Genomic DNA, 288,358 nt, shown 5'->3' on the forward strand with positions numbered 1-288,358 from the left:
TTCAACTCCCTCTCCCACTCTGCCAAGGACATACAGGTCCTGGGTTCCTCCACAGGCACTCACTCACCACTCCACGCCTGGAGGAAGAACGCCTCATCTTCTCCCTCAGGACCCTTGAACGTCATGGCATCGATGTGGAAGTGCACTAGTTTCCTCATTTCCCCTCCCCCCACCTTACCCCAGTTCCAACCTTTCAGCTCAACAGCATCCTCCTGACCTGTTCTACCTGTAAATCTTACTTCCCACTTATCCACTCCACCCTCCTCTCCGACCTATCATCTTTACCCCCACCTCCATCCACCAATTACACTCTCAGCTACCTTCTCCCCAGCCCCACTCCCTCCCATTTATCTCTCCACCCCCGAGGCTAACCTTGACTTTAATCTCCAGCACCTGCAGTACCCACCTCCAGCTAGTTGATTTTAACACTTCCCAAGGACCTATTACAATTAACTGTATAGGTCCTGCCCTTTTTCACTCCCAGCACAAGGTCTAAGTATGAGACTGGCAGAGCACACTGCCACATAGCAAAATGTCTGCTCCCTTGACTAAAGACTGCTGACCAGCAAGCTGCTGGGTTGTAAAACTGCATTAATTGGCATGGCAAGGCGCAACAAGGCATGCATGTCATGGGCATGGTGGTATGTGCTGAGTGAATGTATGCTAAGAAGAGCAAGCGAGCAGCCCTGAGGTACAGTCTGGTCCAGTCCATGAGCTGGGGCCAATTCTGTGCATAAAGTATTCATACAGCCTTTCGATGATAGCTGCTGGTGTGCCCTTCAATGTGAGCCTAGGCTTCCCGCATGCACTGCCAATACATCACTGAGATGCCCGGATGTTTTGTCGGATGATGGATGCCAATGTCTGTGGAGGATGCATGAGTGCAGCTAATGCCCTAGGCTGCAATGTGGTTAGAGGCAGCTGATGATGTATATATGTGTATATATATATATATATATATATATATATATGATTCGGAGATGCCGGTGTTGGGCTGGGGTGTACAAAGTTAAAAATCACACAACACCAGGTTATAGTCCAACAGGTTTAATTGGAAGCACACTAGCTTTCGGAGCGACAATCACCTGATGAAGGAGCATCGGTCCGAAAGCTAGTGTGTTTCCAATTAAACCTGTTGGACTATAACCTGGTGTTGTGTGATTTTTAACTTTGTATATGTATATTTCTCAATGTCAGAGAAACAAAGAAGGTTGTAAGTCTCGAGAAGGTTGCAGAGCTGCAAAGGCAGAGCCGTGAAAATGTTTAAACTGAAGGATGAAAATCTAAACATTAAAGCTATTGGGCTAAAAGAGGCCAATGTAGACCAGCAAGAGCAGAGTTGGTCTAACTGTAGACCTGGTGTGGGATTGGTGATGACCTGCAGAGGTTTGCATGAGTTGGTTGACAGCAAGTGGAGAATGAGAGACCAGCCAGCAGTGCATTGGAAACCAGTGCTACCATATGGATTAGCAGAGCAAAGAAGAAAGAGAGTACCTTGTCAGGAAAGTCCACCTCACCTTCACATTACGATGGAGAATAGGCAATAAATTCAGTCTCACCTGCCCCATCCATATGCAGAGCACAAATGTAAAACAAAATTGAAGATTTTCCCAAAGTGGCTGGATAAGATCAGTCCTTTTGGCAGTTACAAATGATAGCTGACACATGGTGGACTCTCCTTCCTCTTCTATCTTGAACCAACACCTATCAAAGAACAAAGAACAAAGAAAATTTACAGCCCAGGAACAGGCCCTTCGGCCATCCAAGCCTGAGCCGATCCAAGCGTACTGTCTAAAACTGTCGGTCAATTCCTAAGCATCTGTATCCCTCTGCTCCCCACCTACTCATGCATCTGTCCAGATGCATCTTAAATGAATCTACCGTGCCTGCCTCTACCACCTCTGCTGGCAATGGTTTCCAAAAGCCCACTAACCTCTGTGTGAAGTACTTACCACGTATATCCCCCTTAAACATTCCACCTCTCACCTTGAAATCATGACCTCTCATTATTGAATCCTTCACTCTGGGAAAAAGCTTGTTTCTATCCACCCTGTCTAAACCCTTCATGATTTTGTAAGCCTCAATCAGGTCCCCCCTCAATCTCCTTTTTCTAGTGAAAATAAACCTAACCTACTCAACCTCTCTTCATAGCTAGCACCTTCCATACCAGGCAACATCTTCGTAAACCTTCTCTGCACCCTCTCCAAAGCATCCACATCCTTTTGGTAATGTGGCGACCAGAACTGTACACAGTATTCTAAATGTGGCCGAACCAATGTCTTGTACAACTTTAACATGACCCGCCAGCTCTTATACTCAATACCCCATCCGATGAAGGCAAGCATACTATATGCTTTCTTGACCACTCTATCCACCTGTGCAGCAACTTTCAGGGTACAATGGACCTGCACTCCCAGATCTCTCAGCTCATCAACTTTTCCCAAGGCTCTTCCATTCATTGTATAATTCACTCTAGAATTAGTCTTGCCTAAATGCATCACCTCACATTTTTCTGGATTGAAATCCATCTGCCACTTTTTCGCCCAACTCTCCAGTCTATCCATATCCTCCTGTATTCTTTGAGAGTCCCTTATGCTTTCTGCCACTCCACCAATCTTTGTGTCATCTGCAAACTTGCTGATCATACCAACAGTGCCCTCTTCTAGATCATTTATGTATATTACAAACAACAGTGGCCCCAATACAGACCCCTGTGGAACACCACTGGTCACCTTTCTCCAGTGCAAGATCATTGGAATGGTTGAATGCACTGTCCTCCTGAAGTGCCTCTTCTCCATTCTCCAGCTGGGTAGGAGTTCACTTGCTGAGTTGCATTCTTATTTGTCCTGTCATAGCCAGAGAGTTAACTACAATGCCTTCCCTTCCTGCTCCTACACCATTAGCTCCAGTGTCCCCAGGACCCCTGCTATTAATCATCCACCTCCATCACCTGGTTGACATCATCCAAAACCACAAATTGCATTTCCACATTTTTAAAAGTGATAGTTTCATAGCCACTATTGCTGACTACTTTTTCCCATCAGATTTATTGATTGAATTTAAATTCTACCAACCAGCATGGTAGGATTTTAACCTGAAGCGTTAGGGTTGGATTATTAGTCGAGTAAGATTACCATCATATCACCATCCCTTCCTCAACATATTCCATATATGTAATCTGAGTGCACTTAGCTCTGCCTCCTCCATCTCTCTTCACTCCTCCACTACTTCTGAGTTGTCATATTACTTGTCAAGCATCCATTAATGAATGATCAGAACTTTTCTCCACTAATTATGGGGAAGACTGGAGCCATTGTTTCAATCCTGCCACAATCTTGGTTTTCCAGCTGTTGACTGCATCCTCCTCCCTAACCACTATCAGAAGTTAAACCACACTGTTTGACAATATACAGTCATGGAGTCATAGAGTCAAATAGCATGGAAACATATCTTCGGTCCAACTTGTCCAACTTTCAATCTGACCTAGTCCATTTGCCAGCATTTGGCCTATGTCCCTCTCAACCCTTCCTATTCATGTACTTATCCAGATGCCTTTTAAATGTAGTAATTTGTACCAGACTCTTCCACTTCCTCTGGCAGTTCATTCCATACACACAGCCGAAAGTGAGGACTGCAGATTAGAGTCGAGACTGTGGTGCTAGAAAAGCACAGCATGTCAGGCAGCACCCGAGGAGCGAGAAGGGTTTTCCTGATGAAGGGCTTTTGCCCGAAAAGTCATTTCTGCGGATCCTAAGGCAATATGAAAGCGTTTTTTTCTAAATGCAAGTTTTCCTCTCTTTCTCATCCTTTATGAATGGCAGTTGATGGGGTTTAACTTTCTTTTCTCGACTGATTGACCAGTGAAAATTCAGCAGGCGAGTGCAACATTTCCTGGCTGTGAGTTACAGGCAGGACCTTGAGATGGCTGATAAATGGACATCTCCTGACCCTGATCATTCCCTCTGGAAAATAAACTTCAGTGTTTGCTTTTGAATGGCCTTGTTCAATGACGTTGCTACTTTTACTGATATATGTATTTCCTTCCTGGTTCCTTTCTCCTCTCCGCCATTTAGATTATTTATTTTGGTACGTTCATGGGATACGGGCATCCCTGGCCAAGAAAGCATTCATTGCCCACCTCTTCCCCATGGGAGACTGGGGTTATCAAGGTTAGATCTCACGGAATATAGGGAGAGCTAGCCATTTGGATACAGAACTGGCTCAAAGGTAGAAGACAGAGGGTGGTGGTGGAAGCTTGTTTTTCAGACTGGAGGCCTGTGACCAGTGAAGTGCCACAAGAATTGGTGCTGGCTCCTCTACTTTTTGTCATTTACATAAAAGATTTGGATGCAAGCATAAGAGACACAGTTAGTAAGTTTGCAGATGACACCAAAGTTGGAGACTTATTGGACAGCGAAGAAGGTTACCTCAGATTACAACAGAATCTTGACCAAATGGGCCAATGGGCTGAGAAGTGGCAGATGGAGTTTAATTCAGATAAATGCGAGGTGCTGCATTTTGGGAAAGCAAATATCAGCAGGACTTACACACTTAATGGTAAGGTCCTAGGGAGTGTTGCTGAACAAAGAGACCTTGGAGTGCAGGTTCATAGCTCCATGAAAGTGGAGACACAGGTAGATAGGATAGTGAAGAAGGCGTTTGGTATGCTTTCCTTTATTGGTCAGAGTATTGAGTACAGGAGTTGGGAGGTCATGTTGCGGCTGTACAGGACAATGGTTAGGCCACTGTTGGAATATTGCATGCAATTCTGGTCCCCTTCCTATCGAAAAGATGTTGTGAAACTTGAAAGGGTTCAGAAAAGATTTACAAGGATGTTGTCAGGGTTGGAGGATTTGAGCTACAGGCAAAGGTTGAACAGGCTGGGGCTGTTTTCCCTGGAGCGTCGGAGGCTGAGGAGTGACCTTACAAAGGTTTACAAAATTATGAGTGGCATGGATAGGATAAATAGACTAAGTCTTTTCCTTGGGGTCAGGGAGCCCAAAACTAGAGGGCATAGGTTTAGGGTGAGAGGGGAAAGATATAAAAGAGACCTAAGGGGCAATGTTTTTACACAGAGGGTGATACATGTATGGAATGACCTGCCAGAGGAAGTGGTGGAGGCTGGTACAATTGCAACATTTAAAAGGCATCTGGATGGGTATATGAATAGGAGGGATATGGGCTGGGTGCTGGCAGGTGGGACTAGATTGGGCTGGGATATCTGGACGACATAGACGGGTTGAACCAAAGGGTCTATTTCCATGCTGTACATCTCTATGACTCTAATTCCTTTTGCTTAGCCTCCATCTTGAACTGCTGTTTTGCAGAGACACCCACAGAGCTGCAAGGGCAGTGATTTCCAGAATGTGTACTCAGCAACAGTAAAGGAGCAGCAATGCAGTTCCAAGTTCGGCCAGTGTGCGACTTGGAGGGGAACTTGGAGGGGGTGGGTGTTCTCATGTATCTGCTGCCCCTATTCTTCTAGGATTTGCCAGTTTGGAAGGTGCTGTGAGAGGACCCATGGCTAGTTGCTGCAATGAATCTTGCAGATGGTACACATTGCTGCCACCGTGCATTGGTGGGAAAGGGTGTGAAGGTTTATCAAATTGGACATGGTGTCAACCAAGCAGGTTGCTCGACATTGAATGGTCCCAAGCTTCTCACTCTGCCAGTCAAATGGAAAATATTTCCCACTTCTGACTTCCACTTTGTAGATAATGGACAGCCTTTAGGCAGACCAAGTGATACCTCTTCATTTCACTTACCAAAATCTAATATTTTTCATACGTCTACAATAAAATTTATTTACCTTTTTTCTTGTAACTTGTTCCATTTTTCTTCAGTATTAACTATCTATCTTGAATTGATATCACCTGCAAACTTAGAAGTTATGTCAAAGATTAAAGCATTTCTATAAATTGTAAACAACTGTCCAAGACAGAAAATGGTGGAAGTATTCAGCAGGTCGGGTAATATCTGTGGGGAGAGAAGCCATGTTAATGTTTTCATTTGATATCTTTTCATCAAAAATTAATACCTTTTTTTTGTATTTGAGTCATAGATTTTTTTACAGCATGTAAAGGTGCCCTTTGGCCCATCAACTCCATGCTAGTCATCGAACAATCATCGACTGTAATCTCCATTTCCCAGCATTTCACCCGTAGCCTTGTATGCTAAGGCATTTCAAATGTTCATTGAAATAGTTCTTAAATGTCTTGAAGTGTCCCATCTCAAATATTCTTTCAGGTATAAGGTTCCATACACCAACAATCCTCTGGGTGAAAAAAATACTTCTATGTTTTTCTATTAGTGGTCCCCACCCTGATCCTTGTAAGAATCCACTTTCCCCATCTGTTACACTGAATAACCTAATCTTGCAACCTGCTTACAATTTATTCTGATACTTTACCTCTGAATCTTCATGCTCTGACTTCATTCGTGAGTCTAGAATAGATGTAAAACTAGAGGAATCTTTGGCTCTTGTGAAGTGGTGCTATCTTCTGGGCCATGGTGTCGTGGTGCCGGTGTTGGACTGGGGTGGACAAAGTTAAAAATCAGAGTCTAGATTAGAGTGGTGCTGGAAAAGCACAGTACGTTTGGCTGCATCTGAGGAGCAGGAAAAATCGACGTTTCGGACAAAAGCCCTTCATCAGGAATATGCAAATTATAGGAGAAAGTGAGGACTGCAGATGCTGGAGACCAGAGTTAAAAAGTGTGGTGCTGGAAAAGCGCAGCAGGCCAGGCAGCATCTGCAAATTATAGTCCAACCGGTTTATTTGGAAGCACTAGTTTTTGGAGCACTGCTCCTTCATCAGGTCTTCTGAGTCAGGCAGGCCTGGATTCAAGTCCCACCTGCTCCCGAGGTGTGTAACAACATCGTTGAACAATTTGATTAGGAACTATCTGTAATAGATGTGAAGATTTGTTACATTGTTAAAATGTCTTCACTGGTCACCCTGAGGCTGTGAAAGGTGATATTTCTGAAAGTGGTGCCTGTGAGCAAACATATCTGAGCTAAACAAACAAATCCAGCTCATGATACTTGCTGTTCACTCTTCATTCAATTCCGGGATAATTTGGAAGATTAGCTGGATCCACACCATAACTAAAGATCCACAAGAATCTACTTTGGAATGGAGGTCATTCGGGTCATTAGGCTGACTAGAGTGGATCTTCTGCAATCTGCCATTCAATCTGGCCTGGAGCTCCTTCAGGGCTTAGTCCTGACTGGACTAGGTGCCATCCAGTCTGGCAATGAGCAGCTGCAGGGCTCAGTCCAGCTAAGGTTTACAGAATGGAGCAGAACACTGTGGCTAAATTGAGTCAGAACATTGTGGCTTTGCTGGAAAGAAACATTTCAAAAGTATGAGGAGTTCAATAAAATGTATTTACATACTGCATTTTTTTCTTATCTCTTTCCTTTTGCTGCACTTTTATGGCTCTGTGTTAATTATACAACGATTATAGTTCCTTCTAAAGATAAAAATTCTGAACTTGCAGATACAGGGAGAAGTCCCTACATTAAAAAGCAGCTACTGTTAGTGTACGGCACAATCTGGAGACAAGAGAAATCTGCTGCTCAATTCCATCAGTCATTACGTCTCTGTTTCTGTTTGTGGTTTCTGTATACAAGACACACATATGCAGTTCAGCTCCATAAATTACATGGAAGAGATGAGGATATAAATAGTTAAAAGACAGGCATTATATCTGGGAACTACCATTGTGCCAGTCACAATTTAAGCACATTTCTTGCAATTAGATTCTTTGGACACAGTCAGTTTGAATATGCCTATTGTGGGGAAAGATGCATCCAGCTGCAGAGTAACCTTTCAGGGTATGAATGATATTTTTATTGCCACTGCCATCTTAAGGATTGCTGCCCCACTTGGGGACGACCGGACAAATTTGGTTATGTGATGTTTTGTCTATGGCATGTCTGGTCACATGGCACCTAACCACATCACAATCATGTGACATTGATCGCACGATACCTGCTCTTCAAGTAACTCACCTCCTACCTCATCTAAGCCTATCTACTGTCTAGAAAGTGTGCGATGGAGTTTACTGTTTACTTGCTCGGATGGGTGTAACGACACCCAAGAAGGCCAGGTCTATCCAGGGCAAATAATAGTGCTTGACTGACATCCCATCATCAGCATTCTGTACCCCCTCCACTGATGCTCAGTAGCAACAGCATCTACTGTTATAATTCAAAAAGGATCCTTTAACATGACCTTCCAAACCTGAGACCTCTGCCACATGGAAAGACAGGGCAGCAGATACATGGAAACACACTACCAGCCCACAGCTGGAAGTCCGGTTTTGGTCCACCTTATCGAAAGGAAAGATATGCTGAAGGCAGTCTAGAGAAGATGCATTAGGTTGATCCTGGATATGGGGATGCTTTCTTGTGACAAGAGGTGGAATATTTTCGGCTTTACTCATTGGACTTTAAGAGAATGAGAGGAGACTTCATTAAAATAGATAGGATTCTTCGAGGGCTGGATAGGGTGAATGTGGAGAGGTTGCTTCTCCCTGTGGAAGAGTCTAGGTCCAGAGGACATCCTCTCAGAGTAAGGAGTCACCCATGACTGATAGAGAGGATGAGAAATTTCTTTCTCTCAGAATATGGTGAATCTGTGGAATCCTTTACCACGGAGGGTTGTTGAGTCTGGGTCATTTTGTATATTCAAAGCTGAGACCCACAGATTATTTTCAGTAAAGGTATCAAGGGTAATGAAGAAAAGGCAGGAAAGCAAAGCTAAGGGTTATCAGGTTCACTAAGAGCTCACCAAATGGTGGAGCAGGCTCAATGGGCTGAATGGTCTACCTCTACTCCTACATCTTATATTCTTATGGCTATAGCCTTACAAAGCATGTTTCCGCCCTCAAGCAACTGTCCGAGTGAAGTTTGCATATTCTCACTGTGTCTGCTTATGCCTTGTTTTTATCTGACTGCTCCCCCTTCTCCTCCACCCTTGAATCAACCATCCCACCCAACAGCCTGGCTACCACCCCCAGCCCTGAGCACCCCATCTCTCCTGACAAATCAGCTAACCTCTGATCCAAATACCCCCTGCCCTACCTCTTCCATTCGTCCACTTGCCAACTCACTAACCCACCTCATAAACGAATAAAGTACGACCAGAATATGGCAGTGACTATCATCAAAAAGGGGTATTTCCTCTGGTAGCTCCAAATCTGCTAACTCTGCTGCAGAATGCTCAGCTCCAGACTGCAGATCTACCACAGGAAGCAGAAGGTGTTCTCTAGGAAATGCAAAGTACACTGGCAGCCTGCTTTTTGCAGAACGTGGCCACCTTCCCATCTCATGTGCTCAACCTCATGAACACAGCAGTGATGCCCGCCATATTGATCATGTGCTTGAAATTTCCAGGGTAATTATGACAGCTGCACTAAAGATCAAACAGCTCCAATCTTGACTTTGATGGTTAATGCTGAAAGGGTCTTCCAGAACATTACCTAAACCTTGGGCTTTCTCTTTGCACACAGCAGGAAGAATGTTGAAGCACAGTCCCAGGATAATGTCTGTTGCCTGGCTCCATAGATCAGGCACCTATTCTACCCTTTCAGTGTGCCTACAGCCCTACCAACCTCTTGACCAATGGCCTTGCTGGTGAAAGATGGCAGTGACTCAGCCTAGACTGAGAAATTGTAGTCTGCGGTTTGTTTGAAGTTCTCCATTATGGTCATCCAAAGTGTTCTCATTGGAAGTTCAGCAAACCCTCCACATCTCAAACTGTAAACACAATATTTTCAAACACTGTAAATGGAAAAGAAGACTGGTTGGCACTGCTGCCTTACATCGCCAGGGACCCGGATTCGATTCCTTCCTCGGGCGACTGCCTGTGTGGAGTTTGCACATTCTCCCTGTGTCTGTGTGGGTTTCCTCTGGGTGCTCTGATTTCCTCCCACCGTCCAAAGATGTGCAGGTTAGGTGAATTGGTCATGCTAAATTGCCCATAGTGTTAGGTGCATTAGTCAGGGATAAATATTGGGTAGGGTAATGGGTGTGGGTGGGTTACTCTTCGGAAGTTCGGTGTGGACTTGTTGGGCCAAATGACCTATTTCCATACTTTAGGGAATCTAAAAAGGCTGGCAAAGTGGCTTGTTCAATGATAATTCATAATGGTTTCTCAAATTAGAGGAGTAAAAATAATTTGTTTTGTTTTCATTATGAATTACATGGTGATGGTTTTATTTGTAGTGCAGCAAGGGTGTTATGTATGAGATTGAACTGAAAGGGTGTTAATAAGGATGATGAAGGTACAGAGAAGGATGTTGGCTCTATTGGTGGTTAGAAGATGGTTCATGTGAAGTCATCTTGAATAGGCTAATCCCTCAGGCTTTGGCAGCTGAAAGTACGAAAGGGTAAAGGTTAATCCTCTTCTGCTTTCTTTTCTTTTTAATTCATAGACCGGATCTGGGCATTGTTGACTACTCCAGCGTTTATTGCCTATCCATGATTGCCCTTGAGGAGGTGGTGGTGAACTACCCTTTTAAATAGCTGAAGTCCACGTGCTATAGGTGCTGTTAGAGAGGGAGTTTCAAGATTTGACCTATCAACAGTTTCAGAAAGGCATTATAGCTGCAAGTGGTTTGAAGGAGAATTTGTAGATGGTGCTGTTGTCTTGTATCAGCTGCTGTTGTCCTTCTAGGTGGATAGAGATTATGGGCTTGGAAGGTGTAGTTGAGGTGAGTTACTGCAAAGCATCTTGTAAATAGTATACCCTTCTGCCCCTGTACATCAGTGATGGAGGGAGTGTATGCTGGACACGATGGATAAGGTAAAAACAAGAACTGCAGATGCTAGAAACCAGAGTCTAGATTAGAGTGGTGCTGGAAAAGCACAGCAGGTCAGGCAGCATATGAGGAGCAGGAAAGTCGGCGTTTCAGGCAAAAGCCCTTCCTCAGGAATACTTGATGATGGATAAGGTGCCATTTAAACAGAATGTATTGTCTTGGATGGTTATGATCTTCTTAGCCATTGTTGGAATTCCACTAACTGAGATGACAAGGAGTCAAACAATTAATGGTCTTAATTGTGTAAGGCCATAGCTTTTTTTTTTATTTGTTCATGCAAAACAAATGACCTGCCAATTAATTGCATCTTGATGCCAGATGGGTGGCACTTGTTGGGTGCAGGATTAACACAATTGTCCCTAGCAGTGCCTCACAGTCAAAGAATTATGTTCTGCATAGACAGTTACCAGTGACTTACTACTCCACGTGCAGCGGAAGCCATTTTGTCACATTATTGTGTGGCCAAATTTTTATTGATGGCGGCACAATTTCACACTTGTATCCTTGTGACAGCCTGTGCCTTAGATGCACAATGATCCCCCTAACCTTCATGATCCCTTTTGTGTTGCTTTCCGTGCATTCCTGATGACTTTCAGCCCACCCCTCCTTGTTTAGCCCCATTATATCAGTGTTAATATCACCAGTTAACTCCTAAGCCCATAGCTTTGTGAATTACCATGTCCTAGTTGGCCAGACATTCACTTCACGTGGTGGTCAGAGAGATTGTGGCCTATGAAACTCCCACTCCTGAAGCTCCCCATTCTCTCCAATGGTCTATGACACCCTGTCATTCTATTTTAAATTGTTCACTTTCACTATCACCATTCCCTTAATGTGTCAATCCAATGAACCCCAATCACAGAGTGGAAATTCCCCGTTTTCCTAGGATTCCATGGACTGACCCCTGATAATCCCCGACCAATAATTTCCAAACTCTTTGAGCTAACTAAACCTAGCCCCAGCCTGACTACATGGGACTGCCTCAATGGAGAGTGACCCAGCCTCTGGACTGATGTCTTGTTGGAACATCACGTGATGCACCTGTTATTTCTGGACTAGTTGCACTTGATCTACTGGACTGACCCTGGACCAACCCCTAAGACTTCAGAAGCATTCATCCCCAACCTTTGGTAGGGCCAAGCATCTGATGGACTATGGCCAAGTAACTATGCTGATTTTCTGATCAGGAATTGATGCCATTTTGATTTCTCAGGGAAGGTGGGAGATTTGGGAGCTGGTTAACCAATAACGAAATTGCCACTGTTGTAAATAAGGTAGTCGCTGCTCATTAAGATGTTAAGTATCATGATCTAAGATGGCGGCAGAGTAGGACTCCTCATCCACTCTGTCCATTTCTTTCCTTTTTTTCTTTTTCGTGTCTTTTTCCTCTTCTTTCTTCTTACTTCTCATTCTTTAGCCTCAAGGTGAAGCCAACGCAGATCCTGACACCATTGAATTCTAGGCCCAATTATAAGTCATGACAGCTGACTCAGTATCTAAGGATTAAATGATAACTATTTCATGTTTAATTGATTACAGAGAATATCAGAAACAAAAAGGCTTTCGGATTTTGGATCTTTAAGAAGAAAAAATACTAAAGGAAAAGAAATGTGGAAATGAGGGAAGATGCAGGAAAGGCACTGCATACAATGTCCAGAAAAAGAATCAATAACAAGTTAAAGAAGCTGTGCTTCTGCTAACTGCCTCTAGTGGGCACCACCTGCAGCTCAGCTGCGATGCCATTGGTCATTTTGGAAGCATCAGGCCACTGTAGTGGAAAGGCATGCAAATATCTCAAGTAATGAAAATACCCTTTGAAGAAGAAACAGAAACAACTAAATACTATATAGGATTGCCTCGATACTGCACTGTAATTACAAAGTCGGCTGACTTTACCCTAAAATAAGAAATAAGATTTGTGTGTGGAATGTGAAGGCTATAATTGGTCTAAGAAAGACTGGTTAAGACTAGCCACATTCAAAATATTCAGAAGAATGGAAGTGAACAGGCCTTAACTGTTAATTATAAAGAAGAAGAGAGTTAATGATAAAGTAAATCTAATTTTAGATAATGAGAGACCTGAGTTGGGTTTAGGTGAAGATCTAAGACTTAAGGGGAGAGATTCCTACAACATAGAATGGGTGTGGATTATTAGGGTAAGAAAATGTATATGGAATTATTACTTCAATAAATTGATTGATGCTTACTCACGATAAAATGGAGAATGGGCTTGATTCAGCATCTTTGGTGAAGGTGAGCAGAAAAGAGATAGTGAGGGGATAAATAGTGAAGGAATATGAGCAGAGTAGAAGTGTATCACACAAACTAATCTACAGTATTTCTGAAATAGCCTGAATAATTTACATACTCCCAGTGATGCAGCCAAATGTTACCTTACAGTTTATTACTGAATTGCCTCACTGTTACTTTGAGATAGCATTACGGGCAGCATAGATCAAAGCAGGAAACGCTCACAGTGAAAGCTCTGCAGGGTGAACTCAGTGTTTCTGGGCGATGTTTAAGTAACACAATTTCCATGTGTAATGGGAGACCAAAGACTAGACACCAGTCCAAATGAGCAGACAGCATCTTTTCAACTTTCACTTTTCTGGTTCTGCACACTGTAGGCATAAAAGAGGAATACTTAGAGGTAGTGTAATACATTCCTAACATTTAATACATTTTATCCCTTTGAAAAAAGATCCTCTTAAACATACTATTACACTATTATTCATTCAGGCACGTTTTCCTTTGAATGCTTTAAGCTAATGTGACAGTTGGTCTCATTAAATGAGAAGTGCCAGTCAGATGTGAAATTGACCTCTGAATGTTGCTCCTTATTCTGTAAATACTTCCATAATACGAGGCAGGGCCTGGTGCTCTGAGCCAGACTGCCTGTTCCGTGCTTGACTGATTTACTTGTCTAGGTGTCAAGGTACAGCTCCTGTTTGTAACTCCATCAGTCGGCTGGTATTTCCTGTGCAGAAAACCTGATGGTCTGAGTGAGGTCCTTCCCTTGACCTCGACACGACACTGGGCCATGAATAACTGGGTTTGTTAACTGCCCTCCGCGCTATGTTGTCTCTGAGGAAGTCTTCTGTTAAGCGGCAAAGAGTTTTCCATTTCATTGCCACAAACGCCAGCTGCTTGTTATTTCACTTGGCTCAGCCTATAGAGCTAATGGGATGTTTTATTTCCAGTACGAGCTTCCTGCTTTGCTAACTGACTGAGACTGCTCCCTTCCACCCCCCCCCCCCCACCCCCAACCTTTAAGTCAAGCCTCCAGAACCCATCAAGTAAATGTTGAAGGACTCATTCAGCGAGGGCTGTGAGAGAGGCTGCTTAGCGAGCTCAGGAAGAGGTCAGATAAAGTCAGATACCCTATAATTGAGGGGCCTTCACTTTTGTTGCTTTTATAAGGTATGCGTTGTTTTTCTTACGAATTTTATTCCTTCCTAACTTGAAGGGATTAGGAAAAGCTGGAGCGCAAATTCAAGGATGTGCGTCCTGTACCTTCCTGTGTTTCAGCCGGGGGACAATGATTGATGCTATGACCATCAAGGGTCAACAGTTCATTCAAAAGGCTAAGAGGACAGGCCACTCCAGAGATTCCTGCTTGCTTAGATCTTCCTGCAGTCACAGGCAAATTTGAGAGAGAGGTGAAACATTGGGTTGTATCCTGGGAAGCATGAGTCAAGTCACCATAGTCTCACCAGCCCATATGGCTTCTCTCTCCTTAGGGAGAGATGACTGGTGGTGATTTAACCTGAGGGTTACTACACCTCAAGCAGGGGGAGAGGGAGACTCTGTCAAGGTAACCTCAGCCAGTGTAGGAATTGGACTCATGCTGTTGAGTATCACACTGCTTTGCGAACCAACCTACCAGCCAACTGAGCTAAACCAGCCCCCTGGGAACATGAGTAGGCCATTTGACACTCCAACTTGTTTTACCATTCAGTTAGGTCAAGGTAGATCCAGCTCCCTTTACCTGCCATGTGTCCAAGTTCCAGTCGACTAACCAAACAAAAATCTACTCATCTCAGTCTTGACACTCTCACTTGACTCAGCATTCATTATCTATAGGAAGTTTCAGCTTTCCAGGGCTGAACTTTGCCACTGTAACTTTGACCAGTTTTTTCAGATTAAGGTTCATTTATTATGCAGGGTGTATTCCCTTTCAAATCACAGGCACCACAGTATCCCGTGAAGGGGGTGGGTTGGTCTCTTAAAGAGGGGGTGGGTTGGTCTCATGGAGGCCGACCTGCAGGCAGTCAATGGATGACCTTAACTTCCAGCCTGAATTACTTGCAGCAGTGGTGAAGAGGTACAGAGAACAAACATTGGTTCTGGAACAAAGCTTTAGACCCCACCCAGCTAGTTTTGTCCATTTTGTACCTAATAGCAAGATAGCTGAGGAAAGTTGGGCACAGATTCTCTGATATAAAAACAGAAAGTAATGAGGAAACTCAACAAGTCTGGCAGCATCCCCGGAGAGAAAACCCAAGTTTATATTTTGGTAACGGGGGACCGGCCTCTGTGGAATTGTTTCACTGTCCTCCTATAACAGCTAAAGACCACCCTAACCGGAAACTAGAGGTCCTACTCTTACTCAAAGGAATTCAGCACGGTGACACAGTGGTTAGCACTGCTGCCTTACAGTGCCAGAGACCCGGGTTCAATTCCCGCCTCAGGTGACTGACTGTGTGGAGTTTGCACATTCTCCCCATGTCTGTGTGGGTTTCCTCCGGGTGCTCCGGTTTCCTCCCACAGTCCAAAAATGTGCAGGTTAGATGAATTGACTGTGCTAAATTGCCCGTAGTGTTAGGTGAAGGGGTAAATGTAGGGGAATGGGTCTGGGTGGGTTGCGCTTCGGCGGGTCGGTGTAGACTTGTTGGGCCGAAGAGCCTGTTTCCACACTGTAAGTAATCTAATCTAATTTGGAGTCTTAAATGACACTTCTTCAGAACTGGAACAGAAACCAAATCCAGAAAGATTGCATTGCAAGGCTTCTGTGGCATGCAGGGATCAATTCCCCTGCAGAATTCGATGCTGAATTCCTTTGGGTAAGAGTAGGACCTCTAGTTTCCGGTTAAGGTGGTCTTCAGCTGTTATAGAAGGTCAGTGAAACAATTCCACAGAGGCCGGTCTCCCATCACCAAATCACCCTTTCAATACACATGGAGAATCCTTGACACTGATCCAGCTCTCAGAGTGAACAGGATGTCTGACACTCCTGGTTTTTTTTACACACTCCTGTTCTTTTTTGTTCCCCACACTACAGCCTAACTGCGGTAGTGCTTATTTTTCCCCAGCACCCATGTAGTGTCTGCAAGTGTGAGACATGGTGAAGAACATCAGGTGTACAAATCCTTGTTCAATTTCCACTGCCAGGAAGGAAAGAAACACCCGAGTGGCCAGCGACAAGCAGTGCCCTTCACATCAAAGGGCAATGCTGCGTGATCAAACAGTGAAGGGGAGGGCAGGGGTTAAATCAAAATAGAGTTGGAGGGGGAGACACTCGTGGTTTTTTTTATATTTTAGTTTTTAAAATTTTTTTCCTTTTTTACCCCCACACTACCGCCTAACTGCGGTAGTGCTTATTTTTTCCCCCGCACCCATGTTGTGTGCGTGCAGGTGGGAGACACAGTGAAAGACACGAGGTGTACAAATCTTTATTCAGTTTTTCCCACCAGGAAGAAAAGAAACATCCAAGTGGCCAGTGACAAGCAGTGCCCATCTACACTTGTGCTTATTTATTTCTTTCTTTTTTAACCCAGGAAACAAAACAATTACAACAAGCAATAAAGAAAACCAAAGATCTACCTGAAACATGCGGTAGAGAAAAAAGGAAAACTCTCTTCCTCAGTAGGAAACCCAACAGCAGTAATAACACACTGACTGTGTGGTTCAGGCAGATCAGAAGTCAGTTCCCCCCCTCCCCAACACAAAATGGAGAGTCCCTCAACGCTAATCTAGCTCTTAGAGTGAAAAGAACCTCTGACACTCCTGTTTATTTCTTATTTCTTTTTTTTTCTTTTTCTTTTACACTACCGCCTGACTGCGCTAGTGCTTATTTTTTCCCCAGTACCGATGTTGTGTGTGTGCAGGTGTGAGACACAGTGAAAGACACAAGATGTACAAATCTTTATTCAAATTTCCACCACCAGGAAGAAAACAAACACCCAAATGGCCAGTGACAAGCAATGCCCTTCTACACTCGTGTTTTTTTCTTTTTTTCTTTTTTTTCAAGTGTAGCCTCCAACTGAGTAGTCTCTAGTTTCTAAAACGTTGTACTGGTGAAATAGAAGTATCGTTCACTTCACTTGGAGTCTTTAGACTTAACAAAGAAGTGTCCAGGAGTTCAAACCCTCTTGAAATAACTCCACAGAGGCTGGTATCCCATCACCGGGTCACCCTTTATTTACATGTAGAGAGTCCTTGACACTGATCCAGCTCCCTCAGAGCCAGCTTTTTTTACCCCCACACTACCGCCTAACTGCGGTAGTGCTTATTATTTTTTCCCCAGCACCCATGTGTGTGTGCAGGTGTGAGACACAGTGAGAGACACAAGATGCATGAACCTTTATTCAGTTTCCACCACCAGGATGAAAGGAAACACCCGAGTGGCCAGAGACAAGCAGTGCCCTTCACATCAAAGGGCAATGCTGCGTGATCAAACAGTGAAGGGGAGGGCAGGGATCAAATCAAAATGCAGTTGGAGGGGGAAATAATGCACTCCACTCCCTGCGGCACCCACCTCTCCCTGAACAACTCCAGGGTGTTGGTGGACACTGCGTGCTCCTTCTCCAGAGACTCCCAGGCTCTAATGTAACCACGGAAGAGGGGCAGGCAGTCAGCCCTAACAACCCCCTCCACGGCCCGCTGCAATACACTCGTGTATCTATCGGCCAGGGCTCCGTGATTAGACCAGATTAACAGCCACTCATATTCAATGAGGTCCATCTGGCTGACCTCATTATTACCACTATAGTCGGCACTTCAGGGAGCTCAGGGCCAGTGGAATCTCCTGACCTAACCTTAAGTATCTCAGTTGATCTGAAAATAATTTTCCAATTTCTTTCCCCAACTTGCCCTTGACTTTTATCCAGTTTTTGGTCTCTCCTAAGAGATCATGTGATTCTGGGTGGGCTGTGAAAATTGTGGCACAGAAGTTATTACAACCAATATGAAACAATGGCTCTGCCTGTCTATTGATGTTAACATCTCTGCAATGCTGTTCTCACTGGGAACACAGGAATGAATACCTTTCAGTTAATGGCAATCTGGTTTGGATAATAACCCCATTCCAAGCCCAGGGATGCTGAAGTATATTGTGAAAGCTGCACTATCACCTGAAATGAGAACAGTGAACTTAGAATAGTTAACCCACAGATCTTTATCTACTGCACAGCACGGCTTCGTTCCAAACTGAGTAATATCTTACTATCGGAACTGTTGATATCATAAATTAAATCTCAGTTAAGTGGAGTTCCTTGTGACATTTTACGCTCATTCCTTTTAAAAGCAGAATTATGGCTCCATTGAGAATTCCAAGTAATTGAATTTTTTTTACTTCAGGAACAAGTGAGCAATGGATCTATTTTTGGGTAAGGGCCAGACTCCGGATAGAATGTGAATTGTATTTTATCATGGTGTTATTGCACAGAAGCCCATTGGTTAAAAAAGTTTGGATATAATTTATTACGATGCAGAATGGATCAACATACAAACCAAATGAAAAGCTTGCTAAACCCTTTTCTTTGCATGACAATTGTACCGTTTTAAGTTTTAATTTAGTTGTTATTTTGAGTCAATGCACTGGATCTTTTATCTGGAGCATCAACGATGCAACATAAGATGTTGCTGATTACACACCTCACTGGTACGGAGCTAGGTTGCAGAAGGCAGCTGACACACCATCTTCCCCAGAAGAACTAGGGAGGGCAATAAATTTGGAAAGCCCACATCCCATGAATGGATTTTTTTTTAAAAAATCACTCGAGCAGATCTGAAAGATGGAATATCTTTTCCCTTGGGAGAAAATGTTTATCATGTTTACTATTGTAGGACAATCATGAATTACCAATGAATTAGACAGTTTTTCTAACAATGATGATAAATTCTTGTTGGCAATTTTAACTTGCAGCTGAACCGTTTATACAGAATGTTTGAGGACATGTCTATATTGACATTGTGAATGCAAAAGATTCTAAAGTTCAACTCACACTGTAGCTTCACTGGAAACAAGCAAGAACATTTCCATGTGCACAGTAAGACAGAAAGTAGGGCAATCTGCCAAGGGTGCTGTGTAGGTCTGTTAACTTCTACTTGTTTGATATTAACATCTGTCTTCACTAAGTTGTGACTGGACCCCCTAGTATATTACTCAGCTCAAGCCAGCTCAAGGGAAATTACTGAGGTTGCCACTCCAGTCAGAGGGATGGAAATAATGGTTCCTTCATAAAGATTAGGGCATAACCTTTTCTTCAGGCTTCTTTTCCCCAAATGAATAGATTTCCATGAACCAAGGAAGGAAGTTGACCGTGATCTTAATCTGTGCAGCCTCAGGTTTCTCGGCTCCTCCAGCGACCGTCCTCCACTGCCTGCTACTGGGCTTCAATCCACTAGTCCTGTCAGAAACAACAGCATTCCAGCTCAAAGAGAAGGCTGACACTTAATAAGGTATTCAGCCGAAATATCGTTGCCCAGAGTGGGTGAGAATGTGACATCCGCTCCCACGTACTTGAGGCAAATAACAAAGATGAATTTAAGGAAAGTTGGATGAACACAGCTGGGGGAAGGAATAGTTCATGGAATTATTTGCAGCAGGAGATTTGTAACGTGAACCCCAGAATGTATCAGCTGGGCTGAATAGTCTGTTTCAATGCTGTGACTTCTATGCAATTCTATGCAATTCAACCAGTTTGAAGAACAGTTTTCATTTTTAATAGTTTAATCACCTTTTCTGTGGAATGGGCCTTTTGAGACAAAAAAAATAGATAATCAATCATATGTTGTATGAGAAGAGATGTAAATGTGATAGTGGATAAACATTTCTCATACGTTATTATATCAGAGATCATCCACAATTTAGTCATTGTTAAAGCCATATGACAGTAAGCATTTTCTATAACATTATGTCAATTTTTTTTATATTCAGAAGTATTCTGGAATATGTCCTGTGTTTTTAGACTTTACTTCCTGTTGTTTTATGTAGCCACCAACAACTCTTCTCATCCACATCCAATCTCAACATAAACACCACCCCAATCCTAACAGATGACTGGGTAACCAGACAACAAGATCTTTAATTAGATTCTCATTGATTTTGTCTTGTGGCTCTCCAAAAATCTCCTCAGAGATCTAACTGTATGGTTGAGAAGTGGGCGAAACTCATTGAATCTAACTCATTATTTTGAAGGTCAAACTCTACAAAGTCAGCACAATAGCAGTAATGTTAGACAGCATCCCATTTGATTCCCCGATGTCAATATTATCTCTTTCTCCCCTGAACTCAGTGTTGACTCATACTGTGATCCAGGAGAAAGTGAGGACTGCAGATGCTGGAGGTCAGAGCTGAAAATGTGTTGCTGGAAAAGTGCAGCAGGTCAGGCAGCATCCAAGGAACAGGAGAATCGACGTTTCGGGCATAAACCTTTCTTCAGGAATGAGGAAAGTGTGTCCAGCAGGCTAAGATAAAAGGTAGGGAGGAGGGACTTGGGGGAGGGGCGTTGGAATTGCGATAGGTTTCCAACACCCCTCCCCCAAGTCCCTCCTCCCTACCTTTTATCTTAGCCTGCTGGACACACTTTCCTCATTCCTGAAGAAGGGCTCATGCCCGAAACGTCGATTCTCCTGTTCCTTGGATGCTGCCTGACCTGCTGCGCTTTTCCAGCAACACATTTTCAGCTCATACAGTGATCCAGCCTCATAGACCCCTATAGCCCTCTGCCACCTCAGGCAACTGCTCATTCCACTTTGTGTGAGTCATAAGAATGATTTGAAAAGTGTGGTGCTGGAAAGGCTCAGCAGGCCAGGCAGCATCTGAGGAGCAGGAGAATCGACTTTTTGGGCATAAGCCCATCTTCAAGAATGAGGCTGGTGTGCCAAGTGGGCTGAGATAAAAGGTGGGGGGGGGGGGGGGGGGATTTGGGGGAGGGGTGCTGTGAATACAATAGGTGGAAGGAGGTGAGGGTGAGGGTGATAGGCCGGAGAGGGGGTGGGGGCAGAGAGGTCGGGAAGAAGATTGCAGGTCAAGAGGGCAGTGCTGAATCTGGAAGTTGGGACTGAGATAAGGTGGGGGGAGGGGAAATGAGGAAGCTGGAGAAATCTACAATCATCCCGTGTGGTTGGAGGGTTCCTAGGCGGAAGATGAGGTGCTCTTCCTCCAGGCGTCGTGTGGCCAGGGTCCACTCAACTCTGGTCTCCAGCATCTGCAGTCCTCACTTTCTCCTAGTTGATCTTAACCTACTGTGAATCCTCTTGCAAGGATGCCTGCCTTGAAGAAGCTCTCTTCCTCCCTCTACAAGGATCTCAGTGAGTCCCAATCTCACTGCACCCCCCAGATAATTTCCTCTACCCTGAAGCTCTTCAGCCACGTCCTGAAACAGACTCGATGTTTCAGGGAACACCTCTGGGACACCCGCACCAACCAACCCAACCGCCCCGTGGCTGAACACTTTAACTCCCCCTCCCACTCCGCCAAGGACATGCAGGTCCTTAGCCTCCTCCATCGCCAGACCCTGGCCACACGATGCCTGGAGGAAGAGCGCCTCATCTTCCGTCTAGGAACCCTCCAACCACACGGGATGAATGTAGATTTCTCCAGCTTCCTCATTTCCCCTCCCCCCCCCACCTTATCTCAGTCCCAACCCTCGGATTCAACACCGTCCTCTTGACCTGCAATCTTCTTCCCGACCTCTCCGCTCCCACCCCCCACTCCGGCTTATCACCCTTACCCTCATCTCCTTCCACCTATCGCATTCCCAGCGCCCCTCCCCCAAATTCACCCCCCCCCCCCACCTTTTATCTCAGCCCGCTTGGCACACCAGCCTCATTCCTGAAGAAGGGCTTATGCCCGAAACGTCAATTCTCCTGCTCCCCGGATGCTGCGCCTTTCCAGCACCACACTTTTCAACTCTGGTCTCCCGCATCTGCAGTCCTCACTTTCTCCTGAGTCATAAGAATGAATGCCAACAGGTTACTTAATCACAAAAGGTTGCACATGGGTCAATTCATTCACAAAAATGGCAATCAGCAACCAACAACAACTTTTATTTATATAGCACCTCTTTAATAAAATATCCCAAGGCACTTCACATGAATATTATGAAATATGACTTTGAGTCACATAAAGTGGTATTGGGTCAGCCTATCAATGGCTTGGTAAAAGAAGTACCTTTTAAGGAGCATTTTAAAGGCAGAAAATGAGGTAGTGAGGTTTAAGGAAGAAATTGCAGAGTTGGACCAAGCAACTGAGAAAATGGCTATCAATAATAGCACATTTAAAACTGGGGTGTACAAGGCGTCAATTTGGAAACAAGGGTGACCTAGAAAATTCTTATTCATCTTCCACATAGAGCACACAGAACAGAAATTGGCTATTTGCTCCAACTAGTTCTTGCTGGTTTCCATGCTATTTACAAATTTCCTGACTCCTCCTCCCCCCACCACCTCTACCACCTTCACTTAAGACTTTAATTCCAATTGTAGCGTCACTGCTGAGATTAGCTAATTGAACACACTCTGGAAATAAACCTTCTGGCTGGTACAGTCTGCTGCTCTATTTGGCACTGCCTTTTCTCATTGGGCCTTCATTTTTGCCTTTCTATTTTGATCAAAGAAAATGTGTGACACTGGTAAATATTGTATACCACTGGTTACACTGAGAATAAATTGGGTGACCTTCTGCTGGAACCAATGAGATTGCTTGGTAATGGATCTCCTTTGATGGTGTTAGGTGTTGGTCTACAGGACTATGACTGAGCAGCGAAATGTCTACTTTAATCTCATTGAAGTTCCACATACACACCATTCCTTTTCTTGTGAAGGTCATGGAATGTGTGGTCATTTGACTGTGCTGCTCTTAAGTCAATATTTAGTCTGTAAACAAATCTCAATTCTTTTTCCAATTGTAAGAAATCATCTAATGTTTAATTGTAAAGACTGTGTGATAAACATTTAAATCCTCGCTCTCCACTGGAGTCGTACCTGAGGACTGGAGAGAGGCAAATGTAATTCCTCTCTTCAAGAAAGGAAATAGGGAAATCCCTGGCAATTAAAGACCAGTAAGTCTCACGTCTGTCGTCTGCAAGGTGTTAGAAAGAATTCTGAGGGATAGGATTTATGACCATCTGGAAGAGCATGGCTTGATTAAATGCAGTCAACACAGCTTTGTGAGGGGCAGGTCATGCCTCACAAACCTTATCGAGTTCTTTGAGGATGTGACTAGAAAAGTTGATGAGGGTCGAGCTGTGGATGTGGTGTATATGGACTTCAGCAAGGCATTTGATAAGGTTCCCCATGGTAGGCTCATTCAGAAGGTCAGGAGGAATGGGATACAGGATAACTTAACTGTCTGGATACAGAATTGGCTGGCCAACAGAAGACAGCGAGTGGTAGTAGAAGGAAAATATTCTGCCTGGAAGTCAGTGGTGAGTGGTGTTCCACAGGGCTCTGTCCTTGGGCCTCTACTGTTTGTAATTTTTATTAATGACTTGGATGAGGGGATTGAAGGATGGGTCAGCAAGTTTGCAGGCAACGCAAAGGTTGGAGGTGTCATTGACAGTATAGAGGGCTGTTGTAGGCTGCAGCAGGACATTGACAGGATGCAGAGATGGGCTGAGAGGTGGCAGATGGAGTTCAACCTGGATAAATGCGAGGTGATGCATTTTGGAAGGTTGAATTTGAAAGCTGAGTACAGGATTAAGAATAGGATTCTTGGCAGTGTAGAGGAACAGAGGAATCTTGGTGTGCAAGTACATAGATCCCTTAAAATGGCCACCCAAGTGGACAGGGTTGTTAAGAAAGCATATGGTGTTTTGGCTTTCATTAACAGGGGGATCGAGTTTAAGAGTCATGAGATCTTGTTGCAGCTCTATAAAACTTTGGTTAGACTGCACTTGGAATACTGTGTCCAGTTCTGGTCGCCCTATTATAGGAAAGATGTGGATGCTTTGGAGAGGGTTCAGAGGAGGTTTACCAGGATGCTGCCTGGACTGGAGGGCTTATCTTATGAAGAGAGGTTGACTGAGCTCGGACTTTTTTCATTGGAGAAAAGGAGGAGGAGAGGGGACCTAATTGAGGTATACAAGATAATGAGAGGCATAGATAGAGTCGATAGCCAGAGACTATTTCCCAGGGCAGAAATGGCTAACACGACGGGTCATAGTTTTAAGCTGGTTGGAGGAAAGTATAGAGGGGACGTCCACGGTGGTTTCTTTACACAGAGAGTTGTGAGAGCATGGAATGTATTGCCAGCAGCAGTTGTGGAAGCAAGGTCACTGGGAACATTTAAGAGACTACTGAACATGCATATGGTCACAGAAATTTGAGGGTGCACACATGAAGGTCAATGGTCGGCACAACATCGTGGGCTGAAGGGCCTGCTCTGTGCTGTACTGTTCTATGTTCTATGTTTTAAGTAGGGAGCTCACTGCTGAGAGTAGGAAACACAGATTGGGAAATCTACACTTAGCATCGCCGTTTAACTTAGCTTCATCTAATGCTTTAAAGCTGCATTGCTGTTTCGCACAAACACTGCATTTCATACTATTTCTGTGAAAAAAGAGACTTTATACCATAATACCTGGAGATGAGTATGAGGTCCCCTTCAACCCCAATTAGTCCAATAACCCTCTTAGCTCTCCATAATGTCATAATACGCCAATTTACAAACCAAGAGGCTCCAACATTCAATCCTTGATCTAGATTGCATAAAGTTTGACCTCAAAGTATTCTCGCTGCAGTGTCGGACGTCAGTTGATGCTGGTTATAAATTCATTTTTGTGTGGACAACTGAATTGTTGCACTTGGTTAGATTCAGTAAATGCAGGAATATACCACATATGGTCATGGGGATGAATTTTCCTCTTGGAGGTGGGAATTGAGAGGTTTTCTGATATCCTGGTCCTGCCTCCTAACTAGTAGTGCCCACTAATGCTATCGTTCTGACAGGGAGTCAGGGATAAGTTACAGTCAGGCCTGCCTTTCACAGCAGGCATGAAGCCAAAGTGGCAGGCTGATGCAGGGACTGCCAGGTTTTTTATGGTTGTTCTGTGTGACATTGTAGCAGCCTGGAGATGAGTATGAGGTCCCCTCAACTCTATTTAGTCCAATAACCCTCTTAGCTCTCCATAATATCAAAAGCCACTCACACAGATCTACTACAAACACAACTCACCGAATCTATAATAACATTGGGAAATCTTTGAGAATCTCATACATTTATCAAAACAAACTAAGTCTGAGAATCCTCTTAAAACAATCCTGTCACCATCATGCTGGGGAGGTGAAGTGATATTATTGCTAGGCTATTATAGAGTTAAAGAGTCATACAGTGTGGAAATAGACCCTTTTGTCTAACCAGTCCACGCTGAGCATCATCTCAAACTAAACTAGTCCCAATGCCTGCTCCTGACCCATATCCCTCTAAACATTTCCTATTCATGTATCTATCCAAGTGCCTTTTAAATGTTGTAATTGCACCTGCATCCATCACTTCCTCGGGAAGTTCATTCCACAGGTGAACCACCCACTATGTAAAATATTTACCCCTTATGTCATTTTTAAATCTCTCTCCTCTCACCTTAAAAGTGTGCCCCCTAGTCTTGAAATTCCCCATCTTAGGAAAAAGAGAAACGTAGTGTGAGAAACAAAGCCCACTCACATCAATAATTTCAGTCCGAGACCAAATATCTGAAACACCAGCGTCGTTTTATTTGTACACCTGCAGGTGGGTGCCTTGTCTAATTGCCAGGTAAGGCAATGACAAATGCACAGTAAACCCCAAAAAACTCTTGCAATTTATACAGTTTTTTCGCATATGTTTTCCTTATTCAATTGTTTGTTCCCTGCTTCGCTTACGTCACTCATTTCCTTAAGACTTATCCCACAACTTCTGTTTATCCTGTCTTGTCCGTGACAAACTCTTATCTCTGACTCCCATAAGGGTGTTTGACGTCAGTCTACTGTAGGTTATTGATTAGGCATATCTTTTCTTCTATCAGCATCTATTTCTATCCAGAGGCCACTTTGACCTCTTTAATTAGGGTTTGTTCCTGTGTCTCCGTACAAGTGGGGAAAACAGATGTTTTTCCTGTTTGCCCATACATCCACCATTGTTCTGTAATCACGTCTCATGCTAACATACCATTTTCTTTTTGCTGAATATATATTTTCTCATTCCTGTTCTGTATCAGAATTTATAGTTGCAGATTTAACATTAATTCATTTATATCCCACAGTAGGTAATGTCCTGAGGAATCTTACAGAGGTATATAAAATCATGAGAGGCATAAATATGGTAGATATCAGACAATTTTTCTCATGGTAGGGGAGTCTAAAACTCAAGGGCATAGACTTAAGGTAAGAGGAGAGAGATACACGAGGGTCCAGAGGGGCAATATTTTCACACGGTGGGGGGCGCGGGGGGAGTGTCTGGAATGGGCTACTAGAGCTAGTAGTGGAAGCAAGTACAATTTGGTCATTTAAGAAACATTTATTCAGGTACATGGATGGGATTGGTATGGAGGGATATGGACCAAATGCAAGCAAATGGGACGAGCTTAAATGGTGAAAATTTGGTGGCACAGGCAAATTGGGCTGAATGGCCTTTTTTGTACTGTAGACCTCCATGACTCTATCTATGACTCTAGGACATGCCACAGCAGCTGGTGGAATTTGAATTCAATAAAAATCTTGAATTAAGAGACTAATGATAACCATAAAATAGCTGTCAGTCATCGGACGGTTGAAAACATCCACTTTTGCGATGGAGTTGGCAATATCAGGCAGTTGCTGAGTACAGGGTGTGACCCCCTCCCTCCTCCCTTTGCAGTACAGGTTCAAGGTGTCCATGCAGGGAATGTGAATGGGTGTCCTGCAAACAGAATCCATTCTTAATTTTTAGGCACAGAAGTCACAGTGCAGCCCTGGGTCAGGATGGGAAAACCGAGCTCATATTTCTGCAAATGAAAACCTTGAAGAAGTTACTTTCAGCAGTAAATACACAATTAATCAATCCATCTCTGTAAAGGAAAGCCAGACCCCCGCTTGCAAATAATGAAACCGCATTCAAGACATTTTAAGAGGGAGAAACTGGCTTAGGAATAGATAGGTTTGATAAGGTTAGTCAGAAAAAGTAAAAGTTAAAAAAATGAAAGGAGTAAAGATAAGTGGAATGTAAACAAAAGCAAAGTAAATAGAAGTAAAATGTTTGGAATATTTGCTGCTCATTGTAAGTTGTGCTTTTACTGCCATGGTTAAAAAAAAACTGCTTGCTCTGTTTGAGTGACTTAATTAGCAGGTTAGTGTTTGTTCTAAAGTCACTGGCTCAGGAAAATTGATCTTTCCTTGGACTTTCTGACAGCTTACAGGTTACTGGAGCTCTGAGAGGTCAGTCCAGGGCGAAAGATGAAAATGGACCAAAGCCAGACTTTGCAGGCAGTGTTTGCAGATGCAGAGTGAGCAGCAATAAACTGAAATTGATTTAACTTGCTCCTGACATGGGCCCATGTTCATATCTGCTGATCCAGATCAGGTCACACTGTTCTTGTTAGTTCAGTACCCAGAATCCGGGGGCAGAATAATTGAATGATGTTAAAAGCTGAATACATTTATTAATGTGTTCCTTGTTGAAAGACTCCAGTGGTGTCTGATTTTACTTTGGAAAGGTTAGGGCCACATTTTGTTTTCTCTTGTCTCCTCCTCCCATTGTGATCCATTCTGTAATATTATTGTAGTTACCGTCTGCTACCCTATTAAAGTATATGTTGATCTGGTGTAATGGTTAGCAAACCATTCAGAGTGAGCTCCACAAAATAGGTCCGCATCTACACAAATGCTCTCTGCTTTGAGACTCTCTCAACTTTGGTACCATTTAGCTTGTAATTAGATTTTTAATAATTGTGAATTGCATTGAAAATATTGCCTTCTTTGTGGATAAGATATATTGCTCCGTTATATTCTATAGCTTTGAAAATAGATTTCACCTTGCTTACATTTACTTGGCTTATATTCTGGTGCTGAAGATCTCCCTGTTATCTCTGTGGAGATAGCCAGGACTATCCACATTAACGTCATCATCTCCAGCACAATATAAAGAGAGAGAATACCAGTATAATCAATGACAAACTCCAGACTGGCCGGTGGCTGTCAGATTTACCTGAGAGCTCAGAATCCAGGTCTCATTTCTGCCGTCAGCTTTTGGCGACTTTCCCTGTTGGTGTAATTTATTTCCACTATAAGAAAACAGACTTTTTTTTCAGAATCGACAGCATTACAGGCTTGAAACTAATGACGGTACCTGTCGTGAACAAATGTGTTTGTACAATACTGTTTGTAAATGACCACTCTGTTTGATTTCTATCTTAAATGGTTAATGTACAGCCTCAAATTAATGCCAACCTGGGATGGACAAAAATGCAGCCTGTTCAAGTTCCAAGGACAAATAAAAAGAGCAATAGTGGACAGAGGAATGCATTAAACTTTCACCAGCTACAATCAGGAACAGTGGTTTGTAATTGTGTGCTTTAGGGTTTGAAATACAGACAATGTTTTTCACAAATGCATGTGCAATGTGTTTATGAAAATGAAAAGTGGAAAGGACAGGTTCACATTTCCATAAGGAAATAAATCTAAAGCTTTAACACATTGCGGCTTCAATAAATGTTACATTCAGAAAACTGCATCTTGTGAGTTCTTTACTTTTGTTCTGATGGTCAGTTAGCTCAGTTGGCTGATTGGCTGGTCTGCAATGGTGAGTGATGCCAACATTGTGGGTTCAATTTCCACAATGGCTATGTTTACCATGAAGGACTCTCCTTCTCAACATCTCTCCTTATCACCTGAGGCATGGTGACCCTCAGGTTAAACTACCACCAGTCATTTCTCTCCAATGAGAGAGCAGCCCTACGGCCCAACAGGACAATGGCAACCTTATATTTTATTTTTCACCCTGGAATTAACTTGATTGGGAGTGATTTTGACTTTAGCAGATAGTGTGGAATGGATTGGATACCTATTATACATATTTCAATATTTTTATTTTCATTGTTTTACACTTTCAGCCAAAGTCAAGTTTACGACTTTTCCAAACTGATGTATTCACAGCAAACAGGAACGGGAGCCCTGACAGAATACAGGAGACCTGAGCACAGAACTGTTGGACTATTGCCGTGACCAAGATCAGCTCACTGAGCTGAAGCAGCCTTTATATCAATCAGAGTTATGCAGACACCAGGACTAACACACAAGCTTTATTCAGCCAGTCTTTAAGGTGAACCTGCTGATTTCAACCAGATCAGCCGCCAGGAAGTCTTAACAAAAACAGGATCTTCCCAATGAGTGGCCTTAGAGAATCCATCTTCGGGTGTAGCTGAGTGTACAAGTCTGGGAACTGGCGGTGCCAGCAAAGGGCCTTGGAAAAGCAACTCCAGACTAGGGATCAAACATAGGACTTCCTGTTCAGTACAATGTCAACCTTCAGAAAAGTCCACACTGTGGCAACTTGAAAGAGTCATTAAAGAAGTCAGCTTGAAGCCTGTGAGAACATTTTTGTGACCAAAAAAAAGGAGGTACCTGTGTTTCTGATAGCTGTGGCTTTGTGATGGATGTTTGTGATGGCTGGAAAATCGAGCTTCAAAGTCCAAAGAAAACACAGGCTGCATCTACAAGGCGATTCACTGCTTTTAAATCTGAGAAAGAGCTGATAGGAATCTGCACTGGCCATTTAGCAGCTTCATGGCATTCTGACAAAGTTTAACTTTGTTCCTCATAAAAGCCTTTATTTTACAAGCAAAGATTTAAAACGAAACAAAAAGAAACACAATTTTAACAAAACAACCTCATTTCTCTATCCCTCATCCGTAGGAAATAATTATTTGTGTTCACTCCCAACAGCTGCAACATCAAACATGAAGAGACTTCTCTGTCGGCAAAACTGTCTGAGCCCGACTCCTGAAGGTGCTGCCTCTTACAGGGGTACAGCTGTGTGCTATCTGGCTTCATTCTGCTACCTTGGCCACATAGCAGCAACCTTCACACATCAGAGTGGCCACGTTCAAGCCTGTCATTGAATAATGGGGAAGTTCACAGTTTGCCCATTTTACACTTTCTACAATAGCAGTTGTCAACAGCAGTGTCAGTGTTCTATTATGAGGTGCCCTTGACATATGAAAATGTTCCTTACTAATATTCTGGAACCCAAGCCTGTTTGTTTCCCTGTCTGAGCCAATGAATCAGTGGAGGTGAACTGTTAGTTTAGTTTAACTCTGGGAAAATATCTTGTAATTAATTTGTGTTTGTGGTATCATGGCCTTCCACATGAGTTAATCAGGAGCAGTAACTGTGCAATGTGAACATGTGATCATATGTGATAATTCCTGAACAGGAAGCATCATGATTAACAGCATTGATCATAAAATACCAGTTTATTGATTTTGGTGTAATGCAAAATTGCTCTAACATAAAATCAGTTAGTTGTATTTGTGGAAATGTCTTCATAGAACAGAATGCAATGTACATAGACAGTCCCATTTCTGTTTATTATTCACTCATGGGACATGGACAGTGTTGGCTGAGCCAGCATTTATCATCCATCCTCAGTTGCCTTTGAAAAGGTGGTGGTGAGCTGCCATCTTGAACCACTGCAGTTGTTTAGGTATTCCCACAGCCCATCACCACTTTGTCAAGGGCAACTTTAGACAGGCCGAGCCAGTGGTGCCCATGTCCTATGCGTGAATAAAAAACAAGCCATTAGGGAGGGAATTCCAAGAGTTTTATCCTGCAGCACAAAAGGGATGGCTATATTCCTTAATGAGCAGCTTGGAGAGGAATGTGGGTTGTTAGTTCATAGGACGGTTTTGTCACTACCTGTTTCAAAAGACCATGCACCCTTTTGATTTTTAACCTACTCCTGTCTAATTTCTGAGATTATATTGGACTGGAGAAGATAGAGAATGAAGATCCCTAGTCAGAGATTGATAAAAATAAAGTTGATTATTTAAGCTGTGCTTTACAGAAAAATCAGAGATTTGGCGGGAATTCGATCAAGCCAATGAGATTATTAGAGGCATTTCCTATTCTGCAAGTAAGTAGTGCGTGTTGAGGTAATGAGATTGAGTTGCACTTGAGGCTATCTCCATAAGCTGAGGAAGCTGAGCGTGAGTTTGGACATGTAGAGTTTTATTGTTTCCACATAGGCATAAGATATTGGCTGACTATGAATGTTAGCTTATGATGCTGACACAACTAAAGCAGAAATTCAACGACTATGCTCAGATAGCACCTTCCAAACCCATGCCCACTTCCATCTAGAAGGGCAAGGGCAGCAGATATATGGGAACACCAATAGCTGCAAGTTCCCCTCCAAGCCACTCACCATCCTGAAGTGGAAATATATCACCGTTCCTTCACTGTCGCTCGGTCAGAATCCTGAAATTCCCTCCTTGAGGGCATTGTGGGTCAACCCATAGCTGGTGGATTACAGCAGTTCAAGAAGGCAGCTCACCACCACCTTCACAAGGGCAATTAGGGCCGGGCAATAAGTACTGGCTCAGCAAAAAGGAAATGAAGAAGGGAGAGCAGAGGTTGTGCAGCAGGATTCTGAAAGGGATTCCTTGAGGTAGGAATCAGATTGATTGCTGAAATTCAATGATTGGTGGATGTGTGACTGTCGTGGACTTGCTCTGCATTAACCGTGTACAACTGGGGAGAGATTTCTTCTAAAAGACTGCCTCCAATTGCCTCAGGTTCTGATCTATTTTGTTTCTTCTATTCAAGAGTTCTGGGGAAAGAATGTTTTATATATGAGTTTACAATTAGTCAATGGCTGGGTGTAGGCAACTACCATACCGATGGCCTTCTCTTGTTTCAGATATATAAACATTGTTGTCCATTTACTCATTATTTTCTGTGGCAGTGCTTCTAATGTTATTAATGCTCCATTGACTTTGAAATGTGCAAAATCATGCCTTACAGTAGATTGTGCAATCTTTGTTAAACTTTCAACATTTCTGGATGACCTTTACATTCCTTCAGTACTTACATCAGGTATCCTTGAAACATTTTGCCTGACCTTCCCACTCTCCTTATTTTCTGGCCCAGCGGACTGCACATTCCGGGTTTTGCAAACTGCTCATTTGAGATGCAGAGAATTGGGTAATACTTCCCTCGTTCATCCCCCTTTCCCTCATCTCCCTGTCATATTGTCAGTTGGGAGGTGTGTTTGCTCCATTGCATCCAGCTGGAGCACACCTTTGGCCCAGATATGTTTCAGGGTACAATTAATTAGATACACTGGCCTTCACCTATGATGATTGTAAGACATTGTCCCTGGGATAGATAGGATCTCCAGATTAGTACTGAAAATGTATCTGCAGTGCTAAAACTCATCTGGTTCACCCATGTCCTTTAAGAGATGAAATCTGCTGTTCTTAGTCAGTCTGTCCTACAACTAACTTCAAATTCACGGTAATGTAATTGTCTCTTAACTGCCCTCTGAAACCACTCAGATTCTCCAACCACAGAAACGTTAGAAAGCACTGGTGGGGTAGTTCCACCACATAGACTGCAGATATTCAAAATGGCAGCACAATAAATGCTGGCCTTTACTCTGATGTCACTTCCCATGAATGATTTTTTTTAGATTAGATTAAATTACTTACAGTGTGGATACAGGCCCTTCGGCCCAACATGTCCACACCGACCTGCCGAAGCACAACCCACCCAGACCCATTCCCCTATGTTTACCCCTTCACCTAACACTATGAGCAATTTAGCGTGGCCAATCCACCTAACCTGCACATTTTTGGACTGTGGGAGGAAACCGGAGCACCCGGAGGAAACCCACGCAGTCACGGGGAGAATGTGCAAACTCTACACAGAGAGTCGCCTGAGGCGGGAATTGAACCCTGGTCTCTGGCACGGTGAGGCAGCAGTGCTAACCATGGTGCCACCGAAAGAAAAACAGAGCTAATGTTTTGAGCCCAACGTCTTTTCTTCAGACCCGTCAGAAAATTCCAATGAGAGTTACACTGAATCCTGAACGGAACCATGGAATGTCACACCTGATGAGCGTGAAGGGAACTCCAAATGGCAAACTTCAAAGAGCGAGTTGCCATTCAAAAAACTAAACTTCAATCACCTCTAGGTTATATCTTTGACTGCAGACATAGTATAATTGAAAGGAAAGTAGTACTACTGGAATACATGTTTATTTTTTATACTTCCAGGAACATACAAGAAAGGAGATTAAAAACGACAACCCCAGGTCTGATTATGCTAACATGCTACAATGCTGACGTGTTAGTTTGTTAGCTTTTGGTCATGTTCCACTGTGTTAAACTGTGCTGTGAATACAGCTGAGAATTTCCACAAGACTTCCTGCTTGTGCTTATTGCTGAACACAAGTTTTCAGCAACGCCACTGTGGATAGAAACTGGGAAAATACTTTCCAATTAACTGCAGAACCAAGAATATCCAAGTAGTTATTCTACTGCCAAAGTCAGTAATACTGGAATGATGCACTTTAATGCTGCAACATTTCATAACACAAACAAAACTTGCTTCCTTACTTTTAATTTTACTTTTGGACTCAATTTTCATTGTTAAACTGTGTGCAAGTGTGTTCCATTTGATTATCTTTTCTCACATATTAATATCTAGATAACTTGTTTTTTTTTAATTCAAGAGAGTCTGGTTAAATTGGCTGCTTTTAAAGTATAACCCTTTTGGGCTGAGAAAAGGTATAAATGTGGAAAATGATCCTTTGTAAATTAATCTTGTTGAAGGGGTTGAGTAAAGAAGGAGCACCAATTCATTCCTTCTTGACGGGAGCATGACCATTTGGTGGTATCCTTTCTGAATTATATTGAATTGTAGACTCTTATTTAGAAACCAGTCAAATGTGGTAGCTCCACTTAATATTGAAGAAGATGGTGAAGCCAAGGATGATGGAACTGAACAGGGATTAAGAGTGGAATGGAAAATGCTGACTCAATGGTCAAGATTGTTCCTCTCTATGATAATCAGTTTGAAGGTAATGCGCACTTTTCAATCAGCTTCAGACGTCTGGAATAATGATTAACCTTATTAGTTGGCAGCTTTTGGTAGATGAGACTTCAAACTTGGGGTCTTGATTGCAAGAGAAGACCCACTGGTGGCCTCACAAATGCCTGATCAACTTGTAGTTTGGCAGGACTTCCTGAGAAGAGGTAGTGCAGGTCCTGTATTAGTTCTTCGGGCAGCAGGTAAGACCCCTGATGCCTGAACAAGATTCCACACAACAGCTTTCAATCGCTTTCCAGAACCAACAGCAAAATAACATGATAGTGTAAAAAGGTTTCATGCAGAGCAAGGAATGTGACATAGTGACCATAAGACCAGATGTAAACATGGGGATTTAATGGGTTGGCCTTGCTCTGCAGCACCGTTCTTTCAAATGTCAGTCATATTTTGTAGTGCTCTTCCATCTGAGTGACAAAGGTCTGGGTTTGTGTCCCACTCTGTAGTTGACCCTAAAAATCAAGGCTGCCAATCTATATAGCAGTGAGAGAGCACTGTACCGTTGTCGGTGCTGTCTTTTGGGTGAGACATTGAACAGAGTTCCCAGCTGATTGCATGTTGGATGTCACTATCGAAGAGCAGTGAGTTACCGCTGATGTGCTGGCCAATCGTCAATATTTATCACTCAATCAATATCCCAAAAACAAACGATTTGGCGATTACAGTGCTGTTTTTGGAAACTTGCTGGTGCTTCATTTTCTCTCCTATTATAGGGACTATACTTCAAAAATATTTCATTGGCTTTAAAGGTGATCATGGAGAAGTACTGTATGTTTATTTTCCCCCCTTATAACCTGGATAATTTTATATGTTTCTATGAATGAAAGATTTATCTAATATCATGAAGTCATAATGAAACATAATGTTTACATATGCATCACACTTCCAGCAGTAATGAGAAGTTTTCCAAAGCCCAGATCATTTCCTCAATTTGTGTACTTTGGAAGACCATTGCCAGGAATTTTATTGGAGCAGTTTCCAATCCAGAATCATACCTTCAATGGATTGTGGACAGGGGTTCTGTTAAAACAGTGAGTGAGAGTGTTTCTTTGAGCAAATTTCAGGTGTATGTTGATAACAGAATGTACAACCTGTGGTAGAAAGAGGGATTTCATTGAAATCAATTCATATTCCAAAGTGACCAAGGCTGGGAATCTCCAGGAGCTGTATTTGGAATCAAAATCAAATTCTCATTGATACAGAGCAGAACAAAATGTACCATTGTCCCATATTTGTCATGTATATAGTTTGCAAGAATACGAACAGCAAAATTGTGGAGAAAAATATGGCTTTAAGGAAAAGTAAAACAAATTTAATAGCGTTCAGCTCTGAAAACAGATTGATTAAAAATCAAAAAAAAGCTTGAGAAAAATTCTTTAAAAACAATTCCTGAGCACCAGCCACCGAGACCTGAACTAATGTAGGGCTTCAAAAATGCTGAGTTATTTGAGTATTATTACTTTATTTCCAAGTTTACATATGGTATAGTTTATATGAATGTCATAGGCCACTTGCTGCACTGTTTCTAATGTAATGTGTGCGTTTTGACTGCCTATGTACTTCATTACATTTACACTTTGAGCTGGGATTCCTTAGATCTGAATTAACTTGTTGAACTTCAATTTCCTCTTCCCATTACACGGCAGCTGGCTAGGGAAAGATATACCGCTAACTTGAGTTGCTAAGTTTCATGGTAGCGCACTAACAGTGCGGCTGGAGTAGGCAAGCCACTCTAAGTACTCATTAACCACTGCTCGATCATATATACGCCATCACACAAGGTTAAAACTGCTGACATCTGCCTTAAAGCTGGTTTCGATTCTGCATGATGCTTTCTCAAACAGGATTATATCCAGCTTCTATTTACTATAATCGGCCTCAATGGATCTGGGCATGCATCGAAAGATCAGTTATTTTCTTGGATAGATCCAAATCCTTTAACATGGTGTGTGCAATTGTAAGCATGTTACCATTACCTTGTCATCAGCATTATGCCAATGGCTACCCAATCACCTTTCATATCACTTAACAGATGCCACAACCTCGAGACTTCCTCCAAGCTGCTCCACCTTTGCCACTGAAACTTTGTCAAAGTGTCATAAAAACCCACTCAAATTTGAAAGTGGGTTTCTGACCCATTTTTGCTTTGAGAATGGCCGGTGAGAGGAAACTCCCACCCACTGTCAATTGTTTTTGGTTGAGCCCTTCGATCTAGTAACCGAAAGGTTTCCCAGCGCTCTAATCATCCACTCACTTCATTTTCTATTAGATTACTGACATTCCTTGTTTATCATGGTTATCACTGACTCGAGGGACTCCCGGGCTTTAGGTGAGGGACAGTGTGCACTCCTAGTCTCGAGGTGAGGGACAGTGTGTACACCCGGACTCATGGTGAGGGACAGTGTGTACTCTTGGTCTCGAGGTAAGTGACAGTGTGTACTCCTGGTCTCGAGGTGAGGGATTGTGTGTACTCCTGGTCTCGTGGTGAAGGACAGTGTGTACTCCCAGTCTCGAGGTGAAGGACAGTGTGTACTCCTGGTCTCAAGGTGAGGGACAGTGTGCACACCCGGTCTTGAGGTGAAGAATAGTGTGTACTCCCAGTTTCGAGGTGAAGGATAGTGTGTACTCCTGGTCTCGAGGTGAAGGACAGTGTGTACTCCCAGTCTCAAGGTGAAGGACAGTGTGTATTCCTGGTCTCGAGGTGAGGGAGAGTGTGTACTCCCAGTCTCGAGGTGAAGGACAGTGTGTACTCCTGGTCACGAGGTGAGGGACAGTGTGTACTCCCGGTCTCGAGGTGAGGGACAGTGTGTACTCCTGGTCTCAAGGTGAAGGACAGTGAGTACACCCTACCTCTGGGTGCGGGACTGTGTGTACTCCCGGTCCTGAGGTGAGGGACAGTGTGCACTCCCAGTCTCGAGGTAAAGGACAGTGTGTACTCCTGGTCTCAAGGTGAGGGACAGTGTGTACTCCCTACCTCGAGGTGCAGGACAGTGTGTACTCCCGGTCCTGAGGTGAGGGACAGTGTGTACTCCCGATCTCGAGGTGATGGACAGTGTGTACTCCCGATCTCGAGGTGATGAACAGTGTGTATTCCCGATCTTGAGGTGAGGGACAGTGTGTACTCCCGATCTCGAGGTGCGGGACAGTGTGCACACCAAGTCTTGAGGTGAAGAATAGTGTGTAATCCCAGTTTCGAGGTGAAGGACAGTGTGTCCTCCCGATCCCGAGGTGATGGACAGTGTGTATTCCCGATCTCGAGGTGAAGAACAGTGTGTACTCCTGCTCTCAAGGTGAAGGACAGTGTGTACTCCTGGTCTCAAGGTGAGGGACAGTGTGCACACCCGGTCTTGAGGTGAAGAATAGTGTGTACTCCCAGTTTCGAGGTGAAGGACAGTGTGTACTCTTGGTCTCGAGGTGAGGGACAGTGTGTACTCCCGGTCTCAAGGTGAAGGACAGTGTGTACTCCTGGTCTCGAAGTGAGGGACAGTGTGCACTCCCAGTCTCGAGGTGAAGGACAGTGTGTACTCCTGGTCACGAGGTGAGGGACAGTGTGTACTCCTGGTCTCAAGGTGAAGGACAGTGAGTACTCCCTACCTTGAGGTGTGGGACAGTGTGTACTCCCGGTCCTGAGGTGAGGGACAGTGTGCACTCCCAGTCTCGAGGTGAAGGACAGTGTGTACTCCTGGTCACAAGGTGAGGGACAGTGTGTACTCCTGGTCTCAAGGTGAGGGACGGTGTGTACACCCGGTCTTGAGGTGAAGAACAGTGTGTACTCCCAGTTTCGAGGTGAAGAACAGTGTGTACTCCTGGTCTCGAGGTGAGGGACAGTGTGTACTCCTGGTCTCGAGGTGAAGGACAGTGTGTACTCCTGGTCACGAGGTGAGGGACAGTGTGTACTCCCGGTCTCGAGGTGAAGGACAGTGTATACCCCTGGTCTCGAGGTGAGGGACAGTGTGTACTCCCGGTCTCGAGGTGAAGGACAGTGTGTACTCCCAGTCTCGAGGTGAAGGACAGTGTGTACTCCTGGTCTCAAGGTGAGGGACAGTGTGCACACCCGGTCTTGAGGTGAAGAATAGTGTGTACTCCCAGTTTCGAGGTGAAGGATAGTGTGTACTCCTGGTCTCGAGGTGAAGGACAGTGTGTACTCCCAGTCTCAAGGTGAAGGACAGTGTGTATTCCTGGTCTCGAGGTGAGGGAGAGTGTGTACTCCCAGTCTCGAGGTGAAGGACAGTGTGTACTCCTGGTCACGAGGTGAGGGACAGTGTGTACTCCCGGTCTCGAGGTGAGGGACAGTGTGTACTCCTGGTCTCAAGGTGAAGGACAGTGAGTACACCCTACCTCTGGGTGCGGGACTGTGTGTACTCCCGGTCCTGAGGTGAGGGACAGTGTGCACTCCCAGTCTCGAGGTAAAGGACAGTGTGTACTCCTGGTCTCAAGGTGAGGGACAGTGTGTACTCCCTACCTCGAGGTGCAGGACAGTGTGTACTCCCGGTCCTGAGGTGAGGGACAGTGTGTACTCCCGATCTCGAGGTGATGGACAGTGTGTACTCCCGATCTCGAGGTGATGAACAGTGTGTATTCCCGATCTTGAGGTGAGGGACAGTGTGTACTCCCGATCTCGAGGTGCGGGACAGTGTGCACACCAAGTCTTGAGGTGAAGAATAGTGTGTAATCCCAGTTTCGAGGTGAAGGACAGTGTGTCCTCCCGATCCCGAGGTGATGGACAGTGTGTATTCCCGATCTCGAGGTGAAGAACAGTGTGTACTCCTGCTCTCAAGGTGAAGGACAGTGTGTACTCCTGGTCTCAAGGTGAGGGACAGTGTGCACACCCGGTCTTGAGGTGAAGAATAGTGTGTACTCCCAGTTTCGAGGTGAAGGACAGTGTGTACTCTTGGTCTCGAGGTGAGGGACAGTGTGTACTCCCGGTCTCAAGGTGAAGGACAGTGTGTACTCCTGGTCTCGAAGTGAGGGACAGTGTGCACTCCCAGTCTCGAGGTGAAGGACAGTGTGTACTCCTGGTCACGAGGTGAGGGACAGTGTGTACTCCTGGTCTCAAGGTGAAGGACAGTGAGTACTCCCTACCTTGAGGTGCGGGACAGTGTGTACTCCCGGTCCTGAGGTGAGGGACAGTGTGCACTCCCAGTCTCGAGGTGAAGGACAGTGTGTACTCCTGGTCACAAGGTGAGGGACAGTGTGTACTCCTGGTCTCAAGGTGAGGGACGGTGTGTACACCCGGTCTTGAGGTGAAGAACAGTGTGTACTCCCAGTTTCGAGGTGAAGAACAGTGTGTACTCCTGGTCTCGAGGTGAGGGACAGTGTGTACTCCTGGTCTCGAGGTGAAGGACAGTGTGTACTCCTGGTCACGAGGTGAGGGACAGTGTGTACTCCCGGTCTCGAGGTGAAGGACAGTGTATACCCCTGGTCTCGAGGTGAGGGACAGTGTGTACTCCCGGTCTCGAGGTGAAGGACAGTGTGCACTCCTGGTCTCGAGGTAAAGGACAGTGTGTACTCTTGGTCTCGAGGTGAGGGACAGTGTGTACTCTTAGTTTCAAGGTGAAGGACAGTGTGTACTCCCGGTCACGAGTTGAGGGACAGTGTGTACTCCTGGTCTCGAGGTAAAGGACAGTGTGTACTCCCAGTCTCAAGGTGAAGGACAGTGTGTACTCCCGATCTTGAGGTGAAGAACAATGTGTACTCCTGGTCTCAAGGTGAGGGACAGTGTGTACACACGGTCTTGAGGTAAAGAATAGTGTGTACTCCCAGTTTCGAGGTGAAGAGCAGTGTGTACTCCTGGTCGCGAGGTGAGGGACAGTGTGTACTCCTGGTCTCGAGGTGAAGGACAGTGTGTACTCCTGCACGAGGCGAGGGACAGTGTGTACTCCCGGTCTCGAGGTGAAGGACAGTGTGTACTCTTGGTCTCGAGGAGAGGGACAGTGTGTACTCCTGGTTTCGAGGTGAAGGACAGTGTGTACTCCTGGTGTCAAAGTGAAGGACAGTGTGTACTCCTGGTCTCGAGGTGAAGGACAGTGTGTACTCCCGGACTCGAGGTGAGGGACAGTGTGTACTCCCAGTCTTGAGGTGAGGGACAGTGTGTACTCCTGGTCTCGAGGTGAGGGACAGTGTGTACACCCGGTCTAGAGGTCAGGGACAGTGTGTACTCCCAGTTTTGAAAGAAAGAGCAGTGTGTACTCCTGGTCTTGAGGTGAGGGACAGTGTGTACTCCCGATCTCGAGGTGAAGAACAATGTGTACTCCTGGTCTCAAGGTGAGGGACAGTGTGTACACATGGTCTTGAGGTAAAGAATAGTGTGTACTCCCAGTTTCGAGGTGAAGAACAGTGTGTACTCCTGGTCTCGAGGTGAGGGACAGTGTGTACTCCTGGTCTCGAGGTGAAGGACAGTGTGTACTCCTGGTCACGAGGTGAGGGACAGTGTGTACTCCCGGTCTCGAGGTGAAGGACAGTGTATACCCCTGGTCTCGAGGTGAGGGACAGTGTGTACTCCCGGTCTCGAGGTGAAGGACAGTGTGCACTCCTGGTCTCGAGGTAAAGGACAGTGTGTACTCTTGGTCTCGAGGTGAGGGACAGGGTGTACTCTTATTTTCAAGGTGAAGGACAGTGTGTACTCCCGGTCTCGAGTTGAGGGACAGTGTGTACTCCTGGTCTCGAGGTAAAGGACAGTGTGTACTCCCGGTCTCAAGGTGAAGGACAGTGTGTACCCCTGGTCTCGAGGTGAGGGACAAGGACAGTGTGCACTCCCAGTCCTGAGGTGAGGGACAGTGTGTACTCCTGGTCTCAAGATGAAGGACTGTGTGTACTCCTGGTCTCGAGGTGAGGGACAAGGACAGTGTGCACTCCCAGTCTTGAGGTGAGGGACAGTGTGTACTCCTGGTCTCAAGGTGAAGGACAGTGTGTATTCCTGGTCACGAGGTGAGGGACAGTGTGTATTCCTGGTCACGAGGTGAGGGACAGTGTGTACTCCTGGTCTCGAAGTGAGGGACAGTGTGTACTCCTGGTTTCGAGGTGAAGGACAGTGTGTACTCCTGGTGTCAAAGTGAAGGACAGTGGGTACTCCTGGTCTCGAGGTGAAGGACTGTGTGTGCTCCTGGTCGCGAGGTGAAGGACAGTGTGTACTCCCGATCTCGAGGTGATGGACACTGTGTATTCCCGATCTCGAGGTGAAGGACAGTGTGTACTCTTGGTCTCGAGGAGAGGGACAGTGTGTACTCCTGGTTTCGAGGTGAAGGACAGTGTGTACTCCTGGTGTCAAAGTGAAGGACAGTGTGTACTCCTGGTCTCGAGGTGAAGGACAGTGTGTACTCCCGGACTCGAGGTGAGGGACAGTGTGTACTCCCAGTCTTGAGGTGAGGGACAGTGTGTACTCCTGGTCTCGAGGTGAGGGACAGTGTGTACACCCGGTCTAGAGGTCAGGGACAGTGTGTACTCCCAGTTTTGAAAGAAAGGGCAGTGTGTACTCCTGGTCTCGAGGTGAGGAACAGTGGGTACTCCCGATCTCGAGGTGAAGAACAATGTGTACTCCTGGTCTCAAGGTGAGGGACAGTGTGTACACACGGTCTTGAGGTAAAGAATAGTGTGTACTCCCAGTTTCGAGGTGAAGAACAGTGTGTACTCCTGGTCTCGAGGTGAGGGACAGTGTGTACTCCTGGTCTCGAGGTGAAGGACAGTGTGTACTCCTGGTCACGAGGTGAGGGACAGTGTGTACGCCCGGTCTCGAGGTGAAGGACAGTGTATACCCCTGGTCTCGAGGTGAGGGACAGTGTGTACTCCCGGTCTCGAGGTGAAGGACAGTGTGCACTCCTGGTCTTGAGGTAAAGGACAGTGTGTACTCTTGGTCTCGAGGTGAGGGACAGTGTGTACTCTTAGTTTCAAGGTGAAGGACAGTGTGTACTCCCGGTCTCGAGTTGAGGGACAGTGTGTACTCCTGGTCTTGAGGTAAAGGACAGTGTGTACTCCCGGTCTCAAGGTGAAGGACAGTGTGTACCCCTGGTCTCGAGGTGAGGGACAAGGACAGTGTGCACTCCCAGTCCTGAGGTGAGGGACAGTGTGTACTCCTGGTCTCAAGGTGAAGGACTGTGTGTACTCCTGGTCTCGAGGTGAGGGACAAGGACAGTGTGCACTCCCAGTCTTGAGGTGAGGGACAGTGTGTACTCCTGGTCTCAAGGTGAAGGACAGTGTGTATTCCTGGTCACGAGGTGAGGGACAGTGTGTATTCCTGGTCACGAGGTGAGGGACAGTGTGTACTCCTGGTCTCGAAGTGAGGGACAGTGTGTACTCCTGGTCTCGAAGTGAAGGACAATGTGTACTCTTGGTCTCGAGGTGAGGGACAGTGGGTACCCCTGGTCTCGAGGTGAAGGACAGTGTGTACTCCTGGTCGCGAGGTGAAGGACAGTGTGTACTCTTGGTCTCGAGGTGAGGGACAGTATGTACTCCCGGTGTCAAAGTGAAGGACAGTGTGTACTCCTGGTCTCAAGGTGAAGGACAGTGTGTACACCCGGTCTTGAGGTGCAGAATATTGCATACTCCCAGTTTCAAGGTGAAGAACAGTGTGTACTCCTAGTCTCGAGATGAGGGACAGTGTGTACTCCTGGTCTCGAGGTGATGGACAGTGTGTACTTCCAGCCTCGAGGTGTGGGACAGTGTGTACTCCCAGTCTCGAGGTGAGGGACAGTGTGTACTCCTGGTTTCGAGGTGAAGGACAGTGTGTACTCCTGGTGTCAAAGTGAAGGACAGTGGGTACTCCTGGTCTCGAGGTGAAGGACTGTGTGTGCTCCTGGTCGCGAGGTGAAGGACAGTGTGTACTCCCGATCTCGAGGTGATGGACACTGTGTATTCCCGATCTCGAGGTGAAGGACAGTGTGTACTCTTGGTCTCGAGGAGAGGGACAGTGTGTACTCCTGGTTTCGAGGTGAAGGACAGTGTGTACTCCTGGTGTCAAAGTGAAGGACAGTGTGTACTCCTGGTCTCGAGGTGAAGGACAGTGTGTACTCCCGGACTCGAGGTGAGGGACAGTGTGTACTCCCAGTCTTGAGGTGAGGGACAGTGTGTACTCCTGGTCTCGAGGTGAGGGACAGTGTGTACACCCGGTCTAGAGGTCAGGGACAGTGTGTACTCCCAGTTTTGAAAGAAAGGGCAGTGTGTACTCCTGGTCTCGAGGTGAGGAACAGTGGGTACTCCCGATCTCGAGGTGAAGAACAATGTGTACTCCTGGTCTCAAGGTGAGGGACAGTGTGTACACACGGTCTTGAGGTAAAGAATAGTGTGTACTCCCAGTTTCGAGGTGAAGAACAGTGTGTACTCCTGGTCTCGAGGTGAGGGACAGTGTGTACTCCTGGTCTCGAGGTGAAGGACAGTGTGTACTCCTGGTCACGAGGTGAGGGACAGTGTGTACGCCCGGTCTCGAGGTGAAGGACAGTGTATACCCCTGGTCTCGAGGTGAGGGACAGTGTGTACTCCCGGTCTCGAGGTGAAGGACAGTGTGCACTCCTGGTCTTGAGGTAAAGGACAGTGTGTACTCTTGGTCTCGAGGTGAGGGACAGTGTGTACTCTTAGTTTCAAGGTGAAGGACAGTGTGTACTCCCGGTCTCGAGTTGAGGGACAGTGTGTACTCCTGGTCTTGAGGTAAAGGACAGTGTGTACTCCCGGTCTCAAGGTGAAGGACAGTGTGTACCCCTGGTCTCGAGGTGAGGGACAAGGACAGTGTGCACTCCCAGTCCTGAGGTGAGGGACAGTGTGTACTCCTGGTCTCAAGGTGAAGGACTGTGTGTACTCCTGGTCTCGAGGTGAGGGACAAGGACAGTGTGCACTCCCAGTCTTGAGGTGAGGGACAGTGTGTACTCCTGGTCTCAAGGTGAAGGACAGTGTGTATTCCTGGTCACGAGGTGAGGGACAGTGTGTATTCCTGGTCACGAGGTGAGGGACAGTGTGTACTCCTGGTCTCGAAGTGAGGGACAGTGTGTACTCCTGGTCTCGAAGTGAAGGACAATGTGTACTCTTGGTCTCGAGGTGAGGGACAGTGGGTACCCCTGGTCTCGAGGTGAAGGACAGTGTGTACTCCTGGTCGCGAGGTGAAGGACAGTGTGTACTCTTGGTCTCGAGGTGAGGGACAGTATGTACTCCCGGTGTCAAAGTGAAGGACAGTGTGTACTCCTGGTCTCAAGGTGAAGGACAGTGTGTACACCCGGTCTTGAGGTGCAGAATATTGCATACTCCCAGTTTCAAGGTGAAGAACAGTGTGTACTCCTAGTCTCGAGATGAGGGACAGTGTGTACTCCTGGTCTCGAGGTGATGGACAGTGTGTACTTCCAGCCTCGAGGTGTGGGACAGTGTGTACTCCCAGTCTCGAGGTGAGGGACAGTGTGTACTCCCGGTCTCGAGGTGAGGGACAGTGTGTACTCCTGGTCTCGAGGTGAGGGACAGCATGTACTTCCAGTTTTGAGGTGGGGGACAGTGTGTACGCCTGGTCTCGAGGTGAGGGACAGTGTGTAATCTCGGACTCGAGGTGAGGGACAGTGTGTATTCCTGGTCTCGTGGTGATGGACAGTGTGTACTCCCAGTCTTGAGGTGAAGGACAGTGTGTACTCCCGGTCTCGAGGTGAGGGACAGTGTGTACTCCTGGTGTTGAGGAAAAGGACAGTGTGTACTGCCGGTCTCAAGGTGAGGGACAGTGTGTACTCCTGGTCTCAATGTGAGGGACAGTGTGTACTTCCAGTTTCAAGGTGAGGGACAGTGTGTACTCATGGTCCCGAGGTGAGGGATAGCATGTACTCCCAGTCTTGAGGTGAGGGACAGTGTGCACTCCCAGTCCTGAGGTGAGGGACAGTGTGTACTCCTGGTCTCAAGGTGAAGGACTGTGTGTACTCCTGGTCACGAGGTGAGGGACAAGGACAGTGTGCACTCCCAGTCTTGAGGTGAGAGACAGTGTGTACTCCTGGTCTCAAGGTGAAGGACAGTGTGTATTCCTGGTCACGAGGTGAGGGACAGTGTGTATTCCTGGTCACGAGGTGAGGGACAGTGTGTACTCCTGGTCTCGAAGTGAGGGACAGTGTGTACTCCTGGTCTCGAAGTGAAGGACAATGTGTACTCTTGGTCTCGAGGTGAGGGACAGTGGGTACTCCTGGTCTCGAGGTGAAGGACAGTGTGTACTCCTGGTCGCGAGGTGAAGGACAGTGTGTACTCTTGGTCTCGAGGTGAGGGACAGTATGTACTCCCGGTGTCAAAGTGAAGGACAGTGTGTACTCCTGGTCTCAAGGTGAAGGACAGTGTGTACACCCGGTCTTGAGGTGCAGAATATTGCATACTCCCAGTTTCAAGGTGAAGAACAGTGTGTACTCCTAGTCTCGAGATGAGGGACAGTGTGTACTCCTGGTCTCGAGGTGATGGACAGTGTGTACTTCCAGCCTCGAGGTGTGGGACAGTGTGTACTCCCAGTCTCGAGGTGAGGGACAGTGTGTACTCCCGGTCTCGAGGTGAGGGACAGTGTGTACTCCTGGTCTCAAGGTGAAGGACAGTGTGTACACCCGGTCTTGAGGTGCAGAATATTGCATACTCCCAGTTTCAAGGTGAAGAACAGTGTGTACTCCTAGTCTCGAGGTGAGGGACAGTGTGTACTCCTGGTCTCGAGGTGAGGGACAGCATGTACTCCCAGTTTTGAGGTGGGGGACAGTGTGTACACCCGGTCTCGAGGTGAGGGACAGTGTGTACTCCTGGTGTTGAGGAGAAGGACAGTGTGTACTGCCGGTCTCAAGGTGAGGGACAGTGTGTACTCCTGGTCTCAATGTGAGGGACAGTGTGTACTTCCAGTTTCAAGGTGAGGGACAGTGTGTACTCATGGTCCCGAGGTGAGGGATAGCATGTACTCCCAGTCTTGAGGTGGGGGGCAGTGTGTACTCCCAGTCTTGAGGTGAGGGACAGTGTGTACTCCCAGTCTTGAGGTGAAGGACAGTGTACACTCCTGGTCACGAGGGAGGGACAGCATGTACACCTGGTCTCGAAGTGAGGGACAGTGTTTACTCCCGGTCTTTCGGTGAGTGACGGTGTGTTCTCCTGGTCTCGAGGTGAGAGACAGTGTGTACTCCCAGTCTTGGGGTGAAGGGCAGTGTGTACTCCTGGTCTCGAGGTGAAGGACAGTGTGTACTCCTGGTCTTGAGGTGATGAACCCTCGTAGTGTGACCATCTCCAGCTCAGAGACAGATGTGAAAGTGATATTGCTGCTGGCAGCTGAAAAGGAGACATTGCCAGGATGCCAGGGACATCGGATGGCGGAGATTGGAGGAGTAGGGAGGCTGCAGTCTACAGAGAGGGAAAGATGAACTTCTGAAGCTGTTTCAGTTTCAATTCAATGTATTCAGTATATTACAATTTATACAATTTATTCAGTAATGTATTCATTAATCCATGATGGCGTCAGAGCATGAAGTAGATACAAGTGCCAATATTTAATACATTTGCAATAATGTAAAGGTTGCGTTCTTGTGCAACCCCTCATTGTAGAAAAATTATGCTTTAGAAACAGCTCCTAAAGTGTTGGCAATGTAATTGTGTTACAGTCAACATGTTTTGAAAGTTTACACTTTTGAAACAGTGTCCCTAAGTCATCAATCGCGTTACAGCGAATTTGTGTTAACAAAACACGCTTTTCAGTAGGACAACATGTAAGTCTAAATCTAAACCTAATTCTAATTGTACTGATCATCAAACCTGATCCTTTGATTTGCTGATCACTTCATTCTGCAATTGACCAAATGCCCTCTGAACCTACTGTGTCTAGTATTCTCTCAGTGCATTGTGAAATGATTTTCCCAACCTGTTGATCTCCTCCATGACATTCAGTGGAATATCTCCTCATTGTCTTTCTCACAGGTATTTAGCAACCACTAGTTTTTATCTTGACAACCTTATCCTTGCCTTTCCCTTTTCCCTAGTGTTCATACAATGCCACTTTGATGGCTTTGAAACAATATTTCTTGGTTCAAATTTCATATCATTAAGGACATCTTAATGATGCACTTAACAAATGATTACAACAAACCAGCATGGTTTTAATAAACAGAAATCCTGCTTGGGAAGTTTATGAGTATTTTTTGAGGATTTAGTTGTAGGATAGATAGTGATGAACCAAGCTGCACACTAGCTGCAGTGTGTCTGGTTTTCCAAAAGACATTTCCTGATGAAGGGCTTTTGCCCAAAACATCAATTTTCCTGCTCCTCAGATGCTTCCTGACCTGCCATGCTTTTCCAGACCCCTCTAATCTAGACTCTGATCTCCAGGATCTGCAGTCCTCACTTTCACTTTCCGAAAGACATCCAAAGCGGTGCTAAACAAAAGGTTAATATGAAAACTAAAGGTTCACAGAGTTGGTGGCAATATAATAGTGTAGATGGAGAATTGGTTAACAGATAGCAAGCACAACGTAGGCACAAACAGGGCATTTTCAAGTTGACAGGCATTAAAGGTAAAATCATTACTGAGGTCTCAGCTACTCAGAATTTACATTCATGACTTAGATGAAGAAACAGACAATAAACATTGAAGCTTTCTGATGATAGAAAGCTGGCTGGAAAAGTAAGCTATGAGGGAGACAGAGGCTATCAAGACTAGATGAGTGGACAGCAGGATTACAGATAGGGGGGCAGTATGAAGTTATTTACTTTGGTCATAAGAATATAAAAACCCAGAATATTTTTAGAAGGTGAGAAATTTTTGAGTGTTGATATTCAAAGAGATTTGGATTTGGATGTGCTCATTCAAGGAACACAGAATATTTGTATAAAGATCATGCAAGTGATTAGGAAGGCAAATGGAATGTAAGGCTGTTTTGCAAGGCGATTGAGTCTTACCATAAATGTACAAGGTTCTGATGAGAGTACGATGGGCAGTTTCAGTTTCCATATTTAAGAAAGGATATACTTACTTTGAAAAGGGTGCAGTGAATATTCACTAAATTGTTTGATGGGATGAGTTGTTTGTCATATGACAGGAGGCTGACTAAACTGGGCCTATATTCTGTTAATTATATTCTATTTATTAGAATGAGAAGCAATTGCATGGAGCCATACAAGATCTTGAAGGACCTGAATGAGGTAAATACTGAGCGATTGTATCCTCTGGTTGGGGAGTCACAAATGTGGGCATGATGTCAGGGTAAGGGAGTTAACAAGGGATTGCTTCCTTCAAAGGATTGTGAATCTTTAGAATTCTCTACTGTAGTGTTCTGTGTCTCCATTACTGAATACATTTAAGGATCGAATGGTCAGATGTTTGTTTCCAGGGAATCCCAGTAAATGGGGAATGGCCAGCAAAGTAAAGTTGAAGCCCAAGATCAGGCAGGGTCATATTGAAGATGCTCAATGGGCCTCATGGTCTATGCTTGCTCATATCTGTTTTGTTTGTGTGTTCTTCCAGATTTAGCTTGAATGCTCTTTTATTCCTTGTAGATTTATAACACAAATACAAGTCATGGGACATTAGCTGTTCTACTGCTTGAATAGGGAGGGATAGAGGATATAACCCACGCTAATAAGATGAGACACATATGTTCCATCATGCCTGGTAAGCTACCCATCTTCTTGAACTGGCTGATGTATGCACCTTGTCCATTCAATTTAATTATTACATTTTAAAGAAAAAAAGTTAAATGGTATGAATGGAATACAACATCTCTGGGTGAATCCAAGCATATTGCGTTCCTGAAATCACACTGGTATAAAACATATTAATCAGCCAATAATTGGTCAAAAAAAGCAATACAAATACAATTCCCAATGTGGAGATGAGTGACTTAATAGAAGTCCTATGGTTACCTGAATATCTTGGGAAGAAAGAGTAAGCAGCTTTCAAACCTGGAATTGCTGAACATGCTTTTTCTCCTTCAGTAGCTTGGAATGATAACTATAATGCATTGTGTACAATTTTTAATCCATTTACTTACATTTTGTAGACTTAACTGACCCTAACTGTTTCCATGAAAAAAATGGCAGAAAATAGGGAAAGGGCATTTTTAACAACCTAATACAATCACTGTTTATTGATGGAATTGGTCAACGTTGAAGAGTGTTGCATAAGGTAAATGGTTCTGAAAGGTGAATATTGGAGATTGCATTAAGCCCCACCCAATTGTTAGTGCTATCAGGATTTGGATGGGGAAAGGCAGAACATCTCAAGATTTGTAGAGTGAAGAACTATATCCACACACCTCAAAATGGTCTGAGTAGCAATGTACTTTCTAATGTATTGTCTATCTGATTGCTAACATGCAAGAAGCTACACCTTGTGAAAGATAAGAGCTTTTTCTTGTTTGTACTCATCAGTGGTTTGTCTCTACTGCTGTAAACCAAATAATCTTTAGACACAGTGCACAATAGAGGATCATGGGAATAAACTACCCCATCCACAAGCTGGTAGGGTTTGGCACCACAGCACACACAAAATAGTGCACTGTTGCTTAATACGACAAGGTAAGAACAGTGAATATTCCTGTGGATTCGAGAGCAGGGAACTTCAACAGAACAAAGACACTTTGAAAGATTTTAATATCTGAAGAATTACTCATTTGATCAGTCAGCCCCTGCAGCAGCAGAACTGCCAAACAATCTGCAGATAAACTCATGAACAAATCAGTAAGGGATAAACCGCATTTAACAGCAAAGCCTTTAACTCCACACCTGGTAAGAGAAATGCAGGAGGACATTTGAGCTGGAAGTTCATCACACCAGACAGTTAGAGATATTATTGGAAAGCAAAGATTCAGATATTAATTGATCAGGAGTAATCCCAATTGGTGGTTTAGCAAGAGGGCAAATAGGCTTTGGAGTTCTATACATAAAGTTAACAGTCCCCGATGGGCAAAGGGAAAATAAGCTGAAAATGTGTTGCTGGAAAAGCGCAGCAGGTCAGGCAGCATCCAGGGAACAGGAGAATCGACGTTTCAGGCATAAGCCCTTCTTCAGGAATGAGGAAAGTGTGTCCAGCAGGCTAAGATAAAAGGTAGGGAGGAGCGACTTGGGGGAGGGGTGTAGGAAATGCGATAGGTGGAAGGAGGTCAAGGTGAGGGTGATAGGTCAGACTGGGGTGGGGGCGGAGAGGTCGGGAAGAAGATTGCAGGTTAGGAAGGCGGTGCTGAGTTCGATGGATTTGACTTAGACAAGGTGGGGGGAGGGGAAATGAGGAAACTGGTGAAATCCGAGTTCATCCCCTGTGGTTGGAGGGTTCCTCAGCGGAAGATGAGGTGCTCCTCCTCCAACCGTCGTGTTGTTGTGGTCTGGCGATGGAGGACTCCAAAGACCTGCATATCCTTGGTGGGAGTGGGAGGGGGAGTTGAAGTGTTGAGCCACAGGGTGGTTGGGTTGGTTGGTCCGGGAGTCCCAGAGGTGTTCCCTGAAACGTTCCGCAAGTAGGCGGCCTGTCTCCCCAACATAGAGGAGGCCACATCGGGTGCAGCGGATGCAATAGATGATGTGTGTGGAGGTGCAGGTGAATCTGCGGCGGATATGGAAGTTTCCTTTGGGGCCTTGGAGGCAGGTGAGGGGGGAGGTGTGGGCGCAAGTCTTGCACTTCCTGCGGTTGCAGGGGAAGGTGCCGGGAGTGGAGGTTGGGTTGGTGGGGGGTGTGGATCTGACGAGGGAGTCACGGAGGGAGTGGTCTTTACGGAATGTTGATAGGGGAGGGGAGGTAAATATATCCTTGGTGGTGGGGTCTGTTTGGAGGTGGCGGAAATGACGGCGGATAATACGCTGTACATGGAGATTGGTGGGGTGGTAGGTGAGGTCCAATGGGGTTCTGTCCTGGTGGCGGTTGGAAGGGCGGGGCTCAAGGGCGGAGGAGCGGGAAGTGGAAGAGATGTGGTGGAGGGCATCGTCGACCACGTCGGGGGGGAAATTGCGGTCCTTGAAGAAGGAGGCCATCTGGGTTGTACGTTTTTGGAACTGGTCCCCCCGGTCCCCAACGCCTTATCTTCACCATGGACATCCAGTCCCTGTACACCTCCATCCCCCATCACGAAGGACTCAAAGCCCTCTGCTTCTTCCTTTCCCGCCGTACCAACCAGTACCCTTCCACTGACACCCTCCTTCGACTCACTGAACTGGTCCTCACCCTGAACAACTTCTCTTTCCAATCCTCCCACTTCCTCCAAACGAAAGGAGTAGCCATGGGCACCCGCATGGGCCCCAGCTATGCCTGCCTCTTCGTAGGATATGTGGAACAGTACATCTTCCGCAACTACACTGGCCCCACCCCCCACCTTTTCCTCCGCTACATCGATGACTGTATCGGCGCCGCCTCATGTTCCCACGAGGAGGTTGAACAGTTCATCCACTTCACCAACACCTTCCACCCCGACCTCAAATTCACCTGGACAGTCTCAGATTCCTCCCTCCCCTTCCTCGACCTTTCTATTGCTATCTCAGGCGACCGAGTCAACACGGACATCTACTACAAACTGACCGACTCCCACGGCTACCTGGACTACACCTCCTCCCACCCTGCCCCCTGTAAAAACGCCATCCCATTCTCCCAATTCCTTCGTCTCCGCCGCATTAGCTCCCAGGAGGACCAGTTCCAAAAACGTACAACCCAGATGGCCTCTTTCTTCAAGGACCGCAATTTCCCCCCCGACGTGGTCGACGATGGCCTACACCGCATCTATTCCACTTCCCGCTCCTCCGCCCTTGAGCCCCGCCCCTCCAATCGCCACCAGGACAGAACCCCACTGGTCCTCACCTACCACCCCACCAATCTCCATGTACAGCGCATCATCTGCCGTCATTTCTGCCACCTCCAAACAGACCCCACCACCAAGGATATATTTCCCTCCTCTCCCCTATCAGCGTTCCGTAAAGACCACTCCCTCCGTGACTCCCTCGTCAGATCCACACCCCCCACCAACCCAACCTCCACTCCCGGTACCTTCCCCTGCAACCGCAGGAGGTGCACGACTTGCGCCCACACCTCCCCCCTCACCTGCCTCCAAGGCCCCAAAGGAAACTTCCATATCCGCCGCAGATTCACCTGCACCTCCACACACATCATCTATTGCATCCGCTGCACCCGATGTGGCCTCCTCTATATTGGGAAGAGAGGCCGCCTACTTGCGGAACGTTTCAGGGAACACCTCTGGGACTCCCGGACCAACCAACCCAACCACCCTGTGGCTCAACACTTCAACTCCCCCTCCCACTCCACCAAGGACATGCAGGTCTTTGGAGTCCTCCATCGCCTCCAACTCTCCAACCACAAGGGATGAACTCGGATTTCACCAGTTTCCTCATTTCCCCTCCCCCCACCTTGTCTCAGTCAAATCCAGCGAACTTAGCACCGCCTTCCTAACCTGCAATCTTCTTCCTGACCTCTCCGCCCCCACCCCATTCTGACCTATCACCCTCACCTTGACCTCTTTCCACCTATCGCATTGCCTATGCCCCTCCCCCAAGTCCCTCCTCCCTACCTTTTATATTAGCCTGCTGGACACACTTTCCTCATTCCTGAAGAAGGGCTTATGCCCGAAACGTCGATTCTCCTGTTCCCTGGATGCTGCCTGACCTGCTGCGCTTTTCCAGCAACACATTTCCATCTCTGATCTCCAGCATCTGCAGACCTCACTTTCTCCTCAAAGGGAAAATAAGGCTAGTTGTTTGAAAGGAGTATTGTACTAACTGCTCTGAACAGGTGTTGCCACCATGCTGAGCATATGTCGTGAGGCACAGTTACAGTTGGAAATGGCATTCCTGAAGAAGGGCTAATGCCCGAAACGTCGATTCTCCTGTTCCCTAGATGCTGCCTGACCTGCTGCGCTTTTCCAGCAACACATTTCCATCTCTGATCTCCAGCATCTGCAGACCTCACTTTCTCCTCACAGTTACAGTTGGGCAATCAAGGATGATCGTGATAATTCACACCAAGACTGAAGCACCAGCAATATTGCTGAGTCAGAATTAAGGTGACAAAGGGGCAATTTAAAAGACAAGACAGAAAGAATCTACCAGAAGAAGGTAGTAAGGAGATTATTGAGGCTACGAAAAATCAGGGGATAGTTTAACCTATTGTTCAGCCAGAAAGAATTCGCTAAGGCTGCTGATTCAAGGCTTTATTTGGGAAAGTCATGGAATAAGGCAGACATCGTTCATTAGGCTGGAAATTCTGCATGTTTCCTGCAAAAAAATTGGAAAAATGTAATTTTACCAAAAGGAAACAAGGATCCTCAATTTTGACTGTAAAAAGGCAGGAAAACCCCTGTAAGGAGTATAGAAATACTGCATCATTACTGAGTTTAAAAAACTTTAATGAAAGGGAAATAAAATGGCATTGCTATATTGAGGAAGTGATGTGGAGGTGCCAGTGTTGGATTGGGGTGGACAAAGTTAAAACAAATCACAGAACACCAGGTTAGAATCCAACAGGTTTAGTTGGAAGTACAAGCTTTCAAGTGCTGCTCATTCATCAGGTAGATAGTGGAGTAGGATCATAAGACACAGAATTTATAGCAAGAGATCACAGTGTCATACACTGATGTGATATACTGAACAAACCTAGACTGCTGTTAAATCTTTCACCTTTTAGAAAGGTGACCTCTCAACTAAGACAATACATTAAAGGTGTGAGGTTAGATTCTGTCCGTATTCCACACACACACGCATATAAGTCTATGGGGTGAATTTTCATTTGCAGAATTATATTTGCAGGTACATTCTGTTTTGTTCAAGAAGTGCACAATTTGTAGACCGTCAGTCAATGTGGCATTTTATAAACTCCTACTTTGGAAATAGAACCAGTCTGACTCAAAATTGGAATACAGACAGACTCTAACCTCACACCTTTAATGCATTGTCTGAGCTGAGGTGTCACTTTTTCTTTATTAAACCTTAAAGTATCTCAAGAATGTGACTTGGAAGAAGTTCTGGGATTCACATATTAATGAATCGAAACCTGCAATCCATTCTAAAAGATGAAAGATTTTACAGCAGTCTCGGTTTGTTCCATATATCGCATCACTTGCATGACACTATGATCTTTTCCAATAAATTCTGTGTCCTATGATCCTGCCCCACTCGCTATCTGATGAAGGAGCAGCGCTCCAAAAGCTTATACTTCTAAATTAATCTGTTGGTCTATAAACTGGTGTTGTGCAATTTTTAACTATGTTGAAGAAGGAAGAATCTAATTCAGCAAGAGATTAAAGTAATACTGATATACTGCAAGATCAAAAGGCTTTGAAGTTAGGAATAAACACAGTAATAAAATTGTGCCAAAGTAAAATGCTTTGAAGTAGGAAGAATAAGTAATCACATTAGGAATAAGCCTGGCAAATTTAACATCAGGGATGGGCCAAACATAGCACAGGATTAGAACTCTTGGAGGAAGCAGTTCTCATGTGATAGGCTTACTTTCAAGATACACAATAAATCACAAGCTAAACAACTAAATACATTATAATGTTCAATAGAACCAATAGCTAATGATATCAAAGCTCAATTGGAACATGCAAAGTTAAGCCATTGGTCATACAATAATGTCAATGTGGTGGAGCCGCCGGTAGTAGAAAAATACTAGATGCCTTCCTTGGGAAATTGGTGATCCAGTCAACTCGGGGCAGACAGAACCTGTTTATATTAATGGTCATCAAATTAACTTTAAGCTTGATTCAGGGACAATGCCACTGTCTTATCAGATCATTTAGCATCAATGAAGAAACAGTCATTATAGCCTACAAAAATGAACCTACATGGTCCATGTGGGACAGCACTCAAGATTAAAGATATGCGACAAGAAAGATGTCAGAGAATAGAGAATGTGCATGTAATTCATAACCAAGCACTCTCACTCTTGAGGATTATTTTCATTTGTCTGTATCATGTGGGTGATGTTGGCCAGGGCATGCCTATTTCTCCTGGAGAAGAAGGCATGAGGTGCCTTCTTAAATCACTGGAGTCCATGGGGTATAAGGATACTCCACGTGTTGTTTTGAAGGCGTACACGGGAGGAGTTTGAGCCAGTGGCAATGAATAATATAGACAATCTCATCTCATTAAAATGGACAGTGAACAGGTCAAGACAGACCAAGCTATGCCAACTCTGTCCAAAGACAAACCAACCAGAGAACATCCCATTTAGAAACAGAACATTTTTTTGAATCGTCAAAGCACAACCAGCATCATATTTTGTTCGGTTTCCGTTATACAAGACAGAAACCATAAAAGAGAAAATAAACTATTGCGATGAACAATGATGGCATCAGAAATATGTCTTATATGGCAAGCCACTCACCATCCTGACTTGGACATATATTGCCATTCCTTCACTGTTGTTGGGTCACAATCCTGGAATTCCCTCTCTAATGGCATCGTGGGTCTACCTACAGCACATGGACTGCAATAGTTCAAGAGGCAGCTCACCACCACCTTCTCAAGACCAACTCAGGTATGGCAATATATGCTGCCCAGCCAGTAGCATCCATGTCCTATCACTGAAAGAAAAAACTTCAGAAGAATCAAGAAGAAATTGCCTAGTCCAGAAATACCAGATACTGCAAAAAAGAAAATACCTTTTTGGACTGAGCAGGCATCTTCTATTAAGGGAATTTGTGAGATTAAAGGTCCTTCAAATAACATTATACTCCAGCGACCTGATACAACAGGCACTGCTGCCTCACAGCACCCGGGACCAAGGTTCAACTCCAGCCTTAGGCGACTGTCTGGAGTTTGCACATTCTCTCAGCGACTGTGTGGGTTTCACCTGGGTGCTCTGGTTTCCTCCCAAAGTCCGAAGATGTACAGGTTAGGTGGATTAGCCATGGGCAATCTGGAGTATATAGGGATTGGTGGGTCTGGGTGGGATGCTGTTTGGCAGGTTGATGTGGGCTAAATGGCCTGTTTCCACACTGTAAGAGTTCTATACTGAGCAGCCCTCACCAATGTCTGGGTGGGAGGACCTATGCAGATAAGGCTTGACATGGTTTGGATGATTTGACATTTACTTGAGTGCCCCCACTGCTACATAATCCTGACCAGGATTTTTTTTTAAAAAGGTGTCGCTTTAAAAGGTCTTTAAATTAAGTATATGCTCTCAAGTTTATACCCAAAAAGTGGTGAACATATTAATGGAAACTGCATTCTCCAGAGATGAAAATAAGCAGATTTAATAACTTGTCCAGATAATTTGAAACACACCATTGTGTTGGAAATTCTTTGATGCCTGTTTTTGAAAAAAATGATATCATAAGCAAAGAGTCATCAGAGCTTTCAGTAGTTTTAAAAGGTCAAACTTGTTAAAGAATAGTTAGAAGCCAACTTGCTTGAAGTCAAATAAGGCACCAACGTGATGAAATCTACTTCTTTGCTTTGTACCATTAGATTTGAAGTTAAATTGTACTGTTTGAACAAAGTGATGCTGACCAGGCCTGCTGTTCACATCTTGTGAAATAAATTATTCACATTGGTCCTCTCCTTTCACTTTATGTTTGCTTTAATCGACCTGAGAAGAGATTGAAGCATGTCCAGGCTAGATCACAAGTGGATGTACTTTTTAAAATATTCTTTGATGGCATCTGAGCTTTGCTGACAAGGTCATCATATGTTTCCCATCCATAACTGCCCTTGAGCTGAATGGCTTACTGGACCATTTAAAGGACATTTTAGAATCAACCACATTACTGCGGATTTAGAGTCACACATAGAGCAGACCAGATAAGGATAATGGATTTCCTTCCTTATCGGACATCAGTGAACCAACTGTGTCTTCTGAACATTGATACTAGGTTCATGGTCACTGTTACTGAGGCTGGCTTTCAATTCCAGATTTATTAACTGAACTGAAATTTCACCAACTGTAATATCCTCAAAGAAGAAAACTGAGTCTCAAGTCCAATTATATTAAATCTATTACCTCTAATCCAAAGATGTGCATGTTAGGTGGATTGGCAAAGATGTGGAAGCGAGGTGGGTTAGCCATGGGAAATGTTGTGTTACAGAGATAGGGTAAGGGGTTGGTCTGGGTGGGGTGCTCTTCAGAGGGTCAGTATGGCCTGCTTCCACACTGTAGGGAGGTTCCATGACTAGTCCAGCAACTCTTTCTAAATGTCCCTATGGTGGGCTGTTGTCAGAGAACAACCAGGCAGCAGTAGTAACAGTTAGATATTCAAACTACTTACAGAAAATTGCCAAAATTGACCATTAGAAAAGTATATGTAATAGATCTGAATTTACTTACAGCACAGAAACTATGACACAAAACAAGGCTAATTGTCCCTTTTTGGTGTGCTGATGTTAGTATTTCACCTGGATATCTCTGCATTCTCGAGCAACTCAAAGACATTAACTGAGCATACTCATAGAGTATGGATGCCCTTCTGGGCAACTTATTCAGAGATCACTGGTGCCCATGAAGCAGTAACCGGGCATGAACCAACCCAGTCAGCAGAAGGATAAGGAGTGAAATTTGAAGAAGGAAAAATGCTCATTTGGTAAACAGCACACAGACTTCCATTGCATAAACTCATAGTGGAAGAATGTCTAATTGGACAAGCTGCTGGGAAGTCATTGGTGCCCACAAAGCCACATCCTGGCATGAGTCGACCCAGTTTAATGAAGCGGGAGGAGGAGAAAAAACATGCCCATTTATAAAATTTGGTGTGCAAATTCTAGTGTGATTTTCAATGTATTAAATCAAACTAAAATTAATTTGTTGCTCAGGTGAAGAATAAATGTAAACAGAAAAATTACGTGTTCATCTTGTGTAGATTTTTCTCCCTTAACATTTGCTGTGGTTTCAATCTGCTAGCTGCCCGGGCCAGTGTAAATTCTTTATGTGTGATTCCAAGGAATGAATCTATTTAATCAGAGGCAATCTCACAGATCTGCTTAGCCCTGTTCTCATCCAATGCCAACGCAATTCTGAGTAAGTCTAACTGGAGAACAAATCATAGAGGGGATCAGATTTCCCCTTCCTTGCCCATCCTGAGGTCACTTTGCACCCCTGCTGAGATCACATAACTTACACAGGCCAGGAATGGGATCTTTCCTTTCTGTTTGTGTCAGCTAATCACTGTCTTGGTCAGCACTGGCATGCTTTTATATTTTAGTGTGAAAATGTAAAGATGATTCTCCTTTTTTGGTATAAAGGAATTCTAAACTGAACCTCAGTCAGATCTGTATTACATGTAAAAATAAGGTAAATATCACATTGCTTCAGCAAGTTGGAATGTTCTGATACAGAAAATTAGAGAGTGCACAGCAGACTTGTGCACACAACACTGACATAGGGTCCAACCTGACTGAGTTCAAATTTCCTCTTTTAAAATCATTGACGTTTGAGGTCTGGAGAGATCAGAGGCTCTTCTGTAGTTCAAAATAATCACAAAGGCCCATCTCCCATCAGCCAGGTTCACATGAGACTTGTTTCCCTGGCTGCCTTTCTGAATAGAACTTATTGATTTAACATCTCAGGATACTGCGATATTCTGTCATTAAAATGATTTATCGGGCCATGGGAAAAATGTCTCCTGCCAAGAACACAGGACTCGAAGAGACAATGACTGCATCTGTTTGGCATATGCCATCAAGGTAGCCTTTCAGATAAGAGCAGGGCCCGGGATTGTTTCTCTCTGTAGCTTTGTGAATGCTTAACCAGTTACTGGGCAGGTGCTGAATAGTTGGTCTGAAGCAACCTCAGTTTCCATCCGAGAAGCGCAATTATCAGTTAAATCAGGACAGTGCCTGTCTCACATGACTTTCAGCTCCATTCTTGCCCGTGCAACCCTCCCACCCTGTCCTGATAATCAAAGTGGAGCCACATTCAATCGGTATATCCTGTTGTTCCAGGCAATTTATTATATAACAACATCTGACATGCATGGCAGTAACTGCTTGCTAATTATGGTGCAAATCGACAGTGTCAGGTTTATTGTGTCGCTGGGTCTCTGGAACAATTGGACATTTGTTGTGTGAGAAGATTACACAGTGCTGGGCAGTTTCCCTAAAATTATCCCCATTTACTGTGACTGCTTGGACCTCTTATCTGGGAATAGAGAAAAAAAAGTCATTAATGAGTCCTCCTGCCGGTTCTGGAACTCTGAGACTCTCTGTTCAATTTGTATCAAAACAATCCCTGTTTCTCTTTCATTTTTAATGATTACTGTTTCATGTCACCTTGGGCTCCCTGCCTGAACTTGTTATCTCATTTCAAACATTACACATAATAACACACCGACCAAGTTATCACAGCAGTTTGTGAAGAATGCCCCAACAGCATTGATAAAAGTAATGATTTTCTTGTACGCTCGACCACTTAGATTTTCGCTAAATAAATTAGGTTTTTGAAACTCTCTATAGTTTTTCTTTCCTACTTCAACCCCTTTGCTTCTCAAGGTATACGCTCCCCATCAGAAAGGCTTGTATTTATGTAGAGCTTTCATGACCTTGGAATGTCACAATGTGTTTTACAGCCAATTTACTACTTTTGAAGTGTAATTGATGTTGCAGCGAAGAAAGCATTGCAGCCAATTTATGTGCGGCAATCTCCCACAAACAGTAATTAAATATATAACTACTGTTTTCGGTGTTGTGGGGGTTAAATGTTGGCTCAAACTCAAGAAGTGATCCTTTTCTCTTCCTGGAATAGTGCTGTGAAAACTCATATCCACCTGAGAGGGTAGACAGGGCTTTGGTTTAATGTCACATATTAAAAATGGCACCTCCAGCAGCGTAGCACATCCACTGCTGCACTAAATTACCCACCTGGTTTATAGGCCATTTTGGGTCAAAGGCTGCAGTGAGACTACTAAACCAAAGTTGATCCTTGAGTTGATACCATGTGAGTTGAAAAGTGCTTTGCATATTTGTTCATGAGATGTAAGTTTTGTTTTAATTCATTCACAAGATGAGGGCATCACCTGCTAAACCAGCATATATTGACCAGCAGTTAAAAGTCATCCATTATTGCTGAGTCTGGAGTCACATGTAGGCCAGACCAGGTAAGGACGCCTGTTTTCTTCTCTAAAGGGCATTAGTGAACTAGATGGGTTTTTCCCACAATCGATTCACGGTTATCAGATTTTCTTCATTGAATTCAAATTCCACCATCTGTCATGGCAGGATTCGAACTTGGATTCCCAGAACATTACATGGGTCTCTAGACTAACACTCCAGTGATACCACTAGGCCATTACTTAACTCTGTTGCTGACACGGTAAGCATTTTACCCCAGCTGCCTTTGAGGCGTAGTATTCTTGAAGCAATGCTGTCCACAGGGTATAGGTGCACCCACAATGCTGTTAGAAAGGATGTTCCCAATTTTCAATCTGTCGCAACTAGGAAATGTTATATAATTCCAAGGCAGGATGGTGTGTGTCTTGATCTGAATTTTGCAGGCGGTTGTGTTCCTATTGGTTTGCTGGCTTTGTTCCTCTTGGTGGTAAAGGTAGATGTAGTCAAGAATGGCCCAGTGAATGGCTGCAATGCATCTTGTATTTGGTACACGCTGCTAATGTTGAAGGAGGAATTACGTGTCTAAGGCTGTGAATAATATGCGAGTCAAGCAGGCTGCTTTGACCAGGATGAAGACTTGAGTGTTGGAGCTGCACTCAGCCAGTTAAATGGAGAATGTCCCATTATATCCCTGATTTGTGCAATGTAAATTTTAGGCTTTGAGGTGTCACTTGCTGTGGATTACCCAGCCTCTGATCTGTCGGACAATATTGATATGACTTGTCCAATAATGTTTTGGTCAATGGTAATCCCTAGGACGTTGAGGGTGTTGCACACCCATAAGGATGTCCATTGCTGACTTGATATTTAAATTATCTTTTAATGATGTGTTCTGAAAGGGAACCACAAATGCTGTTTGACAATTGTATCAGATATTGGATTGCAAATGGTAAAATTGGCTTGGGCTCCCACTCCTTGTACAATGGTCCCTGCTTGGTGCAGATATGTATTGCTATTGGGTGACAGCAGAATCAGCCTTGGTTGTATATGATGCCACTCACAGTTGAACAGCTTGCCCATACTCCCCAACTGAGCTCACACAGAAATGATCATTAATTTTTAAGTTGAGAAAGGGCAAAGGGTGCCAATGGGGTGTGCTTGAGAAAACATGAATCCTTCATATTTGAGTTGGGGACAACAATGGTGTGGGACAAAAGCCAAGTTGTAGGTTGGCTAACATTTCAAAAATTAGGAGGTGTATTCCCTCCCTTCTAAAATCAGGCAAATGTTAGAGGCTGAAATTAAGAATCAGAAAACAGGTTGCAATCCCATTCAAACATCTCATGCTGCACCTATTTTCATAGTAAAATGCATGAGGTTACATTCAAGGACTGAATGAGTTCCACTTCAAAATGTTTGTGATTTGGGCAGCTCCGCATTCCAACTGAGAATTGTCCCAAGGAATGAAACAGAAAGATTCTGTTGCAGAAATAGTACTTCCTTCTGTCCTGCTGCATTATAAATAATACGAGAGCAGGTTGCAGACGTAAAGGAAGTAGATAGGTGTTGGATTTGCACATAACAGTGCACACCAGACCCTTTGTTCTCTCCTGAACTTCTGAACCTATTGCGCTGTTGCAGCTGTCTGGTACCGAGGGATTAAGAATGAATTCTCGGGGACTTATCATTTTCGGCTTTGTTATATAAAAAAACAGAAAAAAACATGAAGTGTTTCTTTCAGAAAAATTCTATAAAATAAGCACTGAAGCCTGAGGAAATGTTACCATTTAAAGTCATTAAGCTGCAGTAATTGTCAGTCCTCTCAGATCCATTTTAATACAATCAGGACTCTCCAACCTCACAGTCTTCCCACAGAGCTTTCAGTAATTAAACAATATTTTATACTCTGAGAATGATGGCAGCACTGCAAATAGGATAATAATTTTCAGCTTAATATGAGAACAAAATAATATTCAGTATCAAAATGGAAAGTTTAACCCCTGACTCTTCTCTCTCAATATTTTCACACATGCACTTAACGAACAAGTGGAGATGATGCTATTCCACCTTAAATTCACACAGAACATCCAGAGAGTCAGAAATACTTTATTTTCATCGGTACACAACTTCATTAAAAATAGTGTGCAAAGAATGTTTTTTTAACCTAGAGGACAGTCAGAAACGTGAAAAGGTTCTATGTTAGAATATTAGTGTTGAGGCAATAAGAATACTGATCAATACAACAGACTTGCATATTAAAATATTTTTTAAATTGGGTTCATCAGACTTGGGCATCACTGGCTAGGCCAGCCATTATTACTTATTAATTGCCCAGAGGCATTTAAGAGTCAACCACATTTCTGTGGTGAAAATGTGTTGCTGGAAAAACACAGCAGGTCAGGCAGCATCCAAGGAGCAGGAGAATCGACGTTTCAGGCATGAGCCCTTCTTCAGGAATGAGGAAAGTGTGTCCAGCAGGCTAAGATAAAAGGTAGGGAGGAGGGACTTGGGGGAGGGGCGTTGGAAATGTGATAGGTGGAAGGAGGTCAAGGTGAGGGTGATAGGCCGGAGTGGGGGTGGGGGTGGAGAGACCCACATTTCTGTGGGTCTGGAGTCGCAAGTAGGCTAGGATATTAGTGAACCAGATGTTTTTTTTTCTGACAATGGTTTCTTGGTCATCTTTAGACTACTCATTCCAAATTTTTATTCAAAAGCCCCCTGAGCCATGGCAAGGTTTAGACCCAGGTCCCCAGAACATTACTTGGGTCTCTGGATTATTAATCTAGTGTTAACAACAACTCCTTTAAAAATGTAACTGATTATCATAGAGTTATAGAGATGTACAGCATGGAAACAAACCCTTTGGTTCAACTCGTCCACACCAAACAGATATCCTAACTAATTTAGTCTCATTTGCCAGCACTTGGCTCATATCCCTATAAACACTTGTGAGAGGCGCTTGCAAATGTTGTTGTTTCTGCAAAAATCACAAGGCTGAGTCATGAGGGGGGTGTATGTTAAGCTAGATATGCTTGCACAAACAGCTACAAGTAGCTGTATCTTGCTTCTGCAAAGATCGCAAGGCGGAATCACGTGGGTGTATACCAAGAAATAACTAACCGAAAAGGGATGTGGTCGACTGGTAGAAACAGATGTATTGAAATGACAGTTGCAATTGTCACACACATAGGGAAGTAGTATGAACAAGATAACCAAATAAGACCCAGTGTTGCGTCAGCAAAAGTAATAAGACCCAGTTATCAAGGGGGTGGGTTGCACGCCAACAACAGGCCACAGACAGATGTGGTAAGCCGATTAGATTAGCAGCTGCACAGAGCAATACAACTATCAGATATGAAGTAAAAGGGGAGTACCGAGAGACTCAACTGAACTGTATAAATTATAACCTCCTGATCGGGGTGCCTACTTTATGGTCACCCGGGCTTGCAAGACCGTCTGAATACAGACTGCTTCAGAATTTGACTCGGACTGAAATTATTGAACAGTGAGCTTCGTTTCTCACAACTTCCTATTCATATACCCATCCAGATTCTTTTTAAATGTTGCAATTGTACCAGCCTACATCACTTCCCCTGGCAGCTCATTCCATACACGTACCACTCTCTGTATAAAAAAGTTGCCCCTTAGGTCTCTTTTATATCTTTCCCCTCTCACCTTAAATCTATGCCCTCTAGTTCTGGGCTCCTCCATCCTGGGGGAAAAGACCTTTTCTATTTATCCTTTCCATGCCCCTCATGATTTTATAGACCTCTATAAGGTAATCCCCTCAGCCTCCGACGCTCCAAGGAAAACAACCCCAGACTATTCAACCTCTCCCTACAGCTCAAATCTTCCAACTCTGGCAGTATCATTGTAAATCTTTTCTGAACCCATTCAAGTCTCACAATATCTTTCCGATAGGAAGGAGACTTGAATTGGATGCAATATTCCAACAGTGGCCTAATTAATGACCTGTACAGCCGTAACATGACCTCCCAACTCCTGTACTCAATACTCTGACCAAAAAAGGAAAACATACCAAATGTCTTCTTCACTATCCTATCTACCTGCGACTCCACTTTCAAGGAGCTATGAACGTGCACTCCAAGGTCTCTTTGTTCAGCAACACGCTCCAGGACCTTACCATTAAATGTATAATTTCTGCTCTGGTTTGCTTTTGCAGAATGCAGCACCTCGCATTTATCTAAATTAAACTCCATCTGCCACTCCTCAGCCCATTGTCACATCTGATCAAGATGTAATCCGAGGTAACCTTCTTCGCTGTCCACTACGCCTCCAATTTTGGTGTCATCTTCAAACTTACTAACATATCTCCCATGTTCACATCTAAATCATTTACATCAATGATGAAAAACAGTGGACCCAGCACCGATCCTTGTGGCACTCCACTGGCCACAGGCCTCCAGTCTGAAAAGCAACCATCCACCACCACCCTCTGTCCACTACCTTTGAGCCAGTTCTCCATCCAAATGGCAAGTTCTCCCTGTGTTCCATGAGATCTAACCTTGCTAACCAGTCTCCCATGAGGAACCTTGTCAGATGTCTTATTGAAGTCCATATAGATCATGTCCACCCCTCTGCCCTCATCAGTCCTCTTTGTTACTTCTTCAAAAACCTCCATCAGGTTCATTAGATATGATTTCCCAAGCACAAAACCTTGCTGCCTATCCCTAATCAGTCCTTGCCTTTCCAAATACATGTACATCCTGTCCCTTATGATGTTACACAAGACAGGTTCCACTCTTCCTTTCCTGAAGGTTTTGGATGAGAACACCACTGAATCTGACATTCAGTTATTTTTGAAAACCCCTGTAGAATATCTATTCTTAATGTGTGTTGATAAGGTGTATCAGCGGGCAGCTCAACTACAGGAGCATCACAGCTACATCTGCTGCTGTGGAGTTTTCAAGCAGTAATTATGACACAGCAATCACTGGCCAGAATCTCAACTTGACATACTGACCCAGAAACACAGGTCAGTTGTCATGGAAGAGCAAAATCATTGAAAGGTTACAGAACCGATTCTCATCTCCAAGCTAACGGACAATGTTAGTTTTCAATTACATGCTGACTCTGCCTCACTGTCATCTCTCACTATTGTTGAAGTTTTAGTCTGCTTATCTGCCATTGAATACTGTGAGAGCAGGAAATTCATTCAGTTAAAGATTGAAGCTTTGGTCCCTGTTCATAATTCCATTCCCAACCACTGATTCTATGCCTCTCCTTGGTAACAGTCTGACATTAAGCCAATCTATAAGTAATTTTGGTGTCATACTTGATGCTAAGTTAGTCCTTCCAGCCGCCTCTTCATGGCATCTTTAAGATGGTCTAGTTCCACTACCATATGCTCGAGTTCACCCAGTCTCAGCTCATGTGCTGCTGAAACCTTCGCCCATGCCTTCATTATGTCTAAAATTGATTACTCCAACTTACTCCTGGCTGGCCTCCCACAATGTACCTTTCATAAATCTCTACTCTCTGTGTCATAACTCCGAACAAATCTCTCCAGCACCCCTTTTCTCGCTGACTTACAGTGGATTCCAGTCACAAGACCCTGAGATGTACAAGCAGAAGTACACCATTCAGCCCATGGAATCTGCTCTGTCATTCAATTAGATCATGGCTGATCCAAAAATCCTCAGCTTCACCTACCTGCCTTTTCCCTGTAACCCTTGATTCCCTTACTAATTAAAAATCTTCTCTCTCAGCCTTGAATATTCTTAACAACTCAGACTTGACAAAAATCAGACAATGTTGTATTTTTAAATTTTTCACCCTCATTTTCAAATTTCTCCATGCCTTCCCTTCTCCATATTTCTGCAATTTCCTACAAACCTTCAAACCGCCAAGATATTGGCACCTCCTTTAATTCTGGCCTTTTGGGCATTCCAAGTTTAATTGCTGTCAAGGCCTCTGTTATATAATGTATTTGCCACTCAAAGACTTAATCATCCAATATGATGATGTTATACAGAGTAGGGAGAATGGGAGAATGGTTCTCATCTCAAAAGGAGTAAGACAACATTTAGATCTCCCTCATAGTCTTCTTAAAACTGTCTATCGTACCAATGTAACCTGGACCTGATTGCTATCATGCAATAAACCACATCTTGTTGAAGTCAAGAACCTCTTCTTGTGAGACTATCACGGGGTTTTCCTCTCCCACATTAGACCAGTCAGGCTCTTTAGATCCTGATTGATAGCGGCTGCAAATCTGCCTGATGTATTTCTCACCAAGGTCACTGTAGTCAGGATCCATTGTCTAATAGCTCCCTTCTTACACTTCTCTGCCTCGCTTTCCTACTTTAAGATATTTGTTGATTCTGAAGGACAGGTGATGTTGGGTGTATTGGCTCGGGTCAATGTGAACAATTGAGATGTCAGTTTCACAATTAGCCATGAGTTAGAGTAAGTTTTAATTCTTCTATCTGTTCCTGAATAACTTTAAAATAAGTTGGAGTTCTCTGAAGTCTCCAATTCTAATGTCAAGTTGGGGACCTTTTCCAAATGTTTCAGATGACAAGTTTAAATTTCCCAGCAATTGCCATGTAGTCAGTTGTGTCAGATGTTCTGAGAAGTCCCAACATGCACCTTCCAGTGGACATCTGGTTTCCAACTACCTGGAAACTGGAAGATTTGGAAGATCTGTTTCTCTCTCAGCAGATACTGCCAGAGCTGCTCGCATTTCCATTTTTATTTAATACCTACACCATCCTGAATCAAGGGATTTTTGGAAAAATAACACTAATGCATTCATTATCTCATCAGCAACCTCTTTTAAGACCCTGAGATTAAATCCACTTAGACCCAGAAACTTGTCAGTCTGCAGCTCCATCCGTTTGCTCAGTACCACTTCCCTAACGATTGTAAATTTGTTAAGTTCTTCTCTCCTCTCCTGCTCCCAATTTACGGCTGCATTCTAGAAGGCTTTTTGTATTCTCTATGGTGAAAACAGATGCTAAACACTTGCTTATTTCATCTACCATTTCCTTATTATCTCCTACTAACTCCCATTCTCACTCTCTATGCACATTTACTGACACTTTTCCTTTTTAAACATCTTAGAAACTCTTTTCATCGGTTTTACATCCTAGCCAACTTTCTCAAATATTCTAATTCCTCCCTTCTCATTAACCTTTCTGTAAATCTCAATTGTTCTTTATATTCTGACCAATCATCTGACCTGCCAGTCAGTTTGATGCAGTCACATGCTTCTCTTTAGGTTTGATGCATTCCTGAGCTTAAACTTGAGTTGACCACAGATGGTGGTTCGTCCTTTTCACATTTCTATTTATAGTAGGAATATACTTCTTATTAACATTCTGAAATATCCTCTTAAGTATCTGCCACTGCTTCTCTGTTGATCTATCTCCTTCCCAAGATCCACAAGCCTGACCACCCTGGCCGACCCATTGTCTCAGCATGCTCCTGCCCCATTGAACTCATCTCTACCTACCTCGACACTGTCCTATCCCCCCTAGACCAGGAACTCCCCACATACGTTCGAGACACCACCCACGCCCTCCACCTCCTCCAAGACTTCCGTTTCCCCGGCCCACAACGCCTCATCTTCACCATGGATATCCAATCCCTCTACACCTCCATACGCCATGACCAGGGCCTCCAAGCCCTCCGTTTTTTCCTCTCCAGACGTCTCCAACAGTACCCTACCACCGACACTCTCATTCGTTTGGCTGAACTGGTCCTCACCCTTAACAATTCCTCCTTTGAATCCTCCCACTTCCTCCAGACCAAAGGGGTAGCCATGGGCACCCGTATGGGCCCCAGCTATGCCTGTCTCTTTCCTGGCTACGTAGAGCAGTTGATCTTCTGTAATTACACCGGCACCACTCCCCACCTCTTCCTCCGCTACATTGATGACTGCATTGGCGCCACCTCGTGCTCCCGCGAGGAGGTTGAGCAATTCATCAACTTCACCAACACATTCCACCCTGACCTTAAATTTACCTGGACCATCTCTGACACCTCCCTCCCCTTCCTGGACCTCTCCATCTCCATTAATGACGACCGACTTAATACTGACATTTTTTACAAATCCACCGACTTCCACAGCTACCTGGATTACACCACTTCCCACCCTACCTCTTGCAAAAATGCCATCCCGTATTCCCAATTCCTCCGCCTCCGTCGGATCTGCTCCCAGGAGATCCAGTTCCACCACAGAACACACCAGATGGTCTCCTTCTTTAGAGACCGCAATTTCCCTTCCCACGTGGTTAAAGATGCCCTCCAACGCATCTCGTCTACATCCCGCACCTCCGCCCTCAGACCCCACCCCTCCAACCGTAACAAGGACAGAATGCCCCTGGTGCTCACCTTCCACCCTACCAACCTTCGCATAAACCAAATCATCCGCCGACATTTCCGCCACCTCCAAATAGACCCCATCACCAGGGATATATTTCCCTCCCCACCCCTTTCTACCTTCCGCAAAGACCGTTCCCTCCGTGACTACCTGGTCAGGTCCATGCCCACCTACAACCCACCCTCCCATCCTGGCACTTTCCCCTGCCATCGCAGGGACTGTAAAACCTGCGCCCAGACCTCTTCCCTCACCTCTATCCAAGGCCCTAAAGGAGCCTTCCACATCCATCAAAGTTTTACTTGCACATGCACTAATATCATTTATTGTATCCATTGTTCCCGATGCGGTCTCCTCTACATTGGGGAGACTGGGCGCCTCCTAGCAGAGCGCTTTAGGGAACATCTCCAAGACACCCGCACCAATCAACCACACCGCCCCGTGGCCCAACATTTCAACTCCCCCTCCCACTCTGCCGAGGACATGGAGGTCCTGGGCCTCCTTCACCGCCGCTCCCTCACCACCAGACGCCTGGAGGCAGAACGCCTCCTCTTCTGCCTCGGAACACTTCAACCCCAGGGCATCAATGTGGACTTCAACAGTTTCCTCATTTCCCCTTCCCGCACCTCACCCTAGTTCTAAATTTGCAGCTCAGCACTGTCCCCATGACTTGTCCGGACTTGTCCTACCTGCCTAACTCCTTTTCCACCTATCCACTCCACCCTCTCCTCCCTGACCTATCACCTTCATCCCCTCTCCCACTCACCCATTGTACTCTATGCTACTTTCTCCCCACCCCCACCCTCCTCTAGCTTATCTCTCCATGCTTCAGGCTCTCTGCCTTTATCCCTGATGAAGGGCTTTTGCCTGGAACGTCGATTTCGAAGCTCCTTCGATGCTGCCTGAACTGCTGTGCTCTTCCAGCACCACTAATCCAGAATCTGGTTTCCAGCATCTGCAGTCATTGTTTTTACCTACCGGATCCATCCCCTAGCCTAGTATGCCAGTTCACTTCAACTAGCTCAGCTTTCATGTCCACATGGATTCCCTTATTTCGATTAAAAATAATCGTATCTCTGTTTCAAACTGGATGTAAAATTCAATCATATTGTGGCCACTGCTACCTGGGAGTACCTTTACTCTGAGGTCACTACTTAGTCCTGTAACACTACATAGTACAGGTAGTGCTGCTATAATGTGTGTTTCGTCCAAGTGAATCGGCTGCAACGTGATTAACGAATACAGGACACTGTTTCTAAAGTGTGGACTTTAAAAATGTGTGTTGGCTATAATGCGATTGCATCTCTAACTCTTTAAGTGCTATTTTTATTGCAAGATTTTTATACAACGCTGGGTCACTCAAGAAAACAATTATTACGTAATAGCAGAATTATTGTACCAAGTCCAATATAACCTGCTCAGTGGTCAGTTCCAAACTCAGCTACTCTGAAAAACTCTCAAAATCATTCTATGAACTTCTCATCCAGGCTACTAATGCCAATCTGATTTTTGTAGTTTGCTATTTTTAATTAATATCATTTACCCTTTAATATTCAGGGCCTAATCTTTATCATCCTGCAGCTAAGCTTCATAACAATTACCAGGTCATATTTATTTACTTCAAAGCGTGCTATCAATTCATTTACTTAATTGTGAATGCTGCTTTCATGCTGATACATAGCCTTAAGTTTTGTCTCTTTGTTACTTTGTAATATGTAATCTTGATTGTTGGTGAATTCCTAGATTCTTTCTCTCTACTCCTTTCTCCTATTCTCTGTCCCCATTTTCCATGTTATTAATTTCTTCTCTTACCTTGCCTTGACTCCACAGCTTTGTACGTTTGATTCCTCACTCAATTTTTAATTTATTTCTCTAGTAATGCAGTTTATAAGATTAATGGCCCCACCACAGTTCAGGTAAGACTGGCCCAATGGTACAGTCCTCACTTTGTCCTGTACTGACGCCAGTTGCCCACAAACCAGAACCCATTTCTCCTTCACAAATGTTTGAGCCACATATTCATCTCTCTAACTTTGTATACCATATACCAATTTGCATTCAGCTCAGGTAATAATCCAAAGATTAGTGCCTTTGGGGTTCTGCTATATATTGTAGTGCCTAGATCCTTATGTTGCTGGTACCTACATAAGACGACCTCTTCTCATATCCTCCCCTTCTCAGCTCACATTCCTGTCTAGCCCTGTGCAAATGTCCCTGTGCAGTGTCTGTAGTTCAGTCTCCAATTTGAAATCTCTGATCTAAAACTATTCAAACTTCAAACACTAACTGCAGACATGCTTGCCCTGGATCCCAGCTTTATGCAAGGAGGTCCCACATGTTGCAGTCTTGACACATCACACAAACTGCCACCCTTAATTAGGTTAAATTTTTTAATTGTACTGTGAAGTTACTGTCATTGCTATTAACATATTTTATTACCTTTATCATCAATTTGCACTCTCAGTTATCTTTTAAGAATAAGAAAGATCTTAACTACTTTCCAGAAACTCACAAAACACTAGCTCCTTTCTCTGTAATACGGCAAGAACCAATTCCAGTCAATGCCAGTGAAGGTAATTCCATCTCTGCCAGCCATCTCAGCTGTTTCTCTTAGTGATAATGCCTTTTTAATGGTCTTCATCTTGCCCAGTCCTCAAGGTGATGCTGGCTGCTTCTCTCTGGGTTCTCCTCTCACCTGCTCCTTAGCTGCATTATCTTTCAATTACCTGTTGAGTCATCTTTGAAAAGTTGGTGGTTCAGTATTTATTCCAAACAGGATGACACTACATTGATAAAGTCCATCTAGAGTTAGGAAAGTTGATATTTCTTTGGACGTATCTGTTAATGAAACTTGCTAATATCCTTTGATAAATCAATCTTTGTAACAAACCTTACTTGACCAATTCTCTGAATGCAATACTCCGTCATGGAATTGGATGTGATTCAGCTGTTGTCATTTCATTAGCTTTATCATAATCTGTACATAATCCTAATGAGCCACTTGGCTTTGGCACCATTACAATAGATGAGCTCCAGCTACTGTAACTCGGTTCAATAATGTATCTCCCCATGAATTTTATCTCTTCCCTCACTTGAACTAGTTCTCTAGGTTCAGTCTATAAGGATGTTGCTTTGCGGGTGATGCAACCACTACGTTGACATTACATATTATTGAACCGAGTTACAGTATCATAAAGCAATGAAATGACAACAGCTGAATCATATCGGGTGGCATGGTGGCTCAGTGGATAACACTGCTGCCTCACAGCACCAGGGTCCCAGGTTCAATTCCAGCCTCAGGTGACTGTCTGTGTGGGTTTCCTCCAGGTGCTCCAGTTTCCTCCCACAGTCCAAAGATGTGCAGGTCAGGTGAGTTGGCCATGCTAAATTGCCCGTAGGTGCATCAGTCAAAGGGAAATGGGTCTGAGTGGATTACTCTTCAGAGGGTCGGTGTGGACTTGTTGGGCTGAAGGCCCTGTTTCCACACTGGAGGGAGTCTAATCTAATATATGGCCAAAAACATTTTCCCTGATCTATTGCACAAATCAATTTATCCACTTGCAATAGTGTATGTTAGTTACTTTGTCAGTATTTTGGAAAATAGCATATTATTACATTTAACTTTTTGGACACCTCTATCTTATCCAATCTATTTTTGGAGTGTTAATTACAGAATTTTAAATTTCTGATTCATTCTCTAATTACTCTTTTATCTTAGCAACACCCAACATCATTTTTAAATACCAACTAATATATGTCACACCACCTTCTGTTTCTATGCCCAGTACCTCTGTGCACTCATTGTTTTAAGGATGCACAGATCCCTCAAAAATTCAAGAAACTTTAATCCTGAATGAGTCCCCACTTTGTTAAGATTCCAATTATGTTAAGTCAGATCTAAAAATAAAATCTGACCATTAGATCCTAGCTTTTATTTTTAACTGTGGAAGTCAGTTACTGAACATACTCACAAGAGACAGCCTCTGCACCTTTAACAGAAAGAATGAAACATTTATTAAATAGAGGGGGGGGGAAGAACTTGAATTGTATTACATGAAAATGAAGTTTGGAAAGATTTTGATTACACACATCAGAAATGGATTCAAGTCCACGCTACCTTTTCTTTTTCCCCAGCAATATCTTGACCAACAAATCTAAGGGAAGGGTTACCAGATGAAGGCTGAAAACAACAAATGCTGGAGATCACAGCAGGTCAGACAGCATCCAGGGAGAAAAAGCAAGCTAACGTTTCGAGTCCAAATGATAAACCAAATCTTTTCTTTCTTAACACAAAACATACACGGTTTAATTTAAACTTAAAGTAAGATATTATCCTTAGAAATTCAGGGTTTCTTGATTGAACATCCCTCCACCACACTCAGGTGGCACATTGCAGATCCTCACCCCCTTGTTGTGTGAAAGATTTTCCTTGTGTTACTGTTGCTCCTTTCACAAATGATCTAAATGCTGAGCCCTATTGTTCTCGATCCTTCCATCAATGGAAACAACGTTTTGTCTACTCCATCCAGAACCCCTCATTATTTTGAATACCTCTATCAAATCTCTGACTAATCTTGCCTTCTTGAAGAAGAGTGTTCACAGCTTCTTCAGTCATTCCCTCATGCCTGGAATCATTATCATGAATATTTTCTGTACCCTCGCTTCTGCATTCATATTGTTCCAGAGACTAGAACTGAATACAATGCTGCAGCTGAGGCTGAACCAGTGTTTTATACAGATTTCTCATAAATAATTTGGTTTTATATTCTAGGCTCCTATTATGAAAATCCAGAATCCTGTATGCTTTATGAACTGCTTTCTTAACCTACTCTGCCACCTGCACTGATTAATGCAGGCAGGTTGGTGTGGCCCTGCTCCTACTCGAGAATTAATACCATTTATTTCATATTGTCTATCTGCATTTGCTACCCTGAATTTGCAGAGTTGACATGGTCTCCTGTTAAGAGTCCTTCTTTCTAGCCTTCTACTTCCTCTTCCAGAAAATCTGTGTTGACCCTTTTCATTCCCCTGATCATGCTGAATGAAGGGCAGTGATTACTAGTGTACCTATGTCTGGGACTAGTTGGTTTCTGCTGTTACAACTGACACTGGAGGATGCACCAGTCCCATCAATCCACAGATCCCAGGATAGAAGAAAGACATTTTCCAGTTTCCAAGACGACCAATTTAATAAGTTATCCATATCAAGATTTTTAACAAAAAGATCAATTAACCTGGTTCCTTATGACATACACTTATGATCCTATTATCAAAACAAAGCTTATCCAATAACATATAGTCAGTAATATAATATTATAAATGCCAATCCATTTAAATATTCCAAAAACACAGACACACAGACATACACTCTTTTGGGAAAGAGAGAATAATTAAACAGATTTCTTTGCACAGATTGACTTTCCGAAAACAAACTTTGTCCGATAGGTTAATTTTGAAGCCAAAAAGATAAAGCATAGGATCCTCTCGATCTGTTGCTGTGATATTCTGGCATGTGTTGTCAAGTCATTACCTTGCATGGTTTTCTCTAAAGTCTTGCCGATGCAGCTTGCTCCGGAATAGATTCTTGAGATGTTATTTCAATCACTGTTTAAAAAGAAAAAGTAAGATTTACCCTGAACTGATGTCAAGGGTTTTCTTTTCAGAAGTAGGAGAGATCGGCTGGGTAGCTTATTCATAGCAAGCTTTCCTTCAGTTTGTTCAGGCTTTCTTCCAAAAACCTTGATAAATCAAATATCTCGCCCAGCCAGTCGCTGTTCAAAACTGATTCAACAGTCTACTGTAAAGCAAATAGTTATCACCTGTTATGGACCTGTTATGTTCAAATGCAACAAGATCTGGACAATACCCAGGCTTGGGCTGACAAGTGGCTAGTAACATTTGTGCCACACAAATTGTATCATCAATAGTTACAGGTGAGGTGCCGGAAGACTGGAGGTTGGCTAACATGGTGCCACTGTTAAAGAAGGGTGGTAAGGACAAGCCAGGGAACTATAGACCAGTCCTCGGAATGCTGCCTGAATTGCTGTGCTCTTCCAGCACCACTAATCCAGAATATAGACCAGTGAGCCTGACGTCGGTGGTGGGCAAGATATTGGAGGGAATCCTGAGGGACAGGATGTACATGTATTTGGAAAGGCAAGGACTGACTAGGGATAGTCAATGTGGCTTTGTGCGTGGGAAATCATGTCTCACAAACTTGATTGAGTTTTTTGAATAAGTAACAAAGAGGATTGAGGAGGGAAGAGCAGTAGATGTGATCTATGTAGACTTCAGTAAGGCGTTTGACAAGGTTCCCCATGGGAGACTGGTTAGCAAGGTTAGATCTCATGGAATACAGGGAGAACTAGCCATTTGGACATAGAACTGGCTCAAAGGAAGAGGACAGAGTGTGATGGCGGAGGTTGTTTTTTTAGACTGGAGGTCTGTGACCAGAGGAGTGCCAGATCGGTGCTGGGTCCACTACTTATCATCATTTACATAAATGATTTGGATGTGACCATAAGAGGTATAGTTAGTAAGTTTGCTGATGACACCAAAATTGGAGATGTAGAGGACAGCAAACATGGTTACCTCAGATTACAACGGAATCTTGATCAGATGGGCCAATGAGAAGTGGCAGATGGAGTGGAATTTAAATAAATGTGAGGTGCTGCATTTTGGGAAAACAAATCTTAGCAGGACTTATACACTTAAAGGTAAGGTCCTGGGGAGTGTTGCTGAACAAAGAGACCTTGGAATGCAGGTTCACAGCTCCTTGAAAGTGGAGTCACAAGTAGATAGGATATTGAAGAAGGCATTTGTCATGCTTTCCATTATTGGTCAGAGCATTGAGTACCGGAGTTGGGAGGTCATGTTGCGGCTGTACAGGACATTGGTTAGGAACTCCTGGAATATTGCATGTAATTCTGGTCTCCTTCCTATCGTAAAGACGTTATGAAACTTGAAAGAGTTCAGGAAAGATTTACAAAGCTGTTGCCAGGGACGGAGGATTTGTGCTATAGGGAGAGGTTGAATAGGCTAGGGTTTTTTTCCTGGAGCATCAGAGGTTGAGGGGTGACCTTATAAAGGTTTATAAAATCATGAGGGGCATAGATAGGATAAATAGACAAAGTCTTTTCCCTGGGGTGGGGGAGTCCAGAACTAGAGGGCATAGGTTTAGGGTGAGAGGGGAAAGATATAAAAGAGACCTAAGAGGCAATTTTTTCACTCAGAGGGTGCTACGTGTATGGAATGAGCTGCCAAAGGATGTGGTGGAGGCTAGTACAACTGCAGTATTTAACAGGCATCTGGATGAGTCAATGGATAGGAAGGGTTTGGAGGGATATGGGCCGGGTGCTGGCAGATGGGACTAGATTGGGTTGGGATAGCTGGTCGGCATGGACGGGCTGGACAGAAGAGTCTGTGTCCGTGCTGTACATCTCTATGACTCTATGACTCTAAATGCCAGGCTATGACCATCACCAACAAAAGACAATTTAACTACTGCCCCTTGGCATTCACTGGTGTTACCATCACTGAATCCCCCAACTATCAACACCCTGGGGGTTATCATTGACCAGAGACTTAATTGGACTCACCACATTAACAAAATTGCAACGAAAGCAGGTCAGAGGCTAGGAATGTTATGATAAGTAACTCTCTTCCGGACCCCCCAAAACCTGTCCACCATCTACAAGGCACAAGTCAGAAGTGTGATGGAATACTCCCCACTTGCATGGATGGGTGCAGCTCCAAAAACACTCAAGAAGCTTGACACCATCCAGGACAAAGCAGCCTGTTTGACTGTCACCACACCCACAATCATCAACTCCCTCCACTGTCATTATTCAGTAGCAGCAGTATGTACTATCTACAAGATGAACTGCCGAAACTCACCACAAGCCTCCTTTCCAAACCCACAACCACTTCCATCTAGAAGAACGAGGGCAGCAGGTATGTAGGCACACCTCAACCTTCACGTTCCCCTCCGAGCCACTCACCATCCTGACTTTGATACATATCAAAATCCTGGAATTTCATCCCCAATGCCATTGTGAGTCAACCCACAGCTGGTGGACTGTGACAGTCGAAGAACGCAGCTCACCACCACCTTCTCTCCACAAGGGCAACTAGGGACAAACAATAAATACTGACCAGCCAGTGACACCCACATCCCACAAGTGAATTTTAAAACATGTGATTTCTAGGAAGCCTTATTAGAAAAAACTTTAATGTCCACAGTGACCTTCAATGACCTTTTTATAGAAACAACATGAGGTATGTCCAGAAAACTGTCAATAAAAACATTTTCCACAAACTTTCAAAACTAAAGCCCTCCGAGCTTATTTTTATTTTATTTTTTCTATCAATACTGAAGATGTGAAATCAGTGAAACCACCTTGAGGATGTGTCCCACCACTCCTTTTGGCTTCTGAAACTTGAAAGGACTATGGAAGGTAACAAGCACTTGCAGCATTGGAACAACAGACATAGAAATCAACCTGCAATGATCTGCAAGTAACTGATGATCCCTTGATATAGAATTTGTAAGCTGAAAGTGAGAGAGGAATCTTGGCTACTCTTGAATGCCTGAATTGAACTGAATTAGCTTTATTGTCACATATATTCAATGAGTACAGAGAAAAGTTTATATGTCGCCGTTTATAGTGGCATCTTAGGTAAAAAGGTACCTAGGTACAACTCCTTTAGATACAAGATCTCAGAAAATAAAGAAATAAAATGCCCAGAGTTGCAGAAATCAAAGGCCAGAACAGTGGTCTTCCAACCCAGACCAATCTGGCACCTAGCCCCCAGTTCACACCAGGCCCTGGCCCAGACTGTGCTGGTCAGGAGGTTGAGAGATTGCACCAGACCAGGCCGAGGATGTCACTTCAGGACGCTGCCCAGGGAGGTCACCATGCCAGGCCATAGAGATGTGCCAGAGGCCTGGAATCATTGCCAGATGCCAGGAATTGGTGCCAGAGGCCGGGAGTCATTGCCAGAGGCCAGGAGTCATTGCCAGCGGTGGGGAGCCATTGCTAGAGGCCAGGAGTCATTGCCGGAGGACAGTAGTCATTGCCAGAGGCCAGGGGTCGTTGCCCAGAGGCCAGGAAAAAAACCCACCAAGAAGTAGAAAAAGAACTGGTGGAGCAGCTGAAGTATAGTGCTCCAAAATGACATCACAATATTCAATGACAGCATCTGCCAGCTCTATATATGTTCTGTAGATATTCCCTTCACATACACAATACAGCGACTGGTCATGTGTGTGCATACTGTGCACATCTATGTGGAACTCTAAGGTCATTTACTCACAGTTGCCAAAAAAGCACAATGATTTGGAGATGCCGGTGTTGGACTGGGGTGTACAAAGTTAAAAATCACACATCACCAGGTTATAGTCCAACAAGTTTATTTGGAAGTGCTAGCTTTCGGAGCGCTGCCCCTTCACAACCACCTGACGAAGGAACGGCAATCCGAAAGCTAGTACTTCCAAATAAACCTGTTGGACTATAACCTGGTGTTGTGTGATTTGAAAGAAAAATGAAGATTTTTCACTTCAATTTCTCACTAATTACATGGGATATTTCATCAAGTGATATTAATGACAAAAAAATTAGTCCCCGAATTGAAAGTTTATGCTGACGTGTTACCCTAGAAAGCAGTACCATTGAGAGATTTGCTTGACTCAGACAGTAGTATTCTGGCTGGTAAATCAGAAGGAAGTGATAAATATTTGAATGCGACTGAGTACATTTAAAAGCAAACGGAAAAATTGCAGAGTTGAACATAAGTAGCTGATCTGGTCTTGTCAGTTTCACGCCAGGGTGGATTAGGTTAGAATTATCCTGATATCCAGGAGGAATTTAAATAGCTCAAGTAACAATAGGGAGTCCAGCACTGCAGAATGATGAGAGGCAAGTTTAATGGCTTTGAATCTGCTGTACTAGGAATCAGAGGGAAGCAGCCCACCCATTATCAGGATTATTACAGCAGGCATGGGAGGAGATGGCAAAAAGCAAGCAGGATTAATCAGTGTTCATACACAGTCCAAGTCAGATCAAAGTCAACAGAATTCCAGCAGGCCATTACACAGCCAGATTCCTGAAGAAGGGCTAATGCCCGAAACGTCGATTCTCCTGTTCCCTAGATGCTGCCTGACCTGCTGCGCTTTTCCAGCAACACATTTCCATCTCAGATTACATAGTCATAAGACACTGGAATTGTTGCAACACATCCTATCTGCCACACAAGGATATTTATCAGAAATAAGGGTAGGGATTGATCAGGGATAGTTAGCACAAATTTATTAGGGGGAGATCTTGTCTAATTCAGTTAAGTTTTCTGAAAAGGTGACAACATATATTGATGAGGATAATGCAGTTAATATGGTTTACATGGACTCCAGTAAGGCCTTTGACAAGATCTCACAGGGAAGACTGGTCCAAAAGATAAGAGCCCCGAGGATCCAAGGCATGTTGGCAAACTGGATGCAAAATTGGCTTACAAATAGGAGGGAAAGGGTAATGGTGGAGGGATGTTTTTGTGATTGGAAGCCTATGACCAGTGATGTACCACAAGAATCAGTGTTACTAACATTAATGACTACATTAAAGTGAATGTACAAGGTTCAATTAGTAAGTTCGCAGATGACACAAATTGGTAGTGTTTTTGATACTGAGGAGGATGGTATCAGGCTACAGTCTGATGTTGGTCAGCTGCTAAATTGGTCAGAACAATGGCAGATGGAATTTAATCATGGTAAGTGCAAGGTAATGCATTTTAGGAAGTCTAATAAGGCAAGGATATACACAAGGACTGGTTCAAGGGACAAAGGGTCCTTGGTGTACAAGTCCATAGATCTTTGAAGGTGTCAGCACAGGTAGACAGTCTAGTGAAGAAGGCAATTGGCATGCTTACCTTCATTAGCTCAGGCATAGTGCATAGGAGCAAGGAAGTCTTGTTAGAATTTCATGAAGTATTGGTTAGCCACAACTGGAACCCTTTAGGCAGACTGGTCACCACACTTTCGGAAAGTCATGAATGCACAGGAGAGGTGCAGACCAGATTCACTAGGAATGTTTCCTGGGTAAAAAGTTTTAGTTATGAGGAGAGGCTGGATAGGTTGGGGTTTGTTTTCCTTGGAGCTGAGGGTGGAACTGATTGAGGCACACAAAATTACTCGAGGCATAAATAGAGTAGAAAATGAGAATCTTTTCCCCATGGCATATGTCTTTAAGACCAGAGAGCATAAGTTTAAGGTGAGGAGCAATCTTTGGGAGGCAATCTGAGAAGTTTGGTTTTCACCCAGAGGGTAATAGAAACATGGAGCATGCTTGCTGAGAGGGTTATGGAGGCAAGCATTCTCACAATGTTAAAAAGGAATCTGGATGAGCACGTAAAATGTCCGGCCATAGCAGGCTGTGGACTAAATGCATGCAAATGGAATTAGTGCAGTTTGATGTTTGTTGGTCAGCACTGACATGGTGGACTGAAGAGCCTGTTTCTATATTGTATGACTCACTGATTCTATGACACAAAATATAGTCAGGTCAATAACTCAGTCCCAACTCAAGTTGATAATGTTCATGCACCACCCATCAGATAAAATAAATATATCATCTTTCTTTTGGAAAGGATGTGGGCCACTTATTTGTCATTAAATGTCAGTCTTACTTCAATGACAAAACTTTCTCCACTGAGTTTGAAAGCTGAAACTTTGATACACAATACACATTATGTAGTATTGAAAAAGAACTATGTTGTCAGAGAAGCTCTCTTTCAGTTGTGAAAGCCCATCAACTTTTAATTTTCCCAATACCCCATTTCAGGCAGGTCCTGCCTAAAGTTAGCTCTTAGTATCATAGAATCCCTTGTTGCTCCTTGATATAAATCCCTATTTAACTATTCTTAACCTGCTGTTGCACTATTTGCTGATGTAAGTTATTCACTTTCCTCAAATAAACTCCATCTTGATTTCAATTCTGCCATTAATATCCCTTGCTCCGAGAAAACCCATCTTCAACCTCTCAATCTTTTTGAATGCCTGTCCCATTGCCAAGCTTCCTATTCTTTTCAGGTGGTATTTTGTCACCTCCTAAGTATATGAAACAGACCTCCTACTCCAGCCACAATTCCATCCTCCTTCCTGACCATCGCCACAGGCTAGAGCACTCTATTGACAAACTTGGTGTCCTACATGAGTACCACCTAATTTCTGACTCCAGATCCTGTCCATCTCATGTGACAACTACTTCCAACACCCTCTATTTCCACTGCTGTCTCAGCCCATCTGCTGTTAATATTCTCACCCTGAGTTTCACCATCTCTAGTTTTAAATATTCTAAGATACTGGAGACCAACCTCACAGCTTCTATCTTCTGTAAGCTTCAGCTCAACTTAAATTCTGGTGACCATACCTTTATCCCATATGCCATCAAGCTATGATCAGCATTGCCTCTGACTGCAATGGTACACAATACTTCAATTTGAAAAGCACATCCAATAATGGCCTTGCACCTCCCCATCTCTGTATCTTCGTCCAGATCGACAATACGGTATGAATTCCTCTCTCCTCTGACTAACATCCCCCAGTGGAAATCTGTGCCCTTTCCCTAATCATTGAGAATGGTGTGCACTTGCGTCCCATTCCCAAACCATTCCTCTTGTCCATCTCCCTCTTCCCCTTGAAGATTTTCATGAAAATCAGTTTCTTTGACCAAGATTTTGGCCTGGTTTCCTGTTCTCTCCTCTTTTCGATGGTGTCCATTTTCTAAACCTGTCTCAGTGAAGCTACTTACACTCCTGGGTAAAAGCAGTTGCAGAGGTGTTCTGCAATTCTGGGAAATGCCATTCCTTGCTCATATAGGGGCAGAGGCCCTGAAAAATAATACAAGTGTGAACCCCTTCCTACACTGTCACTATGTTAGTGCTTGCCTGAAAATAGTCCAGCAACCATTTATATTTATATAGCATTTTTAATTAGTGAAATGTCCAAAATGCTTCATATGACAATAGAAAATAAAATATAGCCCAAGTCTTGTGAGGAATTATTAGGTTTGATGAGTAAAATCTTAAGACAAGAGGTAGTTTTTGAATGTTTTAAAGGAAGGAAGTGAAGTCAGGAAGTGGCCAGGTGTACGGAGAGAATTCCAGATCTTGGTGCTTCAAGAACTGGTGGAGCCATCGATATTGGGAATGCTGCAGAGGCTAGTAAGTAGGAGGAAGTGAGGACTGCAGATGCTGGAGATCAGAGCCAAGAGTGTGGTGCTGGGAAAGCACAGCAGGTCAGGCAGCATCTGAGGAGCAGGAGAATCCACGTTTCGGGCATCCTTATTCCTGATGAAGGGCTTAAGCCCGAAATATCAATTCTCCTGCTCCTTGGATGCTGCTTGACCTCCTGCGCTTTCCCAGCACCATACTCTCGAGGCTAGTAAGTAGCCACAGCTGGGAGAGTTGACCTTAAAGTGGACCTTAATTGGCCTGATTTTTAAAAAAAAGGTTTATAGGAAGTAGCATCATTGTCTTATTCAACAATTATTGACCATTACTAATTGCTCAGAAGGCAGCTCAGGGTTAACCACTTTGCTATAACTCCACAGTCAAACATCGGCTGGTCCAGGTAAGAACAGGAAATTTCTTTCCCTAAGAGGATATTAGTGAAATAGATGTGTATTTATTTAAGAGCAACTGACAGTGGTTATATCAGAACAGCTTTTTAAAAAAATTCTGCCATAATAGAATTTGAACCCATATTCCTGGAATAGAAACTTGAGATCTCCATTACTAATGCATGTGACATTCCTATTATCTCCAATGGTTCAGGTGGACTCATTTTTGAATTACAGCCAGTCCTGGGTTGCAAAGGGGCTCTTCTGGAGTCTGTTCACAAGTGGATTTGTAAGCAAGTCAAAACACAATGCAGGACAATATGAAGTAGCCATTTGTAAGTACAGCAAATGTTCATATGTCAGATCTTTAAAGTTACATCCCTGTGTGGGATTGCATTTGTAAGTATGAATATTTGTAAGTCAGAACTTTGTATATCAGTGACCCTCTGTGAGCAAACAATTGCCTGAAGCAACCTTAAGAATATGCTGTACCCATGAGGGTGGGTAACGAGGGAACAATCTTGCAGATTTCCAAAGCTGGCGACTCCACAGTTTGTGACAGCTTCTCATTTCGAATCTCAAACTGCAACTGCAATGAATCAAATAGTGAAGATGTGGAGGTGCCAGTGTTGGGCTAGGATGGACCTCAACTGATGTAAGAACAGCACTTCAAAAGCTTGTGATGTCAAATAAACCTGTTGGACGATATTGTGGTGTCATGTGACTTCAAGTAGTCAAGGTCCCCTCTAGTACCAGAATCAGCAGGAGGATCTGAAGAATAATGGCAGGATATTTTGGCCTGAACAGGAGCTCTCTCTGGCTTGTTGAGCCAAGTTGCAGTCTCACAACTGGTGGTACAACAAATAATTTAAATGCCATTCCTTCGCCAAGTCTGATCATCATTTGCTTACAGTGCCCTTATTTCAGATTGAAAACTTCTTTTTTTCCATTTCCCAGATGAAGGTAATCTTTAAACCAAATTATCCAGACCTTTTCACTCACATATGCAGATTGTGCCTCTCAGTGTGCACTTTTGTATCTGTTATCTGTGATTTTTATTTGCATCAGAAATGAATTGCATATGTTAACTGAAGCTAGTTTTTAGCCTCAAAATACATTCCACATAAATCATGGAGCACCTCAAACAGCTTTACTGACATCTGAATTCTTATTAATTTTATTTCCTTTAACAAAAGTTCCTTCCGTGATCTTCTTGGTTTGTTTTCTTTAGAGTTTGAGGAACAGCAATAACTTGTGTGTAAATCATTTTATTGGAAAGTATACCAAGCTGTAGAAGGAAACAGAAATGGAGCCTGAGAAGGAGAAAGAAGAAAGTGATGTGGAAATGGGTAATGCTTGAAATGAGCTGCGATCCCAGTGAGATACTACAAGGACACACCAGGGCAGACAGGAGATATCATGAACAAAATGTGTCCTGCACTTGAAGCAATATCCACATATTGAGATCTTACTGCATTTGGACATGGAGGGCTTCCGTATTTGAGGAATCATGAATACTTCAGTAATAAAACATGAACAGCAATATGGTTCCTAGTAAAGATAATGTATTGCTTAAAGAACTTGCAGGCAATGGTGTTCCCATGTATCTGTTGGTCTTGTCCTTCTGGCTGGATAAGGACACAGGGCTGAAAACTGCTGATGAAGAGCCTTAGTGAATTAACGCAGTGCATCTTCTACAACTGTGCAATGCTGGTGGAGGGAGTGAACGTTGAAGATGGTGGTTGGGGACGACAATAAAGGAGACTCCTTTGTCCTGAATGGAGTCAAGCTTTTTGAGCATTGTTGGCACTACACTTGGCCAGGCAAATGGGGAACATTTCATTCCATTCCTGACTAGTGCCTTGTTGATGGTGGACAAGCTTGAGGAAGTCAGGAGGTAATTCACAGCTTCAGATCTGCTCTTTTAGCCGCAGTATTTATTTGTCTAGTCCAATTCAGTTTCTGGTTAAAGTAAACCCCAGGATTTTGGTAGTTGGGAATTCAGCAGTGGCCAAGGGAATAGTCAGTGGATGAACCTAAGATATGTCAGTCAGCAAAATCTAGACCAGCAAGCAAGAGAAGGCGGTCAAGGCAGGATGTCAGCAGTACCTACACGAGCAGATGTGATGATGACCTGGAGGAATGCAGTCAGAGACAAAGCTAGAGTCATTGGAGCTGAGTTTGAGTAATCCTATGTTCTGCTTTCTCATCTTCAGCTTAAAACACATAGCCTGAAAATAAGCTTAAAGAGCCACAGGAGTGCTCAGCTTTGGGAGATACCCATCTAATGCCATGTGGGGAGTCATGGGCACTTTAAAAAAGTTATTCATAGGATATGGGTATTGCTGATCAGGCCAATGTTTATTGCACATCACCAAAAGCCCAGACGGCAGTGAGGAGTTAACCATATTGAGTTATATGTAGGCCAGAGCAGCAACGGTCAGAGGTTTCCTTCCCAAAAATAAATTAGTTGAACCAGATGGCAAAAGGCAATGCTTTCATGGCTGCCATTAGATTATCCTTTTATTCCAGATTTGCATTGATTACAAATTCACTGTCTACCATGATGCAATTTGAATCCATGTCCCCCGAAGGGTTCTGGATTACTACTCCAGTGATATTACCACTATGTCTAACTCAGACTGGTTGTTTAGAAAATATCTATCCAAAAAACTCCAGCGGCGATGTCCTGGATTTGCGACGATTAACCTCCAACAATAACAACCATCGACATTTTGGCAGGTGTGATCCCAACCAGCAGAGAATTTCTTCCTTGATTCCTCTCAACTCTAGTTTTACGAAGAATCCTTGATACAATGTCTAGTTAAATGCAGCCTTTGATGGTATGGAGAGCAGAGAATGGCTCAACTAAAGTCGCAGGTGTGCCGTACAATCCTAAGAAAGTCCTGATGAGCCCACGTGTAGCAATTAGATGGGAAGTTTAAACTTCTAATTGCTGTTTTCAGCCTGTCTGGATGCTGCATGATTCCTTATTTCAGTGGGATCAGAAAGGCAGATAGACAGGCCTGGTCTGTTTGCCCTTTATTTACTTTGATTTGAATGTAGATTTTCTTAAGTCTTTACACTGCAGGTCTAAAGCCTATTGCACAGTGAGTCTCCAAGGGATGGACTTTAAGTATGGGAATTGGGATCACTGCTATCTAACAAATGTGTAAAGCCTGGAATAGTGACGCTGGTTGAACATGACAGACTCCCATCATACAGGAGTTGGGTGGCTGCTGAAATTGGCAACTCACCCACTTAGTTTAAAAAGATCGTTGAAGAGCAATTGTGCTTATTAAAAGACAAATGACTCAAACAGTACATGCCACATGAGACTGACAAGGGAATGCAGGTAAAAGGGGGAAGTCTACTTGTTCTCTATCTCTGGTGAGAAAACAGGAGGTAGGGAGGGTACTTTTGGGTGGTTCAGGGTGAAGTGGGGTGTGCGTGGTAGTGACCTGTAAGCATCAGAAGTACTTCACTAAGATGGTAGCCCCTCATGTCCCTCTCTCCAGATCTTCAAACCAAGATCACACTTCCTAACCCTCCCTAGTTTCTCACTGTCCGAAATTCCCAGATTTACCCGTGTCTGGAATCCAAGCTCTTTTCTTTGTGGGCCCTACTCCAAGTGGCACTCATCACTGAGCTCTAGCCCTGCTGGAATTGCAGGATATGGCCATTCCGTTTGGCTGGCAGCTCAGGGGCCTGGGTCTCCTCACACTGAGGAGTGAATCGCCCACACTGAGCTTGAAGCCCCTGAAGTAAATCAGCACTGTGAGGCAGCACCCAGTAAGAACACCAACAGCCATAATATTGTCATTGGTGAAGGTGGAGGATGGGCAGGGGATAGCGGGTGAGCTCTATCAGGGATCAGCACTAACAGGGGGAGTGCTATTGGATGAGGAGTAAGGGTGAGGAACAGGGTGGGGGAGGGGGTATGAGCACCATTGGGGGTGAGAGAAATGAGAGCAAGGAGAAGGTGAACCCTGTTGGGAGTGAGAGCTGTGTCTTTCCAGTGGTAAGGCTAGAGGTTCAGCATTTTCAGGTGTTCAGCCAACTAACAGAGCACAAATCTTTCAGAACGTAGCAGGAATTATACTCAGCTTAATCTCCCAACTCTATTCATTGTGGCATCATTGATGGATCATGGGCCATTACATAATGAGCTCTTCAGCTCTTCCCCCGCTGTGTGCTGCAGTGAACATTCCTCAATCTAATTGGTTGAAGAGACACACTATAACATGCCAGGTCCACAGAGGCTTCAGATGTTCAGTAAAGCAGGCTGAGGGGCTAGCACTGATGGCAGAGTTGGGGAGGCTGAGCGCTGTGGATGGGGCGAGGGGAGTGAGCACTGACAGCTGGATGGGGGGAGGTGTGATCTGTCAGCACCATGGTGGGGTGGGGTGGGCACAGTCAGTGGGGGAGGGGTGAGCACTGTCAGTCAGGAAGGGGTGAGCACTGTCAATGGGGGGGAGTGAGCACTGTCAATGGGGGGGGGGGGAACAGTGGGGGGGAGTGGGCACTGTCAATGCCAACCACCCCATTAACAGTGCTCACTCCCCCCTCCCACTGACAGTGTCCACACCAACCCACTGACAGTACCCCCCACCACTGACAGTGCTCACTCCCCCCACACTGACAGTGCTCACCCCCCCCACATTGACAGTGCTCACACACCCCCCTCACTGACAGTGTTTACTCTCCCACGCCACTGACAGTGTTCACTCCCCCCCATGACAGTACCCACTCCCCCCCACTGACAGTGTTCACTCCCCCTCGACAGTGCCCACTCCCCCCCACTGAGTGTACTCCCTCCACTGACAGTGCCCACCCCCCCACTGACAGTGCCCACAGCCCCCCACTGACAGTGCCCACACCCCCCCCCACTGACAGTGCCCACCCCCCCCCACTGACAGTGCTCACCCCCCCACTGACAGTGCTCACCCCCCCCACTGACAGTGCCCACACCCCCCCACTGACAGTGCCCACACACCCCCACTGACAGTGCCCACTCACCCCCCCCACTGACAGTGCCCACTCCCCCCTCACTGACCGTGTACTCCCTCCACTGACAGTGCCCACTCCCCCCTCACTGACAGAGCCCACACACCCCCACTGACAGTGTTCACTCCCCCCCACTGTCACCACTCACTCCCCCCCATTGACAGTGCTCACCCGTCCCTGACTGACAGTGCTCACCCCTCCCCCACTGACTGTGCCCATCCCACCCCACCCCACCATGGTGCTGACAGATCACACCTCCCCCCATCCAGCTGTCGGTGCTCACTTCCCTCGCCCCATCCACAGCGCTCAGCCTCCCCCACTCTGCCATCAGTGCTAGCCCCTCAGCCTGCTTTACTGAACATCTGAAGCCTCTGTGGACCTGGCATGTTATAGTGTGTCTCTTCAACCAATTAGATTGAGGAATGTTCACTGCAGCACACAGAGTTACACAGGAACGTTAAGAACTAGGGAGTAGACAATTCAACCACATGAGCCTGCTCTGCCATTTAACATGATCATGGCTGATCTCATCTCACCTTCAACTCCACCAGCCTGTCCTCTCTCCATAACCCTTTAACCCATTACTAATTTGAAATCTGTCAGCCTCCTCTTAAATTTACTCAATATCACAGCTTCCACCACACACTTGGGTAGCGAATTACACAGATTCATGACCCTTTGAGAAAAGTAACATAGAGCCCAGAAGTGTAAATTGGAAAATTTAGTTCAACATAAAATCATGTATAACATGGGCAAGGAAACTGGGGACAAGCAATAAATGCTGGCCCAGGCAGCAATGCCCATGCCCATGAGAACATAAAGAAATACAGAAAGAGAGAAGAAGATGGGCTTAACAAGGACAGATAGAATAAGGAGAGGCTGGGGCTTTTTTTCTGGGAATCAGAGTCGAAAAGTGTGTTGCTGGAAAAACACAGTCGGTCAGGCAGCATCCTAGGAGCAGGACAGCTGGAGCTTAGGAATCTGAGGGGTGACATTATGGAGGTTTATAAAATCATGAAGGGCTTAGATAAGGTGAGCCTCCAGGATAGGAGAGTCCAAAACTAGAGAGCATAGGCTTAAGGTGAGAGGAGAAAAATGTAAAAGACAACACTTTCACACAAAAGGGGGTTGTAACGAGCTGCCAGAGGAAGTGATAGAGGCAAGTATTCATTATAACATTTAAAAGACATTGGGCAGGTACATGAATAGAAAAGGTTTGGAGGAGCATGGGCCAAGTGCAGGCAAATGGGACTAGTTCAGTTTAGGATATCTAGTTGGCATGGACAAGTCAGGCAGATAGTCTGTTTCTGTGCTGTATGACTCTCTGACTCGAAGGTTAAGAAACAGTTCAATGTCTAAACTTCCAGCAGTAATTAAAACCTAATGAAATGGGATTCCAGGCAACTATAAGTAAATTTTTAATGTCATGATTGATGGCTGTTTCATAGTTGTTAAAATTATAATGTTGTATAAACTCATTTAAAGTTGAGTAGACAACATACTGGCATAGGTATGCAGTGGTTAACTGTTGCAACTTCACACCCTTCTCATATATTTATCATGATGTGGAGGTGCCGGTGTTGGACTGGGGTGTACAAAGTTAAAAATCACACAACACCAGGTTATAGTCCAACAGGTTTAATTGGAAGTACAAGCTTTCGAGTGCTCCGAAAGCATGTACTTCCCAATAAACTGGTTGGACGAGAACCTGGTGATGCGTGATTTTTAACCATGCATTTATCAGCAAGGTACAGGTTTAACACATCTTGTACAGAAACAGCAAATAGGAGGGAAACATTTGGATTTCCACCTTTAACTGTACACATGTGGATATTTGATATTGTTCAATTGAATCTGATCGTTCACTGTTATTTCTAATACAAAATCTGAACCATTATGTCATTGCCTGTGGGAGGAAAAGGGAAAATTTAGAGCAGGAAGACAGTTAACACTGCTGTAGAATTTGCAACTCCTTGTTTTGCTTGAATTAGGAATTCTGGAATGTTTCAATATTCTGCTATGGTACAGGCAGGTTATATTGAGGCATTCATGGAATTTTGAATAGTGATGGTTTGCAGTGAAGTGGGGAAAAGGCATTAGATTGGCCCTCACTTATAGGGTCAGTGCAGGCATGATGGGCCGAGTAGCTGTAATAATTCTGTGAAATTCTATGCGAGGGTAGACTTGGGGTACTCATGTTAAATGAGCACTTCTTTGCTGTGGTTCTGTTCGCCGAGCTGGAAGTTTTTGTTGCAAACGTTTCGTCCCCTGGCTAGGCGACATCATCAGTGCTTGGGAGCCTCCTGCGAAGCGCTTCTTTGATGTTTCCTCCGGTGTTTATAGTGGCCTGTCCCTGCCGCTTCTGGTTGTCAGTTTCAGCTGTCCGCTGTAGTGGTTGGTATATTGGGTCCAGGTCGATGTGTTTGTTGATGGAGTTTGTGGATGAATGCCATGCCTCTAGGAATTCCCTGGCTGTTCTCTGTCTGGCTTGCCCTATGATAGTAGTGTTGTCCCAGTCGTGTCACACACGCAGACAACAAGCAACATGAATTTGATTGGGACAACACTACTATCATAGGGCAAGCCAGACAGAGAACAGCCAGGGAATTCCTAGAGGCATGGCATTCATCCACAAACTCCATCAACAAACACATCGACCTGGACCCAATATACCAACCACTACAGCGGACAGCTGAAACTGACAACCAGAAGTGGCAGGGACAGACCATTATAAACACCGGAGGAAACATCAAAGAAGCGCTTTGCAGGAGGCTCCCAAGCACTGATGATGTCGCCTAGCCAGGGGACGAAACGTTTGCAACAAAAACTTCCAGCTCGGCGAACAGAACCACAGCAACGAGCACCCGAGCTACAAATCTTCGCACAAACTTTGAGCACTTCTTTCTAGTTCACTGTATAGTGCTCACATGTTAAATTCAGTAGATATGCCTATTTGTTTGCTGTTCATTTTAGACAATAGAAATGCAAACAAACTCCTTAACAATGAAGGGAGTTGTCTGTTGTATTTTACAGAATATCACAGAGTTTCCTAAAGGATATTGTTTCATTTGCAGAGAAGCTTGCCTTCTTAACACTCTTGAAATGTTTAACACATAGCTAATGAGTTCAACAAACACTTTAGGGGAATGTTCACACGTTGTTGAAGGCTTTTTGCACTAATGTGTCAAGTTGTGTCATTAAACTGCTGTTGTCAGTCTGCCTTAGGCTGGATTACAGCAAGCTTCCAACACCCTCTTTTAGCTTTTTGGTCTGAATGTGACTGAGAAACAGGGAGGAAGTACATTTTGAGCACAAGCACATAGTTGGAGTTCCTTTAAAGTGACACTGCATTAAAATGGATGAATGCAGTCAGCATCATTTTCAGGAATAGTTATACCCTTTGAATTCTAAATGTTTAACTATTTTTCTACTTTATTTACACCTGCAATAATAGTGACTGAAATATTTATCCCTCTGCACATTTGTGAAGGCGGTGCTGAGTTCGAGACCGCCTTCCTAACCTGCAATCTTCTTCCTGACCTCTCCGTCCCCACCCCACTCCGGCCTATCACCCTCACCTTGACCTCCCTCCACCTATCGCATTTCCAAAGCCCCACCCCCAAGTCCCTCCTCCCTACCTTTTATCTTAGCCTGCTGGACACACTTTCCTCATTCCTGAAGAAGGGCTTATGCCCGAAACGTCAATTCTCCTGTTCCTTGGATGTTGCCTGACCTGCTGCGCTTTTCCAGCAACACATTTTCACCTTCAGACATAAGACAATAAGGTATAGCAGAAGTAGGCCTTTTGGCCCATCTGCTCTGCCATTCAATGTGATCTTGGCCAAAGTGAGCATGTTCAACTCCACTTTTCTGCCTTTTCTCCATAACGCTTGATTCTCTCACTGATTAAAACTCTGTCTATCTCAGCCTTGAATCTACTTACTGATAAAACCTCAACAGGCCTTTGCAGTAAAGAATTGCCCAGATTCACTACCCTCTGAGAGAAAACACTCCTCTTCATCTCTGTTTTTTCTGGGTGACCCCATACTCTGCAGTGATGTCCTCTGGTTCTAGACTCTCCCACATGGAGAAAAAACCAACTGCATCTACCCTGCCAGGTTCCCTAAGAACCTCAGTTATATATTTGCATTGTGAAAGATTCTCCAGGAGCGTGACATGTCTCAGCTTTTGTCCTTTTTCCAGTGTTGTACTATCCCTCCCCACCCACTCTCATGTCAGAGCAAGATTAGCAAAAGATAGTTATTTTCCAAAATTTCAACCTCCTCTCTCAGGGCTGTATCACCAGAGATGCAGAATGTTTCTCCCTTATATATCTGAGCATCAGAGATGAAGGGGAGCTACAAAGTCCCTACTGCAAATAGCAGTCCATCAAAGTGAAAGTATTATGAGAGATTGCCTGAGAACGCAAACTACCTTGTGTACACAAGTATGCTAAAGTTCAAATGAGAAAAGACCATCAGGGTAAGCATGGCTCCTCCCTGATCCATCTTTTTTAAATTTACCAGAGGCCTGTGGGTGTCACTGGCTGGCCAGCATTTACTGCCTGTCACTAGTTGCCTTAGAGAAGGTGGTGGTCAGTTGCTTTCTTGAACCACCGCAGCTGGTTCTTGGACAACTTGCTGTGGGTTGACCCACAATACCATTACGGAGGGAATTCCAGGATTTTGACCCATGACAGTGAAGGAATGGTGATTTATTTCCAACATCAAAATGGTAAGTGGTTTGTAGGAGAACTTGCATGTGATGGAGGTCCAATGTATCTGCTGCTCTTGCCCTTCTAGACTGAAGTGGTCATGGGTAGGAATGCATTGTCTATGGATCTTCAATGAATTTCTGCAGTGCATTTTGTTTATGCACTGCTGCTACTGAGTGTTGATAAGGGAAGGAGTTGATGCTTGTGGATGTGGTGCCAATTCAGCAGGCTGCTTTGTCCTGGATGCTATTGGAACTGCACCAATCCAGGCAAGAGGGGAGTCTTCCAACACACTCCTGACTTGTACATTGTCAATACTGGAATGATTTTGGGGATTCAGGAGGTCGGTGTCTTGCTGCAGTATTCCTAGCCTCTGACCTGCTCTTGCAGCCAGTATGTAATAAAATACCAATTCATTTGGCACCTATATCATCGCAATGATAACCCTTTGAGGAGATGTACTCTATGGCTGTCTAGATGTTGTGGCACTGGAACTGTAATAGATGTCCCAGCTATAAAAGTAGTTCTGTGCTGTGTTAAAGTCTGGGTAAAGATCTGTATCTCGTACATAGTTGTTGAGCGTAAAGTTTCCGAAAGATCGTTCCCTCCGTGACTACCTGGTCAGGTCTATGCCTCCCACCAACCCACCCTCCCCTCCCGGCACCTTCCCCTGCCACTGTAGGAATTGCAAAGCCTGTGCCCACGCTTCCCCTCTCACCTCCGTCCAACACCCCAAAGGAGCCTTCCACATCCATCAAAATGTCACCTGCACTTCCACACATGTCATTTACTGTATCTGTTGCTCCCGATGCAGTCTCCTCTACATTGGGGAGACAGGATGCCTACTCACAGAGTGCTTCAGAGAACATCTCCGGGACACCAGCACCAACTAATCCCACTGCCCCGTGGCCGAGCACTTCAACTCCCCCTCCCACTCTGCTGAGGACATGAAGGATCTGGGCCTCCTCCATCGCCAGTCCCTAACCACCCGATGCCTGGAGGAAGAATGCCTCATCTTCCATCTCGGGACCTTCCAACCTCATGGCATTGATGTGGATTTCACCAGTTTCCTCATTTCACCCACCCCACCCTACCCCAGTTCCAACCTTTCAGTTCAGCACCGTCCTCATGACCTGTCTCACCTGTCCATCTTCCTTCCTACCTATTCACTCCACCCTCTGACCTATCACCTTTACCCCCACCTCCATCCACCTATTGCACTCTCAGCTACCTTCCCCCTAGCCCCACCCCCTCTCATTTATCTCTCCACCCAGAGGCTCACAGCCTCATTCCTGATGAAGGACTTTTGCCGGAAACATTGATTTTCCTGCTCCTTGCCATTGTGGTTTGTGCGATATTGATATTCTGATGAAAGATCACAGACCTGAAACATTAACTATCATCAGAATATCAATATCGCACAAACCACAATGACATAGCAACCAGGTAACCTATTTTGGAACTGTTCGAGGAATAAATGGCCAGCCCACTGGAGATAATCCTCTTCTCCTTCTTTGAAATCACATTATGGGATGTTTTACATCCACATCAATGGGCAGACAGGGTCTCTCATTCACGAATCATCTGAACAAGCAACACCCCGGCCTGTGCAGCACTCCCTCAGAGGTGCACTAACTGTTAACCTTGAGTTTTGTGCTCTAATCCTGGCATGCCAATTGAACACACAACCTTGTGTCTCCAAGATAAGAGTACTAACTGAGCCACAGCACTAGCTGGGATAGGGTTGGTATTGGGAGGGGCAAGTGGTGGTAGTAAATTATTTGGCAATTTTTCTGAGTCATTAGATTTTCTTGGCACAAAATGGTTGTATTGCTGATGATTAAGATGAGACAGGATTAGACTTCTGTTCTCAAAGTTGAAACTGAAGATTTGATTTCAAATTCAGTCCAGATGGAATATATTGACCCTCTTTCAACACCAGGTGATATGTGTGTGTGTTATCTACCAGGGAAGGGAAAGGGAAAGTGAGGACTGCAGATCTGGAGATTAGAGTTGACATTGTGGTGCTGGAAGAAGGGCTCATGCCCGAAACGTCAATTCTCCTGCTCCTTGGATGCTGCCTGACCTATTGCACTTTTCCAGCAACACATTTTCAGTTATGTTTCTCTCCACACATGATGCCTGACCTGTTGAACATTTCTACCTTTGCTTGTATTTATTTTAAATTTCCAATATCAGCAATATTTTACTTTTATATTGCTATTTGTGGGAGATTGCTGTGTGTTAATTGGCTGCTATTTCTAATACATTACAATAATGACTACACTTTAAAAATTTTTTTTCTGACTACTGAAGTGTACTGGGACATCAGGTAGTCATACAAAACTCTGTATAAAGATGAGTTTTCCCTTTTTCTCCTGAAATAGATGGAGGAGACTAATGGTCGCTTTTCTGGTTTTCATACACCTCAGTATGTTGACCAAGTTTCTATTTTTATGTGAACGCTTGTTGGTTATTTAATCAATTTAGATGGTTCAAAAATCCACATATTTGCATGCACACGTGTGCTCACAATCTCACATATGAGCATACACATGTGTGCTCACAGTCTCACACGTGACATGCACACGTGTGCTCACAATCTCTCACGTGAGCATACACATGTGTGCTCACTATCTCATACGTGAGCTCACTATCTCACACGTGAGATTAGATTAGATTAGATTACTTACAGTGTGGAAACAGGCCCTTCGGCCCAACAAGTCCACACCACCCCGCCGAAGCACAACCCACCCATACATTTACCCCTTACCTAACACTATGGGCAATTTAGTATGGCTAAGTCACCTGACCTGCACATCTTTGGACTGTGGAAGGAAACCGGAGCACCCGGAGGAAACCCACGCAGACACGGGGAGAACGTGCAAACTCCACATAGTCGCCTGAGGCGGGAATTGAACCCGGGTCTCTGGCGCCGTGAGGCAGCAGTGCTAACCACTGTGCCACCGTGCCGCCCACATGTGTGCTCACTACATACATGTGCTCACAATCTCACACGTGAGCATACACATGTGTGCTCGCAATCTCACATGTGAGCATACACACATGTGTGCTCACAATCTCACACGTGAGCATGCACACATTGAATTTGCTTTATTGTCACATGCGCACATATATGGACACACACATACACACAAATTGGCTGATAGGAAAAGTTAGGATGTGTACAGTCAGGAATAAACAGCTGAGTGGATATCAAAATGGCTCATAAAAACCCAGAAAGTGGAAAGCAAGTGTAAAGTGTGCTTTTTCAGATTTTGATGAAATCACCCTTCCACAAAGATCACAGTTAAGACCACTGTTACTGATTATTTACATTAACATTCCAACATATTCCTATATGTAACACAATGTCAAATTTGGAGATGACACCAAAGTAGTCATGGTAGGAGAGTTAACCCTGAGTAAGAATGTAGCAGAAAACAAAAAAAGCAATGGTAAATTTTCAGACTGAACACTTTGCTTGTCTTTAAATGAATGTGAGGTGATGCATTTTTATGGGAAAAGTAGAACCATCACCTATGTCTTAAAAATTAAGAAATTGAATGGAGTAGAAGAGCAAAGAGATCCAGGATCCAGGTGAATAATTCAACAAAAAAATATTGCAGGTCAGAAAGGCGATTAGGACTGTGAACAAAACCTGAGATTTATTTCTATAAGAATAGAATTCAAAGATAGTGAAGGTGTATTAAACTTCTTCAGGATTCTGTTCATGCTGCACTTACTGTGCATTGTTCTAGCCTCCGTACTATAAAATAGACAACGAAACATTGGAATAGTTGCAAACAATATCGAAAAAGATGTTACCATGGAGTCGTAAGATAAAACAGGTTTGGACATTTTGCTTCAGAAAAGAGAAGATTTGGAGGTGAGTTGGTAGGTGTCTTTAACATTGGAATAAAAATAAAGAACTGCAGATGCTGGAGATCTGAAACAAAAAATTAATGGAGAAGTTCAGCATGTCTCACACTGTCTGTGGAGAGAAAATAGAATTAATGTTTTGTGTCTAATAACCCTTCTTCAGTTCTGACATGTCCAATCCTACCTAATTTTAAGGACAAAAACAGAAATTGCTGGAGAAACTCAGCATTTCAGGCCTAAAAAGGGTTACTGAATTTGAAATGTTAATTCTGCTTTCTCTCCACTCTTGCTACTAGACTTACTGAACTTCCCCAGCAATTTTGGTTGTTGCCTTTAAAATTAGGTTAGATTGGATAGGATAGATGCGGAGAGACTGTAACCATATATGGAAGAATCCAAAACTACAGCTTTCACTAACAATTCCACAAGGAAAATCAGGCAGAAAGCTGTTAGAATCTGGAACCTGGAACCACAGGAAGTGGTTGAGAAGAATTAGGTAGATGCTTTCAAAAGGATAATTAGGTGGGTCTCTCTGACAAAACCAAAAGGAAAGAGAAATTGAAAGGCTAAGATGAGGAAGATGGAAAAAAAGGAGACACCTTATGATTATCATGATTATAAACACCAACACATACTAGTCAGAACAAGGAACTGTTTCTGTCTGTGTATTGTATATAATTTTATCTAAACCATATGAATAAAAACAGCAGCCAAGGCTATCATAGATACATGTCTACTTGAAAGAATCTTCCAATATAAAGCTGTCCTTATTCCACACCTGAAAAATTTTATAAATAATTTGTCTTACTCTGCGTTCCATAAAACAGACTCTGATTTAAACTGAGAACAAATATTTTGGACAAATTCTAAGAGGTGTAAACAGTAAGAAAGGTCTTCACTTGCCAATTTGAAGTTCCAAATAAAATTGTTGTTTGTTGTGCAATAGTTAAAACTGTCTACCATCCTCAGCCATCCTCCAATCCTGGTTTCTTGTATATTACTGACTTTCACCCTGCCACCACTGACAGCCTTATCTTCAACTTCTGGGGCTCTGAGCTCCTGGATTTCATCCTTAAACTTCTCCAATTCTCAAATTCAGCATCCCGCTCTTTTTCTGTGTTGACCCAAAACCTTACCCATTTGACCCAGTTTTTGGTCATCAGTCTTAATACCATCCTAATGTGGCTTGGTGTCAAATTTTGTTTGATCAAACTTCTGTGATGTGCATTGGAATGCTTTACTATATTAAAGGCACAATATAAATGGAAGTTGTTGTTGTACATACATATCCATTAAATGCACTGGCATGTGACACTATTGTAACAACAAATTGCATTTATACATTACCTGTAATGAAATAAAGCTCATTAAGGCATTAACCATTACACATCAAATTGAATTCCATTCTATAAGTGCCTGAGGTAAGTCCTTTGTTCATTGTTTCAGTTACATCATCCTGACCCATTTGTTCTTGACAGTTTTTGTCAGCAGCAGTTTGCCATTGTCTTCCACTGCTGAAAGTATGTTGCTGGAAAAGCACAGCAAGTCAGGCAGCATCCAAGGAGCAAGAGAATCGACGTTTCGGGCATGAGCCCTTCTTCAGGAATGAGGAAAGTGTGCCCAGCAGGCTAAGATAAAAGGTAGGGAGGAGGCACTTGGGGGACGGGCGTTGGAAATGCGATAGGTGGAAGGAGGTTAAGGTGAGGGTGATAGGCCGGAGTGGGGGTGGGGGCGGAGAGGTCAGGAAGAAGATTGCAGGTTAGGAAGTGGGGCTGAGTTTGAGGGTTGGGACTGAGACTACCTTTTATCTTAGCCTGCTTGGCACACCTTCCTCATTCCTGAAGAAGGTCTCATGCCCGAAACGTCGATTCTCCTGCTCCTTGGATGCTGCCTGACCTGCTGCACTTTTCCAGCAACACATTTTCAGCTCTGATCTCCAGCATCTGCAGTCCTCACCTTCTCCTATTATCTTCCACTGTCAGGGATAGGCCAAACAGGCAGGTCCCAAGTCTACCTCAGCTAAAATAAAGTTAAAAGTCATGCAACACTAGGTTATAGTCCAACGAGTTTGTTTGGAAGCACTAGCTTTTGAAACGCTGCTCCTTCGTCATGATGAATGAGCAGAGATCCAAAAGCTAGTGCTTCCAAATAAACCTGTTGGACTATAACCTGGTGTTGTGTGATTTTTAACTTTGTCCACCCCAGTCCAACACCAGCATCTCCAAACCATCAGCTAAAATAGGAATTGAACCCATGCTATTGGCATTAATCGGAATCAAACACCAATGGAAGTAACTACCTCCCATGTTCTAACATAATGTGTTACTACAAAAGTGTTGCACAGAAAATAGCCCTACAAGAAAACTACTGGATTTTTTCACCATAGATCATTGTTAGAAGCCATTTTCTTGATAGAGTGATGTGGATGATTTTATTTCAAATATTTACCAATGACCATGAGTTAGGAGTAGAAGTTGGCCACTTATTTCTTTCAGCTTACTCTGCCATTTGATAACATCATGGCTTATCTGATTCTGCCTTCAATTCATTTTCCTGGCTATTTCCATTAGCCCTTTGCTCCTTTGTTAGTCAAAAATCTGCCTAGAGTACTTTACAAGTATTTAATGGCCCTGCCACCTGTTCTCTTTCTTTAAAAAAGAATTCCAAAGACTCCCCTTTGAGAGAAGTAGCAACTTAGAATAGACAGAAATAGTTTCTCCTCATCTCTTATTAGATTCATAGAGTCGAAAATCATATTACATGAGGTTATAATCCCAACAGGTTTTCAAATAAATCTGTTGGATGATAACCTGGTGTCATGTGAGTTTCCACCTTATCCAACCCAGTCCAATACCAGCACCTCCACACCACAGATTCATAGAATCATACATATGGAAGAGGCAGTTTGGCCCATTGAGATTTTGCCACCAAAAGTATGCTACTCCCTACACTAATCCCACTTTCTGCACTAGGCTCATAACTTTGAATGTATGACACTTCAATGCTCATCCAAGTACTTTTTAAAAGAGATGAGATTTCCCGCCTCAACTGTCTTTCCAGGTCAGATGTCACACATGATCAGTTTATAGTCTGATGAAGGGGCAGTGCTTTGAAAGTCTGTGATTTCAAATAAACCTGTTGGACTATAACCTGCTGTCTAGGAGAAAGTGAGGACTGCAGATGCTGAAGATCAGAGTCGAAAAGTGTGGCATTGGAAAAGCACAGCAGGTCAGGCAGCATCTGAGTAACAGGAGAATTGATGTTTTGGGCATAACACATTCCTGATGAAGGGCTTATGCCTGAAACATTGGTTCTCCTGCTCCTCGGATGCTGCTTGACCTGCTGTGTTTTTCCAGCACCACACTTTTCAACTATAACCTGATGTCCTGTAACTTTTAACTTTGTCCACGCCAATCCAGCATCAGTATCATCACATGATAATGATCTTTCCAGACAGTCCATTCCAGAACCCCAGAATCCTCTGGGTGAAAAATGTTTGCCTCAAATCCCTTCTAAAGCTCCTGCCTTTCACTTGAGAAGTATGCCCCTTGTAAGGGGCAACATCCTTTCAGAACCTACCTCGTCATGTCCCCTCACAATATTACATGTTTCAATAAGAAAACCTCTCCATTCTTCAACAATCCAATAAATACTTGCCCAACTTGTCCAAACTTTCCTCTTAAGATAACCAGCCACTCATCCCAGTACATATCAGTCGAGTGAACCTTGTCTGAACTGCTTCTAATGCAATTATGCTTTTTCTTCAGTAAAGAGGCCATATGAGACCCTCATACTTGCCATTTTTAATAGGTTTCCAGGTCACTGGAATGTCGACAGTACAAAAAAAACAATGTAAGGAGCAGTGTAAGACAGATGACTAATACAATTTCAAAATGACATGAAAGAAAGCAGAGTTGAACAATCCACTTCTCAATGTATTTTTCCCACTAACAGTATCTGTAAGTGGTGCTCCCACCCAGAGACTTTGACTCTTGCCTGAAGCACTGTCTCTGTTTACGAGTCATCTACTTGTCAATTTAAGATTAGTTTCGAATAACCAACGCCTTTAGGCCGATTGAGAAGTCCAATAGTAAATGGATCCAAATATTCGGGATTAACCATTTTTAAAAGACGTTTGCCAGTAAACAGTTGTAGAATTTTAACTGTAGACTTTAAACACAAACCTACTGGACAAACAGAAAGAAATTCAATTCAATTTTCAATTCTAATGTATTTATTTGACATCTGCTTAGGGCTGTCTATCATTGATGAGGGAGTTTGCTTGACTTATATTGGAATCAATCCCTGATATTAATTGAACTAACAAGTTTTGACTGAGACAGAGTAAAATTTGACACCTTTCATAAATATAACTCTGTCCTAGCCAAGATCTGTTAGTGGCCTTAGTGTCTAAACCTCAGAGGAGAAAACTTGCCCGAGTTACTGCCTCAAATTACTATTCAATGACATCGCCTGGAAGATCATATATCTGGACTCTGGGTATTGCTATGATGGCCTTTCTTCAGATGCTTGTTAACATTCAGCCCTCCATGTTAGTCGCTCTGACAGGCAAGATAAGTTCGGTTAAGGGTTTAAATCCTAAGTATAAAGGACCCATTTCTAGGTCAGTGACATAGTATTGACTGCAGTAATTCAGGTCCTGGGGAGTGTCACTCTACAAACAGATGCCACCAGCACTGCAACATCATTTGAACATTCATGTGAGGAGACTGTTTGTTTGAAACATTTTTTGGCCAAGGGAGGCCAGACTGGTCCATGGTACTGATCCCGTTGGTCCCCAGCACTGTCAATTTTTATTTTACTCCTCATCACTAAACAGGTAGGCAATCTATCCAGGTCAGCTTCTGGAAATATCTGATCAAATGAGCAGGATCTCTATACCAATGTTCTGGCCATCCTATAATGGCTCCCACACATCCTTCCCATTCTCTTTCCATTCGTTATTAAGGCCTTAGAGTTAGACTCACACATAATAATGATGGGATGGTGTCCAATTCCAATAGAATGTCTTTTAAGACCATGAGACCATAAGACATAGGAGCAGAAATTAGGCCACTCAGCCCATCGAGTCTGCTCCACCATTCAATCATAGCTGATAGGCTTCTCAACCGTATTCTCAGACTAAATGAATGATGTCCCCTCTGTACTCTTTAGGTGCACACAAGACACTTATGGGTGCTATTTGGGGAAAGACCATGGGAGATCTCCTTGGAGTCCTGTCCAGTATTTACCCACCACAAACATCACTACAACAGTTTGCTTGTCATATTCAGATTGAAGTTTCCGGAATCTTGCTGTGTGCATTTTGATCTTTGAGTTTCATACAAGAATGATAAGGTTTAAAAAACAGTTGTTACTGCTATAGAATAAATAGTTTAAATATAAGTCTTTGCCTTTGTTAAAATTGAAATCCAATAAAGTATCAGCCTTTTTAGCAACAGGGGAAGGGAGAAAACTCCAAAAGAAAAATAGAGAAAGCCTGTGCTAATTATTCCCCTTATTGGCCCAAAGAAACTGAAGCTTGGCTTGAACAGCCCTTCCTGCTGGCTAATTGAAAGCATTTAACTCAGCAAATGCTCTGGGTAAAGACCCTTGTGGCATAGTGTTAGAGTGCCTACCTCTGAGCCTGAGTTCAAGTCCCACCTTGCTTCAGAATTGTGTTATAACATTCCTGAGCAGGTTGGTTAGAAAGTATGTAAGCCAGGGCTAAAACATAGGAAGAATTCATTTTCTGTGTAACCCACACTGACCAGTGCATTCACCCAATGTATATCTTGAATAGTTCATCCACACTTCAGGCCCTAATTGTAGAATCAGTCAGTTCTAAGTCAAAAGTTGCAGATGATTAGGTTGCCACGTATAAACTCTAGATTTCAGCTTCTCTGAAATGAAGACCCCACTCCATTTGTAAAGTGGAAAGCTTCTCGAGTTACTTTGATAACTGCTTCTTGCCAGACTTTGCCGCTGGCTCAGAATATGTGCATTGTTGAAAGGTATGAGAGTATCTTTAACTGAGAATTGGAGGCCCTGCAGTTCTGTATTCTATCTTAACACAACTTCAGCAGAATCTACAATTATTCCTCCCACCATTAGCTCCCCTGGAGAGTTGTATCAGTGGCTGATTTCAACTGGTTATTTACTTTCCAGGAAGATTCTTCCTATTTCCTCCTAATTACAGAGAGAGACTGGGAGAATTCCCAAAGAACTTAGAATCTTAGAGCACAGAATTACAGCAGTGGGCTAATGATGCTATTGTTGACTCTCGGGAAAATCAATCTATTAAGTCTCATTTCCTTGTCCTTTCTCCAGACATTGTGCAAATAGTTCTTTGTCTGAATAGAAATATTAGGGAAGATTGAAATCAAAGTTCCAAATTTGTTTCTAAGTAGTGGATGATGGAAAGTAACCTCCACCTCATCCCAGCACCAACTCATCACCTCCCCATCCATTGTGTCAGTGCAAGAAGTTTACATTGAAGAATATCTTATCAAAATGTATGAAAGTTCAGGGAATGTTGTTCCACAGACAGATCAAACAGTTTACATAGCAACATGTAGGTTGGAAGGAGACTGTTTAGCCCATCAACGAGTGATGCCAAGCTGCTCAGTGATGCCAGTGATTAAGCCCAGTGGACCATACAAGTGAAGTATTGCTCTATCAATGAAGTAAATCCCTGGTTTATGAATGATCACTTATGTGTGGAGGAAGGACTCTTTATCAGACTCCAATTAGTTCATTTTCCAGATGAAGTTCTAAATTGGAGAAAAACCAATTTTGACGGTATTAGGCAAGAACTTTCGAAAGCCGATTGGAGGCAGATGTTCGCAGGTAAAGGGATGGCTGGAAAATGGGAAGCCTTCAGAAATGAGATAACAAGAATCCAGAGAAAGTATATTACTATCAGGGTGAAAGGAAAGGATGGTAGGTATAGGGAATGCTGGATGACTAAAGAAATTGAAGGTTTGGTTAAGAAAAAGAAGGAAGCATATGTCAGGTATAGACAGGATAGATCGAGTGAATCCTTAGAAGAGTATAAAGGAAGTAGGAGTATACTAAAGAGGGAAATCAGGAGAGCAAAAAGGGGACATAAGGTAGCTTTGGCAAATATAATTAAGGAGAATCCAAAGGGTTTTTACAAATATATTAAGGACAAAAGGGTAACTAGGGAGAGAATAGGGCCCCTCAAAGATCAGCAAGGTGGCCTTTGTGTGGAGCCACAGATAATGGGGGAGATACTAAATGAATATTTTGCATCAGTATTTACTGTGGAAAAGGATATGGAAGATATAGACTGTAGGGAAATAGATGGTGACATCTTGCAAAATGTCCATATTACAGAATGTCCATATTATAGAGGAGGAAGTGCTGGATGTCTTGAAATGGGTAAAGGTAGATAAATCCCCAGGACCTGATCAGGTGTACCCAAGAACTCTGTGGGAAGCCAAAGAAGTGATTGCTGGGCCTCGTAATGAAATATTTGTATCATCGATAGTCACAAGTGAGGTGCCGGAAGACTGGAGTTTGGCTAATGTGGTGCCACAGTTTAAGAAGGGCAGTAAAGACAAGCCAAGGAACTATAGACTGGTGAGACTGACCTCGGTGGTGTTGGAGGGAATCCTGAGGGACAGGATGTACATGTATTTGGAAAGGCAAGGACTGATTAGGGGTAGTCAACATGGCTTTGTGCATGGGAAATCATGTCTCACAAACTTGATTGAATTTTTTGAAGAAGTAACAAAGAGGATTGATGAGGGCAGAGCAGTAGATGTGATCTATATGGACTTCAGTAAGGCGTCTGACCAGGTTCCCCATGGGAGACTGATTAGCAAGGTTAGATCTCATGGAATACAGGGAGAACAAGCCATTTGGATACAGAACTGGCTCAAAGGTAGAAGACAGAGGGTGGTGGTGGAGGGTTGTTTTTCAGACTGGAGGCCTGTGACCAGTGGAGTGCCACAAAGATCGATGCTGGGTCTCCTACTTTTTGTCATTTACATAAATGATTTGGATGTGAGCCTAAGAGGTACAGTTAGTAAGTTTGCAGATGACACCAAAATTGGAAGTGTACTGGACAGCGAAGAGGATTACCTCAGATTACAACAGGATCTGGACCAGATGGGCCAATGGGCTGAGAAGTGGCAGATGGAGCTTAATTCAAATAAATGCGAGGTGCTGCATTTTGGGAAAGCAAATCTTAGCAGGACTTATACATTTAATGGTAAGGTCCTAGGGAGTGTTGCTGAACAAAGAGACCTTGGAGTGCAGGTTCATAGCTCCTTGAAAGTGGAGTCGCAGGTAGATAGGATAGTGAAGAAGGCATTTGGTATGCTTTCCTTTATTGGTCAGAGTATTGAGTACAGGAGTTGGGAGGTCATGTTGCGGCTGTACAGGACATTGGTTAGGCCACTTTTGGAATATTGCATGCAATTCTGGTCTCCTTCCTATCGGAAAGATGTTGTGAAACTTGAAAGGGTTCAGAAAAGATTTACAAGGATGATGCCAGGGTTGGAGGTTTTGAGCTAGAGGAAGAGGCTGAACAGGCTGGGGCTGTTTTCCCTGGAGCATCGGAGGCTGAGGGGTTACAAAATTATGAGGGGCATGGATAGGATAAATAGACAAAGTCTTTTCCCTGGGGTCGGGGAGTCCAGAACTAGAGGGCATAGGTTTAGCATGAGAGAGGAAAGATATAAAAGAGACCTAAGGGGCAACTTTTTCATGCAGAGGGTGATACATGTATGGAATGAAATGCCAGAGGAAGTGGTGGAGGCTGGTAGAATTGCAACATTTAAGAGGCATTTGGATGGGTATACGAATAGGAAGGGTTTGGAGGGACATGGGCCGGGTGCTGGCAGGTGGGACTAGATTGGGTTGGGATATCTGGTCGGCATGGACGGGTCTGTTTCAATGCTGTACATCTCTATGACTCTATCTGTGCAATCAACAGGAAACTGTAGCAGTATTTTAAATGGTCAGAAGATGATCAACACTGTCATTGAATTTCCAGCATTTACTGACAATGCAGGGCAAAGACCCCTCCCTACATATACTGAAACATTTGGAAATGATCGTCTTAGGGGTATTTTCTCTTCCAATTATTTTTAACACTTGAATGAACTGATTGGCAGGAATTTATTTGAATGGAAAGGACAGCACCAAGAGCAGACTCACAGTGCTACTTTGTACGGACTTCTAGATTTTGGGTTGGATATGAAATCATGCCCTCAGTGCACAAGGGCAGTGTAGAGTTAATGGCTGACCTCTGCATCCAGCCTTCTGTCAAAAGTGCTAATTTGTAAAATCTGTCCCCTCCCTTATATGACCTTCTGTGTGGACTTTTCATTTAAATTCTTCTCCCTCAGCGCAGGAATGTGAAAAACTATGCCTAAGTGGACAGTGTGAAGAGAGATTTTCTTTTGTGGGTACATGTGTAAACAGCAATTGTTAAATGAGACAGCAAGACCACACTAGGCATCTTGTAAATGGAACAGTTTTGACAGTGACTCCTGATGCAACCTGCAAGCAAAATTTTCCTGAACCTTTTTTGCTGAATTAACCAGCTGTCCATCCCATAATACTAAACAGTTATGCTCTGAACCCTCCTTAACTGTAACATATTCTGACTAACAAACTGTAATGAAAATCTGTTACTTGTTTCAGACTAAAGAGAGAAACTACTGCAGGGATTCTAAGTACTTCCATATGTTTGTGTGTCTTTGCTAGTTTGTACTGTGCCCTGCTGCTTCTCCCTGTGGCTAAATAGACTATAAAAAAAGCTGAATGGACAAGACTTAACAAGGTGCATGAGGAACAACATAATCAAAGATTTTTTTTAATCGCTCAGCCCCTTTCCTACAATCAATTGTAGATGTTGCAGATGCTTCTGGCTGCAAGGTTCGTGGTTTTAAAGGTTTGTATTTATGTGAAGCCAGGAATTTAGATGTAACATGTGGATGTCATCCAATTATGTGACAAACCCATGTAATGAATATAGAAGAAGTGCGTCTTGGTGTGCTCTCTATTTCTCTTTAGTTGTTAACATTATCAATCGCACACCCTCTACCTCTGGGTCTGTGGGGCAGTCTAGTCAGCAGGTGAAATTCAGACAAGATGAAGCATCTTTTACCAAGTGGTACTGAATCAGAACAGCCAGCTGGTATTCATAAAGTAAAACATCAGACCATCTTACAGGTCAAAAGGTAGACACACTGCAATTTAGCTAAGAGCTGATTAAAGGGATGACGTTTTGGGAACTACACAATCCTATAGTAAAGTGGAGGCCATTCAATTTATTGTGTCCGTGGTGACCTTCTGAAAGAACTATTTACCTACCCCTCCCCTTTATGGCTCATTGGAGCTTTTATTTCTGAGGCAGATGATTATCAGTTCATCCCCCACTTCACAGACTTGAACACTTAATCTGAGCTGCCACCTTCACTCAGCACAGAAAGCATTCTCAGGGGTGCCATCTTTGGGATGGTGTGTTAAGCCAATCCCCATCTACATTCTTCGAAGCACAAAATCAAAGGGGTTTTATCGTGCAGAAAGAGGCCATTCAGCCCACTGTGTCAGCATTGGCTTTCCAAATGAATATGAAGACTTGGTGCTGTTCTCCACATTCATGCATCTAATTAATTATTCAATGCTGTCTTGAATACCTTATTTGAACCTCCTCCAACACACTTCCAGAACCAAACCATTGTTTTATTTCTCAGCTCACCATTTTTTTTTTACAAATAACTTTAAATCTGACTCTCTTGGTTCTTGATACTTTTACAAATGCTGTACTTCTTCCTTATTTACACTATCCAGTCCCCTCATGATTTCAAAACTTTAATCAGACCTTTTCCTAGTCTTCTCTCCAAGGAATTCCCTCACTGCTCTTCTCTGCCTCTCTAGTTCTTTTTCCCCTTTTAAAAATAATGTTGTGAAACTTGAAAGAGTTCAGAAAAGATTCACAAGGATGTTGCCTGGATTGGAGAGCTTGAGCTGTAGGGAGAGGATGAATAGGTTGGGGCTGTTTTCCCTGGAGCGTCGGAGGCTGAGGGGTGACCGTGTGAAAGTTTGTGAAATCATGAGGGGCATGGATAAAGTGAATATTCAATGTTTTTTTTCCCAGGTGTAGAGGGAGTCCAAAACTAGAGAATATAGCTTTAAGGTGAGAGGGGAAAGACTTAAAAGGGACCTGAGGGGCAACATTTTCATGCTGAAGAATTGTGCGTGTATGGAATGAGCTGCCAGAAGAAGTGGGGGAGTATGGTACAGTTACAACATTTTAGAGGTATCTGGATGGATATATGAATAGGAAGGGTTTACAGGGATATGGGCCAAATATTGGAACATTGGACTAGATTAGTTTAGGATAGCTGGTTGGCATGGATGAGTTGGACCGAAAGATCTGTTTCCATGCTGTACATCTCTATGGTTCTATGCCTATATGAGAGTAGATCCGATTTATCTTTATGACTGAAATGCCTCATCCTTGGAACCATTCTAGTAAAGCTCTTCTACACTCTCTTTAATGCATTCACATCTTTCTTGCAGTGTGATAGGAATGAACCCAAGGACCCTGTCTGATTTATTAAATACTGCTGAAAATGTGTTGCTGGAAAAGCGCAGGAGGTCAGGCAGCATCCAAGGAGCTGGAGAATCGACGTTTGGGGCATGAGCCCTTCTTCAGTAATGAGGAAAGTGTGCCAAGCAGGCTAAGATAAAAGGTAGGGAGGAGGGACTTGGGGGAGGGGCGTTGGAAATGCGATAGGTAATGCGATTTATTAAATACTCATTCTACCTGCCTTACCACCATCAATGAACTGTGCACATACACACCCAGATTCCTTTCTTCTGGCACCCATTTTAGAATTGTACACTTTACATTACATTGTCTTTTAATGCTCTTCCTAACAATATTCATCATCACACATTTCTCTGCACTGAACTTCAATTGTCACTTATCCACCTACTCGACCAACTTGTCAATGTTGTTTCAATTTCTACACTGTCCTCTTCACAGTTCACAGAGCTTCCCAGTTTCATGTCATCCACAATGTTTAAAATTAGCCCCTGCACACCAAGATATTGATCATTTATGTAGATTTGAAAAAGCACAGGTCCCAAAATCGATCCCTGGGTATTTCCAACACAAACCTTCCTTTAGCTTTAAAAATATTCATTGCCGGTTACTCTCAAACTCATTGCTCAGCCAAGTTTCTATCCGTGTTGCTACTATCCCTTTTATTCGATGGGTAACAACTTTTCTCACAAGTCTGTTGAGTGGCACTGTATCGAACACCTTCTGGAAGTCCATACACACCACATCAACAGCATTGTCCTTACCAATCCTTTATGTTCCCTCAGCTTCAGCAAATTAGCTAAGCATGATTTCTCCTTTAAAAATAGATTTGGCTCCTCATTACCTGCCCATCTTTTTCCATGTAACTACTAATTCTATCCCAAATTATTGTCTCTGAAAGAACCCCATCACTGAAATTAAACTGACTGGCCTGTATATTTTTGTACTTATCCTTATAACCATTTTTGAACAACAACATAATGTTCATAATTTGTTTGAGTTCTTTAATGTAGTGACACAGGCAGCGAATGAGGCTAGTGCTGTGATTGTTGAATATTTGGACTTTCAGAAAGCATTGGATACAGTGCCACATGGCTGGTTGGTTGGCAAATTAGAAATGCTTGGGATTGATGGGTCCTTGGCAGCATGGATTAGAAATTAACTAAAAGGTAGGAAACAGATAGCGATTTCTCAGACTGGAGCCAAGTTGAAAGTGGTGTTCCCTTGAGATTGGTGTTGGGACCCTTCCTTTTAATGACCATATAAAAGATTTGGACATTGAGAGCAATATCTCTAAATTTGCACATTATACTATGCCAAGGAGAATAGTAAATTGTGAGGATGCTGCTGAGTGACTTCAAGGGGATACTGACAAGTTGGTCAAATGGGCAGATTACTGGCAGATATATTTCAGTGCAGCTAAATGTGAGGTAATGCAATTTGGTAAAAGAGATATGGATAGACAATACAGACTCAATGGTACAATTTTGAGGGGAATGGGATGTTAGGTTTCAAGTCCATAATTCTCTGAAGGTGGCCAGGCAAGTACACCTCTACAAATCATTGGTCAGACCACATTTGGATATTGTGTTCAATTCTGGGAACCTAATTTAAGGAGGGATGTTAAAGCTGAAGAGAGTGCAAAGGAGATTTACTATAATGATACTGGGAATGAGAGTTTAGCTTTAAATTGGGCTTATTTTCCCAGCAGAGAAAATTAAGAGATGACCTTGGCAGATTAAAGAAGGATTTTTATTTACACTAGTTGGTATGTCAGGAACTAAGGTTCACAATTTAAAGAGTGTCAACAAGAGAGCTAGAAGTGAGATGAGAAGAAACTTCTTCATTCGGAGAGTTGTTAGAATTTGGCAAGTGTTATCTGGGAGAATGGTGGTGGTGGATTCCATTGGAGATTTCGAAGGAGAGCTGGATATATATTTGACAGTGATTAATCTAGAGGGTGACAGAGATAGGGCTGGAGAATGGGATTAGCTGGATAGTTCTTTAGGGAGCCAGTACAGACACAATCAGTCAAATTGACTCCTTCTATGGTTCTATAATTCTCCAATCTCCTGACCCTGAAAGTTATGGCCAGTGCCCTGTAATTTCTGCTTTCACTTCCTTTGTTGTCCTTGGATGTAGTTCATCCAGCCCCGGTGTCTTGTCAACTTTAAGTATCAACAGTTCAACCAATACTTATCAATTTGCAATCTTCCTAGTGACAGAGCTCCTTCTCAGTCACCAGCCCTGGGTAACATCTACCTCCCTGGCAATGACAGATACAAAATATTTATTTAATAGCTCAGTCATGGCCTACCTATAGCTGGAAATTCCTTTTTTAGTCCCTAAGTGGCCCTCTCACTATTTATAAACCTATAGAAGTTTTTGAAAATCCTGTTTAATTTGCTGCCAGACTTTTCCTAAAGCCTCTTTGCTTCTCTAGTATACTTTTATCACTTCTCTGAACCTTTTGTATTCCTTTTGGTTCTCAATTGTAATTTCTGCTGTTAAATGTCATACACACACTTTTTCCACTTTGCCATGAATTCTATTTCCTTTGTCATCCAGGGGCCCCTGGATTTGTTTGTCCTCCCTTTCTCGTTTGAGGGAAGATACGTAGCACAAAGAAGATTCAATGAGACCAAGGGAGTTGTCCTTATTGCCCTGGTCAATGTTTATCACTCAACCAGCATTATTAATATTGGCTTATGGCCTTACGATTTAATACAGATTATGAAGCAATTTACTTTCTTTCATTGCTGCTTGGATGGGATTTTCACTTGCTATGTCTGAATCCTTATGTAGCCAATTGCCATATTATAAGACAGCAACAATTTCATCAGGCCTATTGACAATTCCTAATATTACAGCACAGTTTATAATCCTTACGTATTGAACAACATATCAGAAGAATTAAGTGTTTTCTACACACCATGCTGTTTAGGTGTAACCCCTCAGTGTTATGGATGCCACAAACCTCACAGTTTAGACTGGTATAACTTTATAATTTTAAATAATGTGTGGCCAATTCATGTTTACTGATGGAACGATTTAAGTTGGACCTGCAACAGTATCATGCCTTCCATATTCTCACATGTCAGAGTATTTCACAGGCAATGAGACATTTTTGAGGTGCAGACAAATGTAACAGGCAAATTAAATAATTGGGAAAGAAAACAAACCAGTAAAGATAGATTCACTGTGGTTAATAACCTCACAATAGAAAGTAAAACAACCTAACAGAAGCTGTAGCTTTTGTTACGAGCAAGAATAAATCAACAGCCAAAGGAGTCATAATTAAATAGGAAGTGGTAAATAGATCCTAAAATTCTTCAGTTTTTGTTCTCAATTTTCTCCTCTGCTCGCTTGGAAATTCTGACTTTTGCTCGGGTAAAGAGTTCAAAAGTGCAAAGTGCTCTCCAGCTCTTCATTGAAATGTAATTCTTCATGTATGTATTTAAAAGATCAATATAGTACACCAAACAACCATGTGGGCACTTTCTTACATTAGGAAGCTGAGTGAACAAGAAAAAGAATGGTTCGTAGCAATGCACTGGACCGTTCCACCTTCCTGATAACAGCGTGCAAATCGAGTGGGATTAAGAACTTGGGAGGAAGAGAAAAGAGAATGAAAAATGCCACAAGGGAAGAGGTATTATTGAATGCACGTAACAACTATGACATCTCCAATAAGAGAGAATCAAATCATCACCCCTTGACATTCAATTGCATCACTATTGCTGAATACCCCAGTACCAACATACTGGAGTTACCGTTGACCAGAAACTTGACTAGCCATATAAATATTATGCCTACAACAACAATTCGGAAACTGCAAATTGCTGGCTTCCCAAAATGTGACCACAAGATACAAATCAAGTGAAATACTTGCCACTTGCCTGAATAGGTGCAGTTCCAATAACACTCAAGAAGCTTGACACCATCCAGGACAAAGCATTTTGTTTGATTAGCACAGTCGCATCCTCCATGACAGTGACATGTTGGTAGCAGTGTGCATCATCTTTAGGATGCATTGCAGGCACTCACTAAGGTCCCTTCAGCAACAATTTCCAAACATTTAACCTTCTCACCAGAATAGCAGATTCATGGGAACACCACCATCTGCAAATTCCCCTCCAAGTTACTCCTCATCCCAACTTGGACATACCTTACTGTTCTTTCAGTGTTACTGGATCAAAACTTTGGAATTTACTTCCTAACAACACTGTGGATGGACCTAGACTCCATAGATTGCAGATCAAGATGGCAGCTCACCATCAATCAAGGCAATTGGGATTGGTAGTAAATGCTAGTTCATAACCCTTAATAAGCTGAGGTTAAAATAAAGCAATAAAATGTAGTATTGAAAGCTGATTAGCCCAGCTCATAGCTAACATACAGAGGGATGATGGGATCGTAGAATAGTTACAGCACAGAGGAATGTCAATCAGCTCAGTTTATCCTTAATGATTCACTTTTTAAAATCATCAAGAGATATGGTCTTCATCAGCCAGGCCATCCAGGCCATCATCGATTGCTATTCTCAATTGCCTTTGAGAGGGGATGGTAAAAGCTTCTTGAACCACTGCAGTCCATTTGGTGTAGGGAAAGCTCACTAAGTTGTTCTGAGGAGATCCCTCATTATTTTGAAAACCTCTACATCCCATTTTCTCTACTCAAAGGAGATCTACCCCAATCTATCCCCCACAGCTGAAGCCTTTCATCCCAGATCCATTCACTTGAATCTTTCTCCAACTTCAATAATGTTTTTCTATCTTTCCAAACGTTCAGTGAAATGAATTGGGTACATTACTCCAGCAGAGGCTGAATCAATGTTTTTTAAAGCTCATCCTAATCATTTTGCATTGTCAGCTTCTGTTTTTAAAGTCCAGGATTCCAAAGGCTTCATTAACTACTTTCTCAACCTGCTCAGCCATCTTCAATGATCTGTGCACTACTTTCAATCCAATCCACTCTATTCACTGCTCACAATGCTGTCTCCTGTACATTGGTGAAACTGTTTCCCCTGCACCATGTTTAGGATTGTGCCCTTCATATGATATTGCCTCTCCACGTTCTTCCCACTAAAATATTCCACTTCCTACTTTTCAATATTAGAGTTAATCTGCTATGTGTCTTCCAATCCCACCACCCTGGCTATATCCTTTTGAAGTATTTCACTATTCTTTTCACATTTCACAACATTTCTAAGTTTTGTGCCATCTGCAAATATTGAAGTTGAGCTCTGTACGGCCCATTGTGGATCATTCATATAGCTCAAGAAAGGTGATATTTCATTGCAGTGGTGGTAGTGCAGTGAAGGAGAGTCATGCCTGGCCACCAAGTCCATGGTCCATGGCAGAACAAAACGGACTGTAAAGTTGGACACTTTTTCCTTATTTCTTCATTTTTTTTGCCTTTATTCTATGTTTTGGTTCATTTTTCTGTGTTTTAAGATGGCGCCGGAGAGTGGCAACACTACACATTTTTCACCAGGTTTTTATAACAAAGTACACATGACAATAAATAAATCAAATCAAATAAATCAAATATATCTCCCAATTTTGTGAGGCAGGTATTAACTTGAATCACTGGTGGACTGGTGGACAATTAGTGGTGACCAATTAGATGCCTGTGTTATTCTTTGCTTGATGATCCTTGCCATTAATGTCAAATTGAAAGGAACTTCAGGTGGGATGAATAATATATGTCTAATCTGCCCTCATCAGTTTGCAGCAAATGATGAAGACTTACATCATAATTTATCTACAAAATCAGAAGTTAATTTATTGTAATGCTAATTAGGAAGTTATGACACTTACCCTTTAACACAAGATAAGTGCCAATTGTTCTGTACCAATCCCAATGCTATATTTTGCTCAAGTTCTTTATAACTCTATTTTCCCATAAAATGCTTTGCGATGTCCTGGGATTGTCAATGGGATTGTATGAATGTAATTCTTCCTTACTCTTTCATTCTTCTCTGAAAGAACTCTCCATAGTGTGTCCTGGTAACTTGGTATTTATTATAAAGAAGTAACTATTTCTTAGGTACTGAAAAACAGAAAGTATGGGGAAAACTCAGTATCCACAGTATTTTACTATATTTAACTGCTGGAGAAGTTCAGGCAGTCTGGCAGCATCTGCGGAAAGAGAAACGGAGTTGGCATTTTAAGCATATTCTGACACTTCTTCAAAAGTGAAGGGGGCTGGAAAAGTGACATTTTTAATGCTGCAGAGAAAGGGGAGAAAGAGGAGCTGAGAAGTAGACAGTCATCAACACTGATGTAGTACACATTCTCTGGCCACTTCTCTGCAAAACTATGATATGCTGTCCAGAAGAAGTCATTATTATGCACCTCAGCGTGGATGAACATCCGAATGAAAAATGATAAATTTACGAAGTATGTTTTCAACACTGTTGAAGTATGGTCTATATACATGGCTTCTTGTAGTGAGAATGTTTATACTCTACTCAGCCAAGATGATGACAAATGTTTACAAAATTTCTTGTCATCTGCTTTGACTAACTTTTACAGGCAGTGTGAGATCTTAAAGTAGGACAAGTGCAGAAGCATGGCTTGTGGTTAGTTGTTACTGAAGGTAGCTGATGTCAGACTACAAAGGGATGTAGTGTCTCCTCAGAAACATCAGTTGTCTGTATTGCCAACTACAAACTGAAGAATCCAGCCGTGAGCTTTAATAAGTGAAAACCACTATCTATAAAGGGTTAACTTAGCAAAGCAAAGCCAGATGTAGTTGTACATATCTGCCCAGAGGCAGGAGCAGACTCCTGCTTATCCCTTCCCCAATACAGCTGCCCTGCTTATTACATTGGGCAAACAACATTGACAGACTAAAGCAGAAAGTGCGTTTTAGTGAGAGAAAAGAAGTAATTACACGTTTCATGTTGATTCCTCATGTTAGCTTCACACAGAGGAGGGAAGCAAAATCTTTACAGGGATGTGCCATTTTAGCTGAATCAAACTCCAAGAAAGTGGAGCTGCCTGTGATATCTGCTTATAAATCCAATCCCATACATTGGGCTCAAGCTGTTTCACTAGTTGCCTCCATTCGGCAGCTTTTTACTGAAGTTTTAATTATAAGGCTTGCTTCTGAGCTGTATGTCTGATCACAGAGTCTGACATTTGAGTGCTGTTTAATCTGCTGATGCAGTCATGTCTGTCCACAAAGTGTCTTTTAAGCTGCCGCCAGCTATTTTGTTGTGGAAGGTGTGTTTCTGCAAAAGAACAAAAAGGGCAGACTGTTTCTACAAGAAACTTCAAGAACATAGCTGTTATTTTTATTGTGATTGCTTTCCTCATTCACTTCTACTTAAATTTGGTTTCCAGGCTTATAGGAAATGAGCATTGTGAGAAAAATGTCTTCTTGAAAATGAACTTCTATTCTATCCTCCAAAATCACTAAAGATGTCACTTCCAAACCTCCTGGATGGCCGTCTGTTAAGAAATGCAGGATTTGTCATCTTTTCTGCTTCCAAACCCAGAATTGCAAAGAGAAAGCAGATCCCTATGCTATTTCCACTATTTTTCAAAAGTTACCTGCAGCCTCCGGGGAACTGGGGGAACTCGGGCCATTCTGATGGAGAATACTAGAATGGGTTAGCAGTTTGAAGTTATCACTTGGATCACAATCTTTGATCAACAGCTGCTGAGAAACCAGAATTGTCAGCAAAAGTTAGGCCCCATTCCCATCAGGACTTGATCCACATATTCAGGGAAACTGAAAGCACACTTACATTCCATGCATTGGTAAGTTGAACACACAGGGTTTCTGATGGGTGATGTGTGCTGGTCTTGCCATCTTTATTGGGTTTGTGGATGGGGGTACAGGAAAGAACAAAGGGAGCCATTGCATTTCAGAACATAAGAAAAGGGTAAGCTCCCCAAATTAGCAACAACTTTAAGCACCATTCCAGGAATTTCACAGCTCTTAGGGAGTGGAATATGTCTTGGGCATTAACACAATGCAATTGATGACAAATGGGTGTCTTTTTCATTCTCAAAACCCAATCTTAGTCCATGTTAATTATTCAGACAAGGCGTAGTGATGAGGAATCAAAGGTAGGAATTGTTAGCCACCGTCTCTCCCATTCAGCCTGAAGACATTGACGGCAATTGTAATGGTATCTCCTGTTGTAACACTGACCACAGCCAATCCTGGCATGTTCTATGGCTTAGTAAGCACAGTGTAGAACATGCTTTGTTACTAAGCCTGCAGCAGAATGGCCATCTAGAATATTGGAAACCCCTAGTGAGGTCACTTACAGGTGTCCATCTGAATGCCACCATGCATTAGACCTCACTCAAAACAAAATTTTATACATATCCAGGTATACATATCCAGCTATGCAGTTAAATTACTGGTTGTTCTTTAAGTGGGCGGCATGGTGGCATTCACTCACTTGGTTAGCACTGCTGCCTCACAGCACCAGAGACCCGGGTTCAATTCCCGCCTCAGGCAACTGACTGTGTGGAGTTTGCACATTCTCCACATGTCTGCGTGGGTTTCCTCCAGGTGCTCCGGTTTCCTCCCACAGTCCCAAAAATGTGCAGGTTAGGTGAATTGGCCATGCTAAATTGCCCATAGTGTTAGGTGAAGGGGTAAGTGTAGGGGGAGTGGGTCTGGGTGGGTTGCGCTTCGGCGGGTCGGTGTGGACTTGTTGGGCCTAAGGGCCTGTTTCCACACTGTAAGTAATCTAATCTAATCTAATCTAATCTAATCTAATCCACCCATTAGCATGTGTGTTTATCAGTCTGCCATCCAAACCCAGCTCCATATTTCATTTGCAGCTTGTACTGGGTTAGATTAATTCATCAGGGATGGAATTGTGTTACCCATTAGTTTGCTGAAGTGCTCCTGTGTTAATCCCCACTACTGTTTTTATCCTGTCACCTCTGTCTAACAGTGATTGCAAGTGGCTGTCAGGTGAGGGTAGGGTTGTCAACTGAGAGAAAAGTTATGTGGGGAGATTTGTTTTCTCCTTAAAAACATGATGACGTAATCAATTGACCTTTGAACTGTCATAATAAAAAACAAGCAATCTTTTTTGTAATATGGCTGAGAGATGTGCTCATTCAACCAATTGCTATGTTTTAATTTAAAATAGGAAGAACAAGACACAAAAGGGGAAGCAGAAACATTTCAGCACACTTGATTTCATTCCATGCATGTGTCATATGCTCTGAGTTCTTCCAAGGTGACGGTATTAATGTTGCACTGCACTAACTTCCACCAAATTTGATGGTGTCACAAGGTCTTTGGAAGGTGAAACAGCTGGTCTTGCATGACATTGTGATGGAGATAAAGCTAACAGACACTTCCTGAAAGTTACCAGTGTGCATTGCTAGCTAATACTAATTATATCCATTGCTGCAATGCAGTAAACCTTTGCACTGTAAGACAAATGTTTCTTCTTACTAAGCCTCTGTAGTTGGTCTCTCTTCTACCACTGATAATAGATGGGGTCCCGGACTGAGTATAGAAAGGAGGATGTGTAGCAGCCGACAGTCCCAGTCACAAGTAAGTGATTGGTAACCAGTAGATACGACATTCTAATGCCTAAAAAACAACATGGTGAGCAGCAGTGTAAATTTAGATTCCATTTGAATAAAAGGTTCTTGAATACAAGTGAATTTACCATTTTAAGAACCTTATTGCTTTAGGGAGACACAATCATTCAGTCAGCAGCTGGAAAACAAAATATGACGTTCAACAATAGTTATGGGAATAGCAGCTGAGCTAAAAAAAAAGCCCTCCAAAAGGTTTTCCCCTCAGAGCTGAGAAAAGCTACAAGGCAAGCAGTGTGGCCTAAGTGTCAATGCTAGCCACACCGGAAAGAAGCAGAAACCTTCGAGACGAAGGTTCCAAGGAGAACAGGCTCCAATTTGAGACTCTGACAAATAGGGGAAAATCTTTACAACAGAACAATATAATGGTACAAACAGCAAGCTCGAAAAGAAAAGGAGTAGAAAGAGAGTTCTCACCTCTCGAAACGAGCTTTGCTTCATCACGAATATGTTCCAAAGGATACAGGTGCAAGAGATGGGGTAAAGGTCAGAAAAATAATTTGTACTGGGGCTGCAGTACTGAAAGGGCTGCAGGTCTGATGAAGATGATAAAAGGTACATTTAAAAGATTGCAGAAAGAAAATATCAGAAGAAGAAAGATTAAAGAATTTTAAAGGTTTTAGAAAATTAGGACACACTGCGTTTAAATCATAATTTTGACAAGTAGATTTATTAATGCTGCAAGCAAATTATTTTGTTATAAAAATTATGCAAGGGAATGTGCATTCTGATTTCAGGTGTAAAAGATGGAAAAGATGAAGAAGTGGGAAAATATCCACATTGGCTGCCAAAGTTGGGAAAACCCTCCTGAAGGTTAGAACCACCGTTTTATTCATTTAAAAAGGCAGGAAACCCCCAGTAAGTAGCTCAGAGATACAATGTTAGGAGCACAGGAACATAGAAGCAGGAGTAGACCATTCAGCCCCTCATATCTGTTCACCATTCAATGAGATCTGTGGACTAACTCCATACACCTGCCTTTGGCCCATGTCCCTTAATACCTTTCCTCAACAAAAAAAATTATCTGTCTCAGAGTTAAAATTAACAACTGATCTCAAGTCCAGTGCCATTTGTGGAAGAGAATTCAAAACGTCTACCACTCTGTGTGTAGAAATGCTTACTAATGTCTCACCTGAATGGTCTGGCTCTAATTCACAGACTATGCCCCTAGTTCCAGAATCCCCAGCAGTGGAACCTGTTTTTTTTTAACCTGTCTTTTCAAGTGAATATCTTGAAGACTTTGATCAGATCACCCCAAATCTTTTAAATTCTAGAGAAGAGGCCTAGATTGTGTAATCTCTCCTCATAACTTAACCCCTGAAGTCCAGGTATCGTTCTTATAAACCAACATTTTACTCCCTCCAAGGCCAAAATATCCATTCTAAGGTGTGGTGCCTAGATCTGCTCACAGTACCCAACATGGGTCTAACCAGGGTTTTGTATAACTGCAGTATAACTTCAGCATGATTTGGAGGTGCCAGTTTTGGGCTGGGGTGTACAAAGTTAAAAATCACACAACACCAGGTTATAGTCCAACAGGTTTATTTGGAAGCACTAGCTTTCGGAGCGCTGCTCCTTCATCAGGTGGTTGTGAAGGGGCCGTGCTCCGAAAGCTAGTGCTTCCAAATAAACCTGTTAGACTATAACCTGATGCTGTGTGATTCTTCACTAACTTCGGCATGTTTGCACTCCAGCCCTCTCGATATAAAGACTCGCATTCCATTAGCTTTCTTGATTACTTTCTGCATCTGTTCATGACATTTTAAAGACCAATGCATCTGAAACCCAAAGTCTGTTTCAACATCTACTATATTTAATTTCATATCATCCAAAAATTACCCTGATCTATTGTTACTGAGGAGAATTTGAACTGCTATTTAACTAAATTTAAAATTATATTGGAATAGTTTCATATAACGTTGCTGTGGAACAAAATTTAAAAGCCTGAATACAGAGTTTAAAATTTGGAAGACAATTTAAGACAAAATAATTCGAACAATGTTCATGCAAAAACAAAAATTTGAAGGTAACAGTTTTTTTAATATTCATATGTTAGGTCAGCATTTATTACCTCTCCCTAATTGCCCAGAGGGGCACTTAAGAATCAGCCATTTTGCTATGAATCTGGACTCGTATGTAAGCTAGACCATGTCAGCACAGCAATTACCATTCCTAAAGGGACATTGGTGAACCAGGTGGGTTTTTCCCAACAATTGACAATGGCTCATAGTCACCATGACACTCTTAATTCCAGATTTTTAAAAACTAAATTTCAGAATAGCTAAAAGCCAGATATTTATTCCTACAAAGAGATTATTGCAATCGATTCACCACCATTAGAAAATGTACCCACATTAGACAAAATACCACCTTTAGAAAAGACACCTGAGGAATTGTAAGGAGAAATTGAATGTGAGCATAAGAGCATTAGTAAGTTTGCTGATGACACCAAAATTGGAGGTGCAGTGGACAGTGAAGAAGGTTACCTCAGATTACAACAGGATCTGGACTAAATGGGCCAATGGGCTAGACATGGCAGATGGAGTTTAATTTAGATAAATGCAAGGTGCTGCATTTTGGGAAAGCAAATCTTAGCAGGACTTATACACTTAATGGTAAGGTCCGAGGGAGTGTTGCTGAACAAAGAGAACTTGGAGTGCAGGTTCATAGCTCCTTGGAAGTAGAGTTGCAGGTAGATAGGATAGTGAAGGCGGCATTTGGTATGTTTTCCTTTATTGGTCAGAGTATTGAGTACAGGAGTTGGGAGGTCTTGTTGCGGCTGTACAGGACATTGGTTTTGGAATATTGCGTGCAATTCTGGTCTCCTTCCTATCAGAAGGATGTTGTGAAACTTGAAAGGGTTCAGAAAAGATTTACAAGGATGTTGCCAGGGTTGGAGGATTTGAGCTATAGGGAGAGACTGAATAGGCTAAGGCTGTTTTCCCTGGAGCATTGGAGGCTGAGGGGTGACCTTGTAGAGGTCTATAAAATCATGAAGGGCATGGATAGGGTAATTAGACAAGATCTTTTCCCTGGGGTGGGGAAGTCCAGAATTAGAGGCACAGGTTTAGGTTGAGAGGGTAAAGATATAAAAGAGACCTAAGGGGCAACTTTTACATGCAGAGAATGGTATGTGTGTGGAATGGGCTGCCAGAGGAAGTGGTGGAGGCTAGTACTATTGCAACATTGGCTCATCTGATCAAGGAGAAAGTGAGGGCTGCAGATGCTGGGGATCAGAGCTGAAAATGTGTTGCTGGAAAAGCGCAGCAGGTCAGGCAGCATCCAAGGAGCAGGAGAATTGACGTTTCGGGCATGAGCCCTTCTTCAGGAATGAGGGAGGAAGAGAGCTTCTTCAAGGAAGGCATCCTTGCAAGAGGATTCGCAGTAGGTTAAAATCTTTGAGGAGAAAGTGAGGACTGCAGATGCTGGAGATCAGAGCTGAAAATGTGTTGCTGGAAAAGCACAGCAGGTTAGGCAGCTCCAAGGAGCAGGAGAATCGACGTTTCGGGCATGATCCCTTCTTCAGGCTCATGCCCGAAACATCGATTCTCCTGCTCCTTGGATGCTGTCTGACCTGCTGCGCTTTTCTAGCAACACATTTTCAGCTCATCTGATCAAGGTCCCATTGTAATCTGAGGTAACCTTCTTCACTGTGCTCCAATTTTGGTGTCATCTGCAAACTTACTAACTATACCTCTTAAGTTCACACACAATTTCTCCAAGCAATTCCTTGGGTATCTTTTCAAAAGGTGGTATATTGTCTAATGTGGGTACATTTTCTAATAGTGGTGAACCAATTGCAATCACCTCTTTGTATGAACAAATATCTGACTTTTAGCTACTCTGAAATTTAGTTTTTAAAAACATGGCAGATTTTTAATGCATCTGGATGGGTATATGAATAGGAAGGATTTCGAGGGATATGGGCCAAATGCAGAAATGGGTCTAGATTGGGTTGGAATATCTGGTTGGCATGGATGAGTTGGACCAAAGTGTCTGTTTCTGTGCTGTACATCTCTATGACTCTTTGACTCTATGAAATTACTGTTTTAAGGAAAAGTAGTGATTCAACCAGCTTGATTTTCACAGAGCTTATTAAAGTCAATGGACATAATGTTAATTTGGGACTTCCTAAAAGAATGACTGCCTCTATCCTATCAGATACCAATACCTTCTAATATTAAAGGTATGCTACATGTAACACTGCAACATAAACAGCATTCAGGAGATGAAAATATATAGGGGATTGACAATCAACATTCCTTACCTTTGTGCCTCTCCACATTTCTTGGTCTCAACATCCTTGTGCTTGGAGGAGTGCATCGGTTCAGAAACAAACCAATATCAACCATCCAGTCAGGGAGCAACCAAAAGAAGATTTTATTTCGAATTCATAGACTGGTGATGGAACCCAGAGAGAAGAAAACAGTCAATGAGATTACCTGTAGTAGTATCAGAAAATTGTCTCAAACTGTCAACAAGAGAGAAGTTATGGATTTCACAGGACTGGTTTTCAATTCCTATCATCTCCAAAAGGATGTTTCAATCTGTTGTGTATCAATGTAGGTTTGTCGATGTTAGTGACAAAGTTTGTGCTGAGTATACAATAGTCCTGCCATACCATGACTGAGGATGTGAAATTATCCAATTCACTTGAAAGACAAGCACATCAGGTGAATGAAGGCATCTAATTGAATCAAAAAGTTGAAGTAGTGAGCCTTTAAGCTTCAGCTCAGATGTTTCTTCAAATTGAACAGAAAGATTTGCTGGAGCGAAATGGAGAAGAACTGCATGCAACTCCATGAAAGCTAGACCACTTTACATACATACAGGACAATAACAAGAAAAAATGCATGGTCTGAACATCCAGGATACTGCAAAAAACAAAATTCAAATTAATTGCCTCGTCCAAAGATCTAGAGTACCACAAGGAAGAAAATATTTGCTTCAATACAGCAGCCATCATCCGTGATGGTTAGTCAGGAGATTATAAATTTCCCAGGTTATTTTATGTGATAATTACCGGAAATAGCAGGGAAGAGATCACATGCAAAGAAATTTGGAAAGTTCAGGAGGGTCCACCAGATAAGGAAGAGAATTCAGCAAGATTAAGAAAACATCCAAGAGATAAAAGATGCTGCAACAAATAAACGATCTATAGAGACTCAAAGTTGACTGTCCTCAAGCTAAAGGGGAACCTTAACCTTCTAAATCAGAAATGCATTTCAGAAGTATCGTTCAACTTCCAGACCGCCTACATTTATGAAATTAGAGATTTCATAGAATCCCTACAGAGTGGAAACAGGCCCTTCGGCCCAACAAGTCCACACTGACCTTCTGAAGAGTAACCCACCCAGACCCATTCCCCATTATCATACATTTACCCCTGACAAATGCACCTAACCTACACATCCCTGAACACTTTGGCATGGCCAATTCACCTGACCTGTGCGTCTTTGGATTGTGGGAGGAAACCAGAGCGCCCAGTGCAAACCCACGCAGACATGGGGAGAATGTGCAAACGCCACACAGAGAGTCACCCAGGGCTGGAATTGAACCCGGGTCCCTGGCACTGTGAGGCAGCAGTGCTAACCACTAAGCTACCATGCCGCCCATTTGGGGGGAGATAGGGTAGTGATAAGCATATAGTATATGAATGTACGACAGTTAACTGAGAGGAAAGCACTTGTGTGGAATGGTGAACAATGTACAAGGTAATGGTTCTGAAGGAGTTAATGTTGAATTGTATTGTGCTCCACCCAATCTGGCACGGTCAAGCAATCTTTGGGTTGAGAAACAGTTTGTTTTACATGGGGTTATGATGGAGATAGAAGTGACATAGCTGGCTCCTGATAGTTGTGATTACGTCTGACCGGTTAATGTTAATTGTATCTAATTGCTATCCTGCAGTAAACCCTATTTTGGTATATAAAGTAAGTGCATCTTCTTGTTAAGATCCTCTACTACTGTTAATAGATAGATCCTTAGACTCAGCAGGGGGAGATGGGAACCTGTGGTGTAGTTCCAGTGCACAGGAGGATGTGAGTAGGGAGGATGTGGACAGGATTTCACGGTCATGGGAGCGTGCTGGCAAACAGCAAGCTGGTTTGAAGTGTGTCTATTTCAATGCCAGGACTATCCGGAATAAGGTAGGTGAGCTTGCAGCATGGATAGGTACCTGGGACTTCGATGTTGTGGCCATTTTGGAGACATGGATAGAGCAGGGTAGGAATGGATGTTCCAGGGTTTAGATCTTTCATTAAGATCAGGGAAGGTGGTAAAAGAGGGGGAGGTGTGGCTTTGTTAGTCAAGGACAGTATAATGGTGGCTGAAAGAACTTTTGATCAGGACTCGTCTACTGAGGTGGTATGGGTTGAGGTTAGAAACAGAAGAGATGAGGTCACACTGCTGGGAGTTTTTTATAGGCCTCCGCAAAGTTCCAGGGATGTGGAGGAGAGGATCGGCAACACGATTCTGGGTAGGAGTGAAAGGAACAGGGGGTCATTATGGGGGACCTTAACTTCCCCAACATTGATTGAAAATGTTATAGCTCTAGTACGTCGGATTGATCAGTTTTTGTCCAATGTGTACAGGAGGGTTTCCTGACACAGTATGTCAAAGGGCCGACAAGAGGGGGGGCCACACTGGATCGGTACTTGGTAATGAACCAGGCCAGGTGTTTGATTTAGTGGTAGGTGAGCACTTTGGAGAGAGTGACCATAATTCAGTTACATTTCATTTAGCGATGGAAAGGGATAGGTATATGCCATAGGGCAAGAGTTATAGATGGGGGAAGGGCAACTTTATGCGATTAGGCAAGACTTAGGAGGCATAGAATGGGAAACAAAATGCAGGGGATGGGGACAATCGAAATGTTGAGCTGGTTTAAGGAACAGATATTGCATGTCCTTGATGGGTATGTCCTTGTCAGGCAGGGAGGAAGTGACAAGATAAGGGAACTGTGGTTTACTCAAGAAATTGAATCTCTTGTTAAGTAGAAGAGGGAGACTTATGTATTGATGAGACGAGATGGTTCAGATGAGGCAATGGAGAGTTACAGATCAGTTAGGAAGGATTTAAAGAGAGAGTTAAGAAGAGCAAAGAGAGGACATGAGCAGTCTTTAGCAGGTAGAATAAAGGAGAACCGTAAAGCTTTCTATAGGTGTGTGAGGAATAAAAGGATGACTAGGGTGGGAATAGGGCCAGTCAAAGACAGAAGTGGGGAGTTGGGTGTGGACCCTGTGCAGATGGGAGAGGTACTAAACAAATATTTCTCATCTGTTTTCACTCAGGAAAAGGAGGAGAAGACTGAGATTGTGGAGGAGAAGACTGAGATACGGGATATTAGACTTGAAAGGATTGAGATTAGTAAGAAAGAAGTGTTATCAATTCGAGAAGGTGTGAAAGTAGGTAAGTCCCCTGGATCGGATGGGTTTTATCAAAGAATTCTCTGGGAGGCTAGTGAGGTGGTGTTGGAGCCTTTGGCCTTGATCTTTGCATTGTCATTGTCTACAGGTTTAGTACTAGAGGACTGGAGGATTGTAAATGTTGTGCCCTTGTTCAAGAAGGGCAGTAGAGATGACCCAGGTCATTATAGACCAGTAAGCCTTATGTCTGTTGTGGGAAAAGTTTTGGAAAGGGTTACAAGAGATAGGATTTATAATCCTCCAGCAAACAACAATTTGATTTCAAATAGTCAACACGGTTTTGTCAAGGGCAGGTTTGTCTCACAAACCTCATTGAGTTTATTGAGAAAGTGACCAAGCATATGGATGAGGGTAGCACAGTTGACATGGTGTACATGGACCAGTAAAGTCTTTGATAAGGTTCCACATGGTAGGCTGATGGAGAAAATGCAGAGGCATGGGATTGAGGGTGATTAAGCAGTTTGGATTAGAAACTGGCTTTCTGTAAGAAGTCAGCAAGTGATGGTTGATGGAAACTATTCAGCCTGGAGTCCAGTTACTAGTGGTTTGCCACAAGGATCTGTTTTGGGACCACTGCTGTTTGTCATTTTCATAAATGACTTGGACACAAGCATATGTTTGCAGATGATGCTAAAGTCAGTGGAGTAGTGGACAGTGTGGAAGAATGTTGCAGGTTGCTGGGGAACTTGGATAAACTACAGAATTGGGCTGAGAGGTGGCAACTGGAGTTCAATGCAGCTAAATGTGAGGTGATGCACTTTGAGAGGAATAGCAGGAAGGCAGAGTACTTGGTCAATGGAAAGATTCTTCATAGTGTGGATGTGCAGAGGGATCTTGGTGTCCATGAACATTGTTCTGTGAAAGTTGCCACCCAGATTGATAGTACTGTTAAGAAGGCATACAATGTGTTAGGTTTTATTGGTAGAGGGATTGAGTTCTGGAGCCGTAATGTCATGCTTCAACTATACAAAATGCGAGTGCGGCCACACTAGAAATATGGTGTACTGTTCTGGTCACCCCATTACAGGAAGGATGTGGAAGCATTGGAAAAGATGCAGAGGAGATTTACCAGGATATTGCCTGGTCTGGAGGGAAGGTCTTATGAGGACTTAAGTCTGTTCTCATTGGAGAGAAGAAGGCTAAGAGGGGATTTTATAGAGACATACAAGATGATCAGAGGACTGGATAGTGAAAGTCTTTTTCCTCAGATGATGACGCTGCTTGTACAAGGGGCTGCAAACTGAGGGGTGATAGATTTAAGGGTAAAAACAATGACTGCAGATGCTGGAAACCAGATTCTGGATTAGTGGTGCTGGAAGAGCACAGCAGTTCAGGCAGCATCCGAGGAGCAGTAAAATTGATGTTTCAGGCAAAAGCCCTTCATCAGGAATACAGGCAGTGAGCCTGAAGTGTGGAGAGATAAGCGAGAGGAGGGTGGGGGTGGGGAGAAAGTAGCATAGAGTACAATAGGTGACTGGGGGAGGATTTGAAGGTGATAGGTCAGGGGCAGGGGGAGAGTGGAGTGGATAGGTGGAAAAGAAGATAGGCAGGTAGGACAAGTCATGGGGACAGTGCTGAGCTGGAAGTTTGGAACTAGGGTGAGGTGGGGGAAGGGGAAATGAAGAAACTGTTGAAGTCCACATTGATGTCCTGGGGTTGAAGTGTTCCGAGGCAGAAGATGAGGCATTCTTCCTCCAGGCGTCTGGTGGTGAGGGAGCGGCGGTGAAGGAGGCCCAGGACCTCCATGTCCTCGGCAGAGTGGGAGGGGGAGTTGAAATGTTGGACAAAAGGGGGGTGTGGTTGCTCGGCGCGGGTGTCCCGGAGATGTTCCCTAAAGCGTTCTGCTAGGAGGCGCCCAGTCTCCCCAATGTAGAGGAGACCGCATCGGGAGCAATGAATACAATAAATGATATTGGTGGATGTGCAGGTAAAACTTTGATGGATGTGGAATGCTCCTTTAGGGCCTGCTCCCAGGAGGATCAGTTTCACCACAGAACACACCAGATGGCGTCCTTCTTTAGAGACCGCAATTTCCCTTCCCACGTGGTTAAAGATACCCTCCAACGCATCTCGTCTACACCCCACCCCTCCAACCGTAACAAGGACAGAACGTCCCTGGTGCTCACCTTCCACCCTACCAACCTTCGCATAAACCAAATCATCCGCCGACATTTCCGCCACCTCCAAACAGACCCCACCACCAGGAATATATTTCCCTCCCCACCCCTTTCCGCCTTCCGCAAAGACCGTTCCCTCCGTGACTACCTGGTCAGGTCCACACCCCCCTATACCCCACCCTCCCATCCTGGCACCTTCACCTGCCACTGCAGGAACTGTAAAACCTGCGCCCACACCTCCTCCCTCACCTCTATCCAAGGCCCTAAAGGAGCCTTCCACATCCATTACCTGCACATCCACTAATATCATTTATTGTATCCGTTGCTCCCGATGCGGTCTCCTCTACATTGGGGAGACTGGGCGCTCCTAGCAGAGCGCTTTAGGGAACATCTCCGGGACACCCGCACCAATCAACCACACCGCCCTGTGGCCCAACATTTCAACTCCCCCTCCCACTCTGCCGAAGACATGGAGGTCCTGGGCCTCCTTCACCGCCGCTCCCTCACCACCAGATGCCTGGAGGCAGAACGCCTCATCTTCCGCCTCGGAACACTTCAACCCCAGGGCATCAATGTGGACTTCAACAGTTTCCTCATTTCCCCTTCCCCCACCTCACCCTAGTTCCAAACTTCCAGCTCAGCACTGTCCCCATGACTTGTCTGGACTTGTCCTACCTGTCTATCTCCTTTTCCACCTGTCCACTCCACCCTCCCCCCCGTCGACCTATCACCTTCATCCCCTCCCCCGCTCACCTATTGTACTCTATGCTACTTTCTCCCCATCCCCACCCTCCTCTGACTTATCTCTCCACGCTTTAGGCTCTCTGCCTGTATTCCTGATGAAGGGCTTTTGCCCGAAACGTCGATTTCGCTGCTCCTTGGATTCTGCCTGAACTGCTGTGCTCTTCCAGCACCACTAATCCAGAATCCAATGAGCAGAGACTGGTTATTAAATGTGAAAACCTTTTCAGATTTAAGTGTAAAAATACTAAGTTGCTCCTAACATCCTCAGATTCAGATTCCCTGTTTTTCTCTGCTGTTTACAGCTTGTTATGAGATGGCCGGCATCAGTTATTGTCAGGAAAAAGACAAGCAGGTCAGCAAGAATTAACCTCTGTGAGACTGCAGTACACTGCCCTGACCCTAACATGAACCCTCCATAATATCATGTACCTGTAAACGCAAATCATCCAGCTATGCAGTTAAATGGACTCAGTGACCACTAATTCATGGCATCCCATAAGTTTAGAATCTCTTGGACTGCATTTAATAGCATCTGAGAGATAGTGAGTGAGCCTGGTAATTGAGGAAAGTTGGTAACCCTGGGTAAAGACCTGCTAATGTGTGCCTCTCAGTAAACCAGCCAATTAAAAATGCTACCAAACACACAATACGACTAAGATGCCAACATAAGGCCAAAACGCATAGAAAAAGAAGTAGCCCGTTCAGCCTATCGAGCCTGCTCCGCCATTTATTGAGATCCTGGCTGATCTGGTCATCCTCATCTCCACTTTCCTGCCTTTTCCCCCATAGCCTGTAATACCCTTACTGATTACAAATCTGCCTATTGCAGTTTTGAAATTTGCAAGCTGCTGTCCAACAGGAAGTAACCCCACTGAGGATAGGAAAGAATTGAATTGAATTTATTGTCACGTGTACTGACGCACAGTGAAAAGCTTTGTCTTGTGAACAATACAGGGAGATCACTGAGTTAAGTAGCCTAGATAAGTAAATAATAGGTAAACAGCAGCAAAAACAAAGAAGGTGGAAAGAATCTAAAAAAAAGGAGCTGTTTCTATTGAGTCAAACTGTCTTTCCCTTCACAGTGGTGCTCTACTTGCCCTCTGGTAGAGTTCGGATGCCTGTCACAAGAGCTACATTCATAAATGGCTTAGTTTAATTTTGTTTTGGGGTCTAATACATTAAAGGAGGGTCTTTCTAACCTACGTACCCCATTCTAATCTCATCCCATGAAATAACGTGATTACTGTGAGCATCAAAGCCAAGCCTCATTTCCTCCTTCACCCACTGTCAACACTGGCACTGGACCCGGGCAGGAGACACACAGGCTTTCTCCTCTAGAATCCAGGGATACTCAGGCCGGTTGGACTGTTCCTAGCACCGCAGCCTCAGACCAACCTCGAACAAGCGAGCATATTCAGTCAACGTGCTGTCACTGAGAATACAAGGGGGAAAGAAAACAACATATGGAGCTGATTTGTTTTATTGCAGACAAGAAAAGAGAACTAAAGGCCCATGATTTTGAAAAACATTTACATCAGTCCGAACATTGGCAAACAGTCTAAAGCCTCATGTTTCATTTCTAAGATATTTTAAATTAATTTTAGTTCTTCTTTGGTTCCAGCACTCAAGGCATTTTTTTAGTGGGTGGGTTTGGGGTCACCTGGAGGCAAGGGTTGGGGGAGGGTGCATGCTTAAAGTTGCAAAAATCCACCTAACCCAGCTATTTCTGGTTAGAAGGGAATCTGAAGATGTGAGGGGAAACAAACTCAACTGTATAGGAAGCTTGGAGCTTTAATTGAGATAATCAGTCCCAATCAAGCCTTAATATTCTTCCACTCTGGAATCTTTTCAGTTGTTGCCTAGTTTTCTGCAAATGTCAGGAAACATGGAAGCTTTTGGATGCTAGGACTTGGTGGATTGTGGAGACCTGGCCTTCACTCTCTCCTCCTGAATTAAAGGGTCCGTCCAGGAGAGTGGCTCAGTCATCAGGAATTCCTCAATGACCTTCCTCCAAAGTCTCTGACTTCCACAGCTCTCCCGCCTCTCACCAAGAGCTTTCCGACTCTCAGGCACTGATCTCCCGCCTGGGATCATTACCCCAACCAATCGTGCATCCCTTTGCCCTATCCCCCAGGTCACCACACTCACTCCTGATGATTACCCCCAGCTCTAGTAAGTGTCCCCTTTCCTAACCCCATGAGTATTGCCACCTTGATAGCTCCTGCACATCTGATTGATCTTGACCCACTGACCAACCCCGTCTCTGGGAATTCCTCCTCATGCCCTCCTCCCTCCCCCCCCCCCCCCCCCCCCCCCACCGTATTCAAAATTTATTTCCTCACCCCCTCCCTACTCCTATCTCATTGCAGACCTGCCTGCTGCTACATCTGTCAATGCTCTGCTCTCTGGGTGACTGAAGGCTTAGCTCTGGGTAGGGAACTGATCAGTAATATCGAAGAAAAGACCCAAGAACTGTGAATGCTGGAAACCAGAAACAAAAACAGAAATTGCTGGAAAATCCTAGCAGGTCTGGTGGCATCTGTGGAGAGAAAGCAGTGTTAACATTTCAGGTCCAGTGACCCTTCCTCAGTGAGACTTCTTCAGAACTGTTGATACTTTTGCCAATTCCCTTAATCTGTTTTCTTTCATCCTTAATTCTGCACAAGTGGGAAAGGATTTTCCCTCTTTACTCTGTTCATAACACTTCAGATTTTAAAATGAATATTGAATCACAGAATTGGTGCTGTGCAGAAGACCATTTGGCCCATTGTGTCTGTATCGGTAATTTAACTTGATGCCAATCTCCTGCCTTTTCATCTGTAATGCTGCACAAATGTTATATTTAAAGAATGATTTGATGCCCTCTTGAATGCTTCAACTGAACCTGCCTCGACTACACTCCCAGGCACTCCCATTCCATGCCAGCATTCCATCGAGGCTACAAGGCCTCAACATTCTATACTCTCACCACTCAATATGTGCAAGACGTTTTTTTCTCAACTTGCATTTGTTTCTTTAGCAAAACATTTTAATATTGTGAACATCTCTTCCCTACTTTTCCATTGTTATCGTGTCCTCCCCGTCCTGCATCCCACTTACTATCCTTTCCACTTTGGCAGGAGACACACCATTGTTCTGCCATTCTCACATTCCGATCACTGAAGTTGAACTATCGACAGCTTTTCTTCACCAGCACCTGACACCCACCCAGCACACCTCTTCCCCCACACCCCCAAGCCATTGCATGAATGTTGTCCCTTCACACTTTACTTCCGCTCTGGTGAAGTGTCATCTAGACTTGATATTAACTTGCTCTTTCTCCATGGATGCTTTCTGACCCACTGTGATCTCCAGCATTTGCAATCTTCAGTACAGATTCCAACATCTCCAGTAACTCGTTCCTTAATATTGAGTCTTCTGTTACAAGCAGTAGCATGTTTGTCCTATTATAAAGACAATATCTTCTTATTTTTCTGCATTCTTGATTGTGAATAGAAATGGGAAAGGAACTGTTTCAAAACTAGGGATTATTGAAAGGAATGCTCCATTCTATAAAAAGCAAGCTACTCATTGTAATTGGTATTCAGACTGTTGCTCATGTCGCCATATGGTTGGGAGGTTGGTAGGAGAGTTTTGTTGGTGATTACTCACAGTTTGTCTACCATTAGCACATGTGTACAAAGTGAGATTTGGTGGGCATCATGTAGCTGATTGTTTTCTGAAGTGATGAACAATTGCTGTTGGTTCATGTAACAAAACAGCTAGTCAGTGTGAATGATATGACCAGAATTCTACAGACTTCTGAAAGGATGATAATATCTGTCTTTCTGTTTCTCGCTGTGTCTCTCTGTCTCTCTCTGTATCTCCGCAAAACTTTAACTGTCTTGAAGGAAAATATTCGAGGAGAAAGTGAGGACTGCAGATGCTGGAGATCAGAGCTGAAAATGTGTTGCTGGAAAAGCACAGCAGGTCAGACAACATCCAAGGAGCAGGAGAATCGACATTTCGGGCATGAGCCCTTCTTCTGGCTCATGCCCGAAACGTCGATTCTCCTGCTCCTTGGATGCTGCCTGACCTGCTGTGCTTTTCCAAGAACACATTTTCAGCTTTGAAGGAAAATATTACCAACTTCTCCAATCTTTCCTCAAAACTATCCTAAAATTGTTACACAGAATGTAGTATATTGAAGCATTGCTCAGAATTTGGATACATTGTTCCTCTTCACAACCAGCCCCAGCAACAGCTCTGTAAATGAAGAGCAAAAAAGTGCCACAACAATCCCAGCGTGTTACAGCAATACAATTCTCTCAGAGGCATTCCGTAAGCATTTCCAGTCTGGGGGAATTGTGGTGTTACTGTAGGTGCCCATCTTCTGTCACAATCAGCAATGAATTCCATCCACTGAATGGATCTGTAATTTTATCAATAATAACTCAGGAAAATACAAGGTGCCCATAATCCGATTTTGTGTCATACTCTTTGGCTTGTTTCTTGCTATTCCTTGTGATCAGAAGTGTTTTCTTCTCTCAGCAATGTGATGTGGCACGGTGTGGGTAAACAGACAAAAGCCAGGTTATACGGTTACATGTTTAAGCTCCAAGGAGAGGGCCGGGCTCTTCAGAGTCTGCCTTGAACAAAGAATTGGACATAAAATCAAAATTCCTGAATAAAAGGAGCCTGGTTAACTGATCTGTTTACTTTAGCTGCTATTGTATCTACTGACATTGCAGTCACTCCAAATTACTTTTAACACATTGTCAGAACATCATCAATGTACTGTATGGCAACGACAGTGTTTTCATCTTATGTCTGACCTTTTTATTCCTGCTTTTCCCCGCTGGCTAGTTCCTTCATCATCTTCCCTTAGATGATAAAACAAAAAGATTGAAGTGAGATTAGAGTGGAGCTGGAAAAGCACAGCAGGTCAGGCAGCATCCAAGGAGCAGGGAAATTGGGTGGGTGGAGCTGGTGGGAGATAAATGGGAGGCTGTGGGGCTGGGGAGGTTGGCCAGTGAAGTCGGCCACTTGGCCCACTGAGTCGGCTCTGTCATCCAATCAGATCATTGCTTACCTGATAACCCTTAACTCAATCTTTCTATCTTTTCCCCCATGTGATTCCTTTACTGATTAAAAATCAATCTATCTCAGTCTTGAACATTCTTAATGTGCCACACACCAGCGCCAGAGACCCGGGTTCAATTCCTGCCTCAGGCAACTGTCTGTGTGGAGTTTGCAAATTTTCCACATGTCTGCATGGGTTTCCTCTGGGTGCTTCGGTTTCCTCCAGTCCAAAGATGTGCATGTTAGGTGAATTGGCCATGCTAAATTGTCCGTAGTATTAGGTGAAGGGGTAAATGTAGGGGAATGCATATGGAGGGATTGCTTTTATGAGGGTCAGCGTGGACTTGTTGGGCCGAAGAGCCTGTTCCCACATTGTAAGTAATCTAATCTAATCTTAATGTCCCAGCCTCCACAGCCCTCGGTGGTAAATCATTCCACAAGTTCATTACCATCTGAGAGAAGAAATTCCTCCTCACCACTGTCCTAACAAGTGAACCATTCATCTTGAGATGATGTCCCCTGGTCCTTGACACTCCCACAATGGGAAACAATATTTCCACATATACCCTGTCAAGTTCCCTAAGAACCTTGTATGTTTCAGTAAGATCCAATGAATACAGATACAATTTACTCATCTCCACATCTGGGAGCAGTCTAGTTTTCCTTCTCTGAACGGTCTCTCAGGCCGTTCTTTTCTTAGAAAAGAGGCTCAAAACTAGTCACAGTATTTCATCTGTGGTCTGACTAGTGTCTTGCATAGCTTTTACAAAATTTCCCAACTTTTATAGTCTGTTCCTTTTGAAATAAAGGTCAACATCCCTTTTGCCTTCCCCTATTACCTGCTGAACTTATATGTTAGTGTTTTGTGATTAATGGATGAGGATTCATAAATTCCCTCATTCAATAGCATTTGCAGTCTTTCTCCATTTAAATAATATTCAGTATTTCTATCCTTCCAGCCAAAGTACATAACTGCACATTTTACCACAGTATATTCTCTGCTACGTTTTTGTCCACTCAACCTGTCTGTATCCCTCTGTAGACTCCCTGTGTCATCCTCACTAATTGTCTTCACATATGTATCTGTGCCAACCTCAAACTTAGCCATAGTACATTCCTCATCCAATTCATTAGTGTAAACTGTAAATAATAACTGATTCCAGAGGCACTCCACTAGTTAAAGATCAGATGAGGTGGAGGACAAGCCTCTTTCTCCAGTCAGCTGGAACGAAAATGTGGATTCATCAAATGGGCCTTCCTACATTATTTTGCCTTAATAGAATTTTCAAAATTGGTGTTGGGTTTTATAATCCAAAATCATTTGCTCTCCACAGGCAGTGTGAGGTACGTCAGTAATGTGATATTTTAATATAATGTGAAAGTTGTGCATATATTTACATTGTCATTAAGTGGTACAAGATCAATTGGCTAATGGAAATTGAACAAAGACATGTCAAAGGATGTGCTGGGTGGGGCTGGGAGTTGACCTGGTTTTGCTGAATTTGCATTCTGATGTTGACAATTGATGTGAAGTGTTAGCTCTGGAATTCTCTAGTCACTGCCTGATCATGTTGTTCTGCTCCTATCACATCTCATTTGCTGCTGAGCTAAACCAAGAAGCATTTTGAAACATTTTTACTACACTAGACTAGAAAGAATTCAATTTATATAGCACCTTTCATGACCACCAAATGCCCAAAGTGCTTTACATCCATTTAAGTCATTGTTGAAGTGTAGTAATAATTTTAAAAAAACCAAGAGCCAGTTTACATCCCATTTACATTCAAGCTCCCAAAAACAGCACCGTGATAATAGTTAGATGAGCTGTTTTGATGATTAGAATTAGAATCCTGACAGTATGCAAATAGGCCCTTCTGCCCAACAAGTCCATACCGACCTTCCGAAGATGATCCCACCAAGACCCATTCCCCTACACTTACCCTTGACTTATGCACCTAACCTATACATCCCTGAACACTACAGGCAATTTAGCATGGCCAATTCACCTGACCTGTACATCTTTGGATTGTGGGAGGAAACCGGAGAACCTGGAGGAAACCCACACAGACATGGGGAAAATGTGCAAACTCCACAGACAATCACCCAAGGCAGGAATCAAACCTGGATCCCTGGTGCTGTGAGGCAGCAGTGCTAACCACTGAGCTACCATACCACCACTCCCCATCAAATGATGTTGATTGAGTGATGAATTTTGGTCAGATGTTATGACCAGTCTACAAACAGGGTGATTAGTGAATTGGTGGGTGGACAGAACAGAGAAGGGGGTGAGAGAATAGACAAGGGGCTAGCAAGAGAAGAGAATGGACAGAGGAGGTGATTAGGTCTGGAGGTGGGGTGGTGGTGGAGAAATGTCTCACCTATCCACCCTCTGCCATCTGTTCTCTCAGCCTATTTAATTCTGGCAGCCAGCCCGGTTCCAAAAAGGCACAGACAGACACTTAAATAAACGTCAGTCACTTGTACATGAGCAAGTGTCTCCCTAGAACATGCTCCTCAGTAAACATAGCTCAATACTAACTGCAAGAAGAAATAGAGACAGAACACACATAAATATAGTTTTAAAAGAAGTGAATTCAAAATAATAAGTTAATAAAATGGCATATGGATTACTCTTGAACTCTTCATAAAGAGTGGATAGTTGAACATCATGGCCAGTGCAATGTATATAACAGTTAGCATTAACATCGGTAGTGGAATAGTTGTTTCCAAGATTCTTAACTTTGCAGGTTGATGAAAACTCTCTTATCCTGATTGACATCGCTCAGAGTGTGTGGGTGTGTGTGTGTGTGTGTGTGTGTGTGTGTGTTTGAGAGAGCGTTTTATTTTCCCATTCTTTACCTGCTTTGCATGGGTGTCTAATTGTCCGAACTCAAAGTTATGACTCTCGCAGCACACAATGAAACATCAATCTATTAATACACAGATGAACATTGCAGTCAGTTTCTAATCCTTTCTTTTATATTCCTGGAAGATCAAAACATAAAAATTCTGCAAGAAGTGCCTTTCTGCTAAGAAGTGGGAGATAGTAAGGCCCCTTGTCACCTATTCTTGTTGTATTTCTCTTTCTATTCGAAGTCTCCCTGAAACTCTTTAGGTGCAATAATCCATGGGTCCGACAGGATTTTGTCAGACAGCAATTAGTGTTTTTTGTCTGTCGTCCACTTCTTTTAAAAAAAACATATTTGGATAAAAGCTAACAATGTCTACGGCACTTTGGGGGTCTGCATGGTTGTCATGACTTCAGCCATCAGCAAAGGTGTGCCCTTATGAAGACATCTGCCATTGATTGTTCATTGTATGTCCATCAACTTTCATAAATGGAAGGATAACACAACAGATATTTTAGTTGTGAATTTGATAGTTATACCCGATTGTCATCCAAGGACTTACGCATTCATTAACACCAGGTTAGGACAGGATTAGTCAAGTTCTGGTACCTACCTGCTATCGTTCCCACAACCCACACAAATGAATGAGATATCAGTGCATGAATACTTAACATCCTCTTGGGGCATTCGTCTGTCAGTAAAATAATGCTCAGTCTCCAAGCTGTTTCCTGTATGGGTTGCTGCTGTCTTATTTTTAAATACATTTGTTAGAAGTCTCTGAAAATTACTGACTTTCATTTGGTCACTGTAAAGTGCAGTCAGTTCTCTTTGATTATACAAATGTCTTTGAGTGGGTAAAATTACATACTGCCATTCACCTCTGTAATATTCTGAGCAGTAGTCATTGCATAACTGCACTCAATTACAGTCAGTATTTATGTGGCATTGTTCGAGGACTACAATAACATCAGTCAGGGAGCAGCAGTGTTCTGTTTTGCAGCTCTGACACAATGTATGGTTTCTCTTCCCACTAAGTAAGAAAGTTTCTACTCTTAAACATTTGAATGCAAGTGGTGAAATTACATGTACTTAAAGTACAACGGTTTTCTCCATTATGCCTTCATTAATTGACAAAAGCTATACTGCTTCCATTTAGATATCAGGGATAGTCGCACGCTGTGGTGTGACAATGAACTGGATAAAGGAAGCCTCAGGTCAGTTAAAATTGCCACACAATCTTTTCTTTATCAGAACAGTTGGGTTCCTATCAGCTTTATTGTACACATATAACAATTACAATTGCACGTTTCATTCAAACACATTCTATAAATATAGACATATCTCAGAACTCTAAATACAGTTGTTTAATCTTTCCCATTATTTAAAAATTGACATTGATTAAAAGTCCAAGCGCCTGCTTAACCAAGACCATGAAGGTAATCATTTGCTTTTATCCCTCCTGGAGTATGTAGGAAATGATCTGCACACAAACTGTGAGAGCCATCATTTCTAAAATGTTGATCTTGGACTTAAACACAGAGGTTGAACTCCCCAGATACGATATGCAGCATTTACAAACATGATTCTGTCTACACTCTTCACTTTCAGCTAAGTAGAGTCATAGAGATGTACAGCATAGAAACAGACCCTTCGGTCCAACTCTTCCATGCTGACCAGATATTCCAATTCAATCTAGTCCCATTTGCCAGCACTTGGCCCATATCCCTCCAAACCCTTCCTATTCATATACCCATCCAAATGCCTCTTAAATGTTGCAATTGTACCAGCCTCCACCACTTCCTCTGTCCGCTTATTCCATACACGAGTGTAGACAGAATCATGTTTGTGTGAAAAGGTTGCCCCTTAGGTCTCTTATATCTTTCCCCTGTCACCCTAAATTTATGCTCTCTAGTTCTGGATTTTCTCCACCCCACACCCACTCCCACAGGCCCCCCACCCCCATCTCAGGGAAAAGACTTTGTCTATTTACCCTATCCATGCCCCTCATGATTTTATAAACCTCTATACGGTCACCCTCAGCCCCCAACACTCCAGAGAAAGCAAATCTTAGCAGGACTTATACACTTAATGGTAAGGTCCTAGGGAGTGTTGCTGAACAAAGAGACCTTGGAGTGCAGGTTCATAGCTCCTTGAAAGTGGAGTCGCAGGTAGATATGATAGTGAAGAAGGTGTTTGGTATGCTTTCTTTTATTGGTCAGAGTATTGAGTACAGGAGTTGGGAGGTCATATTGTGGCTGTACAGGACATTGGTTAGGCCACTATTGGAATATTGCATGCAATTCTGGTCTCCTTCCTATCGGAAAGATGTTGTGAAACTTGAAAGGGTTCAGAAAGGATTTACAAGAATGTTGCCAGGGTTGGAGGTTTTGAGCTGTAGGGAGAGGCTGAACAGGCTGGGGCTGTTTTCCCTGGAGCATTGGAGGCTGAGGGGTGACCTTATAGAGGTTTACAAAATTATGAGGGGCATGGATATGATAAGTAGACAAAGTCTTTTCCCTGGGGTTGGGGAGTCCAGAACTAGACAGCATAGGTTTAGGGCGAGAGGGGAAAGAAATAAAAGAGACCTAACAGGCAATGTTTTCATGCAGAGGGTGGTACGTGTATGGAATGAGCTGCCAGAGGATGTGGTGGAGGCTGGTACAATTGCAACATTTAAGAGACATTTGGATGGATATATGAATAGGAAGGGTTTGGAGGGATATAGGCCAGGTGCTGACAGGTGGGACTAGATTGGGTTGTGATGTCTGGTCAGCATGGACAGGTTGGACCGAAGGGTCTGTTTCCATGCTGTACATATCTATGACTCTATGACTGTATTCAACTTCTCCCTATAGCTCAAACTCTCCAACCCTGGCGACATTCTTTTGCATTTATCTAAATACTCTTGACATAAATGATACAACAGTGAAAGAGACAATTTGTCCCATTGTGTCTGTGATATCAATCTTATAAAATACTCTAATGATTATTTTAGCCTCACTAGGATCCATTATCACAGAGGAAACTAAAAGACACACTGCTTTACATGCTCACCAGTTCTCCCTGGCAATGAGATGATAATAATGAAGAGGTACCTTTTTAACACTGCCAACTGTCAGCAGCAGATCCCTGGCCTCCTGGCGTATGTGAGAGAAATGTCAAAATACATTGTAGGAGCACCTGCCACCTTTGCAGACAGCCATGGCTCAATGCCAATCGCAAGTTGGTGTGATACAAAGTCCTTCAGTATGGTATGACATCACAATTCAGGCCCTCAGGTAGTACTGAGAAACAGCATCAGAACAAGTAATGGGCAGGCACCTCAAAAGGATAAACCAGTAAATTTGGTGAATGAACTGAAGTGGTACCCAGAATGTACACAGACCTGGAATGGGGTTAGGTTGGGATGCAACAAAGGCATTCTCCGAAATCATGATCCCAGCAATCACCTCAGGATTCCAGTCCCTCTGGGTCCGTTTGCAATTTTCAAAGGGCTCCTAGAGGGAGATGGAATGGGAAACCCACTTGCTGCCAAGTTAAACAGCCTGTTAAACTCCTTAAGGAACTGATTAAGGAGCCAGTGAAGAATGCTATTTTTGAACTATGTTTTGGTGAGCCCTACAAGGTGGTATACATTTGATTCACCACAGAGCAAATTAAGTCTTTTCCACTGGAACCTTATTTTTTCCAGGACCTACTGGACCTCCATTTTTGTTTTATAGCCTTTTGGAACCCTATCAACACTGCAGGCCGCCTCAGCAGTAGCACAAGGCAGAAGCAGCCCCCAATGTGGCTGCCATTTGCCCTCCTGAAGATGCTCAGTATCCAAGCATACCTCCAGGCTGATTCAGCTATATAGATTTAAAATTAGTGTTATGAGAGAACACTGTGGCAGGGGAATAGGTTCCTGGCCTCACTTTGAGAAGCATGCCTATGGAGTCTGCAATAACAAACTGACCGTAAGCATTTTGCAATCTTTTTTTAGAAACTAATACAAATAGAGATGCTGATTTGTTAATCATGGTGTCATATAGGAAAGGCAGCAACTTGTTGTTCAACGCAGGACAGAGTCATATTGAGCTGTAGTTTTTTGACTGGACCTGTCCTCTGATTGGTCCCTGCAGCAATTTTCAATCACTCCTCTGCGTACAGTTACCTCTGGTATAAACAGAGCCTCTCCTGAGTAACAGGAAGATTGAGATTTCAGGAGGGAGAAGGTGCAAGATTTGAGGAAATTACAGAGGTGGGGGGGGGAAACTCATGTTGAGATTATGATAGTGGGAAATTTTAACTGGAGTGCTCCAATCCTCGAGCAGCAGTTGGTTTTGGCCAAGGCATTCTTCCCTCCTCTCCAGAATGGGGTGACTGGATGTGACTTTTATGGCCTCCATTTATATTTTGCCAGGAAGTAGCCATGCCCTATTTCCACATTGCAATGAAACACCTCTAAGCAAGGTTAGGTAATGGAGAGACTTAAAATTGAGCAAGTCAAGCTTCATGTCCCGTTGAAGTTACCCAAACATGTTGCCAATCCTTGAGTGGCCCAAGGGAGAGATTTGCAACTTTATGAACTTCCCTGTATGTGAGGTACAATTCTGAGGAGAAATGAACTGGAAATTAAGCCCGACTACTCAATGTGACGCATGAAAAGTTTAAATGCCTTATTCATTTGCCAAAAGTGTTAACTTGATTCACTTCTTTATTGTAAACCAGAACAAGAGGTTCTCACCCAGACTTCCAATAAATACAAAAATAACAGCCAAACTTATTTTTCAAGCAAGTGGCAAATTGGTTATCAACTAAGTTACGTTGTGAATTAAACTATATCCCCCTTAATACCAAACCCACTCAGATTCATAAACAGACAGACTGAGAGAAACCATTAGCTCTGCAGAGCTATTATGAATGGAAAAATAGGAAACCGCTGAGCATCAAGATTTCAAACTAAAATTGTAGAATGTGATGATTTTCTCACAGTTTTGGTTTCTTATGAACTAATTCTCATTGCTGTCAATCACAGAACATTGGGAAATCTTCAGGACTTAGTTAGGAATTCCTGATGTTTGAAACTTTAACAGGTTTTTTTTTCTCTCAAGCTATTTTTCTGAGAGAGAGATAGTGTATTGCTTTCAGCTCTAACCTTTCACACTCTGACCGAGAGGACAGTGCTGTATCCTTGCAAATTTCTCCAGCAACTACTCACAGCTTCGAGGTATGTGTGAGAAAAATACATACCCATTAGCTCAGTCCAGAGACATTTGTATAGTCATGGGGCATAACTTCAACAGAATCTTTCAGGTCAGTTTGCTCAACAATCAAAGCAGTAAAACTTCATTTTGATCTCACTTTACTGATGATTGAAAGTAGACTGATGGGGCAGTCATTAACCATGTTAGATTTTCCTGTTCTTTTGGGCACAGCACATACCAGGGCAATTTTCCACATTGTTGGGTAGATGCCAGTGTTGTAGCTGTATTGGAACAGCTTGACTAGGGATGCAGAAAGCTCCAGAGTGCAAGTCTTTAGCATTACTGTCAGGGCTCATTGTCTTTGCAGTATTCAGTACATCCAACCATTGCTTGATATCACGTGGAGTGAATTGAATCAGCTGAAGACTGGCATCTGTGACACTGGGGACATCTAGAGGAGGCCAAGATGGCAGCAAAGCATTGACAGCAAAGGCTGGGCAACTTACACCCAGCAAGAACAGAGGCTCAGTAACATTCTTTTCTCTAGTGATTACAATGTAATGTTGTCATAACATGGAAAGATAAAACCACTAATGTCCTTTCCCGAGCCAATGTGTCATGAATGCTCGCACTAATCAAGGAAGGGCATGTTCACAAGATGGAGGTAGCTCCTGCCAAAGAGACCAGCACAGCACATGAACAAAGAATCAATAGAATTCTTCTGGGATATTAGGATGCTGCTGGTTATCCAAACATGGAACTGTTCAGGTGTAATCCTTAATGATAATATTAGAATAACATGAAATATTACAACAAGAAAAAGGGTAAACTGTGAGGAAAGTTCAAAAAAGCAAATTCAAAGCTACTTTAGTTCATATTTTCACAAATAGGTTAGCAAAGTTCAAAATATAAATTCCTTCCCCCAGAGAGCCTGTGATATTCTCTGCCACAGTAAGTGGCAGAGGCCAAAACATTGAATATTTTCAAGAAGGAGATAGGAATAGTTCTTAAGGTTAAAGGGATCAATGGGAATAGTGAGAAAGAAGGAGTAAGGTACTGAATTCAATGATCAGCCATGATCGTACTGAATGGCAGAACAGGCTTGAAGGACCAAATGGCCTACTTTTCCTCCTATTCTCTATGTCTATGTTTGTATAGCAATTGAAGCTCTAATACAAGCATACTGCCCAATGAGACATGAAAGGCCTGAACGTCAACCGCAACAAGTGGGAAATCCTAGCTGCTGATCAATACAAATGGTGACACAAGCTGTGGGCAGGCGTTCACCACTACAGTGGCATGTGGTTTCAGAAATGCCACAGCAGATGCCAGTTCTGCAAGTAAGGCTTCAGCCAAGATCATCGCACATCACCAACAAGGGACAGCCTTGTGCACAGTGCAGACTTATCAAGCATCAGATGGAGTGCAACGGATGATCTCATCCAAGGTTCATTGACAGGATAGTGCTATCATCTCATAGAGTCTGGCAGAGATGCTTGAGACCAGTTGGAACTAAGGAACAAGTTATGTCTAGATGTTGATTTGGGAGGATTGTTGGAACACTGGGTGATAAGGGAATGGCTCTTCAACAGTAATCTTCACAACTCAGTAACACTTGAACCAGGCCGGTACACACAGGTCTGCAAGTAAGGCTTCAGCCAAGATCATCGCACATCACCAACAAGGGACAGCCTTGTGCACAGTGCAGACTTATCAAGCATCAGATGGAGTGCAACGGATGATCTCATCCAAGGTTCATTGACAGGATAGTGCTATCATCTCATAGAGTCTGGCAGAGATGCTTGAGACCAGTTGGAACTAAGGAACAAGTTATGTCTAGATGTTGATTTGGGAGGATTGTTGGAACACTGGGTGATAAGGGAATGGCTCTTCAACAGTAATCTTCACAACTCAGTAACACTTGAACCCAGGCCGGTACACACAGGTCTCTTAGCCCTCTCTGTCCCACTAGCACTTATAAAATCATGAGAGGTTCAGAGCCTCAAAGTATTGTGGGAAATTTAACTTGAAGTTCCAAAATGTTTTGTAAAATAATGGATATAGCCCATAGATGGCTGCAGATTTAAGTTGGCTATCCAGAGACAGAGATCTATGGAATGTCACACCTAAAAGATATGAAGGGAAATTCAAACAACATCCCTTCAAGGAGGGGGGAAAGAGACGAGTCATAACAGCTGGAATGTGATCTCTTGTGACTACAGAGAAAATGAGGGACTGATGACTCCATGTTCAAGAGCAAGCTATCCTCTGTAGATGAAGTCCCAAAATAGAGATATAATATGGGTTTTATTTCCTTTGAAGAATATGTAAGGACAAAGCTAAAAAGAAAAACAATTTCAACTTTATTGGAGTATGTTAGTGGAACAGGGTGGGCCAATGTACCTGTGTATACCAGCCTGGGTTCAAGTCTTAGCATGCTGTGAAGATCACTATTGAAGAACCATTCCCTTACCAGCCCAATGCTGCAGGTAAAGCAATACTTTCACTCTGAGTGTGAAACGTCAGCAAGCTAACAAGACAGTCAAAAGGAAACAGAAGGACTCTCACCCACCCTGAATGTTGGAATTCAGTCACTGTCAAAAATAATCAAACAACAGAACTTCAACTAATCCGCAAAACTAAGAATCTAGAAATCGACTGTTCAACGACCACCATCAATTTTACTGGTCACCTCCACTGCAATGCCACAGTATTCAGCTATCTGCTCTTGTGAACAATTGAGACTGATCCATGTATCAGTTTTTATTTAGCTATCATCCTTTTTAACTGACCTTTTATTTCCAGTATGTGTGTATGTGTATTGTGTTAATAGTTCTTATTACATTTAGTAATTAATAAACTCACTCTTTGTTAACTTCAGAAAACCTGGTTAAATTGATTCCCCTGAAAACATAGATTCAGTTGAGTCTGGGAGAAAGATACCCACAAAGGAAGGAATCTGCAGATAAATTGCTGCAACCAACTAAGGGAGGGGTATGAATGAATAAAGAAGAGGAACCCATTCATTCCCCCTCCCCATGAGTTTAATGAATTGGTAATGTCCACCTGGAACTGTTAGAAAATAGGCAACCATGCCAGGGTTAGAGCTACATAAATATAAAATCAGTGTGGTTAGAGGTTTGTGATCTATGAACTAGAATAAATCTCTGGCTGGAAAGATAGAGACTGTCTACACAAAATGTAATCTCTGGTAAAGACAGAGGTACTGAAAATATGAAACAGAGATTTCTGGAGAACCTTGACAGGTCTGACAGGATCTGCGAAGAGAGAGAGAGAGAGAGACAGAGTTAATGTTTCAAGTCCAGTATGACTTTTCTTCAGAACTGGACTCAAACATTAACTCTGCTTCTCTCTTCACAGATCCTGTCAGACCTGCTGAGTTTCTCCAATATTCTCTGTGCTTCTTTCAAGTAACTACTAGTGTGTGAGACATAGTGGATTGGGTAGATGTGGCAGACTAAATATAATGCAGAGAAGTGTGAAATGATTCACTTTGGTGATCAAAATGAGGACAGGCAATATAAAGTAAAGGATGCAGTTCAAAATTGAGTGAAGAGCAGAGCTGGGGATAAATGCACAGAAATCATTGAAGGTGGCTGGGCAGAGGAAGTGGTTAATAAAGCAGAAGGGATCTTAGGCTTTACGAATGAGAGAATGGAGCTCATGAACTTGATGATAAACCTAAACTGATTCGAGTTTGGCCTCAACTAGCATGCAGTGTGGGCACCACACTTGAAAAGGATGTGAGACCATGAGAGGGAATACAGAAAATATTAAGGAGAATGGCTTCATGAACAACATAGTTCAGTCACATGAACAGATTAGAGAATCAGGGAGTTTTCTCTCTCAAGAAGAAAGGATTGAGAGAATACTTGGTAAGGGTGCTCAAGATAGTGAGGGTTCTGGACAGAGTCGGTCAGGATAAATTGTTTGCAGGAGTTCAAGGGTTGAGAGTCAGAGGACAGTGATATAAGGTGACTGACAAAAACAAAGCTAAAGCAACATGAGATAAACCTTTGGTATGAAATGAATGGTTAGGATCAGGAGAATGTGGTGGAGGCTGATTTGGCTCCAAGTAAAGGAATTGGGCTATCATTGATCAGGAAAGACAGGGTATTGAGATGAGGTGACTTGTGCTTGAAATAAGTCAGTATGAAAATGACGGCCCAAATAGTCTCCTTCGGTGTTGCTGCTATTCTGTGAATCTCAGATTGACAAAGGTAGCTGGTCAACTCTCTAATCTTCTGAAATAAAGTGTCACAGGATTATTGCATTCATGTCTAAGGAGAGTGGGAGCCTTGATTTAATGCCTCACCCTGACTTGTTCTACACTGCACTGAGCTACCAGTCCAGATTGCATGCTAAGCTTTCTAAAGTTTCCCTTGAGCAATTTACTGCCTCAGAGGAGACAGGGCTACCTGGACCCAGCTGCCACTTAAGTGCTAGGGCCTTTAGGAAAGGAAATAAATTGAAAAGTAATAGAAGAATACCGTGACCTACCTTAAAAGTCAACCTGTTGACTTGTTCCCTAATGGACTTGGATAAACTGAACAAGGTTGAAGTAGCTCTCCTATGTACACATGCTTTTGAAGTAAATGAAAGGATAGGTCTGAAATTGTTTTAAAAGCCTTGTGTGTATTGAGTTGAAGACGTCTGCAGAGCGTGAGCAAAGGAAAAATGAGAACCCTGGTTTATGTCTGAAAATGATCTAATCAGGAAGAACAAACATCTTGTAAGAAGTCTGTGTTACCCATTCAGCCAGTGCCACTGATTTACTTAAAAAGGAGTCAAGTGTGTCTCACAGGGACCTCCCACTTTTAGTCCCATTTTGGTTCCATTTTGACAGCACTGGAGCTATTTAAAATGATCAGAGGAAACAGGCCTGACAGTCAACTGATTAGAAATCACTCCGAAGGTCCCCTCAGCTGAGCGGAAAATAGTATAACTTTCGTTAAATGTGGTTGGAGATTTCCCTGGGGTGCCCTTGTCTCTGACGGGATATCCTTGGCAAGACTGGGTGAAGAGGTCTGGCTGTGGATGTATTTTAAATGGCCCTGTTTTCCCCACTCTGAACAAGTATTTCACTGAAACAGACCCCTGCCAGCCTTCCTGTTTCCGACAGCTTTCAGCTCTGACGGGGATTGTCTGTAGATAAGAGAGAAGGAAATAATGAAATGTGGAACTCTTAAAAGCAAAATCACCCAAATTTATGAAACTGCAATCTGTTTCCTGCATGGGGTCAGTCCCACTTCTGCGAACTCTTATCAGTGTTGGAAACATTGCAATTAATGCCTCATGTGGACAGCTTATTAAAAATCCCACTGTTTGCTTTGTGAGGCAAGCTGAAAATGAAACACTTCTCAAGCATCTGTAAAGCAAGGAGCAGATTAATGCTTTGGGTGGGGATTGTCCATTCTGGTGAATGGTCTTGATTCAAAACATTAATCTACCACTTTGCATTCCAAATTCAGCACACGTTGCTGTACATTTCCAGCTTTGACGGTTTCTTTACTTCTGTTGATCAGTACCTGTCATTTTCTCTTTGCTTTTTCAATCTTGGCGGTAGAAGAGCTTTGCAGAAAATAAAAAAAAAAATTGCTGAAAATAAAACCTTGTCGAGGTCTAATGATGAAGGGAAACCTTTATGGTAAACCAGATTAACCAGCCAGGGAACTATAGACCAGTGAGCCAGATGTTGATGGTGAGCAAGTTGTTGGAGGGAATCCTGAGGGGCAGATGGAGTTTAATTCAGATAAATGCGGGGTGCTGCATTTTGGGAAATCAAGTCTTAGCAGGACTTATACACTTAATGGTAGGTCCTAGGGAGTGTTACTGAACAAAGAGACCTTGGAGTGCAGGTTCATAGCTCCTTGAAAGTGGAGTCGCAGGTAGGTAGGATAGTAAAGAAGGTTTGCTTATCTTTATTGGTCAGAGTATTGAGTACAGGAGTTGGGAGGTCATGTTGCGGCTGCACAGGACATTGGTTAGGCCACTGTTGGAATATTGCATGCAATTCGGGTCTTCTTCCTATCGGAAAGATGTTGTGAAACTTGAAAGGGTTCAGAAAAGATTTACAAGGATGTTGCCAGGGTTGGAGATTTGAGCTGTAGGGAAGGGTTGAACAGGCTGGGGCTGTTTTCCCTGGAGCATCGGAGGCTGAGGGGTGACCTTATAGAGGTTTACAAAGTTATGAGGGGCATGGATAGGATGGGGCAGCACGGTGGCTCAGTGGTTAGCCCTGCTGCCTCAGGCAATTATCTGTGTGGAGTTTGCACATTCTCCCTGTGTCTGTGTGGGTTTCCTCCGGGTACTCCGGTTAGGTGGATTGGCTATGCTAAATTGCCCATAATGTTGGGTACATTAGTCAGAGGGAAACGGGTCTGGGTAGGCTACTCCTTGGAGGGTCGGTGTGGACTTGTTGGACTGAAGGGCCTGTTACCACGCTGTAGGGAAACTAATCTAATCTAATCTAAATAGATAAAGTCTTTTCCCTGGGGTGAGGGAGTCCAGAACTAGAGGGCATGGGTTTAGGGAGCGAGGGGAAAGATATAAAAGAGACCTAAGGGGCAACATCTAAGGGTGGTATGAATGAGCTGCCAGAGGAAGTGGTGGAGGCTGGTACAATTGCAATTTAAAAGGCATCTGGATGGGTATATGAATAGGAAGGGTTTGGAGGGATATGTGCTGGGTGCTGGCAGGTGGGACTAGATTGGGTTGGGGTACCTGGTCAGCATGGACAAGTTGGACCGAAGGGTGTGTTTCAGTGCTGTAGATCTCCATGACTCTAAGTGAATCTTACAGACATTGTTATGGAGAACTTTACCAAGTCTTATTCTGGATGGCCTCCATTAACCAGCTGCAGATCAGGAAACTGAGCCAACCCAAGTGTTGATCTGGAAAGGAGCCCATCGGATTTCCCTCAGTTTAAATAGATGGAGGAAAATAGATGGGGATTTCTGCAGATGTGTGCTCTGATTTGGCTGATCCTTCCAGTATTTACTGTGTCTGAATGATGCAGCATTCCTGGACTTTCTTTCTCAAGCGCTGAGCAGGTCTGAACGACATGCACTACAGCAGGAAATATGCTAGAATCACTGTGAGAAATCTAGGTCTGTCTTGATATAGGGAGTAGCTCACTGTATCTTTGAGCTAGGTTCTAGGTGACAAGGCAAGAATCTCATGAGGCTAAGGCAAGTCACATAGAAACATAGAAAATAGGTGCAGGAGTAGGCCATTTGGCCTTTCGACCCTGCACCATGTATATGACCATTCTATACAATCATGGCTGATCATGCAATCTCAGTATCCCAGTCCCACTTTCTTCCCATTTCCCTTGATTCCCTCAGTCACAACGGCCACATCCAGATCTCTCTTGAATATATCTAATGAACTGGTCCCAACAGCTTCCTGTGGTGCATTAGTCAGGGGGAAATAGGTCTGGGTGGGTAACTCTTCGGAGGGTCGGTGTGGACTGCTTGGGCCGAAGGGCCTGTTTCCACACTGTAGGTAATCTAATCTAGGTTCATAACTCTGAGTGAAGAAATTCTTCCTCATCTCCGTCCTGAACGGCCTACCCCTTATTCTTAGACTGTGACCCCTTGTTCTGGCCTTCCCCAACATCAGGGACATCCTTCCCGTATCTAGCCTGTCCAATTCCATCAGGATTTTGCTGTGTATCTATGAGATTGTCCCTCATTGTTCTCAACCTATTACCTATTAAGGGGAGCATTATTGTCTATTAATGAACTTACTAACCACACATCTCACCTCTGCCCTATTATGAGCTGTTTTCCCCCAAAATGAGAGAGATAGAGGTATTTGGGGAGATGAGAATGGGTGACACAGCTCTTCTTTTTGGGACAGAGCAACTGAGTGAGCAGCACAGAGGGTATATAGAGTCAGTGGTGTCAGGGGTTGATGTGACTGAGACTGAGTGAGGGAAGACATTGCAGGCAATAGTGAGAGTGGCAGAGCATGTGCCTTGGCAGAAGGTGGGTGCAGGAGCAGAGACAGAGAGAGTGTGAGGTAGCAGAGGGAAAAGTGTGTCACTCGTGCTGACAAAGTGGAAAGGACTTTAACTTTCTTCCTACATTTCTGTGCACTCCCCTTGACAGCCATGACTATTCTGGCCCAGGTGGCAATCTCGGACCAGGTTGGCATGAAGTGCTTTGCCAGGGTTTAGTTTAGTGGATATCCCACCTCTGCATCCCACTATCCACCTAGACCTGCAGATCCATGTCATCAATTTGCCAATTTTCCCTTCTTTGCTAAGTCCAGGACAAACATCAGGAACCATGCAGGGCAGCTCTGTCTGGTTATGCCTTGGACTTTTAAAGAAGGCTCCAAAATGCTGCCCCATTTTGGAAATCCAGCAGTGGTGAATTGTTCCAAATACTTTGAGTGTTGAATGGGGCTAGAATTGAGAAAGAGGGACACTATGAGACTTGGATAGATAGCTAGAGGTATGTTTAGTACAGCACAATGAGAGGTCCCTGGCACTATGAGGCAGCAGTGATAACCACTGAGCCATCGCAGTACTCAAAATCTTACAATTGGCCAGTTTAGCTCATCATCTATTATAGGGGAAAAGAGGTCACTTCCATAATAATTTTGCTATAGTTAACTTCCTTGACATAGAATATTAAGTGAACTTTGCAAATCCTTTATGTTCCTTATCAAGGCCTAGGGCTTAAAGAACAGTGTGTCATTTCAGTACCTCAGTATCAAAGCATTAACACACTCCATTACAGATAACTCCATCCCACTGTTGATGTCACCTCCTTCTCACCACCAGCATGATACAATGATAAGATTAGATACCATCTACATTGCTGCAAGAACATCTTTAAAATTAATTTTTATGTAGTATTATCAAAAAGCATCAAATTGAGACAAAGAACAGAATCTTCCCAATGCTGAATGATATTGGCTATGGCAAGTTTGGGACAATCAGATGAGAGAAAGATTTTCTGGTCATTAAGCTCTTGCAAACAACAATGTGGTATTGTGTGAAAATGTGAGGTCAGAATTGGGGATGTTTGCTAATGACTGCACAATGTTCAGCACCATTCCTGACTCCTCAGACACTGAAGCATGTCCTATTGTAAAAAAAACACTGGGAAATATCCAGGCTTGAGTGGACAAGCAGCAAGTAACATGTGTTACACAAATGCTAGGCTAGGAGTATCTCCCGTAAGAGACTTTAACGACTGTCCTTTTGGCAATAAATGGTATTGTCACCCCTGAAATCCCCACTACCAACTTCCTTAGGGTTACCATTGACCAGAAACTCAACACAACACAATGGCTACAAGAGCAGGTCAGAGGCTAGGACGACTGCAGCAAGTAACTCACCTCAACTCCCCAAAGCCTGTCCACCAACTAAAAGGCACAAGTCAGGAGCCTCACCAATGTCCTATACAGCTGCAACTGACCTCAACTCCTATACTCAAAGCTCTGACCAATAAAGCATTTGGTACTTTTGCCTTTATTCACCACCCTACAACTCCATTTTCAAGGAACTATGAGCCTACATGCCTAGATTTCTGTTTGGCAGCACTCTGCAGGGCTCTACCATTAATTGTGTAGGTCCCACACTGGTTTGCCTTACCAAAATGCCAAAGTTTTCTTCTCTAAGTGGTATTACTGAATGAGATGAGTTTTTACAACAGTTGACAAGAAAAACATGATCACCTAGCTTTTCATTCCAGATTTTCATTGAATTCAAATTTTATCTGCCACAATGGGATTTGAACCTATGCCATCAGGACATTAGAAGTGGACTGTGTATGTCACCAAGTAACCCTAGGGGCTGAAGTACTAACTAGACACAGCAAGGTGCATGTGGTTATTTTTATCAGTTAGAAGTTTTTAAACTTTTAATTCCAAAGTATTTTTATTACAGGAAAAGTGGACTAGTCATATAAATACTCAATAACAAGTCAGAGGTTAAGAATCCTGCAGCAAGTAACTCACCTCTATAATCCCCAAAGCCCATTGATTATCTACAAGGTACAAGTCAGGAGTGATGGAACACTCCCCATTAGCCTGGACAAGCCCAATTCCAGACAGTTAGGTACCATTCAGGAAATAAAACAGCTCTTTTTGATTGTCATCCATTCTCCAGTTTAGCATTCACTCCCTCCAACACGGAAACATAATTGCAGTAGTTCCACATACAAGATCCATTGCAGTAACTCACCAAGACTCTTTAGACAGCATCTCTCAAGCATTGCCGATTCAACGTCCTGCAGCTTCATATCTAATACCACTATGGCCTCACCACAAAGTAGGTGGTACATTGAAGGAGGTGGCAAACTATCACTTGCTCAAGGACAATAAACTCCATCTTTCAGTGAAACCCACAAACTGTGAATGAAAGACTGAAAAAGAATATTAGGTTTCAATGGGTCTTTCTAGTTTAAAAGGTCAGCATGACACAGGAACAAAGGACAGAATACCCTATTCCATGCTATTAACTCACAATCTGCATGTAAAGGGGGAGTATCATCACTTCAAATTGCAAGTGAAGCTGCAGCTATTCTTAATACTCCTCCACATTGCAAGATTTCAGTTTATGAAAAACTGACTTTAATTAGGAGAAGTCAAGAATTGCAATACAGTTCAAGCTTAAGGAATTATGAACCATCAATCCTTATGGAAATGGTGACCAAATGGTCTCTGGACTGGTAATTCAGAGACCCAGGTAATGCTCTGGGGGCCTGGGTATAAATACTGCCATTACAGATGGTTGAATTTAAACTGAATAAAAATCCAGCATTAAGAAGTTAATGATGACTGTAATGATTGTAACAAGGTCAGCCAGGTGGACTTCATTGAATATGAGTTGCCTGATTGAGGCTGTTAACCTGGTCTAATCAGGAAGCCCTAGCTGATAGATATCAGCAGGAGTGTCAGAGGTTCAGAGGGAGCTGGATCAGTGTCAAGGACTCTCCAAGTGTAAATGAAACATGATTTGTTAATGGGATAACGGCTTCTGTGGAGTCATTTCAATCATCATGCTGATTGCTTGGGGGAAAGCTTATCTGATTTAGTAATTCTAATTCTTTAGCAAACGAATCTTCCCTGGACTGGCCTGCATGTGTCTCCAGAGCCACAACAATGTAGTTGACTGTTAAGTTCCTCTGGGCAATTAGGAATGGTGGGCTGGCTAGCAATACTCATGTACTCTGAATGAACAAAATAAAGCAGCAGGACATTTTAAATTTGATATCTATCAAAGTTTAAAAATATGCCTCTTCATTCCTGCTTCAACATATTTGGCTAAAGGCATTGTTGGACTGAGCCCTATGTTCAGAATAGCCCATCCTGCTAAAAGTACAGCACACAGTGACCATAATCATCCAGTGGAACTATTCAGATTTACTGCGTACCATAAATGTTCCTGACCTCCATAAGCTGGAGGCCCTCGAAGCCTGCAATCTTCCTTAATCTTCTTACACACCCATAATTATATATGAAAAGACTGGAGTATTAAATCAACTTAAGAAATTTCCATTTTTAATATGTAGCAGCAGCAGTTCCAGACCTTGCATTTTTAAAACATACATCATTATATTTATTATGGATTTTTGCTGCATCCTTGTCTTATGATCTTTAGTAAAACTTTGTCCTCCTTTATTTAAAGCCGAGCAAGCTATAAAAAGCACAGTTATAACATTGCAGCTAAGAGTTCTAAGATAGTCTGCACTAGATTATAGAGCTAAATGCTGACTGAAAGAAACTCAAACACAACATCACTGTTTGGATATTGACCACAGGAAATGCACAATAAATGAAATCGGTACACAGAGCAGTCGCTCGTACTTTTAGAAGACAAGAGATGAAGCATGATGTAACTCGAAGCTTTAAAACATTTCCTTATTCTTAAATGCCCAATCCCATCAAGAAACTTCCGAAAAGATCAAAAACAGCTTCAAATGAGCCTGTAAATATAAACAGTGATATGCAACTCTCACTGTGTAAGGGCCTGAGTTCCCGAATACCAATGGCCAAATAGTCCTCAAAATTACATTGGACTTCAGGTCACTGCATATCATTGTTCAAGTCACTTTTTCCTGATGAAGGGCTTTTGCCCAAAACGTCGATTTCGCTGCTCCTCGGATGCTGCCTGAATTGCTGTGCTCTTCCAGCACCACTAATCCAGAATCTGGTTTCCAGCATCTGCAGTCATTGTTTTTACCTCACTTTTTCAGTGCCCACTGAAAGCCAATGGCCTCACCTGTAAACATGCAAAAATGTTTGGGGCATACTAAGACTTGAGTGATAGACTCAGTGAATGCCTCATTTGCCTTCACGTTGATTTTCCTGCGGGTAAACAGTACCAGCAGTAAAATCCCAGCAACAATCATTGATTTATCTAAATATTCCAGTGGCTCCATATATGCCTACAGCTCTTTCGTTCATTAGGCATATACCACCTCTTTATGCGAGCAATCAAAAATAAACACGTTTCTCCACTCTTTCTTCACAACTTTGAATCTTTTTAAGCTCCAAATGTTTATGAACTGCTCCTTTCACAAAATGGTTTCCAATGTCTCAACCACATCCTTTCCAAAGTATTGCACGCTCCAACACTCCAACACAGACATAATGGGCTAAGGTGATGATTGCGCGAGGCATGCATATTGGACACCAGACCCTATAGTGCCAGCGGCATGGGTGGAGGGTGGCAAGGCAGCACCACACATGGCATTGACATCACTACCAGCCTCCCATCGACAAAGTACAAGGACTAAGTTTCAAATGAAAAATAAAGATGAGCGGAACAAACTCAATCACAGCACATTTCTGATTTAGACTCCTGTATTTTAGAGCATGCATCTTGAAATTATTCTTCTGTTCTGACTCCTGATGTTATGGCTAGTATGGCGGACAATGGACAAATCAGATCAACCAAAAGCCAGTCTGTTCACTATAATGTCACAATTAGAAATGCAGGGCCTTTAAGGCCCAAACAAACCAGCTCCAGAGTTCAGGGAGAGTAGATGAACAGGTTGATTAGCAATGTCAGATGGAATTAGCTAAATGTGGACTGGGGTCATGATTGTATTAATGCCAGAGAGAGGTAAGCATTCTTAGATTGTGTTTGAGAGTATTTCCTACAGCAGTATGTATCCAATTGACCAAGAAAGCAGGCGCTGCTATACCTGGTTCTTGGAACTGAGGTGAGTAAAGAGATTTGAGAATCGCTGGGGCAACATTTAAGGGACAGTGATCTTTGTATCATAAGGTTTAGGGGGCAACGGAAAAGTACAAAAAAAATCCAGAGCAAGAACAATTAACGAGCAGAGGACTGAATTTAATGGGACGGAAGTAGAGCTGGGCTGGATCTACTAAAACCAAAGGCTAGCAGGAAGGGCTGTGGCTGAACAGAAGACCATTAGGTAAAGAGGCAGAACTAGGCCATTCAGCCCATTGAGTCTGCTCCACCATTTAATCATGGCTGAGCCGTTAAATAAATACTTTACATGTGTCTTTACATATGGAGCAAATGTTGTTCAGGCCATAGTGACAGAGGAGGTAACTCAGCCAGTAAAAAGGCTTAATATTGATAATGAAGAAATATTGAATAGGTTGTCAGCATTTAAATTTAATAAGACATTGGGAATGGATGAGATGCATCCAAGAATATTGAAGGAAATGAGAGTGGCAGTTGCAGAGGCAATTACCTTTCAATGTTCCCTGGATTCAGGTGTGATACTGAAGGTTTGGAGAATTGCAAATATTACATCCTGTTCAAAAAGGTTGTAAGATTAAACCCAGCAGTTATAGACCAGTCAGTTTAACTTCAGTGATGGAGTAACTTCGAGAAACAAAAATTTGGGATACAGTGAACAGTCACAGGGGAAAATATGAGTTAATTTGGAAAAGTCAGCATAGTTTTGTTAAAGGAAAATTGGGTCGAACTAATTTGCTTGAGTTCTTTGAGGTAATAACAGAAAGAGTTGATCAAGGCATTGCTGATGATATGGTGTGTATAGATTTTTAAAAACTATTGAGGAAACTTGTATTTTTGGGATAAAAAAAGACAGTAGCAATGTGGACACAAAGTTGGCTGAGAGATGGGAAACAGAATAGTGGTGATTTTGGCCTCGAATTTGGTTTTCTGGTGGAGATTCCCTGGGGTTGTTTTTTTTTTAGTATAAGAATATATAAATGATCCAGATCTTGATCTACAGGAGACAATGACAAAGTTTGTGGATGGCACACAACTTGAGAGAATTGTAAATTGTGAGAAAGGCAGTGTTGTACTTCCAGAGGACATTTTCACATTGTTGAAGTGGCCAAACAAGTGGCAGATATAATTCAACGCAGGGAATTATGAGGGGATGAATTCTGGTACAAAGATAATGGATAGTTAGTATAAAATAAAGGGTACCATTCTAAATGGTGTGCAATAGCAGAATGATTTGGGTGTATATGTGCATAGGTCATTCAAGGTGGTAGGGCAGTTAGACAGAATCTTTAATAGCAAACAGTACTCTCGGCTTCATTAATAGGGACATAGAGAACAAATGCAGGAAGGTTACGTTGTACTGATATGGGACAGTAGTTCGACCTCAGCTGGAGTATGGTGTTCAATTCTGAGCACCAGCCCTAATGAAGCATGTAAATGTATTTGATGGAGCGCAGAAGAGATTTAGGGAATCGTTCCAGAGATGATAAACGTCAGTTATGAAGAATTGGAGAAATTGGGACTATATTTCTTGAAGAGGAGAAGGCTAATAGGAGATATAATAGATGATAGGAGAAAGTGAGGACTGCAGATGCTGGAGTCAAGAGAGTGGTGCTGGAAAAGCACAGCAGGTCAGGCAGCATCCGAGGAGCAGGAGAATCAACGTTTTGGGCATTAACCCTTTATCAGGAATTGAGAGAGATGTTGTCAAAGTCATAAAGGTTGGGATTAGAGTAGATTGGGGTTAGTTGTTCCTACTCGTAAAAGGATTGAGAATGAGAGCTCACAGTTTTAAAGTGTTTTGCAAAAGCTCCAAATGCCAGCCGAGAAAGACCTTCTTCACTCAGCAAGTAGGAATGCACTTCCTCAAAGTGTGGTCAAGGCAGGTTCAGTTAAAGAACTCAATAGAGTATTGGATGTTTATTTAAATAGGAGTAATTAGCAGGGCGAGAGGGAAAAATACTGGGGATTTCAGGGGTAATGCTGGAGGTTTGGAAAATTGCAACTATTGCATCCTGTTCAAAAAGGATGTAAGATTAACCCTTGCAATTACAGACCAGTCAGTTTAACTTCAGTGGTGGAGTAACTTCTAAAAACAAATATTTGGTGTACAGTGAATAGTCACAGGGGAAAATGTGAATGAATTTGGAAAAGTCAGCACAGATTTGTTCAGGGAAAACTGGGTCGAACTAACTTGTTAGAGTGTTTTGAGGCGATAACAGAAAGAGTTGACCAAGGCATTGCATTTGATATGGCGTGTATAGATTTTTAAAGACCTTTGAGGTTAAGTCAAAATGCTCAGACAGTTGATGCAGACGTGGTAGGCCAAATGGCCTCATTCTGCACTGTAAGAATTCTGTAATTCTGTGACGATTCAATGACATCGTTGGACGATGATATGCATGTATAAAGTAAGGTTCTATCAAATTCTTGAGGCGTTGTTAGGAATGGCCAAAACTGAAAGTTGCAGGATTGATTCAGAATGTTGGCAGTGAGCTCAATAACTGATTCAAATGATCCAAATGTGAGCTACAATTGCTGCTAACATGCGCCCATGATGTAGCTGAGGACAAAATCGAATAGAGACCTTAGTATCTCAGTAGATCCAAAGCTAAAGCATGGTTTTGTGAAGGGCAGGTCGTGCCTCACAAACCTTATTGAATTCTTTGAGAAGGTGACTAAGGAGGTGGACGAGGGGAAAGCGGTAGATGTGGTGTATATGGATTTTAGTAAGGCGTTTTATAAGGTTCCCCATGGTAGACTACTGCAAAAAATATGGAGGTATGGCATTGAGGGTGAGTTGGAGGTTTGGATTAGGAATTGGCTGGCTGGAAGAAGACAGAGGGTAGTAGTTGACGGCAAAGGTTCATCTTGGAGTGCCGTCACTAGCGGTGTTCCGCAAGGATCTGTTTTGGGACCATTGCTGTTTGTCATTTTTATAAATGACCTGGAGAAGGGGTTAGAAGGTTGGGTGAGCAAGTTTGTGGATGATACGAAAGTCGGAGGAGTTGTAGACAGTGAGGAAGGATATGGCAAGTTACAGCGGGATATAGATAAGCTGCAGAACTGGGCAGAAAGGTGGCAAATGGAGTTCAATGTAGCTAAGTGTGAGGTGATTCACTTTGGTAAGAGTAATAAAAAGATGGGGTACTGGGCTAATGGACGGATACCTGGTAGTGTGGATGAGCAGAGGGATCTTGTTGTCCATGTACACAGATCTTTGAAAGTTGCCACCCAGGTAAATAGTGCGGTGAAGAAGGCATATGGCGTACTGGCTTTTATTGGTAGAGGAATTGAGTTCCGGAGTACTGAGGTCATGTTGCAGTTGTATAAGACTCTGGTGAGGCCGCATCTGGAGTATTGTGTGCAGTTTTGGTCGCCATACTATAGGAAGGATGTGGAGGCACTGGAACGGGTGCAGAGGAGGTTTACCAGGATCTTGCCTGGTATGGTAGAAAGATCGTATGAGGAAAGGCTGAGGCACTTGGGTTTGTTTTCATTGGAGAAAAGAAGGTTTAGGGGTGACTTGATAGAGGTGTACAAGATGATTAGGGGTTTAGATAGGGTCGACAGTGAGAATCTTTTTCCACGTATGGAGTCAGCTATTACAAGGGGGCATAGCTTTAAATTAAGGGGGGGTAGGTATAGGACAGATGTTAGGGGTAGGTTCTTTACTCAGCGAGTCGTGGGTTCATGGAATGCCCTGCCAGTAGCAGTGGTGGACTCTCCCTCATTATGGGCATTTAAGCAGGCATTGGATAGGCATATGGAGGATAGTGGGCTAGTGTAGGTTAGGTGGGCTTGGATCGGCGCAACATCGAGGGCTGAAGGGCCTGTACTGCGCTGTATTCGTCTATGTTCTATGTTCTATGTTCTAAACATGTCCAACAAAGCTGAGCAGCAATTAACAAAACCTTGAAGATACTATGCCATCATATCACAAAACAGAAGAATATTTGTCATGGTAAAAGAAAAGCTTACATTTATATCGTGTCCAAACATAATCTCGGGCCATTCCAAATCACTTTACATTCAGTTTAAAGTAGGGTACCTCTGATTTGCTCACAAGAAATTCCACAAACCGCAAAGTAAAGAAAAAGCAATAATGCTTTCATGGTGGCGGCTAAGGATAAATATTAGCAAGGACCCTGGAAGAACTTCTCTGCTGTTCTACGAATAGTCTCATGGCACATTTTACACCCATCTAAGAAGGTAGGTGGAGACCATTAAAAGTATTGCCTCCAGGACTAATGCTATATCAATCATCTGGAATTATGATGAAATTTTATAGGAAGCTGAACTTTTCAGTTTAGAAAAAGATATGTCTAGGAGGTCATCTTATAGAGGTGTGTAACATTGTTAAGGATATCAAAATGTTAACTTACTTTAAATTAAATGATACTTCCATACAAAGAATAATCAACCGGTTGAGTAACTTTTCAGAGTAGAGGCAACACTACACATTCTAGTTTTGCAGGTGGGAATTAAGAATCTCTCTGGATGGATGAATTTAGATGATTGAAATAGTTTTCATTATCTGTAACTATCTAATGGACAGCAATCAGGAGCAGATGTCCTTGGTTTTTGGTCGCTCCCTCATTCAACACTATTGAAGAATTATAAGCACTTTCTCAGAGTGCATTATCACTTCATTTGGATTAAGCAAACTCCACATAACCCAGCAGGAATAAGTGTGGACTCTATCTGCTTCTCTGGCTCAACCCTAACTTTGACAGCACACTGGCCAATTCAGCCTTAGAGAGAGACTGGTTTTGGTTTTCGTCCGGGTCTAAATAGCAGTGTTTAATAGAGTTGTAATGAGACGCTGACCATCTCAGGACTTATTACAGAGACATTCTTCTTTTTATCAAAAAAGAATCCAAACTCAGAGTGCAATATCCTCTCAGGCACAGACCTTTCATCTCAGAGACGTGGCCAAAATCGACAGTATACCATGCAATTATCAAGCATGACAGGACATGAGAAAAAACATCTGGTATGAGGCTGCCAGTCCACTTTGCAAGAGAGGGGTGCCTTTGATCTTCATCACAAGTTGTCTGCAGACTTTTTCAGATCAATTAGCTGATACTCATTCACCACTGATAGCCCCATCAACTGACTGGTTTGTAAAAATGGGTATATTTAGTAAACAGTTTTGACCAGAATTCTCTAAAATAACATTATCTATAAGACACTTTAATGTCTTGTTTATATCCTTTCCAAATAATGATTTCCTCCATTACCTTCCTTTATAGCAAATTACATTTTGGAACTCAGACCATTACATCAGATGTATACAGCTCATTAAATAATCACTAGCTTTTCTCTTTAAACCTTCACTGATGCTTTGCTTAAGTGCTTTTGTAGACACTGTTTAGCTGAACTGTATACAATAACTAACCTTGCATCACAAATAATAGCAATAATAAAATGCTTTATAAAAGGATTGTAAAAATCTATTGATAAGTGGGGTGCCACGATGACTTAAGTTGATATGTTAGGCTAATGTACTATATGAGTGAATAATGCTTGAGAGAAACAAAAGTGCCTTTTCAACTGCAAGATAGGATAAATTCTGAATCTTCTTTCACCAGTGAAAATATTTCTATTATTAGATGCTAATGAATTAAAAACAGAAAGTCCTAAAGAGGACAACAGCCTGATCACCTTGTGAAAGAGAAAGACGGATTGATTTTTTGTGGTAATGCTTGATATTGTGAAACTTGAAAGGGTTCAGGAGTGATTTACAGAATGTTGCTGAGGTTGGAGGGTTTGAGCTAGAGGGAGAGGCTGAATAGGCTGGGGCTGTTTTTACTAGAGTGTCAGAGGCTGATGGGTGACCTTACAAAGGTTTATAAAATCATGAGGAGCATGGGTAGGATGAAAAGCCTTGGTCTTTTTCCCAGGATAGGGGAATCCAAACTAGAGGGCGTAGGTTTAAGGTAAGAGGTGAAAGATCTAAAAGGGATCTAAGGGGCAACATTTTCACCCATAGGGTGATGGGTATGGAATGAGCTGCCAGTGGAAGTGTGGAAGTTGGTACAATTACATCATTTAAAAAGCATCTCTATGGGTACATGACCAGGAAGGGTTTAGAGGGATATAGGCCATATGCTGGCAAATGGAATTAGATTAATTTAGGATAGCTGGTCTGCATGCACGAGTTGGACCAAGGGGTCTGTTTCAGTGCTATGCAACTCTATGATTATGACTCTATGACTACAACAAAACATTTTGCATTTATCTTCTACCCAGAAAAAAAAAGCCCAGAGAAAGACCCCTCCCTTTTACGTACAATCAACCTGTTCATTGAGAACTGTTGTGTCACATCTATCACCTCAATTTCTCACTCCCTTCTTCCCACCCCACCCACCCATTCTAACCTATCATCTTGGGAACTGACTGCACTCTGTGCCCTCAGATCTAACCCAGACTTTTGTAACTGAGCCTGCCTGCTGACAAGAGTGATGGTGTTGTTGTTTGGCGGATTGACCACTACATTGCAGAAGCTGAGTGCTAGCTCTCAGATACCTCCGAGGAGAAAGTGAGGACTGCAGATGCTGGAGATCAGAGCTGAAAATGTGTTGCTGGAAAAGCGCAGCAGGTCAAGCAGCATCCAAGGAACAGGAGAATCGACGTTTCGGGCATAAGCCCTCCTCCCATCTCCCCCTGGACCATAACCTCACCATGGTACATCAGGCCATTGTGTCAACTACGGTCACTGACCTCACTTCATTTGGTGATCTCCCCCCACCCCTGACTGCCTCCAAGCTGAGTGTTCCCCAATCCCACACAGTTCATGTCTACCTCTTCCCCAAAATCACAAACAGGATTACCCAGACCAACCCATTGTTTCTGCCTGTCCCACAGAATTCATCTCTTCTTACCCTGACTCAGTTAAAAATCATCGAGGAGAAAGTGAGGACTGCAGATGCTGGAGATCAGAGCTGAAAATGTGTTGCTGGAAAAGCGCAGCAGGTCAGGCAGCATCCAAGAAACATGAGAATCAATGTTTCGGGCATAAGCCTGAAGAAGGGATCATGCCCGAAACGTCGATTATCCTGTTCCTTGGATGCTGCCTGACATGTTGTGCTTTTCCAGCAACACATTTTCAGCTCAGTTAAAAATCACACAACACCAGGTTATAGTCCAACAGGTTTATTTGAAAGCATTAGTTTTCGAAGCACTGCTCTTTCATCAGGTGACGGAGCAGCGCAATGAAAGCTAGTGCTCCCAAATAAACCTGTTGGACCTGGTGTTGTGGGCTTTTTAACTTTGTCCAGCCCAGCCCAACACCTGCACCTCCAAGTCATACCTTGTTTCAATCTTTCTGGTCCAGTCCCTTCCCACTTACATCCACAATTCCTCTGATGCTTTACGTCAGTTTCAGAATTTCCATTTTGCGGGCTCCAGCCGCCTAGTTATGACTGTCTCTTTGTGGGGTTCCTTGTTCCAGTCCTATTCAGGCCCACATCCACAACTCTTTCTCTGATATATCAGTGATATCATTGATGATGTTCCTGTCCTTCCTCTTGAATTGTAAAAGTTTCTTACTTTCGTTTCCAATTTCCACTCCGCTCTCACCTTCATCGGGTTCATCTCTGATTCCTCCCTTCCCTTCCTCAACATCTGCTTCCATTTCTAACTACCAATATCCACTAAAAATCCAATGGCTCCCACAGTTACCTGGACTATACGTACTCACACCCTGCTTCCTGCAAAGTCTCTATTCCATTCTCCCAGTTCCTCAGTCTCTGTCACATCTGTTCAGGTGATGTCAACTTTGACAAGGGGGCCTCGAAATGTCCATCTTCTTCCTCAACTAAGGATTCCGCACCTGTATGGTTGACAGGGCCATCAGACAGGTCTGTCTCACCTCCCGCATATCAGCCTTCACCCCCACTCTTCTCTCCCACAACAGTGATAGGGTCCCCCCTTGTCCTTACCAACCATCCCACCAGCACCCACAACCAGAGGATCATTAGCCACCATTTCCACCACCTGTAGTGAGATACCACCTCCAGACACATATTCCTCTCCCCTCCCTTGTCAGCCTTTCACAGGGACTGTTCCCTCCGGGACATCCTGGTTTGCTCTTCCTTCTCTCCCAACACCCCACCACACCACAGTCTCACGGGACCTTTCCCTGCAACTGCTGAACGTGTAACACCTGTCTGTTTACTTGCTCCCTCCTCAGTATCCTAGGGCCCAAACACACCTTCCGAGTGAAGCAGCACTTTACCCGTACTTCACACAGTCTAGTCTACAGCACTCACTGCTCACAATGGGGTCTCCTCTACATTTGGGGAAATGAACATAGACTGGGTGACTGCTTTGCAGAGCACTACATTCTGTCTGCAAAAAAGACCCTGAGCTTCCAGTTGCTTGCCCCTTTAACACACTTCCCTGTTTCCCGGGCAACATCTCTGGCTCGGGCTTGCTGTAATGCTCCAGTAAAGCTCAGCGCAAGGTGGAAGAACAGCACCCTACTTTCTGTTTAGGGACCTTACAGCCTTCTGGACTCAATATCAAGTTCAATAACTTTAGGGCCTGAGCTCTCCCATATTCTTACGCTAAACCCCACACATCAAGTCTTGTTATCACATCGCCTGCTATTACAGACTACCCATTGTTAGCTACTAACAAACCCCGTTAATAGCTATTCATCCTCGAAGCCAGATCATTATCCATTCCTTTGTCTGTCTAACTGTTGTTCTCTCTCTCTAACCTCTATCTCCATCTATTGTTTACTCCTTACCCACTCCCCTCACCTTTTCATCTGCATATAAACCAACATTTTAATAGCTACCATCAGTTCTGAGAAAAGTCACTGTGATTTCTCTCCACAGATGCTCCAAAACCTGCTGAGCTTTTCCAGGAATTTGTGGGGTTTTTTCTGATTTGCAGCATCCTCGGTTCTTTTGTTTTTTTTTAATCTGAGGGGGGACTTGATTGAGGTGTATTAGATTATTAGGGCATGGACAGGGTGGCTAGAAAACAGCTGTTCACTTTCGTTAAAGGGACAATTACAAGCACACGTAACTTCAACTTCAAAGTAAGGGGACTTGAGGGATATTTTTCTCACCCAGAGCGTGGTTGGCCTGTGGACTGAACTGCCTGAGAGGGTAGTTGAGGCGGGAAACCTTCCAACCTTTTAAAGGTACTTAGGCGAGCACCAGAAGTGTCATAACATTCAAAGTTATGGGCCAAGTGTGGGAAAGTGACACTAGTGTAGCTTTAGTGTATTTTTGGTGGCACAGCCTTGATGGGCCAAATAGCCTCTGCTGTACTGTGTGATTCTATGATACTAAGAATGAAGTGGGAGCTGAGCGAAGAACATAATAACATTCCATCGGGCTAAGTGTTGATGATATTGAATCCCATGGGCTGTGTGTCACCGTGCACTCAGTGATATCCAGGTCTGCTAACAGGCTCAGGAGATACACACATACTGATCCCTGCTGGGTCTGCTCTGCTCCCTTCCATTGTGCCCCTCATCCTGCAAGAAAGAGGGAGGAATCTCGGGTGGATGTACTGTGTTTAGGTGACGTACCTGTCAAAGATAGGTGGAGGCATGAGGACTGTAAGGCTGGCAGAATTGGAGGGTCCTTGAGGGTGAAGTGGTGAATGTTGAGCCCCATGTGCTAGGGATTGTTGATGGATGGGCAATCAAGGGCACTGAAACGTTGGAGCAATGGGTATAAAGTGCTCTGTGTAGATCCTCCACCCAGAGGAGGCTATTGAATTTCAGATCACAATGCTAAAAGGTCCTCAGGGCGAGATGTCTGGGACTCATTGCCCCGTTGGTTTGATCTCATGGGTAAGGAAGAACAGTGGGTAGGCGAGATACCAATAAAGAAAGGGTCTCAATCGTACTGGCAAGGAGGTCTATGTGCTGGTCAGTTATTGTTGAAGATGGAAGTATAGCTGAAAATGTGTTGCTGGAAAAGCGCAGCAGGTCAGGCAGCATCCAAGGAGCAGGAGAATCAACGTTTCGGTCATGAGCCCTTCTTCAGGAATGAGGAAAGTGTGTCCAGCAGGCTAAGATAAAAGGTAGGGATGAGGGACTTGGGGAGGGGTGTTGGAAATGCGATAGGTGGAAGGAGGTCAAGGTGAGGGTGATAGGCCGGAGTAGGGGTGGGAACGGAGGGGTCAGGAAGAAGATTGCAGGTTAGGAAGGCGGTGCTGAGTTCGAGGGTTGGGACTGAGATAAGATGGGAGGAGGGTAAATGAGGAAACTGGAGAAATCGGAGTTCATCCCTTGTGGTTGGAGGGTTCCTAGGCGGAAGATGAGGCGCTCTTCCTCCAGCCGTCGTGTTGCTATGGTCTGGCGATGGAGGAGTCCAAGGACCTGCATGTCCTTGGTGGAGTGGGAGGGGGAGTTGAAGTGTTGAGCCACGGGGTGGTTGGGTTGGTTGGTCCGGGTGTCCCAGAGGTGTTCTCTGAAACGTTCCACAAGTAAGCGGCCTGTCTCCCCAATATAGAGGAGGCCACACAATATCTACACAATATTGTGGAGGTCAAGCACAGTTTTAGGATTTTCTGCTTTTCTTCATAGCATTTTTTGTGCTGTAGCTCTGTACATGATATTTCAACACTTGCTTGTGAGAACCAATAAGTTCAGGAAAGGTGCTGTGAAGAGACAGTACTGGATTGAAGGAAATGTTGCATTCTGTACATGTCTTTTAGTTTCAAAACTAATTGCCAATGCAGGGTTTCAGGAATGGGAGATGTGAAGTGACAGTTTATCTCTTCAAGCTGCTCATGAGCAACTCAGCTCTTATATTCCAGTCTGACCTGCTGTGTTGTTGCTGGAGTGACAACAGATGACTGTGAAGTGATGAGCCTGTGAATGCACTGTGCATTGTCAAGATGCAGGTGGTCACAAACACACAACTGCTGTCTCTTCAGTCCACTTACCTGCAAATGATAGACCTGGCAGGGTGCAGAGTGATGAGCCACTCTTGAAAAGAGAAATAAATGTCAATGATTAGAGAGATTGTCTGCTGGTATAGTCACAATATTAGGAATTGTTCCAACTGGGGAAGCACATTTCTGTTAAAGCACCTCCACCGGGGCACATCACCCATTTCTATCAATCAGCCTTGAGCCAACAATCTTCCCACCTGTAGGAATTAAAAATTCTTTTTTTGCAAAACTGCCTGAACATTTTCTTCCCTCAGCTGCTAATGGTAGTTACTTCTGCCAGGGTTTCCCAATGTAACATTTATGTTACTCAGCCAGAAATCTAGAAGGTCAATGGTTTGAATCCCGTGAAGGTAACTTGTGAAGTTGAATTTAATAAAGTGATGATAAAAGGTCTTTTTAAATGACCTTCATCCCTGTAGGATGGTGCAAAACATTTTTGTGCCTTTGAAATATGGTTATTTCTGTAATGTGAAAACTATGGCAGCCAACCTGTCATTTAGATGAGATGTTAAATCAATAACCTGTTTGCCCTCTCAAAGTGACATAGAAATGACAGCATGTTACTCCTCATTGGATCCAGCTGGCAACAGGAACTATTATACATGCTCGCTCAGTGTGCTGTACAGTTGCTTATGTCAATGAGCCGGTGTCAAGAGGGGCCCTGACTGCTGGAGCCCTGAGCCCCAGTTATTGAGCCCTGATGTACCCCTGTCCTGGACCCTGGTTAGCGAGTACCGGTCTGTTCCTCCACAAAGTAACACCAGTCGATGTGTATAGCTTGGGGAGCTCTCCTGCCTGCCTGTGGCCTGCTCCCTTCATCACTTCTCCTTCGAATCACCTCCCTCTCATTCTAATTACAAGTAAAACGGTTACTTTGTCCAAACATAGCAGTTTCCTTCTCTGGATTTCAGTTGGTTCAGGGCACAGATTGGCTGTTGCACTTTGAAGCTGGGCTGTAAAGCACGGTGAGATGTCCTGTAGTTGTAAAAGGCACTATATAAATGCAAGTCCTTTGTTTTTTTCTCCAATTTGTGCACATTATGCTCCAGCACACAACAATGTGATCATAAGGAGTGAATCTGTTCTTAGTGATGTTGCTCAAGAGACAAATACTGACCAAGGAGAATGTGAGAATTGCAGATGCTGGAGATTAGAGTCAAGAGCAGGGTGCTGGAAAAACCCAGCGGGTCAGGCAGCATCCGAAGAGCAGGAATATTGATGTTTTGGGCATAAGCGTTTCATTCCTGATGGAGGGCTTATGCCCATAACGTCGATTCTCCTGTTCCTCGGATACTGCCTGACATGCTGTGCTTTTCCAGAACCACACTCTCAACTCTAAATACTGACCAAGAGCTAGAGAGAAAACTCTTCACTTCTTCCTTTAAGTGATGGAATCTTCTATTCTTCCATGAAAGGAGTCAATGTCTCACCTGAAAGCCAGCCTTTGTCACCAGGTTCTGGGAGCTTGCTGTGTGTAATTTGGCTGTCATGTTGCCTATACTCTGTCAGTGACTACAATCCAAATAGTTCACTGTTACACAACTGGGACCTCTTGAGGTTGAAGAAACATGATATATAAACAAAACTGCAACATCGGACAGCATCAGAGCATTACTTTAGATTATAGTCTCAAATCTTAGTAGTGGGACTTGAACCACAACTTTCAGACAGAATGAAATCAGTGAACCATAGCCATGTCGTGAGCTATCTCCAATAAAAAAGACTATAAACACTACTGTTTAAAATTGTTGTAAGTCCATAGAAGGAAGCTATGGGAGGAAAAAAAAGCATTTTGCTTGTATTCTTTTTAAACTTCTGGTACTGTAATGTTGCATTTTGCACATAAAGGGTTCATTCCAAACATTGTGCAGTATTACCTTTTAAGGAGAAAATCATTGGCCTGAATTTGTTTGTTTACCAAATTGATTTTTCAAATCATTTTTACACAATAGTCATTTTCAAACATTACAATGTCAATCACACTGAGAAATGTATTATTTATAGTTTCCAGCATTTTATATTATCAAAAAAAACTGAAGACTTGTATTTATACATTGTTTTTATTAAGAAATCAATTCATTATCCTAGAGCAATATACCAGTGTCATATAACAGCTAGGTTGAGATGTCATTCACCTTAATTTACAGGAATAACCAGGGAAACTTCTGGAAGACCTGCATATATCAAGCAATACAGCCTTTCAACCCAGGGGCAGGCGATTTTTATTAGTAAGTATTTCTGTCGTCGTTGAAAGGCAGAATCAATTACTTTGGCAAAATCCTTGTGTAATTGAGAAGCTGATGGGCAGGGACTTTATCTCATAGATTTGGAAGAAGGCTCGACAAATAAAAGGGTATACATTAGGTATAATGTGCTGAAGCTCATCAACTAAAAAGGATGACAGTGCAATATAACCTGAGCTGTGGAGACCTCAGTGGGTTAAAGTCGTGAACGTTGTTGTCTATTTAAGGATTCACATTTAGACAGACACTTGATTATATCATTTTTGTTTTACATACAATCGGATGCTGATAATACATGTGTTGTGTGTTTATGTAGAAATATCCTGATCATTTATCAATGTATTAAAACATTTTTCCTTTCCTAATGGCCCATTTTCCAAAGATTCTTTATAAATTGCTACTACAGTAATCCCATTAAATTTCCCATTGTTTTTTGTTGGTCGATTCTTAATACAATGGAAGCTTTTTTTAAAATATAACATATTTTGGTTCTGACCTTTCTGCTGTTACTATTACATCCTTCTGTCAATTCTCTGGTACTAGGACCATTTCCATTCCTTTTTGAGGAGAAAGTGAGGGCTGCAGATGCTGGAGATCAGAGCTGAAAATGTGTTGCTGGAAAAGCGCAGCAGGTCAGGCAGCATCAAAGGAGCAGGAGAATCAACGTTTCGGGCATGAGCCCTTCTTCATGAGCCTGAAGAAGGGTTCATGCCCAAAACGTCGATTCTCCTGCTCCTTGGATGCTGCCTGACCTGCTGCGCTTTTCCAGCAACACATTTTCAGCCCATTCCTTTTTGATCCAAACTGTTTCAGGGCCAACTCATGTTTTTTTAAGTTGCCTATCTCTTTGGAGTTCAAGTGTTCTGAATTCCGTCTCCATTTCCATTTTCTTACTCCTCACTTTCCCTCTTTGTCTGATTTTCTGTTCCCTCAATTTCCATTATCTTCTTTTTATTTTGTTTTCCTTCCTCTCCATTTCACATTTTCTTAATAATATGTCCCTCTGTTTTTCTTTCTCTTCTAATTCAAGTATTTCTTTTTCTCTCTCCAAGTCCAGTTTTTCTTTTCATTTCTAACTGTATCTGACCTAATTCCAGGGCAGACACTGAAAATTTCAGGGTTTCTTTCTTTCAATTCTAAATGTGACACAGTTGGAGACATTGGATACTGCAAAAGCTATGGGCTCTGACAATATTCCAGCAATAAAACTGAAGACTTGTGCTCCAGAACTTGCTGTACCCCAAACCTAACTGTTCTGGAACAGCTACAATACTGGCATCTACTCAACAAAGTGGAAAATTGCCCTGGTATGCCCTGTACATCAAAAGCAGCAAAAATTCAACCCGGCCAATTACCGCCCCATCAGTCTCCTCTCAATCATCAGTAAAGTAATGGAAAGCATTATCAACAGTGCTATCAAGCAGCACTTGCTCAGTAATGACACCCAGTATGGGTTTCGCCAGGGCCACTCAGCTCCTGACCTCATTACAGCCTGGGTTCAAACATGGGCAAAAGAGCTGAATTCCAGAGGTGAGGTGAGAGTGACAGCCCTTGACATTAAGGCTACAATTGACTGATTGTGGCATGAAGGAGACCAAGCAAAACTGGAATCAATGGATATAAGAGGGCAAAATCTCGGGTGGTTGGAGTCATACCTGCCACATTGGAAGATGGTTATAGTTGTTGGAGGTCAGTCATCTCAGCTCCAGGACATCTCTGTGGGAGTTCCTCAGAGTGGTGTCATAGACCCAATCATTTTTAGCTGCTTCATCAATGACCTTCCCTCTATCATAAGGTCAGAAGTGGGGATGTTTGACGATGATTGCACGATGTTCAGCATCATTCACAACTCCTCAAATACTGAAGCAGTCTGTGTCCAAATGCAGCAAGAGCTGCATAATATCCAGGGTCAGCTGACAAGTGACAAGTAACAATCACGGCACAAAAATACCAGGATAATGAGTGATAATTTAACCACCACCCTTTGATTTTCAGTGGTATTACCATCACTGAATCTCCTACTATTAACATCCTGGGAGTTGCTATTGACCAGAAACTGAACATGATTTGTACACGCTAGTGTTGGGCTGGGGTGTACAAAGTTAAAAATCATACAACACCAGGTTATAGTCCAACAGGTTTAGTTGGAAGCACTAGTGTTTGGAGCGCTGCTCCTTCATCAAGTGGTTACAACTGAACAGGACTCACTACATAAATGCAGTGGCTACAAGAACAGGTCAGAGGCGAGGAGTACTACAGCAAGTAACTCACTTTCTGATTCCCCAATGTCTATCCACCATCTACAAGGCACAAGTCAGAAGTGTAATGGAATACTCCCTACTTGCCTGGATGGATGCAGCTCCAACAATACTCAAGAAGCTTCAGGACAAAGCAGCCCACTTGATTGTCACTACATCCACAAACATCCATTCCCCTCACCCCCAATGCTCCAACCAAAGGATGTTGTGTGTCTACTTAAGTCAAATGGATTGCAGTAGTTCAGGAGCGTTGGAGGCTGAGGGGTGACCTTATAGACATTTATAAATCAAGAGGGGCATGGATAGGGTGAATAGCCAGGTCTTTTTCCCAAGAGAAGTTAGTTCAAAAACTAGAGAGCATTTGTTTATGGTGAGAAGGGAAAGATTTAAAAGGGATCAGAGGGACAACATTTTCATGTAGAGGGTGGTGCATGTATGGAATGAGCTGCCAGAGGAGGTGGTGAAGGTGTGTACAACTACAACATTCAAAAGGCATCTGGATGAGTACATGAATAGGAAGGGTTTAGAGGGATACGGGCCAAACACTGGCAAATGAGATGAGATTAATTTAGGATACCTGGTTCACATGGATGAGTTGGAGTGAAAGGTCTGTTTATGTGCTCTATAACTCTGTGACTCTTTAATGCAGCTCATCACCACTTTGGTGAGGCAATAAATGCTGGCCAAGCCAATGACGCTATGACCCACATATGTTCCCTGTGTATAAAATATAATTGTTCAATAATGAGTTGTAACGTTTCACTCATACGCGGTGCTGCTTTTACATCTACCTTTAATTTATCTCCAATTCTTTCAGTCTAGTTTTAGTCAAAGGGAACAATTGAAGCCATCTTCAAATTCCATGCAATAAACTGCATCACTATGCAAGCATTTTATATCCAGAATTACCATGCACCCATTACTTTAAAAGGAAATACACTCTTCAATCCCTCTTAAAGCCAGTGAATACTAATCCTGCATGAGCCCCCAATCGTTATAATACCTGCCGTTATTATTAATGGATAAGTCAGCTTCCATTCTGAAATCCTTAATACATTACATATTTCTGGTATTAATGAGGTAGTCTTTCACTGACATACAACATGCAAAGCTGTAGATTTGGTTTCAACAATTAAACAGAAGTTTATCACACAAAAGAAATGAGGAAAAAACAGAACTAACCAAGCTATTTACATATGGCACATTTTAAAGATTTTCTAACGTGCGGTATTATATAATACCAATTAATCCTACCAGCAATGTTTTACATACCTAACACCAGAGAGAATTCCATTTTCTATCAAATCAACAGGGCTTAATTTAATTGTGGCTTCAATTCCCAGGCTTGAGAATCTGATAGCCTTTTCCTCGGGTCTTTATACAACATAGCTTAGATTTCTTTTTACCTTCAAATAAACCCTTCAGGGCTTTATTCAATCATTTCTGGCCTTGAACATTCAAACTGGAATCCTCACATTGAGGTATACTATTTCCTATTGGTTTTAAGCTATTCCTTCCCTTCAGAAGTAACTATTTTATACATTTAGTTTCAGACAAGAATCCTCCAGTTCAAAATAAAATCCCAAGCCATAAACAGAAAATCTTATATTCGTCCATGCAAACCTAATGCATAACTGTTTATTCTGTCCACTTGTAAAATTCTCACAATGAAAACAAAATCCCACTTCACACCAGGAAGATACTCACCCTCATGTTGTGTTTTAAAAGAAACTGCCATGGCTATAGAAATGCTTACAAGTTAAACAGTAAAGTCTTTCATTGACACAGACCAAATGCACAAGGCGCCAGTTCTCCATTCAATCTCTAATATAAATTATATATAAATGATATACCTTATATCACTGGTTCCATGAGATCACAGGTGCTGATGAATTTATCTTGAAAGTAGGTCATGATTTAAAAAAAATCTGCCAATAGATATTCATGACATCTTCACAGCATCACAGAATAGTTATTGTATAGAAAAGGGCTATTTGATCCATCATCTCTACATTGGCTCTCTTAGCATTTTAACTCAGTGCCAATTTCTTGCCTTTTACCCATAACTCTGTACATTATTTCTGTTTAAATAATGCTGTAATGCCCTCTTGAATGCCTTAATTGAACTTACTTTTACCACAGTTCCAGACAATGAATTTTATAACCTAACATGTCGCTGTGTGTAAAGGTTTTGCTTATCCCTCACTTGCTTCTTTAACATTGTGCCCTTGAGTTCTCAAACCTGTTTACAAGTGGAAATGTTTCTGTCTGCCCAGTCTGTCCAGACCCCTCATGATGTTGAAAGCTTCTTTTAAATCCTCAGTCTCCTCCAGTCAAAGGAAAAAGTCCCAACTTGTCCAAACTTTACTCCTAACTAACGAATCTCATCCCAGAACCATTCTTGTAAACTTCTTCTACCTTCTTTCCAATACATTCACAACTTTCCTAAAGCGTGGAACCCAGAATGGAACACAATACTAGAGCTGCGGTCTAACCAGTGCCTAATATACATTCACCATTACCTTCCTGCTCTTGTCTTCTAAGGCCCGATTAATGAAATCTAGAATTCTGTAAGCATTATTAGTAGCTTTCTCTACTGTCCTGCCATCTTTAGTGACACAGGTCTCTCTGCTCTTCTACACCTTTTAGAACTGTACCCTTTATTTTTTACTGACTCTCCACACTTTTCATACCAAAATGAATCAGCCCAGATTTCTCTGCTTTGAAATTCATCTGCCACCTATCCACCCCTTCACCAATGTGTCAACATCCTCCTCACATTTCTCCCAACTTTTGTGTCATTTGTAAACTTTGAAATTATCTCCTGTGTACAAGATTTAGATCATGTATTTAACAGGAAAAACAAGTGTCCAAATAGTGATGCCAAAGGATTTTCCCACATGGGCGGCACGGTGGCTCAGTGGTTAGCACTGCTGCCTCACACCGCCAGAGACCCGGGTTCAATTCCCACCTCAGGTAACTGACTGTGTGGAGTTTGCACATTTTCCCTGTGTCTGCGTGGGTTTCCTCCAGGTGCTTCGGTTTCCCCCCACAGTCCAAAAATGTGCAGGTCAGGTGAATTGGCCATGCTAAATTGCCCATAGTGTTAGGTGAAGGGGTAAACGTAGGGGAATGGGTCTGGGTGGGTTGCTCTTCGGAGGGTCAATGTGGACTTGTTGGGCCACACTGTAAGTAATCTAATCAACCTGAAAAATATCCATTAGCTGTGCTTAATTCCTGTTTCCTATCCTTTAGCCAATTTTGTATTCGCATCACTACTGGTCTTCTTATATCATGAGTTATAACTTTGCTCACAAAACTGTTTTGTGACAATGGATCAAATGTCTTTTTGGGGTACCGTATGTACCATATAAACAACCTTGTCCTCATTAATACTTCTTTGACCTAATTCATGTCACTCACCTGAATCAATCCACAATTTTCCATGTGACTTTTAATTTTAAGCTGAATAAATTTTTCTGGGAGTCTCCAGACCACCAAAGTTAAACCAAGCAGTCTGTGATTGCTCGGCTGATGTTTACAAACATATTTCAACAGGGCGTTACGTTTGCGATTCTCCAATCCTCTGGTATTACCCCCCCCCCCCACTTGAATTGAGGGAAGATTGAAAGATAGTTGTCAGTCCCCTTGTAATTTACACACTCATTCACTTCCTTCAATATCCTTGCATGTATTTCATCTGGTCCTGATGCTTTATCAATTTTAAGTACTTATTTTATCTAATACTTCCTCAACAATTTTGAACCCTTCCAGTGGCAGAGATTTCTCCTCTGACCCCAAGACCTTGGCAATATCTACCTTGTCATAGAATCATAAAGTCTTACAGCATGGAAAAAGATCCTTTGATCCAACTTGACCATGTTGACAAGGTTTCCCAAATTAAACTAGTTGCACTTACCTGCATCTGGACCACATCCCTCTAAACATTTCCTATTCATGCATCTGTCCTAATGTCTTTTAAATGTTGTAACTATACCTGCATTTATCATTTCCTCTGGCAGTTCATTCCACATAAGAACATTCCGCTGTGTGAAAAAAGCTGCCCCGAGGTCCCTTTTACATCCTTCTCCTCTCACCCTAAAATTAAGCACCCTGGTTTTGAATTCACCTGCCCTAAGGAAATGGCTTTTGCTATTCACCTTATCTATGCTCCTCATGATTTTATAAACCTCGATAATGTCATCCCTCAAACTCCTACACTCCCGTGCAAAAAGATAAAGACAGATGCAAATTATTCATTTAACACCTCAGCCATGTCTCTTGTATTTGGTCTCTACTTGACAGTGATTCATCTCTTACCACCCTTTTATAACTGATGTGCTTTCTTCATAATCACGTTTTGGTTTTCATATTTGCTTGTGCACTTCCCTTCTGACCTACATAACAGTCAAAGAAGGTCTTCTTGTTTGGCACAGTGGCTCACAGTGCTGAGAATCCAGATTTGATTCCACTCTCAGGTGACTGTGTGGAGTTTGCACATTCTCCCCCTATCTGCATGGGTCCCCTCTGGGTGCTCCGGTTTCCTCCCACAGTCCAAAGATGTGCAGGTCAGGTAGATTAGCCATGCTAAATTGCCCATAGTGTTCAGGGATGTACAGGCTAGGTGGATTAACCATGGGAAATGGGAGATAAGAAGGTTGGGTCTGCTATTTGAGTTTCGGTATGGACTTGATGGGCTGAATGTCTTGTTTCTACACAGTAGGGATTCTAAAGAATGCTAGCTATCACCCAATTGTTAACATTTGCCAAGATTGGCGATGCAAGAAGAAAATGCTGCCACTAATGTGGACTAAACAGTACTAGTCACCATGACACAATTAAACCTGCTAATCATGCAACTAATTAGCAAATGTGCAATATGTAGCTGCTGCATGGCACATTTCAAGCAGAGACGTGTATAATGGAACCATAAACAACAGGTGGCGATGGTGGGGGAGGATAGTTGGAGCAGTCAAATAGACCTCCATGGAAAAGAGTTGTCTGTGAGGGAAGGAGCTTTATTGGGAAGAAGAAACAGATAGACAAAGAATTCCTCAATCCACTGTCAACCATAAGCTTCATTCCATATAAAGGTCACAGATTTAGAAAATTGTTTCAGGGCAAAACGTGGCCATTTGGCCCACTGTGCTTGCACCAGCTCTTCAGATAAACAGCTTTACTGAGAGCCAATTTCCTGCTTTTTCCCCATTTCTTACACACCATTTCTATCCAAAGAATCATCCAATGCACTTTGAATGCCTCAGTGAAACCTATCTCCATCACACTTCCAGGCAATGTATTTCATACCCTAACTTCTTGCTAAGTGAAACCTGTTATTTTAATCTCACATCACGCTTCTTTCTTTTGCACATCATTTTATATTCTTCCCTCTCATTCTTGCTCCTTTTATGAACAGAAACAGCTTCTCCCTCTCTACTGCAAATGCTCCCTTGTTTGACCTTAATTTCCCTCCATGTCTGTAATAACCTGATGCCAGTGGAACAAAGAGTCCTGGCTTCAGGATCTCTGTGCCTTCTGTGTGTTTAAATCTCACATTACACGATCTTTGTATCGGCAACAAATTTGCCAACCATGCCTTCCAAACCCTTCATCGAAGTCATTTATATAAATTGTAAACAGTAAACGTCCCAGTACTGATCCTTATTGCATCTATCTCGCCACATCTTGCCAATCTGAAAAAGAACCGTTTACATCTACTTTCTGCTTCCTATTCACCAGCCAATCATCTGTCGATGTCAATGTGCTAACCCCTTTGCCTTGAACTTTTATTTTCTGCCATATTTTTTGATGCATTCTGAATTCTGGCTCCCTTTAACTGCTGCCAGTAGTACCTCCCCAAGGAACTCCAATAGATTGATCAAACATAATTTCCCTTTAACAAAACCATGTTTATTCAGCCTGATTACCTTGAACATACCTTGAATATAAAAGCAGGAATGTACTCCTGAGGCTCTATAAGGCTCTGGTCAGACCACATTTGGAATATTGTGTGCAGTTTTCGACCCCATATCTCAGGAAGGATATGGCCCTGCAGTGCGTTCAGAGGAGGTTCACGAGAATGGTTCCAGAAATGAAAACTTAACATATGAGGAATATTTGAGGACTCTGGGTTAATGCTGGATGGAGTTTAGAGGACGGGGTGGTGGGGGGGTTCTAATTGAAACTTACAGAATACTGAATGGCCTGGACAGAGTACATAGGCAAAAGTAAGGACTGCAGATGCTGGAAACCAGAGTTAAGATCAGAGTGGTGCTGGAAAGGCACAGCAGGTCAGGCAGCATCCGAGAAGCAGGAAAATCGATGTTTCGGGCAAAATCCCTTCATCAGGAATAGAGGCAGGAAGCCTCCAGGATGGAGAGATAAATGGGGGGGGGGAAGGGGAGGTGGGCTGGGGAGAAGGTAGCAAAGAGTACAATAGGTGAATGGGGGTAGGGATGGAGGTGATAGGTCAGAGAGGAGTGTGGAGCCGATGGACAGAGTACATGTTGCGAAGATGTTTCCATTGGTAGGAGAGACTAGGATCCAAGGGTATGGCCTTAGAGTAAAGGGAAAACGTTTTAGAACAGAGGTAAGGAGAAACTGCTTCAGCCAGAGAGTGATGAATTAATTGCCACAGAAACCTGTGGAGGCCAGGTCATTGTGTATATTTAAGATTGAGAGAGATAGGTTCTTGAGTATCGAGGGGATCGAGGGTTACGGGGAGCAAGCAGGAGGATGGGGTTGAGAAACTTATCAGCCATGATTGAAGGATGGGGCAGACTCGGTGCACTAAATGCTTTAGTTTCTGCTCCTATATCTTGTGGTCTTATGGAGGATAGCTAATGTATTCCTACTGGAGGTAAATAGAAAACATCAGTATTGGAGAAAATGCCTGTGTTCATTGTAAAAGATTTAGTAGCAGAGCACTTGGAAAACAGAGACCAGATCAGACAGTCAGCATGGATTTATGGAAAGGAAGTCATGCTCAACAAATCTACTGGAATTTTTAGAGGACATACCAAGTACAGGTTGATATTGGGGAGCTAATGGATGTGCTTTACTTCGACTTCTGGAAAATGTCTATAAGATCCCACATAAGAAATTAGCTTAGAAAATTAATGCAAATAGGATTGAGGATAGTTTACTGACATGGAGAGAGAACTGGTTGGCAGAGAGGAAGCAAAGAGTAGGAATCAATGTGTATTTTTCCCATTGGCAGACAGTGACTGTGGAAGTACAGCAGGAATCAGAGTTTGCACCCCAGCTACTCAGTAAACATTCCTGATTTAGATGGAAAAGCTGAATGTAATGTCTGGAGATTTGCAGACGACGCAAAGCTGGGTGTGAGGGTGACTATGAGGTCGATGCAGAGACGCTGCAGTGTGATTTGGGCAAGAAGAGTGAATAAGCAAATACTTGGCAGTTCAACGTGCATAAATCCATCAAGTTTAATGAGGATGAATGTGACGTTATCCACTTTGGTAGCAAAAATGGGAAGGCAGATTATTATCGGACTGGCAATAGATTGGGAAAGGGGGAAATACAGTGAGACCTGGATGTCCTCATACACCATTCTGCGAAAGTAATCTGCAGGTTCAGCAGACAGTGAGAAAGATAAATGGCATGCTGACTTTTATAGTGAGAGGAATTACAGGGGTACGGATGTCTTGCTGCAATTGTCATTCATTGGTGGTTCCTCACACACAAGGATGACTCTCTTCCACTCTCAGGGTGAGTCTGTAGGTGCCTGTATAGACCAATGTGGCTACTGTAATGGTGAGATCAGTCCTGATGTATTGTGTACAGTTTTGGACTCTTTATCTGACAGAGGATGTTCATGGCCAGAGTGCAATGAAGGTTTACCAGCCTGATTCCTAGGTTGGCAGAACCAATGCATGAAAAGTGACTGGATTGGTTAGAACCACATTACAGAAGAGGTGCTGCTGGAAATCTTAAAATGCATTTAGGTAGATAAATCCCTGGGACCTGATGAAGTGTGCCCCAGGTCTTTATAAGAAGCTAGAGAGGAAATTGTGGGAGCCCTAGCAGAGATATCAACAGCCATGGCTGTTGATCTGCCATTATTTAAGAAAAGCTTCAGGGAAATGCAATGGAACTACAGACTGGTGAGCTTAATGTCCATGGTAGTTAATTGTTAGAGGAGATTCTGAGAGACAGGATCTACATGCTTTTGGAGAGGCAAGGGCCGATTTGGGATTGTCAGAATGGCTTTGTGCATGGAAAGTCGTGTGTCCTGAATTTGATAAATGTTTTGAAGGAGTGACCAACAAAGTAGATAAGAGCAGTGCAGTAGATGTTGACTGCATGGACTTTAGCAAGACCTTTGACAAAGTACCGCTTGGTAGGTTGTTGAGTAACATTAAATCTCATGGGGTCCAGGGAGAGCTCGCCAATTGGATATAAAATTGGCATGAAGGTAGAAGACAGACGGTGGTACAGGTTGTTTTCAGACTGGAGACTTGTCGCCAGTGGTGTACCATAGGGCTTTGTGTTTGGTCCACTGTTATTTATCATATATAAATGATTTGGATGAAATTTTAGAAGGTATGGTTAGTAAGTTTGTGGATGTCAACAAGATAGGTCATACAATGGGCAGTGTAGAAGGTTTTCTGGAAATACAGTGTATCTTGACCACGTGGGCCAGTGGGTTGAGGAATGGCAGAGGGAGTTTAATTTAGATAAATTTAAGGTGTTGCATTTTGGTTGGTTAAACCAGGGCAGGACTTACACAGTCAATGGTAGGGCCATGGGGAGTGTTATAGAACAAAGAGATCCAGGGGTACATGTTCATAGCTCCCTGAAGGTGGAGTCACAGGTATTCAGGGTGATGAAGAAAACTTTCAGCATGCTTGCTTTCATCAGTCAGAGCACTGAGAATAGGAGTTGAGATATCTTGTCGCAGCTGCACAATACATTGGTGAGGTCACATTTGGAGTTCTATGCGCAGTTCTGCCTACTGTAAAGCATATTAACTGGAAAGAGTGCAGAAATTATTTACTAAGATTCTACCGGAACTGGAAGTTTGAGTTATATAGAGAGGTTAGATGGGCTGGGACTTTTTTTCTCTGGAGCATAGGAGACTGAGGGGTGACTTTATAGGGACCTATAAAATCATGACAGGTAGAGATAAGGTAGATAAGGCAGAGATGGTAGGGAAGTCTAAAACTAGACGGCATACATTAAAGGTGAGGGGGAGAGATACCAAAGGATCCAGAGGGACAACTTTTTTTTCACACAGATGGTGTGGAATGTCTGGAATGGGTTGCCAGAGATAATGGTGGAAGCGAGTACAATTTTGTCTTTTAAGAAACATTTAGACAGGTACATGATGGGAGAGGTATAGAGGGCTATGGTCCAAATGCAGGCAAATGGCTCTAGTTTAAATTGTGAAAACTTGGTAGCATAGGCAAATTGGGCCAAAGGGCCTGTTTCCATTCTGTCGACCTCTATGACTCTATATTCACTTAGAAGAAGGAAAGTGGATCACACAGAAACCTATAAAATTCTAACAGCACTAGACAGAGTAAATGCAGGAAGGTTATACCACATGACTACAAAGTCTAGAATCAAGAGTCACAATCTAATGATGTGAGGTTGGCAATTTAGGAATGAGATGAGAAATTTCTTCACCTTTGTTGCTTACTTTCCTCCTCAAAGACACTCCTTAAATCCTACCTCCTTGAGAAAGCATTTCATCATTTGACATTATATCTCATTGTATAGTTCTTAATTGTTGTATCTTGGTTTATAATGCTCCTATAAACTGTCAGGAGATGGTTTCTTATGTTAAAGGTGCCATAGCTAAGTTTTTAATTTTACAAAAACCTTCTTTTCAATATTTAGACAAATCTCTTTTTAAAAATCTGTAGAACTTTAAAAGAATTGATGCTATCTACTTCACAACAGGTCAGACCAGTTTCAACATTGCCGAACCAAGTAGATTCCCAGTCACTCTAGAGTAACGTGCAATTATACATACCCATTATTATTGAAGAGGATAATACTAGACACTGAAAGATCAATGCATCCTTTTGATCTTAATAATACAACCAACATTTTCTACAGCAAGTTATTATAAAAATAACTAGTTTGTTTGGTATACATTGGAGGCCATACTGAAAACATTCTTGAAATGAAATTCCATGGGCTGCAAAGCTAAGGTTGAGTGTCTATCCATCTCTGTGAAGGGAAGATCAGACTCCCAGCTCAGTCTGTGGGATAAAATGTTCCAATACTTGTTCAAGGCAAAATACATTCAGATTACATTTTAAGATAGAACTTCTTTTCTCCAAAAATATACTTTGTTCATGACATTAATTAAAGAAGATCACAAATTATGTTTTCAAACTTACATCAAGATTCAACTTACCAAGTACGTAAAGGAGTAGGCTATTTAGCCTTTTGAGCCTGCTCCACCATTTAATATGATCATGATGGATGGACCCTCTTCCCATTTCTTCACTGAGTAAAGACATTTCTCCCTTTAATTTCAGTCCTAAATGGCTCACCACTTAGACTGTATTCTTAGGCTGTATTCCTTGTTCTGGACTCGTCCTATTATCCAATCCCTCTACACCTCCATCCGCCATGAACAGGGCCCTCCGTTTCTTCCTCTCCCGACATCCCCAACAATACCCTTCCATCGACACTCTCATTCATTTGGCCGAACTGGTCCTCACCCTGAACAATTTCTCCTTTGAATCCTCCCACTTCCTCCAGACCAAAGGGGTAGCCATGGGCACACATATGGGCCCCAGCTATGCCTGCCTCTTTGTTGGCTACATAGAACAGTCAATCTTCTGTAATTACACCGGCACCACTCCCCACCTCTTCCTCCGCTACATTGATGACTGCATTGGCACCACCTTGTGCTCTCGCCTTCATCAACTTCACTAACACATTCCACCCTGACCTTAAATTTACCTGGACCATCTCTGACACCTCCCTCCCCTTCCTGGACCTCTCCATCTCCATTAATGACGACCGATTTGACACTGACATTTTTTACAAACCCACCGACTCCCATAGCTACCTGGATTACACCTCTTCCCATCCTACCTCTTGCAAAAATGCCATCCTGTATTCCCAATTCCTCCGCCTCCACCGTATCTGCTCCCAGGAGGACCGGTTTCACCACAGAACACACCAGCTGGCCTCCTTCTTTAGAGACCACAATTTCCCTTCCCACGTGGTTAAAGTTGCCCTCCAACGCATCTCGCCCACATCCCGCACCTCCGCCCTCAGACCCCACCCCTCCAACCGTAACAAGGACAGTACGCCCCTGGTGCTCACCTTCCACCCTACCAACCTTCGCATAAACCAAATCATCTGCCGACATTTCCGCCACCTCCAAACAGATCCCACCACCAGGGATATATTTCCCTCCCCACCCCTTTCCGCCTTCCGCAAAGACCGTTCCCTCCGTGACTACCTGGTCAGGTCCACGCCCCCCTACAACCCACCCTCCCATCCTGGCACCTTCCCCTGCCACCGCAGGAACTGCAAAACCTGCGCCTACACCTCCTCCCTCACCTCCATCCAAGGCCCTAAAGGAGCCTTCCACATCCATCAAAGTTTTACCTGCACATCCACCAATATAATTTATTGTATCCGTTGCTCCCGATTGGACGCCTGCTAGCAGAGCGCTTTAGGGAACATCACCGGGACACCCGCACCAATCAACCACACCGCCCTGTGGCCCAACATTTCAACTCCCCCTCCAACTCTGCCGAGGACATGGAGGTCCTGGGCCTCCTTCACCGCCGCTCCCTCACCACCCAACGCCTGGAGGAAGAACGCCTCATCTTCCGCCTCGGAACACTTCAACCCCAGGGCATCAATGTGGACTTCAACAGTTTCCTCATTTCCCCTTCCCCCACCTCACCCCAGTTCCAAACTTCCAGCTCAGCACTGTCCCCATGACTACTGCTACCTGCCTATCTTCTTTTCCACCTATCCACTCCACCCTCCCCCCCACTCCGACCTATCACCTTCAACCCCTCCCCCACTCACCTATTGTACTCTATGCTACTTTCTCCCCACCCCCACCCTCCTCTAGTTTATCTGTCCACGCTACAGGCTCTCTGCCTTTATTCCTGATGAAGGGCTTTTGCCCGAATCGTCGATTTTGCTGCTCCTCGGATGCTGCCTGAACTGCTGTGCTCTTCCAACACCACTAATCCAAAATCTTCCTATGATCAGTCCTGCTATCCCAGGAATCAATCTGGAAAACACTTGTTGCATTCCCTCCAGAGCCAGAATATCCTTACTCAGATAAGGAGATCAAAACTATCCACGATTTTTGAGGTGTAGTCTCATCCAAGGCCCTGTATAATTGTAGCAAGAAATCCCTGCTCCTGTCCTTCAACACTCTTGCAGTTGCATGCTTACTTTCAGTGACTGGTGTACAAGGACAGGTATACCCAAGCCTTGTTGCATTGCCCCCTTTCCCAATCTATCGCTATTCAGATAATAACCTGCCTTCCCCTTGTTTTTGCTACCAAAGTGCATAGTCGCGTATTTATCCTATACTATATCCGGCATCACCCAACTTGTCCAAATCACACTGAAACATCTCTATTTCCTCCTCACAGTTCACCTTCCCATCCAACTTTCTGTTTTCTGTTAACTTGTAGATATTATATTTTATTCCCTCATTTAAATCATTATTATATATTGTGAATAGCTGATAAACCCTGTAAACCCTGTGGTATCCTGTAGAGTGAAAATTCCAGAACCTAAGGCCTAGGCAGCTGAAGACATAGCCAGGTGAAGACATAGCCAGGTGAAGACATAGCCAGCTATGGTGGACCAAATAAAATCAGGGACGCACACGAACAGAATTAGAGAAAAGCAGAACTTTTCAAATGTTATTGGAATGGAGGACATCACAGAGATTGGGTAGAATGAATATCAGGGAATAGCATAAGCAATTTCATAGCAAGACTTACCTGGACAGGCAAAAGGAGTAGATCAGCAAACGTAGGCACAATGGATAAATGAGAGCTTTAGATGATCTCACATCTACCTTTGCATCCTTTATTTGAGTAATGGAACTAGTCAGAATATTCCTTTGTAATTTTTGGTGCTCTGAGTTAATTTGAAATGATGCAATGATTTATTATTGGGATATATTGCCAACCAATGTCAATAGGTTTCTCATGCACCTTTTAATGAATACAGTATACTTTTGAGATATTTATCCCTTGAGATGAAGTGATCAAGGGCCGACTCAACAGTAAATCAATGTGATCTTGTAGTAAGTAGTTAGAGTCATGCAAGGAGATCTTGCATTCAGTCCATATTATTTGGTGAATTAGCTGATCTTAATCATTGTGCTACAGCATAAAGGTGGTACAATGAGCTTCAATGGTGGTACAGGCAGCAACATAACTAGGAGTGATGCTCCTGATCACAGCGAGCTTTGTTGCCAGATGATATAAGTTTTGGACTTAGCTGTAATATTCTCGATGGCTCATAGCTTGGCCAATGCTAAATGTTGATTTTGTACATAAAACATGGTTACTCACAAAGATGCTTTAAGGAAACTGAAACCTATACAACTGCAGCAAATGTTTACGCCTATGAGAGGGGGCAAGTTCTGAAAATATCTTCTGAATGAGTCATATCACAAAGTACAGTGAGTGGATCTCATCTTCCACATCTTCTTCAGAATGTCCTTTATATTTATCTTCACTGCTGCTTGAAAGTAAGGCAGCAACACTGTGTCAATCTCTTTATATCCTCGCTGCTTTTTCTCCTATTTGTCAAGTGAAAAAGATTCTGTTCCAGAGGTGATTTGTCTTGCTTGGTATGACAAGTGAGACAACCATGGTGTTTTGACAGATAGGAGGCAAGATCTTGTTGTCAAATTAATATTGATAGGTTAGAAGGTAGCAGAGTATTTCAGTATACCAGTCTATTGACATTTTGATAATCTATCACATGTGCTGTGCACTGCAAAAACTCTAACTTTTTAAAGTATCTATCATAGTTTTGTTTTCTTGTGATAATGGGAGGATTTTTTTCTTATAACCAAACATGTCAATAATGGAAACAATTTTATAATTCTTTGCAGGAAATTAACTGCATTGTACATCAATTTTCTCTTAGCAAAAGAAATGAATCCAAAAGACTAAAGAGGAGAAGGTATGAGGGAACAATATCTCCTCTAAGTTGCCCACAAAGTCATATCCATCCAGTTTAAATATATATCACCCTTTCTGCATTGTCACTTTGTTAACATAGCAGAACTCCCTACCAAACAACACTGTGGGTGAACCTCTATCCTGTTACCTGCTGCAGTTGACAAGGCCCAAGGTTAACACGGCAGATGATGGTATTTGAATTCAATTGAAAATCAGGAATTAAAAGTACTTGTGAACTGTTGACAACCATTTCACTGAGAGCCTTTAAGGAATGCAATTGGACATCATTGGCCAGGCTTACATGTGACTCCAGGAGGGAGGGGTCTTTGATTATGTCAGCTGCTTTCCTGAGACAGTAGGAAGTGTAGATGGAGTCACTGGAAGCAGGGCTGGTTTGTGTGATGGACTGGGCTGCATTCGCAACTCTGTCATTTCTTGTAGTCTTTGGGCAGAGCAGTTTCCATACCAAGCTGCGATGCATTCAAATAGGGCGTTTTCTATGGTGCATCTATAAAAATTGGTAAGAGCAATTGTGGACGTGCTGAATTCCCTTAGCCTCCTGAGGAAGTAGTGGCATTGTTGTTCCCTCTTGACTGTGGCTGGACTAGGTTAGATGATACTTATTCCCACAGACTTGAAGCACTTGATCATCTCCATGTCAGCAGCATTGATACAGATAGGAGCATGTCCTCCATTCCACTTCTTGAAGTCAATGACCAGCTCCTTTGTTTTGATGATATCGAGGGAAAGATCGTTGGGTTTACACCATGTTACTAAACTGTCTATCTCTTTCCTGTACTCTGTCTCATCATTTAAGATCTGACCTCCTAGTGTAATGTCATCAGCAAACTTGTAAGTCAGGTTAGCGCTGAATTTGGTCACACAGTTGTGACTGTATAGGGAGTATTGTAAAGGGCTGAGTATGCAGCCTTGCAGGCACCAGTGTTGAGGATTATTGTGGAGGAGGTGTTGTTGCCTATCATTACTGATTGTGGTCGGCAGGTCAGAAAGTTGATAATCCAGTTGCACAGAGGGAGCAGAGTCCTAGGTCTCAGAGTTTGGAGATGAGTTTTGTTGTCTCCCATACCACCCATTTAACACAGCATGCAAAGAATACTCGGTTACTTTCCCTCCAATGACTAAAGTAAAATATTTTTGTTTATTTCTCTATTTCAAATGCATCTCTCAATAATCAGTAATTTAGTTTTTCTTTTAAAAAATGTTAATTGATTTTTGACTCAATAATTTTCTCTGGGAACGTATTCCAAATATCTCTGAGGAAATGTTGGAGGGATAATTAACCTTGACCAAGAATTATAAACATTGTATTTCTATCCTATAGTCCTGAATTACTCTTCAGAGTAAATAACATTTTTTAAATGGAAATCTTATACGCCATTCATTATTTTGACGACCTGTGTTGTGCTCTTCCCAGTCTTCTTTCTCCACTGAAAGTTACTGTTGCCACATTAAAGTCTTTCTTCACAATTTGCTCATCTAAGGCCTGAAGTCATCCTGGTCACACTTCTCTGAACATTTTTTCAGTGCACACACCCCATCCGTTCTTAAGATAAGGTGCCAAAGTTGTGTGTCATAATTCATAATGTGCTTCACCATTGAGCTGGACAGTGTCAGTTTTACTTACTCTGGCATGCAGTCCAATACTATCCAGTTGCCCCCCAGTTTCCGATCTGCCTCAAAGATAGCTGCCTTACATTGACCAGACGCTTTCAAGTATGATTAATAGTTCATTACAAATTCTTTTTCATTTTAGCCATTAACAATGGAGACCTTTACAAATGGGAGGCATTTGTTTGTACCTTGGGGATCTAAGCTTGCCTGGCCTTTATATATACTGCTGACTTAAAATAGAAGCCTGATACACCTACATACTGTTATCAGTCCCTGTGTGCATTAACCCACATTTAATTGTTTCAAAATTTACAAGTATATCTCAGCCATCTACATTATTGATTCTTATTTTCATTTGCATCCGTATTTTCAAATTCTTCTATGATCTTGCCCCTGCCCATCTCAATCTCTTCTGGCCTTACAGCTCCCCAGCATCTCTGCACTGCTCCAGTCATGAGCATTTTAATCACCTCATAATTGCATCTTTCTCTCTAACTCTAGAATTTATTTTCCCTTCATCTCTTCTCTTCCATTTCTTCCCTTCAGACATTCCTTAAAGCTTACATATTTGGTCAATAGCCTTAATATCTCCCTATGGCTCAACATTTTGTTTCATAAGGCACCTTTGAAGTACTTTGGGATGTTTGACTACCTTAGAAGTCTTATATAAATATAAAAAGCTTAGATTAGATCCCCTACAGTATGGAAACAGGCCCTTCAGCCCAACAAGCCCACACTGCCCCTCCAAAGAGTAACCCACCCAGAACCATTCCCCTACCCTATGTTTACCCCTGACTAATGCACTTAACACTGTGGGCAATTTAGTATGGCCAATTCACCTGACCTGCACATCTTTGGATTGTGGGAGGAAACTGGAGCACCCGGAGGAAACCCACACAGACAGTCACCTAAGGCTGGAATTGAACCCAGGATCCTGGTGCTGTGAGGCAGCAGTGCGAGCCACTGTGCTGCCTCTGTTGGCATTTGATGTAAAAGTATCTGAAAACAATTTTTCTTTTATTTGCAATCTCTGGTGAGGAAAGCAGAGACAAGAAGGCAGAATCTTCATATTCAGGAAGAAATTAGGAAGCATACCTTTGTACAGAGTTTAGTGGAAATTCAAAATTCATTCCATCACAATGCTGAAAGTGTGGATAAAGTAGACATGGAGCGGATGTTTCCTCTTGTGGGGCAATCTTGGACGAGAGGCTGTAGTCTTAGGATAACGGGTAGCAAATTTAAAATAGAGTTGCGGAGAAACTACTTGCCCCAAAGGGTTGTGAATCTGTGGAATTTGCTACCCCAAAGTGCAGTGGATGCTGGGATAGTGAGTAAATTTAAGGAAGAGTTAGAAAGATTTTTAATTGGTAATGGGTTGAAGAGATATGGACAGAAGGCAGGAAAATAAGGGTGAGGAGCATATCAGCCATGATCAAATGGCGGAGCAGATTTGATGGGTTGAATGGACTAATTCTGCTCCTATATCTTATGAACTTATATTGTAGGTGCGGGGCCAATTGAAATGTTCACAGTTTCAATGAGGTTGATGGATTTTTATTAGTTAAGGGTAACAAGAGATAAGAATGAAATACCAGGAAATGAAGTTGGCAAATCAGACATGAAATTGAATGATGGAACAGACTTGATGATTCAAATGGTCCACTCCTTGTACCTTTCCATGGAACTTCATGTTATCAGCATATCTAACCATGCATTTATTCAAAAACCTGTTGTATATCACTGACCAATATTGAAATTAACAATATTAAGAACAATGAAGAGTGAATGTTTAGCAACAGTGCCATTTAAATCAGGTTTCCTGTCGTGTGCACAAAGATTACTGTGGAAACTCATTGGGTGTGGCAGAATCTGTGAAGAGAGAAGCAGGGATTATGTTTCAACTCCAGTAAGATTCTCCCTCAAACTTCATGGTTTACTGTAAATCTTCTTGAAGCCGATGAAATATAGTGGGTGGTGGCTGTGTGGAATGCTCTGCCCCAGAGGGCAGTGGAGGCCCAGTCTCTGGATTCATTTAAGAAAGAGTTGGATAGAGCTCTCAAAGATAGTGGAATCAAGGGTTATGGAGATATGGCAGGAAGAGAATACTGATTAGGAATGATCAGCCATGATTATATTGAATGGCAGTGCAGGCTCGAAGGGCTGAATGGCCTACTCCTGCACCTATTGTCTAATGTCTATTGTCTATATGTGTACCTCTGTAACTAGCTCCTTGTCTCAACTTTACGACATAATGCCCTTCAATCAATTCTATTGGCTTCACTGGTGTGCTAGTGCAAGCAGCTACCTTGATGTGGATTTTACACAATTAGTGGAAGTTTCATGGTCTATCACTGTGGTTGGAAAACCAGAATATCCACTTTTCCTAGTGAGAGTATATCGTTAGTGCCATTTACCTTCTTTAGCAATCCAATTCTTTGATCCTCCTGCATTTCTCTGCTGAGTCAAGTGCTGGCTACAGTGAAAGCTATCCCTGCTTCAGGGAAGTTTAGTCAACAGTGAAACAGCAGGCTAATGCAAATAGGAACAACTCACTGTAAACTTGCAATGGCAGCGGCATTCCCATGTTTGTTTACTTTCAACGTTCCAACAGATAGGAGCCTAGTTCAGCTGCGATGGCTGATTCATATGGATGCTGGGAGCGCATTGCACAAGCGATCCCTTTAACAAAATAAACATACAAGCAATAACATCCACAAGAACCTGAACACAAAACTGAAGTGCAGACACACACAATACTTCAGCAACTCCACAGGACGTTCAGGCCAAGGGCTAAATGAACACTACACATTTTAATGCATTTCTCTCTGGCATAAGGGTTCATGCTGACAGCAATTTCTAGATGTAGAAGCTACAGGGACTCAGTAACATCATTTTTGCGCCAGCACCTCAAAGGAAGTGCATAAAAATGGTGAAAGAGTTTTTAAGGTATTGTTTCAGCTGGTTTGTTAACTCGCATGTCCTAAATTCTAATTGAATCACTTACCTTATATAAATAGTACAAAACTACTGGATGGAGTAGCAGTTTTCCTTTAATGTGAGTATTAGTGAGTCAAACCACCCACTTAAATGTGAGTTCAAAGCCTTGAGAACTCTGCAGACTGGCATCTGCACAGAGTCCAGACACACAAAACCAAGCCAGAAAAAGGTATGGAATCCAGAAAATGAGAGGGTATTTAGCCAGTAATTCTTACTATAGCAGTCATTTACTTCTGGAACTCATCTCAATCATTCATTTGTGGCAAGCATATTATCATTTCGAGGGGCCATGCCATAGTTTATTTCAAGAACATATATTCTGAGTGTTGTGTTTGGCAATTTGACAGGCTACAAGCTTGCTCGTTATAAAACTTGGGCGTTTGATAAAAAATAGCCTTATTTTCAGAGCCCAGCTCAAATTACTCTGAGAATCTTTACTGTAAGAGCCTAGTTATATTAATCAAGAAACATTGTACAAGACTTTTGTTGATTTGGGTTTTTAAAAAATGGTAAAGGAAGTAAAAGAGAGCCAGCTGTTGTAGTACCCACTCCAGTATGACCCCTCATTTCATTTCCATCTTTCCCAAAATGTGTAAAACTATAATTATAAGGCAACAGTGTTAGTTGTTTTTCAGAGTGGGCAAGATTGGTGTAACATGATGCAGGCTATAGGGTTTGTTATTATAGTAATACTATTAGCTGAGGGTAAATTTATAAGCATTATAGAAAATATCATTGATACAATAAATATAACATCCCTGCCTTATTTTCCAGAAATATTTGCATGCTATAAATTCACTTTCACTTAGTTCATTTTTAGAGAAGTTGAGCAATTAAAATGTCCCTATTGTTTGCTTTATTCATGAGACATGCTAAACTCAATGGGGAACTCAGTGACAGTCGTAGATGAGTTACAAAGGTTCCTTCATAAATGGAACACATTCTACACTTCCTTCAATATACATTCAATATAAATATTTAGTTGAACCAAAATAGTGGAAGTAGGGGATTGGTCTCTGTTAATGGTTAAGGGGCTAAATGTGTTACTCAAGATGATAGTGAACCACACAGAGCTGAGGTCAGGACTCCCATACCAGTGGCTCTGCTGCACCAATGGATCTCAGTCAGAGCAGCAAAGGGGCTTTCAGTGCCCTGGGACAGAAATGGGGGAAATTGCTGCCAGCATTCACACTCTTGATGGCTGCTCAGTGATTCTGGGCAGGAAATAAAAATGTGTGGACTGTAGCATCAAGCTGGTTCAGATCTGTCTTGATGGTGTTGCCTCATAATGTTGAATAGCTTCCAAGATCATGCAATTTGAGTTAGATGAGACCCTATATCCATTTGGTTATGAATCATCCATTCAAAAGAGGCAGAGAGTTAGGAAGAGATTTCTCTTTTTGTCAACAGATGGAAGTTTGAGATGTCGCTAACCTATTGATAACAATGTCTAAATACAATTGGGCAAAAATCAGACAAGCATTAGTTCCTCTTCCAGATTTCTAACCCAGTAACCATACTGTTATCCTACTGTCCATTAGGACCTGCAGAGTCGCATGTATACATCCAATGGTTCTGTGCGCCATAGGGATCCCTGTTATTTACCAAAACCACGTGCCTACTCATCCAGCTTCTCTCTCATTGAACAAAAAATAATGAACACACTTTTTGTCACATACTGGCCACCAACACTGCTCAGATGCAGTCATGATTGCACAATCATATCATTTTGTTAAGTAGCCCTCACCTGTCTATAAAGATTGGTACTTCAAAATTTAGAATGATGGTGGCTTTTGTTGTATACCACTGTAAGGATGTGAAAGGAAACAATAGCTGTTATATCAGTGTAACTTGTACCTAGTTACTATCATGCAACAACTACATTTATGACAAGATGTGCCAAAGCTGGTATTGGGGCAAAAAGAAAAGAGAGGACAATGTGTATTCTTGCCTCTCCACAGGTGCTGCTGGACTTGCTGAGTTTCTCGTTTTGATTGTTCCAGAACTTTAGCGTCCATTGTTCTTTATATTTAACTCAGGACACACAGATAGTTCTCCTATAACGTGTGTTTATTAATCACAATTTGCCTGTAATGCGATTTGTGAATTGCTGACCATTTCTTTATAAAGCGAACTCCCATTCGCTGTTACACGATTCTCATCCCCGACACTAGGTGTCACAGTGGGCGGAGGACTGGACTCCACGTTGGCATCACACGATCAGTCGGCTTGTGCGCTTTCTCATGAAGAGCGTCATGAGCAGTATTTTGAAATGTTTGAGTTAGTAGGCTTGGAAAAGCGTTATGAGAATGTCTCTACAGCCTGAGGACAAGAATCTGAAAGCAATCTGTTAATTTAAACGCTTAAAGAATTGCGAGAAGAGCAAAATTTCACTGGAATTGACCAACAGTGAAAGGACAGTGTTGAGGAGCAGTTTGAAACTTGGCTTTGTTGTTTGTCTTAAAAGCTTTTTACCTCTCTGTGTTGAAACAATAAGTTAAAGAATATCTGCACTCACGTGAATCTGCTTCAGTGACTAATCCTGATGGTAATCAACTCCAAAAAAATGCCAGTACGGTGCTTGGACGTAGTCAGTCAGCAGCTCAGGGTGGTCAGAGTCAGGAAACTCTACACACACTGGGTGAGGGAGAGAAAGGTGGGTGGCATACTGTTACTTTTGGTGCATGTATGGAGATGTCCTGAGGGGGTGTGTAAGCTGTGCAGAAGAAATTCAGGGTTAGTCTGGGTCAGATGTTAGTAAGGATAAGAGTGTATGGGGAAGATGTTGCAGGAAATGGTGGGTACTGTAGCAGAAATATAGTGAGTGTGAAGTATCAATGAGAAGACGGTGGCCCTTTCGCTGACAGAGAGGAAAAGGTCATTAATGTTCTTCCTACATTCTGTGCATTCATTCAGATAGTGGAGACAGCACTGGCCTGGGTGGTAACCTTTCCAGGTTGGGGTGGTTCCAGTAGAATCTCATCCTCTGTTGGCCTGGGAGAAAAGGACATCCTGCCTCTGCATCACCCCATCCCCATTAGCAGCATCTCCATGTCCTTGCCACAAAGAGAGGCACCAATTTTCAATTGTCTGCCACATCCAGGGCCAATATCAGATACCATGCAGGGCAGCTCCGGACTGACAGCTCATGTCTGGGTGCACAATACCTTTTTAAAGATGGTGCTGCACCATGGATGTTGGTCAGTTCTGGGATATCCAGAAAGTGATGAGTTGTTTTGGGAATGGCACCTGGTATGGTAGTGCGAGAATGTGAGAGAGGGGCACCAAAGGGTAATAAATCAGGGTGGGTTTCATAAGATAAGGTGATAGATGTTCCCATACATCACGATGTGAAACCCTCCAAAAAACTTGACAAAACTGACAGTGAAAGAAATTAAGATTCAGCTCTTGACCTATCAAGGCAGATTCTATTCTGGGATTTGACTTATGCAGTGTTACCAGTGGATGGGATCAGAAGACTGGCTAAAATGTAGTGCAGCCAGCAGGTATTGATACCAATCGAGAGTAATCAGTTGAAGAGTCTGATAAATTGCACTATACTGTACCATACAACAGGTCTGTTACAACAGGTCAAAATTTACTTAGACTGTGTTATTGTTTGTGTTAGGCTAACTATTATTTTTGTTTCGATTTTTACTGGTATTTTTGGTGGTTTGCCCTGTTTTTCCCAGAGGCCCCGTTATTTCTATTGCATGATTTTCTATAACATAGCATCGCTCAGGAACACAACTACAGTGTTATAGGAGAACTGCCTGTAGGATTTGTAGGGTAAATATTGCCATCCATATCCTGATTGATTCACAAAAGTTCAAAGGCTCGTGTTTTATAAGGCCGAATCTCAATGCAATACGATCAAAGGAAATTTTTATATATTTAGGGAAAGCACAAGCCTTACAGAGCTCCACTAGTTTGGAAAGTCAACTGGTGTTTGTTGAGAGGTAGTTCAGGAAAAATTCCATATATTCTGTAAGCATAAGAAAACTTTGACAAATATTTAATGGTTGGTACTGAAGTGATTTTATGAAGTATAATGAACATAAATTGGGACTCTTGTTTTCTGTAAGTCTGGTTGCTCTGATGATATCTTAGGGAATTCTTTGGCTTGAATACACAGGGCAGGATTTGACCTCCCTGAGGGGATTGGGCCAGCACTGATCCTTGTGGCACTCCACTGCTCACAGGCCTCCAGACTGAAAAAGAACCCTCCACCACCACCCTCTGTCTTTTACCTTTGACCCGGTTCTGTGTCCAAATGGCAAGTTCTCCCTGTATTCCATGAGATCTAACCTTGCTAACCAGTCTTGCATGGGAACCTTGTTGAACATCTTACTGAAGTCCATATAGATCACGTCTACCACTCTGTCCTCATCAATTCTCTTTGTTCTTCAAAAAACACAATTAAGTTTGTGAGACATGATTTCCAACGCACAAAGCCATGTTGACTATCCCTAATCAGTCCTTGCCTTTCCAAACATATGTACATCCTGTTCCTCAGGATTCCCTCCAACAACTTGTCCACCACCGATGTCAGGCTCACCAGTCTATTGTTCCCTGGCATGTCCTTACCACCTTTCTTAAATAGTGGCATCACGTCAGCCAACCTCCAATTTTTTGGCACCTCTCATGTGACTATTGATGATACAAATATCTCAGCAAGAGGCCCAACAATCACTTCCCTGGCTTCCCACTGAGTTCTAGGGTACACCTGATCAGGTCCTAGGGTTTGTCCACTTTTATGCATTTCAAGACATCTAGCATTTCCTCCTCTGTAATATGGACATTTTTCAAGATGTCACCATCTAATTCCCCCACATTCCATGTCCTTTTCCACAGTAAACATTGATGCAAAAATACTCGTTTAGTGTCTCCCCATCTCCTGCAGCACCACATAAAAGCCACCTTGCTGATCTTTGAGGGGCCCTATCCTCTTCCTAGTTACACTTTTGTCCTTAATGTATTTGTAAAAACTCTTCAGATTCTCCTTAACTCTTTTCACCAAAGCCATCTCATGTCCCCTTTTTGCCCTCCTCATTTCCCTCTTAAGTATACCCCTACTGCCTTTATACTTTCTAAAGATTCACTCGATCTATCCTGTCTATACCTGACATATGCTTCCTTCTTTTTCTTAACCAAACCCTCAATTTATTTAGTCTTCCAGCATTCCCAGCACCTATCACCCTGATAGGAATATACTGTCTCTGGACTCTCGTTATCTCATTTCTGAAGGCTTCCCATTTTCCAGCTGTCCCTTTACCTGCGAACATCTACCTCCAAACAGCTTTTGAAAGTTCTTGCCTAATCCGTCAAAATTAGCCTTCCTCCAATTTAGAATTTCAGCTTTTAGATCTGGTCTATCCTTTTCCATCACTATTTTAAAGCTAATAGTATTATGGTCACTGGCCCCACTGACACCTCAGTCACCTGCCCTGCCTTATTTCCCAAGAGTAGGTCAAGTCTTGCACCTTCTGTAGTTGGTACATCCACATATTGAACCAGAACATTTTCTTGTACACACTTAAGAAACTCCTCTCCATTTAAACCCTTAACACTATGGCAGTCCCAGTCTACGTTTGGAAAGTTAAAATCCCCTACCATAACTACCCTATTATTCTTACAAGAAACTGAGATCTCTTTACAAATTTGTTTCTCAATTTCCCTCTGACTATTAGGGGGGTCGATAATACAATCCTATTTCTCAGTTCCACCCAAATAACATCCCTGGATGTATTTCCAGGAATATCTTCCCTCAGCACAGCTGTAATGCTATCCCTTATCAAAAACGCCACTCCCCCTCCTCTCTTGCCTCCCTTTCTGTCCTTCCTGTAGCATTTGTATCCTTGAATATTAAGCTGCTAGTTCTGTCCATCCCTGAGCCATGTTTCTGTAATTGCTATGATATCCCAGTCCCATGTTCCTAACCATGCCCTGAGTTCACCTGTCTTCCTTGTTAGGTCCTTGCATTGAAATAAATGTAGTTTAATTTATCAGTCCTACCTTGTTCTCTGCTTTGTCCCTGCCTGCCGTGACTGTTTGACTTGCTTCTTTTCTCAACTGCACCAGTCTCAGATCGATCTCTTTCCTCACTATCTCCCTGGGTCCCACTTTCCCACCTTACTAGTTTAAATCCTCCCGAGCAGCTCTAGCAAATCTCCCTGTCAGTATATTAATCCCCTTCCAATTCAGGTGCAATCCGTCCTTCTTGTACAGGTCAGCTCTACCCCAGAAGAGATTCCAATGATCCAAAACTGTGAATCCTTCTCCCATACACCAGGTCCTCAGCCATGCATTCATCTGCTCTAACCTTCTACTCCCCTCACTAGCTCGGAGTACTGGGAGTATCCAGATATTACTGCTCTTCAAGGACCTCATTTTTAAATTCCTGCCTAGCTCTCTATGATCTCCCTTCAGAATCTCAACCTTTTCCCTTCCTATGTCATTAGTTCCAATGTGTACAATGACCTCCTGCTGGCCCCTCTCCCACTTGAGAACGTTCTGCACCCTCTCTGAGACATCCTTGATCCTGGCATCAGGGGAGGCAACACACCATTCTCATTTTTTGCTGCTGGCCACAGAAACGTCAGTCTGTACCTTGGACTAGAGAGTCCCCTAACACAATCAATTTTTTGGAACCCAACGTACCCTTCGTTGTATTAGAGCCAGTCTCAGTATCAGAAACTTGGCTGTTCATTCTATGTTCCCCTGAGAATCCATCACCACCTACATTTTCAAAATTTTCCAAAGCAGCATACTTGTTTGAAATGGGGAGAGCCACAGAAGGCTCCTGTCTACCTCTCTTACATTTCCTGCAGTTAATCCATCCCTGACTATATCTGTGACTTTTCCCCCTTCCTATAACTGCCATCCATGACACTCCTTTGCTCTTGTAACTTCCTCATTGCCTCTAACTGTGTCTCCAACTAATAAGATTCGCAACCAATGGCATTTATTGCAGATGTAATCCTTAGTAATATATAAACTCTCCTTAAACTCCCACATCTGACAAGAAGAGAATATCACTCTACTAAGGGCCATTTGTGCTCCTTCCAATTACAGACCCAGAAAATAGCACTGTCTTATTCCTCTACAAAACACTGCTCCAGGCTAACTTAATGTTTACGGCTTATATTTTAATCGAGAGACATATCTCAATAAAACATATAATCAAGAAAGAACCCACTCTACTCACTACTGCAGACATACAGCAAGGTCACTCTTACAACTATTCAACTTATCTGTTTCTGTGCTGTGATCTCTCCCAAACAGGTTCCTCGATCAGTTGTGAATTTCACTGTTTGTTAATTTTCCCAGACGTACTCCAATGTCCAACGATACATTAATTCAAACAGCAAAGGCAGTAACTGCGCAGGTTCACTGCTGTGTCAGTTAGCAATGTGAATTTCTTTCTCTCTCTCTCTCTCACCTGCATAGACCATGTGCTACCTTTGTCTGTTTCTCTCCCTTTTAAAATTGCCGTTGTTTTGACTTTTTTTCTCCAAAGTTCCAAAACAATGTGTATGAACAAAGTTCACAAACTGGCTTGTGTTTGTTAAAAGTGTGGAGCAGTTCTCAGATTTTTCAAATCATGTAAGTGGATGAAACTACAAAGCAAGGAAGATGCATTAACAGAATATATTACAAGAACAGCATTTGAAGCCAGTGATGTAACCACTGATTCTCTGAAGGGAGAAAAGAAACAGCACCAAAAACAAATCCCTGTATGTGATTTTCAACCTGTACAGAAATAAGCATAAAGCACCAAACATGTATCTCGGGATGTGCCACAGCGTTTCAGAAACAATGATTTTGGGGATATAATCAATGCTGCAAATGTCATGATCCCACAAGCAGTAAATTAAATACAATATGGTGATGTTGGCTGCTTGAAGAATCACTCAACTTTCTTGAATTGGATCTCTTATTTGAAAGTGAAAGACAAAGAGAGCCCCATCCCAAAGACCAAATCTCCTAATTACATAAAAGTCTTTTCTATTACTGGAATGGGGCTTGAAGCTGACATTTTCAGGTAGAGTTATAGAGATGTACAGTATGCAAACAGTATTCCAACTCGTCCATGCTGAGTTATTCTAAAAATAATCTAGTCCCATTTACCAACACTTGGCCCATTTCCCTCTAAACACTTCCTGTTCATATATCCATCCAGATGCCTTTTAAATGCTGTAATTGTACCAGCCTTCACCACTTCCTCTGGCAGCTCATTCCATACGCACACCATCCTCTGTGTGATAAAGTTGCCCCTTAGGTTCCTTTTAAGTCTTTCCCCTTTTATCTTAAACCTATGCCCTCTAGTTTTGGACTCCCTCACCCCGGGAAAAGACCTTGTTTATTTACCCTATCCATGCCTCTCATGATTTTATAAACCTCTGTAAAGTCACCCCTCAGCTTCTGATGCTCCAGGGAAAATAGTCCCAGTCTATTCAGTCTCTCCCTACAGCTCAAATCCTCCAACCCTGGCAATGTCCTTGTAAATCTTTTCTGAACTCTTTCAAGTTTCACAACATCCTTCCTATAGCATGGAGATGAGAATTGCATGCAGTATTCCAAAAATGGCCTAACCAATGTCCTGTATAGCTGCAACATAACCTCCCAATTCCTGTACTCAATGCACTGACCAATATAGGCAAGCGCACCAAACACCTCCTTTACTATCCTACCTACCTTTGACTCCATTTTTAAGGGACTATGAACCTGCACTCCAAGGTCTCTTGCTTCAGCAACACTCCCAGGACCATACCATTAAGTGTACAAGTCCTATCCTGATTTGCCTTTCCAAAGTGCAGCACTGATAGCTGGTAGGTATAGTGACCAACTGGTACACAAACTTGTTCACATTTGGAAGCAACGAGGTATTCAATATTTAGAGCACTGACAGTTGAATCTTGAGAACCTGTTTATTATGTTACCCACATTCCCAACGTTGCTTGGGGAAAGCTCAGAGAATTGAAGGGGAAATGATCAGATTCAATATATGTACTTTATTCGGAGAATGGTGGATATGAATTGCTCAGGTAGACCACTGAGAACTCTCAGACTTTTAAGCGCAAGTTGTACAGCCTTTTAGCAAAACATATAAGTCATTGAGCTCTATAGGCAGCAGCATATGCCCATTGTTACAAATTATGAACCGGAGTAGGTGATACACCCCTCTAGATTAGAGTGGTTCTGGAAAAGCACCGCAGGTCAGGCAACATCCAAGGAGCAGTTTTCCAGCACCACTCTAAGCTAGACTCCGATTTCCAGCATCTGCAGTCCTCACTTTTGCCTAGTTGAAACACCCCTCTAGGTGACTCTACCATATGATAAATTAAGAGTTCAGAATTTGATTAGATGGACTAAAATAATCTTTATTGATTATTTATGAGCTCAAAAGAAACACAAGCCTCTTGTTTATAAGTTTGATCTGGTAGAAAACATTGGCAAAGTCCTTTTTTGTACAAGCAGCCACTTCCCACATCCATCTGTTCAAATTGTACCTCTCAACAATATAATTATTTTCAACTCTTTCAAGACTGATGCCTTCATCACATTGAATGAAAAGTCTACAGAGGAGCAAATTGTTTGCATCTGGTTTCCAAATCAGCCACATGGCTAGCTGGCTAACCTTCTCCACCTCCAAAAATGTTCTAGATTTATCTCAGATTCCCTCAACATTGCCAAGAAACCTTCTTATGGAACATTGTATCTTTCCTTCAAAGATACAACTTTTTTTTTATTTCAAAATATACTTTATTCATAGAAATAAATCTTTGGTACTTGTACAATTTGTCATGTCGTTCATTGATATATACATTGCATGCCTTAACATTACAAAGAACAGATTGAATTACTCGAATTTACAGTTATCCTATTTACAGTTCCCTTTATTAACCATCCAGTCTCTTATTATTTAGCTGTGGCTTCAGCAGGACCCACCTACTGAGTGGGTGCCCTGTTATACTATAGCAAATGAACCTTTTTTAATCCCAGTGTATGGGGTTACCGTTGTCCATTTGACTGTCCTGTCTCTGGGGAAGCTGTCTGCATCCCCATGGTGAGCACGAACTGCTGGACCCTCGCTGGGCTGAGGTAGCTATCCAGGCTCTCACTGTGGTCATTTACCTGCTCTGGAGTCATTGAGCCAAGGCAAGGGTCCGCACCGTCCAGTTCTGTGTCTGACAATGGGACTGTCAGAGGATCGCAGCTCTCAGTTGTCTGTGGTTGTGGGGCAGTGGGTACCCCCTGGTTCTCACTGGTTGGAGGGTGGACTTTGGGGGGTCCGTTGTTTCCTGGTTGGGAGGAAATGCCCTCCTCTTTATCTACGGTGCTCTGTCTCTTCTTCTGGTGGTGCTGACATTCTGTGCGCCCGTCTTCCCCATCCGAAGAGCTGGCTGTCCCTCCCTCGTGCAGCTGTCTTTTCCCCCTTTGCTGGGAGGCTTTGGGGCCTGGCCGGATTTTCTCTTCCTGTTTTTAACAGGTATCCACTCCTCTGCCTGCTCGATTACCTTCTCCTCCATTGCTTCCATCTGCCCAGCTAGAGCTAGGAGCAGCTGCTGTGTCTCTCCGCTGGTTGCCACCTCCTCCACTCCGGCCTGTTCTTCTTTCTGGGTGCCACCAGACTCTGTTTCCCTGCTGTCTGGGTGCACATTACTGCTCTTTGGGGGTCCATGGCTCGCATTGCCACCTCCAGCCATCTGTGCGTAAGTGGGGCCCCCCCGTCTTGGGCAGGTCTTGTACATGTGGCCCGCCTCTCCGCACAGGTTGCAGCTCTTTTCTTCCTGACAGTCCTTGGTCAGGTGACCCTCTTGTTTGCAGTTCCTGCAGATAGTCCCCTTGCAGTCCGCCGCCACGTGTCCCGACTTCCTGCAGGTTCGGCACACTTTCGGCTGCCCTGCATATGTCAGGTAGCCTCTGTTCCCTCCAATTGCGAAGCTCGAAGGTGGGTGGAGAATGTTCCCATTGCCATCGACCCTCAGAGCCACCCTGACCTGCCGCTTACTGGTCCAGATCCCAAAGGGGTCGATCACATCGGTGGCTTCTCCCTCAACTTGGACATACCTTCCCAGGAAGGTCAGGACATCAGCTGCTGGAACATAGGGGTTGTACATATGGATTGTAACAACCCGATTCCTCTGTGCAGGAAGCACACACAATGGGGTTGCCGACAAGATGGAAAACAGCGGCTCCCCTTCCTTCTCCTTGAAGACCTTCAGGAGCTGTTCGCACTGCTTCACACTCCTGAAGGGCACATCAAAGTAGCCTGCCCCAGGGAAATCCTGCAGGCAGTACACGTCCGCTGCAGCGAACCCACAGCATCCCAGCAGCACTTTCTTGATAAACAGCATGTGGTCAAGCGGCGTACAATCCTCTATCTTCTTCACAGTCATCCGGACGGTGTTTCAAACCCCCTGCCCAGGGCTGCGGGCAGCTGTTGAGGCCATAGCTCTGAGGTTGGCTTGTCCCCGAATTGGCGCTAGGCCGAAGCCAGCATGAAGATCCACCAATAGCAGGTCAGCACAACCAAACAATCCTCCAACATCCAATCACGATCCAGCGATGATCTCCACTAGCTCTGATGACTCGCAACTCGACCCCTGTCAAAGATATAATTGTAGGTGAAATTAAATGGATTTCTAATCCTATGGCAGCATCTAAACACCAGAATCAGTGAGTTGGCTCCCCACTTTGTTTTATCTTCTTCAGAGTCATGTTGGCTGCTGTCAAAGGATTTCAATTTCCTTTTGCTGATATCTATTTTGACAAAATGTTTCATTCCTCAAAGATCGATGAGCAGTAACTGAGCTGCTGAAAGTAACAGAGAGGAAATCAAATATTGAGCAGAGAGATTATGTTGTACTTTCACCACAGAGCAGATCCAATCACAAGCATTGACAAGAATGCACAGTGATGGTATTTCCCACTATGGCTTTGCAATTGCATTACCAGGTTTTCTCCCCTGCCAACATATAGATTTTTGGAATTGTGTTTGCAACTGAACACAGTGGTTGCAAAGGATGCTAGAAGAACTGTCAATAACTCACATTCTCATTGCATGTTTATCAGAGAAAGCAGCTTCAGTCAAAAATTTACACATAAGAACAGAAAACTTAGGAGCAGGATGAAGCCATTCCGCACTATGAGCCTGCTCCATTAATCTATAAATTCACAGCTGATCTGACTGTGGCTTCAAATGCTGTCTCACCTCCACCCTGCCCCCCCCCCCCCCCCACCATACCCTTTCTTAACAAGAATTTATGTACATCGTCTTTAAGAATGGTCAAAGACCCCACCTCCACCACTCCCTGTGGAAGAACATTCTAAAACCCTTGGTACTCGGAGAGAAAACAATTCCCCTCGTTGCCACCATATATGGTGATGGTGGGGGAGAAGATACAGGTCAGACCAGAGGTGGAAGAACACAGAGCTCTTAGATGGTGGAAGGACTGGATAAAATGTTCACATTTTTAATAAAATTCATGTCTTCTGTTGACAACAAAATTACTGTATGAAAGCCATATGCAATACAGAACAATACAGCGATAAATTCTGGAAATAATAATTCTAGAAATGTTGGAATGCACCTTTTTCAGTAAAGAAGATTTCTTATTGGATATAGAACCCGTTTCAGAATTTTGTGAACTAAAGGTGAAAAATCCCACTCCTGGTGGCTGTGTTTGCAGCTCTGCAGGCCCTATGGTCTATAATTCTTTCTCTAAGCTTGTGGTCCTCTCAGTCCCCCTTTATTCTTTAAAGCTTCCCTTAAAATCTATAGCGCAGGTTTGAATCCACGTATTGTAATATCCCCTTATTTGGTTCAATGTCATTTCTTGTTTGACTACGATTCTATGCATGGGGGAGCAGGAGTAGAAGGATTTGGCTGGATATGTGCATTGATCATTGATGTTGGCAGGATAGGTGGAGAGAGTAGTTTATAAAGCATACTGTATCCTTAGCTTTATTAGTAGGGGCATAGCGTACGAGAACTAGGAGCTGATGTTGAACTTGTATAAGACCCTTGTTAGACCTAAGGAGAAAGTGAGGACGGCAGATACTCAAGAGTCAGAGTAGAAAAATGTGGTGCTTGAAAAGGACACGAGGTCAGGCAGGATCCGAGGAGCAGGAGAGTTAAAGTTTCTGGCATAAGCCAGCTGCTAATAAAGGGCTTATGCCCGAAACTTCAATTCTTCTGCTTGTCAGATGCTGCCTGACTTTTCCAGCACCACACTTTTTGAGTTGTTAGACCTCAGTTGGAGTATTTTGTACAGTTCTGGGCACCACACTATTGGAAAGATGTGAATGCATTGGAAAGAGTATGGAAGGCATTTACAAGAATGGTTCCAGGAATGAGAAACTTCAGTTAAGAGGGTAGATTGAAAAAATTGGGATGTGCCTACCTGGATGCTCCATGACTACCTGGTCAGGTCCACACACCCCCGGCAACCCACCCTCCCTTCCTGGCACCCTCCCCTGCCACCGCAGGAATTGCAAAACCTGCACCCACACCTCCCCCCTCACCTCCATCCAAGGCCCCAAAAGAACCTTCCACATCCATCAAAGTTTTATCCGCACATCCACCAATATAATTTATTGTATCCGTTGCTCCCAATGCGGTCTCCTCTACATTGGGGAGACTGGACGCCTCCTAGCAGAGTGCTTTAGGGAACATCTCCGGGACACCCGCACCAATCAACCCCACTGTTCTGTGACCCAACATTTCAACTCCCCCTCCCACTCTGCTGAGGACATGGAGGTCCTGGGCCTCCTTCACCGCCGCTCCCTCACCACCCAACGCCTGGAGGAAGAACGCCTCATCTTCCGCCTCGGAACACTTCAACCCCAGGGCATTAATGTGGATTTCACCAGTTTCCTCATTTCCCCTTCCCCCACCTCACCCCAGCTCCAACCTTCCAGCTCAGCACCATCCTCATGACCTGTACAACCTGCCTATCTTCCTTTCCACCTATCCATTCCACCCTCCTCTCTGACCTATCACCTTCATCCCCACCCCATTCACCCATTGTACTCTTTGCTACCTTCCCCCACCCCCCTCTCTGACCTATCACCTCCATCCCCATCCCCACTCACCTATTGTACTCTATGCTAATTTCTCCCCATCGCCACCCCCCTCTCATTTATCTCTCCACTCTGCAGGCACCCTGACTCTTTTCCTGATGAAGGGCTTTTGCCAGAAACATCGATTTTCCTGCTCCCTGGCCTGCTGTGCTTTTCCAGCACCACTCTAATCTAGACTCAGGGAATTTCATGATTTTTATTCAGTTACAGAGAAGGAGCACTGATATATTCCCAAGTCAGGATGGTGAGTGGCTTGGAGGGCAATCTGCGGCTGATGGCGTTCCCATATTTTTGTTGCTGTTGTCCTTCTAGATGGAAGTGGTCATTGTCTAAGGAGCCTTGGTGAATTTCTGTGGTGCATCTTGCAGGTAGTACACACTGCTGCTTCTGAACATTCATGATGGGGGGAGTGGATGTTGTGGTTACCGTGCCAATCAAGTGGCTGTTATGTTCTGGATGGTGTTAAGCTTCTGGATGGTGGAGCTGCACCTATCCAGGAAAGTGGGGAGTGTTCCTGACTTGTGCCTTGTAGCTGGTGGACAGATTCAGTCCATTCATGAAACGTGCCGGACAATGTACAAACATCACCTTAGTCGAGAGTGGGGTGCTGGAAAAGCACAGCAGGTCAGGCAGTATCCAAGGAGCAGGAGAATCAATGTTTCGGGCAAAAGCCCTTCATCAGGAATGTTTTATCTTAGCCAGGCTAAGAAATGCTGATAGGATAAAAGATCATATGATCCCAAAAAAGGAACAGAGAAAAATAAGTCGGAAGTAATTAATAGAAAAATGAGAGGGCAGCTAACTTGCCAGTGTTGATGATCTGCACATGGAGTTGTTGTGTGTGATCTGCATTTTCAATCTGCAGAGACAACATTTTTGCTGCTTGACTCACTGTGGCTCAAAGCCATAAAATGTGAATGAGGGTGGCCCACTCCATGCCAATGTTTTACTCCCTGCAGAATGGCAGAGATATGCCGAAGCTCCATATGATTCTAAACTGCTGATCCTTTTTGTATGTACTGTGACCTCAAGGCTGTGGGTTCAAAACCCACTACACAAATGCCTGACCCGTGTACTGACAAGAGGTTGAACCCATGTGTTGCTGCACCTTCATCTCAATTAATTTCCTCTATGAATTCAAAACATTTGTATGAAACAGGAGTTCCAAACTCATAGAATTGCTGACACCTTTTGAGAACATTTGCTGAAGAATCTAATTGCACAGAATTGTATCCCTTAGCCGCAAAGGTTCAGAAAGTTAAACAGGTCTGGTCAAAGCGGGTACGATGCTCATTGTACTGTAACAGAAGGAGTTACCTTGGGCCATCAGTACCACAAGGGCAGCCGTAATACAGCCTGCCTGATATTTATTGATATTGAAGTTCATATCCCTGAAGTTAAACTTTTACCCAAATTGTGTCCAAAGATTCCTGTTGAAACTTTATTGCTGGAACAGCACAGCAGGTCAGGCAGCATCCAGGGAACAGGAGATTCGACGTTTCGGGCACAGGCCCTTCTTCAGGAAAGGGCCTGTGCCCGAAACGTCGAATCTCCTGTTCCCTGGATGCTGCCTGACCAGCTGTGCTGTTCCAGCAATAAAGTTTCAACTTTGATCTCCAGCATCTGCAGACCTCACTTTCTCCTCCAAAGATTCCTGCACTCTCAGCAGCTGTTGGAGTAAGGCTTTTTTTGGAAAAAAAATCATTGCCTTGTCACAACTTGTTCTGACCTCATTGTGCCAGTGAATATGCAAACTGAAAATAAAACAAATAATGAGGGAGAATCCATTGGACAGTACCAGCCCAGGCCCTGGATTGCTATAGAACAAACTGAAAATCAAATTGCATCTGCAATGTTGGTAGTGTCAAATTGGGCTCACTTCTTGTCGATATTCTGACTCATCCAAAAGGTACATGATGCTATTTCATTAAAAAAGCAACCATTGATTCTAATGTAATCTCTGTTAACTCTCTGTAAACAAAATTGAAAATTCACTTGGCATTAGTCCACACATTTGTGCTCCTATCCGGCAAGCCAGAACTTTAGGAGCACAAAGCTTTAAGTTTTTTTTTGCAAAAGTGCTATGTTGTGAAAGTAATGAACCACAATGTAATAGTAGAACGTAAGCAAAAAATGAAAGGAGAGACTATTTTACATATGTTATTTAAGTAATATAACTGGTGAGTTTAAAAGGCAATAAATGGTTCCCATGTGCTGTATAAAATATAAGGCTGCGTGATGCTATTTATGTCTGTGCCGGAGCTAATTTGGTTGAGCTAAATACGTGACTTCAAGTAGTATATAATAGTCAGTTAGTAATAATACAAGCTTTGTAAATTTTTGAGTTGTTTTAACTATAATTAATAATATTAATAAAATTGATTTTGGATCGTTTGTGGAGGCCGATTCATTATATTACTTGTTAAAAAGCCCAGATCTGGAAAAAAAGACACAAGGAATCAACACATAACATTTTCAGCCAATAACAAAACCAAGAATGGATAGATAGGTTTTGAGATCAGGATTGCTCTGATTTGCATCAAATTCTGGGATAGAACTCTGAATGTAGTTTCATGATGATTCCAGAGAGGAGGAAGAGTGGTCGATAGATGCTTTACCATTTATTCATGGATTTTAATCTGAGCAATGAAGGTATTTCCAAAATGAAAGATCGTTAATGGATATCATCAGAAAAGAGCACCAAGGCTGCCTTGGCAATATTCTAAGGCCTGCGCACTTAGTCAAGGAGGAGTAGAAGGATGTCGATCAGGACAGAGAACAAGAATAATGATGTTAACAAACTTGAAATTGAAATTCCAATAAGCAACCAATAAGGAATGGAAGACTGTGAGGGAATTTTCAGAGAACTATTCTTAGAGAGTTCACTTTATAATTAAAGAGCTAACAGAGGGTTATATGCTATGGATAGAACTGGACACCACACGAGCTGTTTCTCCACAGAAAAGGGGGATGAAACAGAAAGGGACATATTGACACAGAAAGTCATTCTTCAGTCCTGCTTGCAGCAATGTACACTGAAGCACAGTTGCACGTATCCCAAGGGAATTCTAATGCCTTGCCAAATTTTCATAAGCTTGGACAGTGAATGCCAGTAAAATGTTCCACTCTGAGTTTTGCTGAACTTTGTCCTAAACTGACATCCATGCCTTCTGCTGAACAGCAGTGTGAGAAACTCTGGCTATTTTGTCCTCCTCTTGTCATGGGGCTGCTGAAGTTAATTATTCTACCTCTCTACACCAATAATTTACAGGTGGCCAAGGACAGACCTTGGAATTACCTATTTTTTGGCTGTGTCAGTTTTCTCAAGCTTCATAGAGCGTCTCTCTCTGTGAGGCAATGAGTTTTTCCACTGGGTCTTATTAAACTCTCCATACTGACTACCCCATACGAAGTAAGTAATGTCAAGATGGACAGAAAGATGGACAGAGAGAAGCTAAAGTGAACATAGCTCATTAGAGAATGAGGCTGAGGAAACATAATGGGAGAGGAATTGGCAGAGGAGTTGAATTAATAATTTTACATAGCAGATGATGCTAATAACATCCCAAAATTATTAAATATTCCAGGGGATAAGAAGGTGAGGAGATAAATATAATAGTTATCGCTGTGATTAGGGAAACTAATGGAGCAGAAGTCTGATAGATACCCTGGAGCTGATAGATGCAACTGAGTACCTTAAAGGAAGTTGCTACAGCATTGCTGGTAATCTTCCAGAAATCCTTAGATTTGAGAAAAGTCATTGAGGCTTTGCCTATTGTTGATGACAATCACTCACTAATGAGCGATTCTGTGCCACTAGTCATTGGTTTCTCAGAATCTATGTGCAGCTGATGAGCCACATTTCTGACCACACATTCAAATGAAATGTTTCCGTTGTCGTCTGATCACTTGAGTGCCTTCCTTTAGCTGGGTGAAGAAGATTTGCTTTCACAATCAGAACTCAGAAGAAATGCAACATAGATGTCAATGCTTGGGAAAATCCCATTGAGAGGAAACTCCTGTATGAAGGGACACAATTCCTTGAGGACAGCTGGCAACAAGGATGGTAACCTATAGCCAGTGGAGTGCCACAGAGATCAGTGCTGAGTCCATAATTATTTACAATATACATGAATGACTTAGAGGAGGAAAGTAAATGTACAGGAGCCAGATTTGTGGATTATGTGGGAAGGCAAGTGGAGAGGATGACAATAAGAGTCAGCAGGGAGATATAGACAGGTTCAGCAAATGGGCAAAACATATGGCTTTTTAAAAATTCATTCACAGGAGCTGGGTATCAATGGCTGGGCTAACATTCATTGCCCTAATTGCTGTGGAAATTGAGTCATATATGGGCCATACCAGGTAAAGATGACAGATTTCCCTCCTTAAAGGATGTTAATGAAGCAGAAGAGATTTTTACCCAACAGTTGGCTCTGGCTTCATGGGCATCATTAGACTCTGAATTCCATGTTATTATTGAATTCAAATTCCACCATCTGCCATGGCAGGATTCAAATCCAGGTTCCCAGAACATTACCTGGGTCTCTAGATGAGTCATCCAGTGATAATACCACTAGGCCATCACCTCCCCATAATGGAGTTGAAATATAATATGGGAAAATGTGAACATATACACTTGGACAGCAATGCAGGATAGCTGAATATTATTGAAATGGACTTAAATAGACTGCAGGAAATTACAGAACAGAGGGATTTAGGAGTCCTCATTCAAGCATCACAAAAAGTTAACATTTAAATTCAGTGGGTAACTGAGAAGGAAAATGGAACATTGACCTTTATTTCAAAGAGAATGGACTCTAAATCTAAGAAAGTTTTACTAAATCTCTCCCATCAGCTGCTGTGCACATCCATCATCCTAACAATGACCGATGTTGGGTGCATAAAAAACAAAACAGATTCTTCGATCTGAAAACTATCAGCAGTGACATAGCCCATAGATGTGTGCTACACACACCGTTCCATAGAGTAAGACACATGGAGCACCCCCCAACTAGGGCATGTCTCTATCATTCATTCAGCCTTAGCTTGAACATATGCTCCAGTTTGGTGAAGGTGCCACACTGATTGGGTGACTAACACATTACATAAAAAGAGGAGTGCCTGTTGTGTTCCACTGCCATCTCATTCTATACCTACACCAACTATGAAACTTGTATTCAGTAGAGTCTAATGCACTATTTCCATGACAAATACTGAAGTGAGCATAACCAAAATCAGAAATTGCTGGTCTGGCAGCATCTGTGGAGAGAAAGCAGAGTTAATAATTCAGGTCCAGTGACCCTTCTTCAGAACTGAAATGATCATCTCCATTTCCCACAGCACCCTTTCTGGTTTCACAACTGAGTTTCACTTTTGGCCTCTTTTTACATCACTGCCCTTAAATCCTGCATCATTTGGCCAATCACTACTGTTAAATCCTGCATCATTTGGCCAATCACTACTGTTAAATCCTGCATCATTTGGCCAATCACTGCCGTTAAATCCTGCATCATTGAGACACCAATGTCTAATTTGCAAGCACCAATGGCATGGTGACATTCACCCTTGAACAGCATTTGAACTGGAAGCATGTTCATTCTGCATGTCCTGGACATAAATGATGAAATGGCTGCACATTAAATGCATTTGCAGTTGTAGTTGCTTCATTTATTTGCCCCTTTAATGTTTGAGTGGCCAGCAGGTGTAGATTCTGTGTTTTCGCCCATCAAACCGACTGTGACTCTGCTCACCATGAGTGTTGTCCCAGTTATTTTCCAGTTGCAGGTAGCATCTAGTGAACATTGTGAACAACAAATGATGACAGGGAATGCAGTACACAGAAGACACCCGCAGCATGGGGTTTGGCCTGATGGCCAAGTAAATTGCAAGCCGCCCACCCCCACCAGAGTTTCCCTGTTCCCTTTCACTCCGTGCTGTCCAACAGCCGATTTCAACCCATCCCTTCACGTGGAAACCCACCACATTGCACTTTCCCTCCAACCTTTGTCCCTGCTCCCTGACATTACACCTGACTGTACATTCCCCTGTGGAGACCACAGTATGGTCACTGCCAAAGGTCCCCTCACATCCTGTCACCAACTAATGCTGTGCCACAGACCCACATAATACCTTGGCTTACCCCCCACCCCGTCACCATCCTCGTGCCCACCAAAATATATGTCTCTGTTTCCCCCAGTTTGCCCAAATATCTTTGTCAATAAAACTCCCTTTGATCACTCTTCATTTTGACACATGACTGACAGACCCTGACCTCTGTCTCTTGACTGAAGGTGAGCTTTAGTCCTTAATTCTGGGGGTGGTCCCACACAACTGACCATAGTGTGCACCCCAGACTATAGTCAGATATATTGCCTGACCACGACCAACCGAGCTGATCACTGACAATGGCCAAGCCCCTGGACTGAATGCAAACTGTGCCACTACCTGCTGTTACCAGGACTCCCTGCCTAATGTCAGGTCCACCTTGACTGGACTGCAGACTAGCCCTCTCATACTTTCCCAACATGGCTGTTTGATTAAATAAATGAGCAGCGTGTCTGCCACACAGGGAGCCAGTATGCGCTGCAGGTGGTAGATTGACATCTCACTGTACAGCATGATGTCCACCCAGTACCCCCAGACAGATCCCTACTGACAGGCAATCTGTCCAAAGGATGCAGTCGATACGGCAGTACTGATAAACCTTGACTCTGGCTGAAGTGCCAACATGCTAACAGATATGGCACATCTTGGTAAAACAAGACAAGCCATGAATGCTGGGAGCATAGATGTTGGTGCTCAGGGAGCGGTGCTAAGAGAGCAAATGAGCACCCTGGGATACATAGTGTGATTAAAGGCAGTCAGCATGGCTTTGTGAGGGGCAGGTCATGCCTCACAAATCTTACTGAGTGCTTTGAGGAGGTGTCAAGACAGGTCGATGAAGGTCAAGCAGTGGATGTGGTGTATGTGGATTTCAGCAAGACATTTGACAGGGTTCCCCTTGGTAGGCTCATTCATAAAGTCAGGAAGTATGGGATACAGGGAGATTTGGCTACCTGGATTCAGAATTGGCTGGCTGACAGAAGGCAGAGAGTGGTTGTAGAAGGAAAATATTCCACCTGGAAGACAGTGTTTAGAGGTGTCCCGCAGGACTCTGTTCTTGGGCCTTTGCTCTTTGTAGTTTTTATAAATGACTTGGATGAGGAGTTTGAGGGGTGGGTTAGTAAGTTTGCAGATGACACAAAGGTTGGAGGTGCCATCGATAGTATCGAGGGCTACAACAGGCTGCAGCACGACATAGACAGGATGCAGAGCTGGGCTGAGAAATAGCAGATGGAGTTCAACTTGGATAAATGTGAAGTGATGCATTTTGGAAGGTTGAACTCGAATGTTGAATATAGGATTAAAGACAGAATTCTTGGCAGAGTGGAGGAACAGAGGGATCTGGGTGTGCAAGTACATAGATCCCTCAAAGTTGCCACCCAAGTGGATAGGGTTGTTAAGAAAGCATATGATGCTTTATTTTTCATTAACAAGGGTATCGAGTTTAAGAGCTGTGAGGTTTTGCTGCAGCTCTACAAGTCCCTGCTGAGACCACACTTGGAATATTGTGTCCAGTTCTGGTCGCTCTACTAGGAAAAATACAGAGGCTTTGGAGAGGGTGCAAAGAAGGTTTACCAGGATGCTGCCTGGACTGGAGGGCTTGTTGTATGAAGAAAGGTTGAATAATCTCAGACTTTTCTCTCGATGGAGAAGGAGGAAGAAAGGAGACCTAATCGAGGTGTACAAGATAATGAGAGGAGTAGATAGAGTCAATCGCCAGAGACTTTTCCCCAGGGCAGGATTGACTGGTACGAGAAGTCATATTTTGAAGATATTAGGAGGAAGGTATAAAGGAGACATCAGAGGTAGGTTCTTTATGCAGAGAGTTGTGAATACATGGAATGCGTTGCCAGCTGTGATGGTGGAAGCAAAGTCATTGGGGACACTTAAGCGACTGCTGGACATGCACATGGATAGCAGTGACTTGAGGGGTGTGTAAGTTAGTTACTATATTTTATATTAGGATCAAGTCTCGGCACAACATCGTGGGCTTAAGGGCCTGTTCTGTACTTTTCTATGTTCTACATTCTATGTCTTGCTCAATCTGTGAGCTGGATGCCTATTCTTGCACACTAAGTGTCTTTACATAATGAAATGAACATTGCCCATTAGCCATTATGGAAAATATGTAAATCAATGTTTATTTCAACCATGCGAAGATGTGGGTTTAGATCAGAGTGGTGCTGGAAAAGCACAGCAGGTCAGGCAGCATCCGAGGAGCAGGAAAATCAACGTTTCCAGCATCTGCAGTCCTCACTTTTGCCATGTGAAGATGTGGACCATGGATCCATGGTAGTGTCCATTAAAAGAAAAACAAGGCATACTCGTCAAATCCAAGATACAACTTGACCAACCTTGAAGCTGCAGTTTTATACTTGTTGCCTATTACTTTGACTCTACCCATATTATGGAAAAAGCAGCGATATTTGTAATAAAGGCTTGGAATCAATCATTTGTACTTCAGGTCTGAAACATTTTTTCTGGACCAACAAAACTCAGAGTTGGCATTTCAAACACTGAGCTGAACAGACATGTTGGAGCATTATCATGGTGGATTAAAGGGTCCCAAAACATACTACTATTTTGAAGATGAATGATCCAGTGAATACAAATTTAAGACAAATTTTAATCTTGTGGTCTGCATTTTGTTTAATAATATCCTTCATGCTTTTCCACGTTAGAATTACATTTTGAGAAATTGCTGCTGATGGAAAATGATGCCTCTGGTTTTTTAGCTAAGAAATGCAAAGCCCAGTTGTTAATGAATTCCAGTTCAAACTGGATTTTGGATTGCTCTCAGTCATGGTTTCGGTAATTGTCTGCCTTCAGTCAATATCTAAACTTGGATGCTAGGAAACGTGAACATTGGGACAATTTTATTCTCAAAAATCTCCCTTTTTTAATGTTTCCCACTTCATTGGTTTTAAAGCATTCTGGAACACCCTGAGGGATTCATTTATGTAGCACCTACCAGCATTGCCACAGAATCCAATTAGCATAGTCAGGTAAGCAGTCAACTTGCTTTAGTCAGTAGTACTCAGTCCAGATACCTTACTGTGTTTTACATGCATCTCACACCTCTACAGTGTGCCTGCAACTTACACAACAAACACACTGCACGGTAGGCAGCCTTGTCTCAAAGTCTTTGGGGAGTAATCCTCAACAAGATGTCCTGATCAGTAGGTACTGATCAGTCAGGGGGCATCAACACATTAATTCAAGGGCAACCTCTGATGCCAGTCCAGGGGATTGACCATGGACAGACATTCAGTCAGGGTGGGCACAGCTGGGAGGTCCGTACTTCAGTAGTCCAGGGAGTGAGCTGTGGTCCAGGGAGTGAGTTGTGGCCCAGGGAGTGAGTCATGGCCCAGAGAGAGAAATGTGGCCCAAGGAGAGAGTTGTGGCTCAGGGAGAGATCTGTGGCCCAGGGAGAGAGATATGGCCTGGAAAGAAAGATGTGGCCCAGGGAGAAAGATGTGGCCCAGGGAAAGAGTTGTGGCCCGGCGAGAATGATGTGGCTCAGGGAAAGAGTTGTGGCCCAGGGAGAGAGCCGTGGCCTAGGGAGAGAGATGTGGCCCAGGGAGAGAGCCGTGGTCTAGGGAGAGAGGTGTGGCCCAGGGAGAGAGCTGTGGCCTAGGGAGAGAGATGTGGCCCAGGGAGAGAGTTGTGGCCCAGGGAAAAAGATGTGGCCCAGGGAGAGAGTTGTGGCCCAGGGAGAGAGCCATTGCCCACGGAGAGAGTTGTGGCTCGATAGTCGGGATGGTGGGGAAGGAGGCCTGCTGCAGTCAGGGACATGTCTTAGCACCAATCAGGGTTTAGGCAAGTCTCATCTTGGGCCATCTGGACTGCTGAGTCTTGGGTAGGGGTCACAGTCTGCCATAGAAAATAAGGGAATAAGGGAATGGAGTCTGGGCACGTAGGTGCTGAGGACTGATCTCAGGAGGTTACACTTTGGGACTATAGCCTTCAGGCTCTAAAGAAAGGGAGGTTGCAATTCTGAAGTGGGGACATCAACAAAAAAGGGGATAGAGTGAAAAATAGCTGGAAGAGAGGGATAATGTTGGGGGAAGTGGGTGGGGGAGGGACAGGGACATCAACAGTCAGGAACACCTCAGGTTCAGTATTGACTGCACCAGACATGGTCACCATGGTCACATGGCTGGCACTGTGTGAGGAAGATGGTGGACGGATGGGGTGGGTAGAGACATGAGGAAGTGTAAAATCTCACTGGGTTTTACAGGATCGGTTACTGGGAAGAGACTGGGGGTGTATGGGGGCTCACGGATGTGTTCAGGGTGAAGCTGAGAGCCACTGAATGAGGAGTACTCACTGTCACCTTCCATCGTGACACAAATTGAAAGTACTCAAAGAGGAAGGGAATGGCTGTGTTCACACTCAGAGTGGGAGAGAGGGTTCTGCAGCAACCACTAATGATTGACCTTTTAAAGGGAGGTCGCTTCTGCTGTTGGAGAGGTTTTGAAACTTATTTGGCAAAGGCAAGGAGCATAGAGTGGATGTAAAGTTGGAAGCAAGGTTCAATCAGATAAAGAGGAATACTAGGACAGTCCAGCAGGTGGAGAAGACATCAACTGGACAAGGTACGTGGGAGGACCAGAAAACTAAATTGTATTTATTTTAATGCAAGTAGCCTGACTGGTAAGGCAGATGAACTTAGAGCATTGAACAGCATGTGGAAATATTATACTGTTACAATCACTGAGACATCGATGGAGGAAGGAGAGGATTGGCAGCTCAATATTCCAGGGTATAGACATTTCAGGGACATGAGTGGGTATGTAAGAAAGGTAGGGGCATTGCAGTATTGATAAAGGAAACCAACATGTTGGTAACATGGCAAGATGTCTTCAAAAGGTCTTCAAATGAGACCATCAGGGTAGAGTTTAGAAATAGAAAAGGGGTAATTACCTTCCCGGGATTATACAACAAGTGTCCCAATGGTCAGAGGGAGATAGAGGAACATCACAGAAAGGTGTGACAGAAACAGTGTTATGGTTGTAGGGGACTTCAACTTTGCTACCATTAACTGGGATCACCTTAGCATGACCTTAAATGTCTAAACTGGGGGAAGGTCAATTTCAGTATCATTTAACAGGACCTGGCAAACATAGACTGGGAGCAATTATTCACTGGTAAGTTAACATTTGGAAAGTAAGAATCTTTTAAAAGTGGTATAGTGAGAATTCAGGGCCAATGTGTTCCTCTCAGAATGAAGGACAAGGGAAGCAAGTCCAGGGAACCCAGGATATCAAAGGATATTAAGAGTTTGACAAAGAAAAAGAAGGAAGCAATGTTGGCTACAGAGCATTAAAAACAGGAGAGGCTCTTCAGAATTATTGAGAATGTAGGAGGTGCTTAAAAAGGAAATTAGGAGGAAAGTCCCAAAGCTTTTTTTAAGTATATTAGCAGCAAGAGGATTACCAGGGAAAGAGTGGGGCCTATTAGAGACCAAAGGGGCAATCTGTACACACAACCAGATGATGTGGTTGAGGTCTCAAATGAATACTTCCCATCTCTATTCACAAAGAAGAAAAACATTGTAGCCAGAGATTTCATTTGGAATGATGACATTCTAAACCATGTTAAGATTAATAAGGAGGAGGTAGTTTAGATGTTTTGGCAAAAAGTGCAAACCCTCCCCAGGGCCGGATGAGATCTATCCCAGGCTGCTTTGGGAAACAAGGGAGGGGATTGCTGTGTCTCTGACAGAGATATTTAGTACTTTACTGGCCACAGGTGAACTGCCAGATGACTAGAGGAAGAGCTAATGTAGTTCCTTTGTTCAAGAAGGGCAGCAGGGATAAGCCAAGTAATTATGGACAAATTAGTCTATCGTCAGCGATGGGGGAAATTACTGAAAAAAACATCTAAGAGATGGGATTAATCATCACATGGAAAGGCAGGGATTGATCAGGAATTGTCAGCATGGATTTGTTGGAGGGAGATCCTGTCTGATTAATTTAGTTGAGTTTTTTGAAAAGGTGACCAAATATACTGATGAAGGTAGTGCAATTGATATGGTTTACATGGACTTCAGTAAGGCCTTTGACAAGGCCCCTCATAGAAGGCTGATCCAAAAGGTAAGAGCCCATGGGATCCAAGGCAAGTTGGCAAACTGGACCTAACACTGGCCTATAAATAGAAGAATGTCTTTGTAATTGAAAGACTGTGGTCAACAGTGTAGCACCAGGATTAGTGCTGAGATCCTTGCTGTTTTTTATGTACATTAATGACTTGGTTGTGAATGTAGAAGGTTTAATTAATAAGTTTGCAAATGACATGAGAATTGATGGTGTTGTCGATAGTGAGGAGGATGGTCTCAGGCTACAGTCTGATATTGATCAGCTACTAAATTTGACAGAGCAATAGAAGGTGGAGATTAATCCATATAAATGTGAGATGTTGCCTTTTGGGAGGCCTAATAAGGGAAGGATATACACAATGAATAGTAGGACCCTAGGAAACATTGAGGAGGAAGAGGATTTTGGTGGACAGTGATCTTGGTGATTCCTGACAGGATCAGCACAGATAGACAGGGTGGTGAAGAAGACAAAGGGGATGCTTATCTTAATTAGCCAGGGTATGGAAAACAGGAGCAAGGTTCCCTGGATTGCCTGTGTGGCGTTTAACTTCTGCTTCTTTCCCAACATATGGTGCCAGAACAGCCAAGTATCTGCAGCATTTTCTGTTTTTATTTCACAACCAGCTGAGGTGAGAGTGTTAACACTGAACCACAGACGGCACAGCCATGAAATGATTTTGTGTACCAACAGCAGGCTTATTCAAACTAACTGCTAAGGTTGTAGATTTGACCCCCTTAAAGATTTATCTCATATTCATTTAATCTGTGTTACCTAATGTTTCAGAAACAGCCCTCCAAAAAAACAAAACCAATACTGCCTGCCTACTGTTACTCTGAGAATCCATCCGTTAGCTTTTTCCATCTTGTACTGATCTTCAGATTCTTTCTGGCCAAATAGGTGCATCATGTTAGTTAATTCATAAAAATCACCCCTGGCTCTCCTGTCTGAAAACTAAGTTATTTAAAATGGAAGCCTTTGTACCAAGCTACATGTTTTTTTTTAAATTTCCCATTCAAAACCTTGGATTACATCTTTAGTGAAGCACACTTCCAGATGTGTAATTTCACTGGAATTGGGAATGAGGTTTTTGAAAAGGAGATAAATTAAACCTCATTCTTATTATCTCCTGGGCAAATCCTGTGCTGGCAATCACCACAGCGAGCAGGTTCTGAAACAATTATGTTGAAATGAAGGAGTTAGATGAAAATCTTGAAATTCTTGTCTCATATGAACACAAGCCGGGCAATTGCTTGGACATAGCCCCTTCACTCTCACAACGGTGTGTCAGTGGCTAGTTTTCCAATGATTTGCCATTGGCCGCACCAATACTTCAGTCTTGCTTGGGAGCTTGAAGAAGAAGATTGTCCAACAATGCATAAAGGAGGACAGGAAGGAGAGCAGATGCTAGAGGTAAAGAGATTGCATTTATATAGCACCGGTGCTGACCTAAGGACATCCCAAAGTGCTTTTGAGTTAATGAAGTTACTTTGGAAGTGTAACTGTGATGTCTCTGCAGGCCATGTAGCAGCTATTTTGTGCACAGCAAGATCCCACAAATAGCAATGCAACAATGGCAGGATATCTGGTTTTCTTTCGGATGATGATTTAAATATTGGTCAAGGAAACAGGGAGAATTCACTTGTCCTTCTTTATATTTGTGTTATGAGATCTTTTGTTCCACCTTGAGGGGTAGACAGGCCTTATTGGTTCATCCATAAGACAGCGCCTTTGATTTTGCAGCTCTCTCCCGGGACGGTCAGCCTTGATTTCTACACCCAAGCCCTGAGCCAGGATTGAACTCTCATATTTCTGACTCAGAGCTAAAAATAGCACCAACTGAGCAATGGTGGATACCAAGTTGAGAATAAAGAAAAAATGTTCTTCTTACTTGGTGAAAAAAAAACATAATCTGTGACTGCAAAGGTGAGAGGACTTTAGTAATTGAAAAGATAACAGCAGGTTCTAGAAAAGTTAGAGTTCCTGCCTTAAGGCAAGTTTGGAATGTTGTCTTCTGAAAGACTGAGAATATTAGGACAATTGGAGCTTCTTCGGCTGAGGTTCATAGGATTGGTTCTGCTATCTCGGGATCTGGAAAAATCAAGGGTAAATGGAGTTGAAATAAAAACCATGATCTAATTGAATGGTGGAGAAAGCTCAAAAGGCAAAATGGCCTAGTCCTATTCAAAATGCTCCTATGTGTCCCAGGTTCAATCCTCCATCTGTGCTGAATTAGTTAATTTTAGCTGGATAATGGCAGTCAGGAGGATTATGGAGGAGAAAATTGGCCAAGTTTCACATTCTTTATGATAATTCAGTAAACGCCCCCTCAGAACCTTGCATGTATTGGTATCAACTGAGTAGAAGTGCGCTCAGATGAATGGCATGCCAGCAATCAGTGCCAAGGCTGATACTGCTATGTAATCAGAATATAAAACAAAGAACTGCGGGTGATGGAGATCTGAAACAAAAACAGAAATCGCTGCAGAAACTTAGCGGGCCTTGTAGCATCAGTGGAGAGAAAGTAGAGTTAACGTTTCAAGTCTGGTGACTCTTCATCAGAACTGCTATAATATCCACCCTTAAGAGCATGCCCAGTTTTCATGGAACAATAGCCTCATTTTGTGAAAAGAGGAGGAGAAAGAAGGGGGAGCATTGCCAAGAAGAGAGAGAAAATGACCAAAAATAGCTAAGCTGCCACCTCATCATAGTATTCATAAATAAGCCTAGATAGTGAAGGATCCACATACCACAAACTTTACCAAGTGGGAATATGAGCAATAATATTCGGAAAATTATGTTTCTGGAATTTACCAGCCAGCGCCACTTTTCTCCTGCTCACTGCCATTTTGTTTTAAGGGCCTTGCAAATGTGCCCCAACAACATTCCCATTTCAGGCATTGGATTTCTTGGAATGTGTGAATAGGAAACCAACCAGCAAGTTTCACCTTCCAATCGGTACTAAATGAGGAATGCCCAAAGCTGCAAACATTAATAGGGCACTTGGAAAATTGAGCAAAGCCATTTTTGAAAGATTTTTGTGGGGCTAGAAGGAGCATAGGACATTAATGGACAAGATTGGCAGAAAGACCTCATTCCATGCTGTGGATTTCTATGATTCCATGCCTTCTTCCCACAGTTGTCTCTCCCTCTTTTAGCTCATTACATTCAGCTCAGCTCAATGTAGGAGCTATCAGATTTTCTGCACCCTATTACCTACCCCCATTATGTACTCACCCGCACCCCTTCCTCCAAAAATATCAGCCAGTGACTTGTGAATGCTAGCTCAGCACAACAGCTGCAATGCTATTGAAGTGAAACTCAACCATTAAAATCATCTAGTCTCTTGGTCACAACATCAAAATTGCAATCAAATAATATCACCTGCCTGTATCTGCCCAATGCCCAACCAAAGGTGAAGCTGCTCCAATAAGAAAACAAACTATTATCCAGAATCTCCACACATGCCATGTATTGGAAAGGATAACAAAACTGAACAGGTCCTAAAGTCTCAGGAATCACAATCCATTCAGGAAAGAATTTAACAGTATTTAATCAAATATGGCCAACATTGCAATGACAGTGTATGGGCTGGCAGCTCTACAGATGTATTGCATTGTGTTCTGCTGAGCCACATTGAGCATTTGTGTTAAAAGTGGGTATAACGTTCTAGGGTTTCTGAAGGATTCAGAAATTTCCTGGTTGCTGATAAAGATCAACACAAACCATCAAGTGGAAACCACATTGTTCACCAATGAGTGTGCAGTTCACTGTTGACCAGGAAATTCATGTTCCCTTTACTCTTGGGAAACTAATGTATGGCCATGAACAGTTCTTTCTTTGTCAGACAAGCAATTCCTGTAATTTTCAGCTTGGATCACATTTTCTCATTTTTTTTCTGTCATGATCACTTTAAATCTTTGCTATTTAATCCCTCAACAGTGAACTGCTTAACAATTCCACAAATTCCAATCTTTTTCCCTTATTTAGTCAGTTCTTCTATAACATGATGGTTGTGTTCTTGAGCAAACTTGTGTTATAGAAAAATCGTGCTTTAGAAACAGTGCTTTAAATGTTGTTGCTGTAACCACGTTACAACCAACATGTTTCAAACGTTCAAGCTTTAGAAACAACGTCCCCAGTTCATCAAACGCATTATAGCGAATTCATGTTGATGAATCGTGCATTTTGGCAAAACGGCCCGTATCTGTCTCCATCTTGTCTCCTACTCACCACCTCCTTGTGGTCTCTGTTTTGAGCTTAGAAAAATATTATTGCATGGTAAAGACATGAAAAGTACTGAGAATATATTGCAGAATGGTTAGAAATGCGAGAGAAGATTAATCATTTTTGCTCCATTTTCACTTAGATCATCAGAGCATCTTACCAGACCTAGCAGTAGCCCAGAGGCATAGACCAGAGAGAATACAGGTAATGAGGCTGAAATGTTTTCAATGGAGATAAAATATTGAACATTAGCATTGATGAGGACAGTATAGTGGAAGAGCAGAAAATGCTGGTATTCCTCCATAAGTAACAGATGAATAATCAAGCTTGCAATCGTCTTCTTAAGCTCTTTAGGTCTGTGTGACCATATCCTGCAAGTGGATAAATGGGCGTTGTTAGTTGGAAAGGCAAAACCCTGATAATTAGCAATAGCTTGAATGCACCCTTGGGAGTGAGCAACGTTTATTGTGTATACCAAGGTTTTCATTTGAAAGTTGCTTTGCGGACAGAACTTTACAGATTTGCCGTTCTTCAGACGAAATATTTAAATGAATGTTGGCTGTGGGTTTAGATGGGTATTTCAAGGTCCAATGGTACAAGAGCGGAAAATTCCCCTGGCTTCCTGACCAACATTCCTTTTCCAACCATTATCACCAAATCTCAGGAATTTGCTGGTGCAAAATGATTACTGCCTCTAGTCACTACATTTCAGAATGGAATTCATTCTGAGACATTCTGTGAAATGGTTTGATGGGATAGGTTGCTAAAGCAGGGCAAAATGTGTTCATTAAGGGAATGGATGCATATCTACATTCCTGTGGGAATGCCTGTGCAACAGGACAAGCTTTCCAGAACCCACTATCAAATTTGAAATACCATGTCAGAAGTGTGGGATGCCTGCAGAGTTCAAAGTTGGTTCCTTCCTCACCAGATCGTTACACATTCTCTGGAGGAAGTGTGAGCTCTTAGATTAGATTGGGAAAAGAAGGTAACCATCATTTCTTCGTAGTAATAATCTATCACAACACTTTCTTCACACCAAGTTACACAATAAGAACTTTCAGCAATCATGGGAGAAAGTGAGGACTGCAGATGCTGGAGATCAGAGTCAAGAGTGTAGTCTGAGAAAAGCAGAGCAGGTCAGGCAGCATCTGAGGAGCAGGAGAATCGACGTATTGGGCATAAGCCCTTCATCAGGAATGGGATAGGCGCAGGCTGAGACAATAGGTTGATCGGGGCAGTCAGGTTTGTGAATCTTAGGAAGGTGGTAGAATCGGGCGGTGCTGGGTTCACTGACAATGAGGTTGGAGGCTGTTGTTGGGAGATCCCCAGAGATGATGAGGTTGTGGATGGTCTGGGAGATGATGGTTTGGTGATAGGAGGTGGGGTCGTGATCAAGGAGGCAGTAGGAGGAGGTGTCTGCGAGTTGGCGCCTGGCTTCAGCGGTGTAGAGGTCAGTGCACCACACGACTACTGCGCCCCACTCCCCCTTACCTGTGGGTTTGATGGTGAGGTTGGGATTGGAGCGGAGGGAGTAGAGGGCTGCGCGTTGTGAGGGCGGGAGGTTGGAGTGGGTGAGGGGGTGGTCAATGTCTGGGTGGCAGTTTGAAATGAAGAGGTTAAAGGCGGGTAACAGACCAGCGTGGGGTGTCCAGGGAGATGAAGTGTGTTAGAGGCCAAAGAAGGGGTCTTCCACCAGGGCAGAAGTGGCTGCCAGGGCAGCGGAAGTGCCGTGGTAGGTAGGTATCGTGTCTGTGCTGGTGAATCTAGCGGTGCTGGTGGATCCTGCAGCAGTAATCTTCTCGACAGTTGTGGAGGTGGTTGGGTGGACAGCGAACCTGGAGGTGGTGTGGTCGGCAGTGGCTCCGAGGCGTGCGGCAGCAGTGGAGGTGGGAGTGACGTCATCAATCGCCCCAGCAGTCATGGAAGGAGCTGCACTGGCTAATGGCGTTGGGGTGGTTCCAGAGGCCAGGGGAAAGTTCTAGAAGGTTCGAGGAAACCCGTGCATTGAGGGAAGTACACAAAAGTTTGTTCAACTTATGTTCTTTTATGTCCGATGCAGTAAAGAAAAACAGTTTTTTGAATGTTATATCCTTCTGAGGATGTAGAAATACTGAGATCCGTTGCAAGTCTGGGAGAGTGTGGCTCTGGGGAGAGTAGATGGCGGTGCATGGCTGACAGCGTGAAGCCTAGGATCCGGAAAGAGAATCGTTGCTGAAGGTTTTGGATTCGTAGTGTGTACTGGCTATCCTGTTCAGGTCTAAATGTGGTCCGGAGTCCATGTGGGATTGGTCGGTTCCATAGGCAGTAACTGAGGAAGGAGATGTGGCTGTGGTAGCGATCAGCTTGAGGACATGGCTGGAGAGCTTCAGGGCAGAGGTGAGGACCTGAGGGGTACAGTGAGAGAGAGACTCACTGAGGGAGGAGAGAGGAGGACAACTTCTTCAAGGTGGGCATCCTTGGAAGAGGCTTCGCAGTAAGGTTGACATCAACTAAGAGAAAGTGAGGACTGCAGACGCTGGAGGTCAGAGTCATGAATGTGGTGCTGGAAAAATATAGCAAGTCAGACAGCATCTGAGGGGCAGGACAATTGACTTTTCGGGCATGAGCCCTTCATCAGCAATCATCCAAACATTGTGCGATTAGACCATCTCAGTTGTGGGGTGCAGCTCAGTATAAATCACTCTGCTGGCTTGCTCATGGTGCAGACAGGGATTATTATTAATGGATCAGGATGGATTTCTATTGTGTGCACAGACACTGGATTTTCCAGTCTGGGAGAGTGAGGCTGGAGATTGGTAATGGACTAGACGAGAAGTCAGGGGAACCTTTATCCCAAATGTAGCGGTGAGAATGCCAGGTGCAGAAGTGGACTGAGTAATAAGTCGACCTTAGGGCACCAGTAGTATATCCAAATTTTAAAAAGAAAGATGAAAATATTAAGCACTCTCACAGACTCTCCAAGCCCTTCCATACCTACACACACTATATGATGTCTAGCTATGCCTCCATGCCCATGACCCCTTAGACCCTCTGTGCCAACCTTTGCCTTTGGACCACCCCACACACATTACAATCTCCAATTCCAAAATCTGCCTGTCTATAAACTACATAGCCCTTTATAGCTTCAGGGCCAATTAGTGCTAACTAATACCAACCCAAGCCCCAATCCATTCCCCTTTGTTCTTCTGAATTCACCATGTGCAGATCTCAAGATCCATGCAGTGACTTAAATAAAGAACAAAGAACTGTACATCACAGGAACAGATCTTTCAGCCCACCCAGCCTGTGATGACCCATAATGCCTTTCTAAATTAAAAACCCGTTGCCTCTACATGATTATTTCCTGCTATTCCCTACCTATTAAGGTATCTAGGAGAAGTGAGGACCGCAATGCTGGAGATCAGAATTGAAAAGTGTGGTGATGGGAAAGCACAGCAGGTCAGGCAGCATCTGAGGAGCAGGAGAGTCGACATTTCGAGCATAAGCCCTTCCTGATGAAGAGCTTATGCTCGAAATGTCCACTCAATTGCTCCTCAGATGCTACCTGAGCTGCTGTGCTTTTCCAGCACCATACTTTTCAAATCTCAATGTATCCGTCAAGATGTCCCAGACATGATCTATATGGACTTCAGTAAGGCATTCGAAAGGTTCCCCATGGGAGACTGATTAGCAAGGTTAGATCTCATGGAATACAGGGAGAACTAGCCATTTGGATACAGAACTGACTCAAAGGTAGAAGACAGAGGGTGGTGGTGGAGAGTTGCTTTTCAGATTGGAGGCCTGTGACCAGTGGAGTGCCACAAGGATCGTTGCTGGGTCCACTGCTTTTCATCATTTATATAAATGATTTGGATGCGAGCATAAGAGGTAATAGGTAGTAAGTTTGCAGATGATACCAAAATTGGAGGTGTAGTGGATAGCAAAGAAGGTTATCTCAGATTACAGCAGGATCTGGACCAGATGGGCCAATGGGCTGAGAAGTGTCAGATGGAGTTTAATTCAGATAAATGCGAGGTACTGCATTTTGGTAAAGTAAATCTTAGCAGGACTTATACACTTAATAGGAAGGTCCTAGGGAGTGTTGCTGAACAAAGAGACCTTGGAGTGCAAGTTCATAGCTCCTTGAAAATGGAGTCTCAGGTAGATAGGATGGTGAAGAAGGCTTTTGGTATGTTTTCCTTTATTGGTCAGAGAATTGAGTACAGGAGTTGGAGGTCATGCTGCGGCTGTACAGGACATTGGTTAGGCCACTGTTGGAATATTGCATGCAATTCTGGTCTCCTTCCTATCGGAAAGCTGTTGTGAAACTTGAAAGGGTTCAGAAAGACTTACAAGGATGTTGCCAGGGTTGGAGGATTTAGCTATAGGGAGAGGTTGAATAGGCTGGGGCTGGTTTCCCTGGAGCGTCGGAGGCTGAGGGGTGACCTTATAGTGGTTTATAAAATCATGAGGGGCATGAATAGGATAAATCGACAAAGTCTTTTCCCTGGAGTGGGGAGTCCAGAACTAGAGGGCATAGGTTTCGGGTGAGAGGGGAAAGATATAAAGTTGCCTAAGGGACAACTTTTTCATGCAGAGGGTGGTACATGTATGGAATGAGATGCCAGAGCAAGTGGTGGAGGCTGGTACAATTGCAACATTTAAAAGGCATCTGGATAGGTATATGAATAGGAAGGGTTTGGAGGGATATGCATCAGGTGCTGGCAGGTGGGACTAAACTGAGTTGGGAATCTGGTTGGCATAGATGGGTTGGACTGAACGGTCTGTTTTCGTGCTGTGTATCTCTATGACTTGATGAGCTTATAGGGAGAGGCCAAACTGGCTGGAAGTATTTTCTCTGGAGTGTCGGAGGCTGAGGAGTGATCTTATAGAGGTTTATAAAATCATGAGAGGCATGGATAGGGTGAAGGCCAAAATGTCTTATTCCCAGAGGAAGGGAGTCCAAAACTTGAGGGTCCAGCTTTAAGGTAAGAGTGGAAGGATTCAAAAAGGACCTAAGGGGCAACTTTTTCGCACAGAGGGTGGTGCATGTATGAAATGAGCTGCCAGAGGAAGTAGTGGAGGCTGGTCCAATTATAATAGTTAAAAGGCATCTGGATGGATACATGAATAAAAAGGATTTAAAGGGATATGAGCCAAATGCTGGCAAATGTGATTAGTCTAATGAAGGATATCTAGTTAGCATAGACAAGTTGGACCAAAGAGTCTGTTTCCATGCTGTACACCTCTATGGCTTTATGACTATGTCCACCCAAACATTTATCCTGAGTGGAATATGAATACACAGCGTAGAGCCTTGGAAGCTCCATACTAATTGTGTATATGCCTACATGTCAAATTCCCTTTGCCAGCAGATTTTGCCATTGGCTACATTTGTGGCCAATGCCAGTGTGAAGTGGATTAACATGTGTACAAGTGCAAACTCATTCCAATTGGAACGGAATGGACTTCTCTGTTCAGATTAATCCCAGTGTAGATCACTCTGACTCACCAACAGCATTCCTCAACTTAACTTTTAACAATTTTCCATCTAGAGCCATGCACCCAGAAAGGTTTTAGTATTCAGCCTCATTCTCAGGTCCATACATAAATAATTAAAGTGTTTTAAAGTAGGATCTCATCAGAAAATGGAATACTGCTCATTTATTTGGGATGGATAGCTCTTAAGGCAAAACAAAACAAATGCACATCTATCTATGTCTAAATCAACAGAAAACAGATTCACTCCAGTTTGACTTGGACCACAAATTTTCTCCATAAATTATCACCAACAGCCAGATTAGGCAAGCACAGCATTGTGGAATCTATTTGTGTAGATCGTGCTCGATACCATCTTGACTGTGTTGGGAACAGACACTCCATGTGCCATCTTGATTTTGGATTTCTCCACCAGTGTGATAATTGCGCAAAAACCGAAACCTTATAAACCTCTGAGTCCACAATGGTCAAATGACTTTAACAGGATGATAGGAATATACACATAAAAAGAACTGGCTTCTATGATCTTCGAGGATTGTACTATTAAGAAGAGTATAACCTTATATTAAGTCCAGGTAATCCAGAAATCATTCACATGTTGTGGAGTGATAGCCCGCAGAGTGTAACTGAAAGGCAAGAGCTTTCAACGTTAATCACTTAGGCCAGATTAGTATTCTGGACAATCTTTTCTAAATTCGATCTCGAGCTCAGTGATAAAACTCTGTGAATTAACTTAGTGATATAGTGGCATGGAAACAGTCTCTGCACCAGCAGTGTACACTGTGCAGAATGAGTGCGGTCCTGTCATCACCTACATGGTCACTAATCAACAAGCATCTGTTTTCTGTTTTCATTTACAACAGGCACTGGTTTAACCTATATTAGTTTCACATGCTGCAGTAAACAGATTCTTAAACACACAGGGGGCTAAATTCGATAGTCCCCCCAAACGGGTGCCGGGATCGTGGTGTGCAGTTAACCCCCTCCCCAGTGTTGCAATGCAGGCACTATGCCAGCTTCATGCTGCCTGCTCATGTGAAGGATCTCAGCGTCCAACTAACTCCAAACATCTTATTCATTGGCTGAACATGTCAATGAAAGGCTAAGACTGTGAAAGATTAGAATGACTTATAATCAACAACCCAGCTCACTTAAAGGCGATGTACATTGTGATTGGGGCAGGTACTGGCTAAATGGAACCTGGCCTGGGAAAGAGTGAAAGGGAAAGAATGAGGCAAAAGCATGGAATGAAGGAGAGGCATTATCAAAATGTACTGACAATAAATGGCTCTGGAAGTCAACGTCCAGAGTCAGAACCTAGCTCCAGGGTTAGTATCCGGTGCACTCAATGTGGTCCTCTCTACATTGGGGAGACTAAAGTAAACTAAGGGAACATTTCGCTGAGCCCTACAGGCGCTGAGCTGACCTCCCAGTCACCCTCCATTTTAATTCCCCTTCCCATTCCCTTTCCGACATGAACATCTTTCCCTCCTCCATTGCAATAACAAATCAAACCACAAGTTGGAGGAACAACCCTTCATCTTCCACCTGGCAGGCTGCAGCCTGGGGCACTCAACATTGAGTTCTCCGGTTTCACATAACCTCCCTTGCCAGCCTCCAACTCCCTTTCCAGTCCCTCCCCCTCCCTCCCATTCTTCTGAGCGACTCTTCCTTCCAGCCACCAAGCGGATTCATTTCTTCCATCAACCAAGCAGTTCGTACCCTCTACCTGTGTTCACCTATTGCCACCTCACCACCCTGCCGTCCCCCAATCTCTTTATTTGTAGTTCCCCCCACCCACACACAGTCCTGCTTCAAAGGGATGGATTTAAAAGGATAGAGGAAATTAAAAACTGAAATGTAATCTCTTGAGGGTTGGCTCAGACTCTGAACGTGAAGGGAGATAAGACAGTAGCCTGGGTGACAAACATGTTTTATGTCTTCCCTTTTCAAGAGTACACAAGAACAGAGGTAAAAGTCACTTCCGTGTGTGTTAATGGAAGAACATGTGCTGAGATGCTCCTATATAGTAGCCTGTGTTCAAGCGCTCATGTGTCATGGAAAGCACAAAAAAAACACCCACTAGTCATCCCTGCATTGCAGGTAACTGATTCTATTGCTCTGAATGCTAGTAGCCAGCTAGCCAACAAGTCAGACAGAAGGAAATAGGACAAAAGAATATTAGATAACCTGCAATACCATGAATCTTTAAATGTACTGCTCAATTATTAACATTCCAATCTCTAACCTTCATGATCAAACCAGAGACTAAACCAAATATCTTTTAATTTTTTTTGGACTCACTGCTCATTTCTAATCTATTTATATGGTGTGATGTTATTATTTCTTCTCTTACATCGAACAACAAATAAACTCACTTTTGTTCATTCAGATAAACAGTTAAATTGACTCTTGATGAAATCAGATAAATAATGAGGGGAGACCAGGTTAACCTTCCACGTCTGTTGAGGTTACCTCACTGAAACCTCGCCTCGGTCGTGTCTAAACACTCACTGACCAAAGTCACTATCAGTCAAACCTCAGACCTAACATGCACATGTTTCACTTTTATAGTGAAGCCCCAATGAGTCACTATAGTTGGGAGTTGCTAAGACCCAGCAGCTACTCCCACCTTCAGGTAGATCTGTGAAAAATCCACCTTTGTGAGTTTTTAACCATCTGCCGACCTTTGATCCAGCGCTGTGGGAGAAGAATCATTTAGCCCAGATGACCAGAAAGGAGTGATTAAATACTGGTCCAGTGCTACAACACTAATAGCAAGAGGATACTTGTCAGGGTCATGGCCAGGTAGGTCCCATATCCTCCACGGTCCAAACCCAGGAAGAGATTGTGCTGGCCAGTTATGAGAGGCATACCCTTTAGTGTGTTAACACCATCTAACCACAGGACCTCAGGAAGGGTGGGATACCTTCACTGCAGAAACCCACCATTGCCAGTGAGGATGGGGAAGAGACTGACTGTATACCACATAGGAATGGGTCTCTTTCACCTGAGATTCCCAGTATCCCTTTAATAGATCCTGCACCGGAAGGAAGAAGCCAACTGTCAATTGCTTATCTAATGGTGCCTCCCGTTTGTTGTACCCAACAGAATTGTATATCATGTCCATGTACATAGCTTTGTAGCTTGTACATGACTTTTGTGTTTGGGACTAAGTAAATATTGGCGTTGATTGTTTAAGAGGAAGCTTGAAAGTAAAGGGGGAGGGGTGTTATTCCTTCAAGTTGGTGTAGGTTTTGTTGGAACAGTGTCCATTTAAGAGGCAAGTTACCAAACTCTGGTGAGTCAGAAGTCAGGGCTCCTGAGCTTGTTTAGCCTTTGCAGAGTGCTCATCTACAGAGAAGGGCGAGGATTAGGGTTAGGGTTAGGGTTGAGTTACAGACCACATTGACTTATGTATGTTTTTAATTCTGTCTGGAGTTGACAACTTGCCCAGTACAAAATAACTAAGAAGGCATTTTTTCCATTTGTATAGGGTACAATAATCAGGGACTTAGAGATAAGTGGTAGAAAGCTAAGAGTGAAGTTGAAAAGAATTATTTTTCATTCAGAGAGTGCTGTGAGTCTGTAATTCACTAGCTGACTGGATAGTTGATTCAGAACTCTCATAACGTTGAAGCAATGTTTAGATATTCAATGCTTTGCTGTACCCTTCAAGGCTATGTGATAAGAGCTGGGATGCAGGACTGACGTAGTTAGATCTTCGGTAAGCAGCAAAGAGATGATAGGGTAAATGCCCTCCTTCAGTGCTGTAAGCATTAATTATTCTGTGCATCAATTAGGCAAAAACAGCGCTTAAAATAGAATGGCATGTGCATTTGAAAAGGACAAATCTAACTTGATGCTGTGGGCGGCACGGTGGCACAGTGGTTAGCACTGCTGCCTCACAGCGCCAGAGACTCGGGTTCAATTCTCGCCTCCGGCGACTCTCTGTGTGGAGTTTGCACATTCTCCCCGTGACTGCACGGGTGTCCTCCAGGTGCTCCGGTTTCCTCCCACAATCCAAAAATGTGCAGGTTAGGTGAATTGGCCACGCTAAATTGCCCATAGTGTTAGGTGAAGGGGTAAATGTAGGGGAATGGGTCTGGGTGGGTTGCGCTTCGGTGGGTCAGTGTGGACTTGTTGGGCTGAAGGGCCTGTTTCCACACTGTAAGTAATCTAATCTAATCTTGATACCATTGGTTGTCTCACTGAGAGAAAACTTTGCCGAGGTGACACCATGCATGACCAGAGGGTGAGAGGCAGCTGTCAAGTTAGAAAGGAGCAGGGGATGGGCAATGGTATGTGTAGGAGTGGTGGATAAACAGAGGATTAGGATTGGGGCTCTGTGAGAAGAAGGTGGGCAGTGTGAGTGGGAACTGGAGAATTGGTGCTTGGAATAGAGGCAGTGAGTAAGGTCAAACTGACAGTCCATAGGGAGGGCAACAGGGGCTCGGATCAAAAGGCAAGTGTCTGCGAGTCAGTGGTGGAGAGGGTGGAGGCAGAGTAGATGTTTGGTGAATGACATTTGGAGGCTGATTGGGTATTTGAAAGAAAGGCAGGGTTAGAGACTGGATGTCGGGGGAAGAGAGCTGGTGAGAGAGGGTGGAATTGCCACACAAGATCAGAGTATTGAAGAGAGAGAGATCAAGACTGAAGTTTGGATGCAAGTAAAGATCTTGGCAAATGGGAGTAAGCGATGGTGACACAGAGTTGAATAATGGCAAGTATATGTAAAGTCAGGTGAGCAACTCAACAGGGGAGAGGAGAAGACTGGATCGGGGGGTCAGTGGTTTTAAGCAGGAGAGAGATGATGAATACATCATCAGATAAAACCTCTGAGAATATACGGTTGGCAACTCTAAGGATAATGTAATTTATTTCATGTCACCACTGCTCGCTACCTTCCTGCACATTGTGATATTGACTTTCTCCTCATGAAATGAAAGTTGGCAGGCCCAGCAACCTGCTCAAATCCATTAAAAAGCTGATTCCCCACTTATCTCGCCAATTGGACATCATCCACAAACACTGAGGGATTCTGTTTCCAACTAGCCAGCACCTTCACGACAGGGCAGCTGAAAGTTGCAGGGCTAAAGAATAGGAAAAAAATACATTTTTCTGTTTTAAATAATTGTTCCCACATAGGAAATACTGAGGACAGAAAACTGAAGACTGAAACCCTACTTGCCCAATAGATGTTATATCTATAGTTATGCTACTAAGCTGCAGACACATTCATTTATTTCTGCCACACTCTAATCCTGCAATGGCAGAGTGAACATTTTCTGCTTTTCATCAATGTAACAAGACAGCCAAATTAGTGACTTCGAGATTTATAGTGGGCTCAAGGATTTTGTTTGAGCCTAACCAAAGGTTTGTGCCATGGAAAGATGAAATGCTCCATGCCCTATTCTGGATGCGCTAAGGAATCTCCTGATTCAAATTGAGCTTGACTTCCAGTCCTGTTAGACATAAAGAAATAACTGTTTTACATGAACAGAAAAAAAAACAAATATTGTAATCTTGGCATCACATGTGTAGACCTAAGAGTTACAGAGACTGCAAAGACCATTATTTTAGCATTTTCTTTCAGTACCAGACATAACATTTTCATTGAATCTAGTACAAGGGACTGGATTTTAAAAGTGCAGTGAATTCTTTTTTAAATGTGTCACATGCTGTCGTACATAGAATGGGCTCATTGTTTGGAAGTGTAAATCATTCTATGCCTCTGCCTCTAAATATGGAGAAGACCCTATCATTACAAAAAAATGGATGGATAATGAAGTATCTCTCTCCAATAATCATGTATAATTTCCTGAACCATTAAGTTGGTCAGGAGAAAACAATGGAACTCTTGTTCAGAGAGGGTCTGTCATGGAGAGAATCACATTTTATGTATAAGTCAATGGGAATTGTATGAAGTCAAGAGTGGATTGGAGAATCTTTGCCTGTTCCTCTCTTAAGGTTCTGCCCTTGCTAGGTACAGCATAGTACGAAGAAGTTCAATTGTCACATTCAACATGGATATTAAACCGTTATGCCTCCTATACTGATTTACTAAACATCAGCTTTGTAATGCTCTTAGTCATTCCACTTGCCCTGACAACATAGTGACCTTCATTTCATAATAAGCCACTGCAGAGGGCATTCATCAACAAGACCTCTTTACTATCTAACAGATTTTGGATGTCCAGATTTTTTAAGGCACTTTTATGATTTTGTTTCAAATAATTATAAGACCACACCTTCTGAGGATGTCATTCAATCATCACATGATCTTACCTATACTGCAAGGGGCAATGTTTGCTTTTTAGAACTCTTTCTGTGAACAAAGAACTGTCTAGCTTAATTTTCTTGAGGGTTACATTTGATTTTCAAGGCTCAGTTTTTGGAGGCGATGTTTTAATTTTCGCTAATTTATGACACAGTCACCTTTGTTGCCTTTTTTCAGTTGGCGGCACGGTGGCACAGTGATTAGCACTGTTGCCTCACAGCGCCAGAGACCAGGGTTCAATTCCCGCCTCAGGCGACTGACTGTGTGGAGTTTGCACATTCTCCCCGTGTGTGCGTGGATTTCCTCCGGGTGCTCCGGTTTCCTCCCCCAGTCCAAAGATGTGCAGGTTAGGTGAATTGCCATGTAAATTGCCCATAGTGTTAGGTGCAGGGGTAAATGTAGAGGAATGGGTCTGGGTGGGCGCGCTTCGGCGGGTTGATGTGGACTTGTTGGGCCGAAGGGCCTGTTCTACACTGTAAGTAATCTAATCTAATCAAAGTTTTTTCAATTTCTTTCTTTAGGAGGCTAAGATACACAAATACTGAACAGAAATATTCTGCATACTCAAAATGCTGCCTGAAATGGCTGTCTCCAGCAGAGAATAAAGGGAATCCTGAAATAAGTACAAACTTGTATTTCTACAGCACCAATCATAACCTTGGGAAATCCCATTTCATTTTGCAGCTAATGTGCTGGTATTGAATTGTAATCACTGCTGTAATGCTGCAGCCAATTTATACACAGCAAGCTCCCACAGGTAGAAAATGGATATTGACCAGACATTCTGTATTTGGAATGCTATTCCACCAGTGAGATGGTGAGGAGGAGGAAAGGAAGGGGAATAAATTGGAAGGGATCTTAATGTTGCTACTTGCTACTGCCCTTTCAACTCATGACCTATGTTGAAACTTCTAACCCTGACTGTGGGAAGCATACTCTAATTTCCCTCTGTCGGCTTAGAGGGCACCACATAAAAAAATAATGGTCGATGCAGTACGGTGTCATGGATCTTACATAATTAACTTGTGGAATCAGGGAAGGAACTTGCCAAAGCTATCCATGAAAGGACTAATGCACCTAACACTATGGACAATTTAACTTGGCCAATTCACCTGACCTGCACATCTTTGGACTGTGGGATGAGCCAGAGCATCCAGAGGAAACCCACACAGACACGGGAGAATGTGCAAACTCCACACAGACAGTTACCCAAGGCTGGAATTGAACCCAGGCCCCTGGTGCTATAAGGCAGTAGTGCTAAACACAGAGCCATTGTTGAGTTGTATACACAATGTGCCTGTTACATGTTCTTATTGTCTGCAAAGAACTGGGCCCTGTGCATTATTCTATGCAGCTTTTTAAAGACACATATGCACCACAATGCAATCCTGACTGATAATTCCAAATTGGTTGTCAGTGTAATTTTTCACACATACAATTATTTAGCAAATGTTGCTCAACTGCAGAATTACAGTTAAGTTGGACACTGTGCTATGAGTTTTAAAAGCATGGGCTGGCTGGATATAGTACAGCATATCCTTGTGGCTATTCACAATAAGCAAGCAACTGACTGTACCTATTACTCAGGCCAATGTCTTGACCAATCAAAGTTACTGTGCCTGGTTTGGTATTTAAATACAGTTTGGCAGTTAAGTTGTCAGCGGTCATTAACAGGTGAGTTTTCCATGGTAGTGTCTATACCACTTAGAGTCCTCTGGCCAACTAATCAGAATTATCCTCTCATGCAATAAAATGATGTTTTCACTTTAGTGTTTCTTGCAAATTGTCCTGATGAATGCAAGGTGAGGAGCTTTGATAAAATGTGTTTTTATTTCAATAATACACAATTTACTGTATAGAACAAGCATTTTCAGAGGAAAGAGATATGTAGAGAGAGATCAGTTACTCTTTGGAAAGCACAAAAAGCACAAAGAAGTTTCTCTACAGTGAAAAATGTACCATTTCCCCACCTGGACCAGCTCAGCCCAGACCAGACTAGGGCAGACTAGCCCGAAACAGCCCAGCCCAGCCCAACATGGCCCACTGCAGACCAGACCAGTCGAACACAGCCAAGGCAGATCAGTCAAGACCAGCCAATGCCATCCCAGACCAGAGTAGCTCAAACCAGTCCTCTGGTCTCTTTTCAATAGAGTTTCAAAGAACTACGTCAAAATTCTGGATACCAAGCAAATGAATACCCAGACAGCACCAGATGTGTTGTCCCTTTTACATTAATTGTACCTCATAAGTTTTAATTAAAGTGAGTTTCTGAACAAGCAATGTATAAGGAAATGCAATGGGAGATTCATCAGTTGGAGCTGTAAGTCTGGGCAATCTGCCCGTGTGGTAATGGCAAGAGGCTGCAAGCCTTCTTTCTAAAACGTTTAGACAGAAGATTACCCAACCCTAAAAGAGTTGCTGTTGATCATTGAAAATAAAATTAGCATTTATTTTATTTTATTTTTGACTTCAATACCCTCACTCCTGCCCTTCTCCATTCCTGCAATCTGAGAAGGGCTAGGTACAGGCCCAAGAACCTATTTTTCTGGGCAATTTTTCTTGTAGGCATCGCTGGTATGGTGCAAGAAAATAAGAAGGCTTTTTTTTGTTTTATAACAATATGTTGGTGAAAGAGCCCTCGCACATTTTACAGCGTGACTGCGCATTTTTCTTATTGTTGTGTCTGCTTTAGGTGTCAGGTAAGTGCTCCACACCACTGTCATAGATCACAGGGCGTTGCTAAGCAGCACAGAAGAACAAAGCTGACCCTAAAGCATACAAAGCTTCAATTCAACCAGAATAGATGTTCAAAATGTATAATAATGGTATTCCTTGAAATGAGCAAGTTTACTTTGCTGATGAATGGTTCCAGTTCTGATAATCATTATCCAAAAGCCATTAATTGCCTCATAAAATCAACAGCTTTGCTGCATATGATTTCTCAGCCCCAGTCATGTGCTTATGTCACCTCACTTACAGCTTAGAAACACAACATAATTCAATAACTAGAACATTACTCTGCGGAACTCCAATTTAACATGGAATAACTTACTGGCAAGCAGAACAGAGACATTTTCACAATTTTCTCCCTGTCCTTGCTATAGCTTGAAGAATCCATGTTAATAAACACAACAGTCGGAGCCATTAGTCAGAAATGGAGTCTGGAGGCTGAGCATTGAAGGTGGAAATATAGAGAATAGAAGCAGCAGAAGCCATAAGACCATAAGATAGAGGAGCAGATTTAGACCATTTGGCACATCAAGTCTGCTCCACCATTTTATCATGGCTGACGTGTTCCTCCTGCCTTCTCCCCATGACCCTTGATCCCCTTACCAATCAGGAATCTATCTATCTCTGTCTTAAATGCACTTGATACCTTGTCCTCCGATTCACCACCTTCTGGCTGAAGAAATCCTCCTCATCTCAGTTCTAAAGGGTAGTCCCTTCACTGTGAGGCTGTGACCTCAGCTCCTAGTCTCTCCTACTAATGGAAAAATCTTCTCTATGTCCTCTCTATCCAGACCTCTCAGTATTCTATAAGTTTCAATCAGATCTTGAAATTAATGCCAATATCACATTTGGCTTCCTAACTGCTAATTGAACCCACATGTTATTCTTAAGAGAATCCTGAACTAGGATTCCCAAGTCTTTGCACTTCAGATTTCCAAAGTCTTTCCCCATTTCGAAAATAGTCTTTCCTCTATTCTTTCCAAAAAAATGTATAACATCACACTTTGTATTCCATCTGTCATTTCTTTGTCCACTCTCCTTGCATGTCCAACTCCTTCTGCATCCTCCTTGCTTTCTGAACACTACCTGGCTCTCCACCTATCTCTAGCAACAATGCCCATCCAGATCCTTAACACAAAACATGAATAGTCTAGTTGCAACATGGAACTCTGGAAAACTTCACTAATCACCAGCTGCAATCCTGAAAACAAAACCCTTTATCCCCACTCTCTGCCTTCTGACAGTCAGCCAATGCTCTATCCTTGCCAGTACTTTTCCTCTAACATCATGGGCTATTATTTTATTTGGCAGTCTCCCATGTGGTACCATGCCAACAACCTCTGGAAATAGACCACGTCCACCGGCTCTCTTTTGTCTAACTTGCTTGTTCTCTTCTCAAAGAATTCTAATGGATTTGTCAGGCATGACCTCCCAGTCACAAAGTTCACCCGATTATACCATTTTCTAAGTACTCAGCAATCTCATTCTTAATAATGGACTCTAAAATCTTAGCAACGACCAAGTTTAGGCTAACCGGCTTATAGTTTCTTGTTTTCTACCTCCCTCCCTCCTTAAACAGGGGTGTTACGTTAGCCATTTTCCAGTTCTCTGTTTCCTTCCATTTGGTCCTTCAAGTCTACTCCACTATTATAATTATGGCAGATCATCCAATTCAAAAGTCTGTTCCCACTTTTCTCCCTTACTCTTTGATCCCTTTATCCCCAAGTGCTTGAAATCACATATTGTTTTGGCCTCGACTGCTTTCTGTGGTGGTGAATTCCACAGGCTCACTACTCTCTGGGTGAAGAAATTTCTCCTTGTCTCAGTCCTAAATGGATTACTCTGTATTTTTAGACTGTCGTCCTTGGTTGTGGAGTTTATGCCTTCTCAAGATGCATCAGTAACGAACACTGGTGCAAAGACCCAGCAGGGGTCTCCTCAACACTTGCTGGAACTTTGTTGGAAATTTCAGCAAAATAATGTGGACAGTCATTTGACTGTTTCTCTCAGGTTGCACCAGTCTTTGGATTAATCAATGGTCACTCTTACATGTGAATCTGACAGCCATGGAGTGGGGGCAGTAGGCATCATATTCCACCAGAGCTGGTCCTGCAGCTGGGCTTTAGAACAAAATTTAGGCTGATGTTTCAGTCTGTTACTGAGGTCGTGCAGCACAATCTTGGGTGCCACATTTTGCATCAGATGGTAACATGCTTAGGTGGGAGTGAATGATCTCATGGTACTGCTTCGAAACAAGAGACGCTCAGGTTTCTTTTTACTGACCGTACCAGGCCATAAGCCCAGCTATGCTCTCCATTTTGCATACACTCCTTAATGCTTTGCTGTTTATGGGCCACCTTCAAGAAGTTTTGCCAATTACAGAACTCTCTTCCTAAATCACTCAACGTTTCTGTTTATGTTCTCACTTAAATACTGGTTAAATCTAAGGACTTGTTACTATAGTGTATAGCAAGTGTGCACAAATGGGAATTGATGAATACATAAACAGTTGCACAGTCCAAAGCTTTTTGACCTGTGGTGTCCCTAAGTTGTTCCCATATTTGTTTTCTCATAACTCTACATATAAATCTCTTCAAAAATCCATGGATATTTATTCTTTTAAAAAACAAAAAATGCTGGTGTGAAAACAGCATCTGTGTAGAGAAAGAAATAAAATTATCATTTTAGTTTGGTGACCTTTCATCAGATCTGGGAAAATTTGGGATGTAATTGGTTTTGAGAGAAAGGGCTGTGGGATAAAGACAAAAAGGGAGCTTAAAGTGAAGGAACTCCTAGGGAGCAGTGTCATAAAGTCATAGAGATATATAGCATGGAAACAGATCCTTCGGTCCAACCCGTCCATGCCGACCAGCTATCCCAACATAATCTAGTCCCACCTGCCAGCACCCGGCCCATATCCCTCCAAACCCTTCCTATTCAAATACCCAGTGACTATAATATGATAGAATTCACCTTGGAGTTTGAGAGGGAGAAGTCGGATCCAGATGTAATGGCATCATATTCGAGTTAAGATAACTACAAAGACATGACGAGGAGCTGGCCAGAGTCAATTGGAAGGGGAGCCTAGTAGGGAAGACAGTGAAGTAGCAATGGGGGGTGGTTCTGGGAGTAATTCAGGAGGCACATCAGAAATTCATCTCAAGGAAGAAGACACATACTAAGGGGAGGACAAGGCAACCATGGCTAACTAAAGAAGTCAGGGACAGTGTAAAAGCAAAAGAAAAAGCATACAATGTGGTGAAGATTAGTGGGAAGTCTTTAAATACCAACAGAGGAAAACTAAAAAAGCAATCGGGGGAGAAGATGAAATATGAAGATAAGCTAGCTAGTAATATTTTAAAAATTGTAAGAGTTTTAAAAAAATATTTACAAGGTAAGAGAGTGACAAGAGTGAACAATGATCTGCTGGAAAATGAGACTGGAAAGTAATAATGGAGGGCAAAGAAATGACAAGGAAACTGAGTAGGTACTTTACATCAGTCTTCATGATGGAAGATATCAGCAGCATCCCAGAACTTCAAATGAGTCAGGGGCAGAGATGAGTGTACTGGCCGTTACTAAGGAGGAGATACTGGGGAAGCTAGAAGATCTGACAGTGGAAAGATCACCTAGACCTGATAGACTGTGTTCTGAAGGAGATCACTGAGGAGATTGTAGAGGCATGAGTGGTGATCTTTCAGGAGTCACTGGAGTCAGGGAGAGTCCCAGAGGAGTTGAACATGGTTAATGTAACACCTCTGTTTGAACGGAAGGTGGCAGAAGACAGGAAACTATAGGGCAGTTAGCCTAAACTTGATAGTTGGTAAGATATAGATTCCATTATTAAGGTTAAAATTGCAGAGTACTTGGAAGTGCATGGTAAAATAGGGCTGAGTCAGCACAATTTCATCAGGGGAGTTCATGCCTTATAAATCCATTAGACTTCTTTGAGTAGGTAACAAGCATGTTAGACAAAGGAAAGCCAGTGAGCATTTCTGATTTCCAGCATCTGCAATTCTTTCAAGTCCTTTTTCTGACCTTGCCAGGAACACTCACATTTGATCAAAGACCTTTTTAAAATGATCAATCACTACTCTGGACATATACAATACATTTACACTCACAATGATAAGACAATCGGTTACTTGTACTGGACTGGAATTTTTAAGATGTCTTGAGTTAAAGAGTAAGATTGCCAACTTGTCTTTGATGTCTTCCTAGTAGTTTCAATAGAGCCAATATCCCATCACTATGCCCATTTAAGCAGACCTTTTTTTAGTCATAGAGTCATAGAGATGTACAGCACGGAAACAAACCCTTTGGTCCAACTCGTTCATGCCAACCAGATATCCCAACTCAATCTAGTCGCACCTGCCAGCACCCGGCCCATATCCCTCCAAATCCTTCCTATTCATTTACCCATCCAGATGCCTTTTAAATGCTGTAATTGTACCAGCCTCCACCACTTCCTCTGGCAGCTCATTCCATACACGTACCACCCTCTGCGTGAAAACGTTGCCCCTTATGTCCCTTTTATATCTTTCCCCTCTCACCCTAAACCTATGCCTTCTAGTTCTGGACCCTCCTACCCCAGGGAAAAGACTTTGTCTATTTACCCTATCCACGCCCCTCATGGTTTTATAAGCCTCTGTAAGGTCACCCCTCAGCCTCCGAACCTCCAGGAAAAATAGCCCCAGCCTGTTCAGCCTCTCCCTCTAGTTCAAATCCTCCAACCCTGGCAACATCCTTATAAATCTTTTCTGAACCCTTTCAAGTTTCACAACATCTTTCCGATAGGAAGGAGACCAGAATTGCTCGCAATATCCCAACAGTGGCCTAACCAATATCCTGTACAGCTGCAACATGACCTCCCAACTCCTATCTTTCCTCAGATAGCAGGAGCCAAAACGTTTTACTGGTTATGGTCTGACTTGTGCTTTGTAAATTTTAACAAAACCTTCTTACTTTTATGCCCCATTCTTTTTTAAATAAAAGCCAGAAACAGATCGTTTGGCCCATCTGGTGCATGCCAGCATTTAAGCTGTACACATGTCACTTCCCACCACTCCCCATTTGCCCAGGTCTCCCCGACATTCAGTTCCATTCTCCCTTGTGCATTTATCCCGCTAAGTGCATCTGTTTTATTTAACTCACGTGATAATGAGCTCCACGTTCTCACCACTCTCTGGTTGAAGGGGTTCCCCCTGAGTTCCCGACTGGATTTATTTTTGTTTACTGGATGTGTGGCATCTCAAACTGACCTTCCAAAAATGGCAGTGTCTCCACTACATCTACCCCATCGAATACTTCACAACCTTAAGGCTCTCGACCAGCTCAGCTCTCACTTTTTGGTTTTCAAAAGGGAATAAAACCCATGCAGTGCAAATCAGAACAGCCTCTGGTTCTGTATCATTGGAGACTCCAAAGTTCACACAGCACAGAAGAGGCCCTTCAGACCATTAATCCTGCATTGGCTTATTTACACTTCCCAACAGTTGACGATGATGATTCATTGTCACTTGTTCTCTACGATGAACGACACGGTGAAACACAGTGAAACTCTTCAATTTTACAACAACCCGACACTATTCAAATGCTTCAAGAACAGAAAGATAAAGCTGAAAGAAACTCCATTCCCTCACTCCATCATCACCAACATGAATTTGGAACCCTGTGCCAGCTGACCACCACCTGTGCCAGACCCAGCAATGTCAGAGTCCCCAGTCTTCAGGTGCAATATCTTCATCTCTGGGCCAACTCGCTGATGGGGCACCAATGCCAGGTCGTGTGCTGGACCCACACTCACTCTGCAATCAGGAAGCCCCCGCTCTGAGCCTACCACAACCAGGGGCTTCTAACGCTGCCAGCCAATGGCAAGGTGACCCTGTTCCTGGCCCATGTCAACCAGGAGCTGCCAGGCCAGGCCGCTGCCTCACCAAGAGTCCTGCTCCAGCCCATCTCTACCACAATATCACCCCCTCCCCACCCCCCTGCCTCCGACAGGAAGAAGACAAAGAAAAAGAAAGACAGAAAGGGCTAAGGGAGGAAGAAGCCACCTAAAGTGGACAGGCCCAAGAGCTGCCTGCCTCACCAGCACCGCCATCTTGACCCTTGGCCTTGAATGTTATGTGCTTTTAAAAGGTCATGAGGGTTCTTGCTGCAACCACTCTCTGAGGTTAGTGACAAAAAATCTGCAGATGCTGGAATCCACGGTAGACAGGCGGGAGGCTGGAAGAACACAGCAAGCCATGCAGCAACTGGAGGTGGAAAAGTGAACGTTTCAGGTATGATCCTTCTTCAGGGCTCTTGTCCAATATTTTTACAACTAATAAACACGCATAAAGGGCAGACAATTACCATTTTTGGCCCATGAATGTTTCCTTGGGATGTTCATAACATGATTTCAATTCTCTTGAGAGTCCAGGGCAATCTGGGAGAGCTTGTATTCACAGTAAAATGTAAAAAGTTAGGGAATAATTGCAAATAAAACTAAATGAAAAAGACATTCAGTAGAGCATATGTATCTGCCATGCTGTGTTGACTATCTGGGTGATGTTCTATAACGACAAAGATGAAATTTTTTTTTAAATTTAGAGCTTCCACCTTCCTGAGGCAGTCAATCCATATCTAACAACCTGTTCTGAAAACTCTGCTTTCATTTTGGAAGCTGTGACAAATTCTACGAAAGCAACTGATACAATATCCTGAAGAAAAGGCATTTGTTCTATCTCCCAGTTTTAGGGGAATTTAAAAACAAATCCAGGATCTGGATCTACATCTTTGCTCAAAGAAAATCAGTTCTTCATTGGACCAAACAGTGTGTGTACAAAGTTTTGTTAAAATTTCTCCATTAGTGTTTGAGGGGCAAAAGCAATATCCCCCACCAACCTCCTGTAGCAGAAGTAAAGACTGATCCTTTGAAAAAAATCATTCCTGACTTACCACCATGGGCAAAATGTAACTACATATGTTCAAATTAATGTGCCTTAGTCTCTCAATGCAGTGAGTACCATTGCTCCATTACCTCCATACGAATTAATTGTAAAACACTTTGTGATACCACTGAGATGTGAAACATAATGTATACATCATAGAATTTTGTGGTGTAAAACGTCTGTGTGACTTCTGCACAGATTTTCAATTTTTTAATCTGAACAATGCAGTTTGAATAAACATTAGTTAGGCTAAATTCACACCATGTTTTAGGCCTCATTTGCTTTGCATCCTTTTCGGTCATTTCGCTCTGCAAGTTCTTTGTGACCTTGTCCAGATAAGTGTTGAGGTACTTAAGACTTAAAGCTATCGCAGTCCAAATCAGCAACTGTCATCAAATAGTTAGAAAAATGCAGAGGTTCTGGCCAAATTGCCACTAACCACCATGGAAAATGAGTTCACGGAAAGTTATTGTTCACAAAAGGGGAGCATTTCACAACTAGTGCAATCCAAATAAAACAAATTCGGGCGGTCTTGTAACAGCAGCAAGCAATTTGCATATAAATAAAAACAGTTTCACCACCCGTTCAACAAGATTCTAGATGTGGCTGAACAGCATTCTCCATTCAATGAACAGTCTGTTCTTCCCTGCAGATCAATACTGTGGCAAAAAAGACCGGCTAAGTGACAGGGAGGAACCATGACCTGAGAATTTGTCAAGTAGCCGTTGCTGGGTCATTTGCTAAAAGCCCTATTTACACTCAATTTTCATTAGCAGGCCATTTCCAGTAAATTGCTTTCCAACTTCAAAGCAGAAAACGTTAATAATTCCATAAAAGTTAGTATTTAAGCAGACAGACAGCATGCCATACAGTGAGTCACAAGTTTGCAGGAAACTGGTTTTCACCTTGCACGGTTTTTCATTGTAAAATCTGAATGCTCACATAGCTTGGTCCCTAAACTGAGCTGCTTTCAGCCATGGTGATTGATAGGGTACTGAAGTTCGCCCCAATAATCCCAGGTTGGTGGACATTGGAGGGAGTGGGGAAGAGGGAATGGCAGAATCAACAAGTTCTTTATTCAGAGCCTTTCTGAAAAGTGTAGGGACTGAGACTCAGGAGTTGGCAGAGGTGGAAACCTTGCTCTGAGAGAGAATTTGGTGCCAGATTCGGATGATTATAGTTCCATGCCTTTCCTGCATTTTGATAAAATGAAAATGAAACCAACTCCAGCTTTCATTCCAACTGGCCCTCATGGGCTTTATGAAGATAGTCACAGGATTTCAACAATTTGATTCAGTGACAATTGCACCTCTTGACAGCCGTATCTGCTCCCAGGAGGACCAGTTCCACCACAGAACACACCAGATGGCCACTTATTTTAGAGACCGCAATTTCCCTTCCCACGTGGTTAAAGGTGCCCTCCAACGCATCTCGTCCACATCTCGCACCTCCGCCCTCAGATCCCACCCCTCCAACCATATCAAGGACAGAACGCCCCTGGTGCTCACCTTCCACCCTACCAACCTTTGCATAAACCAAATCATCTGCCGACATTATGGGCGGCACGGTGGCACAGTGGTTAGCACTGCTGCCTCACAACGCCTGAGACCCGGGTTCAATTCCCGCCTCAGGCGACTGACTGTGTGGAGTTTGCACGTTCTCCCCGTGTCTGCGTGGGTTTCCTCCGGGTGGTCCGGTTTCCTCCCACAGTCCAAAGGTGAATTGGCCATGCTAAATTGCCCGTAGTGTTAGGTAAGGGGTAAATGTAGGGACATGGGTGGGTTGCGCTTCGGCGGGTCGGTGTGGACTTGTTGGGCTGAAGGGCCTGTTTCCATGCTGTAATCTAATCTAATCTAATCTAATTTCCGCCACCTCCAAAAAGACCCCACCACCAGGGATATATTTCCCTCCCCACCCCTTTCCACCTTCCACAAAGACCGTTCCCTCCGTGACTATCTAGTCAGGTCCACGCCCCGCTACACCCCACCCTCCCATCCTGGCACCCTCCCCTACCACCGCAGGAACTGTAAAACCTGCATCCACACCTCGTCCCTCACCTCTATCCAAGGCCCCTAAAGGAGCCTTCCACATCCATCAAAGTTTTACCTGGACATCCACTAATATCATTTATTGTATCTGTTGCTCCCGATGCGGTCTCCTCACCATTGGGGAGACTGGACGCCTCCTAGCAGGGCGCTTTAGGGAATATCTCCGGGACACCCGCACCAATCAATCACACCGCCCTGTGGCCCAACATTTCAACTCCCCCTCCCACTCTGCCGAGGACATGGAGGTCCTGGGCCTCCTTCACCACCGCTCCTTCACCACCTGGAGGAGGAACACCTCATCTTCCACCTCGGAACACTTCAACCCCAGGGCATCAATGTGGACTTCAACAGTTTCCTTATTTCCCCTTCCCCCATCTCACCCCAGTTCCAAACTTCCAGCTCAGCACTGTCCCCATGACTTGTCCGGACTTGTCCTACCTGCCTATCTCCTTTTCCACCTATCCACTCCACCCTCTCCTCCCTGACCTATCACCTTCATCCCCTCCCCCAGTCACCCATTGTACTCTATGCTACTTTCTCCCCACCCCAACTCTCCTCTAGCTTATCTCTCCACGCTTCAGGCTCTCTGCCTTTATCCAAGGAACGTCGATTTCGCTGCTCCTTGGATGCTGCCTGAACTGCTGTGCTCTTCCAGCACCACTGATCCAGAATCTGGTTTCCAGCGTCTGCTGTCATTGTTTTTACCACCCTGAACAAGTCCTCTACTGTGCCTTAAACCCCAAGGAAGAGTAATTACTTTTGGAGTGTAACCGCTTTGTTCCGATTGGATTGTTTCATGTCTGCATTTTATACCAAGTTCTCCCCAAACCTTTAAGCTTTTCCCATTTCCTAGAGGATGCAGGATATGGGATCAGTTTAGGTCAGAGGAAGGGGATGAATTCAGTGCTCTTGGCTGTCCTTTTGCCACTGGCATCTAAACTGGGAAACTGCCCGGTAAAATATGGCAGCGTCCCTCTTGGGCTCCTGTAATCTACAGAAGACCCAATTACAGATGACTGCCCTACTCCCATAACTGGCCCCTCCCTATCACCAGGATCTAACTGTTTGGATTTTCCAATCCCCAATCCAATTTACTGGACACCAAATCTGTTCCTGGTTTGCTGGTCCACTGCAATTCCAGTGGTGGCCACCCCTCCTGGTGGCGCTGCTGGTGCTGAAGAGCTGCCAGATTCTTAATTGATCAGCATCTCTTTGAGGTGGAAAATGCTGATTCAGAGGAACAGAGACCATGGATTTAGAAAGCTAATTGACTAACAATATGGAAATATGTAACACATCAGATCAAAACATCATACAAAGTGCTTGACCCAAGCAATTCAAACTGAGTGTAGAGTAACCTGTTCAGACCTGTCCTGATACATATCCAGGGGAGATGGCCCAGATCTCTTGGCTGAGAGGTAGTGACACTACCCGTGTGCCACATGAGTCTCAACTGTAGAGTACATTATGGTAACGTGCCATCACTGGTAAGTTAAAATGGGATGGGGGCGAAGGATCATGTGAAACAAACATACACAAGTTGGGCAAATGTCATGGTTTTTAATGCTAGAGCTGTTTTCATGATCTTGAAGATCACTTTCCCATTCTCCCAATCTGATCTGAAGTATCTGCAGGTGCTAAACTGGATCACGGCCAATTTTGGGGCCAACAGGCAGGATCTAGCAGAGGTTGATTGAGTGAGCCTGTTTGAAGGAAAAGGAACAACTGGCAATTGGGAAGCTTTTGAAATTGTGATATCAAGAATCCAGTTAGATTGAAGGGAAAAGCTGGCAGGTTTAGGGATCCCTGGCTGACAAGGAATATTGAGGCGGTGGTCAGGAAGCATACATTGGGTATAAGGTATCAGGCTCGAGTGAATCCCTAGATGACTACTAAAAGTGTAGGCGCACACTTAAGAGGGAAATCAGAAGATCTAAAAAGAGGATATGAGATAGATCTGGCAGATAAGGTTAAAGATAATCCCAAGAGGTTCTATAGCTATATTAAGTATAAAAGGGTGAGGAGAAAGTGAGGTCTGCAGATGCTGGAGATCAGAGCTGAAAATGTGTTGCTGGAAAAGCGCAGCAGGTCAGGCAGCATCCAGGGAACAGGAGAATCGACGTTTCGGGCATAAGCCCTTCTTCAGGAATGAAGAAGGGCTTATGCCCGAAACGTCGATTCTCCTATTCCCTGGATGCTGCCTGACCTGCTGCGCTTTTCCAGCAACACATTTTCAGCTAAGTATAAAAGGGTGGTTAGGGAAAGAATAGGTCCCCTTAAAGATCAGCATGGCTGTCTATGTGTGGAGCATACAAGATGCGGGAGATTTTTAATGAATATTTCTCCTTAGTGTTTACTGAGAAGGGAATCATGGATACTAAGGAAATAAGGAAAACAAGTGGGGATGTTTCAAACCACATGCATATTACCAAAGAGGAGGTGTTTGCAGTCTTAAAGCTCATTAATGTGGATAAATCCCCTGGGCCTGGTCAAGTCCATCCTCGGACATTGTGGGAGACGAGGGAAGAAATTGCAGATGCCTTTGCAGAGAACTTTTGCTTCACGTTTAGCCACTGGAGAAGTTCCGGATGCCTCGAGTTGTTCCATTGTTTAAGAAAAGCAGCAAAGACTAAGCAGGGAACTATTGGCTATTCAGCCTGACATCAGTGGTAGGCAAGTTGTTGGAGAGGATTCAGAGGGACAGCATCAATCCAACATTTGGATAGTCAAGATCTGATTAGGGACAGTCAGCATAGATTTATGTGCAGGAAGTCATGTCTGACAAATCTTTTAGAGTTTTTCAAAAATTTAACAAAGAGGATAGATAAGATTAGCAGTGGATGTTGTCTATGTGGACTTTAGTAAGGCCTTTGACAAGGTGCCGCACGATAGGCTAGTCACGAAGGTTAGGTCGCATCGGATCCAGGGAGAGCTAGCTGACTGGATTCAAAATTGGTTCGATGGTTGGAAGCAGAGGGTAATGGCTGAAAGTTGTTTCTTGGACTGGAGGCCTGTAACCCATGGTGGGCCGCAGGGGTCGGTGCTGCGACCTTTGTTATTTGTTATTTACATAAATCATCTGGATGTGAATGTGCAAGACATTATTAGTAGATTGCAAATGATGCAAAATTAGAAAGTTTCATTCATAGAGAGGAAGGTTATCAAAAATTTACAGAGAGATCTTGATCAGATGGGGAAGTGGGCTGAGGATTGGCAAATGCAATTTAATACAGATAAGTGTGAGGTGTTGCACTTTGGAAAGTCAAACCAAGGTAGGACTGATACGGTAAATGGTAAGGTCCTGAGGAGTGTTTTGGAACAGAGGGACCTAGGAGTACAAGTACATATTTTTGAAAGTGGCGTCTCAGGTAGACAGGGTGGTGAAGATGGCATTTAACATGCTGGCCTTCATCAGTCAAGGTATTGCATGTAGGAGTTGGAATGTTATGCTACAGTTGTATAGGTCATTGGTGAGGCTGCACTTGGGAGTATTGTGTATAGTTTTAGAACATAGAACACTACAGCACAATACTGGCCCTTCGACCCTCGATGTTGCGCCGACCTGTGAACCAATGTGAAGCCCATCTAACCTACCCTATTCCATTTTCATCCATATTTCTATCCAATGACCATTTAAATGCCCTTCAAGTTGCTACTACTGTTGCAGGTAGTGCGATTCCATGCCCCTACTACTCTCTGAGTAAAGAAACTACCTCTGATATCTGTCCTGTGTCCATCACTCAATTTAAAGTTATATCCCCTTGTGCTAGCCATCACTATCTGAGGAAAAGATCTTTCACTGTCCACCCTATCTAACCCTCTGATTATCTTATATCTCTCAATGAAGTCACCTCTCAACCTTCTTCTCTCGAACAAAAACAGCCACAAGTCCCTCAGCCTTTCCTTGCAAGACCTTCCCTCCACATCAGGCAACATCCTAGTAAATCCCCTCTGAATCCTTTCCAAAGCTTCCACATTCTTCCTATAATGCAGTGACCAGAACTGTATGTAATACACCAAGTCGGCCGCACCAAAGGTTTGTGCAGCTGCAACATGACTTTGTGGCTCCGATACTCAATCCCTCTACCAGTAAATGCTAGCACACCAAATGCCTTCTAAACAGCTCTATCAACCTGGGTAGCAACTTTCAGGGATCTATGCACGTGGACACTGAGATCTGTTCATCTACACTACCAAGAATCTTACCAGTAGCCCAGTACTCGTTATTCCTGTTGCTCCTTCCAAAGTGAATCACCTCACACTTTTCTGCATTTACCACCATTTGCCACCTCTCAGCCCAGCTCTGCAGCTTATCTATGTCCCTCTGTAACCCAAAACATCTTTCAGCACTATCCACAACTCTACCGACCTTAGGGTCATCTGCAAATTTACTAACTCATCCTTCTACGCCCTCATCCAGGTTATTTATAAAAATGACAAAACAGCAGTGGCCCCAAAACAGATCCTTGTGGTACACCACTACCAACTGAACTCCAGGATGAACATTTTCCATCAACCACCATCCTCTATATTCTTTCAGCAAACCAACATCTGATCCAAACCACTAAACCACCCTCAACCCCATGCCTCTGTATTTTGTGCAATAGCCTGCTGTGGGGACCCTTATCAAATGCCTTACTGAAATCCATATACACCACATCAACTGCTTTACAGTCATCCACCTGATTGGTCACCTTCTCAAAGAGCTCAATAAGGTTTGTGAAGCACAGCATACCCTTCACAAAACCATGTTGACTATCCCTAATCAACTTATTCCTTTCTAGATGATTATAAATCCTCTCTTCTAATCTTTTCTAACACTTTTACCCACAACCAAAGTAAGGCTGACTGATCCATAATTACCAGTGTTGTCTCTACTCTCCTTCTTAAATAAGGAAACATTTTCTACCCTCCAGTTTTCTGGCACTATACCTGTAGACAATCTCCTCCCTGGCTTCCCAGAAAATCCTAGGATAAATCCCATCTGGTCCAGGGGATTTATCTATTTCAAACTTTCCAGAATTACTAACATCTCTTCCTTAGCACCTCAATCCCATTCTAGTGGCCTTTACCTCAATATTCTCCTTGACAACATTGTCTTTTTCCAGTGTGAATATTGATGAAAAATATTCATTTAGCACTTCCCCTATCTCCTCTGACTCCATGCACAACTTCCCACTACCATCCTTGACTGGCCCTAATCTTACTCTAGTCATTCTTTATATAGCTATATAAAGCCTTAGGGTTTTAATTTATCCTATCTGCCAATGACTTTTCATGTCCCCTTCTGGATCTTTTTAGCTCTCTCTTTAGGTCTTTCTTGGTTAACGTGTAACTCTCAAGTGCCCTAACTTCATGCCTCGTCCTAACATAAACTTTCTTCTTCCCCTTGACAAGAGCTTCATATTCTTTAGTAAACCACAGCTCCCTCAGTCGACCACTTCTTCCCTGGCTGATAGTTACATACCTATCAAGGACACACAGTAGCCGTTCCTTGAATAAGCTTCACATTTCAATTGTGCCCATTCCGTGCAGTTTCCTTCCCCATCCTATGCATTCTAAATCTTGCCTAATCGCATCATAATTGCCTTTCCCCCACTATAGCTCTTGCCCTGTGGTATATACCTGTCCCTTTCCATCATTAAAGTAAACATAACCAAATTGTGGTTACTATCACCAAAGTGTTTACCTACCTCCAAATCTAACACCTGGCCGGGTTCATTACCCAGTACCAAATGCAATGTGGCCTCGACCCTTGTTGGCTTGTCTAAATACTGTGTCAGGAAACCATCCTGCACACATTGGACAAAAACTGACTCATCTATAATACTCGAACTATAGTATTCCCAGTCAATATTTGGAAAGTTAAAGTCCACCTAACAACTACCCTGTTACTCTCATTCCTAGCCAGAATCATCTTTGCTATTCTTTCCTCTACATCTCTGGAATTAATTGGAGGCCTATCGAAGATTCCCAACAGGGTGACCTTTCCTGTTTCTAATCTCAGCCCATACTACCTCAGTAGTGAATCCTCAAACATTCTTTCTGCCACCATAATACTGTCCTTGACTAACACTGCGACACCTCGCCCTCTTTTACCATCTTCTCTGTTCTTACTGAAACATTTAAATCCCGGAACCTGCAACAACCATTCCTGTCCCTGCTCTCCAGATGTCTCCGAAATGGCCACCCTCTTATAGGAAAGACATTGATAACCTGGAAAGAGTGCAAAGAAGGTTTACCAGGACATTGCCACAAAGGCCTGAACTATAAGGAGAGGTTGGCCAGGATAGGACTTTATTCCTTGGAATGTAGAATGAGGGATGACCTTTTTGATGTATATAAAATCATGAGGGCCATAGATAAGATGAATGCATATAGGCTTTTTCCCCAGGGATGGGGAATTGAAAACTGTAGAATATTGGCCTAAAGTGAGAGGGGAAATAGTTAAGAAGGACCTGAGAGGGAATGGTGCATCTACGGAATGGGCTTGCCAGAGAAAGTGGTTGACGCAGGTACAATAGCAACATTTTTTAAAAATTATTTGAATAGGTGCATGGACAGGATGGGTTTAGAGGGATACGGACCAAGTGTGGGCAATTGGAACTAGCTGTGTGGGCATATTGGTTGGCATGGACCAGTTTGGGCCGAAGGGCTTGTTTTCACGCTGTCTTACTCTATGAGTGTATTAGCCTGCCTTTAAGAGTTACTACTTACTTAAATTGAAAAAGTTAAGTTGAGTTATTACCATCATGGCGCAAGATACCTTACCATGATACCAAGATAAACTTTGAGTGATTCCATAAGAACAAACCAATAATGGTCCTGATCCACACTAGAAAGATCCCTATGGAAATTGCCACTGTCTGCTGACTTAACAGATCTTAGCTAATTCTGCAATTACTTTCAAAAGCCTTGGATAAAATGAAAAGTGGACTCTAGTTATCTCTAGGTTCTGGTATCAGCTAAGGGCAGGCTGAATTAACTAAACACATGTAATTCTTGACTCACACATACTAAGAATGAGTACTTTTTAATGAAGTACTTCCAACTTGGTAAAATCTACAAAACCATTGCAAAACCTAGAAAAAAAAAATTCCTGGTAGGTATTTCAAGGTAAAATAAATATAAAACATATTCGAAGCATGCCTACTAGCTGTCAAAGCAAGGGCTGCTAGGTTCACATGACAAATGTTCTGTTACTTTAGAAGCAGCAGAAATGCTTCATTTATGTTATTTTTGTAAAAGAGAGTCTGGCATTATTGAACATGTATAGTAATATAGTACCTGTAACAGTATGCATCTCACTGGACCATTTTAATGAAACAGAAGTTGAGACAGAGGCAGATAGGTAGATATGGGGACAGGTGACCAAATTTTTTGTCAAAAATAAATAGTCGCAAGGAGTATCTTAGAAGAGGTCGAAAGCTAGCAGCTTCATAAAGGAATGCTGGAGTGTTACTTGTGATTAACTGTGTCACCAACATGCCATTGCATGACTAGTGATGAGGCAATTAAAATTGGGGGTACACAACAGGCCAGGTTAGGAAGAGCACAGGCTTCAGAATATAGTAAGACTGTAGGAGATCACAAATATAGTGAGGGACTGGATGTGACACACTTTGAATGAACTACTTCATGCTTAAAGTGAATCTGTCCTGGAGAAACAATGAGGTGTTGGGGATTCATTCGATTTGGATATGCACCTCATTGAGTATTATAGAAGAGTTATTTTTCAGACCACAAGTTAAAGGAACCCCATAATCATTGACAGATGTTCCTGTAACATGCAAGGTTATGAAGACATGTTAAACATTTCTAGTCATGTACATGCCAGTACAATTGCTTACAAAGAATAACTTTTAACAAACAATTTTAACAAGAAATAGAAACAGCAATAAGTTGTGTAGATCTTTGTGCCAGATCAGGTATTTAAGTACAATCACTGATCATGGAACTTGTAACTCTATTTACCCATCACACCTCCCATTCCACCAATCGCGCCCCCCCACCCCACAATCCCCACCACCCCTACTACCTGATTTGTGTAACTCCCCCAGACACCAGAAATCTGATAGTTAAAGTGTATTTGTTGGAGCATCCACAACCCTCTTGAGAGATTCACAAATCTTTTATTTATTGGGTCCTAACTGGAGATTCTATTTCTGATTGTTTCCCCGATTGGGAAAACAATCTTTCAAGATTTAAGTTTAAGTTTATTTATTTCATTAATATTTGTTACTATTATTTTACTAAAGTCCCAAGAATAAAAAGGTCCCATTTACTCTTTATCAGGAAAATGCTCTCCTCCCATAATCAATCTAGTAGAGCACAAATGTGCCATTTCCAATAGAAACTGGAGTACAACATTTCTGGTGCCATCTCACCATTCTTATATAATTGGAGCAAGAGTTCCTTATATTTGTATTGCAATATCTTTTCAGTAATGACCAACATGCCATTTGCTGTTATAATTGTTTGCTGTACTTGCATGCAAATATTGTTCGTTATGAGTACACCCAAGTCTCTTTCGGCATGAAAATTACACACCTTCTAAAAAAGGTTTTTAAACTGGTTAATCATATTATGCTTTTAGATTCCACCTTGTTGCCCACTCACTTAAAATCAATCCATGAACTCTGCAACCTATGTTGTCCTCTTAGCTTGCATTCCCATCCAAGCTTTTTATCATTCAGACTTAAGACAAAATTCTAGTCATCAATACTGATCCTGACAGCACTCCATTAATCACTGCCTGCCAACTTGATAATGCCCCATTTATCCCTATTCTTTGTTTACTGTCCGTTAACCAATTTTCAATCCAACTTTAGCTGTCACAGCATTGAAAACGGCCAATTTATAACACCCATGGTCGTCACTACATCGCTTGCAAGACTAAACATAGCAGGAAAGAGGGTGGAAGGTATGCAGTGGCAGGCTCTAACAAACTTTATCAAGGACTGTAACCCTATTTATAAATAAAAACTCATTAAATAAAAATGCTGCTCACAAAATATCGCTGGAAAACCATTTTTTCCATCCACTTTCTAACCCACCTAAGTCTACTTAAGCCTATAAGTCTACACTTTACAGCTTATTTAAAACAAATCACATAAGCTTCCTACAAAAATCTGAATATGCTCACATTGCAATTTGCCAATTCTTCAAGGGTTAATTGAGATTACTCATTCTGCCTAATGACAGTATATCAAAACTGTGTTTTAGTGAATAATCAGATTTTCATCAACCTAAGTTTTTTTTTTAAATAAAGTAAGTCTGCTTTTACTGGAGAAGTATACCCTCAAATAAAATGTACAACTTGATTCATGGTAAATTTGATTGAATTCTCATTACTAAGAAACTAGAGAAGCACTGGACAATTTGGTGAAAATACAAGGAAAACAGTGGCAGGGAAAAAGTAGTAATAACATCTTACCTACGAACTTAAGAGGATTGGCTTTGTTCAAACTAATTAGCAAAGTTTTAGTTTAGAAGTGGGACTAGTGACCCTAACGAAGAACCAGTTTGTTTTGGGATTCTTTCTACAATGATATTGGATAAACCTTCAGACCTTTCTCTGGATGGGAGTGTTGGTAAACTTTGTTACATTACAGCCGATTTGTGGGGCATCAGTTTAGCTCAGTTGGCTGGGTTGTTGGTTTACAGAGCAGTGTGATGCTACCAGTGTGGGTTCAATTCTCATCACAGGGTTGAGGTTACCATTAAGGACTCTCCTTCTCAGCCTCTTCCCTCACCTGAGGCCCTCAGGATAAATCACCACCAGTTGCTCCTATCTGACAAGAAAGCAATCCCTATAGTCTGGTAAGACTATGGTGACGCAACATCTTATTTGTGAAATGTAACTCAGCATGAACATGGTATGTGGTCTACTGGAAAACTGCTACCAGCACAGGTAATCAGTGCATATGGCAGCTGTATCTTTATTGATGAGAAATTAACAATATTGTCCTGCTGGGTTTTGGGTAAGCTAAACTTACACAGGATCAGTTCCTTCAACTAATTGTCAAAAAAAAAGTGTTAAATAGGCCAATGCCTAGTTTCAGGTCAGGGAGGAGAAGGACTCCAAATAAGCAAATGATCTACTTTTTCCATTATCCCAATATTACAGAAGGACAAACATAGGGGAGGGGCTGAAAAGAAAAAATAAATTCATTTCCTGTCATTATACCCATTGAAAGAGTACATGCAACCAAGTACAACTCAAGAAAGCCCAACAATCACTTGTGCCATACTCAGTGGCCTCTGCATTTAAAAAGGGAAATACTGCAACATCAAAGAAAATATTTGCATTTGTCCACCCAAAAATGCATTGAGTGACGATGGCAATTTCAATAAAACCAGGATATCTGATCAGAATTAGAGAAAAAATATATTTTCAGATTTTTACAATAAATTGGAACAGGAAACATATAAAGAGCAGGATTGGACACAAATATACATACATCAGTTTTCTCCATTTCTGTTAGCTCAAAAAAAATCCAATCTTTTCCTTTTGTTCCCCCTCTCCCCGAGCTATGTGAACAGTTTCTAGAAACAAATGTAGAGAATTCATCCTTATACAAAGTGTGCAAATGAGAAATTTTGGAAACCTTCACAGAGGCAAGGACTCTATGTGTAGAATATATTAAAATCAGGTCCCTTGTTCAACCTAGAGTCTTCTTTAAAATTACTGTCCTCAGCAAGTCTATGATTGTCTTTCACATAAAGTGCATTTGTCCAGCAGAAAAGAACCACGAGTAGTTCGAGATTAAACTCGGGGTCATACAAACTCCAACTTCCCGTGTCCGCTGTACATCCCCCAGTGAACGAGAGAGAGAAGCTTGTCATTACTGAGCTCAGAGTGCCTCATTTTATCGCAGGTCATGCAGCAGTTCTCATGGCCAGTCACAGGTACCATACACTCCAAATCTAACTTAGCCACCTGCCCCTTTTTGGAGTGGTGCCCATGGAAACTGTAATGCAAACGAGACAGCATCTGCCGTCGTTGGTCCTGAAGTCTTTTGTTTTCACTGCGAAGCATCCGCAAAGCCAGCATGATGAGCAAAACCAAAATGAGGCCACCAGCGATGGGCACAGCAATAACTGCAGCTCTGAACCACAGCTCCTTGGAGGAAGTGAATTCTTGAACTCTGGTGATCAGGTTCTTACTGGGGTCCTGATGGTACCTAGTCCCCTGATCTGAGAAAGGGAGCAGAAGAAACAAAAAAGTAGAAAGAAAGAAAAGAGTGAGCAGAATGCAACAAGCAACTGACCATCACATTAACCTTGATACAATCTCCATTTGGATGATTAACATATGTAACTTTATTCTAACAAGTCCAAAAAGTTATAAGATTGTCCAAGTGGAGTACCAACTAAGATAGTGTATCAAAACATTTCAAAAATTAAATCCTTTCTACCCAAATGTAAATTTAAAGATCTGCAGTCCATTAGGCAGTTAGATGCACACACTAGTGTTCCTACCACTTCCAAAGTTTTAAATCACAAACAGACAGTATTGAGACTCACTAAACTCCAAGCAACCATTTTGCTTTAATCTCATTTGCTGCCCCAGGAAAACTGGAGAATTTTTTTTAACAAATCTTTTTACTAGCCCTCCGAAATGTTCATTCCTGAAGAACGCCTTATGCCCGAAACGTCGATTCTCCTGTTCCCTGGATGCTGCCTGACCTGCTGCGCTTTTCCAGCAACACATTTTCAGCTCCGAAATGTTCACAGAGACATAATATCTTATTGCTAAAAATCCAGTTCGCATCTTGTCATTCCCTCTCTGTGGCTCTAATTACATCAACAAAATCAATACCAGCCACCCAAAGCCCTTGGCTGTCAGCGCCTTGTAGATCTGGCCGAAGTTCCGCAGAGAAAATTCTTACCAGAGGTTTCACTCCCTGGATGTGAAAGAACGTCTTGGAGCCCTCTATAATTGCACATGTCCTCGTGACAGCACTCCAGCATTGGCCAGGTCCCGGTGTGATTCTGGGATCTTTTTGCATGGCAGATGCTTGCTGAATTTGAAATAGTGTCTAAACACCCATGAGTTAAAGGGGAGTTCATATTCTGGGGGTCCAGCAACCTTGAGAAACATGCTGACAGTTCTGATTTGCACATGTAACCTGTCGCCACGCAGTTAGATGCGTCACAGTAGCACCTAATTTCACCTGAAGTTTACAAGAGAGAAAAAGCTACATTAATTTGTGACCAGACTTGGCTAGTCATACCTCAAATATGAATCATTAATTTTCTGTACTGCAAACAAACCAATTCTCAATTGCTTGATGTGTGTTCTTGATTTGTATGCAGAAGGAGGTTGATGACTAGTTTAGTCCTTCCAGCTCCCTAAGCAATGTCTCCAAGCATCCCAGCGTACTTAGTTATTAAAACTCATTTTTCCAACCACAGTCTACACAGAAAACGCAATAAACTTAAATGCTGACAAAATTTGGCTGATCAGGTCCTTGGAAAGAACGCCACCCCGGGCCCATTAGACGAAAGCAAAAGACAAACGGTAACACTAGAAAGTTCTGCTCTTTCAAACTAGTTATTTATAAACTGAAGATGAGGCAGGTACAGAGAAATACACAAAAGGCCTTTCTTTTCAGACCGTTCCGTGCAAATAAATGCCTTTCAGGCAGCAACCATAAACCTTATAATTAGTGGTTTGTTTGCCAAAAAGACAATTTCTTTCAAAACCAAATGGAACTTTTTTTAAAATTAACATCTTACAAGCAGCCGTCTTGTTCGGGCTGTGCAATGTACAAACTTGGCTGAGGATAATGAGGGTGGGCACCTTAATAATCTGCCGATTTAGAAATCAAGATATTTCTTAACAAAACATATTTTTTATTCAAAAAAAAAGTATTGGTAGGAGCCTCTCTCTGACCACAAACAAGCTTAAAAAAATGCACGTGCATCTCCCTTTTAAAAACCTTAATAGCTTCCGCTACTGAAAAATTACTGGAAAAAAACTCATAAGTCCTCTTTGTATGCAGCGGGACTCAAGGAGCTTTGCTATATTGGCCTGTCAGAGATCAGGTTTCAACCTCCTAAACTCAGCTCTCAATACTAACAACGCTGCCCTTAATGACTCAGGGCTAATGGAAGGTAGAGGATTGATTGTGTAAAACGACTAATGTCGATACATTTGTTGTGGTTCCCTGTTCAAACCTCCCCCTGGACAACAGTCTATAGAGCAGAGTTTATAAATCTTCAATGCGCCGAAAACTTGGGGTCTTTAAATCTTAAGCCAAAAAAAAAAGTTCAAGCAGCAATTCATCCTCCATCCTTAGTTTTACGAGTCCATACTCCGCCAAAATGGCTACAGGAGACACTGCAGACTTTTAAAGCTCAGCTTTTGATGTAAACTGGCAGGAGAAAAGTCTTGTGATCCCCTAATTATATCATTATCAGCCACATAGTTTCGGTATCGGTGACTTCCCATCAGTCTGGCTCGCTCCCAGCCTCCTGCCTTTGATGCAACCACAGGGAGAGCCAGCTGCTGACGACAGGGCTCTTATTTTGGGTTTAATTACACGTTTGTAGCAAAATAAAATTTTTAAAAAAGTAACAATTAGCTTGTTCATCCTAACCTCCAGCGCCGAACAGCGAGTGCAGGAGATCACTTACAAACAAACATCAAGAGAACAGATGATATAACCCTCCAAAAAGACTTTTTTTTTACGAAAACAAGTCAACTCTCCGGTAACTGGCATCGCTCTACAAGCAGAAAAGAGACCATTTACCATGAAAGCTTAATCTGAAATCCAAAAGGATTTCCAACTGATTTAAAAATTATATTTGGAACATAAGGTGATCCCTCATTACCTCCCCCTGAACAGAAATAATGAAGAGAGCCCTACCCCCAAATAAAAATGTTGGGAAAAAAGTTCATGCCCTTTGTTAAAAAAAATCCGTTTGGGGTTACATACATTGTCACCTTTTAAGCTAGAACGGGTCGCTTTCTCTTAAAAGATTTGAGAAATTCATTAAGGGGCAGCTAACAAAAACATTTTGACAACTGATTACCCCTTAGATCCATTTACATCAATGGACAGCAAAGAACTACCATTTGCAGCAGGGGGGGGATTGCTTGACTCCACCGGGATAACAATCCCATTTCACGGCAGCCAGCGATCCGTGGAGGGGCGAATAAGCCGGACATACTGCATTCACACAGCCCTGGATGAATGCGTTAGTTAGATTCGCGAGGAACAAGAGACTTCTAACTGAAGAAACAAACAAGGGCAGCAGATAGTATACAGGAGAGAGAAGGGAGTCTTGTCAGCCAGGCTGGGATCCCCTCTCCCCTCCCCCACCCCATTCCCCCCCTGCTCACAACCTCAGAAAACCCCCTCACCTTCCGTCAGGAGGATGGCCATCGCACACAACTCCAACTGCAGCCAAATCCTCCAGATGAGATTCGGATGGCGATCCATTTAATTTCTATCAGTTCCTTGCAAGACAAAATGAGCAAGTTATTGGACACGACCTTCCAGAGGGATGTCGGCGGCGGGGTAGCGGATACAGACACGGAGCCCGCTGTCGGAGATGCCCTGGCCCTCCCTGATTGTAGCTGTCCTTCAGGAGACAAGCGCCATGTGGTGCTGCAGCAGCAGCCTCACTCCGCCGCCTCTGGTCGCCCTCTCTCGCTGCCTTTCTCTCTGTCTCTGGCGGGTACAACAGTGCAGCTCCCAAGCCTGACCCGGCCCCTGCTTTAACTCTGTGCCCTGAGTGACAGCGGCCAGCCCGCCCCTCCCCGCTCTCCACACCCCTCCCCGGCGCCACGAACCAACCAGTCCCCGGGAGCGCAGCCTCTGCTACCCGCCCAGAAACTGGAGCCGGCCCCCGGACTGACGGCACAGCGCCACCGGGAGGGGGGCGGAGGGAGAAAAGGGGGAAGGTTCCCTCCCATTCCCCCTCCCCCCCAGTCCCTCTGCCCGCCCCTTCCCGGCTGCTCACTGGATGTCCGCACCTGTCACTCACATCCCCAGGTTCATTCATACTTGCAGCTCTCCCACCGCCCCTTGGGAATTTTCCAGTGGTGAAAAGCAGCTTTTTACTCCCTCCCTCCCCATGCCTACCACCCCCCAAGCCAGGAGGAAACCTCTCCGAATGGAGGAAAGATAATTTCATAGAATAAAACTTATCTCAGCTTACAACAGGAAGAGTGGGGCAATGCGAAGGTTACCGTTCTGTGTCGGCAGGGAGTTATAGTAATAGAAATTAAATGTTGAATGGATGAAATGTTGCTCATTTTACGTGGCCAGTTAACTTAAGCCTTCGCGTTAAGATGAGGTACAGCATGTTAGTGCAGTTAATCTGTATTACACCTCACACGGATAGTCACATAGCACGGAAAAAGACCCTTCTGTCCATCTCGTCTATGCTGACCATGTTTCCAAACCAAACTATCTCATTTGACCAACACCCCTTTAAACCTTTCTTATTCATGTACCTGTCCAAATGCCTTTTAAATGTAGTAATTATACCTGCATCGACCATTTCCTCTGGCAGTTCATTCTACATTCTGGGTGAAACATTTGCCCCCGAGGTGCCTTTAATATCTTCCTCCTCTCAACTTAAAATCATGTTCTTTTGTTGTGTGAACTCCTCCACCCGAGGGGGGAAAAAACACCTTTGCTATTCACCTTACCGATGCCCCTCATTTAGATTCGGAAAGAATGTTTACATTTTACAATATTGACAGGGTGGACCTTCCTGGCAATAAGTTGAAAATCACACAACATCAGGTTTAAATTTGTACACCCCAGTCCAACACCGGCACCTCCAAATCATTCCTGGTAACACAGTATATTGGCTTGTCTTCCGAAAACGCTGCGCTTTTGTCTTATTTGCCAAAGTGTTTTAAAACCAACGCAAAAGAGTGACATTCCGCATTTGCTTAGTGGGACTTAACTGGGGAATCGGCTACAGTGCCGGTTAAATGGGCACGGTCGGCTGAGAGCACAAATACGTCCTTTAACCAATATGTGAGAGATGAGAGTTCAAGCCTGAGAGGCAGTCTGTGTGTGTTAGGGAGGAGGGGCAGCAGACAGTTAAGTTAAATTAACAATCAAAAGGCACCCGGCGCCACAGAGACGACAAAGAGAGTAACTGACAGTCAATTATCAGCCCCAGAACAATGCGATGCAAACACCGCCGATTGTGCTCAGTATCAAACCGATGCAATATTGCCGCTGATATGTTAATTACTTTGCTGCTCCAGCATCTGAGAGCATCAAAAGACTGTGCGCCCTTAGACCCTATCGCACTGACATCACTTTGAACCACGGCTCAGTATCGAACCGAATGTGTGTGACATTTAGCCAGCTCGCAACAAGTATTTTTACATAAAAAAAGAGACGGCTGCAATTGCTACTTCAATCTGACAGAGGGAGGAAAGGAAAGAACTCAGGCGCCTGAAAACTTTACAGTGTGTTATCATCGCTAACTCGGTGGCGTGGCTTTGACAGTAATTTCCAATGCTCTGAGCTCCGACCACAGTTGTTCAGAACTTGTGGCTCAGAATTCCTCAGAGGATAGATGGGCGTCCTCTCCACCTTCCCCTCGGTGAACACACAGCGTGTCACACAAAATACATGGAACCATTTCCCAGCGACAGGACACGCGCCTTTAAATCCATAGTGAGCTCAGCCATTCACCCAGCCTGCCCTAGTCATCATAGGAAGAATATAGGCATGTTAATATGGGCAAGCCAGCTGTTTAAGAATTGCGTAAAGGTGTCACTGTTTGATACATTAGCGCTCATATAGCGCTTTCACGACCACCGGACTACCCCAAAGCACGTTGCAGGTAATGGAAGCAAAAACAGACATTTTCCCAGCAATTTATTTTCGTTTCAGATCTTCAGCGTCTGCAGTGTTTTGTTTTATTTAAGGGATTTAGAAGGTGGGGGCGATGACGCTAAGATTTCAACTCAGCACATAGTAGGGAGTTACTTGGAACGATGCTGAAATCCCTGCCTATTGCCAATACAGCAAGGTAACCTTTTAAATCACTTCAATGTCTGTAGTTCAGTTGTAGAGTATCTGACGCATGCCGAGCCCAATACAAAAACTACGGAATCCCAATTGAAGATAATTTAGAGTCTTCAGGTATTCATGGAAGAGGAATCGGAGCGTGTATATATTTAGTATGAATGCACAAGAACAGGTTATGAGTAACGGGGATGACGAATAACCTTTCCCATTGCCACATGCAAAAGATAAAAGTGAGACTCCGAGCCAAGAAAGGATTATCCTTCCTGTTCTAAGGAAGGGTCACCGGACCCGCAAGGTTAACTCTGGTTTGGCTGCACAGATGCCGCCAGACCTGCTGAGTTTTTCCAGCAACTTCCGTTTACGATTGCCCTTCCTGAATCCCTTGACTCTGGTTAACATTCAGGTCTGCAAAGCTGACCCTGTTAGGAAACTGAGATAGCAATGCGCTGTGGGCTGGATGGGCGAGCGAGGATTATGTGGCGGCTGATGCGGCGGGAGAGAGAGAGAGAGAGATAGCCGGACAATGATGTGAAGCATGGCTCCGTTGTGCCTCGGGGAATGTAGGAACTGGATAGGCAACAATTATTTTAATTGGAGGTAATAACGCTCAGGCGCCAGTTGAGTATCTGTTTTGCATCAACCCCCAGAGTCGCTCGAACTGGTAATGCTGCCGTGTCAGAGTGTCGCTTCAAAAAAAAATCATTAGACAATTCTCCAAATTAATTATTCATTCGTTAAACTGGAGACAGCGCTGGAGACTGTGAAAGCATCGGGGACCTGCGAAATCAGATTGACAGATCTCTTGGGGTTCCAATTATCGCCGTTCAAAGAAATATTAGCGCCGAGATCTTTTTTAAACATATTAATATGGGGATGATTTTTACTTTTTCCTTTCAGTTCAAAGTTGAAATTACCCCGCAGAGAGAAAGATGACAATAGTTATTGTGAATGTGACCACAAATGGAATTAGCCCTCACACGTGGACATTGGAAAGACAGGGTTGGGGTAAGAGATATGCTTTGGACAGGCAGATGCTTTTGTAGTTTGGCCGAAGTATTTGTATATTATGTTTCCAGAATATCACTGTTTATATTTTGGCATATTTTTATGACCTTCATCTTCACTTATATCTCCATTATTGATCGTGATCTAGTTTCCACATAACATTCAAATACCCTGTGTATGAAACTCCATGTTGATGCTGTTTAAAAGCAAGAAGCTATTGTGGGTCAATTCACAGATAGACCACTAGCATCTTCACAGAGAAAAACAACCAAGCACTAAGATTCTTTGGAGCAGAGCTGATATTAAAAATTAGGGTTAGGGCTCAGTAGTTCATCAATTTGTCAAAGATCCTTAGGCAGCATTTTCCAAACCCATGATGAGTTCCAGAGGAAGACAAGGGCAGCAGATATATGAGACCACGACCTGCAACTTCCCCTCCAAGCCTATTGCCATTCTGACTTGGAATTATATTGTCTGTTCTTCACTATTACTGAGTCAAACTCCTGGAATTACCTCTCTTAGGGCATCGTGGGTCAACATATAGCACATGGACTGCAGTGGTTCAAGAAGGCAGCTGACCACCACCTTCTCAAGGGCAGCTAGGGACAGGCAATAAATGCTGACCTAGCCAATGACACCCACATCCTGTGAATTAATATTTTAATAAACATTCATTCAGGAAATATTTTGAAGTGAGCTAGAGGTTCTTGTGGTGCAGTGGTAGTGTCACTATGTGGCTAAGTCCCACTCTCCCCCGCCGTGTGGGATGGCCTAGGACTGGAGGGTACCATCTCAGAAAAAGGGGTCACCCATTTAAGAGGAGGAATTTCTTCTCTCAGAGGGTCATGAATATGTGGAAATGTTTCTGTTGAGGCTGTGTCATTGAGTATATTCAAGGCTGAGGGAGTTTTTTTTTAATAAGTAAGGAAATCAATGGTTATAGGGAAAGGCAGGAAAATGAAGGTCATGATTATCAGATCAACCACGGTCTTATTGAATGGCGAGACTGACTCAGTGGACTGAATAGTCTACATGTGCTCCTACATCTTATGATGTCTCTCTTCCTCTTTAGGCAATCCCTTGGGAATTGCTTCCACTCCAGAGCGATGGGATCAGAGCTGGCTGCTAAGTCGAGTGTGTGATCCACACTCGCCCAGGTGTGGGGCAGCTGGTGGTTGAAGGCTCAGCTGCATAGATTCCTGATGAAGGGCTTTTGCCTGAAACGTCGATTTCGCTGCTCCTTGGATGCTGCCTGAATTGCTGTGCTCTTCCAGCACCACTAATCCAGAATCTGGTTCCCTGCATCTGCAGTCATTGTTTTTACCTAGATTCTGTACAGGTCCTTCGGAGAACTTGACCTGACCTTTCCACACGCTCCCACTGCAGTTTCTCGGATATGTTGGGCGCTTTTCGAATGAACCTTTTGCTCAGTCATGAGAGTCAGGGGGTATGTTTGATTTCTTTAGGAATGCTTTGAGGTCACCTGTAAAACACTTCTGCTTTCCTCCTAGGAGTCTCCTTTCATCGCTGAGTTCAGAGTTAGGTCAGTTACTACAGGAATCTGGTATCATGGATAGGAACTACATGTCCCCTCCAGCAGAGCTGTTTTTGACTGATAAGTCCCTGCCTTCTGGGCAAATTGGAATTGGATGCTGCTGTTGGACTGACTGCCTTGCAACTGGGCAGAAGTGGGCAGATGCTGGAAATCAGAATCTAGATTAGAGTGGTGCTGGAAAAGCACAGCAGGTCAGGCAGCATCCGAGGGAGCAGGAAAATCGACGTTTCGGGCAAAAACCCTTCATCAGCAATGGAACCGTTGTAGTCAAACATTGATGTGGGTTTGTTATCCAATGTGTACTACAGTATACTTCAGGTGATAGGGCATCAGGATTCCAATATCAGATGTGAGCCCAGTAAGTGGTTTCTTGACACTCTCGCTGTGTTCAATTTATATTTGAATTTTATGTGTTGACTTTAAAAGAGGTACTTTTCCTCCATAATCCCCAGGTAAGCTCTTCATGCCTTATGAATTATGCCACTCACTTGCAAAGAAACACAAATTGTGAATCATCATCCTTAACATTGTTTAAAAAAAAACAAAATTATTTACTGAGAGAAGTTGTATAATATGCTAAAACCATAAACGTAAGTTAAAATATTTCATTGTGGTTGCACAATGAATTGTATTATTAGCAACAAAGGCCTTAGAGAATTGTTGCTATGTTTAGAAGGAATTCAGAGGAACCATCCAACTTCCTTGACTACCAGCAAGTCCATTATTCTCACAATTAATCCTCATAGATGTAAAAATTGGACCTTGGGCTGTGTGAAGAAAGAATTTCAGGGATAGTGATCCAGAAAGAAAATATAAATTTGCATTCAGTATCTTTCCTGTCCTTTCAGGGAATCCCAAAATGCTTTAGAGCCAAAAAAGCACTTCGAAGGTGATTGCTATTTCAAATTTCAGAAAGGATAGCAATTTGTGTACTGCTAAATCCCATAGCAGCAAGGTTACCTGATCACCTCTTTATCATGTCCATTAAGGAACAACTATTTACATTCCCTGAACATAAGAGTTAACTTATAGAAGGGGATAGTCTTGGTAGGAATCAAAAATGCAACTGTAAACCTGCATTTACTTTCATGATGAACTGCAAGGTACCTACCTAACCATTAAGTTAATGTTGAGTATCTTTCTATTGGACCTTGCATTACCAGGACACTCCAGTACTGGAAAATTGTTAACATGTTCTCAGTTACTTTAAATTGTAAAATGGTCAGCCCAGGGAGAAATGCGCAGATTAGAATTGTCAAATCAAAAACTGGAGAGGAAACAAAAGTAGAATCACAGTTTAATCCACTTGTTTACTGTAAAATGAAAATCCTTTGAAAACCTTAATACCAAGTGCTTGTGAATCATGAGAAACAGAAGTATCCAGAAATAATGTGGACTTTCATTTTAAATATAGGCTTTTAGTGTCTGGTTTTCATTTGAGAATTTTCCACACAACCCACTCAGAAATTAAACAGTTTAGTCCGCAACTGGATGGGTGGCAGCCTGACTCCAGACTTGCCCCTGAAGTCACTCAAATTGCCTTCTGCTTTGCTATTCTTTTAATTGGAGTGAATTGGGAACAGAAAATTGAACCATTAGCATTGCATTTTTTAATCTGTAGTTTAACAAATTAGAGTGTGCCTCAAACTGAATTAATATTCCAGCATTGAGATTTGGGAGGTGAAATAGATTTGGTGTGCTAAGTAGGCTTTGACCATCAAATGCACTTTCGGAAATACCAATTCAAGTCAACATGGCTTACTTATGAAAACCTGCCCTGACTGAATCGGGTAAATCAAAACCAGAAAATGCTGGCAACAGTCAGCAGACCTGTCAGCATGGGTGCAGAAAACAGATAAGCTGATCTTTCAAAAGATGACCTTCATCAGATAATTTAGGATCTGACTAGGATTTCAGATGAAATTCATCATCTATCCCACACAAACACTGAGCTACTCCACCCTGCCAGCATTAACATGTGTATATTCCAGTCAAAAACAATTGCATGGTCTGAGCAATGGCGTTCAGCATATACGCTCTTATACACCACAATAGATTCCATTGAACCAAAAGTTTTAAACACAATTTGCAAATTTGTTGTGTGCTTATTATACTCAATCAGTGGCTAGAGTGAAAACTTTATCCCAGACTAAAATAAGTCCCTTCAGTTGTCTGGCAGCCTTTTTCCTGATAGCAATCTTTTTGAGGAAGGGGGATTTTGCTACCTCAGGGCAATGACACTTGTTTTATTTAACTTATTATGTTGCAGTTCAAGTTGGTGCCATTGTAGTCTCAGTCATGAGCGCATTCCGGCCAGTACAAAAACTCTATACATTAGTTCAAATTCCATCCTCCTTTTATACCATCTTTCAGGTGTATGATCTCAATCAATATTCTATTTACATTTCCGCGGTGGACTTTATATGCCATAAATCTATTACTTTTTTAGGGTACTTAAGATGAACGAGTGAGTGGCGTATATCTATATTTGGACTTTCAGAAGGCATTTGAATCTGACTAATTTTGGTGAAGGAGAAAACTGACCCACAATGGATTGCACCCTCCTCTAGTTTATCTCTCCACGCTTCAGGCTCTCTGCCTTTATTTCTGATGAAGGGCTTTTGCCCGAAACGTCGATTTTACTGCTCCTCGGATGCTGCCTGAACTGCTGTGCTTTTCCAGCACCACTAATCCAGAATCTGTTTCCTTTTCAGGCAGACCTTAGGATCAAAGGGAATTTGAAAAGGTTAAAAAGGGCAGTTTTCTTATATGGACTGGCCAGTGAGGGGGCAAAAAGGCAGCAATTGATTTTTTTCTCTAAGAAGGATGATATATTAGCACCAACAATAAATTTGTAGATTCAGAGACAAATGCTCATTGGGGTAATGAATTGTGCAAGGCTCTGCAGTCTAGGATCTTTGCTATGTTCAAGAGAGAGGAAGCCATTTCTGTTTTTCTTTTAAGTGGACGGTTTATGTATAATGCACATCTCTGATTCATTTCCTCTTCATTCCTTCTTTGATATTATTTCTTTCTAATCATCTTTTTCTCTTTCCTTAATGCTATCTCTTCTGATACTCAAACAAATAATAGAAGAATGAATATTTTCTCACACACTAATCAGATTTATCATTTCTCTGTTTTTTTCGGGTGTAGGTTTGCTCGCTGAGCTATAGGTTTGATATCCAGACGTTTCATTACCTGGCTAGGTAACATCATCGGTGGCGACCTCCAAGTGAAGCGAAGCTGTTGTCTCCTGCTTTTTATTTATATCTTTCTCCTGGATGGGGTTCCTGGGGTTTGTGGTGATGTCATTTCCTGTTCGTTTTCTGAGGGGTTGATAGATGGTATCTAGATCTATGTGCTTGTTTATAGTGTTGTGGTTGGAGTGCCAGGCCTCTAGGAATTCTCTGTCATGTCTTTGCTTAGCCTGTCCCAGGATAGATGTGTTGTCCCAGTCGAAATGGTGTTTTTTTTCATCCGTGTGTAGGGCTACGAAGGAGAGAGGGTCGTGTCTTTTTGTGGCTAGCTGGTGTTCGTGTATCCTGGTGGCTAACTTTCTTCCTGTTTGTCCTATGTAATCTACAAAATTCCATGCAAGGACTGCCACAAACACTACGTAGGACAAACAGGAAGAAAGTTAGCCACCAGGATACACGAACACCAGCTAGCCACAAAAAGACACGACCCCATCTCCCTCATAGCCCTACACATGGATGAAAAAAACCACCATTTCGACTGGGACAATGCATCTATCCTGGGACAGGCTAAGCAAAGACATGCCAGAGAATTCCTAGAGGCACTCCAACCACAACTCCGTAAACAAGCACATAGATCTAGATGCCATCTATCAACCCCTCAGAAAATGAATAGGAAATGACATCACCACAAACCCCAGGAACCCCATCCGGGACAAACATATAAATAGAAAGCAGGAGACAACAGCTTCGCTTCACTTGGAGGTTGCCACTGATGATGTTACCTAGCCAGGTAATGAAACGTCTGGTTATCAAACCTACAGCTCAGCGAGCAAACCTACACCCTAAACCTCAACCTGAGCTACAAACCTTCAGTTTGTATTGGGTTCTGTATTGAATAACTATTAGCGCATCTTCAGAAGTGATTGACTTGTGTTCCAAATTCTGAATACTCTACCTGACTTTGTTTCACAAGAGAGTCTCAAGTGAAAGTTACCTGGGGAATTTGGCTCAGCACTATAGCATTGATACATATTTCTTCATTGTTGGCTGAGCCCATTGTACAGATAGTTTAGATAAGTTGTGTCTTTGGTGCCTCTATTTAATTCAAGGGCATGTGCTTCCTGTTTGCTAATGTGGCACCCGCCCAATCAGATCAAGTTTTTAATATTTATTCAGCACTCCAAATCTATCATATGTTGATTCAACAATTTATATGTATACAAGGGGACTCCCTCCCTATGAGCATTGTAGACCAATCTACAGCGTGTAGGCTGTAGCAATTCAAAAAGGCAGCTCACCACCACCATCTTGTCAAGGGCAACTAGGGATGGGGAATAAATGCTGGCCAGCCAACAACGCCCATATCCCATGAATGACTGAAAAAAAAGGTGCTCCTTGGGGACATAATGAAATATAATATTAACACCAAGCCACATGAGGAGATATCAGATCAGGTAACCCAAAGTCTGGTCAACCAGCTGTGTTTTAAGGACAGCCCTCAAGGGGAAAGAGAAGATTCCAGAGTGATGGGCTAAAGACAACTGAATGCATCGCAACCAATGGGGGAAGCATTAAAATGAGGGGATGCTAAAGGCTAGAATTAGAGGAGTCCTGAAGTAAAAGAACAAGACAAACTACAATTCAAGAATGGAATTTATTTCAAGACATTAAATGTCAGCTCGAGAATGTGGTGCTGGAAAAGCACAGCAGGTCAAGCAGCATCCGAGGAGCAGGAGATTCGGCATTTCGGGCATAAGCCCTTTACCAGGAATTAAATGTCAGCAGCCAGATTACAATTTCCACATTTAATGATATCTTTCTGTAATAGGAAGTGTATACTTGGACTTGATAAGCCCCAGCAGCTATATGGTTTCCTGTACAATGTTGCCTTTACATTTTGATCTTGGGCAGAAATCCACTCTACACAGAGCTCCAGCCAGCATTGGAATATTCCCTATACTGTAAATATCAGTTGCAGATAATAATTAATAAACAAGCCGCAAAGTATCTATGAATAAACAATAAAGCTCATTGGTAAAGACTGACTGACGCCTCCCACTCCTGACTGGCCCCTTTTTTCAGTGTGAAGCGTCTTTGCCCCCTTGTGGCGTATCTATGCTTTGTTTGGGTCTCAGTGAATATTGATTAACAGTAGTATCTTTGCTGAACATTTGAGAGTAAGGACATTTTTCTGCACTAGATCGCTGAGGCTTATTTTTTAGCTGTATACTTATGAAAATCCTACTTTTCCAGTAACCTTTCCACATGATCATGATAATTGAGGTAAGTATTAAGGTTGCTCAGGGCTATAAGAAAGATGATCACAAACTCAGGTAGCTAATGGAAAAAAAGAGAAAGATACAATTATAATTGTCCCACCCAAACAATACGACAACAGGAGAATGGAGGGTGTCCTTTAGTTCCAGACAGGGAGCTGAGAAATGTAATTGCTACAAATGTAACATTACATCGTGCACTATGTAACACTTAACTAGAATGTGATTGAATAGATAGGAATTGAAATACTGGGAAAAAAGTAGTGACATTGATATGAATTCTCTGCTTCCCAGAGCGGTGGAAACAGCAATAATTAATAATTTCCAGAGGAAGTTGGATGGGCTCTTAAGGGAAATAAACTTGCAGGGTTACATGGAAGGAGAAGGTGAATGTACATGATAGGATTTGGGTGGCACGGTGCCCCAGTGGTTAGCACTGTCACCCCACCACGCCAGGTATCTGGCTGCGATTCCAGTCTCGGATGGCTGTCTATGTGGAGTTGGCACATTCTCCCAGTGTCTGCGTGGGCTTCCTCTGGATACTCTGATTTCCTCCCACAGTCCAAAAGTGTGCAGGTTAGGTGGATTGGACATGCTGAATTGTCTGTACTGTGCAGGGATGTGCAGGTAGGAGATTAGCCATTGTCTTTTGTCTGTAGTATTTTGCCAAATGACCTCTTTTCACACTAAGGATTGTATGCAGACAATATGTACTTAACAGGCCAAATGGATTAATACTATACTGCTGACTTGTTGCCACCCTAGTTAATCTATGATCTGTGATTTAAGGTGGCCGTATTTATGTTTCTTCATGAACCTCCAACAAGTGGTTGCTTTCTTCCACATTTGATGATTCAACATGATATTATGTTTAAATTTTTAACTATCCTCGGAAGTGCAGTCTCTACTATTTTGTTTCTTGAGGAGGGTAATTAAAATCATCAAATGTAGAAGAAAGCAACCAATTGTTGGAGGTTCATGAAGAAACATAAACACAGCCACCTTTAAGATAACCCAGTCACCTCCTGCCTCCATTCAACAAGGATAATAACTCAATGATCATTGGACAAATGATAACGTACATTGTAGTCTTCACTAGATGGGCAGCACTAACATATGGAAGAATTGACGATGCCTTTGGAACCTTATCGCTGCTACTGTCAATTGCGTGAAACATTAAAGAAAAAGGAGAAATGGTTTGAAAAAAATTGACACATTTAACATTATTTTGGTATCATTAGTCATTTTGCCTTTCATCTCCAAACAAACAAACAAATGTGACAAATATTGGTTGAGGTTCTGCAGCATAAAGATGTGTTCCGACATTGATGCCCTTCTCAATGCAAGTATCATGACACCCTTTTTAAAGTGCTTTAAGTTGTGCGAATACAGAAAATCACTCACAGGAGATCAGGATAAAGTTCAGGCTGGAACAGTGCAGCCCTGGAGGCTGAAGGAACTCAACAAGGATAAAGCAGGATTAGTGGTGCTGGAAGAGCACAGCAGGTCAGGCAGCATCCAAGGAGCTTCGAAATTGATGTTTCAGGCAAAAGCCCTTCATCAGGAATAAAGGCAGTGAGTCTGAAGCGTGGAGAGATAAGCTAGAGGAGGGTGGGGGTGGGGAGAAAGTAGCATAGAGTACAATGGGTGAGTGGGGGAGGGGATGAAGGTGATAGGTCAGGGAGGAGAGGGTGGAGTGGATAGGTGGAAAAGGAGATAGGCAGGTAGGACAAGTCCGGACAAGTCATGGGGACAGTGCTGAGCTGGAAGTTTGGAACTAGGGTGAGGTGGAGGAAGGGGAAATGAGGAAACTGTTGAAGTCCACATTGATGCCCTGGGGTTGAAGTGTTCCGAGGTGGAAGATGAGGCGTTCTTCCTCCAGGCATCTGGTGGTGAGGGAGCAGCGGTGAAGTGTCTGGTCTAAGTGATAATAGATCAGGATGTACAGATATATCATAGGGGTTCAAGTATCTGTGTGAGAAGTGGATGTGGGGGCTTTGCATGACAGTTTGAGATAAAGTTTTTGAATTTTTCTCAGGACTTAAAAGGGTTCTAGCCCCTTTAAGATAGAATGTATATTTTTAAAAGAATCTAGAAACACAGAAGTAACCAGTTGTGCTGAGGGACGAAATTTCAATCCTTGTGGTCTCTTCAGAACACATCTTAATTTCTACAAATGACCTGCCTTTTTGGAATTGCTGACTCTACTATTTTGTTTTTTTGTCCAGGTTTGATGTACGGACAGGGAATACTAGCAGGCCGTTTAGCGTGAAATTAGAAGATCATGGGTTCAACACTCTTGCACATTGGCACATCAGTATAGTACTGAGAATGTTTGAGGTGCAGACTTTAAATTGAACTCTCATCTGCCCTCTCAAGTTGGTGTAGAAGATCACATGGTACACCAAGAAGATGCATTTATCGTGTGTCTTTAATGTAATAAAACATTCAAAGGCACTTCACCGGAGTATTTTAAAGCATCAAGTCACATAAGGAGACACGAGGTCACATGAACAAAAGCTGTAGGTTTCGAGGAGTGTTTCAAAAGAGAAAAACAAGAAAGGGAGAGAGTTGTAAGGAAGGAATTCCAAAGCTCAGTGCCTAGAAAGCATGGCCACAGATGTTGGAGTAATTAAACTGCAGCTATGTGAAGGGCTAGAGCAGAGGAGTGAGTCCAGAGACAGTACGTTCCTGTCAGGGTGAAAGGAAAGGCTGGTAGGTATCGGGAATGCTGTATGACTAAAGAAATTGAGGGTTTGGTTAAGAAAAGAAGGAAGCATATGTCAGGTATAGGCAGTGAATCCTTAGAAGAGTATAAAGGCAATAGGAGTATACTTAAGAGGGACATCAGGAGGGCAAAAAGAAGACATAAAATTGCTTTGGCAAAGAGAGTTAAAAATAATCCAGAGGGATTTTACAAATACATTAAGAACAAAAGGGTAATTAGGGAGAGAATAGGGCCCCTCAAAGATCAGTACGGCGGCCTTTGAGAGGAGCTGCATAAAATGGGGGAGATACTAAATGAGTACTTTGCATCAGTATTTACTGTGGAGAAGGACATGGAAGATGTAGAATGTGGAGAAATGGATGTTGACATCTTGAAAAATTACCACATTACAGAGGAGGAGGTGCTGGAAGTCTAGCAATTCATAAAAGTGGATAAACCACCAGGACTTGATCAGGTGTACCCTAGAGCTCTGTGGGAAGCTAGAGAAGGGATTGTTGGGCCTCTTGCTGAGATATTTGTGTCATCAATAGTCACAGAAGATGTGCTAGAAGACTGGAGATTGGCTAATGTGGTGCCACTGTTTAAGAAAGGTGGTAAGGACAAGTCAGGGAACTATAGACCAGTGAGCCTGATGTCGGAGGTGGACAAGATGTTGGAGGGAGTCCCCAGCAACAGAATTTACATGTATTTGGAAAGACTAGGACTGATTAGGGATAGTCAACGTGGCTTTGTGCATGGGAAACCATGTGTCATGATTTTGATTGAATTTTTTGAAGAAGTAACAAAGAGGATTGATGAGGGCAGAGGGGTCGATGTGATCTATATGGATTTCAGTAAGGCGTTCGACAAGGTTCCTCATGGGAGCCTGGTTAGCAAGGTTCGATCTCATGGAATACAGATGGGAACTAGCCATTTGGATACAGAACTGGCTCGAAGGTAGAACACGGAGGGTGGTGGAGGGTAGTTTTCAGACTGGAGGCCTGTGACCAGTGGAATGCTACAAGTATTGGTGCTGGGTCCACTATTCTTCGTTAATTATACAAATGATTTGGATGTGAAAATAGGAGATATAGTTAGTAAGTTTGCAGATGACACCACAATTGAAGGTGTAGTAGACAACAAAGAAGGTTACCTCAGAGTACAACGGGACCTTGATCAGATGAGTCAATGGGCTGAGACATGGCAGACGGAGTTTAATTTAGATAAATGTGAGGTGCTGCATTTTGGAAAAGCAAATCAGAGCAGGACTTATACACTTAATGGTAAGGTCCTGGGAGTGTTGCTGAACAAAGAGACCTTGGAGTGCAGGTTCATAGCTCCTTGAAAGTAGAGTCACAGATGGATAAGATACTGAAGGTGGCGTTTGCTATGCTTTCCTTTATTGGTCAGAGTATTGAGTACAGGATTGGGAGGTCATGTTGCGTCTGTACAGAACATTTGTTAGGCCACTGTTGGAATATTGTGTGCAATTCTGGTCTCCTTCCTATTGGATGGCTTTTGTGAAACTTGACATATTTCAGAAAAAAATTACAAGGATGCTGCAAGGATTGAAGGATTTGAGCTATAGGGAGAGGCTGAACAGGCTGGGGCTGTTTTCCCTGGAGTATCAGAGGCTGAGGAGTGACCTTATAGAGGTTTATAAAATCATGAGGGGCATGGATAGGATAAATAGGCAAGGTCTTTTCCCTGAGGTGGGGGAGTCCAAAACTTGATGGCATAGGTTTAGGGTGAGAGAGGAAAGATATAAAAGGGACCTAAGGGGCAACGTTTTCACTCAGAGGGTGGTACATGTATGGAATGAACTGCCAGAGGCTGGTACAATTACAACATTTAAAAGGCATTTGGATGGGTATATGAATAGGAAGGATTGGGAGGGATATGGGCCAAGTGCTGGCAAATGGGACTAGATTAGGTTTGGATGTCTGGTCGGCATGGACGAGTTGGACCAAAGGGTCTGTTTCTATGCTGTACATCTCTCTGACTCTATGGCTCCATAAGTGCAGATATCTCACAGGATCATAGGGCTGGAGGGATTTAAGAACAAAGATGAAACTTTTAAACTCAAGATGTTGCTTGACCACAGGTCAATGTAGGTCAGCAAATACATGGGTGATAAGTGAAGAGGACTTTATGCGAGTTCCAATGTGAGTTGCAATCTTAAGTCACAGAAGCATACAGCATTGAAACATACCCTTCAGTCCAACTCATCCATGCTGACCAAGTTCCCCAAACTGAACTAGTCCCATTTGCTTGCGTTTGACTCATATCCCTCTAAATCTTTCCTATTATCCATCTGTCCAAATGTCTTTTAAATGTTGTAACTATACCTGCAGTTAACACCCCCTCTGGGAGTTCATTCCACACATGAACCACTTTCTGTGTGAAAAAGTTGCCCCTCAGGACCCTAGGACCCACTCTGTACTACATCCTCAGGAGAATTCATGCTCTCAACAAACACTATTTCAACTCCATCTCAAACATCAAAAACTGTAAGCACAACAAACTTTTATCTACTCACCTCCATAACCAGCGCTCCTCAAACATTCCAGAAGATTCCCCCGGCCTCTGGAACTGCTCGGACGCCATTAGCCATGCGGCTCGTGCAGCCACCATCCCCACCCTCATTGATGATGTCACTTTCGCCCCCATCATGGCCACTTCCACAGCCATGTCCGCCCCTCACAATTTCTCATGCACCACACATGACATCACTTCCGCCCCTCACTTCATCACTGATGTCACACGCTCAGTGACGTCCGCCCCCCCACTGCCATGTTTGCTCCCACTTCCGCCCCCAACGCCACTCACCTGCATTCTGCTGACACGCCCTCTACAGATCCCACTATCACCATCCCCGCTCCCCAGAACCCTGAGGGGAATACCACCCCTGCTCATGACTCCACCCCCATTCCTCCCACCACCACACCCACTCCAGTTACAGGCTCCGCCCCCACTCCTAGCTCCACACCCACACCAGATCCCAGCTCGCAGCCCTGTTTTCACCATTCCCCCTGACCTCCCCCTCACTGAGGACGAACGATCAGTCCTCAGCAAAGGACTCACCTTCATCCCCCTCCACTCACGCAAATACACAACATGACGTTGAACACTTCTGCTGCCTCCACCTCCGAGCTTACTTCCGAGGACCCTTCGCCCACCTCCAACACACTGCATCCACCTGGACAGCCCGCGCTGGCCTATTACCTGCCCTCGACCACTTCATTTCCAACTGCCGCTGGGACATTAACCGCCTCAACCTGTCTACCCCCCCACCCCCACTCCAACCTCATCCTCACAACGTGCAGCCCTCCAATTCCTCTGCTCCAATCCTGACCTCACCATCAAGCCAGCAGATAAAGGGAGTGCAGTGGTAGTCTGGCGCACTGACCTCTACACCGCTGAAGCCAAACACCAACTCGAGGACACCTCTTCCTACTGCCCACTCGACCATGACCCCTCCCCCCATCACCAAACTATCATTTCTCAGACCATACAGAACCTCATCACCTCAGGAGATCTCCCACCCACAGCTTCCAACCTCATAGTCCGGGAACCCCGCACTGCCCGGTTCTACCTCCTTCCCAAGATCCACAAGCCTGACCACCCTGGCCGACGCATTGTCTCAGCATGCTCCTGCCCCACTGAACTCATTTCTACCTATCTCAACACTGTCCCCCAGTCCAGGAACTCCCCACATACATTCAAGAAACCACCCACGCCTCCACCTCCTCCAAGACTTCCATTTCCCCGGCCTCCAACGCCTCATTTTCACCATGGATATCCAATCCCTCTACATCTCCATCCGCCATGACCAGGGCCTCCAAGCCCTCCATTTCTTCCTCTCCCAACGTCCCCAACAGTACCCTTCCACTGATACTCTCATTCATTTGGCCGAACTGGTCCTCACCCTCAACAATTTCTCCTTCGAATCCTCCCACTTCCTCCAGACCAAAGGGGTAGCCATGGGCACACGTATGGGCCCCAGCTATGCCTGTCTCTTTGTTGGCTACGTAGAACAGTTGATCTTCCGTAATTACACTGGCACCACTCCCCACCTCTTCCTCCGCTACATTGATGACTGCATTGGCGCCACCTCATGCTCCCACGAGGAGATTGAGCAATTCATCAACTTCACCAACACATTCCACCCTGACCTCAAATTTACCTGGACCATCTCTGACACCTCCCTCCCCTTCCTGGACCTCTCCATCTCCATTAATGACAACCTATTTGACACTGACATTTTTTACAAGCCCACCGACTCCCACAGCTACCTGGATTATACCTCTTCCCACCTCACCTCCTGCAAAAATGCCATCCCGTATTCCCAATTCCTCCGCCGTATCTGCTCCCAGGTGGACCAGTTCCACCACAGAACACACCAGATGGCCTCCTTCTTTAGAGACTGCAATTTCCCTTCCCACGTGGTTAAAGATGCCCTCCCACGCATCTCATCAACATCCCGCACCTCCACCCTCAGACCCCACCCCTCCAACCATAACAAGGACAGAACGCCCCTGGTGCTCACCTTCCACCCTACCAACCTTCGCATAAACCAAATCATCCGCCGACATTTCCGCTACCTCCAAAAAGACCCCACCACCAGGGATATATTTCCCTCCCCACCCCTTTCCACCTTCCGCAAAGACCGTTCCCTCCGTGACTACCTAATCAGGTCCATGCCCCCCTATACCCCACCCTCCCATCCTGGCACTTTCCCCTACCACCGCAGGAACTGTAAAACCTGCGCCCACACCTTCTCCCTCACCTCCATCCAAGGCCCTAAAGGAACCTTCCACATCCATCAAAGTTTTACCTGCATATCCACCAATATCATTTATTGTATCCATTGCTCCCGATGCAGTCTCCACTACATTGGGGAGACTGGACACCTCCGAGCAGAGCGCTTTAGGGAACATCTCTGGGACACCCGCACCAATCAACCACACCGCCCTGTGGCCCAACATTTCAACTCCCCCTCCCACTCTGCTGAGGACATGGAGGTCCTGGGCCTCCTTCACCGCCGGTCCCTCACCACCAGACACCTGGAGGCAGAACGCCTCATCTTCCGCCTTGGAACACTTCAACCCCAGGGCATCAATGTGGACTTCAACCGTTTCCTCATTTCCCCTTCCCCCACCTCACCCTAGTTCCAAACTTCCAGCTCAGCACTGTCCCCATGGCTTGTCCTGCCTGCCTATCTTCTTTACACCTATCCACTCCACCCCCCCCTCCTCCCTGACCTATCACCTTCATCCCCTCCCCCAGTCACCTGTTGTACTCTATGCTACTTTCTCCCCACCCCCACCCTCCTCTCATTTATCTCTCCACCCTTCAGTCTCTCTTCCTGTATTCCTGATGAAGGGCTTCTGCCTGAAATGTCGATTTTACTGCTCCTCGGATGCTGCCTGAACTGCTGTGCTCTTCCAGCACCATTCTAATCAGGACTCTGGTTTCCAACATCTGCAGTCATTGTTTTTACCTTTTAAATCTTTGACCTTTCACTTTAAAATAGTGTTCTCTTGTTTTGAACTCCCTTACGCTAGGGAAAAGACCTTTACTATTCACCTTATCCATGCCTCTCATGATTTTATAGAGCTCTATAAGGTCACCCTTCAACCTTCTACACTCCAGTGAAAAACATCCCGGCCTATCCAACCTTTCCTTATAACTCAAATGCTCCTGTAGAATACTAGAGTCAAGCATTGGAAGAGTCAAATCTACAGATGACATCGGCATGAATGAGCTGAGCCAGAGACAAAGTTAGGGATGTAATAGGAGTGGAAACATTCATTCCTCATGGTAGATTTGATATCAATTTGGAAGCTCATCTCAAGATCAATTACAATTGTGTCCCAAATGTTTAGACTCAGTTGAAGGAACAGAATTGGGCCAGAACTTTATGACTCCCCCATCTATCTCCCCTGAGACGGGAGTGTCCAGAAAATTGGGTGCCATGGTAACAGTGCTGTTCCTGGCACTCGCCCAATATTCAATGTGAATGATAGATTAGACACACCCAGGGTCTCCTGCCGGGACCTCCTTATAAAGGAATCATCTTTTTCTCAATTGGAAGTCAGTGGGGGGGGAACTGTTGTATTTTCACTGGGTACTGGGCCATGTATTGCTTTTGTGGCTTGGAGGAAATGGTGTTTCAAATTTGTTTAGTTTTTGTTTTCATTTGCAGTCCCTGTTGAAATACTTAAAGGGGCTGCTTTAACATTTTTGGTTACAATTCAACCCCATGCAATAGGCACTCCTGTGAAGAGGGACACTTTTCCAGCACCACTAATCCAGAATGACTTGATATAGTTAACCTTTCCTGTTCCAAAATCTCTGCTCAGAGCATCGAGTTGTAATGTATGCTGTTGTGCGGTCTGAGTTACACAATAGGTATCTAGAGTCTTAGAGGTCTATAGCATGGAAACAGGCCCTTTGGCCCAACCTGTCCATGCTGCCTATGGTATTGCATGCTCAGTGAACTATCTTTCGAATTTGGGTGGGATCATAATAAGGTTGCTACTTGCCTGGGTCTAAAAACCTCTTTTATTAATGGCTTTGTGTAAGGTCTCAGGAGATGCGTGTTTTTACTCCTATTATTAATAAAATAATTCATTTTGGGCTGTCAACTGAGTCTCTCAAAATAGTTTTCACTTCTGCACATTAGCTGGTCCTTTGGACTTGTATTGTAATCAGTTCTGCGTTGTGAAAAAATGTTACTTGCATCATTCTGCCTCTTTCCATACTGACATAAACTTACTGCAATTCTTAATTAGCTCCATATGAAAGGGAGATCAGCGTTCTGATTGTACATCAGGCAATCCATGGTCGAATTGCCGTTGACTATTTAAGCTTTAAGTTGCCTGAGTAGTTAACACATTTCCAGCAGCGCTTTTCCAGCAACACAGTTTCAGCTGTGATCTCCAGCATCTGCAGTCCTCACTTTCTCCTCTGAATAGTTAATTTCCCAAGAGCTGCTCAACAGGTTGGTGCACTGGCAATGGTAAGTTGGCTGACCAAAATCACACAATTCAAAGTGAACACCAACACCTGGTCAGAACACAGAAGTCTGTTCTCGTTTCCCACATTTGTGCCTTCTGGAGGAATAGGTCATCAATAGTATTAATGTTTTCAACCACTTCTCATCAGTGTGGGATTGTGTTCAAATAATGATCAAAATTGGTGAGTAGTGAAAATAGTCTTCTTTATTCAGCAACCACAAGTTGTACAAGTTTGAGGTGGCAGTAGAATTCTAAAATACAGTTCTTACACTAGCCTCTTTATACACAATTCTTAAATAAATTAAAATTCTATTACTGTGATCTTACATTGTTTTATCTATAGTACACAAAGGGTTTGAGGGGCATCTGTCCTGGGATTCAAGAGATGGGTGAAAACATGTGCTAAATGCTGGCTGCTGCTCCTGAAAAGATTAGGAGTGTCTATATGGTCTGCTTGCTTAATTAAGATGCATTAGTCCTATTGTCTTTTAAGTTAGTAAATGATAGTTAAAAAAAACTAGGCCTGTTTTTAGTTAAAAAGATGTTAGTTAAATAAACTAGGCCTAAAAAATTAAGTTAGAAATTGTACCTGTACTTGATAAACGAATAAAGGATATTAAACTGATTATCGCAGTTGAGCTGTGAGATTTGTTTACTATTTGCTGGTATGAATTTTATTCATTCATACAATTTCACAAAAGTATTGTTTTGACAGTTAGTTTCTTAAAATGGTAACAGCCCAGTTAAAAGGTATTTGACAAGTACATGCTAATTGGGGAAAATGTTTGGTGTTCTGTAATCTATTCAGGTCTGAGAGATAGTTAGTAAGGCCTAATTAATATTATAATTTTTTGTGGAGATATGATGGTAGAGCTGGTATTGCCCTGAATATGCTACACTTATTCAGAGGTAAATAAACCTAAACACTGTTTGTAGCAAATGCTGATAAGAATTGAAGATGTGAAAAAGCAGTAATGGTTGGACAAGTTGTTTTAATTTGGTCTATCTTATGATAACAAAATATACTACAGAATCACAGTTTTATGAATGAATGAATGAAACCATGTTATTGTAAATAATGCGTTAGCAATGGGTTGTGAATGAATGAACAGCAACCCAGTAATAATGAATATAGCAAGCTGGTGAGTGAATTAATGAAGATAACCTAATACACAATATCTCACATCAGCTGTACAAAAGCAAAGCAATAAGCCCCAAACTTGCCATGCATTAATCCCGTCTCCCATCCAATTTAGATTTGGTGTGACACAGTAACCTTAAGTTTAGATTAGATTACTTACAGTGTGGAAACAGGCCCTTCGGCCCAACAAATCCACACCGACCCGCCGAAGAGCAACCCACCCAGACCCATTCCCCTACATTTACCTCTTCACCTAACACTATGGGCAATTTAGCATGGCCAATTCACCTAACCTGCACATCTTTGGACTGTGGGAGGAAACCGGAGCACCCAGAGGAAACCCACACAGACACGGGGAGAATGTGCAAACTCCACACAGTCAGTTACCCCAGCCGGGAATTGAACCCAGGTCTGCAAGTTGTAAGTGCTTACTGGTCTGCTAGGTTCTAGGCTGCCCTTTGGATAGTGTGCAGATTCTCTAAAAGTAGTTTTGTGTCAATGGAGAGCTGGTAACAACACACTCTAAAACTCCAGCAGTCTATAGGACATCTGAACATATAAGGAGAAGCTAGATAATTTGGATCATTTTTTCCCTGGAGCTTAGGAGGATAAGTGGTGACATTATAGAAGTACAGAAGATCATAAGGGACATAGGTGAAATAAATAGCCAAGGTCTTTTCCCCAGGATAGGCAAATCCAAAACTAGAGAGCATTGGTTTAAGGTGAAAGGGGAAAAATTTAAAAGGGACCTGAGGGGCAACTTTTTCACACAGGGAGTGGTGCGTATATGGAATGAGCTGCCAGAGGAAGTAGTAGAGGTGGGTACAGTTGCAACATTTAAAAGACATTTGGACAGGTACATGGATAGAAAGGGTTTAGAGGGATATGGATCAAATGCAGACAAAGGGGACTAGCTCCGTTTAGGAAACTTAGTTGGTGTGGATGAGTTGGGCTGAAGGGTCTGTTTCTATGTTGTATGACTCTGTGACCCAACCTTCAGAAACCTCTCCACCACCAGACAGCAACATTTATATCAAGTCTCTGATTGATGCTAAAGTCACGGAGTTTGATTCCTATTTTCTTTCTTTTTAGAATCCCAGGGGTGTGTGAGTTTGCTTGGGAATGCTATTTGAATGAAAACAGGAATTAGGAGAGAATGATGTTGGGAAGTCATCAGTTTGTCTCGGAACATTCGGGCCATTTTAGATGGGTGATTTCAGTGGGAAGTTATTCTCCTGGGGAAGGCCAGCCTAATATGTAACTCCGTTGAGAGGCCATGATATGTCACTCTCCAAACTATTCGCTCTTGCTCCCCTTCCATTACAGTACAGGATGATACTAGCTGTTTGATGTGGTCGGAAATATGGCAGTGATTTTATTTTTAGCCTTACTGAGACTGACTCTATACCAGCTAACTATTGTGCAAATCTCTATAAGAATTCAAAAAAATAAAATCACTCTGTCGAAATCTGTTATGCTGATAGCTGGTGACTTCCAAGTTGCAGTGTGCCTAAATGTATAGGTGTAAATCTGCAATTATGGCGTATAATCTAAAATTAATATTGTGAATCCAAGCAATTCATGTGAACTCGTCTTTTGCACGTGTTGACAAGCGATAGAACAGACGGGGTGCCAATCAGGACACTTGTGTTACTGCATTTCAGCTTTAGTCTAATCACTTATAGCAAGTTTTGTTAGGGAGAAAAAGAGGCAATTCTGCTCCCACACTGATTTCTTCCAAGAATATTAGCACCATGGTAGCTGATTCTCTGACTCAGTCTAGCTACATTATAGAGTCACCTCTTTGTAACATAAAGTGAGTATACATTTTCTGTTTGAACTGCACTTGGCTATAAACAGAGACAGGAGAACAGCAATGAAATAGATCATAGCACATGCGACCCCTTGATGCTGCTTCACCATTCAGTATGAGCATGGCTGATCATCTGCCTCAACTCCACCTTCCTGCCTGCTCCCCTAATCCCTTGATACACTTTCTGACCTGAGACACTCTTGCCCAAGGCAAGTAGTACACTCACATCGTCATGGTTTCGTTTTCTGTATACACACTGACATGTTTCATTGTCTCTCCATTTTGATAATGAACATTGAAAGCAAGTTCTGGAAAGTTAAAATCACACAACACCAGGTTATAGTCCAACAGGTTTAATTGGAAGCACACTAGCTTTCGGAGCGACGCTCCTTCATCAGGTGATAGTCAAGTTCTGAAAAGTCTGTGATGACTCATTGTGCCTATTGCAAGGTATACTCCCTGTCAATGGCACTTGTCATTACCTAGAGAGTGCTGTGCCTTCATACATTAAGCACCACACAACCGTTTGAAAATGCATGACAATGGTGTGCTCCATTATTTATGTAATTTTATCATTACTGGCAGTATAATTTAATAAAAATATAGATCTGGACTACATTTCTTAAAGGTTTGTGAAAAAAATAGATATTTTCTGACTTTTTTCAGGATATCAGAAGTGAATAATGCTTTTGTTTCAGTTTCTGACCACACTTTATGGCATTTGCAGCATTTCAAAGGCTCTTTGCCGTCTTGTAAAGATTCAATTCATATTAGCCTATACTTCCATTGGTCCTCTTCTCTCTCCTCTAGGTTCAGATTCCCTGCTGGGATATGGAGACTAGCACTAACTGCAGCTGCAGGGTGATCAACTTGTTGCAACATGTGTTATCACATTTGTAGTGATGTCCCTTTCAGAGATCAAAATTCAAACAGATCAAATATCCAGATATTCTCACATGATCAGAAACCAAAGATCCTCTATTTTGCAACATGCATCTGGAGATTACACTATTGCATCAATTAGCTTAGCTGTAAATAAGAAAGGTCTTCAAGTAAAATAAAATCCACATTCTTCATTTCTGTTGCATTTTGATAGCACGTGAAAATATAATTGGAAAACACACTCTCTGGTGCGCTCAAAACTTGCTGGTCTTCAAATGCAAAAAGGTTGTCTTTAACTGGGTATTGCAGACTAGCCCGTTCCAAGATCCAGAACTACTTGCTGAGAGATGCAATAAAACTCAGGAAATTCAGGATGTGAAAGCTGCTGTTTAGCCTCAGCACATTGAGGGTTGGAAACTGTAAAAGCCCTCAGGCTGTGTTACTTCCAATTAATGTATATTGGAAACATAATGAGGCTTGAAATTGAGTGAAGACCCCTCAAAGTGAACATGGTGCAGGGCGAAATGTTTTATTTCTGATGCATATTCACGAATTTCCAATTTGAACAGTTTTGCCCTTAGACTGTATATATGACATAATTGTATTCAATATCATGACATTGGACCGGAATCCTGAAACACTTACAAAAATATTGAACTCTTGGACAAGATGTGTTATTTTAAACAAAGACTGCAAACTGATAATGTCTGTTCCAAGAATGGAATTCACTGACAGCGAAAATATTCCCTGTGTGAACCCTGGAATGTCATACCTTGTAGGTTGTCAAGGAAGCTCCAAAGAGCCGGTCTTCAGAGGGCAGTGGTGCAAGGCAATGCAATTACCTCCTCTCAACAGGAAACATTTCTCATGGATTATATTCCAGATGCTCGGAATGAGTTGGAAGGCTTGTTTATGTTTTACCCTTCTACAAATGTACAAAGCTTAAAACCAACTGCTTTTGCTGCTCTGTGTATGTCAGTGGGTTGATTATTAGTGCATTCTGTAAAGATCACAGCTTGATGACAGCTATTATATACTTCCAGCACTACAGGTATGAAGAAACAGGAATATACAATTCCCAGAGTGTGGAAACAGACCATTCAGTCCACACTGACCCTCCATACAGCATCCCACCTGACCCCCACACCCTGCATTTCCCATGGCTAATCCACCTAGCCTGCACATCCTTGAACACATTGGGCAATTTAGAATGGTTAATCTGCCTAATCTGCACATTTTTGGACTGTGGGAAGAAACCCACACAGATGCAGGGAGAATGTGCAAACTCCCCACAATCACCTGGGGGTGGAATCAAACCCGAGTCCCTGGCACGGTGAGGCAGCAGTGCTAATCACTGAGCCACCAGGCCACCCTTGCTCTGATTGTTGAAAGTCAATCAGCAAGGTAAGTAAACAGGCCGAAAGAATTTTAGCTAACCTTCAAAATCAAGAATCTCAAAATTGACTGTGCAGCTACCTACACAAACATTATCTGTATCACCAAACATAACAGCTACAGCTTTTCACTATCTACTCTTCATCAATGATCTAGAGACTGACCCATGTAGCCTTTAATCATTACCTTTCTCTTAGCTCACTGTTAAAACATAAAGTCATTTAGCCTGGGAGCATGAGGATAGGAATTGTTTTTAATTAGCCTTGTTGCAACTAGTCAAGGGGGCAAGTAAATAAAAGAAGGGATCCAGTTCATTCCTCTTCATCCAGGAGCATTTGGAATATAATGCACAGTTTGGGGCCCCATATCTCAGTAAGGATGTACTGGCGCTGGAGTGTGTTCAGAGGAGGTTCATGAGAATAGTCACAGGAATGAAAAGCTTAATATAAGAGGAAAGTTTGAAGACTCTGACTTTACACTTGTCGGATGAGGGGGGATCTAATTGAAACATACGGAGTACTGAATGGCATGGACAAAGCAGATGTTTCCATTGGTAGGAAGGACTAGGACCTGAGGGCACAGCCTTAGATTAAAGGGAAGACCTTTAAGGATGGAGATAAGGAGAAACTTCTTCAGCCAGAGAGTGGTGAATCTATGGAATTCATTGCCACAGAAGGCTGTGGAGGCCAGGTCATTGAGTATATTTAAGACTGAGATAGATAGGTTCTTGACTATCAAGGGGATCAGGAGTTACAGGGAGAAAGCGAGAGAATGGGGTTGTTAAAATTATCAGCCATGATTGAATGGCGGAGCAGACTCAATGGGCTAAATGGCCTAATTTCTGCTCCTATGTCTTATGGTCATAACCATTTGGGGTATGCCATCTGGAACCATAAGAGACTGGGGACACTTGCCCAGGGACTGGTCATGGCAAGGGACACCTATGGATACAGGTTGAATTTTATTGCTAATTCTGTAATATTCAAGTAAACATCTTATGAATAATGTATATTTTTGGGAAAAAATAAGTTCTACAAAACTCAGTTCCCACTGACAGTGTATTTGTTAATTTGTTGCAAACAACTTTGGTCTCCTTACCTGAGGAGAGATGTAGTTATATTGGTTCAGAGGATGTTCACTCAATTGATTCCAGAGATGAATGGTTTCTCTCATGAAGAGAGATTGAACAGTTTAGTTTTATACTCTCTAGAGTTTATAAGAATGCGAGGAGGTCTAATTGAAGTATCAAGATGCAAAAGGGGATTGACAAAGTAGACATGGAGAGGATGTTTCCTCATTAGGGGCAATCTAGAATATTAGATTACAGTTTTAGAATAAGGGGTAGCAGATTTCAAACAGAGATGAAGAGAAATTACTTCTCTCAAAGAATTAGGCATCTGTGGAATTCACTACCCCAGAGTGTGATGGGTGCAGATGCATTGAGCAAGTTTAAGGAGGAGATAGACAGGTTTTTAAATAGTAATGGGTTAAAGGTTATGGAAAGTGTGCAGGAAAGCAGATTGGAGGCCGAGATGTGATCAACCATGATCGTATTAAATGGCAGAGTAGGCTCGAGGGCTGAATTGCTTACTCCTGCTCCTAGTTCTTATGTCCTTAATTGAGTCATTAAAGCAACAAAATTTGATCAAAAATAACATTCCCATGAGCAGTGGATTTGGCCCCACAGAAATGGAGGGATTTGAGACATGTGTTACTGTTCCAACATTATAATTTCACTAGCTTCAAAACGTTGGGAAAAAAGGCATGTGGTACTAATGGAAAAACGGACTATGTTTACAAGTTTACTGAGGTCCTTTTTAAATCCAACAGATGAAATAGAAACATCTGACAACACAGTGCCAGAATATTATATGTACAGTACACTGTTTTGGTAAATTTATGATTGGAAGGTCAAGGGCATTGATAAACCTCTGCCAGATTAACAGCTGAAAAAGAATTGGAATAAGAAACTATGACCAATAGTTTTTAACCACTTTGTCCACAAATTTCATTACATTTTTACTAAAGTAATTATTGCCAAAAAAAACTGTTTTGCCAAAGCTGTTGTTTATTTTCTGTCACTTATTGGTTCATTTTTCAGGGTAATGCCCTGATCGATTAGTCAATCTGCCTGGCTTAAAATTCAAGCAAAACATAGCAGTTAACTGTCAATCATCATCAATTAGTTCATTCTGCAGAGCAACACCTCTTCCAATCAAACTCCATTTGCTAACCAATCAGTACTCTCTTCTCATACAATTGGTTTTCCCTTTGCATTGGGATTTTTAAAAATCCTCCTGATGAGTGCAAAACAAAAAACTTTAATAACATGTCTCTTTTTACAGCAATATTCAAGTTTTGTGTTCTCAAACAACATTTTAAAAATACAAAACAAAAGAACTGTGGATGCTGTAAATCAGAAACAAAAACAGAAATTGCTGGAAAAGCTCAGCAGGTCTGGCAGCAACCGTGGAGAGAAATCAGAGTCAACATTTTGGATCAAGTGATCCTTCCTCAGGACTAACAATGGAGTAAATCTAATTTCATTTTAGAGTGGGCTTCTGAGGTTGTAAGTTCCTATCTCTGGGTTAAGGACGTAGAAGAACAGTTTGGATTTCCTATTCTTATAGTTATCTAACAATCCTGTTTGTATTGCATGCTGTAGTGTAGTGCTTGTTTGTAGAACATGCAGTTGCTGGCCAGTAGAAGATGGCTTAGCTATAACATTCCTGCAGGTGAATAACTAGTTAATACTTGCTATCACGGGGCGGCACGGTGGCTCAGTGGTTAGCACTGCTGCCTCACAGTGCCAGGACCCGCATTCAATTCCTGCCTCAGGCAACTGATTGTGTGGAGTTTGCACATTCTCCTGTGTCTGCGTGGGTTTCCTCCAGGTGCTCCGGTTTCCTCCCATGGTCCAAAGATGTGCAGGTCAGGTGAATTGGCCATGCTAAATTGCCCATATTGTTAGGTGCATAGTCAGGGGTGAATGTAAGGGAATGGGTCTGTGTGGGTTGCTCTTCGGAGGGTTGGTGTGGACTTGTTGGGCCAAAGGGCCTGTTTCCACACTGTAGGGAATTTAGGAATCTATCAAATTATGAAGAGGAATAAAGTTTGTAATACCATAACCCTACAATTATTTCCCTGTAATGAGAGGAGGAGTGAAACAGCAGGTGGGGTAATTCATAAATAGCAAGTACAATTTCTTGATAAAATGGCTTATTTCCATTAGTAAGTAAACATATGTGTCAATTTGTTTTTAGTTTAGGATCTGGTTGAAGCTCACCAGTTGCCATATCTGTTTTCCTAACAGTTGGTATTAGCACATAGTACATTTATTACATCAAACAAAGAAATGATTGACTTGATGGATACAGTTCAAGTCAGAGAAATTGTAAAGTTAGTAATCAAATGCCAGCTGCCATTATTAGGGGCCTTTTTACTTCTGAGCTTTACTTGTGTTAATAATTAATGATGAGGATGTCAGCTGTCAATGGTTTCACTCCTGAAGCTAGGAGCCCAGCACAGGATCTATACACAACTTCCTGAACGTTTCACCTTCACTTGCTCTCTGTCAGAACTTGAGCTAGTTTCATTCATCATACACAAAGTAAAGTCTGTGATAAAGCCTATTCAAGGTATGTCTTCAAAAATCCAAGTACAATTTGCACCAAGGTGACCAATCAAGGAAGACCTTCTCGTTCCTCTCAAGCAAAATCCAAACAAATTAATCTGATTAATCGCAATTAACATTAGGATCACGGGAACAGGAGTGGGCCATTCAGCCCCTTGAGCCTGCCCTGCCATTCAATAAGATCATGGCTGATCTGTTGCGTGCTCCATATACCTGCCTTGGGTCTATAACGCTTGATACACTTGTTTAATAAAAACTTGTCTATCTCAGATATAAACTTAACAATTGAGGTAGCATTGACTGCCGTTTTAGGAAGAGAGCTCCAAACCCTTTGATCTACACGGATCTATTCTACATCGATCTAGCAAGATGTTTTTTTTTAAAGATGGGCAACACTGGCACTACAATATTTCATTGCCCTTCCTGATTACATTAAAGAAACCAATAGTCAGCCACATCGTGCGGACTGGAATGACGTGCATCAGATCGGAATGGGACAGGATGGAAATCTAGCCAGGAAAATCAGAGCAGAAAGAGATGATTGAATGTCGCATAGGCCACAATGCTTCATGCAGCCATTGATGCCCATGGAAAAGAGCTTTGGGCTGGCCTGAATGAGAAAGGGTTTTCTGTCAGAGGAGCAGGGCAGCATTTTTCAAATGTTACTGACTGAGCAGCTTTCGAGAATATAGGTATAATAAACACAGTTTGTACAAACACACACACACACCAATGGTCAGTGTCACAGTTTTATACTGCATTAGAATCCTGAGCAGGGATATCTCATAGTGATCTTTTCAATTAGGTAACTAATCCCCATATTCTCCCACACGGGAGAGCTACAAGTAGCCTTTGTGGAAATTAAATCTCCTACTAAGTCATAGCCAGTCTTTAAAGGATGGAGAATGGCACTAGACTTGGAAATATATTGACACCCAACCCCCAACCCCCTCCTCACCCGCCTTCACTGCTTCACTGTTGCAGGATCCAAATCCAGGAACTGCTCCCTAATGGCATCGTGGGTCAACCATGTCAAATAGATTGCAGCAGTTCAAGAAGGCAGCTCATCACCAACTTCTCAAGGGCAACTAGTGAGGGTCAATAAATGCTGGCCCAGCCAGTGATGCCTACATCCCACAAAAATGAATAAATAAAAATAAATATTGTGTTAAAGGATATTAATGAATGCTGTGTGCACACACAAGGAACCTGCACTTTATATAGAATTTATTTGGAAATAAATACACATGCGACTGTTGGCTTATCCTCTATTTACATGTTGGAGAAATTAACATCCTATTGGCTACTTCTGAAAGGCTCTATCACATTCCATGGCCAATCTGATTGGTCATCACTTAATCAGAGAGCATAGCAGCCCATCATATTTGAGGTGACCCATTGCTGCACTATCTAATTATCTTACTGATCGCTGATCATCCTTCTTCAAGACATCTTACACCTTGGTCTCATTCCTGATTTCTAACTAATCTGATTGGTTAACATGACAACCTGGAATCCAATTTTGTCAGGAGGACAAAAAGATCGAAACACTGATATCAGTCAAACACCAATAATATGAACAATGAGCTCAATGTCACCTGTACAGGAAAATATTGGGAAGCATGTGCTCATCACAGCCAGTAACAGAAGACATCTGCAAGTGTATCTCCAGGTATGCAGACAACACACAGCTGGGTGAGAGGGACAACTGTGAGGAGGATACAGAGATGCTGCAGTGTAATTTAGAAGGATTGTGTTTGTGGGCAAGTGCATGGCAGATGTAGAGCAATGTAAATAAATGTGAGGCTATCCACTTTGGTAGCCAAAACAGGAATGAAGATTATTATCTGAATGGCAATAGATCGAGAAAGGATCAGGTGCAACAAGACCTGAGGACCTTTGTACACCAGCTACAAAGTAAGCATGCAGAAGCAGCAGTAGGAAACCAGGCAAATGGTATGTTGGCCTTCATAGTAAGAGGATTTGGGTACAGCAGCAAGGATATCTTGCAGCACTTGTACTGGCCTTTCACAGACTATACCTAGAATATTGTGTACAACTTTGGTCTCCGTACTGCGGAAGCATGTTTTGGCTATTGATGGAATGCAATGAAAATTTACCAGATTGATCCTTGGATTGGCAGGACTGACCTATGAAGAGAGATTACTTCAGTTAGGACTATATTTACTGGAACTTAGAAGAATGAGAAGAAATCTCGTTGAAACGTATACCAGTCTAATAGGACTAAACAGGTTAACTGCAAGAAGGATGTTCCCAATGACTGGGGAGTCCAGAGCATTTACAGTCTAAGGATACAGGGTAGGCCATTTGGAACTGAAATGATGAGAAATTTCTTCACTCAGAGAGAGTGGAGCATGTGGAATTCTCTATCACAGCAAGTTATTGAGGTCGGAATATTGAATGTTATCGAAGGAGTTTAGATTAGATTAGATTTCCTACAGTGTGGAAACAGGCCCTTCGGCCCAACAAGTCCACACCGACCCTCCGAAGAGCAACCCACCCAAAGACATTCCCCTACATTTACCCCTATCACTACAGGCAATTTAACATGGCCAATTCACCTAATCTGCACATCTTTGGACTGTAGGAGGAAACCAGAGCACACAGAGGAAACCCACGCAGACACAAGGAGAATGTGCAAATTCCACACAGACAGTTGCCTGAGGCTGGAATTGAATCCGGATCCCTGGCGCTGTGCGGCAGCAGTGCTAACCACTGAGCCACCATGCCACCCAATATAGTTCTTAGGGCTAAAGGGATCAAAGGGAGAAAACAGGAATAGCGTACTGAGTTTAATGATCATATTGAATTGCAGAGTTGGCTCAAGGGGCCGAATGGCCTCCTGATACTTTCTGTGCTAACATCTGTTGCATTGTCAGGATGCTCGTGTAACTGTTTTCTTTTTATTTGAAGCTCTGAATCTTTCAGATTCTACAGGCAGAGTTAGTTAGGTGCACATCAGCAACAGGGCCACAGTATAAACATGTTAGAAATCGTTAGATGTCTGGATTTGGAAAGGTCAAGGTAAATGTACACTTCTTTTATGTGGCAATGATTATAATAGGAATTTGAATGTCCAGCCTCCAGC

General features: G+C 43.1%; 1 protein-coding gene and 2 long non-coding RNA genes across 4 annotated transcripts; 1 reads left to right on the forward strand and 2 right to left on the reverse strand.

The window, feature by feature from the left end:
* Window positions 1-28,226: 28,226 nt before the first annotated feature.
* LOC148149983 (uncharacterized) lies at window positions 28,227-168,363 on the reverse strand. Its single transcript, XR_015757122.1, has 3 exons — window positions 168,210-168,363; window positions 73,914-73,987; window positions 28,227-28,264 (listed from the first exon to the last, which is right to left on the reverse strand). It is a non-coding gene; the product is annotated as an uncharacterized LOC148149983 (long non-coding RNA).
* Window positions 168,364-251,972: 83,609 nt separating this feature from the next.
* Window positions 251,973-256,277, reverse strand: bambia (BMP and activin membrane bound inhibitor a). Its single transcript, XM_043690563.2, has 3 exons — window positions 255,976-256,277; window positions 253,496-253,780; window positions 251,973-252,800 (listed from the first exon to the last, which is right to left on the reverse strand). Exons 1-3 carry the CDS (start codon window positions 256,052-256,054, stop codon window positions 252,382-252,384), a joined length of 783 nt encoding a protein of 260 aa, XP_043546498.1. The 5' UTR covers window positions 256,055-256,277; the 3' UTR covers window positions 251,973-252,381.
* A 1,353-nt stretch (window positions 256,278-257,630) lies between these two features.
* On the forward strand, window positions 257,631-269,009 carry LOC148149984 (uncharacterized). 2 transcript variants are annotated; one of them, XR_015757123.1, is made up of 4 exons: window positions 257,631-258,431; window positions 258,525-258,620; window positions 259,517-259,624; window positions 268,884-269,009. It is a non-coding gene; the product is annotated as an uncharacterized LOC148149984 (long non-coding RNA). The 2 variants fall into 2 exon arrangements; XR_015757124.1 differs by lacking the exon at window positions 268,884-269,009 and adding an exon at window positions 260,697-260,948.
* Window positions 269,010-288,358: the final 19,349 nt, after the last annotated feature.

The sequence above is a fragment of the Chiloscyllium plagiosum genome, unplaced genomic scaffold (assembly GCF_037043375.1).
Source record: "Chiloscyllium plagiosum isolate Xiang-an unplaced genomic scaffold, Cpla_swu_hap1 HiC_scaffold_5, whole genome shotgun sequence".
NCBI lineage: Eukaryota > Metazoa > Chordata > Chondrichthyes > Orectolobiformes > Hemiscylliidae > Chiloscyllium > Chiloscyllium plagiosum.

What these genes read in the sequence shown, in the direction of transcription:
- bambia (XM_043690563.2), bottom strand. Translation starts at nt 256,054, where the DNA reads ATGGATCGCCATCCGAATCTCATCTGGAGGATTTGGCTGCAGTTGGAG. An exon ending in GGCCATCCTCCTGACGGAAG is followed by an intron (nt 253,781 to 255,975) that starts GTGAGGGGGTTT and finishes TGTAAACTTCAG; the next exon opens with GTGAAATTAGGTGCTACTGT. An exon ending in TCCAGGGAGTGAAACCTCTG is followed by an intron (nt 252,801 to 253,495) that starts GTAAGAATTTTC and finishes TCCCTTTCTCAG; the next exon opens with ATCAGGGGACTAGGTACCAT.